Source organism: Equus quagga, chromosome 13 (assembly GCF_021613505.1).
Source record: "Equus quagga isolate Etosha38 chromosome 13, UCLA_HA_Equagga_1.0, whole genome shotgun sequence".
Lineage (NCBI taxonomy): Eukaryota > Metazoa > Chordata > Mammalia > Perissodactyla > Equidae > Equus > Equus quagga.
The window spans coordinates 104073075-104361432 of NC_060279.1; the positions used below are offsets into that span (position 1 = coordinate 104073075).

The 288358-nt window shown below is 42.5% G+C and overlaps 3 protein-coding genes and 1 pseudogene across 15 annotated transcripts in view; all 4 read right to left on the minus strand.

Moving 5' to 3' along the window:
• PDCD5 (programmed cell death 5) overlaps window positions 1-4037 on the minus strand; it is a 5907-nt gene extending 1870 nt beyond the window's left edge. The window contains exons 1-3 of the mRNA XM_046680353.1: window positions 3895-4037; window positions 2985-3022; window positions 640-701 (exon numbers count right to left, since the gene is read on the minus strand). Coding sequence (XP_046536309.1) covers window positions 640-701; window positions 2985-3022; window positions 3895-3960 — 166 coding nt within the window. The 5' untranslated portion in view covers window positions 3961-4037. The remainder of the gene's footprint in view (window positions 1-639; window positions 702-2984; window positions 3023-3894) is intronic.
• Window positions 4038-13452: 9415 nt separating this feature from the next.
• On the minus strand, window positions 13453-14534 carry LOC124249595 (60S ribosomal protein L24-like; annotated as a pseudogene).
• A 75503-nt stretch (window positions 14535-90037) lies between these two features.
• DPY19L3 (dpy-19 like C-mannosyltransferase 3) lies at window positions 90038-166158 on the minus strand. Of its 5 annotated transcripts, none has more exons than XM_046680980.1 (19): window positions 165951-166157; window positions 164238-164379; window positions 161882-162015; window positions 142948-143038; window positions 138591-138712; window positions 137871-138016; window positions 136065-136188; window positions 135389-135523; window positions 121588-121719; window positions 119699-119800; window positions 118028-118101; window positions 117698-117856; window positions 114442-114564; window positions 113950-114061; window positions 113270-113326; window positions 109262-109344; window positions 97914-98046; window positions 95437-95650; window positions 90038-93761 (listed from the first exon to the last, which is right to left on the minus strand). In XM_046680980.1, exons 2-19 carry the CDS (start codon window positions 164338-164340, stop codon window positions 93736-93738), a joined length of 2070 nt encoding a protein of 689 aa, XP_046536936.1. In that variant the 5' UTR covers window positions 164341-164379; window positions 165951-166157; the 3' UTR covers window positions 90038-93735. The 5 variants fall into 5 exon arrangements, 4 of the variants coding, with proteins under 4 accessions (XP_046536936.1, XP_046536935.1, XP_046536937.1 ...); XM_046680979.1 differs by having other exon boundaries at window positions 95492-95650; window positions 165951-166154; XR_006891452.1 differs by lacking the exon at window positions 97914-98046 and having other exon boundaries at window positions 93623-93761; window positions 95492-95650; window positions 165951-166158.
• A 3281-nt stretch (window positions 166159-169439) lies between these two features.
• Window positions 169440-226595, minus strand: ZNF507 (zinc finger protein 507). 9 transcript variants are annotated; one of them, XR_006891622.1, is made up of 8 exons: window positions 226452-226595; window positions 217608-219742; window positions 216027-216144; window positions 212291-212405; window positions 180567-180701; window positions 177234-180452; window positions 172978-173107; window positions 169440-169847 (listed from the first exon to the last, which is right to left on the minus strand). XR_006891622.1 is itself a non-coding variant. In XM_046682999.1 (7 exons), exons 3-7 carry the CDS (start codon window positions 219738-219740, stop codon window positions 180086-180088), a joined length of 2868 nt encoding a protein of 955 aa, XP_046538955.1. In that variant the 5' UTR covers window positions 219741-219742; window positions 224926-225019; window positions 226452-226582; the 3' UTR covers window positions 176603-180085. The 9 variants fall into 9 exon arrangements, 2 of the variants coding, with proteins under 2 accessions (XP_046538955.1, XP_046538954.1); XR_006891624.1 differs by lacking the exons at window positions 169440-169847; window positions 172978-173107 and having other exon boundaries at window positions 176603-177368; window positions 177690-177775; window positions 178507-180452; XR_006891621.1 differs by lacking the exons at window positions 169440-169847; window positions 172978-173107 and adding an exon at window positions 175224-175631.
• Window positions 226596-288358: the final 61763 nt, after the last annotated feature.

The window sequence follows — 288358 nt, forward strand, 5'->3', positions numbered from 1 at the left end:
TGGCGGCATCAGTCAGTGCCACACACGAGTAGTCACAGAGCCAAGATTAAACTTGGGCCTTCAGATTCAAACCCCGTACTTTTTTTAAAAAAAATACATGATTGCCCTCTAGAAAGCAAATCTATCTATTACTACACAGATACATGGTGGTGATGTATCTAAGGCTGCCTCTTTAAGCTGGGCTTCAAGTTATAATACAGAAGATACTAGTTCATTCCAACTGGCTGATTTTCTTTCCTTTTCTACACAGTTTTCTTTCTACTTTTTATTATGAAAAATTATGAGCATACAATAAAACAGAGACTACAATAAACTGCCAAGCCCCCATCACCCACATCAACTACCAGCAACAGTTTGTGACTGACTCGATTTAAGAGTTGTTTCCTATAAATTTTACCCAATATGCACTGGGAGATCATCTCCTGGGTAAGACAGAACTGAGCCAGCACTTACAATAATGACTTCAGTGTGTTTCTTTAGGTTTATAAACTTCACACTTCTCACAAATAATCAGTATCTCAAGTGTTTTTAGGTTACACAAATATTTTATGTAGAGATAGCAATAATTTCATAAATATCTCCCTATTCAACTAACTCAAGCCAATTTTATGGAAATAAGAGGAAACTGAAGATGCTTACACCGTGCCCGGGCTGACTGATCCAGAACTTGGGCTAAGATACTGTTTCTCATTTCTGCTTCCCTACAATGAAAACAGGTCAAGCAAAATTAGAACAAAGCTGTCAGCATTCCTACTGAACACACAAAATGCAATCACTCCATACGTTTCTCAGGATGGACACCTGCTGTAGACAAGCCTGTGCTGTACTGGGTGCCGGGTGGATGGCAGCGGCTACAGCAAAGCGGAGAGTCCAGTCCTGTCCTCAAAGCCAGCTTTAGAATAAGTGGGTATAAACTTACCGGGCTGAAAGGTCAGACTTTACATTTTCATAATTCGGTTCAACCACCTGTACCAACATTTATTAAGTACCTAGGGTGTGAGAGATGCCAGAAATATGCAGTGAGATTTCAGGCAATGAGAAGGGCGAAGTGATCAATCCGTGTAATTTTCTCAGAGAAAAAGAAGCTGAGACCCAGGGAGGCCACGTTAAGGTGACACAGATAATCGTGGCCAAGCTAGAACCAGAGCCCATGTTTCAAGACTCTCAGTTCTATTTTTTGGGTGGGGAGGGGAAGTGAAATTACGATTCTGCAAGCATCCTTGCATTTTCCCAGCTATCCAAGTAGGAACCAGTTCACATAAGACCAGGGTTTCAAATTTTTTAAGCAGATAAATTTGTTTTTCAAATGAAGTCCTTCAAGGAACTTAATACGCAACACAGACAGAAGCAGAGATTCTCTGAATGAGAGGGGGAGCTGGGGCTGGCGGTGCCCATTAACCACCCATCTGAGGAGCCCTAGGGCTCATGGAACACAGCGTGAAGCCCACTTCCACAGGCCACTCCTTATTGCTCCTGAGTACTTCAACGCTGCCATGAACTACTGTTACTATATTTCACTGAGTCTAAGATGCCATCCAGTGTAAGATGCACCATAGTTTTATTTATCTCTAAGAACAAAAGAACACCCTAGATGAGGCATCTAATAGAGACCTCCACTCACAGCTGGGGCAGCAAGAGCAACATCCTCAGTACAAGGTAAGCAAGAAATAAACCCGCCATGCAGACAGGGACAGCAAGACAGCACACACACATCAACCGTGGCCCTGAGTGGGGGAAGAAAAAGGTTCCTGAGAATTTGAGTTTCACACTTTAGTTTTGCAGGTTTGCTGTCTGAATTCACACTACAGGGGTGGAGGGAGGGGGGAACCCCAAGCAGAGAATTTACTTTTAAGAGGTCTCAAGTTAGAAATGTACCCAAGTGATGGCAGAAGCAAAATTCATTCCTGTCTGGAAGAATCCAGGGCAAGAGTGATCAATGAGACATACCCAATCTGTGAAAAAATGTTCATCTCCGAGTCAATGAGATTTGTGTAGTAGTTTTTTCTTCTTCTTGGCACCATCCCAGTGCTTACTTTGTCTTCTCCCACTCACACAAGCCACATTCGGGCAGGAACCTTCTCTGCTTTGCCTCTTTCTGTAGACCCAGCAGTGCTCAGTGCCTGACCCAGAGCAAGGTGCTCAACAAATGCTTGCTGAACGAGTGAGTTAGAAGGTAGCATGGTTTGGGGCTGGCCCGATGGCCAAGTGGCTGAAGTTCTACGTGCTGCGAATCACAGCCCTGGGTTCACGGGTTGGGATCCCAGGTGTGGACCTACTCTACTCATCAGCCATGTTGTGGCAGTATCCCTCATACAAAGTAGAGGAAGACGGGCACAGACGTTAGCTCAGTGACAGTCTCCCTCAAGCAAAAAAAGGTGGCATGGTGGGAGAGGGGGAAATGGGGAGTTACTCAATAAGTATAGTGTTTCACTTTTGCAAGATGAAAAAGTTCTAGAGATCTGTCGCACAATAATCAGAATAGAGTCAACACGACTGAACAGTACTTAAAAATGGTTAAGACAGCAAATTTTATGTGTGTTTTAATCACAATTAGAAAAAAGATAGCACGATGGGGTAATCAGGTATTCATTCAATAATGCTGCCATTTGTGAGGTGCTCTCCCATGTGCTTGGCTAAAATAACAATAGTTAACAGTTAATATTTATCGAGCACTTATTAAACTGTTTCCGTGTAATCCTCAAAACATCCCTAGGAAATAGTCCTATTATGATGCTCACTCTAAGGTCATCACAGTTTAGCAGAGAAACAAACATCAACCAGTAATTGCACTACAAAGTAGTAAGTGCGGTGGGCTCCACACGGTTATTTAATTAACAAATTAATAACAAAGATACCCTGACGACTCATGGAAAAATCACGATGCTGGGAAAAACTTTAGGATCCACATATCTATTAAAATAACTAAAGTCAAAAACCCATTTGGTGAGAAAACCCCTCAGAAAGCTCAGAGCCCCAGCCCATACCTGTGCTTTGCTTCCTGTTGGGCCGCATCGCCAGGATCCTGAAAAAATAATTCCACCTTTTAGTCGAACCATTTCAGAGGAAAAAAACAGAGACTATTTTATTTTGTGTCCGATACCTAACAGGCTCCTGCAGGAGCAGACACCAAATTATTACCAGATAACTTAAAAAGCTGGGCCTCACAGAAGTCAACCGGGTGGCTCTCCACTTGCTACAAGGTTCTGACAGGCTCCCAAAGTCACAATCTAATAGAATGCTTCAGAATACAAACAGCCATGGGGGCGGGGGGGGCATCTGTACTAGGAAACCGTATTTTCCGTGGTGACAATACTTTCTGGAAAATGAAAGGTGCTTCGGGGTGGGGACGCTGACGATGCACAGGGCGCCTCCTTGGAGACCACCCCGCTCCATCCCTGACACGCTGCTGCCAGCTCCGCAGGGTACCGCGGAGTCAGGACTCGGGCGCTTCATCTCCGCGAGCAGCGTCCGGCTCCTCCCGGGACTGTCAACTCGTTACAGAGCGGGTGTCCCCCGCTGTCCCCTCAGCACCCGGCTCACAGCACAGCCCAGGAAACGCCGGCTGCCTGGGTCAGAACAACCGAATTCTAGACAGCAACTCGGTTGGAACCGTGGTGGAAGCGGTCTGGATCCGAAAGCTAAGGGTTCGGGAGCCCGAGGGGCTGGGCATTCCCCTTCGCACCCACGCCGGCCCGGGCGAGTCGCCCCCCGCCCGGGACAGACCCACGCCCGCCCCCCGCCCGTGGCGGCACGTGGTGGGCTGGCCGCCCGAGCCCCCGCGACGCGGAGCGGGCCGGGGCAGCGTGGGTCCTCGGGCCGCGGCGCCCGGGGCCGCGCCCTCCCCCTCGGGCGAGGGCGGCGCCGCGCAGGGCCGGGCCAGGCGGGCGCGCTCACGTGGTCCCGGGCCTGCAGCTCGGCCAGCCTCTGCTTCCGCAGAGCCTCCAGCTCGTCCTCCGCCATGGCGCGGCCGTCCGGCTCCAGCAGCGCGACCACGCTCCCCGGGATCTCGCAGCCCCTCGGCGCGCGGGGCCGTCCCACTGCGCAGGCGCCCGCAGCGCCCAGGCATCACCAATCCAGCCCGGAGCGGCGCCGCCCGCCGCAGCCAGGGCGCCGAGAGAGGCCCGATTCCGCGATCGCGGGCGGCGCGGCGGGGCGGGGCCGCGGGTGGGAGCGCGGCGCGGAGCGTTTGGGACCACCGGTAGCTCCGCGGCTCGTCGGCGGGCGGCGCACCGCCTGCGGCAGGGAGAGGATGGCAGTCTAGAAACAGGCCGTCACCAACTAGTGTAATAATAGGTAAAACGTTTTAGTGCGCTATTATGTGCTAGGCTCGCGTGCCGCCATTTACGGATGAGGCTCCAGGGCCTTAGAAAGGCCAAGGGGTGATGGAAATGTTCTAAAACCGGATTGTGGTGATGGTTGCACAACGCCTCAGTTTGCTCAAAAGCACTAAATTGTACCCATAAAATGAGTTAGGCTGCGGGGAAAGAAGAGACTCGCTGGTCACCGACCCTTAAGAAGCCAGGATAGAGCAAACTTGGGCTTGAGAGGGGCCTTTCCCGAGAGGCTGGAGCAGGGGCCGCGAGGTGTGGCGCGACCCCTTCCACCCCCACGGCCCCCTCCACCCCGCCACACGCGGGCGCCGGTCCTCGGAGGATGCCGGGCTGGGGGCGCCGGTGTGTGTCTGAGAGGATGCTCAGCTCCCGAACCATGTGACCTGCGCGTTATCTACGTGCTGTTCTTTAAGTTGTGGCAAAGTATAATATAAAATTTACTATTATAACCATTTTTAAGTGTGCAGTTTAGTAGTGTTAAAAACATTCGCCTTGTGCAACCAATCTCTAGAACTCTTTTCATCGTGTAAAACTGAAACTCTATACCCATTAAATAACTCCCAAATCTCTTCCTCCAGCCCTTGGGAGCCACCGTTCTACTTTCTGTGTGTATGAATTTGCCTGCTCTAGGCACCTCCTATAAGTGGAATCGTAGAATATTTATCCTTTTGTGACTGTGTTGTAGCATGCATCAGAATTCTCTTACTTTTTAAGATGAAATAATATTCCATTATGTGTATATCCCACATTCTGTTTATCTGTTCATCTATCAGTGAACACTTGGTTTCTTTCCACCTTTGGGCTATTGTGAATAATGCTGCTGATACGGTTTGGAAATATTTGTTCAGGTCCTGCTTCCACTTCTTTTGGGCATATAGGCAGATAAGGAATTGCTGGATTATATGGTAATTCTATGTGTAGGTTTTGAGGAATTGCCGTACAAGTTTCCACTTGGCTGTGCTATTTTACATTCCCACCAGCAATGCGCAAGGGTTCCAATTTCTCCCCATCCTTGTCAACACTTGTTATTTTCTGGTTTTGGATAATAGCCATCCCACTGGATGTGAAGTCGTATCTCATTGTGGTTTTGATATGCATTTAAATCACTGGTGTTGAACATCTTTTCATGTGCTTATTGGCCATTTGTATATCTTCTTTAGAAATGTTTATTCAAGTCCTTTACCCATGTTAAAAATTGGGTTCTTTCTTTTTTGTTGTTGAGTTGTAGGAGTTCTTTATATATTTATATTTAAATATAAGATTTGAAAATATTTTTCTCCTATTCTCTGGGTTACCCTTTCACTCTGTTGAGAGTGTTCTTTGATGCACCAAACGTTTTAATTTTAATGAAATCCAACTCATCTACTTTTTTTCTGTTGTTTGTGCTTTTCTTGTCATATCCTGGAAATCATTGCCAAATCCAATGTCATGAAACTTCCCCCCTATGTTTTCTTCTGGAAGTTATATAGTTTTAGCTCTTATGTTTACGTTTTTGATCTGTTTTGACTTAATTTTTGTATATGGTGTAAAGTAAGGGTCCAACTTCATTTTTTTCTATTTTTTTATTGAGGTTACATTGATTTATAACAATAAATTTCAGGTGTACATCATTATATTTTGACTTCTGTATAGCCTACATTCTGTTCACCACCAAAGTCTAGTTGCCATGCATCAGCATATAAATGTGTTCTTTTACTCCTTTTACCCTCCCCCATCCTCTCCTTACCCTCTGGTAACCACCAATCTATTGTCTGTATCTATGTGTTTGTTTGTTGTTGTTGTTTTTATCTTCCACATATGAATGAAATCATATGGTGTTTGACTTTCTCCCTCTGACTTATTTTGCTTAGTATAATACCCTCAAGGTCCATCTATGTTGTCACAAATGGCACAATTTGGTCTCTTTTTTTTTATGGCTCAGTGTTATTCTGTTGTATAGTGAACCACATGTTCTTCATCCATTCATCTGTTGATGGGCACTTAGGTTGTTTCCGAGTCTTGGCTGCTGTGACTAATGCTGCAATGAGCGTGGGGTGCAGATATCTTTTGTGTTCTTTGGATAAATACCCAGAAGTGGAATAGTTGGATCATATAGTAATTCTATGCTTGTTTTTTTGAGGAATCTCCAGACTGTTTTCCGTAGTGGCTGTACCATCTCACCTTCCCACCAGCAGTGTTTGGGGTTTCCTTTTTCTCCACATCCTCTGCAACATTTGTGATTTCTTGTCTTTTTAATAATGGCCATTCTGATGGGTGTGCAGTGATATCTCATTGTGGTTTTGATTTGCATTTCCCTAATAATTAGTGATGTTGAACATTTTTTCATATGCCTGTTGGCCATCTGCATGTCTTCTGTGAAATAATGTCTGTTCAGATCCTTTGCCCATTTTCTGATCAGGTTGTTTGTTTTTTTGTTGTTGAGTTGTGTGAGTTCTTTATATATTTTGGAGATTAACCCCTTGTTGGATATATGATTTGCTAATATTTTCTGTCAGTTGGTGGGTTGTTTTTTCATTTTGTTCCTGGTTTCCTTTGCCTTGCAGAAGCTCTTTAGTCTGATGAAGTCCCACTTGTTTATTTTTTCTTTTGTTTCCTTTGCCTGACTAGACATGGTATTCAAAAAGGTCCATCTAAGACCAATGTCAGAGAGTGTACTGCCTATATTTTCTTCTAGGAGTTTTATGGTTTCAGGTCTTACCTTCAAGTCTTTGATCCATTTTGAGTTAACTTTTGTGCATGGTGTAAGATAATGGTCTACTTGCATTCTTTTGCATGTGGCTGTCCTGTTTCCTCAACACCATGTATTGAAGAGACTTTCCTTTCTCCATTGTATGCTCTTAGCTCCTTTGTCAAATCCATTTACATTTAGAGTGATTATTGATATGTGAGAGCTTAATACTGCCATTTTATCACTTGTCTCCCGGTTCTTCTGCATGTCCCTTTTCTCGTTCTGTGATTTTGGGACTCCTGATTCAGTTTGGTAGTATGATGCTTTTCTCAGTTTCCTCTTTATTTATCATTTGTGTCTGTGTTCTGATTATTTGTTTAGTGGTTACTGTGAGGTTTGTTTAAAAGATCTTGTAGATGAGATAGTCCATTTTCTGATAGCCTCATTTCCTTAGTCTAAGCTGATTCCTTCCCTTTCCTCTTCCCCTTCTAAGTTGTTGTTGTCACAACTTATTCCAACCTGTGTTGTGAGTTTGTGGTTAAAATGACAAGATTATAGTTATTTTTGATGTTTTCCTCCCCGGGGGCCCAGCACCTCCACCTTCAGACGTGTGGCTGCGTGGGTCTCTTAAACGTCTGTTGTGTTGTGTGAATGCCCTCTGTTGGTTTATGAGTGTCCTTTCTGTGGTGTCTTAGTGGGGAGAGTCTAAGGGAAGAACTCATTCCACCATGGTGCTGACATCCCCTTTCTTGTTTTTGAAGGTATTTATAGCTATAAATTTCACCTTAGCACCACTTTTGTTGTATCCTATAAGTTTTGATATATGTGTTTTAATTTTTATTCTCTGAAGATATTTTCTAATTTCCTTTGTGATTTTTTCTTTGACCTGCTGGTTGTTTAAGAGTGTGTTGTTTAATTTCCACAAATTTGTGAACTTTCCAGTTTTCCTTCTGCTGTTGATTTCTAGTTTCATTCTTTTATGATTGGAAAAGATGTTTTGTATGATTTCAGCCTGTGCACTGGAGAAAAATGTGTGTTCTGCTGTCCTTGGGTAGAGTGGTCTGTATGTGTCTGCTGGGTCCACTTGGTCTATAGTGATGTTCAAGTCCTCTTTTTCCTTATTGATCTTCTGTCTCATTGTCCTTTCCATTCTTCTTCGTTTTTTTTTGGTGAGGAAGATTTGCACTGAGCTAACATCTATTGCCAGTCCTCCTCATTTTTTTTTTTTTTTTGGCTTGAGGAAGAGTAGCCCTGAGCTGACATCTGTGCCAGTCTTTCTCTATTTTGTATGTGGGATGCCTCCACAGCATGGCTGATGAGTGGAGTAGGTCTGTGCCCAGGATCTGAACCCGTCAGGCTGGGCTGCTGAAGCAGAGCACATGGAACTTTAACCACTCGGCCATGGGGCCGACCCCTGTTCTTTCCATTCTTGAAAGTGGGACATTGAGGTTTCCCACTGTTACTGTAGAGCTGTCTCTCTCCCTTCAATTTTGTCGATGTTTGCTTCAAGTATTTGGGAGCTCTGATGTTTGATGCATATATAATTATCATATCTTCTTGGTGAATTGACAGTCATTGCATTATGTCCTTTTTTGTCTCTTGTAACAGTTTTGACTTCAAGTCTGTTTTGTCTGATATTGGTATAGCCACTCGTCCTCTCTTTCAGTTGCTAGTTGCATGGAATGCACTTTTCCATCCTTTCAGTTTCAACCTATTTGTGTCCTTAGATCTAAAGTGAGTCTCTGGTAGACAGTATTTAGTTGAATCCTGCTTTTTATTTAGCACTTACTTGTGCTATTTTGTTATTTGTTTATGTATGCCTTATAATTTTTTGTTCCTAATTTCCTCCATTACTGACTTTCTTTATGTTTAGCTGATTTTGTTATAGTGACACATTTTGATTCCCTCGGTATGACTTTTAAATATTGTTCAACACAGTGCCAAGTAGTGTACTGTGCTATTTCTTTTCTTGTACAAAATTTTCCTTCTTTTTGAGTTTCTAATTGTGCCTATTTTTCTTTTCTTTTTTTTTTGTAGTTTTGCCTGTTATTTTTAAAAGTATTTTTCCGCAGCTTTATTGAAATGTAATTGACATATAACATTGTCTAAGTTTAAGGTGTACAACATGATGATCTGATACATGTATGTATTGTGAAATGATTACCACATTGAGGTTAGTTAACACATCCATTATCTCACACAGTTATTTTTTGTATGTGATAAGAAGATTTAAGATCTACTCTCTTAGCAACTTTCAAGTGTACAATACAGGATTATTATCTGTAGTCACCATGCTGTACATTTGATCCCTAGAACTCATTCATTTTATAACTGGAAGTTTGTACCCTTTGACCAACATCTCCCCATTTCCCCCACCCCCAGCCCCTGGCAACCACCACTCTATTCTCTGTTTCTGTGGGTTTGGTTTTTTTAGATTTCACATATAAGTGAGATCATACAGTATTTGTCTTTCTCTGTCTAACTTATTTCACTTCACATAATGCCCTCAAGGTTCATTTACGTTGTTGCAAATGGCAGAATTGCCTTCTCTTTTATGGCTGAATAATATTCCATTGTGTATATATGCCACATTTTCACTTGAGTTTGTTTCCATTTCTTGGCTAATGTGAACAATGAACCTGGGGGTGACCTTTGTTTTTACTTATCAAAGATTATTATACATTTCTTTTCTGAACTCTCCGTCATATCACACATGCTGACAGGCTCCACTTTTATTATTAGAGAGCTCTCTTATAAAGGCCTTCCTCCTCCCTCCTTGGTCTGGACAGGTTTCTCTCTAGGCCTGTTGCATACCTGTCATTCCGGATCTCCCTTTGTTACTATCTTGGATTGTGTCCTTTGTTTCTTAGATTCCCTGTTTTCTTTGCTGGTTCAACCCCTCGTTGTGTTGAAGCACATCCTCAAGTAGTTTTCTAAGAAAAAGAGTGTGGTAGGTAAATTTTCTGTGTTCCTGTGTATCTGAATATTTAATCAACTTTTACACTTGGCTAATTGTTTGGCTGGTTATAGACTTCTAGATAAAACAATGTTCCCTTCGAATTATTTTAAATTAAAAAAATAAATTATTTGATATTTTCCCCTCCAGCTTTGTTATGTATTGGTAGTATTTTTTAAGTTCCTTCTTTTTCATTTTGAAAAATATCAAATCTATAAAAAATGGAAGGAAGATGCAATGAACACCTATAGCCTTCACATATATTCACTAATCATTAAGGTTTTGCCACATTTGCTTTATCTCTTTCTTTCTACACACATGTGATCTGCGTGTGTGTGCGTGCACACGCGCACACACACACAGTTTTTCTGAACTAGTTGAAAGTAACTTGGAGATATCATGTCACTTCACTCCTAAGTATGTGTATCCTATGAACAAAGATGTCTCATACATAACTACAATCCAGTTGATGCACCCAATAAATTAATGTAGATAAAATGGTATCATCTGCTTGATGTACAACCCACCTTCATATCTCTCCAATTGTTCAAATAACCTTCACCCAAGTTTTCTGTCCATCCATGATTTGGTCGTGTTTGTAGGCATTCCCTTTGAGCTATGAAGGTATACTCATCTGTTCTAACATTTCATGTTAATAATGAAAAATCTGATATTTGTTCCTTCACAGTGGTATTTTTTTTCTTTCTGTGGCTTTTAGGATCTTTTCTTTCTTTCCAGTGTTGTAAAATTTTGCAAAGATGTAGGTCTTTTAAAAGTCCATGTGCTTTTTGCTTGGTAGGTCTTTTCCGTGTGAAAACTTGTATCTTTAACCTCTGGGAGATTTTCTTGTATTGTTCATGTGATAATTGTCTTCTCTTTGATTTCTGTCTTCACCTGGAATACTTGTAAAACTGGGCCTCCTCAATAGAGCTATGTTTCTTTTCTTTCATGTCTTGCACCTTTGGTCTTTTTGCTCTGCTTTCTGGAAGATTTCTTTTATTTTTATCTTCTGAGCCTTCTAGTCAGTTTATTCCAGCATCATATTTTTATTTTATACGAGGCCTTTCTTGTTCTCTGATTGTGCCATTTACATAGTATCTTGTTCTTGATTTTAAATGCAGTAACACTGAGTATACTTGTGATAATAGAGAAAATTTTTAATTCTCTTCTATTTCCTGAATTAGTTCTCTTTCCTTTGAGGTTGTTTTTTTTTTCTTTTTATGGCACATTTTTTATAGCAGCCCTTAGCAAACTAATACACTTGTCTGTCTCTCTTTCTGTCTTTTCCTTCCTTCCTTCTTCCTTCTTTCTCCTCCCCCTCCTTCCTTCTCTTCTCCTTCTTTTTTGAGTTATTAAATTTCTTCATGGAGGAACTCTCTGATGTTCCCTTTGTTGTTGATGATTCATGGCCCTGCATTCCGAGCAAGGGCGGCCGGGTGGGCATAAGGCCCAGACTGTTTAAGACAGAGTCTTTCAAGTAGCTCCAATTTCTTTGGCCCAGACTCACTTGCGTCCTCTGTCTTGTCCCTCTCTGGAATTCTGTAGGAAAGATCAGCAACCTCTTCTGTGATGTGTCATCTGTTATCCCTTCTCTATCAGCTTTACTTAGTCTCAGAATTTTTTTGAAAGCTCTCTTCCACTTATGGGCAACTTCCTGTTCCCTTTGTCATTATGAATTTGTTCCCATTTTGTCCTTTACTGTAATTTTTGTAGGATCTTAGGAGGGAGCAGAGAAAAACTGAGTGGTCGCTCCACCATTTTGAAAATAGCACTTATTTTCTAGTCTCCAACTTGCAGTTTTGATCTGCTTAGCTGAGAAGTTGTTTAAGAGTCCTGCATCAGTGCGGATGGGTTAGGCTGTGCTGTAGTGACAAAAAACTCAGAATCCTAGTGGCTTAAGACAACAAAGGTTTATTTATTGCTTCTTTTGCCTGTCCACTGAGGTGGGCTGGGAGCTCTGCTCCATGTCTCCTGACTCTGATACCCAGGCTACCAGAGCAGCTCCTTCTCAGTGTTACCAGTTGCCAAGGCAGAGATAATCTCAGGAATTGTGCACTGTTCCTTTAAGTTTCCACCCAGCAATGATACCCGTTGTTTCTCTTCGTATTTCATTGGCCAAAGCAAATCATTTTACTGCGGGGAACATCACGGGGGTGGAGAAGTCTCGTCTCCCCCTGTGCTTGGAAAATGGAGGGCTGACGTGTTCGTCAGACAGTACTCGGGACCACCAGAAGACTGCAAAATTCAAATGGTTGAGTTAGAAAAGCTTTTAAATCTTGGATTTTTAAAAATTGCATTGTGCTCCATGTGGGCTTGTAGAAAACCTGAGGTTTTTTTCATTGCATTTGTAATTAATTTTTATGAATGTTTTATGGGATTGGAAAAGAAGATGTATTATTTATTTGTTGTGGACAAGTTTGATGCATACACAAGAAGAAGCTGTTTATATCTTCTGTATACTTGTTAATTTTTCATCTACTAGGTCTTCAAAGACTAAAGAAGTATTTAAAGTTCTTACCTAGTATTGTGTTTCTCTACATTTCTCCTTGTTTTTATGACAGTTTTGCACTCGTGTTTATCTTGTAACAGTTCATAGTAGATGTGCATTTTCTATTTTGTTTAAATAACCTTCTTTGTCTCAGTTAATGGGGCTTTTAAATTCCTGTTCCATTGACCACATGTCTTCTATACTCTATTAGAATCTCAAACTGCTTCCTAATTTTTTTTCTGGATTCTGCAGGAGCTAATTTTCAGATCAGTGGTTGAACTGTTCCTGTTCCTACTAAGACCAACCTCCGTTTGAACATATTAAATAAAAAATTATTCTGACACAGTAAGGAGACTATTTAAGACCATTGCAAATTCAAGCTTGAGTACAAGAAGGACAGGTGGGGATTTACAGCCAAGGAACAGAGTGAGGGGGTCCATGGATGGAAAATTACTAAGAGGAGACATCAAGGGTAGGGAATTCTTGCGAAACTGGCCTCACAGGATTCTTGCTAAAGGCAGGTCAAGGGCTTAGACATCAAGGGTGGGGGATGCGGAACTTGACCAGATATTCAGGAGAGGGGGTTGACTTAGCAGAATTCTTTGCTAAGACTGGGCCAGGCAGGCCAAAGACAGGACAGGGCCCAAGGTCAAGACCTGGTCAAAAAGAGAGCTCAGAGGAGCCTGACTAAAGTGTAGCCAAGGAGAGAGTATTTGTCAAACACTGCGTCCCAGCCTCTCTCAGCTACTCCAGGACTGTGCTGCTACGGTTGGCCCCCTTTCTCCTGCGTATAGTTTTTCTCTCTGCTTGATCACTTCCATCAGCTGAGAGACATTTTGTAGTATCTCCTTCCTTTAAAAAAGAAAAGAAAACCTGTCCGTACCTTACACCAGATGCAAAAATTAACTCAAGATGGATCAAAGGCCCAAACATAAGAGCTAAAACTGTAGAACTTCTAGAAGAAAACATGGGAGAAAAGCTTCATGATGTTGGACTTCCTTTTTTTTTAGAGTTATAGTTAGATCTTTATTTAAACTCTGATCTGCCAACTTAGTGTTTCCTACCAACTCGGGGAGCAGAAACCTTCATGGGCTTCACAATCTTTTGTTTAATTGCTGCCTTTGTGGGAGCCTTAGCGGCATCTGTCGCTGTCTTTTTAGATGCTTACTTAGCCTTTTTTGCTTTCTCGGCAGCCCTGATAGCTTGTTCTTAGTGAGCCTCTCTAATTTCAGTTTTCTTTTCTTTTTTTAAAGATTTTATTTTTACTTTTTCTCCCCAAAGCCTCTCAGTACATAATTGTATATTTTTAGTTGTGGGTCCTTCTAGTTGCGGCATGTGGGACGCTGCCTCAGCGCGGCCTGATGAGTAGTGCCATGTCCGTGCCCAGGATCCAAACCAGTGAAACCCTGGGCCACCGAAGCAGAGCACGTGAACTTAACCACTCGGCCACGGGGCTGGCCCCCTAATTTCAGTTTTGTGATTCCGCTTGGCTGTTATATCAGCAAGAGATGCACCAGTGACAGCCTTCTGGAATTTGACTGCACTCAGGTTTTCTTTTAAATTTCTTCCGACCGTCCCTTTTTGTGCTTTCTTCTGTAGAGGATAGTGCAGTTTGTTTGCTGAGTATTCCTCTTGGAATTGAAGGCTGATTTGCATTTGGCATTAAAAAATTGGAAAACCTTCCCATTGGTCCTGGTGTGGCCCCTCCTCAGTTGGGGCAGAACTGCTACCTGCTGGAACTGCACAGCTCCACCTTCATGGCACAGCTGCTGAGGAAGAGGAAGGATGGCAAAGAGAAGCATGATGCTGGATTTGGCAGTGATGTCTTGGCTATGACACCAAAAGCACAGGCAACAAGAGTAAAAATAGATATGTTGGACTTCATCGAAGTTAAAAACTTCTATGTATCAAAGGACACAATAAACAGAATGAAAAGGCAATCTACAGAATAGAAGAAAATATTTGAAATCATATATCTGATAAGAGATTGATAGCTAGAATATATAAAGAACTGCCACAATTCAACAACAACAAAACAGCCCAATTCAAGAATGGGCAAAGTACTTGAATAGACATTTCTACAAAGAAGATATACAAGTGGCCAAGAAGAACATGAAAGGATGCTCAACATCACTAATCATTAGGGAAATGTAAATTAGGATGGGCCCTAATCCAATATGACTAGTGTCCTTATAGGAAAAAAAGAGACACCAGGGATGCACGCACACAGAGAAAAGGCCATGTCTGGATCCAGCAAGAGGACAGCCATCTGCAAGTCAAGGAGAGAGACCGCAGGAGAAACCAAACCTGCCCACACCTTGCGCCTGGACTAGTAGCCTTCAGAACCGTGAGAGAATACATTTCTGTTGTTTAAGCTGCCCAGCCTTGGCCGACTAAGACACTCGAGTAGTCAAATTCACAGAGACAGAAGGTGGAATGGTGGTTTCCGGGGCCGAGGAGGAGAAGGGCATGTGGAGCTAGTGGTTAATGGGCGTAGAGTTTCAGTTTTGCGAGATGAAAAGAGTTCTGGAGGTTGGTTGCACAACAATGCGAATGTACGTACCACTACAGAACTGTGCATATAAAAATGGCTATGATGGTAAATTTTATGTTATGTACGCTTTACCACAATTAAAAATAAACAAAACAAAAATGTCCCTTGATGCTACAAAGCCTTCCTACTATAGTGCTATTTTTCTGCTCTCCTTTTGGGTAAAACTCCTGAAAAGACTAGTTTCTGTTTGCTGTCTCTGCTTCTTCACGTCTCCTTTTCTCTCGAGCCATCCCAGTCAGGGTTTTCTGAAACTGCTGTGCTCAGGGTTGCTGCCATAAGTCTAGCTCATCAGCAGCATTTGTGATCGCCCGTTCCTCCTTGAACACTGGCCCCTCAGCTTTTGGTTTTCCTCTTGCTTCTCCTCTGCTGGGTCTGCTCGGCTCCTCCTCCCGACTCTGTCTGTGAGAGACCCAGGGCTCTGCCCCAGGCTTTCTACTCACCCCCTGGCCACCTCACCCAGTGCCAGCCATACGCTGGTGAATCTCAAGTCCTGCCTCCAGCCCACCCTCTCTGGAACTCAGTGCAGAACATCCGTCACTCAGCATCATCATGAGGATGTCCAGCAGGCATCCGAAATTCAACATGCCCGAAACAGACCCTTGACTTCTCCTTCAGAATCTACCCCCCTCTGTTGTTTGCAATCTCATTAAATGGCACCGCCTTGCAACCAGGTCCCGAGACAGGCACCCCCATAACTGCACACCAAAGACCTTGGAGTCGCCTTGACTCTTCTCTTTCTGTCTCACTCCTCATCCAACTCACCTGAATATCCTGTTGTCTCTCTCTTCAGAATCTCTCCCCACCTCCTCTACTACCTGCCTCGGCCAGACCACCTTCTTTTCTCATCTGATGACTGTGATGGCTTCTTAACTAAAGGAACAAGTGAATAAATGCTGTGGGTGTTGAAATTAATGATATGAAATATACCTGTGCATTCCTGAGGACACTGTCAGAAATGTAATTAGACATTTTTCTCTGCAGGCTGCAGGTGAGAAGAGATGATCATTTATTGAGATAAATAGCCCAGACAGCTGGCCAGTATCCCCACTCCCCTGTCACCCAGAATCTCATGTACACCCAGTAAGATAATGCCAGCCTCACCAGGAGGTCTGCAGACCCACACATGGCATGTCTATTAACTAACTGAAAGTAAATTCATGTGGCCATTAGAACTTTTTTTTTTTGAGGAAGATTGGCCTTGAGCCAATCCGTGCCCATCTTTCTCCACTTTTTTTATATGTGGGATGCCTACCACAGCATGGCTTGCCAAGTAGTGCCATGCCGGCACCCGGGATCCGAACCGGTGAACCCCAGGCCGCCGAAGCAGATGTGCACATTTAACCACTGCGCCACCGGGCCAGCCCCGCTATTAGAACTTTAAGAGAGAAATCAGAGAATCTGAGATACTGACAATGTAAATAACCAAATTATGAGAGAATGAGCTGTTTTCTTGGTTGATGGTTCTAAGAGGGGCAAGCATGGTCCTAGTTTCAAAGAGTGTGCTGTCTGACCCCTGCCCCTGAGCCTCATCCACTCCCCACGCCCCAGTCTGTCTCCAGGGCTTAGGGTTTATGATCTGTCACATCTATCTTGGTAATAGAAACAGCTTGGGTTAAGGCTTTATTTTTTGGTTTGGTCAAAACGGACACATCAAAGTTGTGGCATTAAAATGCTTCTGCTCTTGGCATGGCCGCTGCGTTAGAACGTCCTGTTGCTGAGAAGAAGAACCAGTGGTGGGGGCTGGGAGTGGGGTGCGGCAGGTCTACTGAGATGCTTTGCCTGCTGATGCAGGACGTGATAAGCCTGGGTGATGCATCTCCTTGACACCACACGAGTCAGCTGCTGGCCGTCCTTGGACAAGGCAGAACCCAGAGAACTAGCAAAACTGATGGCAGGGTCTGAAACAGAACCAGAGGAGCTTCTGCAGTGGCTGTGTGGAATAAAGAAGGAGAGAGAGAAATGAGTGTGTGTGTGTGTAAGAGAGAGAGGAGCCACTCTGGGCAGCTGCCTTTCAGCATCCCTTCTGTGACATATTTCAGAATGGACCCAGGGCGTGTGAACAGTACATCTTATGGTTTCTTGTTGTTTTTCCCTTCCCTCCATTTCTTTCTCCTTGGTGCGGCAGCACAGATAGTCCCGTATCCCACAGGGCCAGAGCCTGCAGAGCAAGTCTGTCCCTCTGCAATGTTCAGCCTCATCTTTCTCCTCCCAGGACAGGCCACCTGCTCTGCTCAGGTGCCCAAGGAGCCCCAAGTGCCTGGAGTCCAGGTGTCTCCTGCCAGCAGCAGAGGGAGCCCACACTCTACCAAAACAGATTTTGAGTGTCTCTTATAATACAAAGCAGAAAATACAATAATTGTTGTTTTTTGCCAGGCAGTATGTCCTTACAGATGAAGCTTTAATCTCCCTTGCACATCTCTGTTGCTGTAAATTCAAGCTCCATTATGGACCATATGCTCAGATTCGCTTGGAGAAACCACTGCGAGCTCGGCGGCTCGCTTGGGCGTCGGAGCTCTTTGTGCTGCGTGTTGAATTGCATGTTATCTCACACGCTTAAAGGTTATGTCTTCATAAGTTCTTTTGTATCAGTTTATTAGCCATGAGCCTGCAGTTGATCAGTTATGTTGTGGAAAGGTACCACTGAACTCACTGACAATTACGAGATGCAGGAGGCAGAAGGAAAGCTTGGCCCTTTTAAAAAAATCTAGAGGCACGAAACACAACGGAGTGAGGTTTTGTCTGATTGTCGAGCAGCTGCCAAGTCGCCCTCTCATCTGTTTCTAAGTAGTAGATATTGATGCTGCTTTGCTCAGAGCAGAGCTGTTTTCCACACAATTGCATACAGGACACAGGATGGCGTTGCTCCAGCACCCTTTCCGGCTGACCGTGAAAGCCAGGTGCAATGGCAGGTGTCAGCACGCAGGGTTACTCTTCGACTGAGCAAGGACCACAATTCTTCCACGGTGCTCTTCCTGGGAAAAAGAAAAATGTCTGCTTTTTTCTGAAACACTCCCACTTCATCATTTCCCTCCCAAAGCCACAGACCAAGTTCTGAAACCACTCTTAGGAGGAAAGACCTCAGCTTCTTTATCCTGACCCGTGGAGCAGTTGTCATCATGCCTGGGGGATGGGCCACAGGCAACAAGGACTCTCTCATCTAAAACCAGCGGTAGCATCTTTCACTTCCGAAGCAGCGCTGTTCTGGCTCCTGCGGCCCCTTGCTGGGGTGGCAGCTCCCTCAGGACCACCTCCATGCCAGGGGGCGAGGGCACGCGCTGTCACCCTCTCTAGGACTTCCTCCCCGAGCTGGAGAGCTAACAGGCACAGGGCCAGCCCAAGAGCCTCCGGGGCCCCCGGGGCTGTCACTTATGGAGCCCCCACTACATGAATGTCAAAATATAGAAATTCACCCCTTTCCCCTATAAGTCAACAACACATGGCAATCCCTGGCTTGGAAAGTCATTGACATTCTGTCCCATCAAGCGTCCTAATCCTGACCTGGCGCTTTGTTCTCTGTAGTTTGGCACAGAAATGCTTTTTCCTTCTGGGCTTGGCGCACTCCCTCGGGTCTTTGCAGAGCTCTGGGTTCTGGGCCCCACTTCTGGGGGACTTGATGCAGACAGTGGGTGCTGAGTGTTGGGGGCCAAGAGAAAGTTTGGTCCTAGCCCTCACCTGCCCGGTCCAGAGAGAACGAAACTTAAAGGAAACCTGTCCTTAGATAAACCGGAAAGACTGCCCTGTCTGTAGAATGAGCGCTGAGAGGGGGATTCTTCTCTTTCTAGCAACATGCTCATTCATTCATTCAAGAAACATTGTGTTGAAAGCCCACCAAGTGCCAGGCACAGTGCTGGGCATTCGGGAAACAGAGGCAGAGGAGCGACAGCGCCTGGCTCCTCCCTCCGTCGGGGCTGGCTGCTCTCGGCCGGCCTCCCAGGACCCCAGCCTTGCCTCCAGACCCTCCTCAGACGTTCCGGCTCCTCTGAGCTGAGCTATGTCCTCCAAAAGTCCATGTGTCGCAGTCCTAACCCAGCATCTCAGACCGTGGCTGCTCTCGGAGACGGGGCCTTCGAAGAGGCGGTTAAGGCTGAGTGAGGCCAGGGGTGGGCCCTCATCCGGCGTGAGCCTGTCCTTATGGAAGCGGATTAGGACACAGACACACGTGGAGGGAGGGCCGTGTGAAGACGCTCCGAGGAGACGGCATCTATAACCCGGGAGAGAGCCGTCTTGCCAACACCCTGAATTTGGACTTCCGGCCTGCAGAACGGTGAGAAAATACAGATCTGGTGTCTAACTCCCCAGCCTGTGGCACCCTGTTATGGTGGCCCCGCAAACTCAGACAGCGGCCCAGAAGGAGGCCTGGAAGTCTCCCTTGGATTTCTCCCAACAGAAGGAGACCCTCGGCCAAGCCCTCCCATCTGGTGGGAGCTTCTGCTGAAGGGCGACCCCACTGTGCGTTTACCCATGACCTCCTCAGCCTCACTTCTCCTCAAACCGCTTCCTCCGGGTGTAGACAGATCAGCGGGGTTTGGGGATTTAGTTGGGGGTGAAGAGGTAGGGTTAGGGGCACTGTTTCCTCAGCCACAGTGATTTTTCTCTCTCGAGCTTCCAGTCTGTTCTTTCCTGGGGGAGGACGATAGTGGGGGCTTCACTTCGTCTCGTCTGGCCAGGCTCCAGGGCACATTCTGTCCTCATCTTCCTGACCCCTGGGCAGTGCTCAGGTCCTGCAAAGCTCGCGGGCTGGCTCATGCCCTTTGCTGCTTCTGGGCATCTGTTCAGACCACCCACTCTTCTGCCGTTCACCAGCCCACCTGCTGCTCAACCTGCTCCAGTCCCACTGGGACTGAGGGAGGTGCCAACACCCAGCGGCGGGCTGGTGGACGTGTAACGGGCTCCTTAAACAAACAAAACAAAACAAATGTTTGTCATGTTTGCCACTTTCTGTGGTGTAAATGCTCCCATCATGGCCAATTTCAGGCTAATGGTGAGGACACTGAACATGGAGTTGAGCTGAGAAGAGACGTCCAGCAGGACACCACCATTCCTGACATCGAGAGCCAGCAGACGTAAACAACCTCAAGAACAAAGAGGGGAGTAAAACGTAAAATAGGTAGGAATGATGTTTTGGGTATTTACTGTCTTTGTATTTTAATGCAGTTTATTTACTTGTAAGCTCATATAATTTAATTTTTAATAGTGACTAAGTTTAACAACTAGCTTGCAGAATTTCCAAAAACTTCAAAATTGCCTCTTGTGAGGCAGTAGGAGCTGGTCCAGCCCACAGCGTGGGTATCAGTCCTCTGGGAAGAATAGCATGGTGTGTGGATACAGCAAAAGGGGCAGGCGTGGTGAGCGAATGAGCCCAGTCTTTGAGAGCGTGTGGGCGTGAACAAACGCACAGCCACCTGGAGGTCTCCAGCGGGAATGAGGGCCAGGGCTGTGAGACAGCTCCTTTTTCTTCCAAATTCCGTGGCCACAGCCTTATTCCTGGACAGCCTAAGCCCAGGCTCCATGCCCTGACTGTACACGTCCTGGTGGTTCTAGGTGGACACTCCAGGTGCACACCTCCATCCATTTGCCATGCCTGGACTCCAGGCTACAGCACCCTGACGTGCCCGGGCTTTCTCTGGGGCCTAAGTGACCTTCCTGGACCGGGGAGCACATGGGGCACTGTGACCAGGATTAGTTTTGAACAACAAAGAACAGCAAAACTCTGTGCCAGGGGGCCCACATCTCTCCTGTGTGACGCTACAGAGCAGGGTGACTTCTGGGCTGATTGTCCTCCCTGCAGGTCACCCACATCTGTTTTTTTGATTCATGAGAAATGTATCCCTTATTCCTTAAATAATAGTGCATTTGCTACAATCCACTACTGTTGGGAAATCACCAAAATTCACCATTAATATGATTTGCTACTTAAATTATTATTATTAATTAAAACTATATGGGGCCGGCTCTGTGGCCAAGTGGTTAAGCTCGCGCGCTCTGCTGCGGCGGCCCAGGGTTCGGATCCTGGGCGCGGACATGGCACTGCTCGTCAGGGCACGACGTTGAGGCGGCGTCCCACATCCCACAACTAGAAGGACCTGCAACTAAGATATACAACTATGTACGGGAGGGGAGTTTGGGAAATAAAGCAGGAAAAAAAAAAAAGATTGGCAACAGTTGTTAGCCCAAGTGCCAATCTTTAAAAAAAAAAAAAAATATATATATATATATATATATATATATAAAGATTCTTTTTGTGATAGGATCATTTCAGAATGAAAATCCAAAGATCAAAGGTGTAATTAAAATATATCAAACAAAATAGTCCTAGCCAGTATGTAGTAATAGCAATAAAGTGACAATTTCAAGGCACATTCTTCCTCTGCTGGATCTAGAAGAGGAGTATGATGGAAAGAGTGAGCTGGGATTACCCGGGTCAATTAAAGAAGCACGAGGCAATAAGTGCCCATCTTTCCAGGAAGGCGTCACAAACACGCAGGCACTGCTCTATAAATGCAGCTCATTGATTGACTGATATTAAATCTCAACACTCGACTTGGGCTGCTGAAGGCCTGACCGGCTATAGGATTTTAACTCACAACGATAACGGGCAAAACCAATTTGTCTTTTTTCACAACAGGCATTTATCTTGATATAAAAGCTTGCAGATATAATCTGTATCATATCTGTGTTTATGTGCATATGTATGTGACATATAGATCACATACATACGTACGTGTATGACAGAGGTTATGTGACTGAAATATCTGGACGACAAAACAAAAGCGTCAGTGGGCTGGCGGGCTGTTTGCAAACACCTTGTGAGCTTTGGGCTTCATGAAGATCCCTGACTTTTCCCTCACCTTAGTTACTTTAGCTTTTGGACTTGGCTTTCCCTTCCGAGCGGTGGCTGAGCCGAGCCTCCGTGTGAATGGGGTCGTTCCCTTCACCCCTGTACAGAGGGCTGGGGCTGAGGGGCGCTCTCTGGGGAGCTCATCAAAGACTTAGAGAAAAGAGGCTTTGAAAAGTGCAAAACGCACATTTCCTTCACTCCCAGCTGATGGTGACTGCAAAGGCTATTCATCTCAGACGTTCCTTTAACAGACGAGTGAGGCCGGGATGTTTTCAGGCAGAGACAAAGGTGTGCCGGCCCAGGACAGAGGACCCCGGTTCCAGCAATGTGCAGGCTCGGGAACTGGCTGGTGGTTAGAGGACAGTTTCAACTTCTGTGTTGTCTGGGCTTAAAGTTAAAAAAACCCAAACAAACTGTGCTGGGCCCCCCAAAATGTTTTTTCAAGGCCCAGCTGCTGTGGAATTCACTGAGGTCTTCCTTAGCTTATCAGTCAATTAGCTTCAATTTTATGTTGGTTTTTTTTTGCAGTGAGGAAGATTGTCCCTGAGCTAACTTCTATGCCAGTCTTCCTCCATTTTTTGTGTGTGGGATGCTGCCACAGCATGGCTTAGTGAGCAGTGCGTAGGTCTGTGCCCAGGATCCAAACCTGCAAACCCTGGGCCGCCGAAGCAGAGCACACGAACCTAACCACTATGCAACTGGGCCAGCCCCTATTTTTTTTTTTTTAAAATCAAATTTATTGAAGTATAATTCACATGCAATAAAATGCACACATTTTAAGTATACGGTTCGATGAGTTTTGACAACTGTTTACACCATGAAACCATCACATCAATCAGTATGTACTTCCATCACTCACAATATTCTCTTGTGCCCAGAAGTAAGCTGCTGGTAAGTATTTAACAGCAGGATCTCTGGGGAAAAATGTCATCTATTTAACATCTATTTATTTACCATGTTAGTAGTTTAATGTATTAAAAGTATTATAAATTTTACTGATATGAGGGATGTTTATTATGTACTTTATAAATAATAAAAAAGTATGATATTCTTTATTGTAAATTCCATATAGTCAACTGATTATCACCTAATGTTTTCACTGGTTTTTGCTGGAGTCTTGTATCTGTAGCCAACCAATGGTTGCAACTAACTAGTGTAATTCTGACGTAGCTGTTGCTTGTTTATTTTCGTTTACTTTAAGGAGTGAGACAAAAGCGAAACAAGATGTCTGTTGGAATGTCACTTGCTTGTCGGAGACATAGCAACTCCTTTGCTGAGTCAGATAATAGCTTTTGAATACTGGAAGAATATTTTCTTAATTTTTTGCGCTACTCACAATGTAACAGCTCTACATACCACTCACTTTTAAGTTTAATTGGCATTATTAACATTTTTTCAACACTTTCTTCAGTCTAGACAATTAAAAAAAATAAATCAAGGCCTGATTCGTCGTGTTTGCCAATTTCTAATACTCCCACTGTAGCTGATTTCAAGCTGCCAACGGGATGTGACTGAATGTGGAGTTGGGAAGAGAGGCACACCATTCTAGAACATTTCTATTATATACAGTAGCTATAAATAACTTCAAGAGCATAGAAAACAGCAAAATAGAGTAAAAAGATTGGGAAGAGAGAAGATTTGAGTATTAATTATCTTTGTTTTTAATATAACATTTAATTGTAAGTTTATCTAACTTAATTTTTAAACAATGGCTGTGTTTAACAACTGGCTCCCCACACTCCTGAGAATTTAACAGTTGGCCCTTGTGAGCCAGCAGGAGGCTTCTCCAGTTCTCCTTTCCCAACCATCCTCACTCCCACTCTCAGCTCTAGACAACCTTCCACCTGATTTCTATCTCTACAGATTAGTATTGTTAGTCCTTGAACTTCATCTAAATAGAATCATAGCACATGAACTCTTTTTTGCCTCAATTATTTTGCTTAACATAACATTTTCATAATGTTGTGTGATTGGGTAGTTTGTTCTCTTTTTTTGCTGAGTATTCCATTTTGTGAATATTCCAGTTTATTTATCCATTCATCTGTTGAGGGACATTTGGGTTGTTTCCAGTTTAGAGCTATTACAAGTAAAGGTGTGATGAACATTTGTGTACAATTCTTTGTGTGGACATGTTTTCATTTCTCTTAGCTAAATACGCAGGAATGGAATTGCTGGGTCATACTGTAAGTGTATCTTTAACTTTATAAAAACTGCTAAGTTGTCTTCCACAGTGGTCGCACTATTCTGCTTTCCCACAGGCAGGTTGAGAGCTCGTTCCATTTGGTCAGTATTCTCAGTAACACTTGGAATTGCCAATCTTTTAAAATTTTAACCATTTGAGTAGGTGTGTAGAGGTATCGCATTGTGATGATAATTTTAATGTTTCCAGTGACTAATGATGCTGAGCACCTTCTCTTGTGCTTATGGACCATTTGTATATTTTCCTCAGTGAAGTGTCTGTTCAAGTCTCTTGCACATTTTTTTAAAAAAGTGAGTTGTGGGGGCTGGCCCCGTGGCTGAGTGGTTAAGTTCGCGCGCTCCGCTGCAGGCGGCCCAGTAGGTTTCGTTGGTTCGAATCCTGGGCGCGGACATGGCACTGCTCATCAGACCACGCTGAGGCAGCGTCCCACATGCCACAACTAGAAGGACCCACAACGAAGAATATACAACTATGTACGGGGGGCTTTGGGGAGAAAAAGGAAAAAATAAAATCTTTAAAAAAAAAAAAAAAGTGAGTTGTGGAGACAACCCAAATGTTCATCACCTGATAAATGGATAAATACAATGTGATAGATGCAATCTGATCCATACAATGGAATATTATGTGGTAATAAAAAGGAACACAGTATTAATATATGCTGCAGCATGGATGAAGCTCGAAAACGTGCTAAGTGAAAGAAGCCAGACACAAAAGGTCACGTAGTGTATGATGCTATTTACATGAAATGTGCAGAATGTACAAAACTATGGAGATTGTAAATAGATTAGTGGTTGCCTGGCCTGGGGGGTGGGTAGGTTAGAGAGGGACAGGTAAAATGAGCAAGGTTTCCTTTTGAAGTGATAAAAATGCTCTAAAATTGTGGGGATGGATGCACAGCTCTGAAAATATACTAAAAGCCATTGAATTGTACATTTTAAATGAGTGAATTGTATGGCATGTGAATTATATCTCAATAAAACTGTTAAGCATGAGTTATTAGCTTTTTATTAGTGATTTGTAGAAGTTCTTTGTGTATTCTGGATACAAGAAATTTGTCGGTGTCTTTTGGAGAGCAGAAGCTTTTAATTTTGATGAAGTCTAACTTATCAATTTTTTCTTTTATATTTAGTGCTTTTAGTTTTGTGTCTAAGAAATCTTTGCCTACTCCAGGTCATAAATATTCTTCCTATGTTTTCTTCTAGGAATTTTATAGTTTCATGTCTTACATTTAGGTCTCTTACGCATTTCAAGTTAATTTCTACGTACAGTGTGAGGTAGGGATTGGGGTTCATTTTTCTGCATACAGATATCCAGTTTTACCAACATCATTTGTTGAAAAGACTCTTCTTTCCTCCTTTGAATTATCATGGTGCCTTTGTAAAAAATCAATCAACCATATGTGTGTGGGTGTATTTCTGGATCCCTATTATGTTCCATGTATCTACACATCTATCTTCATGCCAATACTGTAGCTTATAGTAAGTCTTAAAATCAGGATCATATGTCCTCCAAATGTGTTCTTTTTCAAAATTATTTTGGCTATTCTAAATGCTTTGAATTTCTACATGAAGTTTAGAATCAGCTTGTAAATTTCTACATAGAAGCCTGCTGGGATTTCGACTTGGACTGCATCCACTCTATGCATCCATTTGGGCAGGATGGACATCTTAACGAACGTTGAGTCTTCTAATTCATTAACATTTCTCCATTTATTTAGATCTTCTTAAATTTCTCTCAGCAACATTTTGTAGTTTTCAGTATAGAAGTCTGGCACAAATTTACTTAAACATATTCCCAAGTATTTCATGTTTTTTTTATCTGATTTCTATCACTATAGATTATCTTTGATGCTACTTAAAATGGTATTTAAAATTTTTGTTTTCCAACTACTTGTTGCTAGGTTCTAGAATAAGACTTTGGTGACAGTAAGAAAACTGAGAGTCAGATTCACCTTTGTGTGTTTTCATTAAGCACAGCATCTTTGTTTATGGCAATAATGTTTGTAAAGCATCGTGTTAAATTCTGTTTATGTGTGTGAGACCAGTTCCCTGATTTCAAGAATTTTGCTTGATAAGACTGATTATAAAGAGCTGACTTTACAGCAAAGTGGAGCCTCTCTCTTTTCATCCGCCACTTTCCTGAAGGCAGGAGTTTCTTGGATGGAATCCAATTCTTTTGTTCCTTTATCTGTTTCTGAGCAAGATGAATGTAAGTGGACTATCACAAAGAAGAACCAGAATATTCTCAGATGAACCAGGGCACTGGGACTACGCCCAGCCTTGTCTTCCTTTGTCCTATATTTTTCTGATAGGCTCAGAGTCTTATTCCAGAAACTCAGCCTAGCAGGAGAGCCAGCTCTCAGATGGCCTGAGGTCATTGGATGTCCAACCATTTGAACATGTTAACTGATAAAATCTTCCAGGAGAGACACTTCACGTGTATCACCTGGAGCCCTTCCTGTCTGCCACAGTAGAAGCTCCAGAACGTGCTTACCCTTTGTTATAGTTCCCAAGCTCATGAAGTCAGTGCCCAGTGTGCCCAGGATGCTGGGCTGATGTTCTCAGAAAGCCCATGTGGAAGATGCTGGAGAGAGGCATCCCAGGAGAAGAACTAGATGAAGGGATGGGACAGCCAGGCAGCTTCCCTGGGCACCAGTCTGAGGGGGATGCTGCAATGTCACTGAAACACACCAGAAATGTGATGCCAGTCAGCTCAGGTTTCTACACTCAACTCTGCATGGTGGGAATTTACCTGATGCAATGGTAGCTCCCCTTACACTACCAGCCAGGCTACCCCGGAAGTGACTGAACCGAAAGGCTCACAGGCCAAATTCAGATGCTTGTTATGTCCATTTTATTGAATCAATTTAAAACATGCAGCAAGAAATAAGACAGAACAGAGAAGGGGCCCAATAGATGGAAGGTGCCTGGGGTCAACACACACCTGTCCTCTTGGAAGAAGGGAGGGGCATGGCCATAGCTCTTGCTCACAGGTGATCTGCTGCACCCATGACTTTTGCCTGCATGTCGCAGGCAGGGGACTCATGGGGCCAGAGTGGGTGTCACCAGTGGGGGCTGATGCAGAGTTGACAGAGCTCAATAAGGAGCTGACATGATCTGTGCCTCATGGATAAGTGAGGTTCGCTGGGCCCTTCATCCCTTTCTCTGTAAAGGTAGGACTGGTTGGTTCCATCCTCTCCTTCCAAGCTCTCGGCACAGATGCTCTGTTCTTCCTCTCCTGTATCTCACAGATTACTAATTTACCAACACTAGGAGTTTTCTCTCTACTCGTTTGTTTCTCTTGTTCTATACAGCAGAACTGAGTATTCTCAATAATGCAGCAACACCCTTACGATCCGCTCCTAGGTATTCAATTCTCTCATTTGAATGCATCTCCTAGTTAAGTTGAAGACTATAAATCCTGAAAATTACAGCCCACTGCGGGAATATGACATCTTTAGACAATCCACCCACAACACACAGGTCCATTCAGTTGTAGGGTAAGACTTGTGTCCAGAAGATGTGGTTACAGGCATTGTGTTTCTTTTCCATGGACTCGAATTGTCTTTTCAAGGCCAAAGTCCCTCTTTGGTGTCAGCCAACACGTGTTCAGTTATCTCCTGTGCTTTGTGTTGGAAGCATTGACCTTCTTCATTGGTGACATTGATTCTGGCACAGTGCACCCCCTGCCTGAGATATGCAGATAAAAGCCACGGCTGCTCAGCGAGTTGTTGGCCAGCTCAGTCTAGGCCGCGCATCCTCCCCTGTAGCTCCCTCAAGGGCAAGTGTGCGTGGGCCCCAGGCACCTGCTGCCTGCCCCCCTGCTCACCCTCACGCCTGGTCCCCGTCAGCGGGGAAGGCCGATGCCGCTGAGAATGAGCTGGGGTTCAGGCAGCTGGTCCTTCCACCCACTTCCGTGCCCTGTTGTATGTGTGCTGACCTGCCCCATCTCTCCCCCTTTGCTTCCGGCTCTCCTTTCTGTTATTCCCACCAACGGTATGAATCAAGCATCTTAATTCGGTCTGTGAGCCTTTCCGCTGTCACCTCTGGGACGGGCTGCCTAGAAGTGCCCTGTGAGGCTGCCGTTGTACCAGGGCCAGTTCCCACCCAGCAGTCCCGCTCCTGCACAGGTGGACGGAAGCTGGGAGTAGCCGTGGAAGGCCCTTTTCTCGCTCACAGGTCCAAGGGGTGTCTCTGACATTCAGGACAAGCAGCAGAGCTACAGGTGCACAGCCCATGGAGGCCGGCTGACACCTGCGCTCAGCCTGGATCCTGCTGGACTGGGCCTGCTTCACTGGAAACAAATGAGTTAATAATCTACATTTTAATTAGTATAATAAGCCTCCAAACGTTCCAAAAGTTTGGAAATAGACATGAACTTATTTCTATATTTTTATATATTTTATATGTTTTTTGAAAGTCAAAGAATATCGGTTTGGAAGGACACCTACTCATCCACATGCCCCCGTGCTCCAGAACCTGGTCTGAGCTTGCAGTGCTGACCTCTGGTGTGGCTCTCCTGCCTGCCCCTCTCTCCAGGGCCTCCAGGGGGAGCAGGTGGCCTACACAGCCCAAGGCTTGGGCCGGACTGCCGTGGGAGGGGTCCCCCCAGTCCTTCTCACTGCCTGCCTCTGCCTGGCGACCCCACACCTGTCTTCCCTTCACCTCCCAGCCCCTTAGGGCAGAGAAGCCAGCGCAGGATGAGGGACGAGAATTCTTAGATCCTTGGCTCTCCTGCGTTCCAGGCACCGGACAGAAGAGCCCAGAGTGGGCCAGGCTAGAGACCCCGCTGCAGGGTTCAGGCTTTCCCTTTGCAGCAAGGACCCCTGCCCCCAGCGGCGACATGTCACCTGCGCCAGTCAGGCAGGGGCAGCGCCTGGCCTTGCCCTGGACTCTGCCCACCGCATTTGGGTAGCCTCCTCGCCACAGTCTAGGCCCTGACAAGGCCTGGAAGAAGCAGGGGCTGGGGCCTCCAGCCCTGTGTCGGAGGCTGTCGGGATGCGGCGGGGACGCCGGGACTGGGGCGGCAGCGGGCCCCCCGGGTCGTGCGGGGACTGCAAGCACCGGCGCCACCTCCCAGGAACCGCGCCCAGCACTTCCCTTTTCCAACCACTTATGAGATCAATTTGCAGCAGAGGCATGGGCACAGCAGAAACCACATCGGGTTCCCGCAGCACTTCCCCTCCCCGCGGTCGTCGGCTCGGAAGGGCTGGGCGGCTGCCGGAGGCCACAGAAAGGAGCCCTGGCAGACGCGCGCTCCGAGCTCGGATCTCGGGACCGCCGGCGACGCGCCCCTCTCCCGCCGCGTGCAGGGTCAGGGGCTCGGCCAGGGCCCGCTCCCCTCAGCAGGGGCCCCAGTTCACCAAGCCGGGGGAATGAGGGCGCCACCGCGACTGCGTCCTGGGCGCAGCAGCCGCGGTTCTCCCCGGTGATGGGGAGGAGAGGCTGGGGCCCCACAGAAACGTCGAGGGCTCTCTGTAACAGCGGGGTAGCCTTCCTCTGGCCAAGCCCTTGTTTCCGGGTTGCCCTCGCAGGCATGACTTCTTCTCCTCCGGGCGGCTCCTGCGGTCGGGCAGGTAGGGAGAGTCAGAGCTGAGAGGACGCCGCGGCCCCTGTCGATCTGGCATCTGCCCGCTCTATTCGCTGCAGAACTCCGCAGGGGCCCCGCCGTCTGGGGCGCAGGGTTGTCTGTAAGGAGCCCCCCGCAGAGAGGAAGCCTTTGGCTGCTTGATAGCTACATAAACATACTTTTCAAAAGGAAAAAGAAAAGTATTTCCCCCAGTAAATCTGCATTTTAGAGCTAGCAGATATTTGGCCTGAAATCATTATTTTAGCAGAAATGGAGCGATGCCCCTCACCTCTTGGGACATCAAGTAAGTCCTGCGTCCCGGCCCCCAGAGGGGAAAGTCAGGGACAGTTGAAGAGTGCCTCTTTGTTTCCTGGGAAACCAGCAAAGTGTTCCCGGGTAACAGGAATAATATAGACAATAATACTTGATGCGGACTGTGCACGTTTCACGTGCTGAGAGCCCCGCTCCCAACTCCAGCGGCGCCCGGGGCCCGGGCGGAGGAGTCAGCGGGTCTTCATCTCCCGGGACCCACCTGGAGCCACGGAGGGACGTGAGGTTGTCCTCTGCCTGAACTTGGGCGGGCTGGGCGTGCCGCAGCCTTCCCGCCGCCAGGTGGAGCCAGCGCCGGAGAGTCCAGAAAACTGCCGGGATTCACTGACTGGACCAACTTGGGTTACTGGCCAAAACAGCGAATGTCCACAACAATAGCTTCATTTATTTATGATTAGTTCCAAATTCCATGATTTATCATAAAACAGAGTTATCATTTCATAACCATTGCTGCATAACAAATCATCCTAAAACTTACAGCTGGAAACGTCGACGGTTTATCGTGCCCCACAAGTTGTTAGGTTGGCTGGGTGGTTCCTCTGATGATTTCACTTGGATCCTTTACGGAGCTGTATTCAGCTGGTGGGTCCGCTGGGCGGGGAGGTCCAAGATGGCTTCACTCAGGTGTCAGGCGCTTCTGCGGGCCCCTGCGTTCTCCTCCACATGGCCTCTCACGTGGGTCGGCTAGACTTTTCCTTAAGTGGCAGTGTTGAGGGAACATTGCAAGAGAGCAAAAATGGAAACTGCTGTGCTCAGGAATTCACACAACGTCCCTTCCACGCATTCTATCATCTGAAGTAAATGGAGGATAGTCCAGGCTCAAGGGCTGAGAAAGCAAACTCTGCCTCTTAATAGGAGGACGTATACAATATCATGGCTCTGTTCTTCAGTCTAGGCAGCTATTTTTCTGAGTATAGCTGTTACTGGCTCTTATTTAATGTCAGCCCTGACATTGGTTCCCCTACCGTCAACCCAGCATATATGGGTCAAAACTAAAAACACACGTTCCCAGGTCCCTGGGTCTCTGGTTACACTCACATGTAAATGTTTGTTTCTTTAACCTCTGACTCCATGAGCTTCACAAACAAATAGAAGTTACAAATTGTTAAAGTCCAGATGGCCTCCCGCTGGGCTCCCACTAAAGTTGTAGCTAATCCCAGGACCTTGAAGTTCTTTCACAGAGAAACTAACGTCCACAGACCATCAAGAAACCGAACCTTCCCAAGCTCAGCTCCTCAGCTTCCTGATGTGAGAGTCTACCTTCCACCATGGAGATAAAATAGCGAAGGGCACACATCTGAGAAATCCTTTGTTTCCTCTGCTGGAAGCAGCCCCAGATGCAGGCTGATGGGAAAATGCTAACCAAGAAGACCACGGCCCCCTCCGTTACCTAAAATCCCAAATAAAATCCCCTGCCCACTTCTCCACGGGGAGCGAGCAATTCTTGGGGCACTAGCCCTTGCTTTGCTCCCTCTGCCTGGCAAAGTAAAAGCCTTTCCTTTTTCACTCAAGACTGCTCTCGTTATTTGGATTGGCATCAGGATCAGGGAGCAGACTTTTGCTAACATAGCTATGTCCTATCTGATAAATTTTGACATGTGTTGCTCTTACTGTCATTTATTTATAGATGGCGACTTCTGTTGATTTTCAGTTTGACCAGGAGAGTGACTTTCAGTTTACAAGTTATTAGATTCGTTGTCATTGTTGTTTAACCAATCATTTCACTATTATTATTATTTTTTCATGGTGGTAAGAGTATGTGCCCTCTTATTTTGTGAATTAATTTAGGTTTTATTTGTAGCAAGGTTTGTGATTATTGTTTGCATATGCACCATGAACATTTGAAAAGATTGTATTTTTTCTGTTTAAAAAATGCAGAAATTGATAGATTTATAGGTTTACATTTTTCAAACGTCCTATGTCCACTCTATTGTTTTCTCTACTTGTCTAGTGTATCCTGGCACTTTCCTACAGGATTCTCATGGCAGGCAGAGTTGGGGGGCGTTATGTCGAGTGAGGAGGAGTTGAAATGGATCAATAAATCATGATTTTCATTGTAATCATACTTAAACTTGGGAGGGGAAAAACAACTCTGGAGTAGAGAGGAGACACATGAAAAACTCAAACACAAGCTATCTGTGTTTCATATCCTTACCAATGCCCACAGCCACAGAAACAAGAGTGCTGTTTTCAAAGAATGTCAGAAATACTGAGGACAATATGATGCACATCTTTGTTGGTGATGGACCTACATGATTGACTTGGGGAGACAAAAGTAGCATAGCAAAGATAGAAGGGAAAATAGGGGAAGCAGCAAAAAGTTGTGAACCAGAGAGTGATGGAGATGAGGACAGCTGTGGGAGGGGGGTCGGGAGGGGGAGCCTCTGGGCTAGGGTGGGCTCTGGGCCTGCAGAACTGGCTTAAAGCCTGGGCAGGCTTGCCTCTGGCCAGAGGGGAAAGGTTGCTGCTTGAGCCCTTACACCACAAAAGCCGTTTAAATCTGAGTCACCACTAGGCTTCCCAGTGAACTTGAAGGTTCCCATTTGTGGCTGAGCCATTTTGCTTTGAGTTCCTGGTGTCAGTTGATACACCTTATGAACTTCGACATACAGCACAGCAAAGGCTGATCTTGAACAAAGGTGTGGGGGTGGCCAGAGTTTAGTTTCCGTGACAGGGACCTCATGGGTTGTCCTTGGGCTCATGGAATCACATGGTGATTGCTGTGGTGTCCTCAGAGAACTCACATCCATCATGAGTGAAGCACTTTTTATTAAAACCTTGGGGCACAGCTCCAGTTGTTGCAAACTATAATTTATTGTTTTGTCTTCTGAAAATGTTTGCTAGTTCATGGTTAAATCGGACACTTTTACCTGCTAGGGTGATGCAAATCTTAGGCTACTTAAGAATTCAAGACCTGACTCCCTGTAGGATGTCTTTCTATGGTCAAGGTAATGGCCAGTTCAATAAAGGGCCAAGCATAATCATGATGTGGAATAAAATGCATTATGCAGGGTGGTCTAAACCTGAGAAGATCTTGAACTACTATGCATATCTTGATTGCTAATTAGAAAAAGGTGCTTCCGCCTAGAAACCACTGAAATATGCGAACTGAGAGGCATTGGTTATGGAAATTAAAATCAAAGGCATCAAGCTTTGCATTTCTGATTACATATTCAAATCATACAATTACAGTGTATAAAATCAATTTTTACTATAGTCATAAGTAGTAATTAGACACAGACTTTTAAAATTCAAATCATATTTGTATTAGATGAAATTCCTCCCCTTCTTTATCCCCAAGCAGAAAAAGATCTGAATGGGAAACTGCTGCTGGGGGCTCCTTTCTTTATACATAGTCCTTAAAATAGCTCAGTCATAACCCATCTCAGCTTGAGGGGATATACTGGGAAAGAAGTGAAGAAGTTGTCTCCCTTCAAATGTTGTACCATTTAGGTCCACAGTTTCTAGTCTTCAGAGCCCCCAACATTTTGTCAAGGATTTGATGCCAAAGAAAATGAGAGTGGGGTAGACAAATGGTTGAGAGGTGATTAAACAGCAAAGACTAGTTCTTCAGCAGAGTGAGTAAGAAGGGCCTGGGAGCAATGAAAACCCCTAGCACCCAGATTGTGGTCTCTAAATACCATCCCCCACTGAAAGTAAACCAGGCTTCGTGGAAAATAGTGGATTCCAGGTCTGGAGCAGAAGATGTGCAAACTGAGGCTGAAACATCTTATTCCCAAATGCAAGGACATGTTCCAAGATTGATGGGAACATGGCAAAAGGACATAGGGGCTAGCCCAGAGGCAACCCCACTGGGAAAATCTGGGACAATTTGAGCATAAAGAATGATGACAGTAATGGATTGTAACACACTGAATAAAAAATAGTTTGAGTCATGATAATACTGCCCCTTATACCCTCCCCCATAAAAAAGAAGGGCAGTTAATAAAGGTAGAAAAAATGGTAAAACTAGAAAAGCACTTTTTGCAACAAATTTTCTTGTAATTGATTCAGATAAAACTTATCAGTGGATGCTAAACCATTGAGTAATATGTTGTCGGAATAGGATAGTCACACAGTCTCAAAGTATTACACCACAAGACTTATTAGTTACAGAGTGGAAGGAGAGTCATTACAATGGAGAAATCTGGTGGATGCCACTTCAACCAAGTGATCCAACTTCATCACCAGTAACGGGACCAGCTGACACCATGGGTCTTCTGATGACGGGCACAGCATCGCCTGCAGTGTCCTTGCCAGTAATGTTTAACCTGAGTCTGGTCATGAGGAATCAACTGGAAAATCCAAATTTAGAGACTTTCTGCAAAACAACAGGCCAGGATTCTTCAAAGATGTCAGTGTCAAGAAAGACCAGGAGAGACTTGAGGAACCATTCTGGATTAAAACAGAGTAAAGAGACGTAACAACTAAATGCAACGTGTGATCATTGGCTGGATCTTGGATAAAAAAAGTCAAGTATAAAGGGCACAACTGGAACAATCTGGGAAATTTAAACACAGGCTGTTGAATAGCTCAGAGTAAAGTTAAATTTCTTTTTTTTTTTTATTGAGTTCATAATAGTTTACATCAATGTGAGATTTCAGTTGTACATCATTTCTTGACTGTCACCACATAAGTGCTCCCCTTCACCCCCTGTGCCCACCCCCCACCCCCTTCCCCTGGGAACCACTTAACTGTTTCCTTTGTCCAAGTACTTGTTTATATTCCACATATGAGTGAAATCATCTGGTGTTTGTCTTTTTCAGACTGGCTTATTTCGCTTAGCGTAATTCCCTCCAGGTCCTTCCATGTTATTGCAAATGGGACAATTTTGTCTTTTTTTCTGGCTGAGTAGTATTCCATTGTATATCTATATATACCACATCTTCTTTATCCAATCATTGATCAATGGGCATTTCGATTGCTTCCATGTCTTGGCTGTTGTGAATAGTGCTGCAAGGAACATAGGGGTGCATATGTTACTTTGGATTGTTGATTTCAAATTGTTTGAGTAGATACCTAGTAGTGGGATGGCTGGGTCATATGGTAGTTCTATTTTTAGATTTTTGAGGAATTTCCATACTGTTTTCCATGGTGGTTACACCAGTTTGTATTCCCACCAGCAGTGGATGAGGGTTCCCTTTGCTTTACACCCTCTCCAACATTTGCTGTTTTCAGTCTTGGTGATTATAGCCATTTTAACAGGCGTAAAGTGGTATCTTAGTGTAGTTTTGATTTGCATTTCCCTGATGATTAGTGATGTTGAGCATCTTTTCATGTATTTATTGGCCATCTGTATATCTTCTTTGGCAAAATGTCTGTTTATCTCCTCTGCCCACTTTTTGATCGGGTTGTTTGCTTTCTTATTATTCAGCTGTGTGAGTTCCTTATATATTATGGAGATTAACCCCTTGTCAGATATATGATTTGCAAATGTTTTCTCCAAGTTGGTGGGTTGTCTCTTTGTTTTGATCCTAGTTTCTTTTGCGTTGCAGAAGCTCCTTAATCTGATGAATTCCCACTTATTTTTTCTTTTGTTTCCCTTGTCTGAGAGGACATGGTATTTGAAAAGATGCTTTTCAGTTCGATGTCAAAGAGTGTACTACCAATATTATCTTGCAGGAGTTTTGTAGTTTCACGCTGTGTCTTCAAGTCTTTGATCCATTTTGAGCTTATTTTTGTGTATAGTGTGAGATAGTGGTCTACCTTCATTCTTTTGCATGTAACTGTCCAGTTTTCCCAACACCATTTATTGAAGAGACTATCTTTTCTCCATTGTATGTTCTTGGCACCTTTGTCGAAGATTAGCTGTCCATAGATGTGTGGTTTTATTTCTGGGCTTTCAGTTCTGTTCCATTGATCTGTGTGTCTGTTTTTCTACCAGTACCATGCCGTTTTGGTCACTATGGCTTTGTAGTACATTTTGAAGTCAGGGATTGTGATGCCTCCAGCTTTGTTCTTTTTTCTCAGGATTGCCTTAGCAATTCGGGGTCTTTGGTTGCCCCACATGAATTTTATTATTCTTTCCTCTATTTCCCTGAAGAATGTCTTTGGGATTCTGATAGGGATTGCACTGAATCTGTAGATTGCTTTGGGTAGTATGGACATTTTAACTATGTTTATTCTTCCAATCCATGAGCAAGGAATCTCTTTCCATCTCTTTAAATCATTATCAATTTCTCTCAGTAATGTCTTATACAATAAAAACTATAAGTCCTTCACCTCCTTGGTTAAATTTATTCCTAGGTACTTATTCTTTTAGTTGCGATTGCAAATAGAATTATATTCTTGAGTTCTCTTTCTGTAAGTTCGTTACTGGAGTACAGAAAAGCAACTGATTTTTGTAAGTTGATTCTGTACCCTGCAACTTTATTATAGTTTTAAATTATTTCTATTAGTTTTCCGATGGATTTTTGGGGGTTTTCTACATATAAGATCATGTCGTCTGCAAACAGAGAGAGTTTCACTTCTTCCCTCCCTATTTGGATTCCTTTTATTCCTTTGCTTGCCTAATTGCTGTGGCCAAAACCGCCAGCACTATGTTGAATAAGAGTGCTGATAGTGGGCATCCTTGTCTCGTTCCTGTTTTCAGGTGGGTGGCACTCGTTTTTTGCCCATTGAGTATGATGTTGGATGTGGGTTTGTCATATATGGCCTTTATTATGTTGAGGTAATTTCCTTCTATCCCCATTTTGTTAAGAGTTTTTATCATAAATGGCTGTTGGATCTTGTCAAATGCTTTCTCTGCATCTATTGAGATGATCATGTGGTTTTTATTCCTCAGTTTGTTGATGTGGTGTATCACGTTGATTGATTCGCGGATGTTGAACCATCCCTGTGTCCCTGGTATGAATCCCACTTGATCATGATGTATGATCCTTTTGCTGAATTCGGGTTGCCAACATTTTGTTGAGGATTTTTGCATCTATGTTCATCAGCAATACTGGCCTGTAGTTCTCCTTTTTTGTGCTGTCCTTGCCAGGCTTTGGTATCAGCGTGACGTTGGCCTCATAGAATGTGTTAGGAAGTGTTCCATCCTCCCTAATTTTTTTTGGATAGATTGAAAAGGATGGATATTAAATCCTCTCTGAAAGTTTGGTAGAATTCCCCAGGAAAGCCATCTGGTCCTGGGGTTTTATTCTTTGGGATGTTTTTGATGCCTATTTCAATCTCTTTCCTTGTGATTGGTCTCCTCAGATTGTCTGTTTCTTCTTGACTCAGCTTTGGGAGGTTGTAAGAGTCTAAGAATTTATCCATTTCCTCTAGGTTGTCCATTTTGTTGGCATATAGTTTTTCATAGTATTCTCTTATAATCTGTTGTATTTCTGTGGAGTCTGTTGTTATTTCTCCTCTTTCATTTCTGATTTTGTTTATTTGAGCTTTCTCTCTTTTTTTCTTTGTAAGTCTGGCTAGGGGTTTGTCAATTTTATTTATCTTCTCAAAGAACCAGATCTTTGTTTCATTAATCCTTTCTACTGCCTTTTTTGTTTCAATAGCATTTATTTCTGCTCTGATTTTTATTATTTAGCTCCTTCTGCTGACTTTGGGCTTTGTTCTTCTTTTTCTAATTCAGTTAGGTGTAATTTGAGATTGCTTATTTGGGATTTTTCTTGTTTGTTAAGGTGTGCCTGTATTGCAATAAATTTCTCTCTTAATATGGCTTTTGCTGCAACCCATATGAGTTGGTATGGTGTGTTACATTTTCATTTGTCTCCAGATATTTTTTTTATTTCTCTGTTAATTTCTTCAATGATCCATTGCTTGTTCAATAGCATATTGTTTAGTCTCCACATCTTTGTCCCTTTCTCAGTTTTTTTCTTGTAATTAATTTCTAGCTTTATAGCACTATGATTGGAGAAGATACTTGTTATTATTTCAATTTTTCAAAATTTATAGAGGCTTGCCTTGTTCTCCAATATATTGTCTATCCTTGAGAATGTTCCATGTGCATTTGAGAAGAATGTGTATTCTGCTGTTTTTGGATGGAGTGTTCTATATATGTCTATTAAGTCCAACTGTTTTAGCTTTTCATTTAATTCTACTCTTTCCTTGTTGATTTTCTGTCTGGATGATCTGTCCATTGATGTGAGTGGGGTGTTGAAGTCTCCTACTATTATTGTGTTATTTTTAATATCTTCTTTTAGATTTGTTAATAGCTGTTTTATGAACTTTGGTGCTCCTGTGTTGGGTGCATAGATATTTATAAGTGTTATTTCTTCTTGATAAAGTGTCCCATTGATCATTATATATTGGCCCTCTATGTCTCTCTTTACCTGCCTTATCTTGAAATCTACTTTGTCTGATAGAAGTATTGTGACACCTGCTTTCTTTTGTTTGCCATTAGCTTGGAGTATCATCTTTCACCCCTTCACTCTGAGCCTGTGTTTGTCATTGGAGCTGAGATGTGTTTCCTGGAGGCAGCAAATTGTTGCATCTTGTTGTATAATCCATCTTGCCACTCTGTGTCTTTTTATTGGAGAGTTCAATCCGTTTACATTGAGGGTGATATTGATGCATGAGGGCTTAATGCTGTCGTTCTGTCACTCGTTTTTTGGTTGTCCTGCATTTCCTTTGTTTCTCATCCTGTGTGTTTTGGTCTACTCATTGAATTATGTAGTTTTTTATGATGTGTTTCTTTGTTTTTTCCTTATTTATTTTCTGTGTCTCTGTTCTGCTTTTTAGTTTAGTGGCTACGCTGAAGTTTGTATTCCGAATCTCGTGTATAACATAGTCCATTTTCTGATGGTCTCTTATTTCCTCAGTCTAAACTGATTCAGTCTCTTTCCTCCTCCCCTTCTAAGTTATTTTTCTCATATCTTATTCCAACTTGTGTTGTGAGTTTGTGGTTAAAGTGACAAGATTGTCTTTGTTTTTGGTGATTTCCTTCCCTTTAGCCTAATGCTATAGTTGAATATTTGCTATCCTATTCTGATTCGCCTTACTCTGTGTTTTGTGGCCCTTTCTCCCTTTTTTTCTTTTTTCAGGTATGACGGCCTTCTTGAGGATTTCTTGTGTGTGGGGGGGGGTCTCATGGCTATGATGTCCCTTAGCTTTTGTTTGTCTGGGAAAGATTTAATTTCTCCCTCATATCTGAAGGATAATTTTGCTGGATAGAGTATTCTTGGCTGAAGATTTTTATCTTTTAAAGTTTTGAATATGTTGTTCCATTCTCTCCTAGCTTGCAAGGTTTCTGCAGAGAAATCTGCTGAAAGCCTGATAGGGGTTCCTTTGTAGGTTATTTTATTCTGCCTTGCTGCCCTGAGTATTCTTTCTTTGTCATTCATTTTTGCCAGTTTTACTACTATATGCCTTGCAGTAGGTCTTTTTACATTGACAAATCTAGGAGATCTGGAAGCTTCCTCCACACATATTTCCCTCTCATTCCCTAGATTTGGGAAGTTCTCTGCTATCGTTTCTTTAAAAACACTTTCTGCTCCATTCTCCTTGTCTTCATCTTCTTGAATACCTATAATTCTTATGTTGCATTTCCTCATTGAGTTGGATATTTCTCGGAGACCTTCTTCATTTCTTTTGTCTCAGTTCTCTCTCCTCCTCTGTCTGGAGCCATTGCACATGTCTATCTTTGATTACACTGATTCACTCCTCTATGGTGTCCACTCAAGCATTCAGGGAATCCATAATTTGTTTTATCTCTTCCATTGTGTCTTTCATCTCTAACATTTCTATTGATTCTTCTTTATAGTTTCAATCTCTTTTGTGAAGTAGCTCCTGAACTCATGAACTGTTTCTCTATATTCTCTTTTACCTCATTGAGTTTTTTGATGATAGCTATTTTGAATTCATTGTTGTTTAGCTTACATATTTCTATGTCCTCAGGACTGAGTTCTGGGTGCCTGTCGTTTTCTCTGTCGTCTGGAGATTTGATGTAGTGTCTGATGTTGGAAGGACGGGACGTTCCCATTGTGATATTATCAGTTGCAGTTACAGCCTATCGCCACTGGATGGGGGTCTAGAGCTGCATGTTCTGAGCCCTCCGCCTTCAGCTGAGATGGCTTGGCCTGGGTCAGGGGAGGGGCGCTTTCTCCTGCATGCAGTCCCGGGTTTGCTGAGCCGCTCTCACTATCTGGCCTCCTGGGGCCTTGGCCTGATGAGGTCATCTGGGTGAAAGCTTTTGCCCTGTTAGAGAGCTTCCCTCTAGGCTGCAAGGGCCCTAGCTAATCCTGGGTGATCCTGCGGACATGCGACCCCTCCCTGATTCCTTCCCTCACGGATCCTCCCCGGCAGCACCCGCAGTCTTCAGGGGAGGGAGCGAAGTTCTCTCTTACCCTGTTCCAGCTCCTCCGGGGGAGGCTTCAGCCTCTCCACCCTCCATCTTGTGGCTGCATGTCTCTCTGAGGTTTTTGTGCTGTTAGGGTATTTTCTGTTGGAGTCTGGTTACTCCTTTTTGTTGTATGTTGGAGGCGAGAGAGTCCTGCACAAGTTCACTCTGCCATGATGCTGACGTCACTCCTAAAGTTAAATTTCTTGATCGTGATAACTTGTGTGTTTGTAGGGAATGTCTTTGTTCTTAGGAGCTACATGCTGAAGTACTTAGGGGTAAAGTGTTGTGATGTCTATGACTAACTCTCAGATAATGTAGCTAAAAAAAAAAACCTGTGTGGATGCTTGTGTGCATGTGTGTATAAATATGGAGAGAGTGATAAGCAAATGTGGCAAAATGCTAACAAATTATTTATGCATACATATAAAAATAAAAATGTACTTTGTTTTTCTTCCTTTGTCACACAAGATAGCATGTTCTATGTATGGTTCTGCATCTTGCCCTTTTCATCTAAAAATATCTTTGATATCTTTCCATGTAAATACGTAAAGAGCTTTGCCATTTTCTTTTTTTACTGAGTGTAATTGACATGTAACATTATGTTAGTTTCAGGTGTACAACATAATGGTTCAATATTTATATATAACGCAAAATGATGACCATGATAAGTCTAGTTAAATCCACTACCACACAGTTATAAAAATTTTTTTCTTGTGATGAGAACTTTAAAAAAAATTTCATCATTTTTTTATTTTATCTTTTTTTTTTTAGCAAGACTAACCTTGAGCTAACATCTGCTGCCAATCCTTCTCTTTTTGCTGAGGAAGACTGGCCCTCAGCTAATATCCGTGCTCATCTTCTCTATATGTGGGACGCCTGCCACAAGATGGCTTGATAATTGGTGCTAGGTCTGTTCCTGGGTCCGGGTGGGGGAATGTGTGAACTCAACCGCTGCAGGCTGGCCCTGTGATGAGAACTTTTAAGATCTACTCTCTTGGCAACTTTCAAATGTACAATACAGTATTAATAATTATAATCACCATGCTGTACATTACATCACCAGAACTTATTTATTTTATAACCAGAAGGTTGTACCTTTTGACTCCCTTCACCCATTTCGCCCACTCTCCATCCCCCACCTCCAGCAATCACCATCTGTTCTCTGTATCTATGAGTTGTGTTTCTTTTTGGATTTCATATGATATTGGTCTTTCTTTGTCTGACTTATTTCACTTAGCATAATGCCCTCAAGGTCCATCCATGTTGTTGCAAATGCCAAGATTTATGGCTGAATAATATTCCATTGTGTGTGTGTGTGTGTGTGTCCCATTTTCTTTATCCATTCATCCATTGATGGACACTTAGGTTGCTTCCATATCTAGGCTATTGTGAATAATGCTGCAGTGAACATGGGGGTACATATGTCTTTTCAAGTTAGCGTTTTTGTTTTCTTTGGATAAATACCCAGAAGTGGGATTGCTGGATCCTATGGTAGTTCTATTTTTAAGTTTTTGAGGAAACTTCATGCTGTTTTTTATAGAGGCTGCACCAATTTACATTTCCACCAAACATGCACAAGGGTTCCTTTTTTCCACACCTTCTGACACTTGTTCTCTCTTGTCTTTTTGATGATACCTCTTCTAACAGATGTAGGTGATAGCTCATTGTGGTTTTGAATTGCATTTCCCTGACGATTACTGATGTTGAGCACCTTTTCATGTACCTGTTGGCCTATGTCTTCTTTGGAAAAATGTCTATTCAGATTCTCTGCCCAGTTTTTAATTGGATTGTTTGTTTTTTTGCCATTGAGTTGTATGAGTTCTTTATATATTTTAGATATTAATTCCTTTTTCAGATATATGATTTGCAAATATTTTCTCCCATTTGTTAGGCTATCTTTTCATTTTGTTGACGTTTTCCTTTGCTGTGGCCATTTTCATTCTTTATTACAGCTGCGTAGTATTTTACTGTACAGTAAAATGGTATAGTATGAACATACCATAATTTATTTCTTTTGACAGACTTTAGATTGTTTCATGTCTCTTGCTATTGCAAACAGTACTACAGTGAACACCTTTCACACACGTGTGCTGATGTGAACATCTGTAGAACAAAACGCCAGAGTGGGATTGCCGAATCATAAGGGATATGCTTTGTGGTGTTGATGGCTGTTGCTGATGGGGACATCGAGTGCCTTCACGTACATTCCACCCCCGTGCAGGAAAGTTCGTTCCCCAGAGCCTCGCCAACAGAACGTGCTAGGAAATCTACGGGTTTTTGCCAGTTCGACAGATGAAAAATGTTTCTTGGGGAAATGTTTATTTGCCTTGCTGTAATAAATGAGATTGAGCATCTTTTCCTATGTTTAAGAACGATTTGCAGGTCTTTTCCTGTGAACTGTTCATATCTTTTTTCCCTTTATTATTTGGTTATATTGTATGGGAACAGGGCTTCACTAGAGGAATTAAGAGCTTACACAAATGTGGGAAATTAAAGGTTTGGAATAGGAATGTCAAAAATCTGTCCAATCACGACAGCCAGAAACACTGGTGCAGGTGGGCAGATCAGAGCCTGTGGGAAGATCCCTGAAGCTGGGTGTGTGAAAGGGGAGGTCTGTGTAAGCCGTGCTGCGCAGGAGCAGCAGTCCAGCACCCTGCAGTGTGCCCCCCGCTGCTGGTAATGGCGCCGGAAGTCAGGAGGTGTCTCACAAGACCTGCCAGGAATAAGGCTTCTGCTTCACTTCTATCCTTTTGCGTGTCACATGTGTGCCTTTCTTGGCCAGCTCTACCCCAAGACCATGCAGAAAACTGGTTTCCCAGCCTTAGACTGGAGTGGTGGTGCCAAGTGGAAAAAATCTAGTATACTCCACCCCTTTGTCATCCATACTCACATCCTTTACCCACACTGTACTGAAGTTTCAAATAAAGACGGTAAGAGAATCACCTTTCACCAAGCAGGATGCAGCTACCCCTCACAGAACCAAAGCGTGCACTCTCTTTTCCTCAAAAGAGGGCACACAATCCTGCTTGTCGCTTTACTCATCTTTCGGTGATGTTTATCCCTCTCCTACCCAAGTCACAATCCCCCTTTGTTGGATACCCCGTAACCTACATACTGAGATGTTTTAGGCGTTTTAAGCGGCCATAACGGAACACCCGAGACTGGGCGGCTTAAAAACCAGACATTTATTTCTCGTAATAATGGAGGCTGGGAGTCCAAGACCAAAGCACTGGCAGATCTGTTTCCTGGTGAGAACCTTCTTCCTGGTTTGCCGCGGACACCTTCTTGCTGTATCTGGAGAGTGTGTAGAGAGACAGACAGAGCAAGACAGAGAGAGCTCTCTTCTGTCTCTTCTTATAATCCTATTCATGAGGGCTCCACCCTCAGGACCTAATTCTTCCCAAGCCCCCGCCTCCAAATACTGTCACCTTAGAGATTAGGCTTCAACACATCAATTTCAGTGGGACACAAGCATTTTATGTCAGATAGTGGGGGAATGGGATAAGGGAAATTTATGTACATGAATACAAATATATTCATACCTAAGGGTTATATCTTGCAAGGAAAACATACCAACTCTGGGCCTTTTTTTTTTTCTTTTTCCAAACCACTGGTCATGTGGATGTAGGTGGCACTGACATAACTTCTGCTGCTGCCCTTTCCACTCCCCTTGCCCTCAGCAAGGACCTCAGCTGGTTGCGACTTCCAGTCTTGTGGCTGACCCAAACCTTCATTCCTGAAGGGTCTGGACCATTCACAGTCATGCCAGAACTGGGTTGTGGTAGTTTTCACACATTTTTACTGCAGAACGAGGGCACGCTAAGAGGTGCTATGGAGACTCTCCTGGGTGCCAGATGTCCTCCCCCCGCCCCTGCTGTGCACAGCGCCCACTTCCCCGTGAGGGTCGGGACCAATCCCCGCACCAGCACAGTAACCTTCCTCATTGCCTGTTGGCTCAGCAATATGAGGGTTGGCAGCGTCCTGTCTCCAGGGGGAGGGAACCATTGTGGGTGCCCTGGTGGAAGCATTCCTCCCTTGGGCCTGAGACCTCCAAACCAGCAGAGGCAAAGTCGCGGGAACGGGAGGCAAACATTTTGCTGGCGGGTCACTAGCAGTGTGGTGAGTGGAGCCCTTGATTCCTGAACCCGTGACTCCTGGCTGGGGGAGAAACACATTTATGTTGGGTTCCCTAGAAGCAGAGCCTGTGCTGGGGATTATCGTGGAAGTGCTGAGTTGAGGGACGACTCTCGGGAGGAGGGGGCTGAGGGACAGGGCAGCAGTGGAAAGCCAAGCAAGGGTGGGGTCTTGGAGGGACTCTGGCCTAGCCCGGTTGCTCAGGAGACTCTGGAGCTCAAATAGCAGAGCAGGATTGGACCTACTTAGACGTGACAGGCTGGCCTCGTGTGCCCCATGTCACTCAGTCCTGCCATTGGCAGTCTCAAGGGCAGGAGTGAGGGAGCAAGATACAACCCTTCAGGCAAGGCAGCTTCTGTTTGGTTGAGGTCATTCTTCGGAGAAAAGTGAGTGACCAGTGGTTAGCGGCCAGCATTCACAGGAATTCCACTCAAGGAATGGAATCTGGATGGGGCACAAAGAGCATCTCTATGTGACAGTCATTGGTTCAGAGCAGGCAGCCTATCCCAGGGGAGTGAAACGCCCACCGGGGGTCTTCTTGGATCTAACTAAACAGTTGGACTCAGAAGATGACCACGCGGCATTAGGCTACTCAGAAGGACACAGGACAGAGACAGGGCAGCATCCGGTGCTCCTCTTCGGTGGGAGTCGTCATAGCAGTTCAGGCGAGACTCCATCTGACACGCGAGGACTCTTCTTTGGTCCCTCAGGTGACAGTTCAGGTACAATGAAATAAATACGTTTTCATCAGTCATCTACCCTGGCTCAGAAGCCTCACGCCTCGTAAGGCTCAAAATCTTTTGTAACAGCTCCATGGGCATACGTCAGGGTTCTTGCGAGGGATAGACCAAAAGCAAGAGTCGGTACGCTGGGAGTCCGAAGGTCTAGCTTCCTATCAGGAGACTAGCGAGCACTGCTAGTTCTTCCCAGTTCAGACGCAATTTAGCCACCAGGGGTCACTCTTATCATAAGCAATTTTGCTTAGTGGCGCAGTTAACATAACATCTTATCATATTTCCTTGGTGAATCTCTTGTCTGTTGCTCCATAACCAACCACCCTAACACAGTGGCTCAGAACACCAAGCCTTTCATTTGTTCGTGATGCTGTGGATCAGGCATTCAGGCTGGCCTCAGCTGGGTGGTTCTTCTGCTGGTCTCACCTGGGGTCACTCAAGTGGCTGTAGTTATCTGGTGGTTCACCTGGGGCTGGATGGTCTAAGATGACCTCACTCACATATCTGGTAAGTACTTGTTGAATTCTTATTGGATTTTTATAGTTTTTAGTTTATTCTCTTGAATTTTCTAACACATCACCTACCGATAATGATGGTATACTTCTTCTTTTACTATTTTTATACTTCTAATTTCTTTCTATCTACTAATTGTATTGGCTAGCACAACCAAGACAATACTATGTAACAGGAGTGACGGGACTTCCTTGTTTTCTTTATGACTGGGGTGGGAATGTCCCGAGTGAATCCCCACTGTGTTGATGCTGGCTTTGGGGTTGAGGGTTTTTTTTAATCTTATTGTAAATAGATAGATATTTCCTTATTTTAATGTTTATTAAGAATGGTATTGAATATTTCTTTTTAGCCTTTATGGAAATGATTATAATTTTCTCCTTAGGTTCACTGATATGAAAACAAATCACATGGTTGGAAATCTAGTCAGAGAATTCAAACTGATTTCCCATTAGATGCTGGTTGTAGAGTTTCTTCTAGAGGGCTAAGTTGAGGCTGGAGATGACGGCGGTTTAGGAGCCGGGCGGCAGTGGTGGTAATGGGAGAAGTCGGTGAATTACATTTTGAAAGTAAAACCACTGATGGGTTCATTGTGGAGCGTGAAGGATGAGGAGAAATTAAGGATGCTTTCCGGGCTTGAGCTAACAAATGGCTCAGGCTGAGGTCACCAATGACTCTTGGTTGCCAAACGCAGTGGGGTCTGTCTCACCTTACTGAAGAGGTGAGATCTGAGGCCCCGCCGACCGCTCTCTCCACTCTCCATTCTGCAGCACTGGGGCCTCCTTCCCTTTCTTCTTGGCTTCTTCTTGGCTTCTTCTCAGTCTCTTGGTGGGCTTTTCTCCACCGCTTTCCCATAACCAGTATACCCAGGCTCAGACCCTGCCTCCCATCTCTGTTCTTAGCCACCTTCTTCTGTTCCTGACCTCCTTGGACAATTTCATTTCTTCCCAGGGTTTTGTGTATCACCTGTGATGCTGATGGCTCCCAAACCTGTGTCTCTAGCCCCGTGTTGCTCCTGAGCTCCCCGCTGGAGATCCAGTTGTCTATAGGATTTCTCTCCACCTGGGCCTTGTGCAGGTGTCTCAAATCCTTCAAGTCTAAAACCAAACTCCTTGTCTACTGCAATTCTGACACCAATTCCAATGTGTTTTTTTCCACCACCAAGCAATTCTGTGACACCAGCTGGGTGTCCTAAAATTCAACTCAATTCTGACACCAGCTACGTGGAGATGGCATCAGATCCGACAGGTTAGGGGCTCAGTCCTACAAGACTGCCCCCCCCACTTGCCCCTTTCAGGGGGAAATCGAAATCCCGGGTTGCCACTTGTGCTTCTGTCCAGTGGGCTATAGGGTGGATGTTCGAATGGGCCCCTCCTTGGGTTTGAATTTGCTAGAGCAGCTCACAGAATGCAGGGAAACATTTGACTTACTAGATTACTGGCTTATTATAAAGGGATATAACTCAGGAACAGCAAGATGGACGAGATGTGTTGGGCGAGGTATGGGGAAAGGGGCTCAGACAGTCTGTGCTTTCTGAGCATGCTGTTCGGGCTCTGATCCCGATGTCAATCCAAATAACGAGAGCAGTGTTGAGTGAAAAAGGCAAGGCTTTACTTTGCCCGACAGAGGGAGCAAAGCAAGGGCTAGTGCCCCAAGAATTGCTAGCTCCCCGTGAAGAAATGGGTAGGGTTTTTCTTTGGGGTTTTAGGTAGGGGAGGGGGGCTGTGGTCCTCTTGGTCAGCATTTTCCCATCAGCCTGTGTCTGGGGCTGCTTCCAGCAGAGGAAACAAAGGATTTCTCAGATGTGTGTCCTCGGCTGTTTATCTCCATGGTGGAAGGTGGACTCTGATGTCAGGAAGCTGAGGAGCTGAGCCTGGGAAGGTTCGGTTTCTTGATGGTCTGTGGACGTTAGTTTCTCTGTGAAAGAACTTCAAGGTCCTGGGATTAGCTACAACTTTAGTGGGAGCCCAGCGGGAGGCCATCTGGACTTTAACAATTTGTAACTTCTATTTGTTTGTCAAGCTCAGGGAGTCAGAGGTTAAAGAAACAAACATTTACATGTGAGTGTAACCAGAGACCCAGGGACCTGGGAACGTGTGCTTTTAGTTTTGACCCATATATGCTGGGTTGACGGTAGGGGAACCAATGTCAGGGCTGATAGTAACTAGGACCCGATAACATCTCCACGTGTTTACCGACGTGGAAGCTCTCCAAACCCTGTCCTTTTAGGTTTTTTTATGGGGCGTCATTACAGAGGCATGATTGATTCACTCACCGGCCATTGGCAATTGCTTCAACCTCCAGCCCCGCTCCCCTTCCTGAGGTCAGGGGGTGGGACTGAAAGTTCTAACCCTCTAATCTCCAGGTTGGTTCTCTTGACAACCAGCTCCCATCCTTAGGTTACCAGGAGCTTCGCAAAAGCCACCTCATTAACATAACAAAAGACACCTTTATTGCTCTCATTGCTGAGGCAATTCCCAGGGTTTTAGGAACTCTGTGACAGAATACATTATTTCTTATAAATCACAATATCACATCTACTTTCCCTCAAGTGTGATGGGGGGCATATTGTAACCAAGGGCCCACTAGGACCAGTTCAAATTGACCCCGTCTTATCAACAGAGTAATTAAGAGTTGTTTTTCAGGAACTGAGAGTTGACTCCTTGTCCAGTTCAGGCTAGTTGAGAACACCAACCCATCAACTGGGCCTGCTTGAATGCCTGATAGGTGACCCTTTCACCTCAGGGGGCTGAAAACTCCACCCTCAGATCATGCTGACACCCCAATGTTGTGACCATGCGTCCTGTGAAGAGCCATGAAGCGGGACCACACTTGCACAGAGCATCCATTAACTCACTTCTGCTTACCTCCAATCATCGTGTCCACACTTCAGACTGTCCTGCCCTTCATCCCATATATTTTGTCCCAAGCCCTGGATCAAGGAGACAGATTTGCGAGCTGTGCCTCCTGTCCCCTTGCTGGTTGACCTCAAAATAAAGCCATTTCTTTTCGCAAAAGCCAGTGGCATAATTTTCTTTTTTTATGTGCATTGGGCAGACAACCCCCTTTTTGTGGGGTAACAGTTTCTTAAGTTCCATTTTCTTCTTTACCCTTTTTCCTGATAGATCAGTCACCAAGGCCTGAAGATTCTACCATGTCAAACCAGTGCCTTCCAGCCTCTGTCTCAGTGCCAGTTGTCTCTATGAGGCCTCACAAGACAGCCTCAAAATTCGCTCCACCCTTTTCCTGCACTGCCCCCCCGCATCCTCCATTTCTGAACTTCTTTGTTTTCTGGAGTATTTTTAAAGAGTCTGTTGAGAAAATGTTTGTTAAAAGAGACTCTTCTCTAAGAGCGAATTTTTGCGGGAAGGACAACGAGCCCAAGAACAGAATGCCCTGTCCTTCATAGCTCTTTGTTCTGACCACAGACAATTGGGTACCAAGATTCCTTAGGCTTGTGACTGGTACTTTGTGGAACTTCACGTAGTTTAAAGACAATTGAGTCGACCATTTTCATCACAAACCACGTGCGGAATTCCAGCTTGAAAGGGAGGGGGCTCTGGACCTATCTGGTTGTCCGGAGTCTGCTCGCTAACTGAGGGCACTGCGATGCTTGCAGTTCTGTGAACTGCTGTCCTACCACCATCACTTGACTTTCAGGGTTAACATTTAGACATTTTTTGTGAGAAAATTTTATCCTGAAACAGTTTTGACTAACCACAGATACCAAGACCCACAGTCTGCCGCCACTGGCATCATGAATGACAGAGGAAGAACTGTGTGTCCTGAAGCCCACCTGGGGCGGAGGCCCTGGGCTTCTAGCGCCGGCCAGCCTGTGGGGTGTGTGGCTCGCAGGGCAGGACTGGGCAGCGTGGCAGGCGTAGGACTGGGGCAGGTGGGCTGTGAGACTGATGCAGGGCCCTGGGGATGCCAGAGGGGGCGCCACTGAGGGGAAACCTGGGGCTTCACTGTGGGATCTGCACAGAGAAGGGACCCAGGCCAGGAAGTTTGGGAAGGCCTGGGAAAGAGCAGGGGAAGTGGAGGTGCGATGAGCTGGTGTCCTCAGGGAATAACCTCAGCTTATGGGAGTTCCCGGAGGGAAAGGCTGAGGGACAGAGACAGAGAGACAGACAGCGACACAGACATCGAGAGACTCCATCAAGCGAGGGAAAGGCAAGAGTTGACAAGAATGCCTACAAGGCAGAGAATTTAATGGAAGTGTCGCTATCTGTTGAACCATTCTAAAGTGGTGAAAGAAAAAAGAAAAAGAAAGAAATACTATATATTATATTATATATTATTATATAATATATATTTGTATATTACCATATTTTTTTATATATATATATGCTATTATTATATAATATACATTTTACTGCTTTAGAATGATTCAATCTATGTACTTTCTCCTTTCCTTTTTCTGTCTTCATTGACAATAACTAGCGTTGCTGGAAGGCTCTGGGGCAGGCGCGGTGCTGTGTGCCTCGGGCACTTTCCTTTCAGTCCCATGCAGCCCCATCTTCCACATGAGGAAGTGGAGTCCACAGAGGTTGAGCGCCTCCTGATGGAGATCGCGCTGCAGCCCCGGAGCCTGAGCTGTTAACAGGCTCTGGACAAAGAGAGATGCCTGATGTGTCACAACGCCTGTGAGTTATTCAAGACTCCTTTGGACAGTTCTCTTATGTTTCTGATGGTGGCGAGGATGAAAGAATAAATGATTGACCCAGGTAGACTGATCGATCTCCGGTTCTTGTTGTCGCCAGGGTCGCGAGTGTTTGGGGCTGTGAAGGTGAAGACTGTTGAGCTGGTGGTAAGAAGGTCAGTAATTAGGTTACGGACATTTTAAAATAAGGTGCTGAATCTGGTGTGAGATGCGACATCCCGCCCCTGAGGAGCTTCTGATGAAAGTCATTTGAGGAATCGCCTCTTTGTAGGAAGCCGAGAGCCACATCTTTTCCTCTCCATTAGGGCACCCAAATTAAGAAATTGGACTGAAAATCACTAGAGAACTTTATAAGATTTTAATGTCTAAGAATCCACATTAGCATGTCTCTGTCCAGAGGGTGTGAGAAACTAATCTGAGCGTAATTATCCTGTAATGTGACACGGGGGCAGGGACCTGGAGCCGGCTGCCCGCGGACCAGGTCTTAATGAGGCGGGGCGTGGACACTGCCAACTCCATCAGTCAGAGTTCCACTTGGAGCAGCTGATGAGGGCAGCTGGGATGGTGGCCCCTTGGAGGTCTGAGAGGGGTCAGCTGTCGCTGAAGGTTGACATCCTTACAGTGGGGCCGTGCAGAGTGATTGCTTGGAGTCCTAGAAGAAAACCACATTTCAAATCCAGATTTGAGAGGGGAAAATGTTTGTGCAATAAGAGGTGGGGCTAGGACCGCAGGAGGGGGCCCTGAACTGCTGACTGAATGCGACCTGCCTTTCGCATCAGCTCTGCCTCCCGGCTCCTCCCGGGAGCTGACCGTATCTTCCATTTGATTCTAAGGGATGGGGCCGCTTCCAATATCACATCAATGAAGCTTCAGGATAAAAGTGCCTAACTGAGTGTCTAAATTCAGCCGAAGCGGTTTCTACGGAATCTTGCCGTGTCTGTGACGCCTTTTTTCCCTTGTGTCTAAGAAGTCACATTTTTGACATTTTATTTTGTTTCTTAAATTCTTTTGATATGATTGTGGCTGCCTTTTGGACATTTATGACATTGGGTAGGTTGCTGTGGCCACACTATGTGAATCTACAAATAAATGCAGTAGGAAAATAATATGGAAATCCAAAAAGTTAAACAACTGGGGTTAGGGAAATGAATTTAGACAAGAACCGCAGAAGCTCCTTTATGGGGAATGACCCTCAGAGGAACAGCGGAATCTTTGGAATATTAGCCCTTGTTCCTGCCCGGGAACTCTTGGCATTTTGTTAGAAATCATGTAGGTTTTTATTATGTCTTTATCGATAGACCTCTTCTCTCGCATCCGGGAAAAAGTTACTGCCTTTCTTCAGTATCTGTGCTTTGGTTCTCATTCATCCAGTCAAACATTTATTAAGTGCCTACTGTATGCTCTGTTCCAGCTGACAGTCTGGTTCTCGCTCCCAAATCTTGCCCCACACCCTGTCCTTCTTCATTCTTCTCCCCCCACCGAGGGAACGGGGCATCCTGGCCTGGCCCAGCAAACCAGCCAGACAAGTGAATCATGGGCTGGACCTAGGGGGAGGGGCGAGACTCAGGCCTGTGCCAGGGAGGGTCCCTGGAGTTCTGGGGAGCACAAGGAACGGTTCCTTTTTACTCACTGGTCTCTCTGTTCCACGTCACCCAAGAGCCAGAGTATTGCCAGCAGAACCCCCACTTGAACGCTTCAGTTCAGAAATTTATGTTCAAATCCCTTAAAAGGGGAAAGTCTTCCCCAATTAAGGCTTTATCTTAAAACAGAGCATTAGGGGCCGGCCCCGTGGCCGAGTGGTTAACTTCTCACGCTCGGCATCGGCAGCCCGGGGTTTCGCCAGTTCGGATCCTGGCGCAGACCGAGCACCGCTCGGCAGGCCGCGCTGAGGCGGCGTCCCACACGCCACAACTAGAAGGACCCACAACTAGAATATACAACTATGTGCTGGGGGCTTTGGGGAGAAGAAGGAAAAAAAAGATTGGCAACAGATGTTAGCTCAGATGCCAATCTTTAGGGAAAAAACAGAAAAAACTGAGCATTATATTTCTAATAAAAAATATAAGATGTCAAAATGTGTGCTGTTGCCACTTGTGTATACATCCCTACTCTGTGCCTGTCTTTAATATGGGAAATTTCACACACACACACATAAGTTGAGAAAATAGTATGATCCCCACATTTCAATAATTATCAATTTATAGTCAGTTTGGTTTCATCCACACCCTCTTCATAATTTCATCTGTAAATTTCAATGTGTATTTCTAAACAGGAAGGACTTGTAGAAAAATCCCCAGCCCCACGACCCCATGCAGCCCCTTCTCCTGCGTCTCCTTGCTATCAAATGTCTAACAGCAAATGCTCAAATGAGTCAAGTGCTGTTTGAGTGTGTCCGTCACAATCGGCGTCCAGGTAAGGGCCGCACCTTGCAATTGGTTGAGATGCCTAAGTATCTATATGTCACCATTTTCCTTGTGTTGATCAAGTCCTGTTTAAAATGGTAAAACCATCTGGTGAGTATTATTTAAGATATATTTAGATGTCATGAAATGATCTTTAGAGAAAAATTAAAATTGTTTTATCAAGTTCTGCACATGGTTGAAAACTTAAATCATAGAGAATCGCTTACAATGGAAACAGTCCCCTGCCTCATCGACTTCCCCTCTCAGTCACTCTACGCCCTTTTCTATGTATTTAGTTTTTCTAGTGTTCACATCTGCAAATGTAATTAACATACATGGGTTGCTGATCCATGGACATGACGGACGGACTCCCCATGGTGACAGATGCGGATGAGGATGTCGTGTTCTTACCCTTCCCCCCACCTCCCTCCTCCTGTTTACGTTCTGTTGTTGCTATGGGAGGTGGTGGTGGTTCCCTTTGTCACATTAAATAACTCAAACTTCTGTGTCTTGTGCCACCAATGTTCAGGAGGATCTCCAAGCTTGTCACCATGGAGAGAGAAAGATTGGTCCCCTCTAATTAGCCTCCTTTCTCCTTCTTCTTACATTTCCCAACTTCTGTTAGATGTACCTTTCACTCTTTCTTATGTTCAGGGTAAAAACATTGAGGTTTTTTCCCTATAGCGGTTTCTTCTCCCTGATCTGTCTAGAGGCTAACTCGGAAAGTAGAATCCAATACAGCGTTTCTATTATCTGCAGAAAAAGCTGACCTAGATCCGTGAACACCGTTCGTGGGCACCCCTCGCTCGTGGTTGAGTGCATCCACTTGACATCCTCGGAATGAGCGCTGGGCAGGCCAGTTTTCTAAATCTTTTCATGTTTGAAAACACTTGATTGACAGTTGGCCTGGGGTAGAAATTCGAGGTCAAAACTATTTTCCCTAAGAACTTTGAAGGCATTTTTCCATTGAAAAAGTAATTTGCAGGGTTAATTTCCTTAGCGATGGTTACTATGGTGCTCACATTTGAGGACCCACCCTTTGAACAGCGCTGCGCGCAGTTCCCAGTGTTTTAATGAGATTTAATCCTCAGCTCCATGAGTCTGCAGCGTTATTATCCACGCTGTACAGACAAGGAAACAAGTTATGAGGCCTGTAGCTTGTCCAGACAGGATTTAACTCCCAGAACCTGGCAACCTTCTTCTACCTAAGGCCACGGCTCCTGTCGAGGACCCCTCTCCACAGCCCTGGCCCTCACAGAATTCCAGAAAGACCACTCACTCCCCTGACCCCTCAGGTGCAGGAGTAAGAGCTTCCCAGTGTGGCTGGTCCCCGATGCTTCCCCAGCCCCTGTCGGTTCCCTGTGACCTCTGTGAAGAGGCTGTTGATTAAGCCCTTTCTTAAATCTTCTGAGCACCCAGCAGGGACCATGACCAATGCAGCCAACGGATGGGAAGCACCAGGGTCGGGGTCGGCCTGATTCTCTCAGGCTCCAGTACCTGGTATCCAGGAATGGATTTAAGATGTAAGAAGACAATAGTTTAGAAGCTGTAGGAGATGAGGATGGAGAAAATTTAGGTTGGTTATTTTAGTTTAATATTGAGCATCCCCATTTAAAAAAAAGCAAACTTGTTCTAATATTATTATAATTGTCACACTACTCATTTTGTGACTTTTGTCGATTACTACTTCATATCTGTGCAGTAAAACAGTTGATCTAAGCAATGTATCTTCTCACGAAGGTGTCATATCACTTTAAGTTCTTCTTTTACCATTTCTGAAGTGTTTTGAAAACCAGTGAGGGTCTCCCTGTGGCGCCCTGGGGCGGCCCGTTTCAGCCTCCCCATTGGGTTTTAATTGTCATCGCAGAGGAGATGGTTGTTCTCCAGAGTTTAGACAACTGGTCCATGGTGAAAACATTGTCTCTGAAAGAGTCACCATGACAACCTGCCTCTTCAGGGTAAGCGTTTGAATTTTATCAAAACAAAGGATTTGGCTTTGTATTAAGCCGGTCCCCACAGCAGTGTTCATCACAGCGCGCGTGCTCTTATTAGCCACCTTTGCTCCTGTGTACTTGTTTCCTGAGATTCGGGGGCTCAGCTCATGAATGGGCGGCCCCCTCCTTGCATCTTGGACTCAGACCAGAAGCTTGATCCCTTCAATGAGACAAGCTCCACCTTCCCCAAATAAAGCAAGCTCTCTGTGGGCTGGACACGGCTCCTCATCACGTAGTTCTTATTTCCTCTTGAAGATAGGCTCTTAGGTTTGGAAAGAAAATTTTGTGCACTGGAACAGCTGCTTGTTCTTTTCTGTCTGGCATCCCTCTCCTCTCTTCCTTCCTCTGGTGACGGTATTTCACTCCTCTCGGTGGACTGGCCCACCGATTAGTCAGTGAATGTCGCCAAGACAACTGGCTTCTCTGCTTTCATGTTATTCACAAAAGTCTGGATGGTTAAAAAGCCTAAAAGTAAAAGAACTATTAAAGTAGCAGAAGAAACATAGAGGCATGGTTGGATAATCAGAGAGAGAGAAAGAAAATAGATCTAGAAGCAAGAGAAGAAAAAAGACAGGACCTAAAAATTTACAGCTTATACACACAGCCCCATCATAAGTAAAATGAAACAATAAATAACAAAATTGAAAATGTATTAGTGACATATGGCAAAATGTTAATGTCCATAATGTGTAAAGGACTTCTAAAAATAGAAAAATATATGGTGAGGGGTACTCAAGTTTGTGAATCAAAGAAACATAAATAAAGTAGCACAAATCTCACCGTCACCTATTGCACCAGCTTAAATGCAAAAATCTAGAAAAAAATTCAGAGTTTGTGAGGGTGGGGAGAGCATTTCTGCTCTGCTGATGGGAGTGTAAAGTTGTACCGTCTGTGGCGAGGGCAAAGGTGGCAGTTTTTGTCCATTTAAAGTGCCCATGACTTTCAACCTCCGAATTCCCTTCCTGATAATCCGTCCTCCAGAGCACTCTGACAGATTAGAGCTGAGCGTGTGCAAGAAGGTGTGGGAGTGTGTGCATGAGAGAACAAGGCTGACATCATTGCTAAGTGGGCTCAGTCTCTCCTCTGCTAGAAGCTCCGTGAGGGCAGGGACCTTGTTTCCGTTCCCTCCCTTGTCCCCGGCACCGGGGATAGTGCCTGGCACATGGCAGATGCTCAAAGATTTGAATGAGTGAATGTCAGGCAGATGCAATAAGAAAACAAACTGGTGTTATGATGTTAATGCGTGATGCAGACTTGGGCCAATGGACTAATGATACAGAGGGTACGATTCACGACGAAGATGTTCGTATCACCCACACAGACATAGTAAATTACCGAAGTTGAAACACGTAAAATAAAACTAGAGGAAATTAAAGAATAAACTGTTATAAGGAAATCAGAGTGAGACACCAGAACACACCGCTCTCAACCTTTGACAGGTCAAATGGGAAAAACCAAAGAGTTAGAGGCCTTGTGATAAGGCTGCCTTACAGATCGTGGGACTTTGTGTCCTGTGTGTAATCACCTTCTTGTCTCAGAACCTAGGAAACTCTCCAGTTCCACATGGCAGGAGCCGTACAGCACACACTTTCTGACAAAACGTAAAAGAACTAGCAATCAATTACAAAAAGCTTATTTTAAAAATTCAAGGCCTGGAAGATAAACAAATAAGCCTTTTCAGTAACCCTTCTGTTAAGGATTATCTTCCACCACACAGCAATCACGGGTCCCTTCGAAGTTAGGACCCTGGAAAGCATGGAGTGGCACAGCTCCCGAGAGGGCCAGAGCAGGAGAGCGGAGCACTTTCACCATCAGGCAAGAGAGGATGCAAATAAGCAAGCTAACTGTTCAGTACAAAGCTAGGAAGCCAAGAAACTGAAGCCAAGAAAAGTAAAAATGGAACCACTGGAAACAAAATTAGAGAAGAACAAATTAGAGAAAAGAACTAGAGTTGAATTTTGGGGGTTTTGTTTTGTGAGGAAGACTAGCCCTGAGCTAACATCCGTGGCCATCTTCCTCTACTTTATACGTGGGACGCCTGCCACAGCATGGCTTGATAAGCGGTGCCATGTCCGTACCCGGGATCTGAACCGGCGAACCCCAGGCCGCCAAAGCAGAACGTGCAAACTTAACCACTGCGCCACTGGCCGGCCCCTAGAATTGAATTTTTAATACAAGGAATGGTTCTCTGGAAAAAGTCAAAAAGGACAAGTTTCGACAATGCTATTCAAGAAAAAGAAAGAGAAAGCATTGGTAAATGGTAAAGTGCCTGTAGCCATGGAGATGAGGGCAGTTGCAACACGAGCTTCCTTGCGGTCCCCCATTCTCTGCACAGGGCCCGCTCTCCTGGGCATCAGGACACAGTGAGAGCTCTTGAGGCGGCCACCGCTGCTCCCTGGGGAGCGCCACTGATGGATTTGGTAAGGCAAATGCGGAAACTTCGCAGCCTTGTCCTTCTCTCCAGTGGCCGAGGAGCAGATGCTGGCACCAAACTGGTGTGGGTGCAGTCTTTCTCCTGGAAATACATTTAAGACTCCGCGACTCTGGTCAGACTGGACCGTTCCTCTAACTCGAGAGTATGCAAACTTGAGAGCTGTGGGATGGCCATTTTTCCCCAAGGCCCAGGAAAGAAAGTCATCTTGGCAAGAAGAGAATGCAGGCGTGGGGACCAAGGGGTGCGGGGAGAGAGAGAGAGAAGGAGAGAGAAGGGGGGAGGGAGAGAGAGAGAGAGAGATAGGGGAGAGAGAGAGACAGAGAGAGAGAGAGAAAGGGAGAGAGAGAGGGGAAGGTCATGTGGCCCAGAGGGACCCCAAGGTGCGGCTTCCTGGGGAGGCTGAGCAATTCCTCTAGTCCTTGGGTTCTCTGAGACCCTTCCCCCATGCCCCCTTATGTAATGGCATAATTTACAAAAGGTTAAATAATGTATCTCAACAAGAAAAAGAAGAGTGTCAAAGATTTCCTTTAACTCGTTAATTAATGAGATGACCATGAAGATGTTGAAACTGGTCCAAAGCGCATTTGAGGAGCTGGCTGTTTCGAGTAATTTAAAGGAACATTAGGGTGGGATGGCTAGTCTAGGTAAAAAACTGCTTAATCGCCTACAAGGCTGTCACTACGACATCTGGGATTATCTCCAGTGGTCAGAGGTCATCTGCAGGTCTAACGGAAAAAAGTCTCTCAGTTCACCTCTGCCCATACAGAGCTGTCGTTAGAGGGTAGTCGCGGGGCAAGGCCAGCATGGCCCAGACAATCTCATCGATCCGTCTGCAAGGTTTGGAGAGCTTTTAGGGTACTTAAAAATGGATCCCCCCTTTAACCTGATCTGAGAGGAGTTTTGGTGCCCAGAGCCTAGAGGTCTGGCGGGAAGGAAGGGGAAGGAGCAGTCGGGAGCCGAGGCCCGGAGGACTTCACGGAGGGGGAGGGGCCCAGCCCCGGAGTGCAGGGCTCCTCTTCAAGCCACCGCTCTAGACCAAGCTCTGCAAGAGGACAGCACTGGGACAAGTATCAGTGGGTTTAGCTCATTGTAAGTTAACCAATCAAACCATCGATCCGCTTGTGTAGTTGTAGTTGAGAGTCGGCTAGAGGATTACAACCAGGTTGGAAATGCACACACACGCACACACACACACGCCCAAGTCCTCGGGGAGCACCCTGCAAGACTTCATCCATGCGAACGAACACACTGAAAGTTTCGTTCCACAGGTGTCACATACATGTTATTTTTTCCTAGAAATCTTTATAATCATAGATGTTATCGTAACTTACGGAGAAAAAAGGAATAGTGTATTTGAACTAGCAGCAATAATTACCAGTAAAAACAAAAATGAGAAAAAGGCACGTTTGTGTCTGGAGGGGTTATTCTTTTTTTTTTTTTTAATCCAAAAAATATTTATTATATATCTACTACGTGTGAGATAATGGTCTAGAGCAGGGATGGGCAAACTTTGGCCCACAGGTTTTTTTTGTTTTTTTTTTTTTATTAATGTTATGATAGATTACAACCTTGTGAGATTTCAGTTGTACGTTTTTGTTAGTCATGTTGTGGGTACACCACTTCCCCCTCTGTGCCCTCCCCCCACCCCCCTGGAGGGGTTATTCTTGCTAGTCGCACCCGCTGTCGTGGTTTCTAGCACCGTAGAGACTCCCTCCTGGGAACTGGGGGTTTGGAGGCGGGTCAGTTATCAAGCCACCCCTGAACCTAATGCTTGAAAACAGCACTGGCTCATCCTCACAGTGCCGCGGGTGGCTGGGCTCGGCTGGGGGATTTCTCACATGACCAGTTATCCAGCAGCTCGAGGGTCCGGTGGCCTCCTTACGCGTCTGGGGCCTGGTGCTGGCTGTCAGCCGGCTGTCTCGCTCTGCTTGGTCCCCATCATTCGACAGTCTGGTGCTGGCTTGCTCACATGGCAGCAGCAACAGTCCAAGAACTGGAAGAGGAAGCTGCGCGGCTCCTTCCCGCCTGACCTCACGGTTGCTGATTCTCAGGCAGCCTAGACCCACGTGGTGAGGAAATAGACCCCGTCACCTGATAGGAGGAGCCACCAAGTCACTTGAAAGGGGGCATGGCCCCGGGGAGGTGTAATTCGCTGGGGGCCTCACTTGTCTCCGCGAAACCATAAGGCGGTTGCTATTTACAAGGTTCAGCGTGAAGCGCATTTGGCACTTATGCTACCTGCTTAATTCAGACAGGGCCACACACAGGGGAGGATTTTAATAAACATCTACCGTGTTGAACGGGACTGAATGAATATAGACCCAAAGGGAGTGTTTGCCCTCCTTGCTTTGTAACCTTCACAACCTTACCTTGCAGACTCAATGGACCAAAAGCCCTGGGAATGGTACTTAAAGGATTGAGGAAAAGCCTCTTCAGACTTTTTCCTTCTACTTAATTTTAACAAATAGTATATATATCAGCTAATGAATATTTCAGTCTTTCACGTATGAGCCAAAAATGTAATTATGGATTTGATTTTGCCAACGTGTGCTGCCTGCAGTAGTCAGTGATCACAGATCGCATTAAATGAAAGGTGAACCCATTACACTATCTGGAAAATGGAGCTTAATAAGTTTTGTAATTATGGGGCAAATCTATGCAAATTGCAATTTTTATTAGGCAATTTTCCGTCTTCATCTAGGCTCTAATAGTCTATTAGACTTTGTGGCAGTTCAGTGCTTTTATTAAGGAACTTCTTTTCTGTTTGGTTCCTATAATGAAGAAATTGTATTTGGGGGTAAAATGGTCACAGGCCTGACTTGCTTATCTTTTTCAATCTTGTTACATATAAGAAACGGAATTCTATGTTAGTTATTCAGCTAAAACTCTATAGAGCCAATTTGTGTCCGTCTTATATAAAGACTGAGAACTTCAGTGAATTCTACTCCTCGCTCCCCCCAAAACTGCACAATTGATATCTTTTCCATTTCCTGTACCATGTTGGAATGTTGACCAAAAGAAAAGGGCTTAATTTTCAAATCCTATCAGGTCAGTTTTTCATCCTAAGAGTGTTGTTTCACCTATCTGGTGATTATAAAGCTATAAATCATTTTATAAACTTGGAATTCAAAGTTGACACATAAAATTAACCATCACACTACCTTTTCCTGTGCTACTCTTATGGTTGTGGTAAGGTTTTATGGTACATCAGGCCCAGGAATTCTATGTGCAGCAAATTATCAGGTTTTATTGCCAAATGTTTTTTAAAAAAATTTATAATATTTTTTTCTTTTTAAAGATTGGCACCTGGGCTAACAACTGTTGCCAATTGTTTTTTTTTTTTCTGCTTTATCTTCCCAAACCCCCCCGCCCCCCCCCGCCTCGTACACAGTTATATATCTTAGTTGCCTGTCCTTCTAGTTGTAGGATGTGGGATGCCGCCTCAACGTGGCCTGATGAGTGGTGCCATGTCCGTGCCCAGGATCTGAACCCTGGGCCGCCGCAGCGGAGCATGTGAACTTAACCACTCGGCCACGGAGCCTGCCCCAATATGTTTTTCAACCATGATTTGGTAAGAAGAAAACAGCCCTGTGTCACTATGTATTAAGAGAAAGACTTGTAACAGGCTTTCCGCGGTCACCTGGGTGTTTCTGTACGCCGTATTGGAGGTGGTCGAGGTGGGACAGGCTGGGTTTTGCTCCATGCTCAGTTTGAGATTTATAGCATGAACGTGCCTGGAAACAGAAGGCATGACAGATAATGCTGTGAGTAAATCCCAATGCAACAGAACTCGCCTGACTCGGCATGGGAACATGCATATTTTTGGTTTAATTTTAAGAAGGTTTTGCGCCAGGTGCTGAACTCTGTAACATTTCAGGTTTTCAGTGGTGTGACCGTCTCTTTCAACAGACTGCTTCACGTCTTCTCCACGTTGCCCTCCAGACTGAGGAAGCAACCGCCCACCTGTGGGGTGGGGCTTCCCACATAAGTGATGATCCGGGTTTCCTTGGGATCAATGATCTAGTAGAATGACTAAATTCGACGAAGATTTAGAGTTCACCAGTATCCATGTTGTCCCCTCCCACAAGGCAAGACCCCTGGCATCTTTTACTTCCTCATTCCTCTCCTGTTAAGGTCACAGGGAACGTTAGTCTGTTAATTGAGACTTGACTATACATGCATTTGTATCTTTCTTCACTAATGTGATACCTTTCTCGACTCCTCAAAGTCTGTGTTTGTCACCTGGCCCTTAATTTTGAAAGATAATGAGGCTGGGAATGGTATTCTAGGTGCAGAATAATTGCCCCTCCAGACCTTGAAGAAGTTGCCCTGCTGTGTTTGGGGTTGTCATTGAGAAGCTTACTGATTCTCGCTCCTCGCAGGAAATATTTCTTTGGAAGCTTCTAAGAGTTCTTTCTCTCTCTCTCTCTCTGGCGTCCTGAGTTTCACATGTTGTGCTCAGTAGGTCTCCTGTGAAAAGGATGATGCTCTGAGGGTACTCGACCTGGGGATTCAGGTCTCTTGAGCTATGGTTACTCTTCCTTCATTTTTTCTTCTTTCCTCCCTTTTCTTCCCGGGTCTTCAGCTGAATTGCTGTCGGAACTCCTGGATCTCTCTCAGGCTCTCTGCCTTCAGGGTTTCTAACCCCAGTCTCTGCGTGCGTCCAGATCCACACGGGGCTCGCTCAGTGGCTCCTCGGCGCTGTCCATCCTGTTACTTTTCCTAGCCCTTCATTTCCGACATTTTTACATGTTCTTTTTCATACAGCCCATTCTTGCTCTGTGCATTCCCAGGAACTCATGCTCCTTGCTCCTGCCCACTGCTTGCCGTGGCCTGGGGAGCAGACTGGGTGGACCTGCTTGGGGTCACTATTTCAGTGTCGACCTGGGTGGACACCTCCTGGAGCATGGAGCCCCTCCTGTCCCAGCATCCCAGTGCTCCCACTTTCCAGAGAAGTCCACTCCTGTGCATGTTTTGGGTTGGTGAGTTCTCCTCCAATTCGGGCGCATCTGTCTTCTGAATTTCAAGGATTCCTCAGAATTACTGGTTCATTGACGACACCTCTTCTTTTTTTCAGCACTGTTGATAGATTAAAAACACACCCTCACGTATATGTGTGAGTATGCGTGCATGCCATACTCAGGCACTTGCAGTTAGGGGGGGCTGGACGCACTATCTCGATCTAGTCTCTTTGCGTTGTTCTGAAATTTTTTTCCAATTAAATGATATATTTGTCAAGATCCTAAAGTAGTCTTTGAGAACAAGATTCTTAATGGTTGCATGACATTTTGTTGCATGTATGTAACATTGCTTATTTAACTAATCTCTTATTATTAGAAGATAATTTTTGCTACCATATGCATAATAATCATCGTATACATAATAACTGAGAACTTCTCTCCGGGTGTTACCTCTTCATTTGCAAATTGTGTGTTGTTACCGTATATCCCATCTCCTGTCTTTTGGGTTACCACCTTTTTTTCCCTTTTGGCATTATAAATCACTTTTTCTAGGAATAATCTTCCATGTGTCTCTTGGGGCATATATGCAAGGTTTCCTATAGATGCATAAGAGTGGGGAATTGCTGGGTCACAGAATATGCGTGTGCTCAATTGTACAAAATTGCTTCATTCTTTTCCAGAGTCGTTTTGGCAGCTCGTACTCTGATCAGCGGTGAGGCAAATTCCTGCTGGTCCACGTGCTCATCTGTTTGTGTGAGGCATCTTAATTTTGGCCAATCAATTGGGTGGAAAATTGTACCTGTCATGGACTGAATTGCCTTCCCCCCAGGTTCATATGTTGGAATCCCAAGCCCCAGAACTTCAGAATGTGACTGTATTGGAGATAAGGTCTTTAAAGAGGTAATTACATTAAAATGAGGTAGGTAGCGTGGACTCTATTCCAATACGACTGGTGTGCTTATTGAAGAGGAAATTAGGACGCAGTCACGAGTAGCAAAAAGACGATCTGAAGACGAAGGAAGAAGATGGCCATCTGCACGCCAAGGAGGGAAGCGTCAGGAGAAACCAACCCTGCTGACACCTTGACTTTGGACTTCTAGCCTCCAACTGTGAGGAAATGAATGTCGTGTAAGCGCCCCAGCCTGTGGGTCCTTTGTTATGGCGGCCCCGAGCAAGCTAATACAGTACCTCACTGTGGGGTCTTCTAAAACTCTCTGTTATGGATATTTTCAGGTGTATAAGTAGAGAACAGTATAACTGGTCCCATTTCCCCATCCCTCAGCTGAGTATATTTGTGGAAGTATTTTAAGGCAGATCACATACAACACATTCTCTGGGGTCTCCAGTTGCATTTCCCTGATGTCTAAAGAGGTTGAGCAGGATTTTTATGATTATGGGCCATTTTTGTGTGAAAAGACAATTCATGTGCTTTTTTATTTTAGTATTTTGTGTATGTACTTTTCTTCCATTGGGTTATTGGTGTTTTTTTCTTACTGACTTGTAGCAGTTCTTTAATCTTTGGTTGGTTACGTGTGTTACAAATACTGTCTCCGATGTTTGTGGCTTATCTCTTCGTTTTCTCTATAGTTTGTTTTAAACTTTTTATTCTGAGATAATTTGAGACTTGTGGAAGAGTTTCAGCACGGTACAGCAAGGTCCTGTGTGCCCTTCCCCGGCTTCCCGGCTGTTAACATCTCACATAACCTGCATGATGGCTTTGGATGAACAGAAGTGTAAATTCTAGTGTACGCATTTGTCAGTATTTTCTTTTACAGTTGGTGCTTTCTGTATCTTGTTAAAGAATTTCTTGTCTACTCAGGGTCATATGTTATGTTGTCTTCTAGGCATTTTTAAGGTTTTTCCTTTAAGATTGAAACCTTTGTAACTCGTGAGGAATTTTATCCATTGCCCAATTTTATCTTTTTCTATACAGACTGTCCCAATACTATTATTGAATATTCCATCCCATAAAGCCATCTCTGTCACATAGGGTTTACATATTTGCTAATGTGGGAGGTGAGAAGGCATACCTCAGTGTAGGTTTAATGTACATTTCTCTTATGCATTTGGGGCTATCTATTAAATAATATTTTCAAGAGATGAGTTGAGAAGTGGTGGGTGGGAGAGGGAATTAACAATTGCTGAAAACCTGTGATGTGTTGGCACTTCGTGAAGCGCAGATGCTTCGCTTCATTTAATTCTCATGACGGCCTCCTGAGAATAGGGGTCCTTGGCTTCCCCGTTCACGGTGAGGACACTGGGCTCATGGAGCAAGCAAATGGCTGAGCAATGGCTCTGGCTGAGTCTGTGTGGCGCCACAGCTCCGTCCCTGGCAACACTTCAAAATAACCCGTGGGTTAAAGAAGAAGTCTCAAGAGAAATTTAAAGATATTGTCAAATAAATGAAAATGAAAATAAACATCAAAATTTGTGGGATGCAGTGAAAGTACTGCTTAGAGGAAAATTTATACCAGTAAATGCATATATTGGAAATTTGTCTAAAATTGTCTAAAACCTAAGCTTCCAAGAAAACTAGAGACAGAAGAGTAATTTAGGCCTAAAGCAATAAGAAGAAAAGAAAGAGTAAAAGTTAGAGCAGAAATCAATGAAAGTGAAAACAAGAAAGTAATGGAGAATAGCACTGAAATCCAATGCTGATTCTTTGAAAAGATCAATAAAACTGATTCATCTCTAGCCAGGCTAACCTAGGAAAAAAGGTGAGAAGACATGAATTATCAATATAAAAAATGAAAGAAGGAGTCATCATTACTGATCTCATAGAAAATAAAAGGATAGCGAGGGAATATTATGAACAACTCTATGCCCACAAATCTGATAACATAGATGAAATGGACCAATTCCTTGAAAGATACAAACTACCAAAACTTACATAAGGAGAAATAGGAAACCTGAACATCCCTATATTTATTAAAGAAATTAAATCAATAATTAATAACCTTCCAAAAACAGAAAGCACCAAGCCCAGATGGTCAAAAATTTCACTGGTGAATTCTACCAAATGTTTAAGAAGAAATAATACCAACTTTCAACAATCTTTTCCAGAATATAGAAGCAGAGGAAACACTTCATAATTCATTCTATGAGGCCGACATTAACTTAATAGCAAAACCAGATGAGACATCACAAAACAGGAAAACTACAGGTCAACATCTCTCACGCTCATAGATGCAAAAATCCTCACCACAATATCAGCAAATCAAGGGGCTGGCCTGGCAGTGTCGTGGTTAAGCTTGTGTGCTCTGCTTCGGTGGCCCGGAGTTCACAGGTTTGGATCCTGGGCACGAACCTAGCACTGCTCATCAAGCAATGCTGTTGTGGCATCCCACATAAAATAGAGGAGGATTGGCACAGATGTTAGCTCAGCAGCAATCTTCCTCAAGCAAAAAGGGAAAGGTTGGCAACAGATGTTTGCTCAGGGCCAGTCTTCCTCAGACACACATGCACACACATAAATTAGCAAATCAAATCCAATAGTAAATAAAAAGAATTGTACACCACAACCAAGTGGGATTTATTCAGGTATACAAGACTAGTTCAACATTTGAAAGTAACTCAGTCATCTACAATATCAATAGTCTAAGAAAAAAAAAAAACATATCATCATATCAATTGAGGGAGAAAAATCATTTGACAAACTGTAACACCCGTTCATGATAAAAATTCTCAGCAAACTAGGAATAGAGGGAAACTTCCTCAACTTGATGAAACACGTCTACACAAAACCTATAGATAATATGATATTTATGATACTGGAGAGAATGGACACTTTCCCCTAAAACTGGGAAAAAGGCAAGGATGTCCTCTTTCACCACTCCTATTCAACATCATATTGGAAGTCCTAGCTGGTGCAATCAGACCAAAAAAAAAAAAAGAAAAAGAAAAAGAGAGAAAGTATAGAGATTGGAAAGGAAGATATAAGATTACATTTATTCACAGATGATATGATTGTCTATGTAGAAAATCCCACAGAATTTACAAAAAACAATGCAAAACCAAACTTCCTGGAACTAATAAGTGAATATTGCAAAATTGCAAGATACAAGGTTAAGATAAAAAATGCAGTTGCTTTCCTACATACCATTAATGAACAGATTACATTTGAAATAAAAAATACCATTTATAATAGCACCAAGAATAAGAAAGAAATACTTAGATAATATATACAGGATAACACTTGGAAAACTACAAAACACTGATGAAAGACATCAAAGAAGATGTAAATAAATGGAGAGATAGTCTATGTTCATGGATCAGAAGATTCAATATTATCAAGATCTCATTTTTTTCCTAACTTGATCTATAGATTCAATGCAATCCCAATCAAAATCTCAGTAAGCTATTTGTAGATGTCTTAGTCATCTTGGGCTGGTATAACAAAATACCATAAACTGAATGGCTTAAACAGCAGGCTTTTATCTCTCACAGTTCTGAAGGCTGGGAGGTCCAAGACCAAGGAGCTGGCTGACTTAGTTCTTGATGAGCGCTTTTTTCCTGGTTTGCAGATGGCTGCCTTCTTGCTGTGTCCTCATATGGTGGAGAGAAAGATCATCTCTCTTATGTATCTTCTTATAAGGGCACTACTCCCATTCATGAGGACTCTTATTTTCATGATCTAATTACCTCCCAAAGGCCCAGCTCCCAAATATCATCACAGTCATGAAGGCTTCAATATATGAACTTTGAGGGGACACAAACATTAAGTCCATAGCAGTAGATATGAACAAACTGATTCTCAAGATTATTTGGAAAGGCAAAAGACTTATAGCCAACACAATACTGAAGAGGGAAAAAGTGGGATGACTCACACCACCCAATTCCAAGACTTTCTATAGTGCCACAGTAATCAAGACAGTGTAGTACTGGCAAAAGAATACACACATGGATCAATCTAAAGAAAGCCTGGAAATGGACTCACAAATTTAGTCAACTAATTTTTGACAAAGACACAAAGGCAACTCAACGGAGAAAGGATAATCTTTTCAACAAACATTGCTGGAATATTTGGACATCCATATGCACAACAATGAACCTAGATATAGACCTTATACCTTTCACACATATTAACTCAAATGGCTCAGAGACCTGAATGTAAAACACAAAGTTACAGAATGTCCAGAAGAAAACATAGAGGAAAATCCTCTTGGCCTAGAGTTTGATGATAAGTTTTTAGGAACAACCCTAAAGGCACAATCTATGAATGAAAAAAATTGATAAGCTGGAATTTACTAAAATTAAAAACTTCTTCTCTCTGTAAGACTCTGTTAAGAAAATGAACAGGCAAGCCACAGTGTGGGAGAAAATATTATTAACACATATCTGATAAAGGACTCGCATCCAAAATATACAAAGAATTTTTAAAATTCAATGATAAGAAAACAAACAACCAAATTAAAAAATGGACAAAAGATCTGAGCAAAAACTTCATCCAACAAGATTTAGAGATGCAAATAAACATAAGAAAAGATACTCAACATCATTTGTCATTAGGGAAATGGAAGTTAAAACAACAATAAAATACCACTATACACTTATTAGAATGGCTGAAATGCAAAAAATTGATAATGCCAATTGTTGGCAAGGATGCAGAGCAAGAGGAACTCTTATTCATTGCTGGTGGGAATGCAAAATGGTTCAACCATTTTGGAAGACTGCTTGATGGTTTCTTATGAAGATAAACAGTCTTACCACATGACCCAGCAATCATGCTCCTAGGTATTCACCCAACTGATTTGAAAACTTATGTCCACACAAAACTTGCATACTAATATTTATAGCAGTTGTAATCACAATCTCCCAAAACTGGAAGCAACCCAAATGGAATACTTTCTATTCATCAATAAAAAGGAATGTAATATAAAGCCACACAAAGATATGGATGAATCTTAAATGCACATTGCTAAATGAAAGAAGATAGTCTGAGAAGGCTGTGTACTGTATGATCCCAGTTATATAACTTCTGAAAAAGGTAAAACTATAAAAATGGTAAGCAGATCAGTGATTTCCAGGGGTTTGAGTAGCGGTTTGAGCAGGTGAAGCACAAGGGATTTTCTAGGACAGTGAACTCTTCCGTATGACACTGTAATGGTAGCGGTGGATACAGGCCACTATGCATTTATCAAAACCCACTGGCTGGTTTCCGTGCACTTCAAAGTTTGAGAAGCACAGGCTTACCTTGACCCACGTGCTCAGAGCACCCCACTCCTTTTTTGCAACCCTAAGACAGAGCGAGAGTGGTTCTGTCCCCGTAGTCAGCTGTCTATTCCTCCAATCTCTGCCACCCCGATTTGGGTCACAGGCATGCTAAGGACAGGAGCTCTCTGGTTGCTCTGTCTAAAGGCCAACTTGTGCTTTTTAGAACTCTTGCATAGGGGTAGCTTGTTGCCGTGTAAGAAGTCCAGCTACACTCAGCCCACCACACTGTGAGAAAGCCCAAGTTAGCCATTTGGAGAGGCCACATGGAGAGACAGATGTCCCACTGGCTCCAGCCATTCTAGCTAGTCTGGCCCAGGTGCCAGACGTGTGAATGAAGAAGCCCTCAGATGATTCTAGCACTACGTGCCATCGGCATGCAACAGCATGAGCCTTGAGAACAGCAGAGCCCGGTCAACCCACAGCACTGTAGGATAGAATAATAAATTGCTGCTTTCTGTTGTTAGGTATTGGGGTGGTTTGTAAGGTCACAACAGACAAGCAGTCCAGAGCTGTAGGTCTTTACCTTGATCTGGGGTCTGCTGCCATGTCGCTTTGCTTCCCTAAAGAGAGAAGTGCCTGAAATAGCAGAAGAGAACCGTGCAAAAACTTTGCAGGCAACATCCCCAAGTCAAGGCAGACTTACTCCAGCTCACTTCTCGCTCCTCTCACCCATTCTCCAGCAGCTGAAGGAGTGAGCAGATATTTCATTATAAACAGTCAATAACTGGTTCTTCACCTCTCTTTCTAAAGGAAGAATTCAAACAATGCCCAGATTATCAGGAAAGAAGGGTGATGGCATCAGGCAAGTCTCAGGCAGGCTGAGATAGAGCCACTCCCATGAAATGATGCCCAGAAAAGAAGCAACGTGGGACTTAGGCCTAGATATTACAAAAATGGGGGCAGGCAGAGCCGATTAAAAATACATTCTTGAACAAGAATTAGATCACGCAATTGAGAAACATTTAGAGAAAACTTCTCCAAACCATCAAAGAAATTAAAGCAAGCCAATGAGGCAAGAGTTCAAACAGGAGGGGCAAGAGGTCAAAGACAAGAGCACTAAACAACAGAAGGAGGGGGAAAGTGCCTCCTGGAGAATGAGTTGAGGGGAAAAGCTTTATAAAATGAAAACCACCTCAGAAGTACCTTGGAATCAATTCTGTACAGTTGCCATGGAGATGAGGTCTGAGGGGAGAACCCATCAAGTGCAAGAGGCAAAGGTGGAGGAGAAATGTGATTGGATGATGGATATGGAAGCCGACAGTAAAGATGCAACACACAGTGGATTTTCCTGAAAAGAACAGAACACATGAAACAAAATCAAATTTCCAGATAAAATAGAAGGGTGCCTGTAATTTGTATACTAAAAGGATTCTCTTACTGTAACAAGACAAATTGGTACAAAGCCATCAGGATGCATGCAAATTCTACAAGCATCAGGGCAGGATAAGGTCTGCTTATCATGGGAAATTTCACGTTGGCTTCAGACTTTCCTCCAAAACTCAAGATGCCAAAAGACAATGGAACAATTATTTGCAGAGTATGGTGGAAGAAAGCCTTTGAGCTAGGAACTCACAAATGCTTCTTAAATGATATGCATTAGTTGATGGAACACACATTAAAAGAAGAATCAAAATAAAGAACTTATGAATATGAAGAATAAAGTTTGTGGTGAGCCTTGAATCTAAGTAAACAAAATTATTAGGTTAAAATGACCAGCAATTGTGGCCATAAATCAGCATTTACTTATTAAGATGTTATTATTTTTACATTAGGCAGCTTATGCAAGAAATGTAAGGGGTCACAAAAATCACGCCAGTGGCAGCAGGAGTGATGGAAGAGGAGAGGATGGAAAGAATCTTGGCTCTTCATTCTTTCTATGAGAGGAATGTCTTAATCTGTTTGGGCTGCTATAACAGAATACCACAAACTGGGTGGCTTATAAACAATAGACATTTATTGCTCACAGTTCTGGAGGCTGGAAGTCTGAGATGAGGGTGCCAGCGTGGTTGGGTGAAGGTCTCTTCCGAGTCGCAGACTTCTTGCTGTGTACTCACATGGGGGAAGAGGCTAGGAAGCTCTGAGGGATCTCCTTCTAGGAATCCTGAGGGCTCCGCCTTCATGACCTGATCACCTCCCAAACGTCTCATCTACTAACATTGTCACCTTTGGGGCTTAGGATTACAACATATGAATTTTGGGGGGCACAAACATTCGTACCATAGCAGGGAACCAAGAGATAATATTTTAATTTTAAAGCTAATAAATATATTTTGACCTTTTCAGACCAACCTCTAATTTTAGATAATCACAAACTTAAAAAATTCATTCTATGTATGTATAAATATTATAACTAAATCACTTCTCTATCTTCATAGATATATGTAGTTGACCTGACAGGTTTTTGTTTTTGTTTTGTTTTTTTTTTTTGGTGAGGAAGATTGGCCCTGAGCTAACATCTGTTACCAATCTTCCTCTTTTTGCTTGAGGAAGATTGTCCCTGAGCTAACATCTGTGCCCATCTTCCTCTATTTTGTAAGTGGGACACCACCACAGCATGGCTTCATGAGTGGTGCATAGGTCCATGCCCAGGATCTTTAACCTGAGAAACCTGGGCCACTGAAGTGGAGTGCACGAACTTAACCACTCCACTACTGGGCCAGCCCCAGCCTGACAGGTTTTGAGAGTGGTATGTCTCACTCTACTTCTGTGCTCGTCTCTCTCTCCGTGTATTCCCTATAGTTTTTTTTTCATACATTCCCAATGCTGTGTTATTTGGTGCATAAAAGTACATAATGTTTATCTTCACTGAGGACTGTAACCTTTATTATTATAAAATGATCCTCTGACTCATTTAATGCTTTTTGCCCATGATTTCTATATTTGATGATAATATTGCTACCCATGCTTTCTTTGGTTTGCATCTGCTTTGTACAGTATATTTTTGTGTGTCCTTTAATTTTGAAATCTGTGGTGTTCTTTTGCTTCAGGTATGTCTCGTGTAAACAGCATAGAGCCGGATTTCATTTTTGCACCCATTTTAGAATCTGTTTCACATGACAGATTATTTTATTCCATTTTCATTTATCATAAGAATCAGTAAGACCAGAGGGACAAATTAATAGTATAGAAAGGAAAGTTCATAAGTGGACCCCAGTATATAAGGAAATTAATTTTGTGATAAAGGTAGATTTTCAGAGCAGTGTAGTGTCAAAAAGCCACTATGTGTTTAGAAAAATAAGCTGGACCCTCACCTTATTCCTTACATCTAAATAAATCTCAGATAGATAAAAAAAATTGAATGTAAAAAGCAGTAACAAATGATCAATAAATATGAAAGGATGTTTAATTGTACAAGTTAGAGAAATTCAAATTAAAGCAAAGAGATTACTTATTTGCAACCAATTGTCAAGAAATAAAAAGACTGATTATAGCAAGTGCTGGTGAGGACATGAGGAATTGGGCTCCTCGTTTACTACTGAAGAGTTTGCGCATTGGCACTCTGCATTAGGGTTAACAATATCTGTACATTTTTAAAAGTATTGATGCAGGAGGCCGGCCCAGTGGCGCAGCGCTGAAGTTCACACGTTCCGCTTTGGCAGGCTGGGGTTTGCCAGTTCGGATCCCAGGTGCGGACATGGCACCACTTGGCATGCCATGCTGTGGTAGGTGCCCCATATATAAAGTAGAGGAAGATGGGCACGGATGTTAGCTCAGGGCCAGTCTTCCTCAGCGAACAGAGGAGGATTAGCAGCAGTTAGCTCAGGGCTAATCTTCCTAAAAAAAATTAATAAATAAAGTATTGATACATTTTAACAGCATCAATAACTTTTCAAAAGTAGAGAGCAATTCTACTTTTAGGATCATCCTCTTGACATACTCAATCAGGCTCAAAGAACAAGAAGGTTTTTCAAGCATTATTTGCATTAACAAAAGCATTAGAAAAGTTCAAAGGCATCAGTAGGAGATTGGTTAAATAAATTATGGTAAATCTACCATTTTGATTGCAAGGGACAAAATTCCAGTTTGAACAAACTGTTCAAGAGAAGAAGGAAAGGGCCTACCACCCTGCAAGGATCCCCAGGAAGGACTGGAACCTGGGATGCGAATCCTGCTAAGGTTCTCTCACGCACCTCTGCCTCTGCACGCTGGCTCCATCTTCTCCTGGGCTTCCTTCCCTTGGAGGAGAACATGGTCTCAGGTGGCACTGGGTTCACGCATCCACAGCCAGCAATCAAGGCAGTCTTAAAAAATACCTCCTGCTTTGGATCCAGAAGCTCCACCAACAGAGCAGGGAGAGCTCCATGTGCGCTCCATCTCACAGTGAGACCCACCTATGAGAGGTGCGAACGTCCGGCCAGCTCGTCCTGGGTGAAAACAGCAGCATGAAGGAGCAGCAGGCACGGGCAATTCCAATACCAAATCTGTTCCCTCCAAGACTAAAACGTACGACTCATAATAAGCATTACCCCACGTTTAGGTTGCAAGTTTAACTGAGAATTTTACCTGTAAATGAATCTCTAAAGATGAAGATATTCTGCAAAGGCAGCATAGCCTAATGGTTAGGAGCAGACTCTGGAGCCAGGTGTTTGAGTTAGAACCCCAGCTCCAGCGTGTACTAGTTGGGTGACCTTGAACAAATGAATTGCTTGAATTTTCTCACCTGAAAATGGGGTTATAATCATACTTTCTCATAGGCTTTTAGTGAGCAGTAACTCAATTGATACAGCACTTACATGGATTCCTGGCAGAGAAATGACGCTATGTAAACACTAAGTGCAACAAATACACCAGAGAAGGGGAAGTGGTTGAGTGTCTGGGAGCTTTCCCTTCTTCCCCTCGCTGAAGGCTTTGTTGGCTGTGGTTAGCCTATTGTAACTGAGAGTTCAGTCTCTAATCCCAGTGCCAATCCAAATAATGAGACCAGAGTCTTGGGTGAAGAGAAAAAACAACTTTACTGTCTTTGCCAGGCAGAGGGAGCAAAGCAATGGCTAGCGCCTTAAGAAGTGCTAGCTCTCTCTCAAGCAAGGGGTGAAGGGTTCTAAAGGTTTGCAAGGGATGTGGGGAGGGGGAAGCCTGTAACCTCGCTGGTTTCCCATCAGCCTTTGGCTGCCTGCAGCCCGCAGGGAGATAAGGGATTCCGCAGGCCGTGTCCTTGGCTGTCTGTCTCCGTGGTGGACTCTGGCGCCAGGAAGCCGAGGATTTGGGCCTGTGAAGCTTGGGTTTCTTCATGTTCTCTGGACACGTTTGCCTGTAATAAACTTTAAGGACCTGCGATGAGCCATAGTTTTCGTGTGAGTGTGAGGCCACCTGGCCTTGAACAACTTGTAACTTCCGTTTGGTTGTAAAGCTCAGGGATCAAAGGTTAAAGAGACAGATATTTACACACGATTGTAACTGAAGGAGCAGGGAACGGGGGTGAGTGCTTTTGGTTTTCACCCCATATCTGCTGGGTTCAATGTAGGGGAACCAATATCAGGGCCTGTAACCAACTGAGAGGCTGTAACACTATGACTACTCCGTTTTTGTACATTGGGAGGGGGGCAATAACTTTGGAAGTGGGTAGGTAAGCTGGCGTTTAGTTCTTAACTCTCTGGATGGAGACAGTGCCTCCTTTGACCCGATTTAGAGATTCCTGTGCATCACTCATAGGTCCTTTAAGCCAGATGCCACGATTGGATGGAACTTTGGGGTTATTTCCCCTGGGGGGAGGTGTGTAAGTATATATTGCTTGTTGAGAAGAAGGGTGAGCTAAATATTTAGCGATAAGAAAGAGAGACTGTGATAATCTTTTGTGTGGTTTGCCAGGATTTCCACTTCTCTCCCTTTCCAGGCACACCATAGGGGGCACTGTGAAGCCCCTGGTGGTTGAGTGGGGCCATAATACTATTCTGGCCAGTGAGTATTGAGCAGAAGAGACCTGTATCACTTCCAGGTCAGGGCATTTAATTACCCATGCAAGACCCCCAAAAGCCATCTCTCCCTCTGCCATAGCGACCAGAAACACCACGGACAGGCTGCTCCATCAACTGGTCTAGGAAGGGGGACAGCCTGACGTAAAGCCCCAGTCAACCTGCTGGGTATGAAGCAAGAGTGGGAAACAAGCCTTCATCGCTTTAAGCCACTGAGATTTTAGGGCTGTTTGTTTCTGCAGCACAGTCAAGCCTATCCTGAAGACACAGAAATTGTAAAGGAAATATTTCAATTGTGTAAAATCACCTTGCTCTCCATCTCCCTGTTTTGGGGCCAAAACCCTTGCCAGAGTGGAATGAGCACAGTACCGACTGTATCGTGGATACCCAGCAGGTGGTTCATGATTGATTGGTGAACGTCATATTTTTTACGCTAGAGATTGGCGTCTTTTGGGCCTATAAGGTCTCCATTAAGCTACCATCAGAACACAAATTGGAGTAGACTGCTTTGTAGTGACAAGAATATAAAAGCTGGTAACCTAGAGGCACTTCATTGTGAAACCATTTGGACAGCTCACATTCGGGTGTTACGGCAGAGGAATGATAAGGAAAGAGGAGCTTGGAGAAAGCAGACACGGTGAGTGTAAATGCTGCTCAGGAACACTCGGAGGGACCCAGCCGTCTCAGGGTTTACTCCACGATGCGTGCTGAAGCGGGGCAGACGCTTTTTAGCACACCGGTGTCTATCGACTTTGTTTTCTTACAGACTAAGGAAGGGGCCCAGTAAGGTCACAGTGTAATAAATCGTTGGGTGTAGAACAGGACAAGTTCAAAGCCATCCATGTCTGGAGTGACTCCTCTTCATTGTTTTACAAAATGTTTCTTTGCGTGTGCTGTACCATCTTCTTAAAGGCTTCACAGTTTAAAGTTTGTCCTCATCTGTCATGTTGACTTTTAACATAGACTGTGCCATTGTTATTGGTCCATTGCCCAGGAGCAGTGGAGAGGTGGGCGATGAGGAGGCGGGGCAGCACGATCAGGTTTGCATTTTGGAACAGGTCCACGGTGTGGAGAACGGATGGTAGGGCACAGGTGCCAACAGGCAGAAGGCCGCTATGGGACTCCAGGTGAGAGGTGATGACCACTTAGATTAGGTTGTGGTAAAGAGGGAGAAGTGGACAGATACTAGAGATGCAGAGGAAGTAAAGTGGCTTATGGATGTGTCGGGCACTGGGAACAAGCGAAAAGATGGCACAGGGTAGTCATGAGGCTTCCGGCTTGAACAACAGGCTGGATGAAGGTGCCATGCACTGAGCTAGATGTGGTGGGCTGAGTTACGGTCTCCTCAGATGGCCATGTCTCAGAACCTCAGAACCTGTAAATGTGACTTTATTTGGATACAAATTTCTTTGCAGATGTAACTAAGTTAGGATTTCATGAGATCGTCTGGATTTTTCCAGGTCCTTCTAAGATAAAGGCAGACGGAGATCTGAGGCACATAAGGAGAAGAGGAGAAGACCGTGCGGAGACAAAGGCAGAGACTGAAGTTACGCCGTCACAAGCCAAGAACACCTGGAGCCACCAGAAGCCAGGAGAGGCAAGGAGGGACTCTCCCCGGGACCGACCTTCCGAGGGAGGCGTGATGTCAGAGTCGCGTCTCCAGAACTGTGAGAGAACACATTTCTGTAGTTTTAAGCCACTGAGTTTGTGGGAACTTGTTACAACAGCCATGGGAAACTGACACACCAGAGAACACTGAGAAAGGAACAGGTTTGGTGGAAGACAAAACTGAGTTTGCTTTTGGACATCTTGAGCTTGAACTGCCTTTGAGACATCAAGGAAGACGTGTCAAATGGGCCAGCACGTCCACAAGTCTGCACTGGAGCCATCAGTTTATGGGTCATTGGTATCAGGTGGCCCCGGAAGCCAGGACATGGAAAGATCATCAAGAGGAGAAAAATGCAGGGTGAGAGGGAAGTCCCAGGCCTGAGCCCCGAGGAGCGCCCACATCAGAAGGGTGAGGAGTAGGGCATGTTCCTGTGCAAGAGCTGGAGAAGCGGAGGCCAGGGAAGCAAGAACTGAACCAGGAGAGCATTGTCTTAAAGGGCACGGGGAGAGCGTGCTGCAGGAAGGATGCCGTGGTCACCAATGCTTCAAAGGAAGAGAGCACAGGACTAAAACGTGCACCAGAACTCATGAAGTCATTGGTGATACCGGCGAGAACTCCGCTCGTCAAGTAAGCCTGCCAAAAGCTACCTTGGAGTGGATTGAAAAGTGACGACATGCAGCTTTTTGGGGGAGGGGGAGGGCATTTGGACTATTAAATAAAGGAGAGACAGGGCCGGCCCCATGGCCGAGTGGTTAAGTTCACGTGCTCTGCTTAGGTGGCCCAGGGTTTTGCTGGTTTGGATCCTGAGCGTGGACATGGCACTGCTCATCAAGCTATGCTGAGGCGGCGTCCCCCACACGGCACAGCCAGAAGGACCTACAGCTAAAATATACGACTGCGCACTGGGGGGCTGTGGGGGAGGAGGAGGAGGAGGAGGGCGTGAGGGGGAGGAGGAGAGGGAGGAGGAGGAGAAGAAAGATTGGCAACAGATGTTAGCTTAGGTGCCAATCTTTAAGAAAAAAAAAATAATGGCGAGAAATAGAGAGATACGTGTTGGAAGGAGAGGATGAATGAGGTTTCAGATTGGTTCGGTTTGTGGTTTTGTTGGTTTGTTTCTGTGAGAAGAGTCATGAGTTCACTGGGAAGCTGATGGGAAAGATCCAGTTGAATCGAGAGACTGACTGTAATGAGGGAGGGATAGTCAATGATGGAAGCATCCTGAGAAGAGGGATCCAAATGGGAACCAAACCACAGGCGGGAGGGCCGCTCCTCTATGGCTCCAGGAGGAAAGGATAAGAGGACAGGGCAGAGCAAGGAGCAGAAGATGAGAAAATCCTCGTGCCACGGCTTCTATTTTCTCTGTCAGAGTGGAAGTGGGGTGTGGCAGGCAGCCTCTAAGACGGCCCCTGGCGATGTCTCCTGATGCTCGTGCCCTTGTGTCATCCCTCGAGTGTGGGCTGGGGCTAGTGACTTGCTCCCACCAAATACAACATGGCAGAGAAATGGATGTGATTTCAGATATGAGATAACCTGAAAGGCAGTGGCCCCTGTCTTGGCCCCTCTCTCATGCATGGGCACTTGAGGAAAGCCAGCTGCCATGTTGTGAGCCACACTATGGAAAGGCTCACAGGTGAGGAACTGAGGGAGGCCTCTAGCCAACAGCCTGCAAGGAACAAAATACTGCCAACAACCGTGGAGCGAGTTTGGAAGAGGGTCCTGCCCCAGCTGAGCCTTCCAAGGACACCACAGACCCCACTGACAGTGTGGCCGGAACCTAGTGAGAGACCTTGAGCCAGAGGCAGCCAGCTAATCCACACTGGGGTTCCTGAGCCACAGAAGCTATGAGATAATCAATGCTTCTCATGTTTTAAGCCATTAAGTTCTGGGGAAATTTGTTACACAGTAATAGATAACTAATACATGGTTTTATCTACTGAGAGTAGGATGGGGAGGGTGCCAGAGGTTTCAAGACAGGAGAAGATTTGGAATAGTTGTGGAAAGCGAGAAGGAGGGTAAGTCCACCAGCAACACAGTGGGGTTTCTGGGCTGTGTTGAGGGGCCCTGAGCTTAGCACTCTTGACTTAATAGTGGAACCAGCGTGCTTACGTCAGATATAATGGGGCTATCATTGAGTCTCTTCTAATGGAAATTTCTACTATGTTTTGATGGACCATGGGAAATCTAGCCCTCCTTTAGTCTTTCCATGACATCTTCAGGGACATTTATTCCTCCAGCACATTTGCTGAAGGCCTGTTATATGCCAGACACTCTTTGTTCATTAACAGTTATTTATTATCTAATGGGTGACAGGTGTTCCACTGTTCTAGTGGGGGACATGAAAAATAAATAAGGAACAAGATGGCAACGCAGACTATAAAGAACAGGAAAGCAGAATAAGAGAGAGAGTGCAGGCTGCTTTTTACAGAGGGAGCCCAGGGCGACCCAATTACAGTGGGACCTGGAAGCAGAAGATAGAGCAGTGGACAAGACAAGGTCCTGGCCTTCCTGAAACGTACATTCTAGCGGAGGAGACAGAAAGTCGAACTAGCAGAAATATAATTGTGGGTGCCAACGGAGGATGGTAGGAAGCAGGGTTAGAGTGAGTGGGGCAGGGCCTCTCTTAGAAGGTACGATTGGAACAGAGCCGAATGGAGAGAGGCCTGTGGAACTGAGAAGGAAGAGAAGCACAGGCTGAGAGGTGGCCCCTGGAAACGCCCGGGGATGGGACCATGCCTGGAATGTTCAAGTAGGGGCCAGTGCTCTCTACTGGGAAGTCAGACTGGCTTTCTGCTGATGGCACAAAGTGTTTCAAAAGGTCATGGAGTAGAAAAAGGGGGCAAGTGTCTATTAATAGAAGGTCTAGTCGCATCGGGGGGTAAACATTTTATACCATAGGGTAAAAGGAATAATCACGCAAGCCAAACTCCCTTTTAAGAAGTGTCAAAATTATGTTAACAGCAATAAATATTTATTTGGTGCTTACTTCATGCCTAGTTCTAAGAGCTTTAAATTATTAACTAATTTAATCCTTTCAAAAACCTTATGGGCTGAGACTATCAATTTAATCTATTTACAGTTCAGGAAACTGAGACGGTTTCCTGAGTCCGTGTGTTTCGTGTCTAAGGTCACAGTGCTGGCAAGGGACGATGCTGGGGCAGAACCCAGCCACTGTGCTGCCTTCCTCCAAGCCTCTGGGAAGGACATTAGAAAATGTTAGTAAACAGTTCGCATTACAACCTAAGTTGGATGAAGTGGATCATATACGTGAAGGGAAAATTAATTTTAAGTATCTTAATGTAACAAGTACCGTTAGGTTTTGGTAGTCAGAAAGAAAGCTGCTTAGATTTGACAGAGGACTCACTGTTTCGTGTCAGAATGCTTAAAGTATCACTTATGGAGTTTGTACCTTAACCTAAAGCATCACGGAAATATTAATAGGCTAATGATTTACGTTGAAATCTCAGCTGCTAATAAGCTGAATCCTTCAAAATATCGTCAGCCTGGAAAAACTCCACCTGACCATGGAGTAGTTCTTTATGTTTTATAACGTGGCTGTTACACAGCAGGCTCAAATGCTCTGCATTTTATTTTCTTTGTTAGTTTGGAGCAAAGTCCGATTTTCATTTCATCAATTTTAAAAAATTAAACTTTATTTTTTAGAGCAGTTTTAGGTTCACAGCAATATTGAGCAGAACGTACAGAGATTTCCCATATACCTCCTACCCTACCCCATACAGCTTCCCCCACTATCAACATCTCCCACCAGAGTGGTACATTTGTTACAATCGATGAAACCTATGCTGACACATCATTATCACCCGAAATCTATAGTTCACATTAGGGCTCATCCTTGGTGTTGTACGTTCTGTGGGTTTTGACAAATGTATAACAACATATATCCACCATTATGGTATCATACAGAGCACTTCCCCCAAAATCCTGTCTTCCTCTTCCTCCTTTTTTCCCCACCGGCTTCTGGCAACCACTGATCTTACTATCTCCATAGTTTTGCTTTTTCCCAGAATATAATATAGTTGGAATCATACAGTATGTAGCCTTTTCAGACTGGCTTCTTCCACTTAATAATATGCATTTAAGGTTCCTCCACGTCTTCTCACGGTTTGATAGCTCATTTCACTTTAGCAGTGAGTAACATTCCATTGTCTGGATGTCCCATAGTTTATCCATTCACCTCCTGAAGGGCATCTTGGTTGCTTCCAGGTTTTGGCAATTATGAATAAAGCTGTTATAAACATGCGTGTGCAGGTTTTTGTGTGGACATAAGTTTTCAATACATTTGGGTAAATACCAAGGAGCATGACAGCTAGGTCGTAGGAGTTGGAGGCAAAGAGAGGAAGGCACTTCTGGGCGACAGTCCTGCTTTAGGAGCAGAACCCCGGGGGAGGGCGGGTGGCATCAAACCTCTGCCCTTCGTGTTTTCAGTGTTCCATCCCTGAGGTGGAGCCTTGCCAACCTTAAAAATAAAACAGCCAGTTATTTTACCAGCAAAACCAGTTGATTTAGGAATAGCCAAAGAATTGCGATTCGGGGTGTGCATGCTATGGCAGGCCACAGGCAAATACAACCAAACAGGGAGAGGAAGCTTATTTTGTAGAGGAAAAACGAGGACCTTGGGAGGGGTTGTTTTGAGCAAAAAGTCTGTTGTAGAAAAGCAAGAGTTCAGGGTGGTGATGTTTTCTCATTAGCTGAGTTGCTGGGGTAGTGATTTCTGTTTGGGATGCAATGTACATTTCTTCCTTTAGTTAATGACTCTTTCCTGTTGAGGACTTCTTTCTGTTGAAGTCTGTAATTGACTATTTTCCTGTTAAGGCTTTTTTTCTCTTGGGGTCTGTAAGTGACGGTGTTTCCTGTAATTGACCTCTGAGTGGTACTGTGTGGGAGCTCTCCCCTCTGACCTTCTGACATCATTTTAAATGAGCTTTCCCCTTAATTTTCACAGCCTCCACCCGCTGTAGGTCCTGGGTGGAACACGGCAGCCCCAAACCTCTTGGCCACACTTGCCTGGAATTCAGTCTCTGTAACATATCGCTGGGGTTGGGAGGTGAGAGATGCTGGTGACCTGCCCCTCCTGGAAAGATACCATAGTCATCAGCTGGGAGCTGGCGGAGAGGGAGCCCTCGCTCTCGCTCTCGCTCTCAGCCACACCTGCCTGGAGTGGAGTTTCTGTCATGCTGAACTGGGAGGGGGGAGAGAGGGTGGGAACAGGTTGTGGTTCAAATGCTGCAGACTCTTACTGTTTTTACCAAGTTTTAATAGATTTCCTTGAATAGATGTTTCTTTGTTTTCTGTATGACCTTAAAATAATCTCCAGAGACTTTAAATGGCTGGCTTTTAAAAATAGTTTTCCCACTTCTGCTTGTTTCACCGGGAAGCAGGTCTACAGAATTCCTCATGCTGCATTATGGACGGAAGTGGGCGCTCTGGAAAGGTTTTGGATAACAAATTCAATTTTATTAGATAATTTTATATAGCTATTTACCACACTTTGAGAATATATACAGATATAGATCTCTATCTTATATATATTACACATAATTATATATAGAGAGAGAGAGAGAGGGAGAGAGAGAATACATATATATATATATGGAGAGAGGGAGAGGGCGCGATTGCTTTAGGGTTTACAGTATGCATCTTTATTACAGGATACTGTCAAATAATACTGTATCACTTCAGCTAAAATATAAGAACCTGACAATAGGCAGAGATATGGGTGAAGAAATAAAAGTAAACAGAATGTGTTCTGACAAAGTAGGAAAAATACAACAAAAGTTACAACTGAAAGGAAGAGGAGGGAGGGAGGGAAAAGTGGAGCGTGGTCATTGATTGCTGAATAGGTAACAGGTGAGAATCAGCAGATGCCTTTAAAACTGAACACTAGATAGGAAAAGTTCAATGAGTTTTTCTCATTTATGCCCAATAGAGAGCATAAAAGGTACAAATTCAAAGGTAACCAGTGAAACAAAATATAAGCTTTCCTAAACACAAAAAATAATTTTAGAAAGAGAGAAGTCAACACGTTACATGAAGAAACACAGTTAATATAATACACACAGTAATTATAACAAAATAATATGAGAGCATTAAGACCAAATATATCAATCAGGAAATGTTAGTGGTCTTAACTTGACTAAACAGCTGTTAAAAAGAGTGAGTAAAATCTTTATGAAAAGATATGGAACAATTTCTAGGATATATTGTTAAGTAAAAAGAGCAAAGTGCAAGAGAATATATATTCATTTTGTGTAAGGAAAAATGGAAAATAAGAAAACATACACACATCTGCTTATTTTTGTGAAAAGAAACAAAGAAAGGATAAATCAGAAACGAATAGAATGGATTATGTCCGGGGGGCAGACTCGGGCAGTGGGACAGGAGAGAGAATGCAGGGGCTGACGCCTCCCTGAGAATGTCTTTTTGATTGTTTTGACTTTTGGAATCATGTTAATGTTCTAAATATTAAAAAAGTTAGATCAGCATGGATGGGAGGAACCCTAAAACTAAATGCAAACATAAACCAGTGGTCCCAACTGTATTTCAACAGAGTAATAACCAGAATGAAGAGCAGTGCAGAATTAATTCATGACGTCTGAACACAGTACTTTGTATTCTCTCAGTTGAAGAAAAAGAAAGAACTGCAAACAAATGTTGAATTCTTCTGAGTAGGTTTGATTTTCACACACATTTATAGGGAGAGCAATTCTGAAACTAGTGTGTGATTTGGGGTTAATAATATTGGGAGCCAGCATTCTCAATGTGGAAGTAGGGAAATATAAATTATGGATTTTTTCTTTATTTAGGGAAGGCAAGGAAGAACCCTGTGGAATTGGATTGGCATTGGCTGTATCCGCACAGATTCATGTGCATGTGTATTTATATGTGTACATGTACGTATATATTTGTGTCTACACACATAGATGTATGTAAATTTTCTCATGCTTGCCTATCTGTGTTTGTGCGTGTGTAGGGGTGTGTGTGTGTAGTTCTTCATATAGTCCACCGAAAAAGCCTAGAAGCCACAATAGTCAATAGCAATGAGCACACCTAGCATCCAGATTTTGGTTTCTAAATACCACTTCCCATTAAAATGACCAGGGCTCCTCGGAGAAACGGTTGATTACAGGGCTGGGGAAGGGACCATACAAAGTAAGCATGGAATGTCTTGTACCAGGAAGAGAGGAAAGGCTAGGATAAATGATGGTGCATGTAAAAAAACAAAACAAAACAACAACACACAAGAGCCAGCTTGAAGGACTTTCACTGCCCACATCTGAAAGAATGGGAATCATTGAAATAATAATGTCAGGGATGGGTGGTAAATCTAAGGGGAGGAACGAGGATTGATGAACAGGGTTTTTGGTTTCAAAATATCTCCCCACACCACTTACTATTTATCCTTTCATAATTAATAATTATACAGAGGGTAATTGGACACCTTAACTAAGTGATCAAAATTAATATCATTGAAAAGGGATATCATGTGCCTCTAGGTGTGATACCTTGAGAAGGACACAACATCATTTGTGTAGTATCAGTGTAGCTACACAATGTGTCTATCCCAGTGTATCTATCAGTGATTTCATTAACATCCAGAGAGACCAAATACTCCTACTAAAAGGAAAAAATTGTCAGATGGAGAAGAAAAAAACCCTAGGATGTCTCTCCCTGCCTCGCTGAGGGGCCACATGGCTTCTTTTTGCTCATTGTTTGTGTCTGCTTCACTCTTTCTGCAGGCTGGCTTTGTCATGCACACAGCTGCTCCAGCCCCATGACTTCACAATTCACATTGCCCCAGACTGATCAGAGTCCCTAAGTCATTTTCCAAATACACAGAGAAGAATCTGATAGCCCACCTTGGGTAAGACAGCTGTGGGCAGGGATCATGAACGTGGTCTCCTGCCTGTGAAGCCGAGGCTCAGGGGACAAACTCTGAGAAGAAAATGTGGGCAATGCAGGTAACACCCATTCCACAAGTGGGCAGACTATGGGTTTTTCAGACATCTCTCTACATGGCTAATTATTGTAGTCGCAGCAATGGAAAAAATGTTACTTATTGTTTTCATAACTTCTATGGGAAAAATGTTTGTCAAAATAAATCTGTGCATGGATGAAGGTTACATACATGACATCTCTGTCCATTTTAGCTGAGATTTTCAGTGCTCACAATGGCTTCCATGAACAATGGGATTGCCACTATGATGGTGTATGCAAAGTACCAAGGACCATGCCAGACCTACAACAGGAACTTGAAAATGCTTTTTTCTCTTGTAGTGGACATGCATTCCCAGCGTCTATTCCCATCTTCTCCCTTCCCAATAATATTTTGGTTTTCCTAGCCATATGATTTACATGGCTTGGTCTCACATTCAGTTCCAGAGGGAGAAACTGACTGGCCTAAGTTGTCAACATAAGCCATCACCACAGTCTCAGTGACCAGCTCTAAGATGGACACACGAACCATGTCAGGTCAGAATGTCTCCATTCTTGGACCTTTGAGCTATCTGGGAAGTATACTCTCTTCCTTCTGGACCTGGACCATGGGCATATAGACCTTGAGAGCACTGGCAGCTGTTCTAGAAACAGGAACAGAAATATGAGAATGGAGGCAATATGTTAATATGAATCGAAGTAGAGCAGTAAAGTGGGCACAGAGGCAACTTCCTGGACGCGCCATTGATTAAGCCTCTTGAACTTAACGTGGCCAAGTCATAACTCTTTATTCCTGCTTCTGCAAAAGGCCTACTTCTTCCTAGTATGTCAGGTCAGGATAGGCAAGACAGTGGTGCAATAACAAACAGCCCTGAATCTCAGCGACTTAATCACAACAAAAGTTTACATCTTAAACTACACATTGAACACAAGTTGGCAGGCAGCTCTGTGCCACACCACACTTATTCCAGGATCCAGGCTGATGGAGCAGCAGCCACCATTGGGGAGAGAGAGTTCTTAAGGATTTTGCACTCAAAGTTAAATGTTCTGACCCAGAATTGATACATCCCATTGGCTAGAACTGGTTGCAAGGCCACACCCAACCAAAAGGGGGACAGGAAAAGGGGAGAACCAGAAATATTTGTTGAACACCAATAATGACTATCCTACCAATCTTCTCCACCTCAAGAAAAGGCACTACCATCATAGACTGAGTCAAAAAAAAATCTAGGCATTACCCTTGATCTCTCTTTCCCTTATTCTGGATGCACAATCCACCAGCAAGTCCTATCAACCCTACTTCTCTTCCTTCTCCACCACCACCATTCTGTTCCCCAAACCAGCACCTTTTACTTGACTTCTGAAATATCCTTAATACTGGTCTCCTGCTTCAGTCTCACCCTCTGTGCACTCAAGTCTAATTTCCACACAGCATCTGTGGTACGCTAATGCGCCCCCTCCATCTTTACTTCCTCATTTCCAGAGCCTGTGAATATGTCCTGTCACTTGGCAGAAGGGCCTCAGCAGATGTGATTACCAACCTCAAGATGGGGAGATTAGCCTATATTTTCTGGTGGGTCCGATCTAATGCCACGAGCCCTTAAAAGTGGAGAACATTTCCCACCTGAAGTCATAAGGTCGCAGCAGAGGAGGTAGAAGAGATGCAGCAGGGTGAGGATCCGACGCCCTGTCGCCTGGTCCTGAGATGTAGGGGGCTATGAGCAAGGACCACAGAGAGGCCTCTAGGACCTAAGGGTGGTCCTCAGCTAAGAGCCAGCCAAGAAATGAGAACTTCAGTTCTGCAAACACATGGCGCTGAATTCTGCCATCAACCTGAGTCAGGCTGGAAATGGACTCATCCCAAGAGCCCTCAGAAAGGAGCCTAGATTCATCCGCATGAGACGCTGAGCAGAGGAAGCAGCTGAGCCATGCTGACTTCCGACCACAAAACTGAGAAACAATATATCTGTAATGTTTTCAGCAAAGAAGTTTTGGTAATTATTGAATTACCAAACGGCTGCAATAGAAAACTAATAGAGCATCCATAAACACCTGTGTTTGAAATACAAATTAGATAATGTCACTCCCCTGCTCGAAATCCTCCAGTGTTTTCCATCACACACAGAGTGAAACTCAAGCTCTTTACTGTGGCGAGTGGTCTGCCTTCTGCAGGCTTCCACTACTCTCTCCCTTCCCTGTGTTCTTCTTTCTGAGCCTCAGTTGCACCAAGCTCCTCCCACCTACTGCAACCCTTCTTGCCTCCAGTCTTAGCCTGATGGCTTCCTTCTTGTCAAACTGTAGCCTAAATGTCATCTCCTTGGAGAACCTGAGCACTTAAAACCAAGCAGCCACTCAATTACACTCTATCACAGCACCTTGTTTTAATTCTCTTCAAACATTTGGCGTTTTCTTATATTTTCTTATCTGCTCTCTGTATCATCCACTAAAATGTAAGTTCAACGGGACTATCAACCTTGTCTGTCTTGTACACTAATGTGTACAGGTCCCAATACATATCAACTGAATGGATTTAATCACTAAGACATTAGATTAAGCCTTTCCTAAAGGCCTAAGAAATAGTTAAATGTGCTAAAAAATTTATTTTATGGTTTAAAGCAATTTGTGTTAGGTCTTCTGTAACTCCCAGGACGAAATTTCCTCACTGGCACGCCCTTTGTTTGCCCTTAGAGTTTTTACAGCTGTGTCTATAGCACCTCATCACAACCATTTTTATTCAGTACACGAACAGGGTCTTTTTTATTCGTGTTTCTATCATAGGCCCTTCCCTATCCTCAGGTCTCACCTGTCACAGAGCAGGCGTTCAGTAAGTTCTCAGGGAAAGAATCCTTGAGCTGAATGATGGCAAAGGGAAGGCTGTGTTCATGTTGTTCATAACCCACCAGGCTCTTAGAGATACTCAAATCCTGAAACATCTTCTATTAAACAAACAAAAATGCCCACAAAGAGCAAAATAACTGTCCAGTAGGTCCCCAACAACGGTCTTGTCTATTTGTACTACACCATTAATTATCAATAATCCCAAAGTACTTTCCTCACCAGAGAATCTAGTATGAGATCAGGTGTTGTAAAAGCCTCATTAACTGCAGTGCACGCTAAATGAGCACACTTATGTAAATAATCTTAATAGCAACGATAAGAGAGATAATTGTTCACAGGTGTCATTTCCTGAGGAAAAAAAATCTACCTTTTCTTGTAAGAGAAAATGCTAATAGTTTCATTAAATTTATGAACCTTAATTAGCACACTGCTGTTCTAATTACTGTTCAAGTCCTGAAATCATTTCCTTCACTCCTTTCCCTCTCTTAAGCGGATTCATACGCAAGCAGACACTTGGACCTGCTGTAGGAATTCGAGCATCTTGGCAGGGCTTTGACATGAACCTTCAACAATGAGGATGCCTCTTCCAAAAACAAGCAATCAGCCAGCCTCTCTGTCTTTGTCTACAGCTGTTTCTATCTCCCATACACACACACACACACACGCACACACACACACAACACACACACACGCACACACCACACCCCCCTCCTTGTGATGCAAATACATACCTCAGAGATTACCAAGAAGTTGGTTTTCTTACAAACTGCTCTTGTTAATCTCCTAAATCCCGAGAGTTTTTTTTTTTGCAAGATGTTTCCTACAGCAAAAATAGGTCACACAAAATCTCTAAGGGCTCTTTAGTATCTGTCTGACTCACATAACTTTGTTCTTCATGCTTTTCTCCTTGACATTCTAATGCTGCTGCTGATGAAGATAACACGCTGTAGTTCCCACCTATTGTCCTTACCATGTGCAAAGTATTGGGCCGAGTGCTTTAAATGTCACCTCATTTAATCCACACAATGACCCTATAGGTAGATTATTATTACACCTCCATTTATGAAAAAACACACTGAAGCTGAGAGTATAAATAGCTCGCTCAAAGTCATATAGGCCTAATCTGCTTCCTCTCCTTGTGGGACTTCAGTTCCACTTACAGGATAAAGTGGAATGTTCTAATATGCATCTCATGCTCTTTCCTTTTTCATCTCCCTCCTCCCATGTTTTAGTCTGGATATTTTCTTCTAGGCTATCATCTAGTTGATCAATTCTCTCTTCAGCTGTGTCTAACTCGCTATTTAATCCATCATCGAATACTTATTACATTTTTCAGTTCTAGTCTATTTTGTCCTTTTTTATAGTTTTCAGTTCACCTAAATTCTCCATCTTCTTAAGTATAATATGCAGAGTTATTTTAAAGTCTATGTTTTAAACTCCATTATCTGGTTGGACTGTAGCTCTGTTTCTATTTCAATTCTGTTTAAGTCTTGCTTTTTATTATTCCTAGTTATTTTTGATTGAGCGCTAGATATTGTGTATAAAAAATATAGGTAATTTGAGGCCATGGATAAGGTTATCATCCTTCACAGTGGATTCACATTTGCTTTTGACAGGCAGTTAGGATAAGAGCCTTTACTCCTAGGATAGGGTATTGCTCTTCTGGGGTCTTAACTGAATGGCTGGAGAGGGGATTCACCATGGTCACTCATACTAGCTGGACCCCAATTCTAGTGTCTCCTCAGCACTGTGTAATCTCTGAGATCTCTGTTCAGTTCTCTGCCACTTATCAGATGTTCTCTGCTAAGCCGCCCATGTGCAGGTTAGGAATTGACCAAGGACTCAAATGGAACTTTGCAGGTTTTCTTTTCTGCAGCTCTCTCCTCTCCTGTGCTGTGCCCCTGCAACTCCTACCAAATCCCAGACACCTTAGCAGCCATGAACTCCAATCCATGTCCTCAGTAAGAGCCATTCTCTGCTTGAGCTCCATTTCCCTGTGCCATGGTTTGGAAAAGACCCTAAGGGAGAAAGCCAGAGTGAGATTGGGACTCAACTTCTGTGCTTCCCTTCTCTCAAAGTTTATAGCCCTGTGTTAGTTGCTGCCAAATACTCTGTTTTGGCCAGACCCTAATTTTCTTTTTAACCTATCTGTGGTAAACAGAATTCTAAGATGGTCCCCCAGATTCCTGACCCTGGTGAACACATCCTCTCCTTGAATGTGGGCAGGTCCTGGGAATATGATGAGTGTCACTCCCATGAGTATGTTATGCTACATGGCAAAGGTGAAGGGATTTTGTTGAAATAATTCGGGTCCCAAGTCAGTTGCTTTTTGGAGCTAATGGCCTCAGTCCTGCAACCACAACTAACTGAATTCTGCCACCATTCTTGTATGAGCTTGGAAGAGGACTCCAACTCCAGAGGAGCCAGCAGCCTGGCTGACACCTTGATTGAAGCTTTGTGAGACCCAGCTAAGCTGTGCTCAGACTCCTGACCCATGGAAACTTCGAGATAAGAAATGTATGTTGTTTTAAGCTTTAGTTTGTGGCAATTTGTTATGTAGCATTAGAAAACTAATACACTATCTGTGTTGAGTTCTGGTATAAAAGTGGACTATTTTCCTAAAAGAAATTTGGACACTTTCCTTATTTTTCTATGGCTCAGATTAAATAAACTTGGAGTCATCCTTTCTCTAAAAGTTAGAAAGAATTTGGATGTGTGCCTTTGTTGTTCAAGTGTCCTTTGCAACCTCTGAATCTCTTTCCAGATCTTGTATGGTTCTTTTCAAGTTTTCATCTTTTTGTTTTGTTTTTTGTTTTTTTTTTTGGAGGAAGACTAGCCCTGAGCTAACATCTGCTGCCAATCCTCCTCTTTTTGCTGAGGAAGACTAGCCCTGAGCTAACATCCGTGCCCATCTTCCTCTACTTTATATGTGGGACGCCTGCCACAGCATGGCTTGCCAAGTGGTGCCATGTCCGCACCCAGGATCCGAACCAGTGAACCCCGGGCTGCCGAATCGGAATGTACACACTTAATTGCTGTGCCACCGGGCCGGCCCCTTGGGTCATTTTGAACAATGTTAACACTGAAGCACACCTGTTATCTAGATGCTATTATCAAAAATGTGGACTATGAGCCATCTCCCTGAATTACTAAAGATTGAGAATTTAATCAAGAGGTAAAAACAATTCCAAAGGTCAAAGCAAACAGCATCTATGTCTTCGAGGATAAATTCTGCTGATAGCAGCCTTCTCTTTAGAAATCTAAACTACAACCTTGAATTCAGGTGAGGCAGATAAGCAGCTATCAAACCAAATCCTGGGAACAGACGAACCCCTCCGTCATTAGCAAGCACAACTAAGACCCTGCCGCGCCCATCCTCAGACACTACACTCTATTTGGCACATACTTCATACACTTCAATACGCTGCTTCCTTGGATTTCTGACCGTCAAAGAAATGAAAGACACTCAACTTGTGTAACTTAAGAGAGCTTTATTTAGTAGGTAATCTCCACACAATTCAGGACAACAGATTATAAAAGCTCTTTGTAAGATTTTAGTCCAGAGGATGTTAAATACAGAAAATCAATGCCACAAGAAAGTGAGCCACTCTTTCGCCTTAAGTCTTCTTTCCCATGAACAAACAAGCACTTTCTTCTAGGCCAAAAGTTTGTAATATGTAAAGCATTTGGGAGCATATTAACCAAGATACATGATCTGAAAACATTGCAGTGTCTTCCTATTAATTCTCAGGTTTCAATGAAATTTTAAAAATGGAACATTTCTATGTTAATTCAGGTAGGTTTTGGCCAAAGATGAACTAAAATTAGACAAAGTTTATGTGGAATCAGAATAAACCGTTTTTTAGTTAATTGTGAAGTAAAAATGCAGACCAGATCTCTACATATGTCCTTGCCACCTGGGGGCACCCACCCACACAACACACGTTTATCTAGGTGATCTCACAGAGGTCAGGAAAATCATCTTCGAGGGGATAACAAACCCCTAGATAACAACTACGCTTCTGGCTAGCACAGCTGAAAGGAGGCCCTATTTTTTAAGTCTGTAATAAAAGAGACTGGAGCCTTTCAACTGCAGTAGAATCTCTCTTAGCCACTGTGATCAGTATCAGCAGTTGGTCATTTAATGGAGTAGGCAGGTTACAGTAGGGAACCTTACCTTTAAATGCGTAATGTACATTCGTTGGCTCATCTTTTGATGTAAAGCCAAGGCCTTTCCTTTGCACAAGGGTCCAATGACTGTAGTTCTGTTCTTGAATAAATCATACCAATAATATGATTTGGGTACATTTTAAGACCTTCTGATCAGTCTAGATTTTTTAAAGGTGGAATGAATACTTAAATAAATCTATGAAGCAATATAAGCTCAGAAATTTTCCTGAATTTTATGTTTTCCTAGTATTTTATAATTTCCCCAACACCACCTAATTAAAAGCAATTTTTATTAGCAACTCGATCTTTATCAAATCTTACCAAAACATTCAAGTTAATCTTGGCAGAAATAACCCTTTCTTTTTACAGCCACATTTCCTAGGTGTGTGTTGAATTGTGTACTTACAGTCAGAAGTGGAACTGGCACAGAGAAATCTGGTAGGGGCACAGCACTCACGAGAGGGGGCAGAAGCTTGTGAGAACAGCAGGGAGCAGCCCCAGCGTGCTAGGCAGACAGTCAGCTTACAAGAGGGATGGAGACCGCCAAGGGCTCTGAGGAGTCACGGAAGCAGAGGGTAATTAAGAGCACTTATTGTACTTCGAGGTTCTTCTGAATGCCAGCTCGGAAGCAAAATCAAGTGGTTATTCTATCCATCAACAACAGCCACAATTTGAGGCTATCACCGAATCAACACAGCCCCCAAGAGCTGTGATCTGTGTGGCGGGAGCCGAGGCCGCAGTCCCTTGCTTTGGCTTGGTAGAGAGCCAGGAGTCAGTCGCTTTCCCTCCTTCCTTCCGTGTACTCCAATGAGAAGGTCATAAGAGAGAATATTGACGAGTAATAAAAATATTTAACATGACTCATTGAGAGATTTGGTCATTAGGAAATAAAAATGCCTACTATACATGGTCACAGTGTCTTGGAAAGTATGCATGGATTCTGTCTTGCAAGATTTTTTTGGCACTTTATATTTTTCACTAAAGACTGAACACTCAGTGTTTTGGCAACAATGGCACCTAAACATGAAAAACGGTTACTGGATCCCATCAATGCGGTCAGGAAAAGAATCAAAATTTAACTACATCTTCCCTGTATATTGAGACTCCAAATACCCAAATGCTTAGATTAGTGCATATAGGAACATTTCAAATAAACTGAAGTATATCTGAGAAAGTAACAGGGCATTTTAAAAATGAAACAACACAGTCTAACAGGTTGTACCTTACATGTGCTTGCTTTCCTTTGGAGTAAGGCACTGGCTGAGGACGTACTGACCCATGCTGTCAGCAACAACAGGCATGCATCGTCGGACTGGCTTCATTACAGTTCTAGTGCTGATTAAAATGTCTGATTATTATACGATCCTAAACTGCAGTGGTCTCCAACCTTATTAAGGGATGCAGGAAAGATATAATTCAGGAGTTTCAGTTGTATAATTTAATAACCCAGCTACCGTCAATTTTTTCATTCAAATAAGTTTTGATAAAAGCCAACTATCCTTGAGTCCAACATGACACGACAATGTAAAATTTCTTTTTGAATACTGCTTACTAAGTAGTAACTGGATATAAAGTCATTTGAACATGTGATATATCCATCTTGATGCCTATGGTAATTTACTTCAATACAACTTCAAGGAGAAACATTTAAATCATTTCCAACTGGCAAGAAGAGGGGAGGAAGTCAATTTCATTAGCCATCTTGATTTAATTAAATGCACAATATGCTCTTATCAGCAACTTTTACATGTTCCCATCATTAGAAATTAATTATAAAAGCAATTATCAAAAATTTTTGAGGAGGTACACACAACCTTCTTTGTTGTTTACACATCAGCATGACCCAGAGGCACTTGGTTACTGTTTAGTAAGGAAAAGAATGACGCCACCAGGGCCCTCACAGGAAGACTGGAGACCACAAATCAAACTTGGTATGAAAATGCTCTCTGCCAAAAATAGTGTATTAGTGAATTAGTTAAGATACAACATTTAAAAAATATTCAGACTTTACAAGGTTCTAGGCTGTAAAAAATACAAAGGCTAAAAACAAAAAGTTTACAAAATTCTGCAAACCCAGTAAATTTAAATGAGTTAAGAAATAAAGGAAAATTTTCTTACTTGCAGGATAGGTTAAATAGTATCAATAGGTTTTAAAATAATACTAAACAGTAACAAATTCTACTTGGCTGCATAACATTTCTGTTCCTTTAAGGACTCACAGTATGGAACATGCCCGCACACGCACATGCACACACACAATACATGGCACATACTACATGTTACAGTTCAGACAGAGCACAACAAAAAGTTTTAGATACATACAAAGACCTGACATGATTTTCTGAAATATTAAAAGAGTGACACTTGGAAAATATTATAAAATTTTTAGGTGAAACAGGACAATACAAAGCTTTTTTTAAAAAAGCCAGCACATGGTCTTCATTAGTGAAATAATATTAAATAATTTAATTATGCATCCCCTCAAGAAGATTCAACCATAGCTGTCTTAAGTCAACTGAAAATTAAAAGTATTTCAAGTCCTGAACAGGCTCTGGATTTTCAACATGATACGTGGCTGTTCAGACTACCCACGAACACTTACTGTTCCCCCCAACACAAAATCACAGATCACTCTTAGAAAGCTGAGAACATTCAGGCTAAAGAACATTCATGAGACAAGACGAGAAAGACTTAGCTTGTATAAGCTGCTTCCAAGGGTAGTAACACTGGGGTAAACCTCTGTAGAACTCACTGCGTCACAGCGTTAAGGTACAGCCACCTAACCACGGCTAAAATGTCACCTACTGAGTTCCATTACGATGGAGTTTCAGGTATCAGAATGGAGACTGCACAGAAAGCTCTGTCACTTGCTTCTGGACAGCCTGTAAACGTGGAACGTTTTGTTCTGAAACACTCTCGTGAAGTATGCTGTGTAGGGAGGCAGGTTTCTTTTTATCTCTTCACAGAAGCGAGGGTGGCCGGCAAGTTTCAAATCAGGATCATTCTCTCCTGGGCCATCCATCATCTAAAGACAAAAAAGAACCGAATACCATTTGGGGGCAAAAAAATCAAATATAAGAGACAATGGAAGTAGGAAAAGGGATAGGGCTTTTTAAGAACGATGCGTTAGTGAACCTAAATTCTAGCATTTCAGTGTCGATGGCTACCTGCAGATGGGGAGTCTATCCTTCCCCCGAGAAGTGTAACCCAGGCTGAGGGGGAGTTCATGCCACACAGTGATGGCCTTATTGGCAAAGCTGCAACTAGAACGCAGATCTCCTGGGGTTTAGAAACGCACTACACTTCTCTCAGAGAAATCAAACACAGAGAAGGATTATGACGACCAGAGAAGACTCGCCAACTCATCAGATGGCCTCGTCCGAAACACTCACATGTGGAGCAGACTGTAAATGCATGCTGCCTTTGGCTCGCGTCTCCTCAGAATTCGAGCCAGTTATTAACGGTAGTCACCACGTTGTACATACGTCCCCAGAACTAATTCCCCTGTAACTGCAGTGTTGTCCCTTTGGCCACACAGATGTTAGTTAGCTTGGTGGTGGTACTCATTTCAGCATGTATGTATACATGAAACCGTCGGTGGTACACCTGAAATGTATACGATTTTATTTGCCAGTTATGCCTCAATAAAGCTGCAGGAAAAAAAGATATGAGATCCAGATTTTTGTCCACGGCAAATAAGTGTCATAACACATATAGCATATACTTGAAATTTGCTAAGAGAGGACATCGTAAGTGTTCTGAATCTCAAATTCTGTATAGTCAAGTGTTTTCACATTTAGGCTGGGTTTACCCTTTTTTCCAACTCATTTATAACTCTCTGTCGTCTTGTATGCCAACAAGAGCAGCACACACCATCTCTGCAGGGTGAGCACCACCTGTCTGCTCTATCTGAGCACCTGTTACGTCTCCAAGAGCATCTTCCTCGGAAGGGAGAAAGGAGAAAGAGCGCTGGAGAGCATACTTGGTCACAGAAAGCCATCTCTGGAAGTGTGCCAGGGGACAAAGGGGCCACCCACCAAGAGGGAATGGCAGAGCAGCAGGAGCCCACCACCATGGCCGGGAGGGGACCGGCACTGCCAGCACAGCAGTCCACGCTGAGCCCAAATGGTGCTTTGGAGCAGTGGTCTTAAAGGTTGAGGTTTGGAGCCAGCCCTGACGGCCTAGTCGTTAAAGTTCTGTGCGCTCCACCTCAGTGGCCCAGGTTCGTTTCCTTGGTCATGGAACCACACCACCTGTGTGTCAGTCGCCACGCTGCAGCCATGGCCCACATAGAAGAACTAGAAGGACTCACAACTAGGATAAACAACCATGCACTGGGGCTTTGGGGAGAAAAAACCCAGGATGATTGGCAACAGATGTTAGCTTAGGGCGAATCTTTCCCTGCAAAAAAAGAAAAAAAAAAAAGGAAATTGTAATTTAAAAAAGGTTGAGGCTTTGCTTTTGATTTTAGCAGCGAAATCCTTAAAAAATAAATTTTATGTGGAGCCTCGTGATTCAAACCAGCTAAAGCCAGAGCTGCTGTTTGACAGGGAGTGGGAGACCTAGAGCTCCCGTCGACCTTCCTTCGCCTGGCCCGTGGCAGTCACTAACGTGCTGGGGAGGGAGTTCTGCAGAACGCAAGAGAAAAATGAATCCTTGATTTGTAACATAACTCTATAATAAAGTATACAAATATTTACATCGCTTAGGATTCCAAGTGGAATCTCCCCGCACGCGGCGAGATGGCGTGCTTACGTGTCCATTGGCAACGTCCAGCAGGTCCCGCAGACGGCAGCCCCGGCGGTGCCTTCGCTCGTAGCAGATGCTGTCTTCCAGGATTACGTAGTCGGTGCCAAAGGACCTCAGGAGGGCGTGCACTTCCTCTGCAGACCTCTTCGCGTATATCTGATAAACCTGCAAAATAAGACAAAAACGGAATGCGGCAAAACACTAGTCAACTGCCAGGAAGTGAGCCGAGGAAGAGCTAAGGATGTAACCTCCCACAGGGGTTGAACCTGAGACCTCGACACCAGCTCCCCTCGCTCTTCCACGCAGGCCCCTGCTGCAGGCACCCCCCCTGCAGCTGTGGAGTGCGGGGGACATTTCCAAAAGAACAGTGTATCCCTCAGCCTTGGGAAGAGGGGGAGGGAGTCCTGCTGATGCACTTGGACTCAGACGCCAAAGAGAGGTGGATTTAGAATGTCTTACTTCAAGTTACGAGTATATTCCTCAGCAGAGGCCAATTCTACGACCGCTTCCCCAAGGTAAACCACACAGCTGAGTAAGTAAGACACAGTCTCCACCTTTAGGCTAAAAGGGTCCACTGGGGTGATGGTTGTTTGGGGGCACACATACTTGTCAGGAGACCCAGCTTCTGATGACAGCAGTCAGGGAAAAGGACCCCCACAGGGTCCCTGGTCCCAGGCTGGGCAGCACTCATTGCTTTACCGCTGCTATGCTGCACCTGCTTGACCAGAAGGAGACCCTACACTTGTTGCTCTCTCATCCCTCCCGGAGGAAGAGCAACTTGAAGCCCCCAGCGGCAGTTCAACAGGAGGCACTGCCTTCCCATTTGTCAGCAGCGTCACACACACGAAGTGAAGACACAGACGGGAAGCGGCCTCTCTTCTGGGACTTGGCACTGGGAGAAGGATGTGCGTTGCGTGTGTGCGTGCAGGGGCGGTAATGAAGAGAGCTGCGGCTTCCTTTGCTGCCCACCGACTTCTAATGATACGTTTCTGACTAAGAGACTGGGTTCCGAGAGCCTAAGTCAGTGCGTCGCACAAATGGGTCAAGTGCCAGGGAGGCTAGCTGCTTCCACTGCTAAAACTGCGAGGTCATCCCACCTGCAGTCTAGCACCAGGCCCTTCAGATGTCAGCTTTCAGGGCATAAAACTCAGTACCTAGACAGCGACAGGATCTTGGAGACGGTGGAGCACTGAGGGCTCCCCATGCGCCTGACACGTCTTTTCTGCGTCTCTTGTGTCTAAGCAGTATAGCCCACTCTGGGCTGAACTCGGGGCTATCTGGAACACTTGGGCCAAACGAAAAATTCCCCTTTTAGCAGGATTCTAAGTTCAGACAATTCTCATAAAAATAGGGGATTTAGTAAAAATCATTTGCTTTTAAGCTAGTTAAAAATCTCACCCCCAAACAAGACTTTTCAACAAGTTTTCCAGCTACCAGGATTAAGAAAGGACTGATAGAAAACATTAAAAAGTTTGAAACTACTGCTGGTGAGGACTAAGGGAAACAGGCACTCTTGCGCAGTGTTGGCTAGAATGTAAACTGCCATAATCAGCAGGGAGGGTGACTCGGTAATACAGTATCTATCCATCTCAGTCACAAACGCCCACACCTCCTGGCCCAGCAACTCCACCTGTGAGAATCGGATGCACATACACACACCTGTGTCTGCGCGAGTGATGCATATAAAAGTTCATTATTTGGAGCATTGTTTACATATTTGCAAAAGACAGGGAAACAACCTAAATAACTATTGAACCAAATAAAATATGCTATATCCACATAACAAAATATCATGCAGCTTTTAAAATAACAAGGAAGCAATTAATATACTGATAGGGAATGATCTCTGAAATATATTAAGAGCCCAAAAAAGGGGCAAGATGTAGTATGTTACTTCTTTTGTAAAAAAGAGGGAAAATGATAGGAATATGTGTGTATATAGACAGTTGTATATGCACAGACTACCCATGGAAGCACACACCAGAAACTGGTAACATTTGTCTCCTGGGAGGGTCACCAGCAGCTGGAGACAGGGCTGGGATGTTCCCTTTCGTACGTTCTGAACTTTGAACTACCTGGCTGTATTACCTACACACACACACACACACACAAATGTGGCCACTATGCCTCTACTCCTTTTCCTTCTCTCTCCGGTTCAAAAGCTCTGAGGGCTTTGTTCTCAAATGCCCTTTTCTGCACGTCTCAAGGTGTTTTTTCCTCAGTAATTCTTTTGACCGAGAGGAACGTACGGCCTGAACAGCATACCTTTAACGGATGTGGGGCAGGCCAAAGTCTAGACTCAGGAGAGGCAGTGCCTCAAAGTTCTGCCATCCCTCATCGGCTACAAGCAGCACAAGCCCCACTTTACCAAACAAGGGAAGCGCACTGCTGGGGCACAAGAGGGAGGAAAGGCACAGGCGGGCCTCACCGCTCTGGTCCGCTCTCTCAGGCTGTTGTCTTCGTAGTGCGGGTGGTTGGTTAAGGTCCTTCCCGTGCACAGCTTCACTCCGGCCAGCAACTGCATGCTTCCAGCAAACACAGCCTTTCTTGGAGTGTTAGAGCTAAAAGATTTTTGAGTCTGAATTAACCCCACTGCTAAGACTTCCTCACAGACAACAATGAAGACAATATCACACTCTCAGCCCCACCCGGCTTCGTGAGGGAGGGCTCAGAGTGGGGAAAAGCACAGGAGGCTGCCTGAGATTCTTTTTTTTTTTGAGGAAGATTAGCCCTGAGCTAACTACTGCCAATCCTCCTCTTTTTGCTGAGGAAGACTGGCCCTGATCCATGCCCATCTTCCTCTACTTTATATGTGGGATGCCTACCACAGCACGGCTTGCCAAGCGGTGCCATGTCCACACCCGGGATACGAGCCGGCGAACCCTGGGCCACTGAACAGCAGAATGTGTGCACTTAACCGCTGTGCCACTGGGCCGGCCCCGCTGCCTGAGATTCTGATCTGCGCTCAAACAATTTTATGAAACTTCTGTATCTGTTTTTGGCAATGGTTGGGAAGCTTCTAATTTCCTGTTTTGATGGGTTTCCTCTTACATCGGCTTGTCTCAGGATGTGGACATCTCCTGAATCTGAGTCTTCTGGGCTAGAGGCCACACTCCTTCCTCGCGCGCCCCACAGGGGCGGATTCTACCAGAGAGCCCAGGAGACTGCCACGGCTCCTGTATTACCACGGACTAAAGGGCCGCCTGGAGGAGAAGCACAGATTATACAGCCAGGAGCTATGGCTGATGGTGAGTCAATTCTAAGCGTGGTTGTTTCAAACAAGAAAAAAGATCAAAGATATCATTATAAACTACTTTTCAGAAAAAAAAAAAAAGGAATTAGTAAAAAACAAAAGAACATGAAAAGAAGACTCTGAAATAGCAAATATCTCATTACTCAATAATACAATACGTTCCCTTCTGTTAGTCCTGACTATGAAAGGTGACCTCACGGAACACAGGGCACTCTAAGAGTAAACTACGATTTCACTTTCCCGCCACCACCAAGCTGCAGCTCTCCACCTCCCCATGGTGTGTTGGGGACGACAACGAAAGACCAAGGAAAGACTCCCTGATTATATGAAAGCACTTTTCCTTTTCCTCTTCCATTCTTTGGAAACCTGGGAGTCACCTGCAGATCGATGAGGTGTCATTTTATTGTGCAGAACGTAACAGGACTACGGGTTCTCCTCAATGCAGAATCTCAGAGAGGCCCACTGGGAATACTACAAGATACATTTCTCCTTCTTGTGTTAAGAAAGAGGAGTCTATGCTTGCTGCACTGAGTTAAAATGATGGAGACAGTTTTGAGAAGTCTAACTGAAATCATTAGACTCAGCTCCTGGAGGACTGCTTGGAAGACGGCGGTGTAGGCGGACTGTGAACTCACCTCCTGCCACGGACACAACAAGTTTATAACTACTCTGGGAACAACTACCCCTGAGAGGGAACTGGAAACTGGATAAAAAGAAGCCCCACAATAAGGGACAGTGTTGACTGAAGTGGAAGACGCATAAATTCCTTTCTAGAGAGAAAAAAGCCACACTCTAGCCACAGTGCTTCATGGTCAGGAGAAATCTTAAGGCACGAAGCCTTCCCTGGAGTAGCAGGGGATCTGAGTGGGAGAGCTTCGCCACAATAAGCAGCTTTGAACTCAGTACATCTGACATGTCTGTCATAATATCTGGCTTTGTTGACTATCAACAATGGGGAAACCCCCCAGAAAAGCTATGTGACATAAGGGAAAAAAAAGCCTGCTCTTCAAGGGCCCACACACAAATTTACCCATTTCAGAAAGCAACCTAAAATCACCACAAAGGTGCACAGTCCTTTGGTGAAAGAGACTCACTGGGTGGGCTCTGGGTGCATCTCAGCAAGGCAGGAGGTGGCTGGGACCACCTCCTCAGGGACTGAGACATGGCAGCAACCATTATTGTGACCTAGTACAGGGTGCTGACACAGACGCTGGCAGATGCCACTGGATTTCTTCCCCTGGCCTGTTAGCGCAGGGGTCTGCCCCACCCACTAGAGCACTGATTTAATCTAGCCAGGGCAGGCAGCCTGCCCCAGGGACAGGCCCCACCCAACAGCAAGCCCTCAGGCATAGCTGGGGTGTGCAGGGCCTCTGCAGTGGAGTGAGTGGGTCCACTTCAGTGGGCTGAGGGGTGCACATGGGGCAGGACTGCACTGATAGGGTGTGTGGGCCTGCGGGCAGTGGGGCTTGTCAGCTGCAGCAGACTTGTGCTTCTGAAACAGCCATATAGGGAAAGCCCCACCTCCCAATGCCTAAAACAATTGTATGCGGCCATGCCTGGGGCTGGCCCCACCCAGCTGCACTACTGAGAGAGCCCAACAACAGCCTTGCAGGCCAGAGGCCTACACCAATTGTAAGCCCTGAGCCTAGCAACCAGTCACACTGAGGCCCTACTCACTTAACAGAAAAACTGCAATATGAATGTACTATTAGACCTTGCAGCCAACTGTGCTGGGACTCCCCATGCCTGATAAAGTGACTGAAGGGACTGTGGCAGTTGACCATTACAACCAGCTGGCCAAGGGGACAGCCTAGCTTCCTCATGCACCCACAGCAAGAGCAACCCTACCACAAGAGAAGGACACACAGAGCCCACATAGGGGACACTACTGGAACATCTGGAACTGGTGACAAGAGGTAAGCACACTGTTGGGCCTCATAAGGCATCTCCTACATAAGGCCATTTCTCCAAATTCAGGAGACATAGTTGATTTACCAAATACATACACATAAGCACAGAAAAAGAGGCAAAATGAGGAGACGAATATGTTTCAAATAAGGCAACAGGACAAATCCTCACAAGAAGAACTAAATGAAACAGAGATAAACAATCTACCTGATAAAGAGGACAAACTAATAGTCATACAGATGCTCATGGATCTTGGGAGAAGAATGGATGAACTCAGTGAGGATTTCAATGAAGAATTGGAAAATATAAAAAAGAACCAATCAGAACTGAAGAATACAGTAATGGAAATGAAAAATTCAATAGAAGGAATCAACAGAGTAGATGACACAGAAGAAGGGATCAGCGAGCTGGATGAAAGACTAGAGGAAATCACACAAGCTGAACAGAAAAAAGAATTAAAAAGAACAACGACAGTCTAAGGGACCTCTGAGATAACATCAAGCTCACTAACATCCATAGTATAGGTGACCCTGAAGGAGAAGAGAGGGACAAAGGGGCGGGAAACCTCTTAGAAGAAATAATAGCTGAAAACTTGCCTAACCTAAGGAAGGAAACAGGCATCCACGTACAAGAAGCACACAGAGCACCAAACAAGATGAACCCAAAGAAGCCCACACCAAGACACATTATGTTTAAAATGTCAACAATTAAAAATAAAGAGAGAATCCTAAAAGCCACAAGAGAAAGGCAACAAATTACATAAAAGGATATGCCATAAAGCTATCAGCTGGCTTCTCAGTAGAAACCTTACAGGCTAGAAGGGATTGGCACGATATATTTAAAGTGCTGAAAGGAAAAAACCTACAGCCAAGAATACTCTACCCAGCAAGGTTATCATTCAGAATGGAAGGAGAGAGAAAGAATTTCCCAGACAAGCAAAAATGAAAGGAGTTTATCACCAATAAACTAGCCTTACAAGAAATGCTAAAGGGACTTATTTAAGTGGAAAAGACAAGACCACAAATAGGAATAAGAAAATTATCACAAAAAAACCCCATAACAAAACAATAAAATCACTGGTAAAGGCAAATATACAGTAAAGGTAGCAGATCAATGACCTATGAAACCAACATGAAGGTCAAAAGACAGTATTACTAAGATTATCTATTTCCATGATAAGAGAGTAACAAATACACATGCACAAAAAACAGATTAAGTATATCAAAACATAAAATATGGGAGGAAGGGAGTAAAAGAGTAGAGGTCAAACTTCAGAGACCATCAACTTAATATAGATTGCTATATATAAAAGTTATTATATATGAACCTCATGGTAATCACAAACCAGAAACCTATAATAAATACACAAAAAATTAAGAGAAAGGAACACAAACATACTACTAAAGAAAGCCATCAAACCACAGGGGAAGAGAACAAGAGAAGAAAGAAAAAGAGAAGAACTACTAAAACACCCAGAAAAAAGGTAACAAAATGGCAGTAAGCACATTCTTACCAATAGCTACTTTAAATGTCAATGGACTATATGTCAATCAAAAGACACAGGGTGGCTGACTGGATTAAAAAAACAACACTCATATATATGCTGCATACAAGAGACACTCTTCAGACCTAAAGACACACACAAACTGGAATTAAAGGGATGGAAAAAGATACTCCATGCAAATGGCCAAGGTGAGGTAGCAATGACTATATCAGACAAGAAAGACTTTAAAACAAAAATTGTAACAAGAGACAAAGAAAAACACCACACAATGATAAAGGGAACAACCCAACAAGAGGATATAACACTTGTAAATATCTATGCATCCAACATAGGAGCACCTAAATATGTAAAGCAATTATTAACAGACATAAAAGGAGAAATAGATAGCAACACAATAATAGTATGAGGCTTTACCACTCCACTTACACCAATGGATAGATAATCCACACAGAAGATCAATAAGGAAGCATTGGCCTTAAATGACACATTAGACCAGATGGACTTGGTAGATATATACAGAACATTCCATCCAAAATCCACAAAATACACATTCTTCTCCAATGCACACAGAACATTCTCCAGGGCAGATTACATATTAGGCCACAAAATGACTGAAATGATTAAAATGCAAAATACTCTGCAGAGAAAGCTAGAGCAGACATTCTCCTCAATGTTTTTGGAGATCACGGCATGAAATTTGCTCTGGTGCTAAAGTTTCTAAGAGAAGCCCCATCATATTCACATAGCCCCCCTGAGGGTGTTCTATTTATTCCTATTTAACGCTAAGACTACAGTATGAATGCCATCCAACAAAGGCCGTGGGATGTCTATGAGCAAGACATTCTACAGTTCAAGTTGTAACATTTAAGAATAATTTACTTTTGAAACATTCAAGATTTTCTGACAAGGACACTCTCATTCCCCTGAATTCCAATGAGCTTTCTTAAGTGATGAAAACAAGTGGATGGAATCACAGCGAGTACAGAGGGAATGAGACATCATCCACATCCTGCCTTACTCAGGTCAGAGCCCAGACAGGGATGACAACAGGGAAAAGTTTACGTGAGTTCGGCTGTGCTTGTCAGGTTGTCACCATTCTGACAACCAGATCCAGGAACACAAGAACAAATCGATGTTTGCTCTTTCCCCCCGAACCAGCAATTTACAAGGAATTCTTGACATTTGTCCTACGTGGCTGGGGAAGAGGAGGATTAAATGGAGACTGTGAAGGTGCAGTGTTCCTTAGTGAAAAGTTTTCAAAAATCCAGTTTAACTCAATCAATACTTACTAAACACTTAGTCTGTGCCATATATATGTATGCTATGCTGCCCTCACTTACAAGTGCACCGTAATTGCTAAAGAGAATAAATAGGGACGAACATTAATTAAAGAAAATGCCATCATTTTTCCAAGCCAGTCTTCCTTTTGTATACTCTTAACTGGCATAAACCACTCCACTCCAATAAATGATATAGTAACATCACATATTAATGCCAAAAAGTGGCTGTCTGTGTATCCTACGAAGTGAACAGACTTGGAATACAGGAAGAAAACGAGTCTGGTCTCCATGTCTGGCAGTGCATGAGGTGGAGGCGAGTGCTAAGGGGGATGAAGTATCCTGGTCTGTGCAGTCCTACTGCCTAAAGAGTGCCAAACTTTCTACTCTGAAGACAAACCCAGCAGCTGAGCAGGTAAGATCCCCTCAAATCGTAAGGCTGTCGTAGCCTCACCATTTTGAACATGTAACAGGATCAGTATCAGGGCAATACACAGCTGTTTGCAGCGCATATGTGATAAGTGGGCAGAGATGGATGACTGGCTCATTATCTATTCATGGGTAACAACCACAGTTTCCTCCTCCTTGCTGGACTATGATCACAGTACTCTGAAGAACTACATAGTTCACAAAGGCTTAAAAATGTCAGAAGTCCCAAACGGCTCGATGGGGAGTGATAAAGTTATTCTCTGTTTGGTCAAAAAAATATTACTGAGGGGTTACTACGTGCTAGGCTGGCAAACCTGGTAGGCTAAGCCATCTTAAAGAAGCTTACTAGCTAACAGAGCCAGGCTCAGCTCCTGTTACAGGTGGACGCTTCAGAATAAACCAGTAAGTCATCCTTCACATCTTCACTACCGCGTCCTGTGGGCCTTCAGCAGTGCTGGAGACGAAACACATCAGACAAGGTAGGACACGGCAAACACGGCCTCTCTCCTCGGCATGCTAGGAGAGCACATGAGTGCCCCCTGCCCCCAGCGAGTGAGTCCCCAGGGCGGCTGCCGCCATCACCAGGCAGAGCACGGCGACCTGTCAAATGACTGCTTAGAGGAGTTGACAAAAACATGGAAGAAAGCTCATTTATTTGTGACATGTTTTAATGTTTGGCCTCATTAGTAAAGAGTCAGAAAGTGTCAAAGAAATGTAATCTGTTTCAACTGCTGCTGCAACAATCCTCTGAATTGTTCACAGTCTTCCATTAAGGTCGCTGGTTTTATATTAAAGTAGCAAAATACAAGCACTTAACGCCTATGAAACGAACTAGCAATAATACATCTCTGAAAACTACTGACTTCGGAGCACAGCAGAGACCACGTTCGCTCACTTCACTCTCCTTGACTTGGCCTTCTATGCTAGCCCCATGGTAAACCTGGGACATTTCACTGCTACTTTACATATGTAAGCTTACCCGTAAAGCACGTGCAGAAGTAAAACAAACAAGCAAAGTGGAACAAAAGGAAACATAAGCACACGTTTTTGAGGCTTCAGACACCTGGTTCCCTGTATCCTATGTTTTCTGTGGTAAACTGAGGAGGCAGCGGAAGCAGGGCCTCTGTCCTCAGCGCACACTGTGCACCGTGACACGCCATGCTGGGCACCCCTCCCGTATGGACACTGTGCCGACAGTCTGCGGTCTGTGGCCAAGATGGCTAAGGCACTTTTCACCACTGAGTGACACTTCTCTATTACAGAGAAACAAAGCAGTTTTTACCAATGTTTGAACAAATGATGTATAAAATGAAAGGATAATTTGTTTTTATAGCTCTCTGTCAAGTTCCATAGCAGGCTGCCCAACCTGCAAACAATTTATTCTGTAAGAAACATCACTAAATAATGACAAGGACTCACAGGTCAAACGGATTTACATTATATAATTTAAATGTCATTCTGGGAAGACCTGATGGCATTTTGAACAAATAATCTCATTTATTTTTGAAGCTCTAAACTTCAACAAGTTAATTACTGTTGAACTAATGGGTAAACTGAGCATTATAATGAGTGAACCTGTCGTTTATCTACTTTAAAAATTTATAGAATTATGCAAGTACTACAAAATCATTCCTTAGATATAAAAGAGGCTTATAGGCATTTAAGGTCTGAACTTAACCTACATCATATTTAAAATACACAGTAACTCTTTCTGCTTTGATTAAATGTGTAGGAGGTTTGATCCATTTTCTTAGTCCCATTGAGAAAATACTGTACATGCAGGCTTCATCACGGGAAAGAAATTATTTCTAGTGAAAATCTCCTAAAGCCAAGTAGTTAAAATGTCACACCTCAAAATATTCACATCTACAGGTCTATCTTGTTTGCACAATGTCAAAGGAAAACTTTCAGGAACCAAAAGCGAAACACTCTAAGGACACAAAGAAATGAGGCACAAACCACCAACTGCTGTGACATTTGGCCTTGCTGAAGTAAATGTGCTTTCTAACCATACATAATAAAAGTACCACCTGGGTTTTGCTGAAAGAGTACCAGAAGAACAAACAAACGACTGGCTTTTAACCTTTGTAAGCAGGAAACATTATCAGCAAGAAGGGCTAAATATAAACACAGGCAGTGAAATCTGCGGGAAACGGGGTGCGGCCCTCAGTGTGACCAGAGCGCAGGCAGCAGGGGAGCACACAGGCTGGGCCGTGAGGGCGCGGGACAGCCGACCTCTAGTCCTCACAGGGTCACTCTGGGGCTTGATTTCGACAAAATGACCGTGCAGGTTACTAAGAAACCTAATCCTGAAGCAGTCTTGGTTTTATACTGAAATTTAAATCTCTAAGGAACTAAAGATAGGAAAGCATTAAACATCATTTTCTCTTACTAAAAATTAGAACTCAAAAAATTTCCACAAACAGCTGTTAAGTCTCTAAAAGTCTTCAAGTGGAATCAACAATAAGAATGTGGAAGAAAAGAATGAAGACAACTGTGCTGAGAGGAGGTTCGATGTTTACTCCAGTGAAGCAGTGAAAATCAACTGTCACCCCATGTGTACACATGTAATGCAGTGTCCTGTATGTACGCAGTTGGTGCTCAATAAATACCTGTTAAATTATATTAACGAGTATACCTCAGACATGAAATAACTCTCTATATTAAGGCTTTCAATGCCTTCACAGAAACCTAATCCCTTTGGCATGACCCCTCTCATATGGATAAGTGTTACCCTAAAGGAATGTGCTTTATGTTCCCTCGAGGCTGTCTGCTTAGCCTATCAAAGGTCATAACTGAGCCCCTCAAAAAGAAAAGAAAATAACTCAGTCCTGCTGAGCTGAGGGAGTCTTTCAACGCACCCTCCATGTGGAGAAGCCCTCAGTGACTACTTGGAAAGAGCGAATCTCCACGTGAAGCTCAGGGGCCTCAGAGCACAAGAGCGATGCTGAGGCAGTGTGTGGTTTGTCCCAGCTTCGAGTCCGTGAAGCAGAGACCAGGAGATGGCAGGTACGCTTCTTCTCAACGCTTCCCCTAAGAGCTGCCCTGTGCCACAACGGAGGGTCACTTCAGGGGGCCCCTACGGTTTCTGCAGGTCATCGTTTCTCATCCTGACTTATCCCGAGGGCAGCCACCCTGTAATGGAAGCCGTGTCCCCATGCTAAAAGATGCTGTCATGACTGCCTTGACAAAGGACAGACATGAGTGTTTCCACTCTGGCCATTTGAGAATAGAAGCAGATGGGATGGAGGGAAGGAGGTGTCCCTCAGAGAGGGCTGGGTCCCCACCAGAGGTCTGGCACCTGCCTTCAGACAGTGTCCAACAGACTGTCAGATATGCTCCACGTATCCTTAGGCCACAGCCTTCTCCAGCACAGCTCAGACCTACTAATATCACGAACGCTGCGTGACTAATGAAAGCAGTGAGGTGAAAGTTGAAGGTCCTACTCTCTGTTTCAGAAACAGAAGTGAGGGCAGGTTAGAAGAACACTGAGTACATTCACTTGTGTTTGCAATGAAGCCTACGGACCAGAGCGGATTTAAATATTGATTTAAACAAATACATTTTGTGTCTAAATAGACTCTATTTTGGCATACATTCATCATCACTTAAGCTTATTTCGCAACATGCCTAGCAGCTATTTTTGCAAAAACAATAATTTAGATGTGAAGAATTTTAAGGGAAAACAGGAAAGATTAGATCACAATGGAACCAATTTTTTTGGAACAATATAAATCCGTCAGCTGCTGAGAACTTAAAAAAAAAGTAAAAAGAGTGTGTCTACACACAGGCAGAGGAACTGTCAGTAAAAGGAGGAAGTGAGGAACAAAGACACATCCCCAAACGCAAGCAATAAGAGACTGACTGCCTCCCTCACACAGGGAAGGATCTCTCATCCACAGTTTCTCGAACCAGAAAGTTAAACAACTTCTCAGGAAAGCATGAAAGGCACGACAGTGAGTACATCCAGGCTAACACAGCCAAAGGCTACTTGGGGCTCCGCTGGAATAAGTCTTTAATCATGCTATAATTAATTCCTAAAAGACTGGGGAGTGGAGCTGGGATGTTTACAATGCTGATCCAGGTAGATGCGGAAGATCTCAGGATTCCACCAGAGAGCGAGTGCCCTGCACCATGCACATCCACGGCGTCACTGTGAAAGAGATCTCAGGCTCCCCTTCAGCTGCACATGCCACTAATTTCCAGGTGACTATAGTTAATGCAAAGTAATTAGCTTTTCTTTATATAAATAACCCTCTTTTCCCATACACAATAAACACTGAAGTAGTTATTTACTCTGCAATTGTCTGCCATGATTTAAAGTTAAATAAACAAACAAAGACAGAGCACTGCCTAGTATGCTCAGCACTGAAAATACATGAAAAATTCTACTTGCTGCATCTACTCAAACCCAGGGCGACACTGGGACCAAAGCCACACACATATTTTAAACATAAATCTCTATAAAATCCATGTATCGCACTCAAGAGACCTAAGCTATCAAACATTTACCATCTCTTAACACGCGTGGTGCTAACCTGTACTGGTTGGTAAGCATCAGTCATGAGCAAGTGCCAATAAGGCTACTACAATTCTAAGTGATGGAGATAATACAGTCGAGGCTTTCAGAACATGTCACACAAGATTTGCAACACCTATTTACGTGTGAATAATTACACCGCAGCTTTTTGGTCGTAAAGTAAGGAAACACAGCATTATGGGGCACAGGAATGCTGCTCTGGGTAGAAAAGTTGATTTCTGCTGGTGGGAGGCAGGTTCATTACCAAAGCTTTGAAACATATGAAGTTCATTCTGATGCTGAATGCTGACACAAAGCAACAAAGTGCAGGCAAAAGTAAGAACCAATATAATGCTCAGGCATCACGATGTTTGTAGGAGGAAAACTTCTATTTTTGTATTTTAAATTTTCTCTAGGCCTAGGCGTGGGCAATGTGATTAGTTAAAAAGAAACCTGCACTGAGCTACTATGACTCTAATTAACCACAGTTTACCGTATAATTTTTAAATGATTAACAAGGAAAGAATACTTGTATGTGTCAGTATTAATAGAAAATTTGATGAAAGAAATCATAAAGATCAAATTGGAAGAGAGCGTAAAGCTTTATTCCCACTGCCGTCACTGGTTAGAAACGTGCCCTCCGAGGCTGCATCCCTCTCCGTGTGGCTATTTCCCTTCTTCATGGGATTATGGTTGGAGACAGTGTTTTTTGAATGGAAAGAAATTATTTCCAATATAGCATTTTAAAGAAAAACTTGAGACTGAACGTATCTTTACAATTAATTCAGAAAAAACAAAAAAAAACCCAAAACCAAAAACCAAATGAGGTCTACAGTGACTCTTAAAAGGCACTTTAAATTTCAAAGGTTAAAAAAAATCCTCTTACTTAATCCAGTTCATCAGCTCCACTGTATCTGGATCATAGAATTCTCTCAACTCGGAGAGTTCATCCATCATTCCTGGCCAGAACTGAAATTAAAAACAAAACAAAACAAAAACAAAATCCACCCCACACCCACGACTAGCACTAAGATTAGAGCCAAGAAGGAGAAACTGCACATAACTCGAGAACTAACAAACACGGTGACTGAAGACAGGACCTCCTAGCCTCTGCAGTCGACCCTCCCGGCAGAAGTGATCTGAACTCAGAAGTTTCCAAAACTACTTTGATCCGAAGCTAATCAGGACTACAGGTGTCGTCAACTTTTAAGATGAGCTTTTATTTTACTCTAATAACAATCTATTGTATGTGGTGTCAATACCTAGTAAACCATTAATTTGGATATGACAGGAATAGCAACCAGGAGAAAGTTCACAGCATATGAGAAAACTGTAACTAACACCATGCAACACCCCTTTAAATGCACAGTGTACTTGTGGACGACAGCAGCCCTTTAGAGCTGCCAAAATGCTCTGGAATAGAGAAATCTCACTCCATCCTCACAAGGACCAGAGAAAGATGATGCAGAAGGCATCATCACTATCGTATTTATTTTCCACTTTACCAGTACGGAGACTTTGGCTCAGAGACGGAACCTGATGTGAGCAGGTCACAAAGCGGCAAAGCCACGACCTGCAACCTGGCTCTAGATTCAGCCCCGCTTTCATTGCACAATATGGTGATTATATTTTTTGTACTAAAAGTCTGGACACATCGTTTGATATACACTAATATAAGTACAGGTACAATGGAATAAAAGAATATTTGAAAGTAGGACTCTCCAGGAAAATGTGGTACATTTAAATACTCTATTTATGCCACTGGTGCTTCTTACTCAACTTGAGTAACTTAAGGATATGCAGATATAATGTAAAAATGACACTCCGAGTCTACTGCTTTCCTAATATAATTTGTTTAATTTAACAACTAATTAAATGTTAACTGTTTTATCAAATGACAATTGGCTGAACACACTTGATCATCTACATCTTAACGTGCACTGCAGAATTCATCTCAATACTGGAACGGAAGGCCAATGACAATGTATCTATGCTTCACTGATGTTGAAAATATAATAATTTTATTTAAGAACCACTACTGGAACCAAAATGGCCCCTGGCCGGTCTACAGCTGCGCTTCAGCCTTGTCGCTGTCCTATCTCGCCATCTTGTCTTTGCTGCTCTTTTACATCTTGTCTCCCAGGTGGTGAACGAGGAAAACTGCTTGTGATGGAAAATCAGGTGTCAGTGCTACTGGTTCTGGGTTTTAGAAGAGATGTAATAAAAGCAAGCAATTAAATGATACCTTTGTAATATTTCAATTATCCATTATCTCTACTAATTTTGGTAATCACTAAACTACCAACTTTTTAATGATATGTTCTAAGTCGTTTGGTATAAAACATATTTTGAAAGCTGTGAATTCAATCAATATTAGATATTTTTCCAGTTTGAAAGTTGCTGTTAATTCTGAAAATGTTAAAATCTAGTCTAGTGGTGAACTCCTTAAATAATGTGAAAATAAGTGCTGAATTAACTAAATGTTGCTTCTAAATGACCAGCAGTCGTTTATGAGATTTCAGCAACCCAAGTTAGTTAATCAACACGAGGGTAATAATTTTACTAAACTCTTGATTTTAGACTGGAGACTAGTATAAGCTTTTCACTTTTAAACAGGATTATCCTAAAAAGACACAAAGCAAAACTGGTACTATGAACAGGAAATTCTGAAATCCTCATTACAATCACTGAGTAAAATTCAAATCAGGCTTTTTTTTTTTTTGAAACATAGGAGTTCGTATTACTTACAGATAAATCTGTTCAATAGTTGGAAAACAGATTTAGGGTAACTCCTAATATACATAATACCTTTATTTTCTTTGTGATTTTATATTTCACAAGTTTGAGAAGCTGAAATATATAAACTATTTTATACAGTGAAAGCTGGATGCAGTAGGATTTCTCCTAAAGTCCAGGACTTTAGGAGAGGCTAGGTCAATGGTCTTTGGAAGCATTCTTTAGAATTACTCACTCACTCAGGGACTATCTCCAAAGATTTCCTGGAAATGATGGCTTTTTCACTGGTTCTTCTATAGCAGTGGTTCTCGAGGGGCAGGGGAAAGAGATTTTGTCTTACCCCAAGGGGGATGTTTTTGAAGGTCACAACGGGAGAGAGGTGCTATTGGCATCTAGTGGGTAGAAAGCAGAGATGCTGCTCAACATCCCACAATGCACAGGACAGCCCTGTATGACAGAGAATTATCTGGTCACAGCGTCAATAGTGCCGGGAATAATGCTGAGAAACCCTGTTTGACGCAGGGGTTTCTTAAACTTGATGGTGCACTGGCACCACCTGGAGGGCTGGTTAAATCTCTGGACTCCACTCCCAGAGTCTCTGACTCAGTAGGTCTGGAGTGGGACCCAAACATCTGTATTTCTAACAAGTTCCCAGGCGATGCTGATGTTGCTTGACTGGGGACCACACTTTGAGAGTCAATGTTCTACAGCCTAATTTATTTCTTCTATGAGGTCTTTCCTCAATTTTATCAAGAGTAAGTGACTTGAGTCCTCAAATGGCTTAAAAAAATCAATAAAATTTCAAATAAATAGCTGAGACATACTTCTACATACACAGAGACAGTGGGAAAGACTGCTGTAGTGTGTGTACATCTTTGGTGAGACAAGAATGATGCCTCTCTTCTGTGAAGAGGACGTTCATCCCTTAGAATCAATGTGGAAAGGTAAAGTTACCTCATTCATTATTAAACGTGCACTCTCTTTTATCCTTAGTTGTTGGCTTTCCAGGTATTTTTAAGAAGTGTCATTTATTTACATTAGAGCAATGAGATTCCCACAGGCAGGGTGGCAGAAAAAATCTATTTCTGTTTCCCACTGTCTAGGAGATAGCACGGTGCTCTGCCCACAACAGTAAATGTTTTGATAGGTAGGGACATGATTGAATAGACTTTTTGAAGTATTTACAATAGAATCATCCAACATAATGATTATCAAACTTTTTTTCAGTCTAAAGCTTTTGCTTCAAATAAAATCTTACATGAAAATATAAGCAAACAAAACCAAAAGCTGAGCTGCTATAGCCGGTCCTCTCTGGGGGTGAGCCCCCTCCCCGCATTTAGCCACTCCCCTCAATCAGGGGCTATACACAGGAGAGTTTGAAATCTGTTGTCCTAACTTAAAACATTTGAAGGAAAAAAATTTAAACTTAAAAAATATGTAAGATTTTTTTAAAAAGAGAAGGTGAGAGCTCAGCTGGATAGAAAAATCTGGGCCACTTGCCTGGGTGACAGTTCAAGCCTCTAAGTCTCAAAGATGTGCCAAAGAGTCACAAAGGAGTCAACCTGACCAACGACTCACTGACTCTTGTGGAGGATTCTCAGAACTTGAGCACAGCTAACACTGCTGCAGAAATTAGTCATCGACTGAGAATATGCAGAATGTCATTACTTCCTACGGAAACTGAAGGGCAGATAACAAGACTAATTTTAGATTATTTATTTATAGGTGCTCAGCCTTCTTACAAAGGTGATCTTAAGTATCTAATAAAATACGTAAGTTAAAGCATGATGCATTTTAAGATTTCTTACTCTATATAAAGCAGGTAACAGGGGAAAAAAATTTTTCTACTTTGTTCACCTCGAAATAGGTCTAAAAACATCTTTATTTTCAGAATTTGCGTCAGCTGAATAGTAGGTCAAAACTATAATTAGTTACAATGGTTAAATTGTAGTAGTTTTTGCCATAATGTTTTTACTTGTTAAATACTATTTGGGAAACAGATCAGTTTTCCTATCAATGCCAATTGCCATAAGAAGCTAAAGAGATATTTATAATCTCTGCAAAGCACTCTATCTGCCAATAACACACAAAGTACACTGAGTCAAAGCAATTATTCTGCTAAATGATTAATGACAAGAACGAGGAAAATCAATCTTACCTTATAGCACAGATACAGGAGTATTAATATCGGTACCGAATATCGCATTATACAGATCTATGTAAGAAAGACATTGTTTAGATTAAAAGCATTTTGACCTTTTCTGTCTTACAGTTTTGTTTTGTAAACATGACTTTGTTTTTTAAACAACAGAAATATAATTTAATAGAGCATGAGTCTCCAATATGTAAACCAACTGAGTCGATGCAAGGGTCCCAATCATTTGTAAGATTCCTATAGCATCTACCATATTGCCACCTAGTGAATTTATGGGGCAAAACAACTCAAAACTGCATTTATAGGCTATTAATCATTACCATACACTTATTAATAATTGTTTTTAAGAGAATACATTATGATAATAATAGTGATAACTCTGGGTAATGGGATTATTAGCGATTTTTCTTTTTTGTGCTTTTCAGTATTTCCAAATTCTGTATAATGAACACTTCTAACCTATGGTCTGGGAACAAATTATTTAAAAAGATAAAATTAAAACTAAAAATAAAATTATTAAAAAAAACTCCTTATAAAATAATAATTTATCAATTATCTAGTTTTAGCTTCAAGTTTTAGTATCTATTTTATTATACTGATGTATGGGAAACTACTGAAAAAAGACCTGGTATGAGAGGAATACTCAGTCATAAAAAAGAAATGGAAAAGGGGACAACACTGACCCTCTTTGGGTTATAAAGATGGATCAACTTCAGAAGTAACTCCCATATTTCAGGGCTGCATAAGCCAAATGACGCAAACACACACATGTGTGACGTCCAGAGGTATTTCATTCTGTAAGAACAGAAACAGGCAAAGGTCAACAAGTGCTGGCTGCGTAGAGACCTGGAGTCTGAGGCAGCTGGAAAGGCAGGTGAATTGTCTGTGACAGTAAAGTCTTACTAAAATGACGCAGAACCATGGGTTAGTCACTAAGTCCAGCACCTTTTGACAACTATCATATAAGTAAAAATAGAGGAATGCTGGTAATTAGGAAAAAACCGGTTATAAATAATATTTCATACTGGGAGAAGACAGTAAACAAGGACTTTTTTTGGGAACCATAGTTATTAATGAAGATGATTGTCAGTTTCCAAATTATATTGCTAAATTATATCAGGTAAAGAGTGGTCGGATAAAAAAAGAAATCAAACAAACAGATACGACAAAAGTACCTCATTGTACTCAAGGCCAAGAATCCGAACAGAATGGTATGTATTAAGTTGTAGGCAGCTTCTGGTCTCAGGCCGATTGTGCACGTTCCCATTTTGCTCATGGATTGCTGATTTGTAGAATCACTGAATAAAATAGCAAACACACAAAATTAAGGCTGGGCACATAATGTTAATTTAGTCAAGTCTTTTTTAAAGAAGATACAAGAAACTTATGCCTTCATATGTTTCGAAATGTATTATTTTTCTAAGATAAAATGAATCAGCATGGATCAATTCTGAATTTGTTTATGAGGCCGAAAGTGTCAGAATATAAATACATTAATAGGGGCCAGCCCCGTGGTGCAGTGGTTAAGTGCGCGTCTTCCTCTTCGGGGGCCCGGGGTTCGCCGGTTCGGATCCCGGGTGTGGACGTGGCACTGCTTGGCACGCCATGCTGTGGTAGGCGTCCCATATGTAAAGTAGAGGAAGATGGGCACGGACGTTAGCTCAGGGCCAGTCTTCCTCAGCAAAAAGAGGAGGATTGGCAGATGTTAGCTCAGGGCTAATCCCTCAAAAAAAATACCAGTAATAATAAGAATAAAATGGTAAAAATGTAAAGTGTTTCAATCTTTTAAATTACAAGAGAACAGCAAAAAAGAATCCTTTTGGAATCACTGAAACTGCAAGAGATCTTTAAAAATGTATTATCAGTATTTTTCAAACAAATAAGAAAAAGTAAAAATGTATCCATAACCTTGGAACTCAGTGCCTTTATGAACCAATGATCACATTTTTAACCTACCAATATCTCATTATGTACATCTAACAGACAATTTTTATCAAATATGGCCACATTAAAATGACTACACCCATAACATTAACAATAATTCCTTAATATCATCTAATACACCCAGTTCATGCTCTATTTTCCCTGTTTATTGCAATTGCTTTTTTCATGTAGTTATTAAGACCCAAAGCTTGCACACTGCATTTCATCAATGTCTCTTTAAATTATCTTTCAATTAATAAAAGTATTCCCCCCACCTTTTTAAGGTTTATTGGCTGAAGAAAATGTACCATCAGTCCTATAACTATTCCCGCCTTCTGGGTTTGGCTGATTGTCTCCTAGTGGTGGTGTTTAATATGTTTCTCCATTCCCATGTTTCTTATAAACTTGTCATTAGATCTAGAGGTTAATTATTAGAGTCATGTTCATTTATTTTGGCAAGAGCACTTCATGGGGCTGTGATGTTCTCTATACTGCATCACACCGGGGAGCGCAGAGTGTCTGCCGTCTCTGCATTAGCGATGTGGAGACGGATGAGCGGGCTCGGATGTTGCACAATTTGTCATCAAGGGGAAAAGGAAACAACAGTAAGAGCTGCCAGTTTAAGAGAAAAATAATACTTTTATAAAGGCCCCACTTATCCTTCACACAAATTCAATAAACTTAGATATGTATGATGCTTCTCTGTAACTAGAGAACTCTTATTTCCTAGAAATCCTCTTTTCACCACCCTAGATTCATAAGAAAATTAAAATGATACTCTGAGGTAATTTTCACCACTGGTAGTAATCTTTATTTAAATATCATATATTACAACCCAAACTCTGGCTTTTGTATTTATACTAAAAGACTATTCCAGACAAGGAGAACATATGCCCTCATCTTCCCTTGATACCTGGGAGGATTCTGCAACACTTCCACTGTCCTCCCAGCCAAGCTAGAAAACTCTCACTAATCCCACGAATCCAGAAGAGAGTGCCCCTTCCAGCTGTACCCTTCACACTACGCCAGGCGTGTCGGATACACAAATAGCATCATCCTTCCTAGTACTAAAGAGGCAGAAGTACTTTAAATACTTGGCGCTGATAAAATATCCTTCAAATTACTTAAAAGTTAATCATATTAAGACACTATAATTTTTAAATTACTCTCATTAATGTAGTGCTTTTCCTCTAATAAAGTCCTAATGTCCCTACCTGGTGGACGAGGATGCTCTAAAATCTTTATCTATAATCATATACCCAATCAGCTTCCAGAGATGGCTCACAGGTCACAGTGAGCACGGCAGACATTCTCACAAACTGCAGGCCACCCGCACTTCCCACTTTGCATGCAGTCTAGAGTCCTGTCGACACCTGGTGTGTCTGGAATAATATTAAATTATGCTGTCTAGAATAATTTCCATCTATTTTCACAGGGCTAAATTTTATCTTGAGCTAGGTATAAAAAAGAACACTTCTGAAAGATACTAAAATAGTTTATAGTCAATGAAATATTTTCATGGTTCAATGTTGCTTCATTCTTAATAATCATAAAACACCTCAAGTGATCCAGGCTCATTTTAACGACTTTTTCCCAGGACAGCTCTCTGGGGGCTGTGAATCACAGTTCACCAGCACCTTAACTGGCAAGGTAACTACACAGAAAATGGGCTTCCTTCTGAGCTTCATTAAGTTTTCACAAATGACAGTAGCTTCAACTTCTTACACTTAATTTTCTTTCAATTTAATAAGGAGAGTAAATGCAAAAAACTTCCAGCAGCTTGACAGGCAAGTATGCTACAAGTTTTTAAAAAATCTTTATTCTCCTTCACTTTTTCTTTTAGTAGATTAGTAGACATGCTAAGTTTTAAAAACATCATTATGTAAGACTTTTAGTAGATACTAATAATTATGGTCCACTACAACTTTATAAGCCCTTCAACAAGATGCAACAAAATAAATAAATAGTAAACTCTTGATGTTTCACCAGAAATAAAAAAGGTAGCAAGAGGAAGACAGGTAGAAAAACACAGGAAACTAATAATGGGGAAAAAATAGAGATTATGAGTCAATAATAATACTAATGATAGCTAAAATCTACAAAATATTCTAGGCATAAGGCACTATTTTAAGTACTTTATGTTGTTTTAAGTTACTTCACAAAAAAACCTTCAGAGTAAGTACTCTCATTATTCCTTTTCTACAGATAGGGAAGTGGAAAGACCGAGAGGTTATAAAACAGGCTCAAGGATCACACTGTTCCCAAGTGTGCAAGCCAGGACTTCAACCCAGCCCAGTGTGCATGGCAGCCACTAGTTTTTGCTGTCTCTTAACTACACCTGTAACTACTCACAGTGGAGTCCACTCAAGATCGGCTATGTTCTCCCTTTAAGCTGAACAATACTACTCTGTTCTGTGTCTGATATTTTGATTTTCAACTTAGCAATTTTTCTGCAACGCAGAACAAGTTCATTAAAGCACAACATTCGGTTTCTGAAATACGCCGTACCTGAGATTATGGAAGGCTACAGCTAACGCTGCAATCACTGTGATGCACAGAACAAATATGTAAGCATAAAAGAGCAGAGTATCTGAAAGCCTTTCAAATGTATTAAAAGGCAGGAGGCCAAAAGCTTCTTCACACAGATACAGATTTGCATCAAAATCTCTAGGGAACAAACGGAAAGCAAAGCATTAAATTCAATACAAGACAAATTACAATTCTTTTCCTCGAAATGAGCCTGCAATTAATAGTTGAAGGTACAATGATAATTTAAGTTCTAAAGTCCCTGATGATTTAATATAAAAAAGCAAACATACACTTTAAATTCAGTCATACCTTGTTGCTCCAAACCCAAATTTTGCCTTCAGAAATTTAAATATGTGTTCGTCTGACTTCAGGTTAAGAATTTTCTATCGGGGAGGGAGAAAATGAAAACTGCTGTTAGTGCGTTAGGCACGCTTTCCTGCCAACATCCCACTGAACACACACACGCAGTATCCAGTTTCACAGGACTCTGCGTGTGCGTGTGTAAAATGAGTAAATGTTCACAACAGTTCTTAGAACTGAGGAAATCTAAAGGAAGGACTTGCAAGCTCCCTCCTTTTTTTTTTTTTAGCAGAATCATTTTTTTCAAACAAAATCTTATGCGTAAGTTCAATACGTAAAGTAGATAAAAGCTGAGCTTCTTTGGTCAGTGAGAGAGAGACAGCTCAAGCCCAGGGAAGACGATTATTCAGATCAGAAAACCAACGATACAATGATCTGAAACCTCATATAGGCCTACAGCCCGTAATGCCTGTTTGGCTTTGGGGTTTCTGTCCGGAGGTACAGCGGCTGTAAGACTCACTCACACAGAGACAGACAGCTCAGGACACAGCAGAAACCCTCAAGGGGTGAACAAAGGCCAGTAGTCATCATTACTGATTATCATTTTAATTCATATACTGTTATTTTTAACTTATGGCTTACAAAAATCCATATAACATAAATAGGTGAAGAAACCGCTATCAGAAGAAAAATGAAGATAGAAAATAAGACGAATCCAGAACTGAGGTTAGTATACACAAAATATAGTCACTAGAGAGGAGCCACTAATCTGGGCTTATGCATGCTAGTAACAAATGCAGAGAGGAAGACAAAAGCATTTATGTTACTCACGGGGTCCTATGATTAAAAGAAACTAGCTGCTCAGAAGAGACCCTAACAGTCCTAGAACCGAGACTCAAGAGAAGTTTTGCCCATGGGTACAGCAAAAACAGGAGTCTCACAGACTGCGTTTCCAATTCCTCTCGTTGTAGAGCGCTGGAGAAACATCAAGCGCAACTCAACAGACGTTATTCTTTGGGGGTCCAGGCAGGCAGCTCTCTACTGGCGTAAGCCAGGCCCAGATCAGCGCCCGTCTGCAGCGGGCAAATGGATAAACTGCACATCTTTCAGCCAGTCTCCCAGAAACGCTGATTGTTCTGCTCAGACGAGCTTTTGAAAAGTATGAACTATACAGAGTTTCCGAACACAGTGACAAGGATTGGGAGCGGAGGTGTGTAACGTGGCTGGCTGAGGGAAGAGGCTGTTCTCCTCTGACAGTCAACAGACAGGAAGAGGGCCTGCCGTTCTCTGTGGAGGGGAAGGAGCACGTCCTGCACAGGCAGAGGTCTCCTGTCCTGAGATCAGCCGTCCAGGAGGGGTGAAACCATCTCCACGAATCTGTCTGTCTCAGAGTAAAGCCAGCTTATTTATTAACTTAACCCAACAAAAATCACGTCACCTTTCTTTCCACAGTGCAGAAAACTAACTCTAAAAAGTAGAATTTTTTAAATTTAGAGAAATATGTACTTAATGCTTTTAAAAAAGTTTAATAACTCAAAAGACGAGTTCAAGGAGTGAAATCAGTTTTTAGAATCAAGAAAATAATCCTGTTACTGAGACAAAGCTAAAACCGAGCCTGTTTAAAGTAAAACTGGTAACCTTCACTAAAGCTAAATTAAATACGTCATTTTATTAACCTACCTTAACAATGTTGTTGAGAAAAAGCGTCAAACATAAAACCACAAATAAATGTAACAAAAGTTTCCCAAGTCTATTAAGGAAGCTTCCAGTTTTCAGATTTTTCTAGAAATTAAGAGAGTTAAGTTTTAATTCTTAAACTTTAATATAACTTCATAAATATTTAAGATGAGATTACTTAAGGATTTAAAACATTGGATCATACAGAGAACATTGCAACATACAGGGAAAATATGTGGAAAATATTACCTACTGATTTTCATGAGGTTACACCATTTACAAAAGGTCTTAACATTTGTAACTTTCTAATAGTACATGAATTCCCTAATAATAAGCTCCAAGATGAGGAAATGTGCTAGTTTGTTTTTTTTTTAAGACCTTTGCAATTAGGGTATGGGGTCTGCCACTTAGAAGGTACTCAGGATATAGTGACTGAATAAATTTTTTTTTTTTTTTTTTTAAAGATTTTATTTTTTCCTTTTTCTCCCCAAAGCCCCCCGGTACATAGTTGTGTATTCTTCGTTGTGGGTTCTTCTAGTTGTGGCATGTGGGATGCTGCCTCAGCATGGTCTGATGAGCAGTGCCATGTCCGCGCCCAGGATTCGAACTAACGAAACACTGGGCCGCCTGCTGCGGAGTGCGCGAACTTAACCACTCGGCCACGGGGCCAGCCCCGACTGAATAAATTTTTTGATCATTTACCCATTAGTTCATATATCACAGACAGAACTATAGCCCAATTAAATAAAATATCGAATGGTGTAAAAAAAGTAAATTGTGCTCTTTGATATATGAGTTTTCTTATAACCCTCAGATAACTTTACAGATTATCAAATACAATAATGTCTAAAGAGTTCAAATATGAGTGACATTTATTTATAATTAAGGTTGAAATGATGAATGAAAACTAGCGTTTTTGACAGTCAACTAAAAAGCCTGCTTTTTGTTTTTTTTGGTGAGGAAGATTGGCCCTGAGCTAATGTCTGTGCCAGTATTCCTCTATTTTCTACGTGGGATGCCACCACAGCATGGCTTGAGGAGCAGTGTGCAGGCCCTTGCCCAGGACAGGAGCCCATGACCAGGGCCTCTGAAGTGGAGCACGTGAACTGAACTAGTATGCCACCAGGCTGGTCTCTAAAAGCTTGTTCTTTAAAATCTTTGTGACAGTTTGTCCATAGCAGCTGTCACTCAAAGAGTAATAAGAAAAAGGAGTTACTACTCTCTAAGTGGAAAGAAAATGGCTTCTTGATATAGTATGAGAAAGAAAACAGACTTTGTGACATTATTAAGGAAAGAAACTGACCCTCAAATCTGATGTAAATTTCAGAAACTTTAATTATATAATAAAGCAAAAGAGGAGGTCAATATTTTCAAATATGATACCCTATTTATTTGGATTCTCAGAATTCTCAAAACAGAGTTAATTTTATTTCACTTAAAAATCAATATGATATGGAAGGATAGGAGAAAGAGTAGTGTTACTACATCAAACAATAACAAGGTGTCCACCAACTTGAAAGACTGTGACGAACACATTCCCACAAGCAAGAAGTTCTTACTCTTGAGTTCACACATGAAAAAAAATAAATTTTTTTGTCTTTTATATCAACTTTAAATCAATGGCATTCAAATAAGCATCTTTGGCTAATCCCTGAATTATGATTCCAATTCTCTAAGAAATAATAAATGTCAAAACAAAGAGATGGCACATCAGAAAGCTCAAAAACAGAAATATACCATGCACTTCAAAAAAAGGGCAAATAATGCCACTAGTGCTTTTTACTGGGACTTTGGTCTTAAATTTTCCTTTGTATGCCATATGAAAATAAGGTCCAATCAATCACAAAATTAAGAAAAAAGTTTACTGTGATTAAGGACAAACAAAGTCCTACCTGAAGTTTTCTTGCAATTAATACTGAAAGGTTAAAACTGATAAGCAATGATCCAAGAATCATGGAATTAAGAAACTGAAGAACGCAGACCAGGAGCAAACCTGTTATCTGTATACCATACAGCCATGTCACCTGCAACAAGCAAAGATTACATGGTTACACAGATTTATCGAGAGACTACCACATACTGACGTGTCGGTCACTAGGCTGGATACCTCTCAAGTTACAAATAACGCAGAAAACACATCTAACTTCAAGTAATACAATTTGAAAAAGGAAACTAACTCGCATACATACCAGCTGTTTATTTACTTTTTTTTTTTTTTAAAGATTTTATTTTTTCCTTTTTCTCCCCAAAGCCCCCCAGTACATAGTTGTATATTCTTCGTTGTGGGTCCTTCTAGTTGTGGCATGTGGGACGCTGCCTCAGCGTGGTCTGATGAGCAGTGCCATGTCCGCGCCCAGGATTCGAACCAACGAAACACTGGGCCGCCTGCAGCAGAGCGCGTGAACTTAACCACTCGGCCACGGGGCCAGCCCCCTGTTTATTTACTTTTTAATTAAGAACACTTTAAATTTTATAACGTTAATTAAAGAGGAAAGAGAATATGAAGTAGCAGAAGCAAGCAAAAAATATTCTGGAAATAGGCAAATGCAGTTTGCATCTTCAATTTTCTTCTAAAATCTTTTACAGTTATTGTCTGCAGACAACAATCAGCATTTTCTCGTGTCCCACTATTCCCTAACTTCCCCGACTGTACCCTTTAGGACTGTGTCCTGCATGGCTTCATCTTATCTGTCTGCGTTGCGCCTAACTCCCCCACTAGACGGAACTCCCCCTGGAGCACGGCCTCAGGCCCTTTGACCTCACAGGTCCCGAGCAGGCAGCGCAGTGCAGCGGTCAAGACCATGGTGCTGATGGTGTAAACCAGCTGTGGGACCTTAATGTGCTGGAATTGGCTCATCTGTAAAAGAGGGACGATGACACCTTCCTCAAGGTGCTGCAAGGACCTGGCATGGGGGCCGGCTATGCTAACGTCTTACAATGCCTAACAGGCACTCACCAGCAACAGCTCTTGATGTAATAAAAATTGCTGACAGGTTGACACTGAAAGAAGCAAAACTCAACCAACCCGAACACGAAAAACATCTCAAAGAAAAAGAAGACAGCCTCTAAGAACGAGTTGATACCTTTTTTCGTCTTTCGAATTAGATAATTTCACATTCATAATGGCATATGAAAAATTCTACTTTTATCAGCATTGTAGGGTCTCACACACTCATCAATAAACTTTGAGCCCTTTAAGAGCCATGTGTCCTCTGGCCCCCTGCTGGGCAGGACGCCAAACACCTGGGATTTGTCACAATCAGGGGCCCTGGCCAACCTGGATCTTCTCTCATTCAAAGAATGTCACATCTTGAAGGCACACAGAGCCCTTCCATGTGAGCTGCTGTTCCTGGAAACGCTGGTCCTAACAAGGACAGTCCCTCTTGGCAAGCACGCAGCCTCTGTCCTCTGCCTATATAATCAACCCCCTCTCTGCCCACAGTAGCAGGTGCATAACTCGTCCAGCCAGCCGCTGCTAGACACGCCCTATGCCTAAGTCCTATAAACCTCTATGTCTCATACGCCGTCTCCAGGTCTTTTCTTCCGTCTCTCCACACCATATCCGCCACTCTTGCTCAACTGGGCATCCGGCCAGACAAGTGGCAAATCAGATTTTCCCCACAGTTTGGTTTTCTTAACCTCAAAGGAAGCGAACCCACATTAAGCATTTAAAAGCACGGCCGGTAACAGTTCAGTGCTTCTGCTGGGTGATAAGGAAACTCGGGGAAATTGGTGCTGATAGTTCTTAGGACTAAAACTGTAGGAGATTTAGAAAATTCAGAAAAACATAAAAAAGCAATGGTAATGGACAGAAAAGTGGGCTCTAGAGTCAAAATATAACATTATTACCTACAGAAATTATATTGATTTCATAGTGGTGTATATTTCATGTAGCATTTATTTCACATAATTTCTCATATCAATGACTATCCTGTGAAAATTTAATTTTAAATGGCTACATAACATTCCACCATATGCCATAATTTGTCTGCCACTGGATCATTTAAGTGTTTCTAGCTTTTTATTATTATTGAAATGAGTGTTATTACGAACCTCCTTCTAAAAAATCCCTCAGGTCATTATATCTGATTAGTTCCTTATTTTGTTTACTGCTGTGTCCCTAGCACCTAAAACAATGCCCACTAGAGCAGTGTCGCTCAATAAATACTGGAGGAATGAATGAACGAAAGCACTTCCTTAGAACAGATTCCTAAAAGCAGAACTACTGGGTAGAGAAGAAATAGTTTTTCCTTTTTAACAGCTTTACTGAGATATAATTCATACATCATAAAATTCACCCATTTAAAGCATACAATTCATGACTTTTAGTTTATTAACAGAGTCGTGCAAATATCACTACAATCTAATTTTAAGATATTCTCATCACTCCAACAGAAACCCCATATCCATTAGCCCTCACTCCTCATTTCCTTCCCCTGGTCCCTGTCAAACACTAATCTACTTTCTGCCTCTATAGATTTGCATATTCTAGACATTTCATACAAACAGAACCACACAATATGTGTTTTTGGTGTCTGGCTTCTTTTAATTAGCACAATGTTTTCAAGGTTCATCCATGCTGTAGTGTGTATCAGTATTTCACTCTTTTTATTGAACAATATTTCATTGTATGGATATACCACACTTTGTTTACCCATTCATCAGTTGATGGGCATTTGGGTAGTTTCCACTTTGAGGCTATTATCAATCATGCTGCCATGAACATTCATGTACAAATTTTTATGTGGATATGTTTTCATTTCTCTTGGGTATCTACCTAGCAGTGGAATTGCTGGGTGACACAATAACTCTATGTTTAACATCTGAGGAAATGCTAAACTGTTTTCCAAAGTGGCTGCTCCACTTTACAATCCCACCAGTAACATGAGAGTTCCAATTTGTTCATATCCTTGCCAACATATGATATTATTTTTTTAAAAAAATTTTTAGCCATCCAAGTAGGTGTAAAGTGGTATGTCATTGTGGTTTTGATTTGCATTTCCCTAATGACTAGTGATGTTGAGCATCTAGTCATGTACTTAGTAGACATTTATATATCTTCTTTGGAGAAATGTCTAAATCCAATCCTTTGCTCAAATTTTATTATTGAAAGAGTTGTCAGAGTTCTTTATATATATTCTGGAAGTCTCTTATCAGATAAATGATTTGCAAATATTCTCTCCCATTTTGTTGAGTTGTCTTTCACTTTCTTGATTGTATCTCTGAAGTACAAAATTTTTTATTTTGATGAAATCTGATTCATTTATTTTTAGTCACTTGTGCTTTTGGTGTTATATCTAAGAAAGCCTGGCCTACTCCAAGGTCATGAAGAATTATTCCTATCTTCTAAATGTTGTATGGTTTTAGCTCTTACAATTAGGTCTATGACACATTTTGAGTTAATTATTGTGTATGGTGAGAGGAGGGGGTCAACTTTATTCTTTTACATGCAGATATCCAGTTATCCCAGCATCATTTGTTGAAAAGATTACTCTTTTTCCATAATTATCTTGGCACCTTGTTGGAACTCTATTGACTTTATTTGTGGTGAGGGTTTATTCCTGGTCTCAGTTCTATTCCATCAATTTATGTCTGTCCTTCTGCTAGTATCGCACCATCTAGATTACTACAGCTTGGAACTAAGTTTTGCAATCTGAGCGTGTGAACTTTGAAGGAGACTTTATTCTTTTTCATGGTGTTTTAGCTATTCTGGGTCCCTTAAGTTTCCATATGAATTTTAGGATCAGTTTGTCCGTTTCTGCCAAAAATATACCTGGGATTCTGAGAGAAATCATGCTGAATCTCTAGATCAATTTGGGGAGTACTGCCATCTTAACAATACTAAGTCTTCCAATCCATGAAGATGGGTATCTTTTCCAGTTTATGTGGGTGTTTAAAACTTTCAACAATGTTTTGTACTTTTCAGAGTTAAGTGTGTACTTCTTTTGTTCAACTTATCCCTAAGTCTTTTATTCTTTGTGATGCTTTCCCTTCTAGGAAGTATTTCTACCTTTCTCTCTTTTCTACTGAAGTATAAATGTTTTCCTCATTGATTTGTAGGAACTCTTAAATATAACAACTCATTCACAAATATACATTTTTTAAATAAAACATTTTTTTGTTTGCCTTTATTTGGGTTATAGTGTTTTTTGTAGCTGGCAGTTCTTTTTATATGAAGTAGGCACACTTCTAGGAAAAAACAATAGCTTGGGTTATAACAAGATTGTATAGTTTATAAATGTAATGATATTCTAGGTTCAAAAGAAACATTACTGGTGAGCAACCAGAAATGTAAAATTGAGCAGTAATGTACAATAGAAAGTCCTGGATTATTGGTGGTACATCTGATATTCTTTCTCAGGTGCTATTAGTCCAGTACAGTTTAAAAACAAGGCAGCAATATGTTCTTTTTCCGTGGAATAATTAGAGTTTTCTTCAGTGGATCATGCCCATGCTGTTCATCATCATTCATAATTAACCGTGGTTAACACTTGTTTAACACTCATAAAACACCAGGTGGTGTTCTAAATGACTCAGATATGTTAACTCACCCAAATCTAGGCATTTTGGCTCTAGAGCCTGTGTTCTTATCCACTATGCTCTGCTGGCTAGAACATTAGTGCCATAGAGACTCAGAACTTCGGTATCAAAGTCTGTTGAGTTTTTAATGCTCCAAGGCAATTATGGAGTCTTCCCAGAGGTTATAATTTTACTGATCTCTGAAAGAACTAGCTTTTTACCTCACTGATCTCCTCTATTTCTTTTGTTTTCAATTTCATTGATTTTTGCTCTTTATTATTTTCTTCCTTCTGCTTGAGCTGGGTTTATTTTGCTCTTCTTTTTCTAGATTCTTAAGATGGGAACTTAGATTACTGATTTCAGATTTGTCTTCTTTTCTAACGTAAGGTTTGACATGTTGCATTTTTGTTGTGTCTGAGTTCAATGGCCCCTCGAGGCTTCCTCTTTAACACGTTCTTTAGAAGTGTGCTGCTTAGTTTCCAAGTACTGGAAATTTTCTTATGTTTCTGTAGGATTTCTAGTTTGAATCCTTAATTCAATCCATTGTGTATTCTGTTGTTGCTGGGTGTTCTATAAATGTTGATTAGATCCTACTGGTCGCTGTTGTTGAATTCTACGTCCTTAATGATTTTCTGTCTGGTGTTTTATCAATCGTTGAGAGAGAGGTGTTGAAGTCCTCAGCTCTCTGTGTGGATGTGTCTGTTTCTCCTTTCAGTTTTGTCAGTTCATGCTTCACATATTTTACAGCTCTATTGTTTGGTGTATGCATATTTGGAGTGCTGTGACTTCTTGGTAGGTTAACCCTTTTATCACTATATAATGTCTCTTTCTGTCCTAGTAATTTTCTTTGCTGATGCCTCCTTTATCTAATATTAATATAGCCATCTTACTTTATTCTGATTAATGTTTGCATGGTATATCTTTTACCAGCCTTTTACTTTCAATCTACCTATACTGTTTGAAGTGAGTTTCTCGTAGACAACAGTTGGGTTGTGCTTTTTAAATCCTCTTTACTCATCTCTTTCTTTGAATTGTTGTATTTAGATCATTTACCTTTAACGTCATTATTGGTATGTTAGGTCTTAAATACACCATTTTATTGTTTCCTGTTTGTTCACTCTGTTTTTCATTTATGCTTTCTTTTTCCTGCCTTCCTGTGGGTTACCTGAACATTCTTAGAATTCCATCTTATTTATTTACAGTATTTTAGAATGTACCTCTTTGCATAGATTTTTTTAGTGGTTATTCTGGGTTATCACATTATATGTTTATAACTTATTACAATCTACTGGTGTGGATGTAGCAGTTTGAGCCAAGTGTAGAAAATTCACCTCCCAGTCCCTTTACTCTTCTCATTTACAATTTAACTGTCTTAAATATTTCTTCTGTGTACATTAAAAACCGCATATTATAATTTTTGATTTAGCCATCAAACATAATTTACAAAACTCAAGAGGAGAAGTCTATTATATTTATTCATATTTTTACTCTTTTCATTGCCTTTTCTTTCTTCCTGATGTTCCCAGATTTCTTCTATCATTTCCTTTCTTTTTCAAGAACTTCCTTTAGCCATTTTTTAAGGGTAGGTCTGTTTGGAACAAATTCTATTAGTTTTCCTTGATCCAAGAATGTTTTGATTTTACCTTCTTTCCTGAAGGATATTTTTGCTGAGTATATGACTCTAGGTTTACCATTCTGTACTTTCAGGACTATGGTTTCTGATGAGAAACCCACTGCCATTCCAAGTGATTCTCCCCTATAGGTTAAATATCATTTTTCTCTGACTGCTTTCAAGATTTTTTTCATTATCTTTAGAAGTGTGATTATGATGTATCGTGGCATGGATTTATTTGGGTTTATCCTATTTGACATCAGCTTAGCTTCTTGATACTGTAGGTTTCCATCTTTTGCCAACTGGGAAATTTTCAACTATTCCTTCAAAACATTTTTTTGAATACTTTTTTTCAGCCTCACACTCTTCCTCTCATTTTGGGATTCTGATTACATGAAGGTTAGATCTTTCATTATAGTCCCACAGGTCCCTAGGCTCTGCTCATGTTTTTCCAGTCTATTTTCTCTTGTTCAAATTAGGTAATTTCTAAATTGTTCTATTTTCAAGTTCACCGATTCTTCCTTCTGCTTCACTCCATTCTGCTGTTGAGCCCATCTATCGAGTTTTAAAATTGTCATTATTGGAATTTCTCAGTTCTAAAATTTCCATTTGCTGCTTCTTTTTATCTTCTATATCTTTCTTAGAAGTTTCTATTTTTCTTTTACTTCCTTTTTTATTGAAGTATAGTTGACATGTAATATTGTTAGTTTCAGGTGTACACCATAGTGATTCGACATTCCTACACATCGCAAAATAATCACCATGATCTAGTAACCATCTGTGACCATACAAAGCTATTACAATATTATTGACTATATTCCCCATGCTGTATATTACACCCCCGTGAACTATTTATTTTACAACTGGAAGTTTGTACCTCTTAATCCCCTTCACCTATTTTACAAGAACCCTCTATTCCTGCCCCCTGTGGCAACCACAAGTTTGTTCTCTGTATCTATCAGTCTGTTTCTCTTTTGTTTGTTCACATATAAGTGAAATCATATGGTATTTGTTTTCTCTGTCTGACTTATTTCACTTAGCATAAAACCCTCTAGGTCCATCCATGTTGTCACAAACGGCAAGATTTCATTCTTTTTTATGGCTGAGTAATAGTCCATTGTGTGCGTGCATGTGTGTGTGTGTATACACAACAGCTTCAGCATATATATGGGTCTTATTTTTTAATCTATTTAGTCACCCTATGTCTTTTGATGGAGCATTTAGTGCATTTACATTTAAAGTAATTATTGATGGATATGTACTGACTGCCATTTTGTTAATTGTTTTCTGGTTGTTTTTGCAGTTCTTCTCTGTTTCTTTCTCCTGCTCTTACCTTCTTCTCATTGTGATTTGATTACTTCCTTCAGTGTTAGTTTGTATTTCTTTCTCTATTTTTTGTGTATCTATTATTGGTGTTTGGTTTGTGGTTACCATGAGGTTCTTATATAAAAACCTATGTACACAGAAATCTATTTTAAGTTGATGGTTGCTTAAATTTGGGTGCATTCTAAAAGCATTACATTTTACTCCCCTCCCCCCATTTTGTTCTTGATGTCACATTTCACATCTTTTTATTGTGTGTATCCCTTAACTACTTGTAGATATAGATGACTTTTACTACTTTTGTCCTCTAACCTTTGTTCTAGCTATCTAGGTGGCTGATCCACTACCTTTACATATGTTGGCCTTTACCAATGAGATTGTTTTCTTTCTTAATTTCTGTATTTCTACCTATGGCCTTTTCTGTTTCAGTTAGAGAAGTCCCTTTAACATTTCTCGTAAGGATGGTTTAGTGGTGATGAACTCCTTTAGCTTTTGCTTATCTGGGAAACTCTTTAATTCTAAGTGATAACTTTGCTAGATAGAGTATTACTGGTTGTAGGTTTTCTCCTTTCACCACTTTGAATATGCTGTGGCACTCCCTTCTGGCCTGTAAAAATTCTGCTGAAAAGTCTTTTGCGGGCTCCGTTGTATGTAACTAGTTTTTCTCTATTTAACTTTTGATATTTTAATCATAATGTGTCTTGATGTGGGTTTCTTTGGGTTCATCTTATTTGGAAGTCTCTGTGCTTCCTGAAATTGGATGTCTGTTTCCTTCACCAGGTTAGAGAAGTTTTCAGCCATTATTTCTTCAAATAGGTTTTCTGTCCCTTTCTCTCTTTTTCGTTCTGAGACCCCTATAATGTGAATGTTAGTATGCCTGATCCTGTCCCAGAGGTCCCTTAAACTATCCTCATTTTCTAAAATTCTTTTTTCTTTCTGCTGTTCCTATTGGGTGATTTCCACTACCCTGACTTCCAGATCACTCATCTGTTCTTCTACATCATCTAATCTGCTGTTGATTCTCTCTAGTGTATTTTTCATTTCAGTTATTGTATTCTTCAGCTTTGATTGGTTCTTTTTTATATTTTGTATCCTTTTTTTGAAATTGTCACTGTTTTCATCCATTCTTCTCCCAAGTTCAGTGACTATCTTTATGACCATTACTTATCTAGCAGATTGCTTATCTCCGTTTTGTTTAGTTCTTTTCCTGAGATTTTGCCTTATTGTTTCATCTGGAACATACTCCTTTGTCTTCTCCTTTTGCCCAACTCTCTGTGTTTGTTTCTATGTATTAGGTAGTGCAGCTACATGTCCTGGTCTTGAAAGAGTGGCCTTATGTCTTGTGGGACCCAGCAGCATGGTCCCCCTGGTCATCAGGGCCAGGTGCTCCAGGAGTGTCCCCTGTGTGGGTGGCATGTGCCCTCCTGTTGTGGTTGGACTGCAATTGCTGTGGCACACTGGTGGGTAGGGCAGGCCTCCAGTGTAGCTGGCCGCAACTGTTGTGAGCACTCTGATGTGCTGGGCTGGCCCTCTGGGGTGGAGCCGCTCTGGAGGAGCACCAGCTAGGGGGTCAGCAGGACAATGCTGGGCTGGGGTGAGTGGTGCCAGTAAGGCAGATGAGGAGAGTCAGAAATGCTGCATGCCAGTGCCGGGCCAACTAAGTAGAAGGTGAGCAAAAAACCAAAATGGTGCCCACCAGTGCCTCTATCTGTGGAGAAAGTTCCAGCAGATCCCTACCCCTCTGGCACATGCCCCAAACCTGGTCAGTGAATCTCATTCACATATGACCCAGGTGCTTTTCAAACTGCTACCTCTGTGCCAGGACTCACAGTGAGCAAATTTTTGTGTGCGCCCTTTAATAGTGGAGTCTTGGTTTCCTACAGCCCTCCAGCTCTCCAGGTGTCAGCTTCACTGGTTTTCAAAGGCAGACGTTATGGTGGTTCATCTTCCTGGTGCAGATCTCCATGGTTGGGGAGCCTGATTTAGGGTTTGGACCCCTTGCTCCTCAGAAAGGACCTCTGTGGCTGTGATATTCCTCCCACCTGTGAGTTGCCACACTGGGGGTGTGGGTCCCTACCAGACCACATCTCCACCCCTCCTACCCATCTTGATGTAGCTTTTTCTTTACATCCTTAGTTGTGGAAAATCTTTTCGGCTTGTCTTTAGTTGCTCTCAGAGATAGCTGCTCCCTATGTAGTTGTACTTTTGGTGTGTCCATAAGAGAGGGCAAGCCCAGGATCTTCCTAACTCGCCATCTTGATCCCAAGTCAGAGAGTTTCTATTTTTCATTTGTTTCAAGTGTGTCTGTAATTGCTCAATAAAAATTTTTTATGATGGCTGCTTTAAATTCCTTGTCAGAAATTCAACTTGTGTCTTCATGTTGGCACCTGTTCATTGTCTCTTTTCACGTGAGAGATTTTCCTGGTTCTTAGTATAATAACTAACCTTCGATTGTGCTGTATTATGCTATGGGACCCTGGATGTTACTGAAGTCTCCCAGGGCAGCAGGCCTCCCCTGACACCATGCCATGCCATGTCGGTAGGGGAAGGATGCTGCCTCACTAGTTCCAGATGGGGATGGATGTCCAGGGTGCTCCCCTGACCACCAATGACTTTTGTGGGGCAGGGGAAGGAGGTGTCTCATTCCTGCTGGGTGAAGGTGAAAGTTTAGGCTCCTTACGAGGTTTCTGCTGACACTATCTTCACTGGGAGGGGAAGGGGATACCTCATTACTGCTCCTCACGTGGCCTTCACTGATGCCTGTGGGAGATGGTGAAAGCTTGGGCCCCCACTAGACTTCTTCTGACAGCCCTGGCAGGAAGTGGAGAACACCTCGTTACAGCTGGCTGATGGCGGATCGAGACTACTCAATGAACTTTTATTGTGGAGATGGGAGTGGGGCTGCAGTTTTTTTCTGTGGTGTTTGGCTGAAACAGGGTAGTTAACGTCCAAAAGTTTTCTATCTTGCTAAGCTTCCCCTTTTCTGATCCTTTTGGCTTTTTCTGAGTCCACTGGTATTTCCTGGTTGCTGACTTTTCCAGCAACAAGTCTGAGACATATGAGGCAGAAAGAAAACCCAAGGAACTCACTGCCATGTTCTTCCTCTGGTCTCTAGGTCTCTAGGCAGTCTGCTTTCTCTCCACCTCTCAAAATCTTTTTATATTTGATTTATATACATTGTCCAGTGCTTTCAGTGGTACTTACTGGAAGGAACAGGGCAAAGTGCACTTACTCCATCTTGTCTGGACCATATGGAGTACTTTAAAATTACCTCTTAGGCATGGATCATTAATGTGTCTTGTTGTTTTCACATTGGGCTAATAAAAGTTTATTAACCTCCATATTCTTAGTCTTATTGGTGCAAAAGTATATGCTTAATAATACCATTTACTGTTCTGCTTTATATGTAAGAACCTGCACACATTTCTGCCTGAAAACTTGAGCTTTTGATGGTCAGATTTTCCATCACACATGGCAAGATGACACCAACTGAAGAAGATAGTGCTTCTTGTCATGCTATCAGCTCTGAATTTCTATTACCTTTTTCTGTATCGATGATTCTGATGTTTTCCCACTTGACATGATTAGAGATCAGTGATTCCAATTTGTGAAGAAATTAAGGCTTCAAGAAGTTAAATTGCTTGCCAAAGTTTAAAGAGCCAGTTATTGTCAGAGCTGATAGTAGCAACTTGATTTTACAACTCAGGCTCCTTTCATTATAATACCACTCCCTCTTAAACTCTGATGTTTATAACTTCTTCTAACAACAACCTAGTTTCAAATATAAAAATTCAACGAAGTTTAGAAGTGAATATGAAATAAACTAACTATATTATTCTTTAGTTTTGTGTGTGTGCCAAAACAGTACCTTTCATTCTGTTTCCTAATTTAAAAGAAAAAAAAGAAATGCACGTCCATTATAGAAAAATTCAAAAGATCTATAACAAAAAGAATATAAGAACATCAATCACATACCTGACTGCTAATACTTTAACATCTATCTCTCCAGAACCTAAGTCTCATTCTCTCTCTCTGTTTTATTTTTTCAAAAGGGAGAGGGGAAACTAAAGGTTATATACTACTCTATAATATAGATATGCCACATTTATCTAACAATATCCTATTGCTATTGTTTTCAGTTTATTATTACAGCATTACAGTACTGCGAAAATGAACATATTTGATTATTTCCTTAGGATAAATTTCTAGAGGTGGAAGGGTTGGTGAAAGGGCAAACACTTTTGTTTTTTGGTGAGGAAGATTTGCCCTGAGCTAACATCTGTTGCCAATCCTTCTCTTTTTTCACTTGAGGAAGATCAGCCCTGAGCTAACATCTGTGCCAATCTTCCTCTATTTTTTGCACATGGGATGCCTCTACAGCATGGCTGATGAGTGGAGGAGGTCTGCACCTGGGATCTAAACCCATGAACCCAGGCTACCAAGGCGGGGTGTGCAGAACTTTAACCACTCAGCCACAGGGCTGGCTCCTTGGGCAAACACATTTTTAGGCTTTTGACACATACTGTGAAATTACACTTTAGAAAAATTATACACTACAGAAAAATTTTATATATTTTTTCAAAATGGCTCAATATAACATTTTTTATCTTAAAATGTACAGAGTTCGGGGCTGGCTCAGTGACACAGCGGTTAAGTGTGCACGTTCTGCTTTGGCAGCCCAGGGTTTGCTGGTTCGGATCCCAGGTGCGGACCTGGCACCTCTTGGCATGCCATGCTGTGGCAGGCATCCCACATATAAAGTAGAGGAAGATGGGCATGGATGTTAGCTCAGGGCCAGCCTTCCTCAGCAAAAAGAAGAGGATTGGCAGCAGTTAGCTCAGGGCTAATCTTCCTCCAAAAAAAAAAAAAAAATGTACAGAGTTCTTTTCAAAGTACTTGACAGAAAGGTAGAAAAAAGTGATATTACGTACAAAGAGAGGAAGGGGAACAAGCTGGCCTGGGAGCACATGACATGGAGAAATACAAAGGCAACCAGGCACTCCTTCCCTTCAGCTTACAAGTCACCATGGACAGGAAAAGCAAATATGAACAGACAGGAATAGACTCAGCTTCATTTGTACATATGGCTTTTAGAGGCATCTGGAGCTCTATTATCATCATCTGCTATCATTCATACATATATATAAACACACACACACATATTTTAACTTTGCCTTATCTACTTGCTTTCTTTACTGTATTTTACCTTCACATCCTGCCCCCAACACTCTATCCGAACTCTAGTCTCCTCACTTGTGGCCCTGCTCTAGCCTCCCACTTCTTTGAGACCTTTCCAGCCTAAAAAGAACTTTCTTCTAGACTTCTAGCACTTATCCTTACTGAAAATTGACATCTATAGAAATACAGACACCTCTCTAATTGTTCTAGTTGTCCATATCTTTATTCCCAAGCTAGACGGCAAACTCCCTATGGACAGGACAGGGTCTTACGCAGGCTGGGCTTTTCAGTAGTGCCTATTACAGTAACTCAGTAGACAGATGGTGTACACGTGTTGGTCGACTTTAACGTTTCCTAATTCAGATTCAGTCAGTTTCCAAAGATTGTTGCATCTCTTTTGACATGGAATAAACAAGTGCAACTCTTCTGTATTAGACTATATTGCTGCCTTAGATCTAGAGATAATATTTTAATATATCTGGAAAATACTTAAGTTACTGCTACTTTAGTAACTATGAATAGTAACGATACGTTAAAACATATTTCTGCACATGAAAAAAACCATGCAATTAAGTGACAGTAGTACACACTGGGAAACAAACAAGGGTTTCCTTATAATTGCCATACTTCATATGTGACCTCTGGTCAGTCAATAGGGATTTACGTCTTATACTGGTTAAATGCCACTATGAAAATTTTATAAACTATCACAGAAAATGTGTTATATACCCATTGATTTCCTTGAAAAGGAAAAGGTAATACACAGTAACACATTTTAAAAGAGCTATCTTATATTTTAAAATTTAAGTCATCTCTATAAAAGGCAATTGATCTAGACATTTGTGCTCCAAATCTATCTTTTAATGTAAAGTAAACAGAATAAAAGTTACGATGGGCAAACGAGGCTGCATGAATTATTCACCTTCAATTGACCACAGCATATTTCTATTACAGCTTAGAAGCAGCTTCAACTTATAAGCGTGTGCTTATTTTGAGCTCATTCTATGATATAAAACACTAAACAACGACCATCTCCAGTGAGCAGAGAAAGCCAAGCTCACCTTCACCGCTGGCAGCATGTCCAAGGAGTCCAGGATGAACAGCACTAACGCTTGCATCAGCATCATGAACTGATTAAATTGCCATGTCAGACTAAAGAGAAAAGTTGATATGAAAATGGCAAGAAGTGTCAGCCTCTGTGAAAAGAAAACCTTTGTATAATTTACATGTCTCTAGCAAGAAAAAGCCTTGCAGACAAGTTTTCTCAAGAGCAGCCAATATCTCTATAAACCAAACAGAAAAACCATAAACCGTTGCTCTGAAAACCCTTGCATTTTTTATTTAAGCTCTAAATATCCTAAAGTGACACTCTGCATGTAAATATTCACATACGGTATGTGTACTCCACGCTATTATGGAGGCGATAATGCACCAAATCACATCTCAAGAGCAATGGCTGAAAAATTCTGACAGCTTTGCAGAAATTGTGTGTGGGTTTGCTGCAACTATTTAAGGGCAGATTATGTAGAGCACATTTTTAACATCAAAAATGAAAACATTTTCTTTGCAAAGTAGGAAAAGGCTCAGAAAAAGAAAACAATTTAACTCAAGTAAAAAAGTTGGTCACAGAATAACAACTATTCACATGCATTGGGACACTATGCACATCAAATTTTCTTAAGCTTCTTAGATAAAATAGGGGAATTAAAAAACATACAAAGCAGTATAAAAACTTACTTCAGAAAGAGGCTGCAAGTTTGGCCTCAGGAAATACGTAATTGCTGCTATCTGAATCGCAAAGAACGGCAGCGCCCAGTTCTCCCTCAACGGGATGGTGAACTCAACCCTCGTAGTGTCTATTCTGCACAAAGAAAACACAAATGGCCAAAGTGGTGATTTTACTATAATTACCTCAAAGATTCCCAAAGTGAAAGATCTATCACATTAAGTATACTTAGATCCTGGTTACTGGTTCTCAATAATAATAATTTGTCCTTGTCATCATCCCTGTAACATAAAATCGGCACTGAGAAACTTTAAGTGCCTGTCCACAGGGACGCAGTTAGTTAAGTGGTAGAACTGGGGTTCAAACCCATGCTGGAGTGACTCCTAAGCCCACGAACGTTCATGCCAAACTGCCTGGTACTTCTATTTCTATAACTTCATCAGTGTCCACCAGCAATGTTTTCCATTTTCCCACTCCGTCTTTTTTTTTTGTGATGAAGATTGTTGCTCAGCTAACACCTGTGCCAATCTTCCTCTATTTTATGTGGGATGGCTCCACAGCATGGCTTGAGGAGCAGTGCTACATCCTCGCCCAGGATCTGAACCTACGAATGCTGGGCCGCCAAAGCGGAGTGTGTGAACTCAACAGCTATGCCACTGGGCTGGCCCCTCCCTATTCCTTTAGTGATTTACACTTGGGTCTTAAATTTGTCTTCGGTAATAATTTTAAAAAGCTTCTTGCTCACCTAGAAATGTGAACCTCCAGAGGGCAAGTCTTGTTAAGTTTTCATCTTTGTACACCCAGTACCAAGAACCATCCCTACACATACGAGGCATTTCATAAATGTCTTTTATTTACTCTATTATTAATAGAGACAATAAATTTGACTTTCACTTACTCTTAGCAGGAATAATATGTTATATTAAAAAGTTAAAGAGGCAGCATAATATAGTGGTCTTATACCCTTCATTTAAATTCTCACCAAGACTTAGCTCTGTGTGTGCGTGCACGTGCATATATCTTTAAATACACATATATATGCCTGTATATATATATATATTCTCATACACACACACATATATATAACTTAAGCTTCAATTTCCTCATCCCTAGAATGATGATAATAATAGTCCTTACAATACAGGGCTGTTAAAAGAATACACAGAAAGCATTTTGTAAAGTGCTTGGCATATAGTAAGCACTTGATAAGGTTAAAATAAAAAAGGAATTTGCTTAAGGTTTCAAAATAAAATCAAAATAAAACTCATTTTCAAGTTTTAAGACTCCTACTGAATATTGGTGTTGCTACTGTAGATCAAGGCAATAATTCAATATACCTTCAATACATTTAAAAAATGCTATTTCATAATGCTCCAGTATGTAGAAATTACTAATAGATATTAATTAAATAACATAAGAACTTCCTTGTATTTATACAGTGCTTTACACTTGGCTAATTATGCGCCACACACAACCTTTTTAAGGTTGACAGTAAAAATATTATTAAACCTCTTTAAGAGATGAGATTTGTGGCTGGAGAAATATTGATCACACAGCAAACTGGTAAAAGAATAAGGATCATTAGGGATGATTTTCTTGACTTGCAATTCAACGCTCTGTTCCTCAGTTGGAAATATAGGTAACTAGGAATTTGTACCTAACTAAATAAGACAAATAAATACCACTACGTAAACCAAAGAGAAAATACTCCCAGACAAACAAATGGGGCAGAACAACTTTTTTTGAACTGGAAATGAAGTAACTTCACTTTAACTTACATTTTAGAAAGGGAGAAAGGGATACTGACTCCGACTCACCTATTGGTGACATACCAGAAAGCTGCCAATAGTCCTGACAGCCATGTACCACTAAGGAGCCAGCTGGTTATGTAAAGCGCTGTGACATAGATTGCTTGGAGTCCAAATAAAGTGTAAATATAAAAATAAACTGGCTCTAAATATTTCTGTAAAAGGGAACAATAAAAAACGTTTGTTAGGGAAGCCCTAATCCTTCTCATTGCCATTTAAAAAATATGAGTGGAAATTTAATATTCAGAAGCTTAGTACTAATTCTAGGCAAAAAGCCCACACCAGCCCTTTCCAAGTAAAAGTGTGCAGCAGCCTTTCTTCTCACCACCAAGAGCAGAAGAGGGAGGGAGTCCTGGAGGACTCTGGCTGCATTCTTCAGAAAAGTTTCACACCTAACTGCATCCACTTTATCATATGCACAAGGGAAGTAGTCACTGCGATTTGCAAATTTTCCAATTCTTTTTTACTTCGAAGATAAATGAGGAAAGATTACATATTTCCAAATAAAAATATTTATTAGCTTCCCTGTCCAGGAAGCATCTCTATGTAGAAAATCTTATAAAATATAAATAAAAAGGTCACAATTATGTATGGAGAAAATTAGGATACTGTTATTTTTATACCAGGCCAGTTGAAAATCAGAATAACAGGTGAAACTTTCAATTTAGGAATGGCAGATTTTGACTTTCCTCTGATATTAACTATTAAGTGTCATGGAACACGACATACCTGTATGGGTAGAGCTCTATATAAAATACTGAGAAAGACCTCTTGGTAAATATTCATTCGTTGAAGGAGGTTAATTGTCCTCATAGATTCGGTTTTGTTATCATACATTAAGCCATGAAAACCTAAGGTTGATATTTGAAAAAATCAGGAAAAAATAATTACAATTATTCATTCATTCAAAACTACTCATAGATTCTTTAGTATGTGCCAGAGGATGTGCTAGGGATTGGAGTTATAACAGCAAGCAAAAAACACAGTCCTACTCTCAAAGAGCTTACCATATATTAGAGGGACATTACTTAAATGTTTACACAAACATAGGTAAATTATAACTTTTGTGAGTACAATGAAAAGAAAACCATGTGGCTCTTCTACAGAAACAGAAACAGAGAGGATCTGACACGCCCCCGCACTGCCCTGCTGTCATGAGACCTGCAGCACCTCTTTGGAAGAGTAAACGCAGCCTCCCTGACTCCCCCAGGATGGGTTTGGCCAGTTACTTGCTCTGACCAATGGCATGTGAGTGGATGTAACACATGTCATGTCTGAGCAGAATCCTTAAGAGACAATGCAATCTTGCTCTTTCCCTCTGCCATGGTGACAGCATGTTCTAAATAGGGGCTGCATAAATGAGTGAGAAACAAGCCTGTTGTTACAGAATTAATTCCATTGCTATATTGAGGTCATTTGCTACTGTAACCAAGCTGACTAATTAATAGAAGGTATGAAGAAAACATGCACACAGTCCTTACACATATGAAAAAATGCTCAACCTTACTCCTACTAGAAGCGCAAATTAAAACTACACTGAGAGATCATTTCTCACTTGCCCCCTTGGAAGAAATCAAGAAGTCTGACAATATGCTCTGCTGGCGAGGATGTAAGGAGGTAGGCTCTCTCACACACCGCATTTGGGAACTGTGCAACTTTCGCAGTTGGGAAAAAAGTTGGGACATAAGGCCTATGGGGGAGAGTTTGGCAACACCCAGCAAAAGTACATGTGCATTTTCCCTTTGATCTGGGAAGCCCATGTCTAGAATTGATTCCACAGACAGACTGGCAAAAAGACAAAATGACACAAAATGACAAACTAGGCATGAGGTCATTCATGCAGTGCCATTTGCGAAAGCAAAAGATCAGAAACAACCCACATGTCCGTCAGCAGGAGTGTTTTGGACTGAATTCTGTCCCCCCAAATTCCTACGCTGAAGCCGTAACCCAAGGCGCTGTATTTGGATAGGCTCTATAAGGAGGCACTAAAGGTTAAGTGAGGTCAGAAGGGTGGGGCCTTAATCTCCTAGGACTAGTGTCCTCACAAGAAGTGGAACAGACACGAGAGCTCTCCCACTCTCTCTGCACACACACAAGAGAGGCCTAGTGCGAACACAGCAAGAAGCTGGCCACCTACAGGCCAGGAAGGGAGGCTTCACCAGAAACCAATCCTGAAGGAACCTTGATCGTGGACTTCTGGCCTCCAGAACTGAGAGAAAATAAATTTGCGTTGTTTAAGTCACCCAGTCCGTGGTATCTGAGGCTGTGGCAGTCTCACCAGGCTAACACAGGAGTGTTATGGACTGACCGTGTCGCCCAAAGTCCTGTGTTGAAGCCCTAACCCCCACGTGAGGGTATTTGGAGATGAGGTCTGTGGGAAGTAATCAGGGTGAGACAAGGTCACAGGTGGGGCCCTCATGATGGGTTATCAGAAGAGACACCACAGAGCCTGCTCTGTCTCTGTCTCCACATGAGGATGCAAAGAGAGGGGCCATCTGCACGCCAAGCAGAGTACTCACCAGAACTCGACCATGCCGGTACTCTGATCTCAGCCGGCCAGCCTCCAGACTGTGAGAAAACTAACTTCTCTTGGTTAAGCCATCCAATCTACGGCATTTTGCTATGGCAGCCCGAACAGAAGTCAAGAAGGCTACTTGAATAAACTATGGTTATCCATACAAAGGAGTACTATGCAAATGCAGAAAGGAATAAGGAATATCTTTATATTCTACTATAGAGTGGTCAAGATTTTTGTTAAGTGAAAAAAAGCAAAATACAGAACAGTGTATGAAGCAGGTTTTTTGGGAAATAAAAGGGGAAATATGAATACATAAACTATTTGCTCATATTAAAAATATTAAAAGAATAAACTAAAAATGAATAAAAATGGTTACATAAAGGGTGAGGAAGGAAAGAGGGTGGAGGGGACAGGGATGGAAGCAGACTTCCCCAAATGCTCCCTGTTTTATAGTTTGACTTTGGAACCATGTAACTTTTTTTATAAGTAGAAAATAATTAAATAAAATTTTGTACACAGCAATCCCTGAAAACCAAAAGCAAGACAAAGAAAAATAAACCTATTAAGTTGGTGGCTTGGTCAGACAGAGAGAACCCTTTCCACTGACTTGCGAACAAAGGAACGTGACTGTGAATCCCACTGAGTAGGCAGTGATACTTAAAAAGGAAATGCTCACTAACCACCTTTAAGGCAGTTTCTCACCTTCAACACTTCTGGTATTTTGTCATTTGGGGTAAACCATTCTTTGCTGTGGGGACTGTTCTGTGCACTGCAGGATACTTAGCAGCATCTCTGTCCTCTACTCACTAAATCCTCGTAGCACACTTTCCCCACCCCCAGTTGTGACAATCAAAAATGTCTCCGGACATTCCAGATCTCTCCCAGGGACACAAATGCCCCTCAGTGAGAACCACTGCTTTAGAGGATGCTAGAGAAGTAGCTCAGTTTTGGGAAGCGGAGTACAGCTGATTCTCATTATTCATAGTGGTTATAGTCTACCAAGTTGCAATGAAGACCGAAGCTGCAAACCTGAAGTAGTGGGAAATACAGGGTCAGGTTCCTACGAGCCTCTGGTCAGGCATTTTCATCAACTGATCAACACACGACCTTGATTTATGCGTGTTTCTGTCTAAAGACACCTTCTGTAGTACATATTGTTGACTCATCAACATTTACCTCATGGCCAACAGCAGTCTGACCCAGGCCTAAACAAGGCTTATCTAGCGCATGTACCGTCTCTGCATGCCTTCATCACTGCCTTCAGAGACAACAGGAACACCAGACAGCACATTAGCACTATGCTCGGGGACCATTTTAAACTGAAAAATCCCAACAAAAAGAACACAAATGCAAAAAACACAGCACTCAATGGACTGTGAGGACCCTGCAGTGTGCGAGCTGAAACAAGAAGGCAGCGCTCTGCCCCGCCTGACCCCAGCTGGGAACATGCATGTCGGGTGACCAGAACCTTTCACTGCCCTGCACAAGCCCAGGAACGACTGCAAAAGTGCCACCAATATTGACTCTGGGGTTACAAATAGGTTCTAGTGAGTAGGAGAATTTGCAAATACGGAATCCAAGAATAATGATTATTGGCTGAATAGGGAAAAAACACAACACTTATTCTGCCTTTCTTATATAAACTGTACCTGAGGGTAATCAAATAATTGACGATAAAAAGGTTTTCTATATAACAGAGTCCCAGCTAATAAACACAGGAGGAATGATAGAATTAGAAGGTCACTTTTGTAACTCCACTGAACTAATGGATGTAGGCAATTATCACCAATGGCTGCTAAAACCATCAAGTGAAAGGCTGATGGGTAATTAACCGTATTATGGGTGAATCTGGCTACCTACATAGGAACCAACAGACTCATTTTTATGGCACAAAAAGAAAGATAACTAAAATTTCACGTCTCCTATTGTGATAAAATTAGAAGTACAAAACATCACCACGAAGAATTCTTGCCAAAGATATATCTGAATCCAAGCAAAGCTTAGAAAAGGGCAATTTTCTGTCACGTGTACCCATGTTAAGCATGTCAAGCATACACTGAGCACGACAGATCCTTTTTGGGGCTTCCATTACAAATAAAGAGTATGGGCTCTAAAGCACTTAGAAACAAGGAAAATGGGGAAAATGGCAATTGCAAAATAAAGGAATGAATAGGGGCATTAGGGACAAGAGGGACAACTGTCATTTTTATTTGTATTACTAAAATGCCTCCTGTTTTTAGAAAATATGCTTTTCACCTGCAAAGACCTTTTCCAAAATGATCACAAGGAAAATCAGCAGCAAAACCACGAAATCACAAACATTAATTTTGGGATGGAGGAGAGGTGAGAAGCAAGGAGAGGAGAGTTACATAAAGTATTATTTAACTTCTTGCAGAGCAAAACATTTTCACGGATTGATTACGTTAACAAAGAAAAACTACACAAGTTCAAAGAAAAACAATACAAGTTCTATAAAGCATTTAAAATGCTTTAGTGCAACAGTATGTTTTGGCTGAAATTTTGAGACGAGTGCAGTAGACCCCAAATAAAACTATTAGTTGTAATTACCTTGCATGAGGGTTGGAGCCTGCAGCATTTGCTTGTAGTAGGAGTAATACAGTCCGCATTCTGTTCTGAAGGAGATTTCTCGCTCCACTTCCTGAAATGAAGTTAGGTCTACTGTGTTTACATGACCTAGTTTTATTTAAATATCTATTGTCACTGTAGAAACAGGATACAGAACTACAACTTAAAAGGAAAAAAAAAACCTTTGAAAATACTGTCTTAAGAAATCTTGGCAAACAAAAACAACAGAAGACTGATAATTGTTGAAGCTGGGTGTATGTTATAGGGGTTTATTATACTATTCTCCTTACTTTTGCGGATGTTTAACATTTTCCATAACAAGCAATTTTAAAAAATGGAGACAACTAGTTTCACTTAAGTTGACGTTTCAGAGTTAATGTTTTTCTTTTATTTCACACAAATTAAAACTTTTAAAAAAAACCCACCATTCTTATGCAATTAGAAAAAAAAAGACAGTATAAAATATCTCCCAAATGAAAAGAGATATAATTGCATTAGACACCTGCCTAAAAGCTAACAACATTATATAAGACTAGTAACCTTCCTTTAATTCTAAGACTATAAGGCATTCTTAGTGAAATGGGGCATAACTTTTCCACGTGAATTTCACTTTGTCACGTGTAATCTTGGTGGAAAGATGTTCATGTAGGAAAATGGATACAAGAAACATTAAATTGCTTTCACCTAAGTATTAAATTTTAGAAGAACCAGAAATTTAAATTAATAGCTATTAGTCAATTTGGTTATAAGATGCTTTCATGAAATTTAAAATTTAAATCATTAACATAAAATATGGAGGCAACTAGTAAGGAGGATGGGGAAGACTTTCTGGAACAATACTCTTAAATTCTGTATTTCACACATATATAAAACAGTATAAATGAACAAAAAATTATAATCTATGTCATTATAGATTCTTTTACACCAGTGTTCAAAAAAACAGGTTCTAGAATCTGCGATATGTTGTCTAAAATGTATTTGCGCCTATTCCAGCAGATTCATATTCCACAAATGCAGCTTTCCAGGGGGAAGATAGCGACTGCTAAGCTTTCCGGCCAATAAGCTTCTTTTAGCACATCTTTGTTTCCCCCTGGCTCCAGCTATTTTTCAAATACTAATAAACATTTCATTAAACCAACCACTCATGCCATTTATCTTCAGACCTGTAAATTATTTAATGTATTTCTACGCCCGCTAAATTTTTCTTTAAATATTTCCCCTATCCTTTAAAAAAATATATGATGAATCAATTCATGAACAAAGCATTGAAGAAATACTCAATTATCTAAGAGCATAAAGATCCAATTATTGACCTTGAAACACAAACTATTATGTTTTATTATTGTTAGTTCTTTTTTTTTAAAAAAAGGGAAGTGGGATAAGGTAGCAAACCTTCTTAAAAATGAGCTTCCTTTCATAGAAAACAAATTTATTCTGAGGAAATCAAACAGGAAAAGAAGGCTCCATTCTGGAATTTCACTTCATCAGCACACCTGCCTTATATAAAAAGGACCATAGAAAATGATGTAGCTCTTTCAGTTTTTCCATTTGCTACTGATTTGTGTTGTATCTTTCACAGCAGTAAAGGCAACTCTTCCTAGCAGTCACGTTAATCTATTCATCTTTAATCTTTCAGAAAAACTGCTGTATTGCTTTTGATAAGGAAACTAAACTGGTATCACTCATTTCTAGAATGTTCAAGCTCCTCCTTGGTCAAGTAACCATGGAGGCTATAAATTGATGTTAACTGAGCAAATACTAGCTTTTGTCCACACAAATAAGAAAAAAAAAACCCATTAAGTTTAATTACATTCCTTTTCTTCTCTCCAGCTGCCTTAAAGTGTTCAAAGTACGTCTGCCTTCAATGGAAAATTCTAACGTCAAGCCTGCATCCCCACATCAAACTGGAGAGGCAAATCAGTCATGCGCATGTGGGCCTTCGTAACAGACACAGTTCTAAGAATAAAAGAAGATTGATTTCATAAAGATGGGGAAAAAGAAAAAAAAGCACTACTCAAAGTACTAAAAGTAGAAAGCTTTTGTGCCTCATCCTTCTCTTTAATATACTCAGAATGTGTAAAGAACAGAGGGGGACCTAATTAGTAAAAATGCATTCAAACATGATTAATTGGTAATCTCAGCACCAGCTGTAGAGAACCAAATGCTATACTTTATTAGACAGACACTTGCAAGTTTTACATCTGCTTCATGTGAAGAGAACATCTGCTTTACTCATTCAAACACTTTTCCAGTTTTACAGCAACTTACACTTTGTCTGGTGGATTGTGCCAATGAAAATGTACACCAGTAGAAGTTACCCTCCGAAGAATGCAAAACGAACAAATACTTCATATTTTAATTTGCAGAGGTTCCACAGGGAAAGCAATGCTGAGAGAATGAAAACATCTCTGAAGATAAGGACAGAAAGAAGTGGAAGGACAAAAGAATTGTATTTTTTAAAGAAAGGTACAGCTGAAAGCATTTAAGTAGTAGTTTATATAGTAATTTAACAGAAGAACTAAAAGGAAAAAGCATCAAGAAAAAACCAATGACTGCTCAGAGTTAATGTTTGTGCCCCCTGGCAAAACGCAAAAGATAACAAGCCCTTTTAGACAAATGACATCATCTCTGCAGAGGAAACATGTCATTAGTCTTTAAAAATCTCATGTAAAGATTGCCCCCAAAATAACAAGGCTGCTGGTAGTGGGGAAGCTATTGAAAGATTAACTTTATAAATGTAATCTGTTTCAGAATTAGGTTAACAAATTATCTCACCAAGAAATAGTAGCTCAGGATGAGACAGCTGTTCTTAAAGTTCTGTGCTGGGAATCATGCCCTTGGCAAGCATATTTATGGCACATACATGGTTTACTGTCTGGTTAAATTCATGTCCATCTGTCAGAGTGGAATGATTCTTACGATTCTTGCCCTGGAGTTGATTAAAGTTGTGACATTGATAGCTGCCAAGCAGTGTTTGTGAGGAGGTCAGGCCACAGCTGGCGTGACAGTACTTCCACTGGGCTCACTCTGAAGCAATCATTAATCTTGGTACTACAGAAGTCACCACTTTGCAGATTAACTCTATTTATTCTAAAGACTAGCTGCTTTGCAAGAGTACTCAATGGGAAGATATGCAAACTATGTAAAAACAAATAAGAGAGTAATAGTGCAAATTGTTAGTACAAGGAAAAAAGACTAAAAAATAAACTGAGTGACTTGAGAGCTTTTGGCCAAATGAGAAATACCTTTCCTATTCCTTATTTGCTGGGGAAACAAAAAAGTATAAGAATTTATTTGTTGATCCCAAGGGGTTTACGTGTCAATGAGAAAGAATAATGCATTTTAAAAAAGGAAAATGACTGTTCAAAGAAAGACTGGTATAAATTACAAGGAATGAATGAGTCTTTTGCTCCAACTATTAAACTTGTCCCTCCACGTGGATTCTGTGCTTCTACTTGGTCTCTTCTTCCTCCAGTCTATCTTCCTCATTCATTCATTCATTCAACAAATACCCGCTGAATAAAAAGTGAGAAGCATTCTTCCACTGGGAGATTCAGTGGAAAACAAGAGACACAAATCTCTGCCATCATGGAATTTATCATCTGGAGTAGAGGGAGAAGAGCACAAATGAGCCAGTTAAAATATAAAAAGTAAAGCAGAGAAGGTGATGGGGGGGGAAGGGGGCGGTGCTGTGATCCTGAAGGTGGGCAGGGAAGGCCTCAGGATGAAGTAACAACTGAACGAGACCTGAAGAGGTGAGGCAGTGAGCCATGTGGAAAAGAGCTGCTGGTCAGACAGGACAGGCCACACACACTCTGAAGCAGAGTGAGGAAGGCAGCGCGGCTGAGTGGAGGGGACACGGAAGGGTCAGCTAATAAGGTCAGGGAGGCGGCAGGGGCAGAAGTAGAGCCTGAGGTAGTGTGGTGGGACCACCTGGTCCTGGTGAGGACAAGGACTCTGGGCTCGTGCTGTGAGCCGGGTGTGTGTGCAGGGAGGTGGGGAGGTGAGGAGCTTGGTTTCAGGCATGCCGAGTTTGAATGCGAAGGGTTTGGAGCAGACACACAGCTGCTTTACATTTAAAAGCCTCACCCAGCTGCCGTGTTGAGCCTAGACTAGAGGGGCTAGGGCAGAGCAGGGACCTCTGTGCGGGCTGCTGTGAGAATGCAGGAGGAGAGAAGGGCGGAGGGCGTGAGCTGGAGCAGAGTCCAGACACTGTCAAAGTACAACTGACAGGGCTTCCTGAGGGATTCAATATGGGTTTGAGAGAACCAAGACTCTTCAAGGACGGAGCCACTGAAGGATGAAGGTGCATGTACACTGATGGAGGTTTAAGGAGAAACACCTGAGGCCAGGGAGGCTCAGGTGTTAGATTTTGGCCCTGTGAACTCTGAACTACCCATTGCACATCTGAATGCAGGTGGTCGAGAAGACAGGCAGGCAGCTGGACATGCAAGTCTGGAGTGCAGGGGAGAGGTCTGAGCAAGGGAAAGGCATCTGGGGGCCATCAGCATATAGACGGAATTTAAAGCTATAGACACGACTGTTCTCAGAAATGAGGGTGGACAGCAAAAAGCAGGAGCTGAGTCCTGGGGTTCTCTGCCAGTAAGAAGCCAGGAGGCCGAGGAGGAGCCGGTGGAGGAGCCACAGGCTCAGCCAGAGAGGGAGGAGTCAATCCAGGAGAATGTGTGTCCAGGAGCCAAGAAAAAATGCTGACAGGTCAAGTAAAATAGGGACGGAGAAATGACCACGAAATTCAGCAACTTGGAGGTCATCAGTGAGTCTAACCAGACCTTTTTAAGAGCAGGGCCATGACTGAAGCCTGACTGGAGCAGGCGCGCAAGAGAGCGCGAGAGAGCATAGGGAGAGAGGAACAGAGACTACAGGTTGACAAACTTTGGAAGGAGTTTTGGTGCTAAGGTGAGCAGAAAAATGGGACACTGGCTGGAAGAGAAAGTGGGAATCGAAGAGACCTCCCCCCAGAAGGGAGAAAGAGCAAAAGGGAATCAACTACTAGAGTGATGAGATTCAGGAGAAGAGGCGATAGGACCTCGCACAGGTGACAAGAAGGAAAGTCAGCGTCTGTGGGCGCAGGTCCAGGCAGGTATGGTGTGGAGGCATCTGGAAGGTCTCTCCAGTTTGCTTCTACTTTCTCAGGTGACAGAGTTCAGAATACACCACCCCAAAATACGGCACCTTGGCATCCTGAGTATTTTAAGCTGAAGGAAGCTGAGAAATGGCAGGTGCAGGGCGGACTCTGACCTCTCCCTCTGCCCTGAGGCAGGTCCTAAGACTCTGGGGAGAGGGCCTTCCCCACACCTGGAGGAAAAGGCCATCGCTATCTCGAAGATGCAGGGAGGCTGAGAGGAGTCCGCACAGACAGGCCTTGCCGAGGGCCCCAGCTCACACCCTTTGTCTTACTGTTTTCCATGACTTTCCACTCTTGATCCACTCTAGTATCAAATCGCTCAGCTTTAACCATTTCTTCAGGTCTTCATTTCCTTATGAAGGTTCTTGTGTCATGTAAAACTTATATTAATTAAATTTGTATGCTTTTCTCTTGTTAATCTGTCTTTTGTAAGTTCAATTTACAGGATTCCAGCCAGAGAACTTAGGAAGGTACCAGGAAAAAAGAATTTTTTCCTCCCCAACGAGGTGAACAGGAAGCAAGGCCATTAGCTGACAGTGAAGACTGGGGGATGGTCTGGGGAATAAAAGGTTAAGAGTCACGCAGGGGAGCTGGGGACACAAGGAAGGATAATAGCACTGCCAGGCAGTGCTTTTTAAAAGGGCACATTTGGGTCTTCCTTCCCTATCAATTTAAATTTGACAAACTTTAAAATAAAATACTTTGGTTTCTGTATATTTAATTTCGTCTTTAATCTCTGCAACTTTCTGAATTTTCTTATTGCTTGTAATGTTTCAGATTATTCTCTTGGGGTTTCCAGGTATAGAATCACATCATCTGCAAAAAATTTTACCTCCTCCTTCCCAATTTTTATACTTTTTACTTCTTTACATGTTTATGTTGATGGTACCTCCAAAGCACTGTTAAGTAATAGTAGTGGTAACGGATAGCTTTGGCTTAAGATGTGCTTCTGAGCACATTTGGCTAATGGGAAGAGTGTGTGTACCACACGAAGAACTTCGCATCATCACAGAAAGTTCCACCGGACAGCACTCTCCTAGTCTCCCTAATGGGGAAGGTCTTACCGTTTGGTCTGAGATGTATGCAGGCTATATTTTTTTTAAAAAGTATGTATCTATTCTTTTAAGTTTTACTGAGACAGAATTCACATACCATACAATTCACTCATTTGAGTGTACAATTCAACGGCTTTTACTATAGTCACAGTTACGCATGCATTACTACAATCAATTTTAGAACATTTTCATTATCCCTTCCAAAAAACACAGCACCCCTGAGCTGTCACCCTGAAAATCCCTCATGCCCTCCACCCCAAGGCAATTATTAATCTACTTTCTGTCTCTTTAGATTGGTCTATCCTGGACATTTCACGTAAATGCAATACAATACCCGGTCCTTTGTGCCAGGTTTCTTTCATTTAGCATGTTTTCAAGGTTCATCCACGTTGCAGCATGTTATCATTAATTTATTTCAAAATTGCCAAAATATTCCATTGTATGGATATATCACATTTTATTTATCTATTTATCCATGATAGACATTTGGGTTGTTTCTCTTTTTTGGCTATTATGAAAAATGCTGCTATGAACATTTGTGTACAAGTTTTTGTATGGATATCCTTTCGTTTTTCTTGGGCATATACTTAGAACTGCTAAGATCATAGGATAACTCCATGTTTGACTGTTTGAGAACCTGCTGGATTGTTTTCAAAGCAGTCACATCATTTTACATTCCTACCAGTGGTGTAGAAGGGTTCCAATTTCTCTACATCCTTGTTGACACTTGTTATTATCTGTTTTTTTAATCATGGCTCTGCTAGTGGGTGTGAAGTGTTATCTCACTGTGCCTTTGATTTGAACTTCTGTTATAACTACTGATGTTGAGCTCCTTTTCATGTGCTTCTTGGCCATCTGTACATTATCTTTGGAGAAATGCCTTTCAAGTCTTTTGCTCATTTTTAAAATTGGCTTGTCCTTATATAAGTAACAGTTATTTATATATTCCAGATACAAGTCTCTTATCAGACAGAAGATTTATAAATATTTTCTCCCATTCTAAGTGTCATCTTTTCATTTTCTTGATGGTGTACTTTGGAGCACAAAAATTTCTAATTTTGACGAAGTCCAATTTAACTATTTTCCCTTTAGTCACTCACACTTTTGGCATTCTATCTAAGAAGGCTTGGCCTAACTCAAGGCCATGAAGATTTATTCATATGTTTTCTTCTAAAACTTTCCTAGTTTTAGCTAATCTCACACTTAGGCCTATGATCCATTTTGAGTTAATTTTTGCATATGGTATGAGAAAGGGGTCCATATTCATTCTTCTGCATATGAATATCCAGTTGTCCCCAAATCATTTGTTGAAAAGATTATTCTTTCTCCATTTAATTGTCTTGGTACCTTTGTTGAAAATCAACTGACCATAAATCTAAGGGTTTATTTCTGGACTCTCAAATCCATCCCATTGCCAGTACCACACTGTCCTGATTATTATATCCTTAGAGTAAGTTTTGAAATCAGGGAGTATGAGTCTTCCAACTTTGTTCTTCTTTTTCAAAATCATTTTGGCTGAGTCTCTTGAGTTTCCATATAAATTTTAGGGTCATCCAATCAATTTCTGCCAAAAAAACCCACTTGGGTTTCTGAAAGGCATCATGCTGAACCTGTAGATCAACTTGGAAAGTACTGCCATCTTAATATATTGTCTTTAAATCATGAACATGGTTTAAGTTTTATACTTTTTTTTGTTAAATTTATTACTATTTTATTCTTTCTTGCTATTGTAAATGGAGTTATTTCATTTCATTTTTGGTTTGCTCACTGCTACTGTATTAAAATACAATTAGTTCTTGTATTCTGATCTTGTATCCTGCAACCCTGATACACTCATTTATTAGTCCTAATAGTTTTCTTTAAATGGATTCTATATAAAATCACACTGTCTACAAATAGAGTTTTACTTCTTCCCTTTCAATCTGGATGCCTTTCATTTCATTTTCTTGCCTAATTACCCTGATTAGAACCTCCAGTACAATGTTGAATACAAGTGGCTGGAACAGACGTCCGTGTGTTCCTGCTCTTGGGGGAAAGCTTTCAGTCTAGCTAGGGGTTTTTGGCAGGTGCCCTTTATGAAGCTAAAGTTCTCTTCTATTCCTAGTTTGTTGAGTGTTTTTATCACGGATGGTTGTTGAACTTTGTTATACGCTTTCTCTGTCTTTTGAGATAATCACCTGATTTGTACCTTTTATTCGATTGATGTGGTGGGCTCATCTGGTCTATTTTTATTTTGAGTTACATATGTTAGAAGGAAATGCTGAATTTTTCCAAATGCTTTCCATCTTTTGAAGTACTAATGTAGTGAACCAGTATATTAATAGATTTTCCAACAATTTCCTTTGTGTTCCCGACATAAAATTGACTCTTTCATGGTGTGTCATGTTTTTAATGTGATACTAGATTCTCTTTGCTAGTATTAATTAGGATTTTTGGTTCAATATGCTTAAGTGGGATTAGTGTGAGTTTTGTTTTTTGTATTATCTAGATTATATAGTCGATTCTCATTATTTATGGATTTACAAATTTGCTTACTAGCTAAAATTTACTTGTAACGACAGTACTGACAAAATCAATACTTGCTGCACTTTTGCAGTCATGTGCAGAACAGTGAAAAATTTGAGTCGCCTAATGCGCACGGTTCCCAGCTGGGGCTGCCACCTGTTTGTCCCAGAGGATGAGGACACTAAGGCGAGTGCAGCACAGTGAAAGAAGCCCAGCTGGGGGCCAGGTGTGCGAATCCCAACTCTGGCACCTGTTAGTGGGGTGGCCTCAGGCCAGTCACTTTATACCTCTGAACCTCATTTATAAAATAGAATTCACCAGGAGGAGTTTTTAGGATTTAAGATTATAACCTATGTGTGACATGTGTGTCTGTATACATGTAGGTATTTCCGCAGGAGAAATGGTTCAGTATTCTGTCCTTCAGTGTTCTTAGGGACTTCATAGAACATCACTGCTGGGAATAAGGAAAACTGACTATACTTGTATTCTGATCCTTGGGTTTGGTGTCTTATGCCTGATCTATAAAAATAATTTGGAAGTTTTCTCCCTCTTCGGTGTTCTGGAATGGCTCAAATAGTATTGGAATATTTTGGTTCCTTGAGGGTTTGATAAAGTTCCTCCATAAAATCAATGGGGTCTGGTATTTTTGGGGGCATGTGATGGGTAGAAAGAAAACTTTTATCAAGTTTTCCCTATCACATCTGAAGAGATAACTGTTTTCTGGGGCCATTTTTGGTTAATTTGTATTCTTCTAAAATATCATCCATTCATCTAATTTGCATAGAGTCAAATGAAAGAGTCCTGTGTGGCTCTTTCTTATTTCATGGTCTCTATAGTTATTTCTCTGTTACTGTATTTCATAATGTCTGTAATTATTTGTTATTTCTTATTTTGGATATTTGTACTTCCTACCCCATCTTTATCTTTCTTTAGTTTCACCTCCAACTCACCATTCATTTATGAATTGTTTTCCTACTTTCTAGTTGATCACTTTCTCCTTTTATCGTTATTGCTCTGTCACTAAATTTTTATTTACTTTCTGACTTCGTAAGTGGAATAATGAATTCATTTATGTTTATTCATTGTTCTTTCATAATACAGTATTTAAAGCTACAAGTTTTCTTCTGAGTACTTCTTTAGGGATTATTCCATAATCCTGAAACGTGGTTTTCATCATTTTCTAGATTTCATTTATATTATATAAATTCAGTTTTAATTTCCTGTGACCCAAAAGTTATCTAAAAAGTATTTTTAAATTTCCAGGAAGTGATTTTTCTTTTTAACTAGTTATCTCCAATTTTTATTTAAATTATCGAGTAAATTAACCAAAGAGGATACTCTGAGTCTATGACCATTATCCCCAAAGTTAAGAACAAACCAAGACAAAGCACTATCACATTCTGATTAGAGTATGGTCCGTATAATTCCTATATTTCTGGATCTGAGATTTTCTTTATGGCTTAACAATGTTTTAGTGAATGTTCTATGGATTTTTGAGAACATATATTCTGTCTTTAGATATTTACAGATCTATCATATTCATTATTTTCCCCAGGTCTTCTATATTCTTACTTATTTTTGCCCACCTGCTTTTTTTATGAACTGAGAAGGAATTAGAACTCAATACAAACGTATTCCTGAATTTATTCTGTATTTCCTGTGGTTTTTGCTCTATGAATATTAATGCTAAGTTATTTGACGCATGGATAGTCATATCTGTGGTCTGCACCTTTATCACTGAAAACCTGCCCTCTTTGCCTCATTTAACATTTTCTGTCTGAGACTTTCTTTTTCCTTTATGCATTTATTCAGTAAGTCCTTATCCACACCTTTGGTCTCATCCTTCTAAGGAACTTTGTTCTAGGAGGATATCATGCATATAGCATGTGATCTGGATTTTGCTTTGTGATCCAGAGTTTTGATTACATGAGTAAAGTCCATTTATTTATACAAAAATATTTGGACATATCTGTGTTTGTTAATATGTTTTGTGTCGTGCTTTTTACTGCTCTTTAGAACAAATCCTTTACTATAGGATCTGTCTCTGCTTGTTTCTGTGTATGCGTGTCTTCTAATTTGGGAGGTTTATGTTTTTGTTCAAGGGATTACCTTTATATCTTTAACTTCAAAATTCTTATTTCTTGGGATAGTTTCTACTGACTTCCCATAACGAGTAATGACAATCTTAAGAAATTCATACTTTTCCCCTGCCCAATTTTACTTGATATTATTTTTCTTGGAATTCTTTTATATATTATATATATTATATTTTATTTATATTATATATATATTTTATGCTCATTTCTTGACATATCATTTTTAAATGAAACCTTTTGACTTCTAGCTATAAAAGATACAGAAATCAGGAGCCCTCCATGTTTTACCTTCTCTTTCTCTTCCTCTTCTAACCTGTGTTATTATATTGTTACATTGTTATTATGCTATTACATAATAATTATAACATTATTACATTGTTTATATCATATATATTTTGTTCTGTAACTATTTAGTCTTAGTCCTACAGTTCTATAAATTTGAACGTCACTGACGTTTTTCTGTCATTGTTTTGCCTTTTATCTCTTGGCTGGATAAAGTTTTTCCTCTACCAATTTCTTCAGGTGTTCTTAAAAATATATATTTCTCAGAATCCAAAAAGTTTGTATGGTGCTTTATACAAGATAGAATGACTGCACTAAAATATGTAAATTACATTCTCTTATGTGAGTTCTTTGTAGGCCTCATTCAAGGTCTTTGAGTGTTAAATGTTACTCTGGAAAAGCTGGAAGCCAGATTAACCTTCATCTCCCCTCATATAGGCACCTTGATCTCTCTGTCTCCATGTCAAACGGTTTCCTACTATTTAAGTCCAGCAATTTTGTAGAACTATATCCTGTTCATGATTTTTCTATGTCAAATTTCCTGGGACCCATTGTGCCCTCTCAACTTGTAAATTCAAGTCTTCTCTTATTTTTGCAAAGTTTTCTTGAACTGTATCTTTAAACATTTTTTCCTATTTCATTGTTTTGGTTCTCTTCTTTTGGGACAAAAATGATGCATGTTTGCTGTTGTCTTCCTCAGCTGTCACTTTCTAATACTCTACTAATTTCATTTCATTTTGTTTACTTTCACCACCCCTGTCCAACATTTTTCTTTCTGTGCTTTCTGCAGATTCTGGTCTCCTGTGAGTTGATTCCAACGTGGTTATGATTTCTATTATGGTCATATTTTTTAATTCTATTTCTTGCCTAAGTTCTGCCAGCTCACGTTTCACTTCCCTTTGTCATCTTCCTATATCTCCCTGAAGACGGTATGCACCTTCTTACACCCCTGCGCTGAATTCATCTGCTACAATGGCAACTGCTCTATTATGTTGGTTTGTTTTTTAATGTGGTTTGTTCAGTCACAATCTTTGTGCCTCTGCTGTAAAATTTTTCTGGTGACTGTTCTTCATCTGTCATCTGTGCTTGTTTTTCTCTTCCCTTTTTTCTTGCACTATCATTGCACAGATCTCGTGCTAGTTCCTTTCTGGCTATTAGTCATTTGTGAATATGGGAGGTTGTTAGCAAACCAGCTCCTCACAGGGAGTTCACGTGGGGGAGAGGCCAGGGCTGTAACTCAGGCCAGCAGGAATCTTCCTTGTGACATGGGGTGGTTTACGTGACTGAGCTCCTTAGTTGTTTCCTCATTTTAGTCAATAGAGACTGGCAGCCTCTCAGGGCTATTCAAATGCAAGTTTTCACTCTTCATCCTGGTCACCTTAAATTCTACTTTTACAAAAATGGCTTGTCTCTGTGATTACCCCTTTCAGTCTGCCTAGCTTGCTTCTCTTTCACACCAAAGTGTCTCCAGGAATGCTTCTGTCATTACTCCTCCCATCTAGTCCATGGTCCTATGTAGGGGACTGTCAGTTTTATTCCTTAGGATATGCCCATGACTTTGGAGAACTGAGCTTTGGCAGCTCCATCGGAAGTGTGCAGCCGTGAGAGTCCTTGCTCAGCAGCTCTCTGCACTCCTCTGAGTTGTGCTGGATCTGGCAGCCCTTCCTCGTACACTGAGGTTCCAGATTACAGACCTCTCTTAGTTTCATCCAAGGTGGAATTTGACTGTTTTTCATTTTCCTTAAGGGTCTGAGGTAATTCTAAAAAAAGAAGGAACTGACATCTTTACCCTGACACTTCAAAACAAGAAGTTAAAGCAAGCAATTTTAGGGGTCTTACTCAAAATTGGAAAGTATGGAAACAGTGAAATAACTAAGAGCATAAAAATTTTTAAAATATAAATTATATAACCATAATTATTTACATAATAGCTGTGAAAGCTTGTGAAAATACTTAACTATATATGAAAAAAGCATATGATATAACATCAGATATAGCTATCTGATTATTAAAAAATTGAAGTCATAAATAGATAAAATATATACACATACAGGATGAAGAATGGAAGGGAAAAATTAAAACGTCTTTGTTAAGGGTAATGAATACTGAATAATGTTTTTCATTTAAAAATGTTTGTTGTTGCCACAGTATAGTCTGTACAATAAAAACACAATACACGTTGAAAAACATAAAAAGAATCAAGACCATGCAGATTTTTCCCCTAGCATCTACTAAGCACAAATCATTAAAGCGGCACTGACTGGCTGCCCCCTCGCCTGACGATGTCCTGTGCCGGGAAGCGAGCTCTGAAGCTGCGTCCTTCTGCTCCGGTTCCAGCGCGGATCTTTTATAGCAGCCAGTCGCCTCCCTGTCTCCCAGTCTCCCTGCCTACACCAGTTCCCTCAGCCCCAGAGCTTACCTCCGCACCAAACAGACCACTATTTACTCAGCGCTGCTGAGGGGCCAGGCAGCGGTAGGGGGGCACAGCAGGGAAGAGCATTTAGTTTATCATAAAGGGCAGCAAAAGAGCAGGCTGCATTTAAAGGACAAGTTAGAGTTAAAATGTTTGGGCTTTGAAGACAGAATAAATACAACAGGTGTAAAAAGCATCTAGAACACTGCCAAGCACACAGCAGACATTCAATAAAGGATATTAAAAAAAAACCTCTTATACTTTCAATTTACCAGCAAGGGAAATACAACGGCTAAGACAGTAAGAGAAGAGTTTTTTAATTTAAGAGAAAGGCTCCTACATACACATTTTCTATGACCAGTTAACAGCAACATCTCCTCCAACTTTCAAGTTGCTCTGTTGGAGGGTTTCCACATTTCAAATACTAACACTGCTATGAACATTTAAAAAATCATTCTGAATGCATAAACTCAATGTATCATTTGTCTATTTTATAAGCAATATTTTTACTCTCTGGATAATTATAACTAATTCAAAGTATTTTCATAAAAAACTAGCCTAAACTAGGGGTTTAAGTTATAACCAACAAATACAGAAGGAAAACAGATTTACATTTCTCAAATACTCCCATAGCCCCCAATAGGAAAACGGTATAAATGACAAGAGTAAATTTATGAAGGCATGTAAACTCTGAAAATGAACTTTTTCTTCGGCTAAGTAATGTCTTTGATCAATAATGGCTATAATTTTCTTTCACATATTCACAGAAAATGTATATACGTCTTAAAATTTTAAAAAATTTAAAATTTAGTTGCTCAGTTGCACTGGCCACGTTTCAGGCGTTTAATCGTGAGACTAGGCTGGTGGCTACCAGATTGCACAGCGCCCACGTCAGTGCAGAGAGTTCCGCTGCAGAGCACTGGGTCTACATAACCTAAGATGAAAAATAAACCAAATGCTTATGCAGGGCTATCATCAGGTTTGAGAAATAGCTACAACATCCGAGCAGTCCTCTTGCGACACAAAAGGAAAACGGAAAAGTCGGTGCTGTAAGCTGCTGCTTGAATAGAGAGAAACTGCAGTGAGACTGAGCTCAATGTAAGCTCAGGGGATGGGGGTGGTGGTGGGAGAAACCTGCTGGAGGACGTGCCTGTTCTATAGCTTCTCCCAGATGGTATCTGAGGCACAGACAGAATCTAGCCTAGGGTCTCCTCCCCACTCTACACATGCCTCAAACACTCCTGCCCACACATCTGCAAGCTGGTGATATGAAAATGTCCATTTCCAACACAGATGGAAGCCCTGCCTTCAGATGCATAAATCTAGCTTCCTTTACTCCATATCTCTACTTGGACTGTTTTGAAAGTGACTCACAATGTATCCAAACCTGAACAGATCATTTCCTGCCTTGCTGCCCCCAGTGAAATAAACCATTTAGCGGCCTTCACCCCAGTTCCTGGGAGGTAGACAATAAAATCCTCGAATTTCCCGAGTGGTAAGTGTCTCTGTTACTCATGGTGGGTTCCTCAGGACCACATCTGATAGTCTGTGCTAAGGGGATGACTCAGGACATGGGCTGGCCCAGCCAGAAAGACCAACATGTGATGAGAGGGTTGGGGCTCTGAGCCAGCTGATATCAGTGCTACCTCTGGGCACCGGCAGGCGACTGGAGACTGAGTTCAATCTTGTGGCCAACAACTCAATCAATCGTGCCTACATAATGAAACCCCCGGAACAACTCTGGACACCAGAGCTCAGGTGAGCTTCCCTGGTTGGCAATACTCTACACATTGTAGCACATCAACGAGCCAGGACAGTAAGGAGTCCTGAGGCCACAGGGAAAGGACAATGGGACCCTCCCCAGGACTTGGCCTGATGCATCTCTGCCTTTGGCTGGTTCTTTTGCCATTAAGAAAACTGGAATCATAAGTACAACGCTTTGCTGAGTTCTGTGATGTGTTCTAGTTGATTACTGAACATGAGGAGATAGTGGATACCCCCAAATTTGTAGCCAGTTGGTCAGAAGTGAGGTAGCTTGGGGAACCCCAAACTTGCAACTGGTGTCTGAAGTAGGGGCTATTTTGTGGAGGTCTGTGCCCTTAACCTGTGAAGTGGGCTCACCTCTGGGTGGTTGGTGTCAGAAGTCACTGTACTCTCCAGAAATGCTCCCTCCCACGGGGTTCACTATCACCACGAATGGCCTATCCCCCCATTTACCTGCTAATGGGAGAAAGCAGGTCATCACTGATGAATCTTCCCTCTCAACCGCCCTCCACACACACAGTGAATCAATATGTCCCTCACAGTCTGCCTCCTGGAAAGCTCCACTCGGTCCGCTTCTGACTCCCGTCCAGCCTGCAAAGCCCTACATGGTCTGGCTTTTTCCTCTCTTGTACCATTCTCCTCAGTGCTCATAAAATTCCGGACACGTGTGTTTTCTCTCTGATCCTCAACTCGACAAGGATTTTTCCTTTATTCCTTCCTAGGAGCCTTTTCACCTGTTCTCTCTGCTTACAATGCTCTCACAGACCTCAGCTTGGCTGCCCCGTCTCATCATTTAAGTCTTGGTAGATGCCTTGTCCTCAAACGGTCTGCTTTATCTCCCAGTCTCAAGTAGCCTCCCAATAACTGTCTCATCACGCTGTTTGATTCTCACTAGAGTACTTATTCCTTGTTAGCGCCTAGTTCTTCTCACTAGAATTTGGTTCCATGTCATATTCAAATGTATTCTCAGGGCTAGACCAGTGTCTCACACACAGAAGATATTCATTTACTCGAGGTCTCAACTGGATATTCAGCTATTACTGAACCCACCGAATTGAGTGATCTCAGTGGTTTCCCCTCACTTCAGCCTTCCTCAAATTCTCCACACTGTAGCCCAAACCACCTTTCTAAAACACCAGTATGACCACATCACTGCCTCATCAAAAACAGGGCTCACTCCTACGTTCAGAGAAAGCTCTGCCACGTCTCACAGGTCGCTGCGTGATCTGGCCTCTGTTTACCATTCCCAGTATATCCCCTCTCCCCCCTCTATCCCCAGCCAGGCTGAATGGCTGCCGACACCTGGAACACTCTGGACTCTCGCCTCTCGAATTTCCTGTATGTGGCCGTTCCCTACGACACTCACCTTTCCTCCCCAGTTTGCATGGTTAACCCTTCTCATCCTTCAGGTCTCCTTAACCATCACTTCCTCTAGAAAGCCTTCTCTGATCTTCCAAAACTGGGTTAGGCTCCCTCTATGTGCTCCCACAATACTCCGTCTGTCCTCATCAAAGTGCTGAGTTTGGACGCGCTGTAACTGTCTGCCTTCTTGTAGGCAGGAGCCTCGTCTTATTGGTGGCACTGCACAGTGCCTGCTGGGATACTGTAGAAGTATGTTCTATATTTACTGCATTGACTTATTATACTGGAAAATCTGCTGGCAAATTCAGAAGTCTCTGTCATTCCTTACATGTTCCCCACAGTGTTTAAATCAATGCTACTCACAGAACAGGTGCTCAGTAAATACTAGGTAAAAGTATAACAACTCACTTAACCTGGTGAGAGTAGAGAGAAAAATGAAGGACGCTCAGGTTTCTTGATGATGGCGTGTATTTAAGGATACTAGCAAGGCCGCTTGAAATTAAAGAACTATACTTATAGCTTAAAATGAAGTTATGCGACCTTTGTCATCACATCTCCTGTACAGGTACCAGCATTTAACGTTGGCTGTCTGCCCACACAGGGATATTTCAGCCTTTATTCAAGATACTTCTGTTAATCAACAAGCATTAAATTGCCTAATTCTAGAGAATCTGTTTATAAGCACTCCATTTTAAAGAGATACAGGTGAGTAAAATTTTTCTTGACTGGAAAAACTACAACTGTCACTGAAGGATCAGAATTATTATTTGGTGCCATGATAGTTTCTGTAACATATATATAGAGAGAGAGAGAGAGAGACAGAGAGACAGAGAGAGAGAGAGACAGAGAGACAGAGAGACAGAGAGAGACAGAGAGAGAGAGAGAGAGAGAGAGACACAGAGAGAGAGAGAGAGAGATACATGCTGTACCTATAAAGCAATATGACAGGTTTTTAAAATAAACATACTAGAACTTATTCATATAAATTAATCTTGTCATTCAAAGTAGTCTCCTTTAGAGATGCATTCCAATAACGGAACCAAAGCTCAAAATATTTTGGAAGGCTCTCTCTCTGGAAACTGTCTCTAGATTCTGCATTGATTCTTTCGAATATTCTCATAGATAAATCTTTGACCTTACAAGGTAAATTTTACCTTTGTAAGCAACTAGTCATTAGAAGCCACAGTAGTAAATAAGGTCAGAGATCATAACATTTTGGAACCAAACCAAAGGATATTTGGATGAAAAACACTTGCAACCTACAGCATTTTGGATGAAAAACACTCGCAACGTCTAAGTTTCCTTGTGTGATATACTTGTTCTGAAAAGAATGCCTAATTAAAAGACAACTAAAAATGTTTAAAAAGAGAGCGAGAGAAAAAGAGAGACAGAAAAAACACAACAAGGAAACTGGTATTTAAAAAGTCACAGACCCTCTTGAGAATGTGATAAAACTTATGGCTCCTTTCCCCAGAAAAATTCTGGCTGCCCCCAACCATCTGCATATACTGTTAGAAAGGGATGAACACATTGAGGTCCTCTATGGAGCCAGATTAAGACTCCAGGATTTAGAGCAGCGGCTTTCTATTTTCCTTCTTTTTTTTTTTAAACTGTACCCAACAGAAAAAGAAATGTATATTGTGACCCAGTTTGAATATACCACACACATAATTAAAGTTTCACAAATCATTCTCAACCCTAGTATATGGGACAGTATTCTCTTGTATCTGATTTCACAAAGAAAAATGTTACTCATGACCTACTGCACCAATTTCACAATCCACAGTTCGAAAAATACTGGTTTAGAGTAACTGCTACATAATTGAAATTAATGAAAATGGGGGAACTCACTTTATTATAAAAATTCTGATGTTAGTTTTAACTAACAAACCCAAAGTCCATTTACTCTCTCTCTCTCTCTTTTGGTGAGGAAGATTGGCCCTGAACTAACATCTGTTGCCAGTCTTCTTCTTTTTGCTCGAAGAAGATTGTTCCTGAACTAACATCTGTGCCAATCTTCCTCTATTTTGTATGTGGGATGCCACCACAGCATGGCTTGATGAGTGGTGTGTAGGGTCGCACCCAGGATCTGAACCTGCAAACCCCAGGCCACCAAAGCAAACTTAACCACTACACAACCAGGCCAGCCCCAAAGTCCCTTTACTCCATAGCCAAACCTTTTAAGAGACTGGATTCTTTATGGCAAAACTGTGTTGTCTTGGTCATTCATCTATATGGCTAACTACTAGAGGCACAATGAGCACATCATACAATGGCGATAGAAACCCCATACCTTAATATTAGAAAACCATAAATCATTTTCATGTAAAGTGGCCAGGTAGACAGACGTAAGAAGTCCAATGCACAGGGCAACTGTTCCACCAATTGTAAATGACAGAATCTTCCATAATCTTCCACTGGTACAACCTTTAGAAAAATGAAACACACAAATAACTAAGTCAGAAAAGAATTTAGAATTCAATAGTTCTACTGCAGACTATCACGTATGCTAAGCTCCAGCTGCCGTCACTGGTGAAGTGTTCCCCGTCCCAGCAGACAGTGAGGGCTCATTTCTGTGATGCCACAGATCCGTTTTCGTACTTTCATTGCAGTTTTCACCCCACTCTAACTGTTCACTTGTCTGTTTTGCCAACTAGAATGCGAGCTTCCTGAGGACAAGCACATTGCCTCGTTCATCTTAGTATCTAGGGCTGTGTTTGGCAGTTTAATAACTACAGTTTAACCATGAGGTTTGTTAAGTGGAGGAATAAATGGGTTACCTGTCTAGAATATAAACAGTCTTTCAGATGATCTACTTTCAATGTGTGATCTACTTATAACTTTATTCACTAATAGCTACCAAAAACTTGATAACTTAACATTTAAAAATCCACAGGAAAAAAATCCATCATAACTCAAGCTAAAGGTCATATAAATTAGGAAAAATATAGCACAAATAAAAAAGCTTAAATATTCTTCATATAGGATAAATACTTTCAGGATAACAAAAAAACGATGACTATTCCAGCAGGGACTAAGGAAATGATTGGCAATGCACAGAAGAAAAAAAGGTCAATAAACTAAATAGACAGAAAAAATGTTCAAATTCATTAGGATTAAAGAAATGCAAATCAAAACAATGAGCTATAACTTTTTAAATGTTGGCCAATTTGATAGCTTAAAAATGGTAATACTGTTTTGGTAAAGGTACAAAAAACAGACATTTTCCAAACATTGCCGGCAGAAGAAGAACCTGGTACCTCCACGGAACACAACACGGCAACAGGTAGAAAAAGACACTAAAATGAGCATACCATCTGACTAGCAATTCTAACTCTAGGCACATACTCCAAGGAAATAATTAACGTTTTAAATAAATATTTGACCACAAGGATATTTAGCACAGTTCTCTCTATATAGATAAAAGGTTAAAAACTACCTAAACATTCAATAAGGAATTAAATAAATTATGCTATAGCCACACAATGACTATACACTGACAATATTTTTAAAATATATTGACTGACTTATGATATGGTCATAACAAAATAAGAGAAATATAGTTAGCTACAAAAGGGCACGTAGGATTCCACTTTCGTAAAACCACGTATGAATGCCTGTAGGTAAACACATGCAGAGCACACCACTCAGACAGCAAGATGAAGTGCCAGGGTATTGCCTCAGAATGGGTGGCTATGTAGGAATATCTTTTCCTTCTTTTTTGCTTTTCTCTAGTTTTCAAGTTTTTTTCTGACACAAATAAATACTGAACAGTATTTTGGTAAAATGAATAATCCTCAAAGTTGTCTTAATTTAAAAAAACAAACTTGAATTTGCACAGTATAAGGTTTTCAGAAAGTACTGTCTCGTCCAAAATTGCTAATACGTAGATGAGCTGGATGGCATGACTTCCCAATATGGATTACTTTTATTTTATAGAACTGTTTCCCAAAATTCCTTTACTAGCTCTGGCTGATAAGAATTAACATGGCTTCAATCCACATAAATTCTGTCAGATATCCCAAATGGCTGCTGAACATGGAATTTTTCACGCTTACTTTTAAAAATCTTGACCAAGCCAGGTTAAGAAGGCACTCTGCAGGCAAGAAGCTGGTAATTAATGCCATTTGTCGTAAGGCTTAGCAAGAGTCTTCAGCATTAAATAAACAACTTACCAAATGGGATCACTTTTCCCACCAAAAAAACACAAAGGAGAAAATTTCAGGAATTTGACTGAAAATAAAGAACTAAAAAAAGTTTGATTCATCTTTCAGTACTTTAATGAAATGGGACACTCACCCAAGGTAAAGCTGTCTAGTGTGAACAGCATACGCAAACCAGAAAAATTAGAAACAGACTGAAATCTGAATGGTGGGGGAAGCATTACTCTAGAAAGTCAAAGGACCAGCCGGGCATAACCGTAAGCTACTGTACACGCAGCTGAGAAGCAAGGGTTCTAATCAGAGCTCTCGCACCTTCTACATGATCATGACTGCAAAACCAGTGCAATCAAGTCACGCACAACTAAAACATGAGGCTATCAGAACAAATTTCCGCAAGTGCTAGGTCTCATGGAATTTTTATCCTATTAGACAATGACACATAAATACAAAGCAACCCAAAACGCTGCTTAAATTTAAAGCACCTACCAGATGGCAATTTATTTTCCAATTTCACATTTTCCTCTTGTGCTGCATAATCCTCAGAAACTTCTGTGGTTTTTATTCCTTTTCTTTGTCTGATGGATATCATGGTGTCAAAGACTTACACGCATTGTCCTTCCAACCACTCCTACAAACAACACAGAAGTAAAGTGCCCATCCACGTGCCAGGACCCTGTCCCCAACACACCCCGTGCTCATCTGCGTTAGGTGACTTGACTTGAGCCTTCCTCCGTTGCAGAGCATGCCCTCCCATTTCCCCATCAACTCTAAACCAGCCTTCAAAGCTACTCTCAAGACACAGCACAAACACTTACGTAACACAATCACGTCTGTGAAGTGCCTGCTCTATGGCCAGCACTGCCAGGAGTCAGGGATACAGGTGAGCATCCCAGACAAGCCCCTGCCCTTCTCCCAGGCCTTCTTTCCGTGACGCACCAGCCCCTGCTGTTCCTTCCCCTTCCTGACCCATAGCAGGTGCCATGCAACCTGTCACACGATTACACAGCTTTCTATTATTTTCCTACCATGTGAGAGGTATTCAGTAATAAATCTGTTGATAGCCTGATTTTGAAAAACTGAAATACCGTTTTGGCTCAGGCATCTGAATTTTAATACCTGTGCTCTTTTAAAACAGTTCACACTGGCAGCTCCGGGCCCATGCCTCGGTGGCGAGGGTGGCAGCTGCTCTCCGGGAGCAGCAGTGGGAGGAGCGGCGGGGAGCGGGAGCCGGGTTTGGAAGCAGCAAGTGGGAGGCGGGGGAGCGGCGGCGCTGAGCAAGCTGGCTCCGGTCCCCCGGAACACCTTGCTTCGCTCCTCTGAACAACGAACAGGTCTTACTAACTCTTTCTTAAATATGACCAGTTGCAGGGCACCTGTTTGGGCAGTTTATTAATTCCTAAAGGTAAACAACTTGCTCTATAGAAAAGAACCAACCCACCGACCGACCAACATTATACAATCCATTCATTCATTCATTCATTCCAAAAAACGTGAAAAGCACAACAGACAAGCACCAGCACCGAAAATGCAGAATGTGGAGCAGCGAGAGAGAGGAGAGTCGGCGAAGCCGTACCGCCAGAGACGGTTTATCCCCAGATTACCTCATCCTCGAGGCAAGCTCTCTAAGGGCTCGGAGAGGAGCTGTAAAAAGCCCGCCACGGGAAACGCGAACGCGGCAAGACACAGGGCAGCAAATTTAAGCGCCAACTACGCGTCAGGCACTGTGATCACCGCACAAACCACGAAACAAAGTTTCCCCACACATTAAAAGGAAGGCCGCCTTAAACGTTTGTCGAGGACGACGAACGCGACACTTTCTTCTCCATGACTGGGGGCCGGCACGTCCCCGCACCCCGCGCCCCCGCCGCTGGCCCCGCAGACGCCGACGGCCCGGGAAGTTCGGAGCCGGCGCCGCCTGCACAGCGGGCCGCGCGGCCGCGGAGGCCGAGAGCAGCCAGGCCCTGCCCGCGCGCCCGCCGCAAGCTGGCTCGCTCCCGCCTCGCCGCCCCGGACGCCGCATTTCGGGCCGACGGGCGTGCGCCCCGTCCCACCCCGGGCCCCCGAGGCGCCGCAGGAGCAGCGCCCCCGCCGCGGGCTTTCAGGGGTCGCGGCGGACTCCGCGGCAGGCGCCCACTCGGAGGCCGCCGCCGAAGCCCGGCGCCCGCGCCGCCCGCCGGGGCCCGACACGCAGCCACAGACCTGCGGCCTCAGCCGTCCTCGAGCGCGGTTCCGGGCGCGGACGGAGGCCGGCCGCGCAGGGTCGCCGAGGGCCGCGGGGGCGGGCCCGCGCTCCCGCCCGCAACCAGCCGCTGAGACAGCCAGGCCCCACCGCGCAGGGCTGCGGGCGACACCCTGGAAATGGGGGGCTGGGGGCGTCAGCGGCCCCCGGGAAGGGGCGCGCCGGGGAGGCCGGGCCGCGGCGGCCGCGCCCATAGGTCCCGAGAGCCGTCCGTCAGCGCTAGCCCCGCCCCCTCCCGGGGCGCCCCGCCCCGTCTCGTGCGGCGCCGGCCGGAAGGAAGCGGCGCACTTCCGCTCGTCGGGCCGGCCCCGGCCCCGCCCCCGCGCCCTGCCGCTCAGTGCCCGAGAGTGGAGCTCCTGGGCGCTGACACCGGCTTCGGCCCGGCCAGAGCGAGAGGTGCGGCCCCGGGGCGGGGGCCCAGCCCGGAGAGGGGCGGCGGGAGCAGCAGCCCCCAGGGCTGGTGGGTGCGGGGGCCCTAAGGGCAAGACGGACGGAAGCGGTCCGGCCGCTGGACGTCTCCCAGCCTCCCGCGTGGCCAGGCCTGGCGCGCCCCGCTCGGTCTGGGCATGCGTGGGCTCCAGTTCCGCTTGTCTGCGCTCGGACTCTTCCTCATGCCCGGGGAGTACCCACGAGGTACTTCGGCATCTGCAGACCCCTCTAGCGTTGGCCTGGGGGGCGCTGTTTTCTTCCCAGTTTTGTCTTAAAGAATATGCTCCTGTTTCGTCTTAGTCTCCTCCCAACTAGGGCGAGGCCTTTTTTGAGGGCAGGTATACCTGGATATAAAGCACACTGCCAAGAGCAGTAGATAAAGCCTTTTGTCAGCAGATACACAAACCACGTGTGAACTGATTTCTCTTCAGGAAGGGTCTTCTGGGCCCTGCACCTGTGGAAAGACTGCCCCTCCGTCTAATTCCAGGAAGCCTTTCCTAGTCGCTCCTGTTGGATATATTTCTTCTCCTCTGGGTGTCTGTTGCTATTAGGAACAAGCACATATTTTGTGCCAATGGATTGAGGTATCTGCTGGGTGACTTTAATAAAAATAAATGTTAGCTGCTTTTTCAGATAGCATTTGTCGTGTTTCGACATGACTGTTGGTGTCTTCTTTCTATGTTACAGACCTGAGAGCAGAGACTGTATATAATCTCTCTTTCATGTGAAGATGCCTTACATAAAATACATCTGTGTGCTTAGTGAATACATATGTGAATTTATTCTTCCTGAAATAGAACTTCTCCCCTTTTATTGTATAGGGTTTTTTTCTTAAATTGTCTCACTCTGGGGGAAAATGTGTCGGTTGTGAGACGTGCATCCCTTGAGTAAAGGAAATGGTACTCATTAGCAGCTGCTTGTTTGTTTTATCATAAAGTGGCTTTACTAGGCAAGATAGAACTTTAATGCAGATGTCCAGGTTATCTGTGTGCACATCGCACTTTGAGAAGCACTACACAGAAGTCATTAACGCTGTTTGCATCCTTCCCATGAAAGTATCTTGCCTTGGGACCAAGGGAGGAGAGGGCTTTCCTATTCTGTTGGCTTTTGCCTATCTGATGTACAATGTTTGTTCAGTTTTAAATTGCTGGGCTTAGTGGTATGAACACTCTTACAACCAGCACTACCTTGCCAGCCATGTGGGTGAGCCACTTCGGAGGAAGATCTGCCAACTCTAAGTCTGCCTTCAGATGACTGCAACCTCAGGAGAGATCCTGAGTCAGAACTGCCCATCTGCACTCCCGACTGTGTGACACACAGAAAGAATAAGGATAATAAATGTTTATGGTTGTTTTAAGCCACTCAGTTTTGGGGTAATTTTGTTATACAATGATAGGTAATCAATACAGTAATAACCCTCTGTATGCATGTATCATAATTTATTTAACTATTCCCCTCTAATTGGACATTTAGGTTGTTTCTAGTTTTATCCTATTGAAAGCAATGCTGTAGAGAATATCCTTATATTCATGCAATTCTTTAGGATATATTTCTAGAAATAGAATTGCTAGAACTCATATTTTATGATAAACAATGGCAAACTCCATTCCAAAAAGGTTAAAAATCTATTACTTTACACTTCCACCAACATGTATCATGGTGCTTATATCTGCATGTCCTTGCCAACAATGGATATTTTTAATCTTGGCCAGTCAGGTGACAAGTGACAGATTATTTTAAACATATTAGTGAGGTGGAGGCAGTTATATCAGGGGTTATTGGCTGTTCGTATTTCTTTTTCTATGGTTTATTTTTGTGTTCTTTGGCCAGTCATTGATTTAATCTTGATGTGAAGAGATTATTTATAGATTACGGATTTAACTTTTTGTCATATACCTTGCAGATATTTTCTCATTATTGTGTACCTCATATGGTGGCTTTCGCTATGCAGCGATTTTCCATTCTTACATTATCATTCCTTTGTAGCTTCTGGGTTTTTCTATCACTTAGGAAAACTTTTCCCATGCCAAGATTGTAAAAATTTTAAAATACTTTCCTCCAGTTTTTAAAAATATTGCATCTTTTTAATATGGGATGAGATAGAGTTCTGACATAATTAATTTTTTTCTATTGGACAGTTTTTTCACGATCATTCTTACCCTACTGATTTGAATTACCTGTATCACATACTAATTCCTGTATGTATATGGCCTATTTGTAAACTCACTATTATGTTTAAATGATTTTAAAAAAGAATAGTATGCAACACTTTGACATATTTTTAATTAATGTTTCTTTCTAGAATGCTTTGATATTTGGGAGAGCAATTGCCCCTTCATTATACTACTTTTAAACACGTCTTGGCAGGTTTCTCATCTTTATTTGCTCAGATAAACTTTATAATCATTTGCCAGTTTCCAAAAAAGAATCCATGGAGACTTTTTTACTACAATTGTATAAAGTGTATAGAAATCTTTGGGGGAAATGAGATCTTTACAATGCTGAGGATTCTCTTACAGGAACATATATTCAGTTGAAGACAGTTTGGCCCACTATGTATATTTTTCCAACAGTACTTGCCACCTTGTCCACAAGGGTTGTCTTTTCAAATGTCTTGATGAAAGTCAGAGCAGTGGTCTCCAAACTTTTTGACCATACACATACATATATTTAGGTAAAGTAAATACAAATGGAAATCCTAATATGTTCTGCCTGCATCCCACTGGCTTGTTTTATGCACTCCCGTGTATGACCCATGTCAGAGACCACAGACATAGGGTGTGTATATGGCCTTCTTCCAAACCTGGGTTGGCATGGTTGGTCTCAAGGAACCCATGTCGAGTCCTAGGGATCAGCTTCCTCAGTGCTCACAGGTCACTCCAGAGTTGCACAGGGACTGACATTACACTGGGGTCCTCTTTCCCTCTTTAAAAATATTTGTCAACATATGGCTCCTTCCCGGTGAGATTCTTAACAAAAGGCATTATGAAATACTGTATTTTTTCTCTTCCTTTGATCAACTTTTTATTAACTAGATTTGTAGTGTTTTAGAATAGTGAAATTTACAGGCATATTAGCGTTGGCACACAATTAGTCAAGGACTGTATTAAATAAAGTTAAAGTATTTAAACATTATCAACTTTGTTTCATTTTCCTCCTTAACACCTGCTAGTCTTCTTGCCTCTACTTGGCTGCTCACCCCACCTACACCTTGCTTTTTCATTTCCATGGTTAGAACAACTGTTGTATATTTTTGAATGACGACATGGAAGAGTCAGGTTATTCAATTAAATCAGATGATGATCCTTTATCACATAAGCTCTTTGCCGAATGTGATGATTCCTAGATGTTGGTTGTTCTAGTCCATGATCCAGTGGCCTTGGCTGGTCTTTCCAGTTTGTTCCTTTGGACTGCTGTGATGTCATTCTCTGCAAAACAGGCATTTACACAACAGGTGTCTAAAAATCCTAGAAGTAGCCTTTTCCTATCAACAGATGCCAAAGCATATTGTCTGGCTTGGGATTTTTTTTTTTTTTTTTTTTCTGTAGGAAGAAGTAGGCCTTTCAGCCAGAAATGTATGTGTTTCTAACACTCTCAAATCCAGATATTTTATCATGCCTCAAATTATGGGTAATCTAGCACTGGGCTGCATTTTCACGAACACTTGTGAAGTGCTCCCCCCCCCCCCCAAAGCTTCCTGAGTCCACCCTGAATATTGATAAGCTAGCCTGAGGGCCTCCTTATGCATAAGAATTCAGGGGTTTGATCGCAACTCTCCAGGCCTGAAAGCTGCTAGGACTCAAAAGACCCCACCAAGTCTGTGTAGACTGTACTGGGTGGATTCCATAGTTTAGTGATCCCCACATGACAGAGGAACAAATGCAGCCACCTCTGAGAAGTTTGTAATCACAATCTCTTGATGACCCTTTGAATTTTCAGTTAAGATACCAGGAAATGAAGTTCAGAGTATCTCTCTCTCCCCACAACTATCATTAATCAGTTCATCTATATAAGAGCATGCATTCTCCATGGTGATATCCCCAAGAGGGAGAAAATTGGGGATTGAAGAAAAAATCTTACTCTTTTTATGTATGTAAAGCACAGATATACAGTATATCTAAGGTATGCAAATTTCATGGGGAGGGGCTGATTAGGGGAAAAAAGGTCTAAAAAATGCTCCTTAGGTGGGTGATAATGAAAAAAGAGTTGAAACACTGATTAGATTAAAGTTTTGGTGGTTGGAGCCCTGCCCAAATCCTGGAGATATACTTTTCCTTTTAATGGATTTTCACTATCTAAAGATGGAGGAGGGGAGAGGCAGACTAGAAATAATGGCTGAGGATTCTGTATTAATTAAGATACAGGTTGGGCTGCTGAAACAATACCTCACCAAACTGGTTTAAACCAGACATTTCTTTCTCCCATGTGAGCAGTCCAGTTCCAGTGTCAGGGACCCCAGAGTCTTTCTGTCTCATTGCTCTGCTGTCATCAGGGTGTCACACTGGCTCTTGTACTGATGGCTCATCACCACATTCATGTAACAGCAGAAAAGAGAACGAAGGGAAGGGGATGGAAGCCCTCTTAATTTTAAGGGCACAACCTAGAAGTTTCATATGTCACTTCTACTCCTATGCCGTGAGCCGTAATTTGGTCACATGGCCTTGCCCAGCTCTAAGGGACACTGGGAAATAGCCTGGCTTTTAGGTGCCCAGCTAAAAATTCTACCACCACAGAAGAGAAGACTAGATGTTGGGGGACAACTAGCAGTGTCTGTTGCAACTCATGGGAAAAGTGCTTTCTTTTCAGGGTTAAGGTTGAATGTGTATTTCATGCACACCATTAGTCTTGTTTCTTTGATGATCACAAACTCTGTAAGCACAAGCAATGTTAAGAATTCTTATATAAAGCTAGTGTGTGGGAATGCCTTATGACTGAGAAGCAGAACTGGAGTAATTTAGTTATTAGTAAAGGGTCCAAAATCAATCTAAAAGGTAGCTGATTGGCTACTAAATGCAGATTTTCTAGTTTTAAGGACCACTGCCACCTTTATGGCAAAATATAGATTTTTTTTTAAAGATTTTATTTTTTTCCTTTTTCTCCCCAAAGCCCCCCAGTACATAGTTGTATATTCTTTGTTGTGGGTCCTTCTAGTTGTGGCATGTGGGATGCTGCCTCAGCGTGGTTCGATGAGCAGTGCCATGTCTGCGCCCAGGATTCAAACCAACGAAACACTGGGCCGCCTGCAGCGGAGCGCGCGAACTTAACCACTCAGCCACAGGGCCAGCCCCAAAAACATAGATTTTTTTAAAACTGGAAATTTAATTTTACTGGATAGGTTTTACCAGAAGAGCTTGGTTGGGGGCATTTAGAAACTCGATTAGTAAATGTTTGCTAAATGTTTGAGTAAATTGTCTGAAAGGTGCTATATAAATGGAAATTATTATGCAGGTAAGATGTAGTGTTTTCTGGAATTCAAAAACAAACCCATAGGCTATCTAATACAAGGTATTACAAGGTGCAGCTATTTACACAAAAGGAGCCTTACTGTGGGAAGGTTTTGTTTTCCATCTCACTTCTGTGCATATCCATTTTTGTTTTGTAAGGTATAACTTATAGCTGGAAATATGGCTACTAAGCTCTCTTGCTCCATTTCACCTTTTAGGAGTAAGTGACATCAGTGGATACGGTTAAACACAAATGCTGATATGGTTTTATCCAATGCCACTTCTGCCGTTTTCCTACCTGATCACAAGTCCACGTGGAGGAACTAGGAAAGCTACATCCCAGGCCCATAGGAGAGCACCCCACCTGGGGAGGCGAGCATCGTGACTGGCCTGCAGGTACATTTCAGAATTAGGACTGCTCTGCACCAGAGTCCTGCAGATCAAACTGTCCTTGTGTGATGGTTAAAAGCCTGCCTTAACAAGTGCGAGCCTTGCAGTCTGAGACAGGCCATTTCTCAGTGTCTCTGAGAACTTCCACCTTTCCCAAATAGTCCAGTGCATTGCACTCACTCCCACATAGTTAGCGGCTGATTACAGAGTACATGCAATCCTAAGTACGATTCTCTCTTTGGGCCTAAGTTTTGCCAATGCAGCCAGCTCATCAGCTTATTTAGGGAAAGGGCCATTCTCAAATAGTCCTTAACGGTAGTTTATAGGTGTAAGAGAATGATTCTATGAACTTAACATGATGGTAACAGGGTAATGTTCTAACACTTTCTCCTGGACTCTTACCTTTTTAGGTGTGACATGGATTATATACTATAGTGTAGGTACTGATAAACCAGGTTTGTCTTTTTTTGTTTTTTTAAGGGATAGGATATTTTGTTTTGAGTATCCTTCCTCAAAATACACATCAGCTTGGTTTTTAGGTTCCTTTCCAAGGTGGTAACAAGAAGTGCTGATATCATTATTTATAAAGGCAGCTTCATTCTACCCCCCTCACAGTTAATGCTCAAACTGTAACAGCAACCAGTGTCTGAGCTCCTGGATGGCCAGGCCCCTCGTAGACGTGGTTGCTAGTCTTCATAGCAGTCCTGTAAAGTTTAGGTCTTACCATCTGTCTTGCTGATGAAGAAACTGAGGCTCAAAACAGACCGAATGCCTTACTCCAAGTTACAGGGCTTGGAACCAGGTACCCTCCAGAACCGTGTCAGAACTCGACGAGGCATTTAATCCACGTAACCCTATGAGGTAGGTGTTATACTGTCAATTTTGCATTTAAGAAAATAGAAGAAATAACTGAACTTATTAAGAAGTTAAAAAACTTAAGCCAAACCATCCAAACCAGCTGAGGAGGCAATACCCACTCCGTGGGTGGCGGGCTGTGCACCAGACTCATCCTCCCTCCTTCGGATGGGACTGTGACTGCTCTCCATTAGGAAAAGTCATGCATTTTTTCCCCTGCTATTACAAAGTCAGTTGTAAACACTGTCCCACGATACACTGGAGCCTCTTTTCCAGCACGTGCACAGAGAGCACAGGGTTGCTCCAGCTGGGCAGATTGTGAAGAGCCTTATTGGAGAGTTTTAACCTATATGGTGATACTTTGCACGAACTCCAGTAGCATCGCCACAGACAGGCATGACCTCACCAACTGTGTTCAGGCTCCATATGGAGAAGGGCTTAGAAAGTGAAGACAACCTTGAAACCACCGGTTCCCTACGGTTATTTAACTGTTTCAGCCTAACACTCTTGTAGAATGTTAGCTGTACAGGATCAGAAATAAATACAGCTTAAGATTTGAACCACATCCTGCTGTACTTTTTCTCATAAGCCTGAAATAGAATTTTCTAACACCTTTTGTGGTTGGAAATACTGAATTTAAATAGGACTGCAGATATAAACAAAAAGAGCAAAATGTGGATTGACGTGCCTATTTCAGTAAAATGCAGCTATGTTATTTCTGAAATATGGAGACTAAAATTAATAAAATGACAAGTAGAAAAAACAAAAATCTGGAGATGTGCACTGTAATGACAATTAGCCTTTAAATACCGCTGTTAGGTACTAATAAAAACCTGAAAAACGAATCACTCGTTTTATTCTGTCAAGGGTCTCTTCAGGTCACAATTTCCCATTGTGTACACATTCAAGATGACATGCTTTATTAATAATTAAAAAAACTTTTTTATTACTGATATCAGTGGCAATGACATGGATAATTATAAGTATTCTTTTTAACAAAGGTTAAAGCTGAGAAATCAGAAAGATGAAATAGTTGGGTCTGAGCTCATGGTTAAGGGTTCATTATTTTCTGACTTGTGTAGATAAAACTCCATCTACCTACCATGTAATGTCCTTTTCAAACAAAGGCCCCTTGTGCCTCAGGACTACCATGGAGTACAAATCACATTGTTACTGAATGGTGCCCTCCCCATCCGGAAAAACGACACAACTGGTGTAAATGTGGTTGAGTAAGGAGACAAAAGGACACCAACATTTGATGATTTTGTAATATAATGGTAAGAATTTATCTAATGATGCCTAAAATTAAACTTTTCTATTCAAAGGAAGATTGAATTTAAACAGTGATTACCCATTATTAAAAGTCAGTACATAAAAAACCCAAATATGTTATAATCTTACATTTTGTGGTTAACTAAATACAGTATATTTATTAATGTACCACCAGAATAACGAGGTCTGCAGCCCCCCTCACAGTATACAAACTGGACTGTGCTGCACGGGTAGGACTCTGGAAATGGGTCAAGCATCTTCCAGTCATTTGGATTCTGCCATATAAACCAAAACTGAGATATAAAGGTCATTTGGATTCTGAGATAGATATACTTACCTAAGTAAGCCTATCCTATGGCAACAATTAAAAACAGAAAACTTCTCTAAGAATTTGTAGGGTCAAAAATGTTCATTTTACATCGTTGCTGATTGATTTGGAAGAAATCTGTGACTTTTTCTTAGCTCAGGTCTACACCAAAGCCAACCACAACCTCCACCCAACCCATGAATTTGGCTTTAGACTCAGACAAGCTATTCATTCATGATAACAAGGTGCATCTAAGACTTTCTTCTTTATATCCTAGACTATTCCAGTCAGTTGTCACCCCAGTTGAGTGGATTAGTACCACAGTTACCTTGCACCACAGTTAGAGATGCAGGGGATGTGGCCACATCATCAGTTTTAATGCCCACAGCACTGAAGGGATAAAGCAGGGAGGGGACCAGCAACGCTCTTAGGTTGTCAACAGAAGGAAGAGAATACTTTTTATAGAAGCATTATTTATTATTTAATTGTGCGTCGTTATTTTAAACAAATTGTGCCTGGCTTTAAAATAGCAGAGATGGTGAAATGGTGAGGTAGGTTAAAATCATAAATTATGGATAAGGGCTGCAGAACAGGAAGACTATAAAAATCGCAGAGGGATAAATAATATAATTTAATTATAAAACAGTGCTATAAAAAAGCTTTCTTTAAGAAAAGGTTTTTTTTTTTTTTTTCCTTTCCAGTAGCTTTAAAGCACAGATCATACCATTATTCTAGTTCAGAGGTCAGCAAACAGATTTGGGCTCTGTGGGCCAGACGGTCCCTGTCACAACTACTCAGTGCCGCTGTTGTGACTTGAAAATACCCACACACAGTATGTAAACAAATGGGCGTGCCTGTGTTCCAACTGCAACTTTACAAAGACGAGTGGCAGGCGAGATGTGAAGCAAGAGCGGCAGTTTACTGATCCCTCTTCTCTCCCAGCACTGTCCAACAGAAACAAAATGTGAGCCACGAGGCAGTTTAAAATTTTCTAGTAGCTAACATTAAAAAAATAAAAACAAGTGAAATTAATTTTAATATATTTTATTTAACCCAAAATATCCAAAATATTTCACATGTAATCAATATAAAAAACTATTATGAGCTAATTTACATTTGTTTTTGTATTAAGTCTTCGAAACTGTTGTGTATTGGACATTGACTGGATACTAGTCACACTTCAAGTGCTCAGTAGCCACAGGCAGCTCGTGGCTACCGAACGGCACCATATGTTCTGGATCTTCCATGCTGGGATTTCTACAACCAACCTGGACTTCAGTGACACACTGTTGGGATTTGGTTCTTGAAATGGGGATATAATTATGTTGCCCCTGGGGAGTTAGGACAAGGAATTACAGCTATTAGGAAGAAATATCTGGCCTCACTTTAAGCTGAGGTGGCCCAGGATTCTAGGGCATAAATGGATAACCAGAGCAATGATACAGTCAGATGACGTTAGCTTTACTTGCCAATGCGACAACCTAGTGTGAAAAATATTTGATATAGACCCCAAAATGATCAAGGTGTGAACACATTATTGTAATCTTTGGTCTTCAATAAAGACTGCTAATGGTCATTAACAGAGCTAGTTTTTAGCACTTTGACTATATCAGAATTTAAAGCACATAAAGATGTGATTCAGAAGATAAAATGAACTGTATAGCAAGGAAAGAAGCTTTAAAATTAGACTGAATTTTTAAAACCATGGAAACAATGTAAATGCCTTTTCATCTTTGTGTAACACAGTTTAATGCTCGTCAGCAATAGTTTAAAACACGCTACCAAAGGGTAATGATAAGCCTTAGTTTAACCTTTGGGAAGTTCTTCATTATTTAAACCCAACTTTCTAAGCGATCAAATCAACATTTCCAAGATAAGAATGGATTTAACCTTGTTAATAAAACTTAGAGGCAAGTGTTTTTAACAAAAAATTTATTACCAAAATACAATATTAAAGTCAATGCATGACAAACTCCTGTAAAGCAAAATAAATTATTCTAACATTGTATAGTCCTTCCAAAGGTAGTCAGAGAAGCGCTGTGGACCCCGCTTCCTGCGTGGGGAACAGAGACTGTCCACTGCGAGCACGGCCCAGGTTTCAGGCTTAAGGCATGCAGCTCCAGGTGCAGGGTAATTTTACAAAATGCAAACCATCCTAGTTCCATAAGATACAGTGTCAGAATTAACTGTAGTCTTTACATGTCAGTATTCCAGAAGTTTTTAGACTTTGGCTATAGAAGCAATGTCATAGTGTTACACAATACTTATTTCTTAAAAAAATACATGTATTCATGTCCATGAATATCAAACTCAAATTTCTATTAAATATATTTTATAGAATATTACTTAGAGCACCTTGCTGTACAATAAAAAAAGATTAAATAAGTGTCTATGAAAACTAAAAATATACTAAGTCTCAATAGAGAAGCCTGCTTGTCTTTGTCAAGCCAAGTACATTGCGGGAAGATACAATGTAAACATAGGCGCCCACCATTTGCTTTGTGAGAAAAGACACAGAAAATAATAACAAAGCCACTGAAAGCTACCTTGAATAGGATGACAGATCTAGAACAAAGGCTTCAGTCAGTGTCACTACACTGCGCTGGCTGGACACAGAAATCGAAGTCTACAGATCAGTACAGGCATGGTACTGCTAGGACTTTGGGGACACCAAGCATATTCTGGATTATTAGAGAAAGAGAGAAAATGTTAGAGCCTGAAAAGTATTATTTATAATCATCAGAACGCATCATCTTCCCGCTCCCCACCTTTGCCTTATCCAGTAAGTTTCTTTTAAAAACTGCTTTTACTATCAAATCTTAGAATTTTAGGTGTTCAGAGTGGAAAACAAATACTATGAGCTTTGTATGGCCAAAGATGTAGTAGCAATAAATAAAATGTTATTCCTGTAAAGGCAATTCCTGCTGATTTATTTAATACCTGTCTCTCTAGAACTAAAATTGCATATTTAATCTTCATTATTACTTTTAGAAATACTCAACTGCTCTTGGTAGAGGTACCGTTAACTCAAGGCTTGCCACAAAACGACAATGGGAAGGAACAGAACATCCTTGGTATGTGGCTCCTCCTATAGGCCAAGAGAAAGCTTGTGAGGATATTGTAGGCCAAAACCAGATGAATGTTTGAAGGCTTTGAATTTCTGGGTTAATTTTTTCCCATGAACTACAGAAATTTTAAATCCATGATTCCAAATGGAAAATTTAAGTAACAATCAATGCTTAAGTTTAAGGAAATGAAAAAAGATAATTTAAAAATTCACTGTGGAAAATTTTGGGATTTTTTCAGTTATTTGTATTTTCCAAATGATTACATAAAATTAAAGCCAAGGTAAATTTATAAAACAAAATTCTTCTAAGATTGTTAGTTTTCAGAATAATAGATTTTTATAAAGAAACATTGAGTTGTAGCTACCAGCAATGAAAGAATTGAATGAGTGGCAACAATATGATAATAATGGAACCATTTAAAATATTTTATTTGAATTTGAAATGAAATATAATTGTATTTTAATCCTGAAAATGAAAGGAAAAAATGAATATAAATGCATACGCAGTGGATTTGGGGAATATAATTTAGTATATAAAAATTCATTTTATCTTTTTAAAAACTACATATCAGAAATGGATTAACTTTCATAAATAAATTAAAGCTACCTAAATTAAAGAGCTACAAAGTTATAATCGTTTGTTTAAATATCATCATCAAAACGAGATTAAAAAAACAAATCAGACAATGCTTTAAGATGCCTGGCCCCGCTTAAACAGTTCCCAATGCTATCTTAAAAATGTTAATTCATACCTGGACTTCGGGAAGAGAACTCTTTCCTAAAACGTGTCTACAGAAACAAATTCTGTTTTTGATGTTTTCTAAGTTCACCAGTCACAGCCTCAGCTCTGGAAGATGTCAGAAATCAAGTTCAGAAAGAGCACCGTGAAGATGGTGCACTGCATGGAGCACCGGCCTTGTGACTTGTAGCAGAATTCACTTAAAACAATGCACAAATAAATGATCAGAACTACAAAAGCATAAACGAAAAAACCCTGTTATCTTCATTCTTTGAAATACATTATGATACAAAATGTGTAATTAATGAGAAGATTACATCTATTTGATGGCAAGTTTCAATGCAAAAGCACTTTTAGATGGTTTTCCATATGTCCTATTGCACACTAATAAAATGAAATTTCCTAGATAGGAGGAACTCTGTAGACTTGCCAAATGTTTGTTGTTAAAAGTTTTATAAACAACCTGAACTCTTCCTCTATTTTAGCCACATTTGGTTATACCTCTTATGCTAAGTACAAATAAATTAAACTCCAGGAAGTGAAATCTCAATAGCGTACTCGTTTTAAGGGGTTCTGAATTTCACCGCTCTTTCCTCAAATGATTTTTATTTAAGAGTTCCAACTACTTCCCAGGTCTGATGATCAAATGCAAATTTCTACACTTTGTTGCTTTAATAGACTCTTTCAGATAACAAGCCTGGTCTAGTTTAGAAGAAAGGATTAGAAGGCCTATGCAACTAGCAAGGAAACAGCAGTGTTCTGTCAGACACCCTGAAAAGAACCTCTGCGAAGGGCACTGCGCTCAGCGAGGTACCAGCTGCACGAAACTTTGGACTTGGGTTGAGTCTGGTGGCAGTTCGCCTATTTCTGCCTTTGCCCACAAGAAATTCACTGCAAATTTAAGACCGTTAATTGACTTCTTAATGCCTATTTACAATCTAGATTTGGATTTAGAGGTCTCTTTTCTTCTTCTCTTCTTTCAGGAGTACAGTAATATATCTGAGATTAACTATATGACTATTTCCTATCAATTTGGGAACGATTAGGTAGGTCATTTCAAAGCCCTCCAGTCACCTTTTCCTTGTTGACTCTGTTGGTAACACTGAAAAGCCCTCAGGGAGCCGCCTCCCGCTTCTCACAAGAGGCCTGTCATTCCAGAGCCGGCAGGTCAAAACTGAGAACGAAGAAAACTAAGCTCTGCTTAAGACCGTGACACTTTTAAAACAAATTTTAGAACAGTTCCTGAACAACCCTTTCTTCACTCTTCTGCTTGCATTTCTACACTATGATAAGCTTTTAATAATAAATACACTCAACACTAAGAAGAGGTAACAGAGGGTTAATACAGAATTACATCTTTGCTTCCTCCTCAACTCATTTCCCCTCACTCAAAATATTTAAACATCATTACCGCTTATCCATTTGGAATTCCTCTTATTACATTACAAATTTGGTTCCAAGTCACATCTGTCATTGCCTCAAAAATCACACCATTTCCTCCGTGTCTAGTGAGCCATTTGACAGCACAAAGGTGAAGCTGTGGTTTAAGGGATCCCTCTTCCACCGCTGTCCTCTTCAAGTAATGATTCCATCTAATTTGTGTTTAGAGTTGTGTTGTGGTCCTTATTTAGGATGATGTTTACGATTTCACCCTCATGCTCTTTCATATGATCCAAGAGATTTTCTTTGCTGGTAGATTCAAAACCACAAATACAACAACAGAAGAGTAAAACACAATACTCCATACCAGGAGGGGCTGGACTGGAGTTTTTTTCTAGACTATATGAGGTATTACTTGCAGGGCTCAGTTTGTCATTCTCGTTGGGACCTACGACTTCAGTGGGCGCTTGGGCAATCAGCTCTGAGGGCGACATCAAGTTCTCTGAACTGCCAGTGAGAGGATCGGCTCTCTCTTCACTGTTGTTCACCACAGCCTTTCCAGGGGATTTCCCCAGAACTCTTGAAAACAAAACACAGTACACCAGACCTTGAGTTGGTTATAACATAGGACTGATAGATTTAAGCCTAACTTTAATTCATATATAACAATAAGGGAAGGGTAGGATCAAATACCTGCCACTTTGTGAAATTGCATCATTAATAGCCTTGTTTACTTGTTCGTAGTTATAATTTTGGTCACTGGCATGCTTCCACATATGAGACTTCAAAGACGGAGGATGGCTGCAGACATACCCACACAAGGAGCATCTGAAAGACAGGCAGCAGGGAGATCAGAGCCACCCCATGAGATCATTTCTAGTAATTATAATAATTCTGTAGCAATTATTAAATTCCTCCTTCTGAAGCCCTATTAGACACTGTATCTCACTGAATCTAAGATGTCACTGATTCTAACACACATATTGATTTCAAGGCTAAAATGTCCTAGAATGGATATCCTAGAATCAACGAAATAAAGTACTTTACATTATCAAGAATTTGTAAGAATCAAGACAAACATCCCAGATTACTGTAGCTATTACAATATTTGGAAATATTTCTAATATAGTATTATATAAAATCTTTGCTCCAAATTATTTAGATAATAATCTTAAAGTTTCTATTCAAAATACCAATTGTTTCACATAATTGGGTGCCCTTGATAAAATCTGAACTGAATGAAGTACTTTCAAAAAGAATTACGACTAGTTTTTAGAGCACCTTTAGGTTTCTCCTTTCTCTTCCCTGCATCTAGCTCCCCCTATTACTAACACCTTGCCTCAGTGTGGAATGTTTGTTATACCTGATGAACCAATATCGATACACCACTACCAACTAGAGCCCACAGTTTACATACATTAGGGGTCACTGTTTGTGTTGCACAGTTCTATGTGTTTTAACAAATGCATAATGTCATGTACCCACCATTACAATATCCTGCTGAATAATTTCCCCGCCCTAAAAATCCTCTGTGCTCACCTATTCGCCCCTCCCACCCCCTGAATCCCTGGCAGCCACTGATTCTTTTGCTGTCTCCATAGTTTTGTCTTTTCCAGAATGTCATACAGCTGGAATCACATAGTGTGTAGCCTTTTCAGACTGGTTTCTTTCACCTAGCAATAAGCGTTTAAGGTTCCTGCATGTCTTCTCATGCCTTGATGGCTCTTTCTTATCCCTGAATAATATTCCATTGTAGGGATGTACCACAGTTTATCCATTTACCGACTGAACGACATCTGGTTGCTTCCAAGTTTTGGCAATTATGAATAAAGCTGTTATAAACATTCATGGCAGGTTTTTGTGTGGATATAAGTTTTCATCACCTGAGTAAATACCTAGGAGCACATCTAGTAAATATCTAGAACTGCTGGGCTCCAGGGTAAAATTGTGTTTACCTTCTTGGGAACTGCTAATGTACTTTCATAAAAAAATGTTTAAACTTTTTATAATTAAAAAAAATTTTTTTTGAGGAAGATTAGTCCTGAGCTAACATCTGCTGTCAATCCTCCTCTTTTTGCTGAGGAAGACTGGCCCTGAGCTAACATCTGTGTCCATCTTCCTCTACTTTATATGTGGGATGCCTACCACAGCACGGCTTGCCAAGCTGTGCCATGTCTGCACCCAGGATCTGAACCAGTGAACCCCGGGCTGCCAAAGCGGAACATGTGAACTTAGCCACTGCGCCACCAGGCAGGCCCCCAAATGTACTTTTTAAAAGACATTTTTGTTAAACAGTTAATTACAAACCTAACAAATCAGGTAACTTATCTGAATTCATTCCAACAAGAGATATGGTCACCAATGATGAAACACAAAGACAATCAGAAGGCAGAAGAGTAAATAAGACAAATACGGCAAGGACTAAAGACTGCCTCACCTCCAATTTAACTTTATGATGGCATGCAGCAATATTATCTTTTATTACATGTCCTGAGGCATAAGGTCCAAGGCCAAGGAAGGGCCTTTGACCTCAAGAACTATGAGGCCACTTAAAGGCAATGAATACGCAATTCTTGGAAGAACTTCCCAGAAACCCAAACATATAACAAGATGTACAATTCTAATTAATAATCAGAGAAATGCATCACACGCATAAGACTGATAAAGATGAGTAAGTCCATATCTATGATTGTACTTGTTATGCTGTGGGGTGAGTGTAGTGTGGTTATAGCCCCTGATCAAGTGTTTCTGGATTGGTCCCTTGGAAGGAGCAGCTGCCCTGCACCACTGTCGCCTGGCACCAAGGTCGACACTGAGCAAGCGGCAGTGAAACAGCCAAGGCCAAGAGATGCCCACTGATTTCCTCCCAGTACTACCAACCAGTACAAGCCTTTGCGCATGCCAAACCCTGACATGGTATTTGTAATATAAATACCTTTGTATTACATTATGGAAAGGGGAAACATACATGTAATCTTAGCTCTTCAGATTACTTGTCTCCTCACATACAATCAGACTGTTGCCCTGAAGCCTCATCAGAAAATTCTGTATCCAGAATGAGTCATAGGCTGCCACAAGGAAAGGGGCCCCTGAGTGAAGGTCAAATCTATGCAATGGGAATTTCATACTCTGAGAAAACGGGTCAGAAGACAAATTCCGGAAATTGCACTTTTATCCTACACAACAGCTTTGACCTTACTCAAATCTTCTAAAAATAAATGTGGTGAATTATTAAATAACATTCTTCTTTTTTTTAAAAAAAACTTTCAGGTTTAGAGATTTACAGAAAAGCTAAGTTTTGCCTTTTGTTAACATCTTCTATTACTATGAGGTACATGTGTCATAAAGGAGGAGCCCGTGCTGACACATTATTACTAACTACAGTCCACGCTTTATTGAGATGTCCTTGGTCTTTACCTAATGTCCTTTTACTGTCCCAGGATCCCATCTAAGACACCACATTATGTCGAGTCATCATGCATCCTTAGGATTTTCCAGACTCTAACACTTTCCCTGACCTTCCTTGTTTTTAAGGACCTTGACAGACGTGAGGACTCCTGGTCAGGCATTCTGTAGAACGTCCCTCATTGAGGGTTTGTCTGATGTTTTCTCCTGGTTAGACTGAGGGAAGGGTTTCCTGGGAGGAAGACCGCAGAGGTGAAGCGCCATTCTTATCACACGACACTGTCGACGCGACTCCTTACCGCTGATGCTGCCCCCGGAGCACCCGGCTGAGGTCAGGCTTCCACAGTGAAGCTGCTCTTTCTCATCCCCCGTCTCCACAGGGTGCACGTGGGGCGGAAGGTGCTCTGTGCAGCCCACACCTAAGGAGTGGGAACTAGAACCCCCCTCCTTGGCTATCTGTGTATCTCTGTAGGGCATCTCCATCAATCATGGGGAATTCTGCACAGGAGCTTTCTCTATTCTCATCCATTTATTTATTTATTTGACAATCATTTATTTATATCAGTATGGACTCATGGGTATTTATTTTATAGTTTGGGACATAATTCAATACTACATTATTTATTTTGTTGGTCAAATCACTGGGGGTTCTTTTAGTTGGCCCCTATGTCCTGGTCACATACTCCCATTACCACACTCCCATTGTTTTGCTTGTTGAGCACTTCCTTACTTTCCGGTACTACAAGATGTTCCTAGCTTACCTCACATAGTCCCTGCCCCAGTGCTACATTAGATCAAGTCATTTCTCTGGTTCCCTTTATTGGAGAACAGAATTAGAAACCAAGATTTGGGTGCCAGGTGAATTGCTTTACTTTTATAAATAACCTATTTTCCTGATTTCAAAAATTCACTGTAGAAAATTAGAAATATACAGGAAAAAACAAAGAAAACAAAAATCACTTATAACTTTACCACTATATGTAACCAATGATTATAATTTTGATATATATTTCCCAGTCTTTTAATATACAATTATTTATAATATTGGGATCATGCAAGTCTACTGTTTTGTTGGTATTCCTCAATATAACTTAAATTTTCTACAACAAAATATTTTGTGGCTGCTCAGAATTCCATCACTAGATGGAATCGGCAGTTTTCCATCCACAATTCCTTATCATTTCATGCAAAAAATATAATTCTAAAAATTGACAATCAAGAACTTCTTGTTTCTGATCCATAATGTAGAAGCTTGGAAACTGCCACTCCATCCATCCTTACAGCAAGTCAAAAGCTGAACAAACTGTAAAATCAACAATTGTTCTTAGATCTGTAAGAGAAGTGAGGTCACAGGGCAAACTGCTGCCCTCAAAACTGGAGAGACGGACTGGCAGATACAGAGACTCCCAACTTACTGGAAACGCATGAGCTAAAACCCCCAAAGGAACCAGCGTTGGAACAGGACAAGATGAACTGCTGGGGACTCACTGTAGACAAGTGTGAGAGCTGACAACCTGAGGGGGATGCAGTCATGGGGGGGCTCCCACACTTTCTGAGTTTCCCTCCTAGAATTCTACCATATTCTTAGTGAACACTGGAGAAAAAACCTCTTGTGCTCCTGGCAGGTGGAGGGGAAAGAATCATTGAAATACACCAAAGTGCTGTTTTTAACAAGGTCTGCCCACAGGAGAAACTATTTAACTAGAGCCTAACCTGCTAGAGTTTTATCAGAGTCTAACTGAGCTGAGGGAAGAGAGATACCCAACTCCAGCCCATTCTAGCTATACTGTCCACCAAGGAGGGTGGGGTGGGAGACTGAGAAGCATGTGTCAAGTTCAGTCTAGAGGCTCAGGCTCACTAAGAAACTGAGACCTAATCAGAGGAGTATAGAATGACACCCTCCCTGCTGCTCCCATTACCACCACATTACTAAAGGCCTATTTACTGCAGTGCCTTTTACCCAGTACAACATGCCTGGCTGTCAAGAAAAAATTACAAGACATACTAAAAGGCAAAAACAAATGTTTGAAGAGACAGAACAAGTATCAGAACATGGCAGAAGGCTGGAATTATCAGACTGGTGATTTAAAACAACTATGACTAATATGCTAAGAGCTCTAATGAATAACATATACAGAATGCAAGAACAGTTGGGCAATGAAAGCAGAGAGATGGAAATTCTAAGAACCAAAAAGAAATGCTAGAGATCAAAAAACACGTAACAGAAGTGAAGAGCGCCTTTGATGGGCTTATTAGCAGACTGCACACAGCTGACTAAAGAATCTCTCAGCTAGAGGCTAAGTCAATAGAAACCACCAAAAAAGGAATGCAAACAGAAAAAAGATGGAAAAAAAACCCAGAACAGAACGTACAACTACAAAAGGTGTAACATATGCTTAATGGGAATACCAGAAGAAGAGTGAGAGAGAGGAAGAGAATATCTGAAACAATCATAACTCAGAATTTCCCCAAATTAGTATCAGACACCAAAACACAGATCCAGGAAGCTCAGAGAACACCAAGCAGGATAAATGGCAGAAAAACTACACCTATCTATATCGTTTTGAACCACAGAAAATAAAACGAAAAAAATCCTGAAAGGAGCCAGAGGAAAAAAATATTTTACTTATAAAAGAGTGAAGATAAGAATTACACCCAGTTTCTTCTCAGAAAACATGCAAGCAAGAAGAGAGTGGAGAGAAAAAAACAACTAACCTAGAATTCTGTACGCAGTGAAATTATTCTTCAAAAGTGAAGTTGAAATAAACACTTTTTCAGATCAACAAAAGTCAAAGGAATTCGTTGCCAGTAGACCTGTCTTGCCAAAAATGTTAAAAGAACTTAAGAAGGAAAATGATACAGGCAGAAACCTGGATCTATGTAAAGAAAGGAAGGTGATCAGAGAAGGCATAAGAGAAGGTGAAATAAAAACTTTTATTTTTCTTATTCTTATTTGAACTAAGAGAGAACAATTTGTTCAAAATTATGATGGCCACAATGTATTGAATTATGTATGCTTATGTATGTGTGTGCGCACACACACACACGCTTATGTATAAATGAAATAAATGACAGAAGTGATACAAAGGATGGGAAGAAGAATTAGAATTATTTTAATACAAGGTACTGGTACTACCCATGAAGCTGGTATAGTATTACTTGGATTGGTTGCAAATGTATATTGCAAACTCTAGAGAAACTGCTAAAAAAAGTAAAAAAAAAGTGTAACTGATACAGTAAGAAAGGAGAGAAAATGGAATCATATAAGATGCTCAATTAAAACCACAAAAAGGCAGGAAAAGAGTAAAAGAAAATAATAGGAACAAAGAACACGGGCAACAAATAGAAAACAGTAACAAATATAATAGATATAAATCCAACTATATCAATAATCGTTTTGAACATCAATGGTCTAAATGCACAAATTAAAAGACAGAGATTGTCAGAACGGATCAAAAAGCAAGAACCAACTATATGTTGTCTTCAAGAAACCCACTTTAAATATAAAAACACATATAGATGAAAGTAAATTGCTGGAGACAGATATCCCACAGTAAGACTAATCAAAAGCAAGAAGGCATAGCTATATTAATTTCAGACAGAGTAGACTTCAGAGTGAGGAAAGTTATCAGGGAAAAAAACGGGTATTACATAATGACAAAGGGGTCAATTCTCCAAGAAGACATAATGATCTTTTAAATAGATGTGCCTAAGAACAGAACATAAAAATATGTAAGGCAAAAACTGACAGAACTGGAAGGAGAAACAGATGAATCCACTATTGCAGTTGGAGACTTAAACAGCCCTCTACCAAATGGACACATACAGCAGGCAGAAAATCAGTAAGGACACAGCTGAATTCAACACCACCATCAATCAACTGGATATAATGGACATCTACAGAATACTTCATCCAATGACAGCAGAGTACACATTCTTCTCAAACTCATATGGAGTATTCACCAAGACAGACCACATTCTACCTTAACAAATTTGAAAGAATAGAAATCATGCAATGCCTGCTTTCAGACCACGATGGAACAAAACTAAAAATCTGTAACAGAAAGACAACTGGAAAATACCAAAATACTTGGAGATTAAACAAGACACTAATAAATAACACATGGGTCAAAGAAGAAATAACAAGAAAAATTTTGAAATATTCTGAACTAATGAAAATACAGATTTTCAAAATGCATGGGAAGCAGCAAAAGCAGTGCTTTGAGGGAAATTTATAGTATTGAATGCATATATTAGAAAAGAAGAAAGATTTGACAATTATCTAAACTTCCATCTTGGGAAACTAGAAAAAGAAGAGCAAATAAAATCCAAAATAAGTAGAAAAAAAGAAATAACAAAAATTAGAGCAGAAATCAATGAAACTGAAATCAGGAAATAGAGAATATCAACAAAACCAAAAGCTAGTTCTTTGTTAATAAAATCAATATGCCAGTAAGTAGCCAGGTTACTTAAGGAAAAAAGAGAGGAGACAAATTACTACCATCAGAAATGAAAGAGGGGACATCACTATAGATCCTACAGACATTAAAAGGATAGTCAAGGAATACTATGAACAACTCTATGCCCACAAATTTGATAATCTAGATGAAATAGACCAATTCCTTGAAAGACAAAATCTGCTAAAAGTCATACAAGAATAATTAGATAATCTGAAGAGGTCTGTATCTATTAAAGAAATTGAATCAATAACTAATAACCTTCCAAAATAGAAAGCACGTGGTCCTGAGGGGTTCACTGGTAAATTCTACCAAACATTTAGGAAGAAATTATACCAATTCTCTACAATTTCTTTGAGAAGACAGAAGCAGAGGGAATATTTCATAACTCATTCTATGAGGCCAGCATTACTCTAACACCAAAATCAGACAAGATATTACAAGGAAAGAAAACTATAGCCCAATATCTCCCATGAACACAGATGCAAAAATCCTCAACAAAATATTAAAAAATCAAACCCATCAACGTGTAAAAAAAAATTATACACCACAACCAAGTGGGATTCATCCCAAGTACGCAAGGCTGGCTCAACATTTAAAAATTAATCAATGTAATCTATCACATTAACAGGTAAAGAAAAGTTATGTGATCATATCAATAGATGCAAAAAAAGCATCTGACAAAATCCAACCCTCATTCATTATAAAACTCTCAGCAACCTAGGAATATAAGGGAACTTTATCAAACGGATAAAGAATATCTACAATAAACCTACACCTAACATCATACTTGATGAGAAACTAGAAACTTTGCTGCTAAATTTAGGAACAAAGCATGTGTCCCTTCTCACCACTCCTTTTCAACATTGTACTGGAAGTCCTAGCTAATTCAATAAGACAAGAAAAGGAAATAAAAGATATACTGATTGGGAAGGAAGAAACAAAACTGTCTTTGTCTGCAGATGACATGATGATCTACGTAGAAAATCTGAAAGAACTGACCAAAAAACTCCTGGAACAAATAAGCCATTATAGCAAGGTTATATAGCAAAACACAAGGTTAATATACAAAAATCAATCGCTTCCCTATATTTCAGCAATGAACAAGTGGTATTTGAAATTAAAAACACAATACCGTTTACACTAGCACTCCTCAAAATGAAATACTTAGGTATTAATCTAACAAAATATGTACTAGATTTACATGAGGAAAACTGAAAAACTCTGATAAAAGACATCAAAAAAGAATTGAGTAAATGGATAGATATTCTATACTCTTGGATAGGAAGGCTCAATACCACCAAGATGTCAGTTCTTCCCAACTTGATCTATAGAATCAATGTGATCCCAATCAAAATCATTTTGTGGGTACTGACAAACTGATTCTAAAGTTTAAACGGATAGACAAAAGATCCAAAATAGCCAATACAACATTGAAAGAGAAGAACAAAGTAGAAGGAGTGACACTACACAACTACAGAATCAGTAAAAAGATCAGAGGTCACCAGAGGTTTGGAGTTGGGGGAAGGAGGAAGGAATAGGTGGGACTCAGGGGATTTTTAGGGCAGTGAAACTACTCTGTATGATACTATAATACTATTATGGTGGCTACATGTTATTATAAATTTGTCTAAACCCACAGAATGTACACCACCAAGAATGAAACCTAGTGTAAACTATGGACTTTGGATGATAGTATGTCAACGTAGGCTCAGCAATTTTAAAAAATGTTACCACTCTAGTGGGGAATGTTGATAATGGGGGAGGCAATGAATGTGTGGGGCAGGAAATATATGGGAAATTTTTATACTTCTGCTCAATATTGCAGTGAAACTAAAATGTTTTAAAAATTAATGCTTATTAAAAAAAGTTGACGGTCATCTTTGTATATGAATTTTAGGCACTTAGGCTTTTGATAAAGTCATTGAGATCACAGCCCATTAGTTCTAATATTTGCACCAGTACATGTTCATTCTTTTGGAAAATACTAAGAGTAGAATATTTGCACCAGTACATGTTCATTCTTTTGGAAAATACTAAGAGTAGAAAGTAGAAAAAGAAATGTGACACAAATTCTTTTTCTAAACACCTACCATTCCAATGTCTAAAGTCAATAGAGAATAGCTAGAATCTCTGTATTTAAATTAGCAGTATCTTCAAAAGTTCCAGAGTTTAAAAAGGCTTTCAAAGTACTTTTAGGAAGCTAGAATAACAGTGATACTGAAATTTGGCAAGGGCAGCAGAAAAAAGAAAACTACAGACCAATCTCACTTTGACTATCAATGCAGATATCCTGGATAAAATGCTGGCAGACAGAATCCCACAGTATATTAAAAGAATAATATTCCATGACAATGGGAGGCTTATTCCAGGAATATCAAGAGTTCAATATTAGGAAATATTATTGTTATGATTCAGAAGAGAAAAGATCCTATTTTCATTGTTGTTGCTGAAACAATCTAAAAAATTCAATGTCCATTTTAACAAAACTTTTTATTATGGAAATCTTTAAACAAAGACAAAAAGTAGGAAAGTACAACGAATCTCCATAACCCAGCTTCAATAATTACTGATATTTTGCCAGTCTTGCTTCATGTATCAGCCAACTTAAATTTCCCTGATTTTTGCAGAAATGTCTTATTCCAATTAGGATCCAAACAAGATCTATATATTATTTCGCTTGGTTGGTATATATCTTAAGTCTCTTAATCTATAACAGTTCTTATTCTTTCCCTTACCCACCTCATGCCATTTACATGTTGAAGAAACCAAGTCATCTGCCTTATAGAAGTTCTCATATTATGGACGGCACTGACGACTTTCTGATGTGAAAGTGAGATCTAGAAAAGGGCTTTTCAACCTCAGCCCTCTTAACATTTTGGGTTAGATAATTCTTTATTGTGGGGGCTGTTCTAGTCACTGCAGGATGCTTAGTAGCATCATTGGCCTCTACCCACTAGGTGCTAGTACACCCTCTTTCCCCATTGGGACAACCAACAATTTCTCCAGAAACTGCCAAACGTCCTTTGGGGAGCAAAACTCCCCTTGGGTGACAACTACTAATGTAGTGGTTTCATTAGATTTGAGGTCAATTTTTTTCCATTTTTATTTTTTTTTGCAAATATAATTCATGGGTAGAGATGTGTATTTCCCACCACCACATTTTAGGAGGTACTTAGATCAGGCTGACAACACTTAACCCAATAGACATTCTTAATAAAATTTCTCAACAAACTAGGGTAGGTGGATAATTCTTCAACATGATGAAAGACATCTACTCAACCCCAAAACTAGTATAAAGCTTAATGAGGAAACCAGAAGCATTTCCATTAAGCCCAAGAACAAAATAAGGATGTTCACCATCCCCACTATTACTCAGTATTGTGGAGGTGCTAGCCAGTACAATTAGATAAGAGAAAGAAATAAGAGGTGTAAATCTCACAAAGAGATGGCTGAGAAAATTATTTGCAGATCATACAATTATATACCTGGACAATCCAACAAGAATTAAAAATTGTTACAAGTAATAAGATAATTCAGTAAGGGCATAAAACTAACATTCTGTATAGATGTATAGCTTTCCTACGTAAAAACAACACTACTGAAAGCTGAGAGAGGAAAGAAAAGACCCAATTTATAAAAGCAAACAAAAAAATAAGTTACATGTGAATAAGCTTAACAAGTGCACACACACATGCACGTGTGTATGTGTTTGTATAAGCAGTCCTTGCTTTGCACGGTTCTGATATGCATGGATTTTGGTTACTATGTCTTAGTTAAATGTCACCAGTTCCCCAACAGCCTTGTTCGAATTTCAGTTACCAAGGAATGTTAACTGTAAGTAACTGTAGAGTATAAATTTCACTGGTAGTTCTTCAGGTCACTATGTTAACACAGGTGCTTCACGATCAGCAACGAATCACGTCACTTCTTTCAAAGTCTCTCAGTGATTGGTTCCCCAACTTCTATTCAGTTCACTCACAGATAGCAAAAGTATGCGATTATGTTGCCTCCTTCTCTCCCAGTGATAAACCTAAATGACATTTTACAAAAATGGTAATTCAAAAAAGGGAACTGGCCAACAAAATGGAAGTGCAGCCAAAAACCAAAAAGTAGTAATGATGAAAATGAAATTAGACTCATATGTAAAGGGAGTTATAGAACAAAGAGCTGACACAGGAATGCTGCCACTGCCGCCACTGAAGAAACTCTGTATATGCAGCCAGAGGATCTATACGAAGATGAACTTAATGACGTAAATGAGGAAAGAAGTTCCCAGAGGTAGTTATGCTAAGTTCCCAGAGGAAGTTATGCTGGTAAAAAATTTCACAGTACAGAAACCCTTGGAGGTATTTCATAATATTGAAGGAGCAAAGGATAAAATATTGAAACCTGATTCATACTCAGAGGGGTAGGACAATTGGCTGAGGCAAAGAAATGCTCACTCCATGCTGAAAGGTGTACAATGAGAAGCAAGCATTATGCAAACTACTCTTGATAAGTTTCTTACAAAGAAATAAAATATTTTAATTCTCAATGTTTCTAAACTTTAAATTATAGTGTATTAAATTAACACTACTTCATTTTTCATTTCTCTTTACATTTATAACTAATGGTAAGAGAGTTTTTAATATTTTAAGAAGAAAATTTAAGATCATCCAAACAGAAGATCAATAAGGAAACATTGGCCTTAAATGACACATCAGACCAGATGGACTTAACAGATATATACAGAACCTTCCGTCCAAAAAGTGCAGACTACACATTCTTTTCAAATGCACATAGAACATTCTCCAGGATAGATCACAGATCAGGCCCCAAAACAAGTCTCAATATATTTAAGAAGACTGAAATAGCATCAAGAATCTTCTCTGACCACAACGGTATTAGACAACAACACAAGAAGAAAACTGGAAAAGTCACAAATATGTGGAGATTAAACAAAATGCTACTGAACAACTATTGGGTCAATGAAGAAATCAAAGGAGAAATAAAAAAACACATAGAGATAAATGAAAATATGACATACCAAAAACTATGGGACACAGCAAATGTGGTACTAAAAGGGGAGTTCATAGCAATAGAGGCCTACCTCAAGAAACAAGAAAAATGTCAAATAATCTAATATTATACCTAAAGGAACTGGAAAAAGAATGATAAAGGAAGCCCTAAATCAGAAGAAAGGAAATAATAAAAATCAGAGCAGAAATAAATGAAATAGAGACTAAAGAGACAAAAGAAAAGATCAATGAAACTAAGGCTCATTCTTTGAAAAGACAAACAAAAGTGACAAACCTTTAGCTAGATTCACTAAGAAAAAAGACAGAAGGCTCAAATAAATAAAATCAGAAATGAAAGAGGAGAAATTAAAATGGATATCAAAGAAACACAAAGTATTATAAGAGAATACTTTGAAAAGCTATATGCCAATAAACTGGATAATCTAGAAAAAATGGATAAATTCTTAAAATTATACAACCTTCCAAAACTGGATCAAGAAGAAATAGATAATCTAAATCAATCAATCACTAGTAAGGAGATTGAAACATTAATCAAAAACCTCCCCCAAAACAAAAGTCCAGGACCAGATAGTTTCTCTGGTGAATTCTACCAAACATTCAAAGAAGATTTAATACCTATCCTTCTCAAATTCTTCCAAAAAACTGAAGAGGAGGGGATGCTTCTGAATTTATTCTACAAAGCCAACATTATCCTGATACCAAAACCAGACAAGGACAACACAAAAAAAGAAAATTACAGGCCAAAATCACTGATGAACATAGATGCAAAAATCCTCAGCAAAATATTAGTAAATCAAATGCAACACTACATTAAAAGGATCATATACCATGATCACGTGGGATTTATTCCAGGGATGCAGAGATGGTTCATCATCCACAAATCAACCAACCTGATACACCACATTAAAAAAATGAAGACTAAAAGTCACATGATCATCTCAATAGATGGAGAGCAAGCATTTGACAAGATACAATATCCATTTATGATAAAAACTCTGAATAAGATGGGTATAGAAGAAAAGTACCTCAACATAGTAAAGGCCATATATGACAAACCCACAGCTGATACTATTCTCAATGGAGAAAAACTGAAAAGCCATCCCTTCAAGAACAGGAACCAGATGTGGATGCCCACTTTTGCCACTCTTATTCAACATAAAATTGGAAGTCCCAGCCAGAGCAGTTAGGCAAGAAAAAGAAATAAAGGGGATCCAAATTGGAAAAGAAGTAAAACTGTCACCATTTGCAGATGACATGATTTTACATATAGAAAACCCTAAAGAATCCACCAAAAAACTATTAGAAATAATAAATGCTTACAGTAAAGTTGCAGGGTACAATATCAACACACAAAAATCAGTAGTGTTTGTATACACTAACAATGAAACAGCAGAAAGAAAAATCAAGAATACAATCCCATTTATAATTGCAACAAAAAGAATAAAATACCTAGGAAAAAATTTAACGAAGGAGGTGAAAGATCTGTACGCTGAAAACTATAAAACATTGTTGAAAGAAATTGAAGAAGTTCAAAGAAATTGCAAGATACTTCCTGCTCATGCACTGGAAGATTAACGTAGTTACAACGTCCATACTTCCTAAAGCAATCCACAGATTCAAGGCAATCCCTGTCCAAGTCCAAATGATGTTTTTCATGGAAAGAGAATAAAGAATCCTAAAATTGATAAGGAACAACAAAAGACCCCAAATAGCCAAAGGAATCCTGAGAAAAAAGAACAAAGCTGGAGGTATCACACTCCCTGGTTTCAAAATACACTACAAAGCTATAGTAATCAAAACAGCATGGTACCAGCACAAAAACAGACAGATCAATGGAACAGAACTGAGAGCCCAGAAATAACCCATATATTTGTGGACAGCTAATTTTTGACAGAGGAGCCAAGAAAATAAAACAGAGAAAGGAAAGTCTCTTCAATAAATGGTGTTGGGAAAACTGGACAGAGACGTGCAAAAGAATGAAAGTAGATCATTATCTTACACCATACACAGAAATCAACTTGAAATGGATTCAAGACCTAAGAAAGACCTGAAACCATAAAAGTCCTCAAAAAACATAGGCTCTTTGACATCGATCTTAGTAGTATCTTTTTGAATATCATGTCTCCTCAGGTAAGGGAAACAAAAGAAAAAATAAATAGACGGGACCACATCAAATTATAAAGCTTCTTGCACAGCAAAAGAGAGCATCAACAAAATGAAAAGGCAACCTACCAAGTGGGAGAAGATATTTGCAAATCAACTACTCGGTAAGAGGCTAATATCTAAAATATAAAAAGAACTCATACAACTCAACAACAAAAAAAACCCCAAAAACCTGATTAATAAATGGGGAGAGGATCTGAACAGAAAGTTTTCTAAGGAAGACATACAGATGGCCAACAGAGACATGAAAAGATACTCAATATCACTAATTATTAGGGAAATGCAAATCAAAACCACAATGAGATATCACCTCACACTCATCAGAATGGCTATTATTAAAAAGACAAGAAATAACAAGTGTTGGAGAGGATGTGGAGAAAACGGAACCCTCATGTACTGCTGGTGGGAATGGAAGCTGGTGCAGCCGCTATGGAAAACACTATGGCGATTCCTCAAAAAATTAAACATACAACTACCATATGATTCAGCTATTCCACTTCAGAGAATTTATCCAAAGAACAGGAAAACACTAACTCGAAAAGACATACACACCCCTATGTTCACTGCAGCATTATTCACAATAGCCAAGCCCTGGAAACAACCTAAGCCCACTGACGGATGAATGGATGAAGAAGACAGAGCACTACTCATAAAAACAGATGATATCTTGGGGCTAGCCTGGTGGCATAGTGGTTAAGTCCACGTGCTCTGCTTCGGTGGCCCAGGATTTGCAGGTTTAGATCCTGTGCGGACCTAGCACTGCTTGTTGAGCCACTCTGTGGCGCCATCCCACATAAAATAGAGGAAGATGGGCACAGATGTTAGCTCAGTGACAATCTTCCTCAAGCAAAAAGAGGAAGATTGGCAAGAGATGTTAATTCAGGGCCAATCTTCCTCACACACACACACACAAAAGATGAAATCTTGCCATTTTTGACAGCATGGATGGACCTTGAGGGTATTATGCTAAGTGAAATAAGTCAGATGGAGAGAGCCAAATACTCTGTGATTTCACTCATATGTGAAAGATAAAACAACAACAACAACCAAACACACAGACACAGAGAACAGATTGGTAGTTACCAGCGGTGAAGGAGGGGAGGGCAAAGTAAGTAAAAGGGCACATATGTATGGTGACCAATGGAACTAGAGTTTTGGTGGTGAACACAGTCTACACAGAAGTTGAAATATAAAGATGTACACCTGAAATTTACATAATGTTATAAACCAACGTTACTTCAATAAAAATTTAAAAGAAAAGAAAATGTAAAGGTCTTGGAGGAACTGTAATTTTCACCATTAATTATTAAGATTGCTTTGTATGGTTTTGGCTTGCATGGTCATATTTACAATCCCATGCTGTTGTACAAACCAAGGGCTACCTGATACATATACACATATGTATGTGTGTGTGGCTAGTCACACACATGAAACAAGAAATGTACACAATAATATACATGAAGAAAACTTTAAATAGTACTGAGGGACAGAACAGATGACTTGAACAAATGGAAAAGCTCACACATTGTTTGTATAAAATTGTCAATTCTTTCTAAATTAATCTAGAAGCTGAAGATGATTCCAATACAAATAACAGTATTTTGGGGCCAGCTCCGTGGCTGAGTGGTTAAGTTCACGCACTCCGCTGCAGCGGCCCAGGGTTCGGATCCTGGGCACGGACATGGCACCGCTCGTCAGGCCACGTTGAGGCGGTGTCCCACATCCCACAACTAGAAGGACGTGCAACTAAGATATACAACTGTGTACAGGGGGGATTTGGGGAGATAAAGCAGAGAAAAAAAAAAAGATTGGCAACAGTTGTTAGCCCAGGTGCCAATCTTAAAAAAAAAAAAATTATATTAAAAAAACCCCAGTATTTTAAGAGGAAACTAGAGAAGTTGATTCTAAAGTTCATATGTGCATGTATGTATTACCCATTCTAAATGAGTAAGAAACTGAACTACCTACAAAATCCACATACTTAATTTCATTCCTTACCACTACTTCTCCCATAGAATTTGGTTTAATCTGCATATACAATTGAAAAAATGTTTTTTTGTGTGAAATTAACTATATAAAAGAGTGGTATAAGGTGTATATGCAATTAAAAAAAGTAATAAACACAGTGTACACAATACCTGCTTAAGGAGAACACTGCCTTTACCTTAAGAGCTCTCTTCACCTTAAGAGCTCCTCCAAGATCTCACTTCTCTTCCTCCTCAAAAGAGGCACCACTTTCCTGAATTTTTATATTGTATGATTTGCTTACTTTTTCTTAGTTTTACCTATATGTATCCCTAAACAACCGTTCTTTTGCATGTTTTTGAGCATGTAAACAGAAGCATCCTTCACGTTTTCTTGTGTGACGTGCTTCTTTATCTTAGCTCAATGTTGCTGAGATTTATCCATGGCGATAGGTATAGCTCATTCACTCACAGGGTACCCTGCTTTACTCTGATTTTTACCTCTGCAGTTTCTTAAATTCCCTGACAGATTGCTATACATTTAAATGTTGTTTTTCATATTTATCCAGCATTTTAGTTATCTTTATTGAGAGAGCTGTGCAAGTTACCTAGTTTGCTCTGTTGTCTGAAATGCGACCCTCCTCCTTTAGTTTAAATTGCTAAGCCAATTTCTGTCCTGCTCAACTGGTCAGCAAATGCTGTCTTTATTAAAAAATTTTTCTGATTATATAATCTATATTCCTTATACAAAAATGGAATATACAGGCAAGTAAAAATCCAAAATTTAAAAACTTTCTTGTATAACTTCCCACCAGTCTTTTCAAATGTACGTATGTAGATCTGAAGCAAAAGTGGAATGATACTATAGATTTTTAATCCCATTTTTGACAATGTTTCATGAGTATTTTCTCAAGTGAAAAGTTACACATTTTCAAGAAGGGTATAATGTTCCATCCTAATATAATACAATATCATAATTTAACCATTCTAATATTTCTAGAGTTAGAATGTTTTCAATCTTTTTAACATTGTAAACAATCTTGTAACAAATATCTCCTACATCTAAATGCATCATTGATTATTTTATACGATAAAGTCCATCCCCCTCACCCCGAGAATCTTTAATAATAATAAAGGAGAAGTAAACACTCATAATGAAGACAGAAGTTAAGACAACATTCCTTTGAAACACCCTATGTGCCCACTTTGGTTGCCTCCTCTTCCTGTCCCTGAGGTAAGAACATTCCTGAACTGTAGGACAAGGCCATTTTTAAGACTTTTGATAGGTCAGTATTTATTACCACAGGCAAAAACCAGGTATAATGAAACAGTACATTTAAATTAATAACGGAGGGGCTGGCCCCATGTCTGAGTGTTTAAGTTCACGTGCTCCACTTCGGCGGCCCAGGGTTTTGCTGGTTTGGATCCTGGGCACGGGCACGGCACTGCTTGTCAGGCCACGCTGAGGCAGTGTCCCACATGCCAAAACTAGTAGGACCCACAACTAAAATATACAACTATGTACTGGGGGGATTTTGGGAGAAAAAGCAGGAAAAGAAAAGAGTGGCAACAGTTATTAGCTCAGGTGCCAATCTTTAAAGAAAAAAAAATTAATAATGGATATCTATGTAAGTTGTGAATCACATATTCCAGAAGTAAATGCTCCAATTATTTTTAGAATAGTTTGTGGAGGACAAGTATACCTTAAGGTATAAGAGTTTGAGACTAGCTAAAATTTACAGTGAAATATTACTGTTTGAAATGCTCTTTGCTAATAATTCAGACTTTCATTAGCTTTCCTATGTAAACAATGCATATAGATCAAGCCTTTTACTTTCTTGCACTAGTCTTTCCAAATTTTTCTCTCCCACCCTACTGGACAAAGACTTATTTCTATAAAGTTTGCTGACTTGGTTAATCGATATCCTTTAATATGAAGAAATCCTTAAAATCTTTTTTAAAGAGAGGACGGGAGAGAGAAAGCAAAAGCAGTGAGCTGAACAACTCAGCCCTAATGCTATGAGCACCTTCCTCAGGCTGCTACAAATGCTATTCTGAAGGGAGCTTAAAATGGTGAATATTCATTATAAGATCTAAGCATGAAAAAAACATGGGAATGACTTGAGAAGGTGACATACTTACCAAAATGATTAGAGGAGAAGGGACACTACAGAAAAGCCTCAACTTCAAAGTTATCTAACAGTGGCTTAAACCTATTTTCACTCCCTTTCTTAGAATATATTTCTTTTAGCTAAAGTATTATTTTCTCATTTTCCATTCCCTCGTCACCTTTCCTTATACAATTATATGGAGCAAACAAAATTCTCTTAGTCAAAAAAGTTAGAGGCAACCATTATTATACCATCATCCTGTTTTATTCACTTCCCTGCATTTATTTTCTGAAATTATCGTTTACTTATTTACTGCCTATCTTCTTTCCTGAAGATGTAAATTACGTGACCATATGTTTTGCTGAGTCAGAAAATGAATAGCTGACTCTATATCAACCTGTACTACACATGTAGCACCTAGAGAAAGCACAGAACATATGTTTGGAAACAGGGTTTCTACCATGTCAACAATAGACCAGCAACATTCCTATTTCCAGTTACCCCATACACTGGGCAAAAAATCAAACCAAAGCAAAGCAAAAGCAAAGCAAAACAAAACTGTATTGACACTAGAGTGATACTGGCTCAGCACAAGGTTGACGTAAGAGAAGCCATATTGTAGAAAAGAGACCATACTGTAACTTTGAATGACCTCTGCCTCACTAACCCAGCTGGATAAGCACCCTCCAGGAGATCCACCTGCTCTGTAGATTTTATGAGCCCAGTTGCGCATGTACCTCCCAGGTCCGATAAGATGATAACTTCGTTCTTTTGAGTTCCTTAGGAATGCGATGACCCCTGAACAGAGTCTATGCCGACAGCCATCATCAATGAAAACTGAAAGATGTGGTGTGGCGACTCCCAGGTCAACATTTCTAACCTCCTCCCCTATAACCCATTGGCCTATATAACTGGTTCAAGATTCTGTGCCCCCCTTAAGATGGTTCTTTTGGACACTATTTGGCCATCTTCCCTTTTGCTAGCAAGCTGTAATAAAATGCCCTTTCTCTGCCACCATCTTGCCTCTCGATGACTGGCTTTTGTCTCACAACAAGCAAACTGTGCCCTTTGTGCGGTAACAGAAATCTGGCAACAACGAAGGGACGATAAATCCTACTCATGGCCAGTCGACCTTGGACGGGTGACCTGTTGGGTAAGTCTCTCTCGGCTGCTGAGGCTGTTTCTCTCGGGGATCTGCCCTTCCTGCTCTCCAATGCCAACGCTGGCTGCCTCCTAATGCTCCCTATGGTGGAAAGAGAAACGGCTACTTGGGGTGCGCTGACAGGCTCACATCTGTCGTAGGGTAAGTTGCCTCGGGGGTGCACCACTAAGAACTTTCCCTCCCCCCTATCTGGGATCCCCTCTTTGAGGCGCGGGACCATCTGGTTAATAGGGTGCCCTACCAGAGTGGGAAAAGGTATAGGACCTCACCTGAAATCTAGGAACAGGTTCACTGGTATCTGGTTTTTGTGTGTCTGTGAAGAGCTCCAGGATCAAACGACTTTTGGGTAAGTGACCTCGTTAAAATGTGCCTGTGCCTAAAACTGTCTAATATCTCATCAGGATAGTGGGTTAGGGGTCGTACTGGTGAGATCTGGTTGCTGGGTTAAAGTCCCAAGGCTGGGATTGTAGGAGACAATGAAAAGGGGTGACAGCCACTGGGGCACTCAAAAGGATTGGGTTAGAGTCATGAGCTCTGGATTAGAGTCCCAGGAGGATAGGATTTTCGTATCTGTTCATGTTTGTCTATATCTGACTGTTCTATTTGTTAAAATTGGCTGTTTGGGGACTGAGTTTCTTGGTGATTGTAACAAATTCTCTTTAGAAATTGCCTTGTTTGTTGCAGCCAACTTGGGAAAAGCCCCCTAAAATGGGGATAACTGTAAACAGCTGGCATGATAACCAGAGATGATTTAAAATTGCAGTTGCCATTTTGGACTCTTTTTGACCCTCCAAACCAAGGAACAAGGAAAAATCTTTAATCTTTAAAGAGTCAAGGGCTCCACCCTTCCACCAAAGGTTTCAAGGAGCTGTAAAGGTTTACAGAGAACAGCAGAATCTTAACCAAGCTTGTTTGTGTCCTGAGGGCTTGGCTTGACAACAGTCAGGTTGGGGTTGGACCAATACGATTGGACAAAAATACGGCTGCACTCCATTTTGCAGTAAGAGATAGTTGGACAGAAATGCAGGTTGCACTCCTGTATGTGGCTAAGAGTCCTACCAAACTGCCGTCAGCCTCAGGGGAACTACCTTGGCCGTTAGAAGAAAGCCTGGGCTGGGCCTTCATCATAAAGGTCTTGATTTCAGGGATGAGTGAAATTTTTGTGATCTGATTCTAGCTGCAGCGTAAATATATTTTTGACCAGCAATGTCTAAATTCTGAAACAATGGGAAACGCTAATTTGATCCCCACCTGTAGCCCCTTAGGCTGCATTCCCCTGAATTGGGCGACTTTTAGCTATAGGGAGTCCGAGCTACTGAGTACTAATTGTATTGATCCTTTCCTCCCAGAGAGAGCCACTATTTTTCCTTGTCTCTGTTTTTTTGTGTGTGTGTCATTTGTCATAAAAGGGAAAAACCATAGAGCAAGATGTAGGCACTCCATCAGCCTGTCGTCTGGGGGGCTCCAGTAGGCTCTGCCATAGGGCCTGCCTATGGAGTGTGCACATAAGGTGGAAGCTGTTGCTAAGGGCATCCTGGAAGCCAAAAGGGTTGCGATATTGGTGGGCATGGGTTGAGCAGTTAAGAGCCACTTGGGCGCTCACCACCTCAAAGTCTCCTGTGAAAGGATGAGTTGGTCACGGAACGGGGTAGATGACACAGGTCCCCCTTTCAACTTCAAGAAAATGTCTGTGCAATGACAAGCCACTCTGTAAAGCATACACAATGCCCAACCTGGAGGCACCTCCCCCCAGGTATTAGTCTGGCTCTGAGACCCAAAGCATAGCTAAAACTGTTAATGTGCATATAAGATGAGATTTTCCTTTTCCTTTTTCTCTAGTGCTATATCTTGAGAACTTGGCTTTATGACCTCTCTGGTCAGGAGGGGTCCCAATCCATCGGGAGCCTTTGTTGTCTGAGACTTTGTTGCTTGTTACTGCACTACTGCCTGTGCAGTGGAAGCCTTTGCTTTCTTGGACTGTTTTTGGGAGTGAACTTTCTGGATCTTGTGGGGGCTGCTCCTTTTACACTCTCTTTTGCGGATGCCTCCTGTATCCACAGTTAAGCCATAAATGCTTGTAGGTACTGGAACACTAAAAACTGACAAGGAAAATATGACCCAGAAACTCCATCTTGGAGAAAACTTGAGTGGTTTCTCTGTTCCTTTGTGATATAATTGGACAGGAAGATCAACCTATAATGTCATTTAAGTTACAACCCAATTGCTCAGAAATTAAGAGCAATTATCATTAAAAAAAATCTTTGCAAGACTGGAAATGCAGCTCTAGAGGCAGTTTAGGTCCCACCTATTTCCCTTCTCTCAAAGAGCTTGAAAATCCTCTGGGGAATATCTAGTCCATCACTAATTCCTAGGACTTAAGGAAGAAAAAAAGGAAAAAGCAAGAAAAATGGCCAGAAAAGCACCCTCATCAAAAGTCTAGCATCTTGAGTGTCTTCTCCACAAATGTTAGTGAAAAAGACTTAAAACAAAATTTGGATTAATAATTAGGGAGCCTTATACCTGACTCACGGCAGTAATTTTAAAACAACAGCTGTGCAGTCTCTCTGTGTGTCTATATGTATGTTATGTGTGTGATATTTTTACCACTGGAGAGTGTGACCAAAAATTAAGAGCTCTGTTTAATTGGTTTAAAATAAGTGCTTACGTAAATTATTTCTAAACAGAAAAGAAATTAACCCAAATGTCTTTTAAGTTAACATGATATAAATTAATCTTTGGTAACTGAAAACTGATTTAAGTTTGTTGGTTTGATTAAAATGGACATGTTTTCAGAGTTATCAGCATTGGATGTGATGCAGACATGCAACCTTTATTCAACATTTATTGGTCAAAGAAGCTGATGTTACCTTTACCACAAACCTGGTTACCGGGCTGGCCCATGGCCAAGGAGTTAAGCTTGCGTGCTCTGCTTCAGCGGCCCAGGGTTTCACTGGTTTGGATCCTGGCCACAGACACGGCACTGCTTGTCAGGACCCACAACTAGTAGGACCCACAACTAAAATATACAACTATGTACTGGGAGGATTTGGGGAGAAACAGCAGGAAAAAAAAAAAGAAGACTGGCAGCAGTTGTTAGCTCAGGTGCCAATTTCTACAAAAAACAACTGGTCAGCAAAACAATAACTTAAAATGATGGCTAATTTTGTCTAATGTCTCATGAAATTTTGTAGGCAATCTAAGTAACTATCAGAAATAGGTAAACTGAATAAATGTAAAAAGGGTAAAATTTTGGGGGAAACTTTTTAATAATGATTACGTTATGATATACGTACTTAAAACAATTTAAGATGATGGCTGCTTTAGTGTCACATGAAGTTCTTGTGAGTAATCTGATTGTTATAAACAAATGGTCGAGATGTAAGTAAGATAAGAGTTTACAAACTTTTAGCAATAATTACAGTTTATGACATGAGTACTTAAAATAGTTCCAAAATTTCTTTGGTAACTTGAAAAAGTGAAATTTTGTTAGGTTAAAGTCAATGATGGAAACTCCTTGAGTGTCTAGATCATTTCCAAACAAGTTAGAATATTAGACGTTAATTATTAAATCTGGTTTATCTACTTTTGGCTTCTTATTACAGAGAAACTAAAATATATTTGGGTCTATTAGTAAACATGTCTTGTATTTTATTAAAGATTATTCTATGTCTCTAGGAATTATTACAAAGTGTTTATGAATCTGCCAAGCCATAGAATGTTAATACAAAAGACAGTTTATATTTGACTTTTTAGTTTTTTTAAGGTCTGTAAGGGTTAAAAATTCTAATTAATATGAGTAATTAAAGCTACCAAAGGGGCCAGTCCCATGGCTGAGTGCTTAAGTTCGTGTACTCCACTTCGGCAGCCCAGGATTTCACCGGTTCAGATCCTAGGTGCAGGCATGGCACTGTTCCTCAGGCCATGCTGAGGTGGCATCCCACATAGCACCACCAGAGGTGGTCACAACTAGAATATACGACTACGTACTGGGGGGCTTCAAGGAGAAGAAGGAAAAAAAAAAAACAAGACTGGCAACAATTATTAGCTCAGGTGCCAATCTTTAAAAAAAAAAAAGCTACTAAAAATTAATGAGGAAAACATCTTTGTGTTAAAGGAAAGTAAGATATATTTTCAGTAGAGAAGGAATAAAGAATGGAGATTTTGTTTTTGTTTTCTTAAAAAAATATATACATGTACATTCAAATCCTGAATGAAGTCTTTCTTTTGACCTGGGAGAAGGAAAAAATTTTTTTCTTTGAGAATTTTCAGAAGGCCCCTGGGACTTCTCAAAGAAATTCTCTCTCTCTTCCTATAAGGAGGAAGATATTAAACTTATTAGACTTACTTGGTATGTTAAATTATATGGGAAGCATTGTCAAATAAGTGATGATAAATCTTCTTAAATGGTATTAAAGGGTAAGTCTTATTAATATAAATGTTTTAAAAATTATGTAACATTCCTAAAATTCTGATCTGTCCTGGTTATCAGCCGTAATTCTAGTTGTTATCTTGAAGCATTGTATGTCACAGATATAGGCAAGTTTCTTTGTCAATTGCCATTTTGGGGTTTGGTTGTTTACAGATAGTTATCGTTTTACTCTAATGGTTTTGCAAAATATGTTTTGTCTTCAGAGAAATTCATGGAAAGGACTCTGACACTCCAGAATACAGGCTTCTGATAAACTTTCCAACTATAAAACTGGGCTGGTTAAGAAATTTCAGAACTCTAACAGCGAAACTGATGACCTGATGAAACTACTAACAGAAGATTAGGATCAAGAATTGATTACATAGGACTGAATGAACTGATGAGGATGATTGTAATTTACAGGACTTTTTGTTTGAAACATTGATTTCTTTGATGTTTTGTTTTTTCAGATTTAAGGAGGTCTTTTTCTCTTTTCCTTAAGCTAACTATGACCTATAGCAATTTGGTAAGATCACACCTTTGTAAGCAGAATTGAAACATTTATTTTTTTCTCCCTACCTGATCCCTCCAGAATTTGGAACCTCTTAGTGAGTATTGTTCTCATGGCAATATAGTTATTTGCATAAGTTCAATAAGAATCTGTTCTCTTTATAACAGGACATAATTGAAAACATTGGTTACATTACCAAAGCTTTGACTGGAATGTCATATTTGAGAGAAACATACAGACTCAGATATGACCAGGCAGCTTTTGAGGAATAAAGGTTCACTTTCTGGAATAAAGCCACTTGGAAATATTGGCCTGGTACCTTGTTTCCTAGCAACCTTACCAGGTAAGTAAGGAAGGTCACTTATCTGACAGGTGCCTAGAATCTCAAAATATTTTGGGGAACAACAAGAGAAGAGAGGAATTCATCCAAATCTAAGGTATTGCAGGTGAAGCCTGATAACAAATACTCGGCTTGGCTTTTCTGGCCTCAAGAGGCCTTTAAAGTTCAATCTGAGATTCCTTATAAAAAGTTTCAGCAAAGCATATTTAAAAGAGCCTATGTGATTAATGACTGTTCTTGCTGTACTTATGTAAATGAATGAAAGAAGTTTGATTGAAGCTATACTTATTTTGCAAACCAAAGAGTCTTAATTGGCTATCTTTGGTAAAAATGAGGGTGGTTTTAGAGAGAAAAATTATTTCAGTAAAAACTATAGTACACATTCATGGATATTAGATTCTAGATCTGTTAACTGTCTTTGAGGTTTTTGTCTTATACCTGTTAACTGGACTGGATCCTGAATTATTCTAGTTTTTTGAAATATCTGGCTACAAATCTCCAAACTAACGTTTTCAATTTTTTCCCATCATTTTCACTTGGAATCACTGAGAACTGAACCTGCCCTTTTGCCTGAAGCCTTGCAAACTGAAGCTGGAGGATGTGATATAAACTTAAGAGAGATTCATGTCTGTTGCCTCACATCATGTCTGTTGACTGGCTGCCTCCTGGGCTCAGGAACTGGTTTATAATTTTCTCCCACCATTGACCTTGTTTTTCTTTTTGTCTCTCTAGAAATGCTTCTTATGAAATATCTGGTTACTTGTTTACACAACATGAGCCTAACTTTTGGAGCCCACTTCCATCACCATCTTACTAAGAGACTGGCTTAAAGAGGTGGAACAACGTATGCCCCTCATCAATAGGATGTCCCTCAAGATTGAGGAACAAAAAACAAAAGGGGGGGAACTGATACCAACTCAACACAAGGTTGATGTAAGGGAAGCCATATTGTAGAAAAGAGACCATATTGTAACTTTGAATGACCTCTGTCTAACTAGCCCAGCTGGATAAGCACCCTCCAGAAGATCTAACTGCTCCATAGATTTTATGACCTCTGCTTGTGTATGTACTTACCAATCACAATAAGACAATAACTTCATTCTTTTGAGTTCCTTAGGAATGTGATGACTCCCGAACAGGGTAGCCATCATCAACGAAAACTGAAAAATCTGGTGTGGCAACTCTCAGGTCAACATTCCTAATCCCCTCCCCTATAACCCACTGGCCTATATAACTGGTTCAAGATTCTGTGGCCCCCTTAAGATGGTTCTTTTGGACATTAGTCAGCCATCTTCCCCCTTGCTAGCAGGCTGTAATAAAATGTCCTTTCTTTGCCACCATCTTGCCTCTTGACGACTGGCTTCTGTCTTGTGGTGAGCAGATTGTGTCCTCTGCGTGGTAACAAGAATAGCAGCAGCAGATTTATATGACATCACCTATCACAAGTTTGTTTTGCGCCTTTAGTGGAACTGCCTGATGCTCCTGATGATAGAGCCATTTGGTACTTCAATTATTCAAGTCATCAAGTTATACATGTGATGTGAGGAAACAAGGGAACATCCTAACAGCAGGGGTGCTGGTCTCCTGGTGTAGCCTGTAAATAAGGCTGGACCAGAGCTTTGGAATGCCAGAATGAACACAATTTCTATGGCAAAGAATAAAATCCAACCCACATCTGTATGAAAAATGTTTTCTTCTTGATGCAAGAAAGCTATTTTTGGCAATCAAATGAAAGCCAATGTAGAAATCTGTGATATTGTGATTTAGAGTAAGAAATATATATTTGGTCTTTGTCCTAGTTTCTGGCACGGAGCTCCTAAAACCCTTGGAATTTCCTAAGTGATGACTGCATAAAGGTGTCTTTTGTTACATTAATGAGTGAGTTCAGGAAAGCACCTGAGGATGGGGGCTGGTCGCCAGAGGAACCAACCACGTGACTGAGGTTGGAACTTTCATCCCACCTCCCAGGGGAGGAGAGAGGGAATGGAGATTGAGTTCAGTCACCAATGGCCAATGATTTAATCAGTCATGCCTATGTAATGATGGTTACATAAAACCCAAAAGGACAGTTCAAAGAGCATCCAGGCTGGTGACCATGTGAAATGCTGGGAGAGTGGCAGGCCCAGAGAGGCCATGGGAGCCTTGCCGCTCCTGGGCCTTGCCCTGTGTATTTCTTCATGTGGTTTTCATCAGTATCCTTTTTAATAAATTGGTAACTGTAAGTAAACTAGTTTCCTGAGTTCTGTGAGCCACTCTAGAAAACTAATCAAACCTGAGGAGGGGGTCATGGGAACTTCCGATTTATAGCTGGTTGGTCAGAAGCACAGGTGACAACCTGGTGTCTGAAGTGGGGGGCAGTCTTGTGTGACTGAGCCCTTAACAGTGGGATCTGATGCTGTCTCCAGGTAGACAGTGCCAGAACTGAGTTAAATTTTTAGAACATCTGGTCAGTGTCCGCTGAAAACTGAGTTAATTGCTTGGTGCTGTAGAAAACATTTTACATTGGAAAACCGAAAGCTTCTCAGTATCTGGCTAAAAATCTTGGACTGAATTTTTCTACAGGCTTTCTCCCAATTCCAATGGGTTAGCTACTTTAGTCCTAGAACACCAGGGAGATAAGGACGTGGTTAAAACACCTTATTTCTCTGAGCTAGGACCTTACTTGGAGCCTACCTTATTCCAGGTCTGATTCAATTAGGAGCAAGTGCCTTGAGGGTTAGGCGAAGAAAGCAGAAACTGGACGTCCTGTAAGATTTGAGGTGAGCTGAGTATAATTTGTTGGGACCAAGAGCAGGCTGACTTTAAATATCCCACAATGGCATATCGACTATTTTGAATTAAAGTTACTTGAGAAGCAAAAAGGGCATGCTGACCCTCCTGTTTCTGGTCCCCTGAAAGCAGGAAATAAATCTCCCATGTGAAAGGTGCTCTCCCAGCATCCTTATCACCAGAGCTAGGGAATTCTGGGCTGAGAGGCAGACATAAACAAACCTTGTTAATTTAATACAAACCTAAACTCTGCTTAAATTTCTCTCTTATTACACACCCTAAAACTAAGTTTCTTTGCCCTGTCATTGCTCACAAATTTATTGTTTCTTTGTATAAAAGATATACATATATTGCCTGCTTTGTTCACTCTCCAAGCACCATTTTCATGATCCTCCTGTGCACAACTAATTAAATTGGGTTTTTCTCCTGTTAATCTGGTCTTTGGTCAATTTTAGTATTATTCCAGGCATATGAACACAAGAAGGGTAGAAAGGGGATTCCCCCCGCCCCCCGACAACACATAAAAGATTTCAATAGAAATTCTGCAGTGGGGTTTCTCCTAGCACATTCACTTCGCTTCCTATGCTTTCAAAGGAATAAGTAACTAAGGCCCAGAGAAGTGGCCACTTCAAATTTTGTCATGAACCCAAGAAGTCTTCATGCTACTGTGAAAACCAAACTCCTTCAGTTCATCCCTTCAAAACAAAACATATCTTTTCCCTCCAAATTATGCCATCCGCTAAACTGTTTTCATTAAGACAAATTCAAGTTTTTCAAAGACTTGAAGAATTTTTCCCCAAGCCGACACAATTTACTAAAGATTCAACACGCCTCAGGTTACAAGAGACTTAAGAAGCCTGCAACCATGGTGGAAGGCTGGCCACAGAAGGTAAGACGGCCTGGGTCTGCTTCTTATCTCATCATTCACTTTCGCAACGGGCACGCTTGACAAGTCCACGCGGAGACATGCACTACGTGTTCCAGCTGAGGGCCCAGGCACGGCCAGCACCAACCCCCAGCCTGGGGAGGGAGCCTTCAGATGACTGCAGCCCCCAGCTGCCTGAGTGACCTCCAGCCTTTCACTGAGACCCCAGAGCTTGTGTGACAAGCCATCCTGACAGTGCCCTTTATGAATTCCTGACCCACAGAATCCCTGAGCACGATAAAGCAGCTGCTGCCCTACACCACTAAGTTGCGGGGTGGGGGGGGGGGGGGGGGGGGGGGGGGGGGGGGGGGGGCGATGAGCGGCAGTCGGCCTCATCAGCCGTTCTCTCTGGCACAGCAGAGACAGACAATGTGCACAGCTGACAGGAGCAAGGGTTCAAGCCCAGCTCTGCCACTTGTGAGACCTGGAGAAAGTTTTTATCTATTCTGTCTCTGTTTCCATATCTATGAAAATGGGATAGTAATATTCCTAAATACTAGGCTGTTGTCCAGATTAAGCGAGCTGACACAAACTGAGGGCTTAGTGCATTGCCTGGGCCACGAAAAATGTTCTAAAAAATGTTAACTATGATTATCATTTCTAATATATTTATATTTATGTAAAGACCAGACTTTATACAATGACTGACCACACTGAGGCAACGGTGTCATTCCAAAATGTCATTCCCATTGCTTAAAAACTTGCTGGTTTTTTTCCCCCAGTTTTGGTGCCACATTAGAAAATCAGTCTCATTAATACATAAGCACTCAGTATTTTTGGCCCAGCTGATGTGCATCCCTGAAAATCAGTCTCACTATTTTCTAAGCACACATTTTACCTCATCATCTTCCTTACTCACCAGGCTATTTCAAAAAATCAACTTCAGTTTCAGAGCATAAAGACACAGAAACCCTAACCACAAAGAAAAAAGATTAATAAATCTGACATTAAAACTAGAAATTTCTGTTCATCAAAAAAACCTCACTGAGAAGAGAAAGGCAACCCACAGCTTAGAGAAGATATGTGCAATATATGCAACAGACAGAGGCCTCGTGTTCAGAATACATAAAGAGCTGCTGCAAATGAGTACGCAGAAGGCAGATGACCCCATAAAGAATGGGCAGTAGCCTATGAACAAATGAAAAGATGCCCAACTTCATGAATTATCAGGGAAAACGCAAATCAGAACCACAACAACACACCACTACACACCTAGCAGAACGGTCAAAATTAAAGACCGACAACACGAAGAGCTAGTAAGGAACGGGGACGTGTCCCAAAAGTATTTAAAGAAGGTTAAAGGAAGAGTCACAGATTTCAAAGTTGGAAAATAAGAGTTATGAGAAAAAGTTGGTAATAATCACATGAGGGAGTAGTATGACAACAGTTTCTTTCTGTGTAGTGTGAATAAATTTGGAAAATGATATACTGAGTCTTCTCTTCTGTAACAGGAGGAGGATTCTCACAGGATGTTGTCCACTGCTAGGAAGACCCTAAGACAACTGCAACCAATCCTATGAGTCTGTGAATATTTTAAGAACATAAGAAAACGTAATCCCTAAGACACAGAAAGCTATCAAAATGAGACTTTAAGCTGTAAGTCTATTCAGGTAGATGTAACTCTCCTCCACAGGAGCAGAATCAATCGTTAAGCTCTTTCACAAATTTATCGTAACTGTATATTTGAGAGTTTCCTTGTTTGCTGTTTGTCGATAAGCTTCATGATGGCACTGATGATGCCTTTTTAATCAGGACTATAGTCTAAGAGTCTAGCACAGCTCCTGGAACATAATATTTGCTCAATAAATATTTCTCAGTGAATTTGAATGAACAGTCTAATTCTAGATCCAGAGGAATGTTATTTTATTATTGCTCAGATCGTAAGAATTTGGCACAGTATGTCATTAAATTTAAGAATAAAGACATCCCAAACATAAAGGCAAAGCTTTCTCCTCACACCAGATGAACCAGTGTCTCTGGTTTCCATCATGTTCTCCCATATAGTTCCTAGTGTAAATAATAAATGATACATGTTAAATACCACCTATCACTCCTCATCTACAATTTATCTCACTGAGTTATTTTTAATAATGGTTAATAGCCTTCGTTATACTTGGGGGAAAAATCTCTCTAAGGGATCCTAGTTTTAAAAACATTTGAAATAATAGAGACACTGTAGCAAGGTCAAAGACATTGCACAGAGCTACAAGACTCTGCAAACAGATAGTGTATGAAGAGTGATTATAAATAAGTCTGCTAGTTAGCAAATTAAGCAAATATTAAATATTTAAAACCATATATAGAGAGAGAATGCCACATTATGGGATGAAATAAAGGCATTTTAAGGCATAGTCTGTCAGGTTTTCATTAAATATTAACATAGTAACTTCCCTACATTCACCTGTGTCATACCTATAAACCCTGGGGAGAGAGTTAAAACATGAAACAAGTTCTGACAAGGGGTTAATGAGTTCATGCCGACAGCCCAGCACTATGGGTCATGGTGACTCGCTCAGCTTTGAGTGGGAATGTGATGTTCCATCATGTCTGCTAGTAGAACAAGCTGTCTAGCTCCGTGACAGCTAGACAAACTTTGCAACAATGTACCTTAACTATACATAAATAAGTAGTTTATTCTCAAGAGGCAAAGTTTAAGAAATAATGATTTCTATTTATCAACCTATCTTGACCAACTAAGAATGCCCACATTTTTTGACAATACCTATTAGAATTGCCTGTTGTAAAAAATCAACAAAATTAAATTAAATGACCTTATTCTACACATATGAGATCAATTTTCAAAAACAGAATCTTTCATAGGGAATTTTATTGCTTTTAAGTTTCAAGGATCTTTTGATGGAATATTGAGTATTTAACTGCCAAATCACTGAAATGTAGTCTAAGCAGTGAAAATTGCTAATAATTTATACCCAAATAAAACTGGAAACATAAAAATGATATAGACATCTTCCTGTATTTCAACTAGACAAGATGCCTATTGTCGAAACACTCAGGCTTAACGTTCATATTCTTTAATAAACACTCATGAAACCAGTAAGGGAAAGTTCTTAGTGCTTAACCTGTGTTTAAACTAGTGTTATGAATTAATTACTTCTACTTTTTTTTTTTACTATAACATATTTTAATACAAGCATTACAACTCTAAGATCATCACACTTACCTGTACGGCTTATCAGAGTTATGGATTCGTCTGTGGTTTCTGACACCCACGTATGTTGTACTTGTATAATCACACACATCACATCTATACTGTTTCTGGACTGAAGACTTATTCCCTAGACAAGGTATTTCAGAGTTTTAGCAATATGCTTTGATTACATTCAAATGACAGCATTTACATTCCACTGTAAGTGAATACTTATACCACACAGTATAACATTTCAATCAGGGCTTTCTCACTATTTAATAAAGTTAGTAAGTTGAAGTTTTAAAGTGGCTTCACAGGTTCTCCTCCATCTGGACTGTCAGCAGATATAAACTGAGTATCATCTGACTTGTAAACATAGATACATAGGCTTGGTTTCTACAAAACCTTGTACAAAATTCTGAAATACAATGAACTTGATGCCAGCAGCCCTGCTGACTGCGCAGCACCTGACTTAAGCAGATACACTGTTCATTTGAAAGGTGTTAGTCTAATCAATATTGGACATGTTGTCTTAAGGAAACACAGATTTGCCAACAAGTTATAATTGAATACTATAATCCAATATTATAAAGTATGGCTACAAAGCACAAATAACAAACTCAATACAAAAAGCCTAAAGCTTTTTCACTCTGTAGGCTTCCTTTGTTTGTAACTGTCAGCTATCAATGCAACAATGGAAGGAAAAGAAACTGCAAATTATTAAGTGCTACATAATATAATTCTATCTAGTAAAGTGACAGGTCACAAGCACAAAGGTTATGACTAACATGAACACGTGGCTCTCTGAAATCCAGGAAACACAGATCCAGTGGAAATAGGCCACGTTCCTAAACTCACTCTGCAAGAACAGAGCTGGCTAATTCAAATCAGAGTAAACCTGAGACAAAACAAGCCGAATAGCTTGATCATATGAACCTGCTCCTGGAGGTGTTTGACGCTTTCTTTACTCTGCTGCCGGCACACAGTCCACAGGCCACTCACAGCCCCACTGCTTTACACACAGAAACAAAGCAAGCGTGGAAGCTGAAGAAGGCTGAGCAGGAAGCTGGCTTAGGTAGAACACCAGGGCACAGAGAGCTAAGTAAAATGGGTGGCACAAAAGAAAACCCACACTGACATTTGAACAAAACAAAGGAAATCCTTAAGTTAAATTTAAGCTTTCTAAAACTGAAATTTTCTTTTGCTAATAACTACTTTTGCCAAGTAGAACAAAACGTCCTAATTTCCTGGAATAAATCTGTTACATTAATATACATACTAATCATAATTATAATGTGAGTATTGCTCTTAATTGGTAGGTTAAAAACTTGGACTTGATTATAAGTGGCACTGTTCCAAATACAGTTTTAAAAAAAACTCTGAAAAAATGAAGTGTGAAATATTGGATAATGGTTTGGTGTGAGAAATATTACAGATCAATGACAACTAATAAAAATGACAGATGGAAAAACTTAATATAGCACAGAATGAGAGCCTGTGCTACTTCAAGCAACTGTCTCCAATGGAAAGAAAATTGGATTTAAAGTTCAAAAACTTGGGTTGAGTCCTCGCTCTGCCACTTAGTACCCGTGTGATCACAGGCAAATTATTTTACCTCTTGAGGACTCAGTTTTCTCATCTACAAAATGGAAACACTAGGCCCTCCCAGCGTGGGTGAGCCCAGCAGCACTCTGTGGTTTCCTTCACCAGCGTCCACATGTCCTGCGTGCCGGCCTCGAGTCTGACTGCTCCCTGCAGGCAGGGATGCACCTGTTTTGTTTACACGGGATTCCAGGGCTTGGTGAATTGCAGGTTTACACTACAGAAGAATAAATTTCCTGAAGAAACACAAAATGAAGGTGCTCTGCCCGAGGCTCTATGAGAGCAGCCGTGAGCTTGCTCACATACCTGTCGGCACAGTGCTGTCTTCCTCACTGGGCTGGGGTCCTCAAAGACAGCGAGGCCTTCGCCATACTCCCAGCACCTAGCACAGTGTCCCGCTCAGCATGGGCACTCCATGCCTCTCAGCAGAACGAGTGTCTGAGGTGCCACTACACTGGACCTCTGAGTGGAAACCACGCCTTAAGTTCTCTGTGCTATCAAAGTGGGGAGACAGTGGGGACCACAGAAACACACATCCTCATTTGCTTAATAAGTTCACTAAATAGCTAAAGAAGTTTTAATGGGACATAAATTATTTTTACCTTCCTTGTGACCTAAAAACTTGTTCTTTGGCCTAACAACCAGGTTACTTTCTAAAGTTCTACTACTGAATTCATGAAGTCTCAGTATAGCTGTCCGTGTGCAGGAGGTTAGCAGTCATTAAACTGTTACACTACTGTGACAGAGAAAAGCAAATGGAGCCAAGCGGAAGGAAAAAAGGCAGGGCAAGCAATTTAAAACCCACACATCTAACCCTAAGAAACAGTCTGACTCAAAGAAAAGATGCTGCAAAATGGAATATGCTGGACAGATGCTAACGTAAAGCTCGAGCTGGTTATTTTATTCTGGAGCTGACATTTTAATCTTTTCTACTAAAATTGTGAGTTTTAATTGGTTAATCCATTTGCACAGCTTTAAATTATCGCTTTTGAAGATGGTGCTAGAAAAGACATATTCCACCACTAGTATTGACCGCAGGTGGTGCCACTGAGTCGTAGTTACTTTATTCCTTCATTAGGGATTTATGATCCAATGCTATCCAATGTTTTAATGTCTCCTTTAAAGGGGATATGGAAACATAATGAATTAAAATAAAAGGAGGCATTTAGGGCTATTTTGTAAAAAGGAAACAAAACTGTTTTAGCTCAGCCATCTACTGCAGAAACAGATGCTATGTCATAAACTCCTTTTGTTTTGGATAGTTTTACAGGGGTGACATCTGTTTGACAAGAGAATCTTGGTGCTACAGTGGTGTCAAATCAGTTCTTTCAGAAACATTCTAGAATCAGTTATGCTTTCTGGGGTATAATTTAATGAAGCATTATGGTAAAACATTTTACTCTGCAGTTGTTTCTAACTTTAATTCTTAGGAAATCTAAAAAGGAAAGTCACCCCAATATGTTTTATTTCCCATAAACACTATGTACCACACTTGAGACATTTAAAGTATATCAATTGAAGTGAGCTGATGCAAGAAAGCACAGCTTATTACACTTTATCCCTAATTCTCCGGATGTGGCATCCGCCTTTTCGTGGAACTCTAATTAAATCTTTTGATTCTAATATTCCTATTAGTAGAAACTTGGCCGACTGGTACCTAACTAGTACATAAAAAGATCTTGGTTTTTTTCTTTGTTTTAAAACAATGCAGATGAAATCTGGCAGTCATACTTGGATAGGAATAAGATCACGGCAGGAAGCCTCAGTTAAGGTTTGAGGTGGGGGCCTACCATCTGCAAAGGCTATGTTCTCACTGGGTCAACTGGTGCTGAATGAGGGAGGGGAGGCGTGCTTTCTACGCTGCAGCTTTCCCGGCTTGCTGGTATGTCACCTCAGGGTTTATGCTATACTTGGCTCTTGCAGGACAGCACAAATTTCAGTGTAACATCTACCTACACAGTTGAAGCTGAGTACTTACTAATATAGTATTTCATTTAGAATTCGGAATTTCCTTAGGAACAGACATAAGATTCACTCACATCCATAGTATAAAAATAGAAAAAAAATATGCAGCATTAGTACTGAAAATAACCCATATGACAACTAAGGGTATTTTTTTAACTTCATACGCTAGACAGTGAAGCCTATATAAAAAATGCACAGATACCTTCTGGAACACATCTTCCATCAGCTGTATCACTGGAAATTCTTGACTCACTAGAAGTGGCTATTGACAAGGGATCTGGAAGACTGTGTTGCTCTCTCTCATGGGTCCTCAGTTGACTCTAAAACATTGAGAGAAATTAATACATAATTTTCAATAAATATATTTGCACAGTGACTAGAAGGCTGTAGGAGGAATTAATTATTTTCATGGCCTAGTACCTAGAACACATTACCAAGATTTTAAAATCAAATGTGCTGGATGATAATTTGATATATTTGACAGTTTATGGAAAGAAATACACTAGGGAAATCACAACCTCATCAAAAAGACAGTTCCCCTTTTCGTATTCTCCTAAAGGAAGCCACCGCTATCTTAGGAGGTGTTGATACGTGGCACGTGCATGCTTACTGAACCACAAGAAGGCCCAGAGGATGAAAGAGCAGAGTGTTCAGAACAACTCAATACTTTCGGAAAAATAAATCCAATCACAGTTAACTGCTGGACTCCTATTAATTTCTGCTTGTGGATATCAACTAAAGGTGTCAGAGAGACCTAATCGGAACTGCTCCTCCAAGGATGTCTTCTTCCTCCACCTCACCCCCATGAGTCAAGAGTGCAACAGCAAAAGAAACTCCTGGAAACTTCTGGAACTTGCTTCTGCAGCCCATTTGGATGCACTATTTGTTTAGTGGCCTGAGGCCATTTCAGAATTTCATGAGGGCAATCCAAGTAGGTGGTGAATCTCAGACTCAAAGGCTTTTCTATTTCTGATTAGCTTTTTACCACCAGCTAGACCCCAACTCTGAGTAATTTGAGAGGGAAAGTCTACATCTCAGACCTATAGGATACATTTTTGACTTTTCAAACAGTTAACTGGCACCCTGAAGAAGAAAATTCTAAATCAACGATTCAATGAATGTGAGTTTCTTTCACAAAAACAGTATTTCATGCTGGTTGTTGCTTTTAAGGTAGCACGTAAGATGAAAATCACATCATTAAAGGAATCCTTGAAAGTCCCTTAAACTGCCCATGAAACAGAAGCTACGTGGTTCTACTTCCACTGTATTGTCTTTCACTAAGTCCAATACGGCCCATTTTTCTTTTTGCAATGATACAAATCACTGTTGGTTGTTTGTGCAGCAGTTGAAGTGAATGACTTGCATGGGGGGGGCCATGTAAGTTGAAAAATAGATATTTTTATGTTGATAATGCAGCATTAAATTTGTGTAAGTCAAATGTTTATGATGTCCCTCCACTATACATTCTCTTGTAATTCCCTTGTTATTAAAAATCAATACTTTTTAAAAAAGACAGACACACTAAAATACTAAGCGATAAACACAGAGGCTGTTAAGGCGGCAGGAAGTAGGGAAAAGAATCCTACACCAGAAATTCTGATGACCTAGATTTCCGTCCCAACCTTCATACTAATTAGTTGGGATCCCCTGGGCAAATTACCGTACTTTTCTGGGCCTCAGTTTCCTTATCTATAAAATGAGGTGGTTGGACTATGTCTACAAAGTTCCCTCCTTGCTCTCAAATCCTAAGGTTCTCTGATTGATTTCATGCCCCAGGGCTCACCTTATAATGAAAAGATTCTTCGCACTGCTTGCACTGGTATATTCTTGTTTTACAGTGGTTGATCATGTGGGTCTCCAAGTCTTTGCTGTTGTCAGCTATGTGCTCACAGATAGGACACTGATACGGCTGCCTCTGTCGATGGACTCGCAAGTGCTGTTTGATGTAGCCCTTGTTCCCACTTGCATAGTGACACAAGCGGCAGCGGTAGGGCCGATCAGCATGAGGGATGTACTCCACTACACTGCTTCCTGACAAACCTGGATCGCTGATGGGTTGGCATTGGGCATTATCCTGTAACTCTTTCAAAATGTCATCATCTGAAGCATTTTGGTCTGTCCTTTCCCTCAACTTTTCAATTACAGTGAGTAAGGACATGCTGATGCCTGTCTTTACTTGCCCATCTGACAATTCCTGCCTGCCTTCTGGGAGCGCAACCAAGGTAGAGCTGCTTTGGTTAAAACTAGTCAAGCCATCTGAAGAGTTTTTAAGTGGTGACATAATTTTAGAATATGCTGCCAATGTACTATCTACTTGCCTTTGTCCAGTATTTGGATCTAAAAGGTTTATATTCCCATAGTGCCCAAGGTTGGCTCTTGTTAGTTCTGCAGCCCTTATAGGCATCGTAACCAGGGCTTCTGCAGCTAATGAGTGCAGTCTAAGAGACTCAGAATTTGTCCTTCTTCGGCCTGGTGGGGCATTCTCGTCAGGAGCCAGTCCTTTACTTATTAACTCACTGTCTTTCTTCTCTGGATTGCTCCAGCCTATGATCAGCCCCCCAATATCAACAGTACATTTATCAGCACGATAAACTTCATCTCTTCCTTCACACCCAAGCTGGGCTTCTGTGGGGCTCAGGTTCTTCCCTTCTTCAATTTCAGCATTCATGAGGAAATGCTTCTGTGAAAGAGTTTCTTCAGCATTTGGCAAACGCTCCACTATCACGTTGACATGACCTTTTTTATTTGGGCTGCTGCTGATGATTTTCTGTGCTGATGAAAGTAGGCTATCAGCAATCAGATTCTCCTCCACATCAGAAATCACCTCCAGCATTTCTTCCTCATTAGTGTCAAGGGTAACTGACTGACTTAGATGAACTCCCCCTTCTGCACTCTGTTCTAAAGGAGACGAGGATGATAACGGTTCTGAGCTGCAAATCTGCACTTGCACTGATGGCCCGTTGTGGATACTCAGTTCATTGTCTCCAATAGCAATGACTACTGCATCAACCCCTCCAGGTGCGGCAGCCACTGAAGAATCCAGCAAGCCCAGGGGCTCATTTTCATTTTCAAAAATTGGATAGGAGCAGTCAACCTCCCCAGCATGTTTCCAAGCATGTGTTTTCAACATTCTCTGCTGGCCACAAGTATAACTACAAAACAAGCATCGATACATGCCATACTGTTCATATGCATACCATTTCCTCCTACCCACTTCTGTCATGGACACAGTTTGGGCATTATGAGCTTGTGGCTTGTCCAGACTTACTGGGACGTCAGGAGTGCTGTCATTATTTCTCTCCGTGGTTCTCTGACACAAGGAGTTGGCGGGGCTTACGCACTGTTGGGCTTTGGGTTGAGTGTGACTGCTGGCATTGTTTTCATGGTCATTTACCACGTGAGCTTCAAGTTCCTCTTGGCTTTTAGATGTAATATGGCACTCTGAGCACATTAATATCACTTCATTCTGCTGACCATGCTGCTTGATATGATCTTTTAACACAGAAAAAGATGATGACAGAAACTTACAAAGGCTACACTGGTAAGACATAGCCTTCCCATCATTCTGGGCAAGAGAGTCAGGGGTAAAATGTATTTGCGACATCTCAGCCCTTCTAATATCAGCAGCAGACGACCGGGTTACTTTAGCTGGAATCTCACAAAGTTCTTGGTTTTCAAGAGAGTGCATTGCAGCACTTGAACGTGAGCGTTTTTTCCCAATTAAAAGACATTTTTGTGACTTTTCATGCTCCACTATCTTGCTTAACTTCTGGATAACATGGATTAATGGATCTGTTTTAGCTTTTCTTTGTTCATCAATTTCCAGTGATGAACTGATGACAGTTTCAGCAGTCAGTATAGCCTCCTGTTCTCCAATATCTGGCACCAACATGGCAACAGTGCTGCTTTCTTCCATATCTAAAAAGGATAATATACAACAGAAAGAAATACCAGGTTACACGGTAATTACAGGTATATAATTCAGGAAATATAAACCAATCTTAGTATTTTCTAACCTGGGAACTCCATATCAATATATCTTGCTTCTCCCATAGAGACCTAAATTGTTCAGAATTTCTCTTGGGAATGGTATCTCCTATCAAGACTGATGATACAGATCTTTCTATCCTTCATCTCTTTCTTTGGAAACGACTTTAACAACCTGCATCTCCTTCTTCCTTCACTTTCTTTGCCCTAGACATCTAGCTAGACCCAATCAATACTCCCCTTTTTTTGCACAATGCCAAAACAAATGACTCTTGTTCCTTGACTGAAGGAAGATGGCCATTCCCAGGGCATGTGAAACCACCTCAAGTTACTATGAAATACCATCTGTAAAGCCAATGCATGACTCACACAATTCTTGAGAGGCAATTTCTTACACCAAATGTAATTGTAGTTTTATTATTAAAATCATAAATTTCAGGGTTCTTTCTCCCCAGATCTTTGGACCTGTGAAAATACAGTCACGTAACCTATTGTAAGGGCACAGTGAACTCTGAGTAGTGCTATGCAAACGAAACTACATAACAGCAACGATCCAGTTCCTTCTCGTACTTCCTTTATCTTCCTGAAGTTAAACCACAAACTATGCTGTGGTTTTTTCCAGAGGTCATATTAGTGGTCAATTATTACTCACACACACATACATATTTTTTTTTCTGAAAGGGAAAGGGGTATCAGAAAAGGAAAAAATTGATATCCTAGTTGTGTTTCCAGTCTCAATATGGACAGAGTCCTGAGAAGGGTTATCTGCAGGTGCCGGCAATGTGTTATGGCCAAGGAAGTCACTAAACATAAAGGACTCCCAATATCTTTCAGTCTCAAACTTGATTACTCTATCTCCTGGCAGTACTTTCATTTCAAACATTTCCTTTGGCTTAAAGTGAGATTAATTTGTTGACTTGGATCAGATTTTTAAGTGTAGGCTTTTTTCCAGCAACAAGTTTTGTTTTTCCACATTTTAGGTGCATTCTGGGATCTTACTCACAACATTCAATAAATGCCAGCAAATTTTTCGTGGCACTAGCTACAGACCATAGCCCATACTATTCTTAAATCTCAGTCAGAGGCTCTGAATTCTTATTTCAGGAGGTGAATCACGGCTCCTCTTCCCCCAGGGGACTGAATCGACATATCGGGGCCCTGGAGCCCCTGCCAAGATCACACCTCCTCCCAGACCCCCCAGTGCTCTGACCTGCCTCAGCGCCAGTTCTCCCAGGTCAACTCTCGGCAGCAGTTATAGCTTTTCCTCTCTTACTTCTACTCTTCCTGGCACACTACCTTTCTAGATCCAGGTCCACATCAGGCAAAAAGGCCAACAGTTTACTCTCGGCTTCCTTAGGACCACTTCTTCCCTCCTTCCTAACACCGTGCCCTACGTGATCAGCTTTTTTCTCTTTTCCACTTCTGACCACACTCATGGCAGGGCACGCCTTCCACAGTCATTACAACACATGACAGCTATCCCAGCTCCCAAAGCCCAGTGGTCCTTTAGCCACTCTCTCCCCTTAACAATCTAAGGGCATTACCGCTCAAAAGACTAGTTCCTTCAATCTTTCTCAAGTAGGATGAACAAAAGTGTTTTTAAATTTCTACATTCAACCTTAAGTCACTAAAAGAGGGGACCAGTGGGGGAACAATTTGTTTCCTTAGAAAAATCCTTTGTGACTTCCTAAGTCACCTTATTGCCTGAGAATTCCACATCTTTAGGCCAAGGGGAGCTGTGGCTCTTCCTGTGACTACTGATTTCCTTTTAGGGTCATTCACTTAAGGCTTTCTTTCAGTTCAATTGTTAAACGCAAATTAGTTAAGTAATAGTTAATGATAGGAGTCCCTGCACATTCAGTTTCTTGCACAAGATTTGGTGCTCTCCTACAGATCTATGGCCTCCTTCCCCAGGAAACAGGACATCCATGTAGGCTGATTGATAATCTGGAGGTTAACAAGTGAATATTTGCTCAGCAGACTCTGCATACCCACAGGGTTACAAAGGTGACTCAGATTATCCTTTTTCTACTTAATGATACAATAGGAGGGAGACAGAGCAGTGCAAATTGCTCCCTGTGGATATTTCACTGTGTACCTTAAAAAGAAAGTGGAAGGAAGAAGGGGAGGAGTTCATTTTATCTCAAGCAAAAGACTAATACAAAAGACTCTGACAAAACATTCAGATTTTTAAAGCTGTGCCTGCTCAGGCATTAAGAGCTAATGGAAATTTGCAGCAGATGCTCCAATTTTCCCTGAACATTTATGTAAGTATCTCATTTTAGAGGCTGCAGACATTTGGGGATAAGTACAGAAATGGAAGCCATAAAACAGATATGACAACATAAAATACATCAAGAAACACCTGAAAAACCAGTTTGAGTCCATGTGGCAAATCAATGTACAAGTTAAGTCTCACTAAAACAAAGTCTCTTAAAAATGTTAGATAAACAGTTCATAGTAAAGTATACACAGGAAGTAAAGTTGACCTCGTGGCCAACTCTTCAAATTTTCACAAAACTTTCACTTTGGCCACTGAGGTACATATATATGGGATTGCATGTCGAGTGAAGGAAAATTTATTTGAATAAAAGGGACAAAAATAAGGAGTACAAATACAATCCCAGTGGCTCAATAATGATGACAACATGGATTACAATAATCTGCATGCTATCCATGGCCTCCAAGAGTTCAATGGAAATGCAACTTTACATTGGGTGGGTGGAGAGGGTAGGGATAAAGTAAGAATGGCAAATTTTGTAGCTGAAGTTGAGTGATGAGTACCTAGGAGTTCATGATACTATTATTTCTACTTGTGTAAATGTTTAAAATTTTTCTTAACAAAAAGTTACAGAAAAAATTCTGTGCAGGGTACCAAGCAAAGTACCAGGAAGAATCGAAAAAATTTTAAATTCACAGTACTCATGGTTTAAAACTGAGCTGAGTGGATAAGATAAATATATTTGGAAGTTAAAAAGAATTAACAGCTTTTAAACAATGCAATAGTACATAAGGTAAAACAGTCAGAAGGCAGCAGTCAGTGACAAAATCCTAACAAAGACTAAGAGCTCTTTTTGGTCTAGGAAGGTAAGCAAAGGCTTCTGGAAGAAGTAAGATGTACACTGTATTCCAAAAGATGAGCACACCAGATGTCAGCCATTTCTCCCTCTAGAGTCACTGTCTCCTCTTCTGCACTCTACTCTCTGTCCCAGGAGGGAGTATAGCATCAGGCTCCCAAACCCTGTGGTTTCTGGTTGAGTTGCGCCAATGGGAAGCCATGACAGGAGACCAGAGGGAGGCAGGAGAGTGAGATCAGGAGATTCATTTCCCCAGTTTCATCCCTCCAGGTCACCTCAAATTGGCCACGTTCCCCAGTAGAAAGCCATTCTCTCCAGGCAGGCTGCTCTACCAGACTCTCGTGGTTCTGGGACCTCTCCCTTCTCCCGATCCTGCTAGCTCCAGATATACAAGGCCTACACCTTTATTAGGAGTATCTCTGTAAATACATCCTCCTTGAATTATCCTAATTAGGGTGTGCTATTGGCTTTCTTGGAATTCTGTTGACACAATGGTAAGACTAACAAGGAAAGTAGCCATAACTATTATACTTTCAGAAGCAAGAATAGGCATGCTATCCAAGGGTTAGTGAAAAGATCAATACGGCTCAATAGTAAGGTTTACAAGGAAGAGGAAAGACAAGAGGCATCACAAAACAGGGTTTCTTGTTTGGAATCTTTAGACATAACAACATTAGACCAAATATATTGAATTGTTACAAATAAATAAATAAAAGTTGTATCCCAAACCAGAAAAGTTTTACAGCCTTTTCCAGTGCATCTCAAATTTTTCCAAGACAACAGCATTCCACAGACAAAAGCTTACAATTAATGTCTTTCCCAAGAAAAGAGTCAAATTATTTCAGTTGTCTTTAGTTTCCTATAATTTGCTATTTGGTTTATTTGTATATCTAGTTAGTTTCTTCCAGTTATAGCAGTATGATTATCCTAAGTAAAATCAACTTGAACAATTCGTGTGGGCCTGGAGAAAGGCTGTAATTTTCTGTGTATATACAAAGACAGTTCAATATGGTATAAAGAACCTTTTCTTTCAGACTAAGGATTTGTTCTTTCCAAACTAGAAAAAAATTGTGCTATAGAAGTAATGGCCAATTCCCCATTCTTCTAAATTATCGTAATTCTAAAATATAAACCTTTATTTTACTCCAGCCAAAAGACGACATGGGACATAAGCTCATGGGTCCCTCTCCTAGAATGCCCTCAGTTAGCTGTGTGACCTTAGGCAAGTCACCGTTTCTGTGGCTTTTAGATTCCTCAGATGTAAAATAAGAGTGTGGTGCTGGACGAACTTTCATGTTCCTGAATTATAAACCGTATATAAAAAATCACCTGGCAACTGCTTACATATTATTTATAGATTTATCTTACTAATATCAGCCATAATTTATTTGAATTAAAATCTCCTTAGCTTAATGTAATTCTTAATTACCACTAAGAAAAATAACTGAGTATAAATATCACAAGTATATGAATTTCATAGTCTAAAATTTCTTAGCTGGCATCTAGCCTGAGAGAATATTCTAATTTGGCAGCTGCAGTTAAGACATAAGATCTAACTAATGTTAACCAATATTCAGATTTAACATTTATTGAGCACCGACAATGTGCTGGACACACTGTGTGCCCAAACAGTGCTGGAGACTATGAAAATGAGTGAGAGGAAATCCTTGCCCCTGAGGTCTCATAGTCCAGGGAGCAGTGTGAAGATTTAGTGTATTACTCACATAATTCCTGGTGATATTAACCTCTTTTTTTGCACATGAGGAATCTGAGGCTCACTGATATAAAGTAATAACTGGCTGAAGCATTGGAATCTAGGCATGATTCTAAATCCATCCTTCCTCTTATTTTCTTCTTATTTCTCAGTGAGAACAAAAATGTATAAAGTAACAACACCGAAAAGAATAACAGCCCCCTACAGTCAGGCTGTATCAAACACGTTAGTGTGTTGATCCTCATAACTTTTTGGGACAGGCTAGGTGGGTGTTACACAATTCTACAAATAAGGAAACACTCAGTGCAATTTAAGTGACTTACCCAAGGTTACATGGCTGTTAAGTGGCAGAGCCAGTGTCTTTCAAATCAATTCCTGAAATTAATACAGTCCCTTGGATCAATCTTCAAAATCCAGCTGTGGCCAAGAATGAAAGTATACAGTATCAAACATTTCTCTTTTTGGTTAAACAAAGTAATGATTTTTTTTTTTGGCAGTGAAAAATTTCCTGATAATCTATGTGAAAAAGAAATTCAGAGGAATGTTCATGTAACCCACTTACGTGAGGCAAATTTATATAACTTATCTAACAAGTAGACTTCAGGATTTTGTGCAAGTCAGAAAGTACAGCTCTGGAAACTTCTCCCAATAATGGTGTACTTTGTTTTAGCTCAGACTTTATCGAAAGGACTAAAAATACTACTGGTTTTATTGATACCACTTTCTAACGAATAAGGAACAATAAATAGTATATTGTTATCTTAATCTTAACCAAAAATACAATCTAAGGGATGATTTTGCAAACTTCAAACAGTTCTACAAGCACAGGAGGCTGAATGGCAGCATGAAAAGATAGGACACAGCAGACTGACCTATACATCTTTTAATGCAGTTTCCCGCCCTGGTGCCACATTTCTTTGCTACTGTTTCTTTCACTAGCCAGAATGAATCTTTTAGATCAAAGACCGCTTATTCATTTCACCTAGAATGCAACTATCTTATCGATTACGGTTAAGTAAATAGTCCACTGCCAGGGTGGAGAGCATGTCTTTGGTCCTCCGAAGTTAATTTTAAACGAGTTAGTGAGGTAAAGGAATGAAGGGCCAAGCTTTCTCTTGTAATCAATAACGCAACCCATACACTGGGTCAGAGCGGAGGACCGGAGAAAGCACAAACTCAAGGTGATAAATCCAGTAATTGCCTGGTAAGAGAGATGCACACTGATAGCAAATTACACCCCACAGCACTAACGAAAAAGATCGCCTCCAGGCTGGATGGTGGCCTCGGCCGAATTAATCATCCAGGCCTTCCACACAAACCATTCACTCCCATGCCCCCAGGTCTTAAGAAGTAGGAGCTTTTCCCAGTGAGCTCGGGGATCTCGGGGGAGCTCATTTCATCTCAGGGGTTCGCAATAGGTGCAGGGGGCTGGGGCTGCTTTTCTGTACTCGCTTTTTCTACACGAAGCAATGTGGCTCGAGGACGGGGACGGTGGGGGTCGAGAAAAAGTAATCGAGAGAGGCGGTGAGGACGCCGTTCTCGGCTCCATCCCGACGGGCCCGGGCGGCTTCCCCTCTGCAGAGGGCAAGGGGGCAACGCCTCGGCGGGCCTGCCCGCGGACCGCGCTGGTGACAGGACGCGCGGCGCGGGGCTTCCCCCTCCCCGGGCGGCGGGCAAGCCCGGGGGCTCCGCGAGCCTTGCCATGGGCGGCAGCGAGGACCGAAGCGGGACACGGAACTTGCGGCGTGTGGCGAGCTCCGGGCGGGCGCCGGCAGAGGCCCGAGGGAGGGCGCACATGGCCGGCGGCGGCGCTGCGGGCGGGCGGAGGGGCGGCCCCGGGGCGCGGTACCTGCGGTCGGGCGGCGGCTGCTGCGTCCGCGAGCCTCCGTGGGCCGGCCGGGCGCCTGGCCGTGCCCTCGCCCTCGTCCTAGCCCACCTCTCTCCCGGCTCTTTTCCCTCTTTTCCCCCGCTTTTCCCCTCCTCATCCGGAGCTCCAAAATGGCGGCGCCGGGCACGGATCACGTGAGCCACGGGCAGGTCAGGTGACCCGAGTGGCGGGCGGCGGGGGCGGGGCGAGGCTCAGGCCCCGCCCACGGGCATCCCGGGGCTCCGGGGCGAGGCTGGCCCGGACGAGGTAGCCTCCCGGCTGACGGCAGTGGCCCGTCCTGGGCGGGGTTCGGGCGTGGCTGGCGGGCTCTCAAGGCCTGCGCGGTGGCCTCTCGGTGGTCGTCTGGGGTCGAAGTCAGAGTATGATCACTTGCAGTCTCCCCACGTCGCCCAAATCTGCTTCATCACTCCGTCCCCTCCCGAATTGGCTTTCAACAATGGCCACTGGCCTTCTTTTCAGCCCTGTGCTTCCGAATTTGTTACTGCTTTGGTTGGGCTACCCTTTTTGCGTTGTTCTTGGCTAAAATTTAGAAGTCCTTGCTGGATTCATGGCTGGACTTCAGATGTGTCTGGCGAGGGGCAGAGCTGGCCCTGGGAAATCTATTTGTTTGGGAGACTGAGAGTTTTCAGGGAAAGAACTCCTCCTAGGGATGGTGGGGCCTGACTTGGCAGCTTGTAACTACCTCTGTGGGTAACACAACCTCAGTCTTCTGAGGGCACCATAGTGTTTGTCATTTGGATCTGTTTCATGACATACACATTATAAGCAGCCTGTTTTGGTTCCCCTGCTAACAGAATAAAATCCAAAGGGAGTGAAGCATTTCACCTAACTTGACCAAGAGTGCTGGACAGTTTTAGTGTATTAGGAACTACACAGCAGGGCGCTGGGGTCTAGACCCAGTAGATAGGCCACCAACAGTAGGAAAGGAGTAAAACTGAAGATTCTGGTCACAGTAAGGACTGGACCTGTTCATTGAGATACCTCTCAGCAATTCCGGCTATATTTAGAGGCCTTTGTAGCAGGCTGGGCTCTCAATTATTAAGTGGGGGAAAGTTGCAGGAAAAACTTGAAGTTGCTGTTCAGCCAGGTCAGTCATTCCCCTTACTGTATCTCAAGATACAAATTCACCTGAATTTGGGGGTTGGGAAACCAGTAAAGTTAGAATTCTGCCATTCCACAGAATCCTTTGCCAATTGGACCAAATAGCTAAGGAGAAGGAAAAATAAAGGGTTGAGTAATTTTGTTCAATAAAAGAAGTTGAACAGGAGACTAGGATGGAAGGGTGGAAGGAAAAAAATCAAGGCAAACCAGAAATACATGACAGGGAGAAAGAACAAACAATTAATGTGCAAATTTCTTTCCTTTCCTTGAGCTGCCGACACAAGCAATCCTCGTTTGGATCTGAAGAGAGGCTTTTCTTTAGAAATGTCTTACCTGTAATGTCCATGAATCTGAAAGTGGAGAAGCTATAATCTAGGGAAAATAAGGGAGTTCTAAAACCAGTGAAAGAAGGTCAGTGTATCTTTGTCTGAAGTTCCTGTGGTCGTCTTTTCTGGTATTCACCAGCTACTTCTAGCACAAGGTTAGATGGAACTTCGGCCCTCTGCCTGGCTTGGAGGTGTGGCTTGTGACTGGTGTTGGCTAGTGAATTGTGTATGGGTGTGAGGGCTGCCCCTCCAGCCTGGCGCATTTAGTTCTCAGTGTAGTTCTCACCAGAGCCCTCTTTCCTCGCTGGCTTGATGACTGGCAATGTTTGAAATGGTGGCCACCCTGTCAGCCTACATTTTAGAGTGACAATGAGGAGCTGAGCCCCCAGCTGACTCATGATGGATATGTAGGGTGAGGAAGTCACACAGGTTTTGGAGCTGTTTGTTACTGCAGCGTGCGTGACATAGCCACTGCTGACTGACTGACTGATACTCCCTCTCTGTACACCAAAGTTACTGAAAGAGGCAGAACCAATAGAAAGAAACCATTACGGGCAGATAGGAATGTTAATGAAAGAATTAGGACCTTCGTTCCTGAAGACAGAGAATGTATAAGATACAAAATACAATAGAAAAACCAAGGCAATGTCAAAAAGCTAGGGGAGCAAAACCTCAGTATTTCTCTTTCATACACAAGAGCTCTCCAGAAAATTACAGTGAACATTTTTAAGTCAGAGGAAGGCAAAGACATCCAGATGTAGTTCCATTGAACTTGTGGATATCTCAGTGAAACTCTTCTAAGCACCTTCCACTTGCCATGGAATGTTATTCACTACGATTTAATTAACCAATCATAGTAAGATTTAGTGTTATAGATAGAAAACTTGCTTACTCGGTTATCTAGCGCCTACCTGATGGAACCTGACTGTCTCCAGATGAGAGATGACCCAGATAACTGCATCCCTATCTCCATGCATCTCATTATTCCACTTTGGGATCATTCATTAGTTGATGAGGTGAAAGGTCTTGCTTCTCCTACAAGTATCAGGATCTGTATCTTCTAAAGTATCTCCTAAAGTAACCAGGGACTCTGATAATACAAGGTGCGTGCTTGACAGTTTAAACCAGAGCACTGTTTAAATTTCGGAAACTCTCAGGGAGGAAGACAGCACAGTGAGGAAGTTGCCAAGGTGATGGCTGGTTGTAAACTGAGTGAAACACTGAGCTAGGTGAAACTCGAGAAGACCAGCTTGTTCCCAGCCATGATACTTATGAAGGACACTTTGTCTTTTGTGCAATAAGATTAGTTTCGATTTCTTTCAAAGGGATTAATCACATACGTCTTTGGCACAGCATAGAAAATCAGAGGAGACATGTTAACCTGTATTTCTTTTAGTTGTAATTTTAATCATGACCTTTAAAAAATATGCTTTGGATATACTGCCTCCAAAAAGGAAAGAATGTGGAAGAGCGAGAGGAGGCGGGGGGCTCAAAGAGGGAAAAAAAAGGATGTGGTAGTGTAAGCTGAGAAGGTAAACACAAACATTTTCCCTGACCTTCTCTTTAGCTCCAGTGGGACTGCAAGCAGGTGGGCTCCATCCTTCTGACGTTTTCATCCTGCCTGTAAAACCAGCAGTTCAATTTATCCTTTTATTTTGAGCTTCAGATGTCTGGTATATGGAAGTATGGAGTTTAATTATAGGAGTCCTCTGGGTTCAAAATGGGACTTCATCATTAAGAATAATGGCAAGGCTTGATTTTATTAATGAATGAAAAGATTGCTTGATGTAAGTCAGAAGGAATGTAAGATTAAAGGACATGATATATTATTATATATACAGCTGTCAGTAATAAATTAACATTAGCTCTGGGTTCCTTACACTTTGCATCCTGAATATACACCTAGAAATACTTCATAATTATAGTTCAGGTCTCAAGAATCATCATAAATTATCCATCTGTCAGTCATTCTCTGCTAAAAGCCACAGACCTACATTATTTCAGCAGCACATCGACATCTACAATCTCTGGTGCTACGAGGCACACATATTAATTTACTTCTCATCGAGGACCTGGATGAACCAGAAGGATACACGACAACCGATGATGTCTAGGAGGAACTGGAGAAAGAGCAGGGACACTATTGCGAGAGTTGGGGTTTGCTGAAGTGAAGTCTTGCTTCACTTTCAGCTCAGCTGTTTTGGGTCTGAGCCCATACTGGCTGAGAAGAGGCCCACGGAGGATCTCAGACTGTCGTAGCATCTAAAGCAGCCGCGGAGTTCAGGCTGTGATGGAATTCTGTATAGAATTCTCTTAGCTCCTAGGACTGTCTTGTCCCCAGGACCTGGGAGTGAGGACACAAATCAATAGTGGTGACATCTAGTGGCTTACCTGGAATGTGCAGTCAAGCCAAAGAGCCCTCCAGTGGACAGCAGGGCATTCGCCTTGTCCAGCTAACTCGGGCCTGACCCCGGGCCCTGGTATCAGTCTAAGAGTTTGATTGCTGGCAGAGATTGCCTGACTTCCTGTTGGTTTATGGGTGGGGTCCAGGAAAGGCAGCAGCAGGCTGGGAGTGAGGCGGAGAGCGGCTGCTTGTGAGGCCGGCGGGAGGCCCCTCGCAGTCTGCTCTGCACCTGCCCCAGACTCATGCTGCGGCGAAGCAGGGCTCGTGGAGCAGGAGCTCCCTCCGCCAGGCTGTCTCTCGGCTTCAGCGCAGACTGGTGATCGGAACGCTCAAGCCATTTTCAGTCGTCTTTGTCAATAAAGTCAGTCTCTTCTCCACAAAGGGAATGAAAATGAGATTTCGAGGCCTCCAGAGGGCTGTCTCCTTTGGCCACTTTATCTGCCCAGGAGCCTCAGCTGAGTTGGGTGGCCGCTATTTGCTATGTGCAAACCCGGTTGACAGGTAATACCACCTGCTTCTGAATAAGACGGTGTGATTATAATAGGGTACTGTTAAATTCTTCTCCAAGAAGCAGTTTCCTTAACGCAGTGACCTTTGTTGATGAGAGGGGCAGAGGAGGAAAATGAAAAGAAGAAAGGGAAGAAGATGAAGGAAGACACTAAGGAAAAGGAACTGCTAATCAAACCAAGAGGACCCGGCTAAGGGGTAATCCTGTGACCTAAAAATGCGTCATTTGTTACTTTGACAGCTCCTCTTGCGGTGAGAGACTAGAAGCCCCTAGCATCATCACCAGCTGGCTGGGAGTTCTGCGTCTTGCTTCTTTAAGACATCAGTGACTGGATAACCATAGACAGCAAGTAGTCTACCCTCTGGGGGCCTCCAGCTCTGAGCTCCTCACGTACTGTGGACGACCAAGCACGGGAACAGTGTTGCATCTTTGATCTGGTGGGCTGTTTCTTTCACTGAGAAAGAGACATGAGTGAAAGGGGAAGAAGAATTGCATGTGGCACCCGGAGATAGTCTACACTGCAATTTTCATGCCCTTTCTGACCACGAAGCCAGAACTGCTCAGCAGAAGCTCCAGCAAGCCATAAGGCTGGGAGGGCCCAGCAGAAAGCTATTGTGAGGCAGAAGCGGCACATCCCGAATCAGGCCTAAGCAGGCTGCAGGGCACACATGAGGTTCAGGAGCAGGGGGCCAGGCTCCCACGTCATCCACCCCTCTTGCACGAGCATCTCTCTCACCTCATGCTTCTCTGACTAGCTGATGGGAGGGGGAAAGCTTGAGCTAAGTTAACGGGTGGATAAGCTTGGTGTGTGTAAGAAAATGGACCGACATGAATGAAGGTGTGAGGTGAGACTAGACACAGGGCATCTGTCTGGCCAAAGGGCTTGAGAGGGGAGCAGGGAGAGCTTCGGCCAGAATGGTGAGCTGGGGCTGGCCCAGGCAGCCACAGGCAGCAAGCATCTGCTGAGAGCCTTCCCATCAGGGCCCTGCGCAGGGCCTCTGCTCGTCTTATTCACGCGTCTTTGTGGACTTAGCTCTGTGGTCATTGACTGCGTATGTAATCCCTGCCGCAGCATCTGTCTACCCTGGTGGGGAGCAAACTCCAAGAGCCAAGGGAGCTTGTCAGTCTTGTTCATCCAACAAGAATAGGGCCTCGAATAGGGCCCAGAGTGTAGCTACACTGTGTAAACGCTCATTGATTGAATGAAAAAGCAGTTTTGTTCAGCAGACACACTCGTTGGCATGGGCTTTATTTGAGGAGCTGCTTGAAGGCAGTCTTTTGGGAAGATCAGGCTTCAGATTGAGAGCTGGGGCCTTGGGAGAGATGAAGATGGTGTCCAGTTAGGGACCTGGACTGGGTTTCACCCTGAGCTTCAAAACCTGTTAGCACTCACTACCTGTGTGATCTAAGGCAAGTTACCTAACCTCTCTGCCTGTGTTACTTCATCTGTAAAATGGGGATAGTGAAACCTATCTTATAGGGCTGTTGGAAAGTTTAAAGGATGTAATATGTATGAAGCACCGATGTGCCTAACTCATAGTAAATGATCAATAAACCCTAAGTATCATTGTTGCAAAGGTTCAGACTGGAATGATACGAGATGGAAAGAAGAGATGGAGATGGCAGACACTGTGAACAAAGAACACGTAGCGTTAGAGGCAAATTGGAACTAAGGTGTGAAGTGGAGGGCCAGCGAGCCCCTCTGTCCTTTTAGTGTGCCCTTGGTGGGAGGCACAGACAGCTCTGGGCTGCAGTGCCAGTGACAGAGGCAAGCACAGAAGTCAGAGGACACATGGAGAAGAAGAGGCCAGAACCATCCAGCTACTCTGAAATCAGCTCCTCTGTCGTGGAATTTGATGTGAGCAGATGACTACGTGGGTTTTCAGCCTATTTTTCCTAAATGCGGATTTTGTTGGCAGCTGAATGCGCGCTAACACCCTGAGATTTCGTTGCATTTGGTTAAGTCCAGAAGACTGTGGACTTGGCTTTGAAAAATTGAAAGTGAATTGAATTTGCATTATTTAAGTGGCTTATTCAGATTAACACTGCTATCTCTTCAGATTTAAAATTTCAAAGACTCAAGATTTGATATTTCAGCAGCAACAATGACATCTAGGGGTTGGTTTTTACAGGTTTAATCTTAGATATATATCCTCTACATTTTGAGAAACAGGGATGCTAACACATTGATTCAATCCAAAATGTCTGGACCGTGTGAACTTGGTTGGTGGCCAGGGCAATGCTGATGGATCAAAGAAAGGAAAAAGCTGGAAGTGGCTTCTGCTGTCAGCTAAGAAAGCTACTTTCCTTCTAAAATTGCAACACCTCTCAGTTTGCTGAAAATATACCTTTTCCCCTTGACCTTTTAACCAGAGATGTGCCATCCGTCTCGGCTCTCCTGCTTGATCCTCTACCACTCTGCCTGTGGATGACAGAGCTGCCTTCCCTGTGTGGACAGGGGCTGGGACTACAGGTTCTAGCTCCTTCCAGTTTTTTCCACTCTTTGATGATCCAGTGGAAGGAGTCTTTGACAGTTCACCTCATCTCTACCATATATTTTTACCAGATTCTCTTAAATGGATCATTCTCTTGACTTTACGGCCTTGACTGTCAAACTCAGAGGCAGACTTTGGTGTGTCGTCAGTCATTCAGTCAGTCAACTAAAAGTGTTGATTGAGCACCTTCTGGGAACAGTCTTTTTTGTTGTTGTTGAGGAAGATTGGCCCTTAGCTAACATCTGTTGCCAGTGTTCCTCTTTTTTCTGCCTGAGGAAGGTGGTCCCTGAGCTAACATCTGTGCCAGTCTTCCTCTGTTTTGTATGCAGGATGCCCCCACAGCATGGCTTGATGAGCGGTGGTGGTATGTAAGTCTACACCTGGGATCCGAACCCACAAAGCCTGGGCTGCTGAAGCGGAGTGTGCAAACTTAACCACTATGCCACTGGGTCAGCCCCTGGGAACAGTCTTTGTGTATGTGTGTGTGTGTGTATATGTCCCACAAGGATCAAGTGGGAATGAGAGGGAACAGGAAGGCAATAGACATGGGTTAAGCCTGGGAAAAACATCGTTTATTTAGAGAACACCAAGCATACATGTCAATAGGAAATAAATTATACATGAAAACATCTATGAACATACTGGAAAAATTCACAAATATTCAGATGATGCTTAAGGTTCCTCTCAGCATGAATATTCTGTGATTTTTGTGCAGATTAAAATTAGTACCCTGTTATACTGATGCATAATAATGTTGGTGTCAGCACAAGAATTATAGATTTTTTAATATTCTGGTGAGAGCCACGCAAACCTGTGTCCGTGGGTGGGTGTGAATTGACCCTCGGTGATTTCAGGCTATGAGGGGTTTTCCGGTCTGCAGAACCGTACAGAGTGAGCTGAGGCTGTTGAGACAGGGCCCATCAGCGGCACTGTGGTGCATGCCCTGATATGTAGCTTTCTGATTAAGATCGACCAGGAAATCCTCTTTGTTCCACCCTCGCTGTTGACCTTTCCTTTTCTCTCTTCAGTGTGTTTCCTGCTTTAGCCGGTAGAGTGTACAGAACTATTGCATCACCAGGCTGTCAGTTTCACCTTCTGAATAGTCCTTGAATTTTTCCCTTTCTGATGGTGACTAAAAGTCTCCCGTGGCTTCTACTGAAGATCCAGACCTTTATCCAGCCTTTGAGGTCCAGCCTGATGTCCCTGGCTGCTGCCCCTGCCTCAGCCCCATTATACCTGCCCGTCCTCAGATGTGCTTTTCGGTTTCCCAGATGCAGCAGGCCTGGTGTCCTCTCCTCCTCTCCCCGCTTCCCTTCACATGCTTCTCTCTTACTCTTCCCCAGGGCTCAGCAAAGAGCCATTTTGTCAGGGAAGCCTTCCCTGACCTCTGTGATCAGCTCAAATCCTTTGCCTTTTGATCACAAGACACCTTTGGTCACAGGCCTTGCCATAGCTATGGTTTATCTATGCAGTTATTGCATCAGTGTCAACCCCCGTCCATAAATGGCAGAGTCCGTGAGGTCAGGCACCATGTCATGTCGGCATAGGGCCTGGCAGTAGTAGAAGCTAATGAAGAAACCAACAATGAGTGAATGAATGAATGAATGAATGAATGAATGGTGAATATAGTGGAATTTGTCTTAGGTGACTAAGATTCTTACAGTGCTTCAGGTTCACCAACCCAATGTCTAACCACTCTGTGTCTTAGTCTGTTCAGGCTGCTATAACATAAAACCATAGACTGGGCAGCTTATAAACAGAAATTTCTCTCTCATGGTTCTGGAGTCTGGGAGATCCAAGATCAAGGCTCTGGCAGATATGATGTCTGGTAGGGGCCTGCTTCCTGGTTCATACATGGCCGTCTTCTTGCTGTGTCCTCACATGGCAGAAGGGGCGAGAGAGCTCTCCGGGGTCGCTTTTGTAAGGTCACCAAAGCCATTCATGACAGTTCCACCTTCATACCCTAGGCACCTCCCACCTCCAAATCCCTCATAAGGGGGATAGGTGTCAACCTATGAATTCTGGGGAGACACAACATTGTCTGTAGCACTCCATTTGATTTTGTAAAATAGAGAAGTAGGTCATAGACAGTATGCATTAAATTTATGTGGGTTCTAGGACCCACTCAGGAAATTTTGATTTAAATTTCTACTTAACATTACTGGGTCTCAATGTTGAGTGTAGGAAATTTCAGTTACTTGAGTAGTCCCATTAGTCAGCGGCCTTCCTGCATCTTGACTCTGAAGTGATGCAGACTAAGGGGCACCCGCTGTGGCCACTTCTGCTGCAGTGGAGAAGTCCATCTATGTTAGTTGGAGGTCCTTGTCATCAAACCCAGGCGGAGTCTAAGAATCAGGATCGCATTCTCGCAGCTCTGGGGAGGAATGGCATTCCACTTTCTCATGGAAAGAGTCTTCTACAAATCATTTGCCTCACCATCTTCAGGTTAATTTCTTGATGTTTTATCAATAGGGGAGAGATTATCAAGTGACATCTCAATTTGGAGCAAAGATTTGTAATTTGAAATCTACTTTGAAAGAAAAAATAGGAGTAAACTCAAGGGGATATAGTGTTAGTGCCCAAAGATCACTCTGAAGGTATTTTTCGAGTCGTTTGATATTTATCCTGGATTTCAAACTCAAGAGAAATAGCATAGCATAGAGATTGAGAGCACAGGTGCAGGCCGGACTGCCTGGCTCTATTTCCTGGGTCCGGCACTTACCATCTGTGCAATTTTGGGCACGTGACTTTACCTCTCTGTGTCACAATTCCTCACCTTTAACATGCAGAGAATAACATTCCAGGCCTCATGGTCCTATCATGTGGGTTTTATAAATGAATACCCTGGAGAGTGCTTCAAACAGTGCCCCCATAGGAAACACTATTTCAGTGTTAGCTATTACAGTCACGTGCCACATAATGACGTTTGGTCAACAATGGACCACATATACAATGGTGGTTCCATCAGATTAGTACCGTACAGCCTAGATGTGTAGTAGGCTATACCAACTAGGCTTGTGTAAGTACACTGTATGATGTTCACACAACGACGAAATCACCTAACAACGCATTTCTCAGAATGTGTCCCTGTCGTTAAGCAATGCATGGCTGTGTTGTCCCTTGAAGAGTGGTGGGAGATGCCTATCCCGATGCATGGATAGGATTTGCGGTTCGCAGCCTCTCTCGTGCACTTGTTTATGTTTTAGAGCACCTAAGCTGTGCATGGTGCTGCATAGGTGCCTTGGGGAGCATCCCTGCCTTCGGGGAGGTATGATCTAGTTGGAGAGAGAAGGACCCTCTAAGCACAGTGCAGAATGTACTGAATCATTCATTCAGTCAACAGAGATTTCCTGAGGATCTACTGTGTACCAGGGGCTGTGCTAGACACTAGGAATACGATGGTGGAAAGGGCGGACCAAATCTTTACCCTCGCGGGCTTTAGAATCTAGTGAAGGAGATAGAAATGAACAGGTAAACAGGCAGACCAATGAATCACATGCTCGCAGTGCTGGGAAGAAACAGGAGCACAGCGAGAGGGCAGAAGGTATGGGGGAGGTGAGGGTCAGTCACTGTGTTAGAGAAATGCGGTGATCAGGGAAGCCTCCCTGAAGAAGACCGGAAGAAGTAGATCTTTTCAGGCTTGTGGACCACAAGGTGAACAGCCTGGGCTGAACTACACCAAGCATGGGAAGGCCTCGAAGTGACCCTGAGAATCCTGAAGAAAATGACCCGGACGACTGGCAGAGCGAAGGAGGGAATGTCCCACCACTCTGTTGGTGGGACCCAGAGAAGGGTCTGCTCGTTCTTCCCTCGCTTTTGTGCAGGGCATTGTGGGCGCTGCGTGAGGTTCCTGCAGCTCGTCCCCAGCACCCAGCACTGGCCATTGTCTGCAGCTGGTGCCACATCAAGCTCAACCCCTCTCCTCTCCCTCTCAGTATTGGGAAACTGAAGCAGGTGCAGTGACGCCAGCCGAGAGCCCCAGAGCAAATGGGATTTTAAAGTTGTTAGGGCATTTTGGCATCCAGTTCCCCGAGATGAACAAAGTGTCTTGTCTGGTAATTGCAATTAATGGCTCTGCTATTCAAGCATATCCGTCAATAAATCTCCTCTAATAACCGATTGGGCACAGTCGTTGCCATAGTTATGTCTCTAAATTGAGCCCAGGGTACTTGGCCATGACACTGACCTTACTGGGGTCAGGCCTGCTTCCTGACTCTATGACTCCATATCCCAGGAATTAAAGTTACCCTCCCTATGACTGGCTTTGAGCCAGCTCAAAGACAAGCTCAGCCCCTTGCCTTAACTGCCTGGAGATTTCCTGTAAATCTCTTAAATGCTGAAGAAAAATCTTCGAAACCTCGTAACGTCAACAGTTGTAGTAATGAATCCTGTCCCATCTACTTTTGTGAAATGCTGGGGTGTAGTCAGCAGGGAGACCCCACATCAGACTGGCAGTCCCCAGTGTCGTGCACAGCAGGCCTCCCCTCAGAGTCCCTGACTGATGAGGTCAGTGCCTCACCATGGAGTCATTGTCTTCAGATCCTCCTTTCTAGAGAATTCCTTCCTCTAATGCCGAGCTCTGTCTTTGGGAGCCTTCTGCCTCTCCAGTGGGCCATTATTCTGTGTCCACTATGCTGGCTTGTTCCGTTAAGGGTTCAGATTCCCGAGGTTCCAGCCGTTGCTTCAGAGACCAGATTCGCCCCTTTTCCGCCTCAACTCATGACACACCTGTGTCCTCAGGAGATCTTGGATTTCTAGAATGCCACCTCAAAACCGAGTTTGGAACACGTAATGTGGTGGGGGTATTTTTAAATGTGTCTACTTATATGTTTGAGATGATTGCAGGTAATGACACAGAAGGTGGAAGAAGGGATCTGGAGGCAAAAAATACTCAGGAAAATGGTCTCTCTTAATTCATATCTGTGTAAAACCTCTAAACCGCCCCCCCTCCCAAAACAGGACAATGGAAGCGTATTTCCTGGCTCTGGTGGGGCCCAAGACTTGATTTCAGCTTTCCAAACTCTTTTCATTTTTCTCCATTTTTGCTTTCCTTCTCTTCTTTCACTGTTTATCTTAGAATGAATGTTACAGAATTTTAGAGCTGAAAGGACCTCAGGGATGGGAAGAGTGGAGGTAGTGGGACTGTGGGGCCCCAGAGAAGAGGCCAGCACCCAGCAGTTCTGCCATGGGCGCAGTTTCTGTACCACCTTCCTTTCTGGGCATCCCTGTCACTTGATGTGGCAGAGCTTACCAGGTTTACTTTCCTCCAGCATGTGTCTAAGAGAAAAAAGGAGAAGAATTTCCATACGCCAGAAATCCTCAAAGGCATCCTTTTACGATGAAATAACCTCCATTTATTGTTTTGCTTCTAACTTTTCAATGACCTCCAAATATAATAAGAATGATGGTGTCTTCAAAATGGGTGAAGTTTGTAAAACTTGCTGGGTCAGTGCAGGAATACTCCTAATCTTCTGAACTGTAACATTTCAAATTGATAACAAAAGAAAACCAGCTCGTCCACGTGTGAGTTCGGTTGGGAAATTCACATGCTTTTAAAATGCTGTCCATCAGTGGCTTATAAAAGTATTTGATGGATGTTTGATGGAATTTGAATTATTAAGCAATGTCAAATAGAATTTTGGCTTCACTGTTAATGATGTGTCATTGAAAAGAGTTGTAAAAATAGCAAGAGATTTGTTTTAATAAAAGAGGAAGAAGGGAAAGGCAAATTAAATCCAATAAATGCATGAAGCTGAACAGCTGGAGGCACCCACTCCCTTTCCTCACCTCTCTTTTCTCTCTATGCTGGGTGCTTCTCACCACCTCTATGGAGGTATTTGACGCAGACAGCCAATTAGTACTGGGTGACCCTGGTCCATATCTGAGAGATGGTGAGTGGACTCCCCACCCCAGTGCCTTCTCTGTATCTGAGATTGTCTCCAGGTTTCTAGACTCCGTCCCAAATGTGTTTCTTCTGCGTCTTGGCCAGTGCTGTTCAACGGGCAGATACAGTGTTCATCGTTGCGGTACCTGGGTTTAGAGACGAGGTTGAATGCACACAACTCTGTGCTGTGTACTTTGAGTTCCAGTAGAGGATAGATGGCCTATGGGGATGTTAAGCGCAGTGCCGCTTCTTCAAGCTGTGTGCGTCCAGAGTGCACACAACATCTACCTGATGAGCCCGGGGCCACACACTGGCAGCAGGAAAAGGCTGGCTGGCTCTTGTCCTCCTCAGGGAGGGAACTATCGGGAGAGAGGATTCCTAGAAAGAGAAAGAAGACAAGGAATTGCAGAGATGTTGAAATGAGAATTGTTGGCTAGACTAGAAGAAGTCAGAGGAGAATGAATGGAATGAGGAGACCAGGGAAGAAATGAAGGTTTGGCTGCTCAGAGCAGAGCACCCGTCAAGGGGCAGGCAGTGCTTCCAGCAAGACCCTGGCCCCCAATGCAGCTTCCCCTTGACCACCTGGCTCTCCTCCCTACCTGCCTGTCTCCTCCCCTTGGGACCTCCTTTGTCCTCTCTTCGTAATTTTGACTTCCCTTTGAATTACAATCTAAAGCAATTTAAAAAATATTTTATTTTTATTTCCGTATTTCAAGTAGTTAATACATATATACAATAGAAAATTCAAGACAAAAATGGGTGTACAGTGAAAATTGTCTCCCCCGCCCTGTTCTCGGTCCTCCAATTCTTCGACAAAAGAACCATTGTTAATGGTTTATTGTATTTTTTATAAAGAGATTCTATGCAAATACATACACACAAAGCATGCTATACACAGTGTTTTGCACATTGCTTTTTTTCCCACTTAACCATATGATCTTGGAAATGCTGCCATATTGGTATGTATAGAGCTGCCTTGTTGATTTCAAAGGCTGCACAGCATTCCACTTTAGGGATTTACTATCATTTACTTCCCAAGTCTTCTGTTGATGGACATTTAGTTTGTTTCCAATCTTTTGCTGTAATAAATTTCCTTATACGGGCATCTTTGTGTACATGTGTGTATATATCTGAAAAATAAATTTTTAGAAATGGGATTGCTGGTCAGAGGTTATATGCATTTTAAAATTTGAAAAATCTCACCACATTTTCCTCTTTTCTAATTTACAGTACCACTTTGCCAAACCAGTGTGATCAAAAGTTGATCTTTGACAAGCTGTTAGGCAAAACATGTATCTCTCTGCGTGAGTCGGCGCATTGGCATTTCCTTTTCTGTAAACTGTTTCTTCGTGTTAAGGGTAGTTTTGATAAATCCATTTGGAAGAGAGTCGGGTTCACAGAGGTCACCAACTGGGAAACATTTTAAGAAGGAGAGGAAAAGAGCCAAGTGAGCTTTATGAAAGAAAAATAAACTCAAGAACGATTTCTTTTTCTAAAGAAACCACTGTATCTGGATTATGCCCTGTCAATATGCCAGGTATGCACAGATGGTTCTTCAGTCTGATGGATTGACATTTCTTCCCCTGGATTGTGATAGAAAAACCTTTCCTCTCGCAGACCTGGAACTCACAATGACATTCTAGCATTACTAGAGTATGTTTTCATTGCAAATTGCATGTAAAACCCATTGTTTCATTGCAAATAAAAGTTTAGATTTACTGTGATGTGACCACAATGTGATATTTTCATCCATAAAGCCCTCGGTTACTTCCTTGCTTTAGTGCACCAGGCTGAAGGGAGCCATCTCATTTTCAGTGAGTGACCTTGAGGTGGCAGCAACATTACATTCAATTCTGTGATGCACCAAGTCCATTACAAAGTGAAAGTAAAAATCGCAATAAATCAGAATAATACTGATTGTTATAATTTTATTATCAGAGCATTAAGTCAATAAAACTTATCTGAAATGTCATTTGCATGGTATACAATTTTTACTAGTTATCCAGTATGTCTTAAAAGCATGTTTAAAACAACAAAATGAAGAAATCGGTGATAAATTGCGCAAAAGCTGGGGTATGTCTCACGCTGTAGTAAAACTAAATTCTCCTTTGATTCTTTGCATTGTAAAATATTCTTCTTGCAGACTTTTAACTGTAACATAATGCCTTATGTCTGCCTGACTGTATTTAGTGCCCTATTGTCTGATTACTTATTTTCCTGCAGGTTGTCTGGCTCTTTTTCATTTATGATGTTATATAGGAAGGTCATCTAATATATGGTATCCTTTCAGGAAAGGAGAATGTGGTTGTTTTTTTTAATAATGAGGAATAATGAAATTTATTTATGAAGGAAGTCAGAAAAATTTATTGAAGAATCACTGTAAGAGAAACATGCAAATTAAAAAAACCTGCTTAATAGCATGTTCATTACCAGGGAGCTTCCAAGGAATGAAGTAGTTGTGTAAAAGGCAAGATATTAGGTGATATAATATTGCTTGTATCAGGTACAATACATGACTACTGTGCATTTTTGTCTTGTCAATTGCTATTAGATTATCATAGTATTGCCTTGTAATTACTTAAGATGCAAGACACTAAAAATGTTTAGGCCTATATTTTTGCAACTTTTTTTTTCCACTTTGTGTGATGGATTGCAGACACATAAGTTATAGGAAGTTGGAAAAACAGATGCTGAATGTGTCCCTAGTTTGATCCTATTCATGACGTTCTGGTTATCACTTTGGTCTTGGCTTTTGAACAAGCTTTTTAAGAAAATGCAAAGCTGAGGCATTTGCTCACCACATCTCCTGCGGTATGCACACTTGGGCTGGAAGTCCAGAGGCATGGGCCCCTTCCAGCTCTGCCACCATCCAGTTCTGTGGCCTTAGTTAGTGGCTTGGCCTCTGAGCTTCAGTTACTTCGTCTGTACAGGGAGCTGGCGTTGGAGTAAGTGCATATATGCAGTCGTTCACTCACTCAGCAGACATTCCTGAGTGCCAGCCACTGGTTGGGAACTCGCTTGGGGGCTGGGGATCCTGAGATGAATGCGACAGGTCCATGAGTGTGTCACAGTGCAGTGGAGAAGGAAGGTGTACAGATGAAGCCTCGCAGCAGGTATCATGCAGGCTGTGGTGGGGAGGGTCCCAGCGGGTGATTTTGGCTCATGTGACAGAACGGAGCACTTACTCCGTACCTGGCACTTGGCGGGTGCTTTACATGTGTGTTTCTTATAACCCTGTCCCTAACTCCACATTGCGGAGGAATTACGACTATCCCTATATTACAGGTGAAAAAACTGAGGGACAGAGAATTGACTCTCATCAGAACATCTAGCTAATAGATAATGGGCTGGGAGTTTTACACAGGCAGTCTTCGTCCACCTGCCCCACCACAAGCACTGGTTCCTTTCCTTCCGTCTATTCTCGCTCAGAGAATACCCTTTGTCTGAAGAGTGTAGCGGACTGCTGCTCTATCTCTTGTACAACACTCCTAGAGAAGGGGCAGACCTCTTAGACAGAAAAAGCCAAAGCACAGAGAACAGTGAACTGAAGTGACTTTGACCTTATTCAGGGACTGGGTCATCTCTTAAGTCTATTCTAGCATGGCTCTCATTATTTGCTGACTCAGAATAGAGAGTCTTATAGACAGCTCCCCTTGGAATTACTCCTGCCACTAAGAAGTGGAGCCTTGTAGTGGTCAGGAGCAGACTCTTGAGTCAGAATGCCTGGGTCAAATCCTGGATGTAGAACCCTTAATGTCTTGGCTCCAGTCTATTATCCCCAAAATGGGTATACCAGTCATGGCTTCCTTGTAGACCCGTCTGAGGATTAAAGTAGACAGTCCTGGTGATGGCTCAAGCCCAGAATCTGGCACGTTATAAGTGCTCAATAAGTGTTTTCCATAACTATTATTATTACTGATGGTCTTTTCCTCCTGGGAAATTGGCTTGAATAGATGTGTCATAGGAATTCTAAAACAAAATTAAATTAGAAGCCCACATTTTATCCGAATGCAACTGATACAAAGATCAAAGTAATGTATAGTTAAATGTAAATAGTTGAGAAATGCCTTTTGGTAATAGCAACCAGCTTTATGAATCTCAAATAAGTTGATTATTAGACACGATACTTATTCCTCTCTCACAAGAATTATTGATTTAATTTTGGTGACAGTGTCAATTTGAAGAGGCTGATTGAATATATTGGGAAGTATTTGCTTAAAATGGTTTAACAAGACAAGATCTTTGAATTGCACTAACGACTGCATGTGTTTATGTATTTCGGAATCGACCTGCCTTTGGGCTGCTCCTTCATGCACTGCTATGTGTCACCCTCCTGGAGCTGGGAGTCCAGCCATACCCCAGTCCTCTGTCTGTATTGGGCTCTACAGTACTCTTGTCTGTCAATTTTCACAAAGCCGCATATTGCCTCGATGAAGCTTATTTTATAAGTTATGGAATCATCTCGCAAACACACCACCAAACAAAAGATAAGTCCCAAATGTCTTGCTAACACTGGGTTCTTTGAGAGAGGCATAGGGGAAATATCTTCTTTTGGAAAGTGACTATATTTGCATGAAATTTTAGATCACAACTATTGGCTAAAACAACATGTAAAAACAATTCATGGCCCTCCAGGGCAGAACTTCTTAGTGTGCATATGTTGGTGTGAAACCAACGAGTTCTGCAACTCCTGGGCTTGGCCTGTGGGGCCACAGTGCTGAGAGGATTGCTTTGCTGTGCGGGGAGCAGAAATTCCGCTGTGACCAATTGCCAATGTGAGTTGAATCAGGCGCTCGGGGCTGCCTGCGTGTACTTCCTGAGCTTCCTGACAGCATTTGTCTTTTCACAGTCATCTTTCTGGTTTTGGTAGTTGAAAGGAACCATGCAGCTTGTCAGAAAATCAATGGACAGTTTGGCTCTGGTACTTTGAAAGTATCACACACACACTTATGTACACTCATGCTCGTAACACTCACAAACATGTGTGCATATCCGTGAGCACGCATTCTTTCCTGACTTCTTCTCTAAGCTAAGAAGGCCTTTCATTTTCCTCATAAGTGAAAAACATTTGTTATTATTGTCACCCAAACCTTTTATTCTTGTCACTTGAGTATCACACATTGGTGGAGAGTAGCTTCCATCATCTCCTTTCAGCAGCCCCATGGTTTTATTAGCTCTGGGCAGTTCTCATTGAGGTCGAAGTTGCAGCTTAAACTCAGAAAACCAAGGTTCACTGGCCACAGATGTGATCACCAGAGTTGTCTTGCCCTGATTTTGTGAGATGGAGGTTTGGAAGTGGCTATTTCACCCATCGAGTGTTCCGTTGTAAGAGGAGCAGTGACGTGCCTTACTGAACCCTTCCTAGTATCAGTGCTAATGTACCCTTTTCCCTTCTATTCTGGAAAGAGGAGAAATGTGGGGAGGGTAACCACAGACTTCTCAAGGTAAACAGCAGACTCTAATGGAGCTCCAGTGAGCATGCTCAGGGAGCAGACTCTTGGCTCAACCCAAGGTTTTAAGTTCATTTGGACCAACCAGAAAGTCCATGGACAGGCTGCTTCTGCTGGGGATGGCTCTTTTTATGTTCGCTATGGAAGAAAATTCCTACTTTCCTGGTGGCTTCACATCAGGAGGACTTTTACATTTGCAATGAGAGTAATGAAGTCTGATGCGTTTGTTCTTAAATTCTTACTTCCTCCCCACCTCCTCAGGCTAGTCTGCCCCAGGCCAAACTCCCAAGTGTCCTTCTCACTCCAAGGCTCTAGATTATCCTGAGCCTAAAAGGAAAGAAATGGAGGCACCTAGTTCTCCCAAGAAGAGCAGAGGGCAGAGAAAGGTTGAAAAATGGATTGAGCTCTTTCCTGGAATGATCCAGAAAAGACTGAAAAGACACCCATTATCTGGGTCATTTTAGCTCCATGAGTTCAAGATTTCAAGATGGTAGCCTGATTAAATTCATTTTCTTTGTCATCATCATCGTCATTGCCATCTTCTTTTTATGTTAAGAAAAAAGTGTTTGAAGCGCCGTGAGGGATTCTGGCTGCCCACCCAGAACTCTAACTCACCAGGTTAACAGGCTGTAATATTTGATGCAAAACAAATCTCTGAACTGGCACTGAGCAATGTGAAATCCAACTGGCTAGAAACTGTCTCATTAGAGGCCATCCGCATTGCAAGTGAATGCACTTGGAAATAGTCACGTCATTCCTTCACAGGAATCATAGAAGTGATATTTACTGCTGGGCAGCCAATTGATTCCCATAAATCTGTTTGCAGTTTCTCTTCTTCGATATTCTGCTTCTTCTAACATCTCATCTCTCCCCTGCACCCTCAGTTTGCATTTGCCCACTCGCCTCCACACACTAGAATCCTCAGCAAAGACATTCCGTTAAGTTGTCTTCAAGACCCACTGGGATAAGTGTAAAATCTGGATCCTCCACCAAAGAGTTAACGCTTCTGCTGCCCTTTGCAGATTAGAAACAAACACATTTTTGCCAGAGAAAGGACCTACCTTTGCAGAGTGGATGTTTACATTTATGCCAAGATTTGTTCCTAACCTCTGCTTAGCATTTGTTTTTCTGAAGAAGTAGGGGAAAAAATCATCATATGCAAACAAAAGCTGAAACATTTCTCGTCTTGTGGAATTGAGTCTTACCAGCACTTGTATTTCTTATGAGTTGGTTCCTAAACTCCTGAAAAAACAAAAAACCAAAAAACCTGCCTTGTCTCCCTCCCAAGAATGATGGGGAAAGGTTTATCATTAATCCTGACACACTGACAACTCATTTCCGTCAAAGAGTTGTTCAAGCAAAAGACTCCAGAAGTCACCCTGAGTTTCTTTGTTTCTTTATACCCCACTTAACCCATTGGCAGGACTTGTTTGTTCCATCTCAAAAAAAAAAAAAAAGCCCAAAAACCAAAACCTCCAAGTCCACCTACGTCTTTCCACCTCCACTGCCATCATCCCTGGCCACCATCATTGCTTACCTGGCCCTCGTGAGGACCTCCTCCCTGGTCTCTCTGCTGCCACACTTGCCCCTACAATCCGCTCTCCAGACAGTGGCCAGAGTCATCTTTAAAAAGCATAAGTCAGGTCATGTCACCGCTCTGCTTGGAAACCCTAAGGGTTTCCAGATGCCCTTAGAATAAAGTCCAAACTTCTTGCCAAAGCTCCTGCTTCTCACTAGCCTCATCTGGTACCCCTCTCCCCCTGTTTGCATGGCCTGTTATGGATGCTCAGAATGATCTTTCCATGATATTTGCATGGCTGGCTTTATCTCAGCCTTCAGGTCTCTATTTAAATGTCACCTCCTCAGGGAAGTCTTCCCTGACCCGCCAGGCTATACTAGAGTCCTCTCTGACTCTGCTAATGTCTCTCAATCACTCCATCGTGTTTTGTCTTCCTCATAGCATTTACAATTTTCTGAGTTGTCTTGACTGTGATATATTTCTAGCTTAATTGTTGGTCTGCCCTTACTAAAATTTAAGTGCCAGAGGAGCAGGCACCCTGTTGGCTGTTCAGCACCAACAAGTGTGTGTGGGTTCAGCACCTAGGACAGCGCCGGGGCCTTCGTACAACCAATAAATGAATGGTTCATCCCAAGTTCCCAAGGCCAACACGTTAAGCCCTTGAGTCCTCTCTCTTTTGGTCTTTTTCTCTGCAATGGCCCCTTGACTTATTTCCTGCTCTTCTGAAGTTTTGTGGTTTTTTTTTTTTTTTTTGGGAAGATTAGCCCTGAGCTAACTGCTACCAATTCTCCTCTTTTTGCTGAGGGAGACTGGCCCAGAGCTATCATCCATGCCCATCTTCCTCTACTTTATATGTGTGACACCTACCACAGCAAGACTTGCCAAGCGGTGCCATGTCTGCACCTGAGATCCGAACCGACGAACCCTGGGCTGCCGAAGCAGAATGTGCGCACTTTACCACTGCGCCACTGGGCTGGCCCTCTTCTGAAATTTTTAGGTGAGCCAGTCCTTTCAGTTTTACTTTTTATTCTTTGTAAAAAGCAGCCTTGGAGTTGTATATCTTGTTGCTTTGTCAAAAGTCATTCTATGCAAAGCCATCTGTAACTGTTCCCCAATATCAGAGGCAGAGCAGTGTCCAATGTTAATATCCCAGTGTTTGTATGCAGTCTGTCCTAGGATGACAATGAATCAGAGGGGAAATGCCAAAAAGGATGCTCAAGGGATCTCAGCCTCCTGGACGGCTCTTACAAAGTTAGGAGAGGCCTCTTTTGCTGGAAAATCAGCTTGCTTGCCCTTCTGGGGAACTGGTGCTTCCTAAAAGCTGCATGGCCCAGTCACTGCAAGAAGACACAGTGAAAAGGGCAAAATGGATGGGAAAGTGGGCACTGGAAGAGCTTCCGTGGAGAAGGGCTGCTCAGTATTCCCCAGCCAAGTTAGGAGTAAAAAGCATTTGTGCTTTAGCAGGATAATTTCTCACTAAAGAAGTCACTTGCTTAATTATATAAGAAGACTGGGTATACATACATGAGTAGTCCTACACATTGCCATTAAAGGACACCTACTGGTCTAGCCAGAGAAATTCCTACTGGCTCTAGGAGGTCAGAAACCATCATCCCTCTGGAAGGGTAAAAATTCTATTCGAACCAGCCTGCTTCCTCAGACTCCCAAGTTCGGAGATCTTATGAACTGATTACTAGAAAGAGGAGGCAGAGACTGTTCTGCTGGGTAAAATCAAATTGGGGGATGGTTGCAGGGAACTTGGGGATGGAGAAAACTAAAATAATGAAAATCAATAGTGCATCTGAAGTGATCTTACAGTGCAATCTGAGCAGTTCTTTGCACATGTAATTTGTGAGAAAATTCATTACGTTGTGGTGGCAGCAAACACATTCCACATAAATGCGAAAATGCTCTGCTAATAACCACCATCAACCCACGTTGTGTTGTGGAGAGTGCTGAAATAAAATCAGAGTCATCGAATGTTAGGGTTGGAAGGCCATGAGCCCATTTTAGGGTTGAGTAAAAAAAGCCCAGAGGGGGAAGGAGCTTTTCAGGGTCTCAAAAATCATTAGCTGCTGAGTGTGGCCCTCACCCAAGCCTCTGTCTCTGACTCTGTGTTCTTTCTCCAGCCCACATGCCAGCTCTGCCTTCACCCTCTGGCTCCTGTGTCTAGGCATGCTGTATGTGTTTTGCTCAAATGCCCACTTAGACATTGGCCTTACACTCCAAAGTCCTTGCCCACAAAGGTGCTCATGAGCACTGGGATGGCAGAGAGGGTCATAGCGCAAAGACCCCATAGCACCCTCAATAGAAATTTCTGGTTACCAATGACCACTGTCTGTCATTCCCACCGTCCTCTATGCAGTTCCCAGCCACCTGGCTCTTCATCATGTCAGGATTCAACATTTCTCTCCTCTCTGTGCCAAACTGCTCAGCTCTTTCCTCAGTCCTACCCTCAAGCTCACAAACGCACATCCAATGAAATGAAGCATCCTCCAGCTAACAGGATACTCTTTAGAAGGCAGTTCACGTGCCATCTTTATTACTTGAGCACGCTCCTGGAGTTTCACCCCCACACCACGAGCAGCTTATCAAAGTATTTCCTCTAAACAGATATGGTTTTTCTCCAGGAGGAAGACTGAAATGAAAAATTTCCCTCTTGTCCTATATTCCCATCACATCATGTAGATTCCTAAATCGACTTTCTGGGGCCTCTTTCAGTCTCTCTTTTCTGCTCTGGCAACCTTACTGGCACCTTGCCTATTTTGTGTTCATATCCAACTTCCTGGACCAGAACAATGATAGTGATAGGCCACTTTCTCAACTGCCCATGTGAATGCCCCACGTTGGGATGGCAAAATCCTCTCAGTTCATCCCCCTGCAGGGGCGGGGCTCCTCCCCATGACCCTACTGGCTGTCTAGGGGTCTTTTGGTTTTACAGTAGTCTTACAAGATGCTGCAGCGAGTTGTTCCTTAGGGAGAGCTGGCTGGTGACTTGCGTGGGGCTGGCCCCACCCTCTTGGTGGCTGGGTGTGTGTGTGAGGTCTGCTGCTGCAGGCCCACCATGTGGGCGTGAAGATGAGGAGGGTGGAGACCTGCTGGTGAGGAGTCTGTCCAGTGAGGCTTCTAGGCTCCTCAGTAGTGTCCCTTGGGAGGCCACTCCTCAATTCCTCTCTCTGCTAGCTGGGGTTGTGTGGGGGGCATGCTTTGCACAGGATTTCCCTCCCTTCCCCCTTAACCCAGACTTCTGCTTCCTGCCCACATGCCACTTTATCACCTGTTTCCATACCAAATGTCCTTGACTATTCTTTTCCATGGTCCATCCCAAAGCTATGATCCTTCATAGAAGCATGCTGTTCTGATCTCTGCTTCCTGGGGGGTCCTGGGGAATGTTACCCTGTAGCAGAGGAAAGACCACAAGGAGAGTGAGTTTTCCTACTCAGTGGTTGACCACAGGCTCCCTCCTCCCCTCCGTGTGCCACACTCCTGTTGGGTACTAAGTGTTTTATATACATTATCTTTAATCCTCACAATAAACTTGAGGGAGTGAATGCTATCATTCCCATTTTAAAGATTCAGAAATCAAAGGTCTGAGAAGTTCTGAGACCTGCTTGAGGTCACCCAGCCATGGATGGCAGACCCAGAGGTTGAGCCCGATCCTGCCTGCTGCTGAAGTTGCATTCTCTCTGCAGCACCTTGCACGGCTCTTGGTGAGAGTTTCCAGGAAAGACAGCTCTTCCTCTTCTTTTTAAGAGACAGACACAGACAATTTGGAGCCAAGTTGTTCCAAAGCTGCCATCTGTTAAGAGGTCGTACCATGGCACTTGATGGAAGATGAGTCGTGAGTGAAAATGTGGTTCCCCCAGGAGGAGCAGTGCCTGCGTTGGGTCCGTGCCTCAAGGTGCTGCCCCTCTGGACACCATTTCTGTGCTTCCTGATAGGTGAGCCATTGTTTAGACCCCGAATGCATGTCCCCTCACAGGCAACCCAGGCTTGAGGAAGGCACAGGTGTCCCTGCTTGGTTGCCTGGTCCCCAGACCGTAGTCTCCAAAGCCTGGGTGGACCTTGATTAGACCTTGGACCCCTTGAGAGTCAGTGGGCAGCATTCTTCAGCCAGAACCTGAGTTTGCTACTCCTGTGGTGTGTGTTGCACCATTTAAAGGTGTTGAGTTGACGGTGAAGATCAACATGTGACAAATGTGTGTGTTGGCGTGTGTATTTATGGACTTAACATATATGCAATGTGTGGCTGAACACGTGTTGACAATGTTAAAAAGAGAGAAATTCCAAAGCAACAGCTATCGATCTTCCCGAGTGTTTGCATCGCTGTGGGTAGAGGAGGAAGTGGCTACTGTGGGGCTGCCAGCCAGCTCTGCTGTCCCAGGTTCACACTCCCCGACAGCCTGTGAAGGCAGCGCTTATGGTCGGGATCACGCGTCTCTGCGCTCGGGCTCAGACTGCGAGGAATCGGAGGCCTCGACGAGCCACCGGAGTCCTCCTGGCAGCCTCTGAGGCATGGGCTGCTGCCAGATCACTGCTCCCAGATGAATGTGTGAGTGAGTGCTCTAACTCAACCCAAAAGAGCTTTTCAAAAATCAAAGGCAAATCTTTAGAAAGTAAGGGAAAGCTTCTTTTGTGAATTATTTTTTTCAGCTCCTGGAAGTTACCCCAAATTTCCAGTTGTATTGAAACTGCTAAGATTTCCTGCTCTGGGTCCTGACCCTTCCTGAGGTCTGGCCTGGTGGGGCTAAGCTGCTGCCAGTGACAGAGAAGTGGCAGGTTCTGGATGTGTCTGATCTGGGTGTCTGATTGTGGAATGTGCAGAGAAGGCCCCTGGGACGCCATCACTTTATTCTGCCCCAAGTACACCAAGAGCATAATTCCACCCAGATTAATATCCAGAAAGGCCTAGTCTCATACTTATAGCTAAAAATAAACAGCAGGAAAATCTCAGCATCTTGTGATCTGTGAGTGAAACTAAGCTAGATAGTTTATGATTCCTAAGTGAATATAGAGGAAGACACTCATGGAACCCAACATGGGGCTCCATGAGGCTGTTGGATGGGGTTTCCTAGAAATCTCTGCTATCCGTGGGAAGTTTATTAAACACAGAAACTACATAGCATTTCTTCTCACTGTGGTTATTTGATTACAGGTTTTCACTTTCCTACATTTTACCCAACATAATATGTTCTTACTGAGCTATGGCATGCCGAGATTCCGATGGAATCCCACAGGGAGAGGCACAATTAAGAATCTCATGCAATAACACGTTCCTTTGTCCTTGTGATCAGCATATGTATGGACATCCACAGTGGGCAAAATAGTGCTGATATAGGTTTTCTGAGTTGGCTTTTTCTTTTTGCAGCACTATATTTGGGAGTTTTAGTTATCCTATCATAAGCCAGGGTATTATACACCTCAGCATTATGGTGACGTTAGGGCATTGACTTCTAGCATAATGACTATTGCTTCTGCAGCAATCTGGTCTTAAGGACATCCTGGGAATATTTCAAACTTATCAGATTTTTGACCTCTGAGGTTTTATCTACATAATTCCAAAACATATTGTCATTTCAGTACAAAACTTAAAAAAAAAAAAGAGAAAAAAGCAATTAACCAGTTGCCTAGTATTGTATAGGTAAAAAGGTCTAGATAATCAACCTAATCTTTGATTTGGCTTGATTGATTAATTAATTAAACATTTATTGAGCCAGGCGTGTACCAGGTGCTGCCATGCTATGTCTGATAGTCAGGGGCCTGGAAGGTGATTTGCAAATGTTGATCCTGCCTGTGAGAGGTCCCAGGGAGAAGAGGGGCTGCAACAGACACCCTTGTTGGCCACTGAAGAGGGCCTCTTCCTTACCCATCCCTGCACCAAAACATGTGTCCTTGGGAAGTCGGAAGTTTCAGCGCTTGGTCGTGGCAGTGCTGTGGCAGGGGGTCTGTGTGTGGGTACATTGATTACAGACGTGTGTGTGCATGCGTAGTTGTGTATACATGCACATACAGATGAAGCCATGAGGATTAAGAAGGGGCAGAAGTTCCACTCTCATTGTTTGTGGGAGTTAATTAGTACACACTCCATGGGTCCTAATACAGTCGTATCTATCAAATTATAAGATACACACATCCTTTGATGCAGCCATTCAACTTCTAGGAATTTATACTGAAGATATATCCACACATGTGCCAATGATGAATCGTCAAAGATACTCATTATTCATTCATTATCCAATATTTAATGAGCTCCTGCTGCACCCCGGGCACTGGAGAAACAGCAGTGAAAAAAGCAGACTAGTTCTTACCAGGAGCCTATATTCTAGTGGGGGAGGTAGATAAACAAATACGCACAAGGAATACACACAGAGCAAGTCAGATAGGTGACCATGCACCTGGGTTGCCTGGGACAGTCACATTTATGTCCTAGTTATATCTGTTAACAGCGCCCTCTTCTGCTCTCAGAAGAGTCCCGATCTGCTTGATAAATTATATACATGGTCACCCTAATGTGGTGCTGGTAAGTGTTATGAAAACAATAATAAAGTAGGAAAAGAGGGCAAGAGAGATTAAAGTGGGTGCAGTTGTATGTACAGTATTATTCATTGCAGATAGTTTGTAGTAGCAAAAATTGGAAACAACCTGAATGTCCATCAATTGCAGACTGGTTAATATGTTACATTCATGCAATAGAATACTATGTAGCTGTCAAAAAGAGTGAGACAGAATTATGTTTACTGCTATGCAACAGTCTCTAAGATATACTGTTAAGTGAAAAGAGCAAGATGCAGAAGAGCGTGTGTAGTTTAATACCACTGCATCTATAAAGAGAAGGGTGTATGTACACGGATGTGTTTGGCTGTGCACAGAAAGGCTCCGGAAGGACAAAAAAACCTGGGAACAGTGGTTGCATTTGGAGAGGGAAATTGGGACACTGAAGGTTAGGAGTGGAGGGAGACTTGCTTTTCACAGTATACTGGTTTGTGTTCTTTGACTTTTAGAAAGCTATTAAAATATAATGCTAGGGAAGAGAAAGAAAGTATCTTAAATTCAGTTGAATATGACACGCAGAAATCTTCTAGGGCGGCGTTCCCACTCTTGCCACATTGGAATCCCTTGGAGAACTCTAAAAAATACTGGTGTCTGAGCCCCACCCCTGGAGATTCCCTTGCTTGTAGATGGGCCTGGGCATTGGTATTTACAAACTAAACTTGCCCAGGTGGTTCTAATAGGCAGCTGGGGCTGGGGACCAACATTTCTCAAACCTGAATGTGCACGTGACTCATCGAGGGTTCTTGACAAAACCCAGTGTCTGATTCAGTAGATCTGTGATGGGCATTTCTCATGAGGTTCTACATTTCTAACAGGTCCCAGGGGACGCTGATGCAGCTGGTCCAGGGACCATACTGGTAGGAGCACCAGGTGAGCATTTCTCTGGCTCAGAAGATAGTCCTTGCATCTCTGCTTACACTTCTTTGGAGAGGAGCTGCTCACTCTCTTTTGAATGTTACCATTTCATGCAAGAGTGGGTGCGGATAATTAGCTTTCCCAAGTTGGAAGATTTGAATGCTACTGAAATGGTACGGGATCCTGGGCTTAAATCTTGTATGTCTATGATTCTTCTAGGTCTCCTGTTCTGAGAGCACAGAGTGAGGTATAGTGTGGTGATTGATTCATTCACTCATCCATTCATTGGTGAGCTGAGTTCTAACACTATTCCATGGGAGATCTTGAGGAAACTCCTCCACTGTGGGCAGTTCACAGAAGGGCACCGATACCATGGCTGGTTGGCCTTGAGAGGCACCTTTGGAGGACATAGAGCCTTTAGCCGGGAAAGGAAGTGGCTAGGAGGTAGCAGGATTTCCATCTGTTGGCAGATGCGGGGTTCCGTGCCTGGCACAGGGCAGAGGCTTGGTGCTCCTGAAGATCCCTGACAGAGGGAGTCACCTCCCTGAAAGCACAGCTGGCCTTGGCTGGGCACCAACAAGCCTGTGGCTCCCCCTAGGCAGGTGAAATTTGCGGAAGTTTCCATTGGCAGGTGGTGGCATCTGTCTCTGGACAGCCTCAGTGTGAGTCTCTCATAGGCTCCGGCTGGTGTCGAGGGCCCCCTCCAGCCTGAGAATTCACTGGTATGGTTGAATGAAAACCTTAAGAAAATGAGGATTGGTACTTCCCTTTGTCAGTTTCACAGTCTTCAACCTGTAGCTGCTTGGAATGACTTTGCCCACTCATAAGACTTTCCCCTTTCTGCGTGGGCGGGGGAAGCATCTGTGTTTGGACCTTTTGGACTCTTCAGTGAGGAGCGGAAGCAAAATATCCGGGGGTGGTTTGCTGCTCCAAGGAAGCAAGGAGAAAAACTACCTCTTTCTATGCAGAGGGGCTGCCTTGGAAAAGAGGCATGGGGTTGCAGAAGCGGGTGGGAAGGCATGAGAGACACAAGGAGATCATTTCCCCACAGGCTGGCTCCGAGGGGAAACTGTCCCCACTTTCACTGCTGTCAGAAGAAACCTAACAGATGGGGAGTGAAGGACGGGGTCCCTGAAGGAGGAAAAGGAATCTACAAAGTGTGGAAGTCCGAGAGCGTTTTCAGGATGCGTGTTTACAGAGGGCCCCAGTCATCACTCCTCAGCATGCTCTGCCCATTCCTGTCCTTGCCCACAGCTTCCCTTGCCCTGTAATGCTTCTCTCCTTCCTCACTGCTTACTCCTCTGTGTTGGGAGGGGCCTTCTTCCAAAATGCCTCCTGGCCTCCTACTCATCTCCTCCACTCCCCATGTGATGCAGGCAGAGTCCATCTCTCTCACTTGGCACTTTCAGAGCTTCTTGCGAACCTGACACTGCTATTTACCCGCATGTCTGTCCAAGGCCGGAGCTCCCAGCCAGAGCCCCAGGAGGCCTGCTCCTTTGTCCAGGGCCGTGTCCAAGGCTTTGCATCCCAAGTGCCCACCCAGAGGCTGTGTGTAACAGCACTGCTGGATTTCACTGGCAAGGTAAGCAAAAGACAAAAACAAATTAGAGGAGACCAAAGTGATGCTTCCATTTGTAGATATAATATAAACACCAGTCTGCGGCTCCCGGCTCAGGGAAGGACCCTGGTGGGACGAGCTCTTTATCTTGCAATTAGCAAAAGAAAACCGAGCTGGAGAAATGATGTTCCTGGGTTGGCCATAGGGATTCAGTGTGCCTCGCTCACCCCACGTGGCCCCATTTGCCTGTGACCCAGATGGAGGCCAACCCATGGCAGAGGCCTGCAGGCCAGGGTGGGGCCGAGGCCCAGTGTGCAGGACTCACTGGGGCCAAACCCAGAATCAGAAGCAAATTTGGACCCAGAAACTCAGCAGTAAGGTCCAAACTAAGCAGAATTAGTTCCGGGTCAGCGGTAAGGACAGTTCTTGAGGCCTGTGGTTGAATCAATAGAACGTCCCTTCCTCAGCCTTCTTTCTGGATGCGCCAACGACCAGATGAATTGGGCGGTTTCGAATATCCTGTTGTACTTACCCGGCCCCACCCCCACCTTGGATTCTGGGCAGCATTGATTCCTGGGGATGGCTTTTGTGGTTTTCCTGTCTGTCTTCCTTGGTGGCTGTAAGCCCTTCAAGAGTGGAGACCCAGTCTCATTCCTAGTATCTCTGGCATGCAACACACAGTAGATGTTGAACAACTATTTTTTTGAATGACGCAGTGAATCTATAATATTTTACATCAACTCCAAGTTGCCTGTGACCCAGATGGAGGCCAACTGATTTCCCTTGCTGATCTTGGGGGTTAATGTTTCTGACCCTGGACTGTATCCTGGCTTTGCATAACCCCACCAAAACAATTTAGTAGGAAGGGCCTAAGTCCGTCTGTGCCCTGACACTTATCATATGGCCCAGTACGAGGCATGCATGCAGTAGGCCCTCAATAAATGCCAGGCTCAACCTGCAAGAAAACATCATCCATGCTTTCCTCGGAACAGGTCATCTCCCTCTACCCAGGGCTGCTGGCTTGCTGTTAAGGAAATTGCTTTTCCACGCAGTTGGAGCCTGAATCAACTACTTCCCACTGACCCTCCAGACAGAATCAACGAAGTTACCTTGGAAGGGCCCAACTTTGGAAAGATTCAATTTTCCTAATTTCCCTCCAGGTACTGAGCTGAGTCAGTGACCGATTAGTTCCAGAATAGTCATGTGCTGGTTGTATTTATAGCACTAATTAATTAATACAGGTGAAGATCGAGGAAGATAAAGTGCTGCCGGAGTGCAGCGTCTTAAAATGACTATTAGCGCCCGGGCTGGGGACCTTTGAGTGTGAACGGATGGGCAAAAAAGTGCCATCCCAGGTGGAGCCTTTTAAAAAGCATCCACTTGATTACGGAAGACATAAATTAGCCGGAGGAAGTAGCGCTGTCAGTGACAGACTGTCGTCAGAATCCTCTCCCGTTTGGTTTCCATTTAAATCGACACATATGGCGAGGGGTTGTTTGAGGGTTTCAAGCATGTACGTGCACCCTCCCGCAGGAATAGGATGCCTCGGTTTCAGTGAACTCGGTGGGTGGTGTGGTCTCCCAGCCCCCCCTGCTTCTCCTGAACAACAGGAAAAGAAATGTGGGCTCTGCGAGGACTGGGGAGTCCGGAGAGGGTGTCTGGCTTGATTTCACTGCACTCGCTGGAGTGCATGGAACCCTAAAACATGTAGGATTGGCACAGAGGCCCGGAAAGAATCGGCAGTGCAAGGCCTGGCCTGGGCAGCACGCGATTTGGGAAGGGCTCGGCGCGGCCTTCCGGGTTCCTCACGCAGTAAGAGGGAGATCGGTGGCTGTCGGGGCCCCAACGTCCCGGAGCTCGTGAGGGCAGGGCTGGGTCAGCTTCATGTTTTCTCTCTGCACCCAGCTCAGAGCCACACAAAATGAGATGGAGGCTGGGGATGTGTGGAACAACGTAAGGCCGGGACCGACGTGGCTCCAGAAGCTCTGCTGAGTCCTGGATCTGTTCTGTTCTGGCCCGGCCTCCACCTGAGCGGAAGTGCCCATCAATCCCGACCGAAATGTTCCTCCTCTAAAGCGCCTCAGTCAGCCTGGAAAACAGCCCTGGGCCTCCACGGAGGCTAGAGGCTTTGAGCTTTCTGGGCAACAGCTTGCCCCACCCAGGCTTGTACCTGGAAGCCCCTGAGCAGGATTATCACCAGCACACGTACAATTTAGAAAAAGGCCCCCTCCGGGTGAGTGTAGCTCTCTGGGCACAGGGCTTGGAGAGCAAATCTCTGCTGCACATGCGCCCTTAGCAGGGTACTTTTGTGCAGTCAACAACCAGCACAATTGTGCGAAGTGGCCTGTGTCTCAGGGGGGCTGGGAAGACCAAGGGCTTCTTCATAACAGTCCTTGCTGTGAAGAGAAGAAGAGGCAGGAGTATGGCCACCTTGAGCCCTCTAGACACTTGCTTCATGAGTAAGGTAACCGTGTTGGTTGGAGTCCAATCAGTAAAACCCTCCTGGGTTCAGTAGTCCCCTCTTAGACACAGTTTCGCTCTCTGTGGCTTCAGTTACCCACAGTCAACCGTGATCTGAGAATATTAAATGGAAAATTCCAGAAATAAACAATTCACGAGTTTTAAATAGCACACGGTTCTGAGGAGTGTGGTGAAATCTCGTGGCGTCCTGCTCCATCCCACCCGGGACATGACTCATCCCTCTGTCCGGCGGATCCACGCTGTATATGCTGCCTGCCCTTTGGTCACTTAGTAGTCGTCTGGCTTATCAGATCGACTGTCGTGGTATCCCAGTGCTTGTGTTCAAGCCGCCCTTACTTCACTTAATAACGGCCCCAAAACCCAAGAGCTGGAAGTTCAGATATTGCCAAAGAGAAGCTATGAAGTGCTTCTTTTAAGTGAGAAGGTGAAAGTTCTTGACTTAGTAAGGAAAGAAAAAAAAAACAACCCCATAAGCTGAGGTTGCTAAGATCTATGATAAGAACGAATCACCTATCTGTGAAATTGTCAAGAAAGAAAAGGAAATTCGTGTTAGTTTTGCAGTCGCACCTCAAATGCGTGTGCATAGGAAAACACTTCGTACACATAGAGTTTGGTGCTATCCGAGGTTTCAGGCATCCACTGGGGGTCTTGGAATGTACCCCTTGTGAATAATGGGGGACTAACTGTATTTCAAAACAGAATTTAGCACAGGGAATTGGTTACAAAGGTGTTGGAAGAGTGGAAGGAGAAGAAAGAGCGAGATAAAGTTGCCCCATGATTAATAACCACTGGAATCTGCCACCGCCCCCGTGGCTTGAGGAACAATAGGGACAATGGTGTTAGTCCCACCCATGGTTCAGTGCCACTGCGGCGTGGAAACAAGCGGCTGGAGCAGGACGCCAGGCCTGTGCTTTCTGGCCTGCTGCTGCCGCCACGGTTACCGCCTTGGCTGCTGTTCACTCTCCTGCTGGCCCTCCTCCACTGTCGCTGCTGCTTCTGCTGGAGGAGACTCAGAAGCTGAGAGGAATGGCTTCTCCCTTCCTCCTGTCTTCCCCTTTTCTTCCAGTGCTTTCTAATGGCGGAACCTAGCCCGAGTCTGCCAGCTCGCACAGGAGTGTGGAAATGGCAGTTTGCAGGCCCTCGGCCCCAGTGCGATGGAGGCATGCCAGAAGGGTGACTTTTGCTGAGAGACAGCACCCACTATGCTGCACAGTCACCTAGGCCTGGCTTAAGATGTGATTAGAAAGTTTACAAATATTTGCTCTCGTGTCAGGCGCTGCACTAGGCACCCCCCCCATAGGGAGGAGCAGTCAGTACTGCGAGTGCATTCCCGTGGCCAGTGGACGCATGATATTCACATGCGTGATCCCAGTGGGTTCTCACAACAGCCCTGGGAGTTTTCAAATGAGGCCGCAGAGGCTCAGCCTGAGACGGGTAACTCACCCAGGATCACAGACCCTGGGAGGCTCACTGCTGTCCTTTGAGAATTCATGCGAAGTCCTTGCCCACGTGAGTGTGGGGCGGGTCTCGTTTGCCATCCCAGGTGAGGAGCCTGTGAAAGGCCTGTCTGGGACCCTGTCTAATGGGGCACCACAGGCTCTTAGCACAAGATGGGTGGTCTCAGCAACGATGTCCCTGCTGCTCCATGTCCTGGCCCCCGTCACGGCCCAGACCCAGCGCCCCACCAGCCCACGCTGGCCCTTCCCTCCTCAGACCTCCGAGAGGAGTTGTTGGCACTCCTGTCCGGACCTCTTGGGAGTGACATAGCCATTATTTCTGACATTTCTGTACTGAAGCCTCTTTTCTTCCTGGTGGATGCTGGAGAAGGGCTTCTGCCTATCCATCTTTGTGTCCTTGAACCTGGCATAGCCTCCTGCACATAGAAAGTGCTCAGAAAGACATTATTCATGTAAATCACCTGTTTAAAAAGACAAGGCTGTGCAACCCAAATTTGGCAGTCTTCAAAGGTAAATTCAGCCAAAAGAACTGAAAACAGGGACTTGAACAGGTATTTGTACACCCGTGTTCATTGCAGCATCATTCATAACAGCCAAAAGATGGGAGCAACTCATGCATCCATCAGCGGATGAATGGATAGACAAAATGTGGCATGTGCAGGGGCCGGCCTAGTGGCGCAGTGGTTAAGTTCGCACATCCTGCTTCGGCAGCCTGGGGTTCACCAGTTTGGATCCCGGGCATGGACCTACGCACTGCTCATCAGGCCATGTTGTGGCAGGCGTCCCACATATAAAGTAGAGGAAGATGGGCATGGACCAGTCTTCCTCAGCAAAATGAGGAAGATTGGCAGCAGATGTTAGCTCAGGGCTAATCTTCCTAAAAAAATAGTGGCATGCGTGTACAATGGAATATTATTCAGCCTTAAGAAGGAAGGAGATTCAGACACATGCCACAACATGGATGAACCTGGAGGACGTTATGCTAAGTGAAATAAGCCAGTCACAAAAAGATAAGTGCTGTTTGATTCCACTTATGTGAGATACCTGCAATAGCCAAATTCATACAGACAAATGGAGAATGGTGGTTGCCAGGGGCTGGAGGAAAGGGGAATGCAGAGTTACTATTCAATGGGTACAGAGTTTCAGTTTGGGAAGATGAAAAAGTTCTGGAGACGGATGATGGTGATGGTTGCGCAGCACTGTGAATGTACTTAATGCCACTGAACTGAGCACTTAAAAATGGTTAAAATGGCACATTTTATGTTGAGTATATTTTGCCACAATGAAATAAAGGAAATGCTGGCTTCTTCAGTGTGGCTTCTTGGTTTGTGATGGTTCCTGGCTCTTCCAACCTGAGAATCCTTCTCAGGAAAGGGTTCTGGAGAGAGCGTCTAGTCTCTCTCTGTCTCCATGAAGACTATGAATTCCAAAGCTTAGTTCTGGTGGTTGAAATAATGAACTCATCACTACTTGGGCCTTTATTTGAACACACAGAGAGGCACACTGGTCCTGCTAAGGTAGGGTCTCTGGAGGCAAAGTGAGAGTTTGCCAAGAGACACAGGATGCGAGCATGTCTTACAATTGTCTTAGTAGCATGTCCTAGAAATATGGTCCCTCCGTACTCATCAGGATTCTTTGCTGACAGGTAACTGAAGCTAACTCCAGCAAATATCAGCACATTAGGAATTTACTGGAAGGCTCCCCAGACAGCTCCAGAGAGGATGGGAAGGCTGGAGAGTAAGGCTTGGGAAAAGGAGCAGAAGCAAGGTGGCCCAGGACATCTGGCTAGAGTGGTGGCTTCTGTAAGTCCTGGCACCAGGGCTGGAGTGGGCGCTCCCTTCCTGTGCCACTTCCCTCGAGACCCGGGGCCTGGGTGAAGTAGCCTGATTGGCCAAGTCTGGCTGCCTCTTGGCTGGGAGAAGCCAGAACACTTGAGGAGGAGAGAAGTCCCTTAAGAAAACTGGGGACCTGAGAAGAAGGGGCACTGGATGTTGAGCAGCCACAGTGGCAAACGTGCCCTTGAACAAGGGCCCCCTCCCTGCTGAGATCACATGGAAACACAGAGCCACCCTGGTACCCCATCCTGCTGCTGCTATGGGCTCCAGACAGGCCCAGGGAGCAGGAGCAGAAAGAAGGGCCTCTCTTCGTCCTCCGACTGGGCTGAGGTTGGGGGTGAAGGCCCAGGCCAGTCCTGGACACACCTGACCCAGTTCCTGGGTCCAGTCGTCAGGCTGTGGGAGGGCGTGGGTGGGCACTGTTGTCCTGGCTGGCGGAGCTGCGATGGCGTCTTCCAGCTGTTGCCTCCTGGTCTGTCCTGGGGAGAATGTTTACTAGTGCATTTAACTGAAACCCCATGCATCTCCAGGAGTAACAAAGCAGCCGTGTTTGGGGCCTTCATCAATCTTTACAGGACCCGGTGGAAGGGGAAACCGGCTGCAAGCCAGTGCACGACCTCATTTGCCCTAGAAAAATATGAATCTTGGCTAACTTTTCCCTTCTTCCCAAACATGCAGTAAAATGTTTACTTCCACCCAGACTTTTAAATGCACCACTGATGCGCTCACTCCCCAAGTATATCAGCAGATTTAAAAGGTTCATAAAAATTCCCTTCATATGGTAACAGTAAACTTTTGTGCAATTGTTCTTCTGTGAGATTAGCAGTTCACAGACCATCTTTTTCAGTTTGATCACTGATTTGTCTGAGAGCTAATTATCAGCAGACTGGGGAATGATGAAGTTTATTTATCGCCAAAGCTGGAGGATCAACAGAGCCCCTTAAGCCTCCAGGGCCTTGTGTCTCGAGGACCTTATTCCTTTGTGGAGCATGAAACGCCATTCTCTCTCCCTCTCCTCGGGTTCTCGTCTCCAGCACGTGGCTCGTAGGCAAGCAGCTGTGGATGCCTCAGTTGGGGGTCAGCATGACACTCCCGGGGCACCGCGCTGAGCTCGTGGTCTATGATGTCATCGGTAGACACATCGCTGCCCAGAAGAATGTGCTTTACCAGAAGCTTATCACCCAAATCTGACCAACGGGCGCAAACAAGCAGACAGTAAATTGCTGCCCGGGAGGAACTAATATCTAAGATGTCGTCAGCCACATGCAGTGTCACCTGTGGGCACGGGGTCTCGGAGGAGGCTGTGAGTCAACCACCCAAGCACACTCTCACTCCAGAACTTTCGCCTCTGCACTGCCCTCTGCCATGTCTGCCCTTCCACCAGGTGTCTACTTGGCTCAAACCTTACCTTCTGTTTTGTAATTATTATTTTTAATGGTGTTCAAATATACATAACATAAATTTTACCATCTTAACCAGTTTCAAGCATACATTCAGTGGCATTAACTACATTCGCTTGGTTGTGCAACCATCACCACCGTCATCTCCAGAATTCTTTCCGTCTTGCAAAACTGAAACACTGTTCCCATTAAACAGCATTTCCTCATTTCCCCTCTCTCCAGCCCTTGACAACCACCTTCTACTTTCTGTCTCTATGAATTCGACCACTCTAGCTACCTCATATAAGTGGAGTCATGCATGTGGAATTGTTGGATCATTGTTTTTAATTTTTTGAGGAAGCTCCATTCTATTTTCCATAGTGGCTGCAAGATTTTGCATTAGCACTGACAACATACAAGGGTTCCTTTCCTCCACATGCTCGCCAACACTTGTTATATTCTGTTTTCTTTTAATAGTAGACAAGCTAATAATTGTGAGGTGATATCTCACTATGTTTTTGATTTGTGCATCCCTAGGGATTAGTGATGTTGAGCATCTTTTAATGTGCTTATTGGCCATTTGTATATCTTCTTTGGAAAAATGTCTATTCAAGTCCTTTGCCCATTTTTAATTGGTTTGTTTGTTTCTTGTTGTTGAGTAGTAGGAGTTCTTTATTTATTCTAGATATTAACCTCTTATCAGATATATGATTTGCAAACATTTTCTGCCATTTCAAGAGTAGCCTTTTCATTCTGTTGACTGTGTTCTTTGATGAATCAAAATTTTAAATTCTGATGTGGTCCAATTTATCTATTTTTTCTTTTGTTGCCTGTGGTTTTGGTGTTATATCCAAGAAATCGTTGCCAAATCTAATGTCGTAAAACTTTTTCCGATGTTTTCTTCTAAGATTTTTATAGTTTTAGGTCTTATGTTTAGGTATTTGATGCATTTTGAGTTAATTTTTGTATATGGTATGTAGTAAGGGCCCAATTTCATTCTTTTGCATGCAGATATCCAGTGTCTCCAGCACCATTTGTTGAAAAGACTGTCCCACTCAGTCCCCTTGTTGAAAATCAATCGACTATCTATGTGGGTTCTCTATTCTAGTTCATTGGTCTGCATGTCCATTGGCCTATACGTCTGTCTCTATGCCAGCACCACACCCTTGATTAGTGTAGCTTTGTAGTAAGTTTTGAAATCAGGAAGTGTGAGACTTCCAACTTTGTTCTTCTTTTTTAATGTTGTTTGGGCTAAAACCTCATCTTCTCAGAGAGGCCTATACTCAGGGCCTGAGCTAGAGCGAGGTGGGTGAAGAGGTGCCCAGGGCACGAAGTGTAAGGAGCTGCTCGCTCTCAGGTGCTGATGCTGAACCTGAGGACCTGAGAGTGAGCACCTCCTTCCATGTTGCTCTCTGAGCATCTCACTTTCCTCACCCTGCTCCCTACCCTCCCCTGCTGTCACCCTTTTTCATTCTGCCGCCTACGCTCTCCCCACCCAACCATCCCACTCCCCTTCCTCTGCTCTATGTTTTCCGAGGCTCAGCACCTTTCAGCATACTTACTTAGTAGATTTATTGCTGTCGTCTGGCTCCCTTTCTTCGAAAGTCAGCGCCGTGGCAGGATTCTCTCTTCGTTTGGTTCTCTAAGGCCCGCAGTGTCTAAGGGGTGGCTCAGCACATGGCAGGTGCTCCATCAGGATCTGTTGAATGAATGAATGAAAGAATGAATGCTACTGCCTTGCCCTGGCCCTTGTCTCCTTGCCAGCGGGTAGGAGAGTCCAGCCTCAGGCGATTTCTCCTTCCAGTGACAGAGCTGAAGAGTGAAGAGTTGAAGACCACAGGGGCTCCCACCTGGGTCCTCAGGCTGCAGAGGGATTGGGGAAGTGGAGAGAGGGTGAGCGGGGCGGCAGCAGCAAGCTTTGTGGCTTCGTGTTGCTTGAGCATAGGCTTCTGTACTGGATAGTCTGGTCCCCTCCACCTCATGAGACAACGCTGAGGAAGGTCCCCACCCCATGCAGGCCGCAGAGCAGCTGCCTGCCAGCCAGCCTTGGCAGTGTCTTTGCTCCGACCATCGCGCAGCTCCTGGGCCCACGCTCTCTCATGTCTTCCTCCAACTATATTTCTTACAGTGCGGGCAGGTAGAGCCAAGATATTGCCCTCAATTTAAGACTACTTGACCCCAATTTTATCATTCACCTTTCTTTCAACGTTGTCTTTGATGTTATTTTATGTTGCCAAGATTCTGCTCATGTTAACTGAGATGAAAGCAACCTTTGTATATATGTATATAATTTCCCCCTGAGCTGAATTAAAAATATTCCCACAAGTAGTGTCTTTAAAGGAACGTGCATGAATTTTGACTTCTTCGACTAATTTCCTCCCCCTACAAGTGCACACGTGAGGCAAAGTGGACTGGAAATGAGGGGACACCAGCCCTCGCCTCATTTCCCAAAGCCGTACTATCCTGAACTTAACAATTTAACAAACTTCACTACAAGCTGGGGATAATAGGAGCGAATATAAGGTTTTCACAGGCAAGAAGAGAGAAGCTCGTGGCAGTGGTCGGTGAGAAGGGCAATAAGCACCGGATAAGAACACATCAGCTCTCCCTGGGCATCCACATCCAGCATGGGAGAAGGGGACCATGCAGGATTTCTCCTTCTCAGAATGAGGTGTGGGCCGGATATCACAGCGAAGGGAGATCTTGGAAGACTGAGAACAAGGTCACACAACTGTGAGGTCCCAGGCAGAGACGTGCTCCCAAGGACAGGAAGTTGTCTCCCTCACAGATCTGGTCCTGGTCCAGCTCCCACACATCCTAGGAAGGAAGGTGGAGCTAAGCAAAAACAGAAAGAACAGTTTTCCAGAAAAACAACGCTAACAACAACGAAACCAGTAAAGCAGCAAAAAATTGGGGCCCCAAACAAAGAAACCTCACAGCGGTACTGCTGGGGAGCCTTCTGCTGATGAGTTCCTGGGAAGGGGCGCATCGTCACAGACAGCCACGTCGCTTTCACAGCTCAAGGGGCCCGAAAAGGGCGGGAATCCAACCACCGCGGGAGGCTGCAGTGAGAGGAGGGAGAGAGGCGCCAGGAAAGGCAGGGAGGCCTGGGCAGGCTGCAGAAGCCACTACGACAGTCAGCAGGTGCCACAAGGAAGGCAAGCAGGCCCGTTGATGAGCACACACTGTATACTCTGTGGGAACTTCAGAAAACATTGGGGAGACCTAATAAGATTTTGGAGTCCTACCTTAGCAAGATTCAATGGAAATAGTACGTGTATTTACATTTTTAAAAAATTGAGGTAAGATTTGCATACAGTGAAATGCACGTTTTTTAAGTGTGCAATTCCACGAGTTTTGACGATAGTATACTCCTGGAACCAACACTACAATCAAGATACGGAACGTTTCCATCATCCGAGAAAGTTCCCTCGGGCCCCATTCCAGCGAATGCCCACTACCCATAGCCAACTACTGCTCTGATTTCTCTCACTATAGATTAGTTTGATATGTCTTAAACTGCAAATAAATGCAATCCTATCACATGTACTCTTTTGTGTCAGGCATCATTCATTCAACGTGTTTTTGAGATTCATCCATGTCATTGCATGTAACGGCTGAGTCGTATTCCATTGTATGAACATGTAACAGTTTGTGCGTCCATTCTTCTGTTGATGAACATTTGGGGTTGTACTTAGTTTTTGGCTATTATGAATAAAGCTGCTACGAATATTTGTAGACAAGTTTTGTGTGGACACACATTTTCATTTTTCTTGGGTAAACATCTAAAAGCGGAACTGCTGGGTCATGTAGTAAGTGTATAATGAACTCCCAAGAAACTGCTAGTTTTTAGAAGTGGTTGTACCTTTTTAAACCCCACTGGCAATGAGTGAGAGTTCCAGTTCTTTCACATCCTTGCCAACGTTTGGTGTAGTCCATCTTTTAAATTTTAGCCACTCTAGTGGTTTTGAAATGGTTTCATATTGTGATTTTAGTTTGTATTTCCTGGATGATTAATGATGTTGAGCACCTCTCACGTGCTTATTGGCCATTCATATATCTTTTGTGAAAAGTTTGTTCAAATCTCTTGTTCATTTAAAAAATTGAATTAATTTTTCATTATTGATTTATAGGAGTTTTTTATGTATTTTGAATACAAGTAGTTTGTCAGATATATGAATTGTGAATATTTTCTTCCTGTGTGGCCTATCTTTTCATTTTCTTGACAGTGACTTTTGATCAGTGGAAATTTTTAACTTTGACGAAGCCCAATGTATCAATCATTTTTCTCTGAAAGTGAGCGCTTTTTGTGTCTTCTCTAGGAGACTTGTACCTGCCAGCTCGTGAAGATATTCTCCTACGTTTTGTTCTAAAAGCGTTATAATGTTAGCCTTTATAGTTCGGTCTATGATGGATATCAAATTAATTTTTGGTGCATATTGCGATGTCGGAGTTGAGGTTCATTTTCCTCCATATTTAGTTCTTAAGCGCTGTTTGTTGAAAAGGCTTTTTATGTCCCTCGTTGAATTACCTTGGTGGCTGTGTTGACAATCAAGCTGTGTTGGCCTATTTCTGGGCTCTCTATTCTGTTTTGTTGATCTATTTGTCTTTTCTAATCCTACTGCCATAAAGTCTTGATTCCTCTAGCTCAGTAATTAACTAGGTGACATGAGTCTTCGAACATTGTTCTTCTTTTTCAATACTGTTTTGGCTTTTATAGCAGTTTTCATTCCCATAACAATTTTAGAATTTATTCATAAATTCTTACAAAAAGTTGTGGATTTTGACTGGGATTGCGTTGGATCTATAGATCATTATTTAGTCTTCAATAATGAGTCTTTCAGCCAATCAATATTGAGTCTTTCAATCCATAAACCTGGTTTACCTCTCTATTTACTTGGGTCTTGTTTAATTTCTCCTGTTCATGTGTTTACAGAAAAGATTTTTCATGTGTTTTGTTAGTATATTTCTAAGTATTTTATATTTCTGATGATATTGTGAATGGCATTATTTAAAATTTCATTTCAAATTTTTTTCTGCTGCCAGTATATAGAAATACTATTTATTTTTGTATGCTGACTTCTCTTGCAATCTTGCTAAATTTACTTATGTTCTAGCAATTTCTCTGTAGATTTGTTAGGGTTTTCTATAGAAACCAACAAGCTGTCTGTAGACGAATACAATTTTATTTTTTCTTTTTTGGTCTTTGTCTTTTTTTTTTTTAGTCTTATTGCACTGGCTAGGATTTCCAGGACGATGTTGAATAGATGTGGTGAGAGAGAACTTCCTTGCCTTGTTTCCATTCTTAGAGGAAATGCATTTAATGCTTTACCTGTAAGTATGATTTTAGGTGTAGATTTTTCGTAGAGGTCTTTCATCATATTGATGAAGTTCCCTTTTTTGCTTAGTTTGAGTTTTTTCTTTTATGAATGGATGTTGAATTTTGATAAATTTTTTTGGTATGCAGTCTGATGATCATATTATTCCCTTTTTCTGTTCATACATTGCATCACACTAGTTTATCTATGACTGTTGAATCAACCTGCATTCTGTGAAAAGCTCTACTGGTCATTGTGTATTATTCTTTTTATATATTACTGGATTTTATTTGCTAAAACTTTGTGAACAACTTTAGTGTCTGTGTTCAAGAAGGATATTAGTAGTTTTCTTTCTTTGTAATCTCTTTGTTCGCTTTGGAATCAGTGTTTTTCTGACTTGGTAAAACTAGTTGAGGAATATTCTCTCATCATCTATTTTCTGAGAGAGTTTAGATAAGGTTGGGATTTTCTTCTTTTTTTTTTTTTGAGGAAGATTAGCCCTGAGCTAACTGCTGCCAAACCTCCTCTTTTTGCTGAGGAAGACTGGCCCTGAGCTAACATCCATGCCCATCTTCCTCTACTTTATATGTGGGATGTCTGCCACAGCATGGCTTTTGCCAAGCAATGCCATGTCTGCACCTGGGATCCGAACTGGTGAACCCCAGGCTGCTGAGAAGCGGAATGTGCGAACTTAAGTGCTGCGCCACTGGGCCGGCCCCCCGGGATTACCCTTTTCTTAAATATTTTATAGAATTCACCAGCGAAACTATTTGGGCCTCAAGTTTGGTTTTGATTATGAATTCAACTTTTAATAGAATTAAGACTTTCCAGATTTTCTATTTCCACTAATATCAGTTTTGGTAAATTGAAATCTTCGAGGGATTTGTCCATTTCACGTAATTTGTTCATACTGTTGTTCATAATATTGCTTATTATCCTTCATGTCTGTAGAATCTGTAGTGATGCCCCTCTTTTCATTTCTGATATTGATAATTTTTCTTTAATCTTTTTTCTTTCTTAGTCTTTCTACATCAACATTGTTAATCTTTGTTAATTTTCTCAATTGTCTGTTTTTTATTTCATTGATTTCTCCTCTTATCTTTATTACTGCCTTACTTATGCTTATATTAGTTTAAGTTTGATTTAGTTTTTCTAGCTTCCTAAGATGGAAACTTTGAGTATTGATTTACAATTTTTGTTCTTTTCTAACATGTCCGTTAAAAGCTATAAATTCTCTCTAATACATGCCCCTGTCTCCATCCCACAAATTTTGATATGTTGTATTTTCATTATTGTTCAGTTTAAAATATTTTGCAATTTCCTTTGTAATTTCCTCTTTGACCCATGGGTTATTTAGACATGTGTTGTGAATTTCCGAATTACTTGTAGCTTTTCCATTGTGGCCAGAGAATATACTGCTTAAAATGCCAATATTTTGAAATTTATTGACACTTGAATTTGGCCCAATATGTGATTTGTCTTGGTGAACACTCCAGGTGCACTTGAAAACAGTGTGCATTCTATGGTTGTTGGGCACAGTGTCCTAAAAATGTCAATTAGGTTAAGTTCGTTGATAACGTTCCTCAAATAAATATATTTATTGATTTTCTTGTCTAGTTGTTTTATCAGTCACCAAGAGATGGATCTTAAAATCTCCAACAGTGATTGTGGATTTCTCTATTGTCCTTTTAGTTTAGTTATGTTTTGCTTCATGTATTTTGAAGCTCTGTTATTTACTGCACACGTATTTTGGATTGTTATATCTTCCTAATAAATAGTCTCTTTCTCACTATCAAATGTCCTTCTTTATCTGTGGTTATATTCTTTGTTTTGAAGTCCATTAGACTGATATTAACATAGTCAAACTAGCTTTCCTATTTACTTATTGTCTTTCTCCCCCATCCTTTTACATTTAACCTATCTCTTTTCACTTGAAATGTGTCTTGTAGATAGCATTTAGTTGGATATTGCTTTTTAGATCCCATCTGACTATCTATGTTTTTTTCTTGGAGAATTTAGTTCACTATAATTAATTCAATGATTGACAGTCTACGAGTCTACCATCTTGCAGTTTGTTTTCTAATTGTTCCATCTGATTTGTATTTATTTGTTCTTCCTTTCTGGAATACTTCTAATTATTGTACTATTTTTTAACATTCCACTTTAATTCTTCTTTTTATACATTTTAATACAAAGAATTTTACCTCTTTGTCTTTTTTTTTAGTTGATCACACTAGGGATTACAATGTGCATTCTTAACTCATCACATTCTATTTGATTTCGTATTGTGCCACTTCACATAAAGTATAAGACCTTTACAACAGTAAAATTCACTTACCCTAACATCTTTGTGCTATTGGTGTCAGATTTTTTGTAATATTTAATAAACTCCACAACACTGTTATTTTTTTGCTTAGATGGTCGTACAAAAAAATCAAGAAAGGAACAAAAAGTCTTTTACATTTACCCACATATCTACCATCCTGATGTGGTTCATTCCTTCTTGGAGATCTGAATTCTAATCTGATGAGAAGCTGGCAGTCATTCATATCCTTGCTTCTCTGTATGCTGTGAGCCTTTGTTAATTGGCTACTTTTAAGACTGTTTCTTCATCTTTAGTTTCCAGCAGTTTGACCTAGATGTGATCTAGGTGTTGTTATCTTTGTATTTATGCCATTTGGGATTCACTGAGCTTCTTGGCTCTATAAGCTCATGCTTTCCACAAAATTTGTGAAAAATTTTGTTGGTATTCCTTCACATAATTTTCTCTCTTTTCTCTTTCCTTTTCCTCTTGGATTCCAATCACATATATGTTAGACTGCTTGAAATTTTCCCCCACAAGTTTCTGAGGCTGTGTTCATTTTCCCCCCAATATTTTTCTTTCTGTTCTTCAGGTTGAATAATTTCTATCGCTCTGTCTTCAAGTTCATTAACTTTCATCCGCAGCCTGCAATTTCCTATTAAGCGATATATATAGAACTTTCATTTCAGGTTTTGTATTTTTCACTTCCAGAATTTCCATTTGGCTCTTTTTTTGTGTATATATATACATACACATATATGTATACATATAAAGTCTCTGCTATTCACTTGTTATGATTATCTTTTCTTTTAAGTTCTTGAGCGTGTATTTATATAGCTTCTTTAAAGAAGCTTTTGTGCTAATTTCAACATATAGGTCATTTGGGGTCAGATCCTATTGAATGATGATGATGATTATTTTTTTATTAAAGATCACATTTAGATGCTTTTTTCATGTCTAGTAATTTTTGAGTGGAGAGTGGACATTGTGATGATGCACTGTGGGGATTCCAGATTACGTCATCTTTTTAAAAAGAGTTTTAGCTTTTGTTCTGTCAGCCGGCAACATTACTAGTGGATCCTTTCTGTTCTATTAGAGTTGGTTTAATTTGTTGCTAGGATCCACTTTAACTTTGAGTTTGCCTTCACTTTGGACTGTGGTCCTTAATCCAAAGGCCTGGCCTTTCTGAGAGCTCAGCTGGGGGCTTGAGCATTCAGTCAAGTTTCTCTACTTTGGCTTGGCTGAAACTCTGAAGTCTTCCTGCAGTGCACAACCTCTGGTATCACCATATCACTCTCAGCTCCGTAGCAGGAGACATCTGCTAGGCTTCCTGGAATCTCACCCTGTGCATGTACATCCCAGCCCTCAGCCAAGGTCCCATAGTGAGCCTCCAACTAGATTTACCGGGTGTACAGCTCTTTGCAAAGCTCCCTCTTTCCTATTATTCGCTCCACAAAATTCTGCCACTTCAGCCTCAAGCTCTGACCTCTACCTCCTCAGCTTAATGCAACTACTGCTCCACTCGGACTCCTCATCCCTGGGCAGTGGTGGAAAGGTGCCCCCAGGCAGAAAGCCAGAGAAATAATGGGGTTCACCTCATGTCTATGCCTTCTCTCAAAATTACAGTCCTGCACTGTCTGTTGTTCAATGTCTGAAAACAGTTGCCTCATATATTTGTCTAGTTTTATAGTTGTTTTTGGCAGGAGGGCAAGTCTCATATCAGTTATTCTGTCATGGCTGGAAGCAGAAGTTCTCCAATTTTTTTTTTAAGAGAAGATGTTATTTAAAATATAAATGCTGCTGGTTTTTGTCTATGTCAGTGCTTTAAATTTTAGCAGAGCCTGTTTAATTTATGGATAGATTAGATGTGATTTAACTCTTTCTCTGATACTTGAAAGGTCTTTAATAAAGAACCAAGTCTTTTATTTACAATTGGAGATACAGATTAACATTTCTACTAGGCTACTAAAGAATGAGCCCTGGGCTGGTTGTCAGGAGAGCTGGGCCCTCGCCCTGGCTCTGCCACTAACCAGTGGTGTTACATTGGATTTCTGGCCTCAGCTTCACTATCTGTAAAATGAGTTCAATGAGTTGCATGCCCTCAGGCTCTTCTAACTTCGACATTCTGGGACTGTCATATCGAATTCTGACATTCTGCTCTTTCCTATACCAAGCTTTTCTCAGAGAAGTGGACGGCAGACATCCTGGGTAGGCTGAGCCCTGGAATGGTTGGAACAGGCAGAAAACAAAAAAGGAGGATCTTGGGGAGAAAAGCCAAGTTTTATCAGTTGGAAATTTTTCATAAACCAAACTTTATTATCAAAGATAAGGATCAATAAAAAGGATTCATGGAACCATCTTTCCAGAATGATGGTCATTATTTTTTGGAGCACCTTTTGTGTTCCAGGTACTGAAATCAACACTTAGATTCTCTCTGTCTTTCAGTCTTGCTCTCCTTTTCACCCTTTTTTGACGAATTATGTCCTTTTTTTCTCACAACATCTATCAGGGAAGTCTTAACATTCTCATTTCACAATGAAAAACTGAGGATCAGGGAGGCTGAGCGACTCCTTGCAGGTCACATACTCAGTGCTGTGGACAGGATTCAAGCCCAGGTTTTTCAGACTTGCTGTCCTCTGCACTCCTAATGTTACTGGGAGATTTCTATCTTAACGCCAGATGGCTGCAATATTGGCCAAAAGGACCCCTGGTTTCTTTCTAATCCCTAACATAGACATATAGTTTTGCAGTTTGCAAAGCACTTTTGTGTATAAAATCCTATTTGACTCTTACAAGAACATTATAATTATGATCCCGTCACAGATCAGGAATCTGTGGGTAAGTGAAATTCTCCAAAGAAACACTCACAGCTTAGTAAGTGGTGAAGCCAGCATTGAACCTGAGCTCTGGCTGCCTCCCAAGCTCTACATGTGGTCTCCTTTCGTTGGGTCACGGTTATGAACAGAGCTCAACCGCTCAAGGCAGTGAACAACTAGCGGTCGAAGGTTTCCAGGGAAGTATAACTGTTGCTGAGAGGGTGAGTTGGTCCATCCACTCTGGAAGACTTCGTGCCTTTATTCACTAAAGATGAACACGTGGCCCAATAGTTCCTCATCTAGATATAAACCCAATAGAAATGTTTGCATATGTATAAAAATGTTCAAAATGGTAACCAAAATGACCATCACCAATAGACCAGATACGCAGTGTCTTAGTCACTTTGGACTGCTATAATAAATGACCGTGGACTGTGGCTTAGAAACAACAGAAATTTATTTCTCACAGTTCTGGAGGCTGGAAGTCTGAGATCAGGGTGCCAGCAGGGTTGGGTTCCGGTGAGAGGCCTCTCCCGGGTTGCAGCCTGCAGACTTCTTGTGTCCTCATGTGGTGAGAGAGGGTGAGAGGGCTTTTGGAGTCCCTTCATAAGAGCAGTAATCCTATTCATGAGGCTCCACCCTCATCACCTGAGTACTCCCCTAAGGCCTCTCCTGCTAAGGCCATCACATTGGAGGGTAGGATTTCGTTGTATGAATTTTGGGGGGACAAAATCATTTAGTCCATTGCATATAGATGGTAGACTATTCACATAATGGGCTATTAAACAGCAAGGAAAATGAATTAACTAATATTACATGTAACAACTTGGGTGATTCTCCTTTGAAAGAAAGAATCTGGGCACAAAAGAGTACACACTGTAGGACTCCATTTATATAAAGTTAAAAAAACAGGCAAAATTCATCTGTGTTGTTAGAAGTCAGGATAGCAATTACCTTTGGGTGGAAGACTCTGAGGATACCTATTGGTAGGGGGCCCAAAAGGAGCTTCTGGGTTTTCTTGACCTCAGTAGTAGTTACTGGAACGTAAGTTTACTTTGGGATAATGCATTGAGGTATCTATTTATGACTTGTGTGTTTGTCAAATGTACGTTGTATTTCAACAAAGAAAGTTTAAGGAATGCAAAAAAAGAAGATATTGAAGTTGAAACTAAGTGGTTTCTTTAAAAAAATCTTGGTGTAGCTGTCTTTCTGGGTTTATCTATCTCACAGAAAGCAATTCTTAATCTGACTTGTAATCTTAATTAAGATTTTAGAAAGTATATAAAGCACCATGACTTGGTCCTTGGTGGTTCACCTCATTGCTCAGGTTCGTGACTAGTGAGTTTTTAATCATCTAGCCTAAGCTTTATAAGTAGAGAGTGGCAGCTATTAAAATTCTGGACACTAGTGGATGAAAACCTCACCTCTAGGAATCATTTTTGTGAAGGCATCAGATTCCAGAGATGCAGGGGCCATCCGCAGTCTGGATGCTGACAGGTACAGGGCCTTCAGCACAAGTAAGTCGCTATAGTCTCTACTCAAACTATGAGTGAGCTCTGGGCATGGCATCTTAGTCAGTGGAACTGGAGATTCTGAGTCTCCAGATGCTTTGAAGTGGGCATGTGTTGCATTTTGCCTCCCCAAATCCAGTTCTCATAGTTTTACCGGGTGAGGCTCAGATTCCACTTCTCTGAGCCCGCGTGTTTTGCTGGAGCTTTTGTCCAGGGAGGGGCATGTGACCCAGTCTAAGCCAATCAGTGCACCCATCCCTCTGGTTGCAATGATTGGTTCAGGCATGTGCACATGTCTGGGCCAGTCAGTTTCAGTTCTGAGCTTTGGTTTGGGCTTAGCTTCTATCGGCCTAGGGGTTATGTAGACATGAGCCTCTGGCTGCTAGAGTCCCAGGAGCTGGGGAAGAGGGCTACCCCAGGAAGCAGAGCAGGACAGGGCTATCCCGGGAATCAGAGGTGGGGGTTGGGAGTGATAGGTCTCTGATTCATTCCTGCCCAAAGCCAGCTCACCCTTTGGGCTTTTCGCTTCTGTGAGCCAATACATATTCTCTTCTGTCTCAAGCCTTCTTGGGTTGGATTATCTATCACTGAAGACCAAGAGTACCCTAATTGCCCTGCCCATCTATTCCCTGCCTCACCTGTATCTCTAGATCAATTCTGTCACAAGAACGGTGGAGGTAATTCTGATGCCCACCCTCTCATGGCTGTTGAGAAAAATCCTGAGCTCGAGTGCTTGGAAAACTTCTTTGGCCTGACGACAATGACGACGACGATGATAACAATACTGGCAAAACCCCAGGCTTTTCCAAACTTCTCAGCAGTCGCATGGCAAGTTCACACCATCTTCTGCTGGCAAGATGTGGCAAATGTTGCAGCTCAGCGGTGAGAGCGAGAAACCTGTGTCCCGAGCAGTTGGGTGGGTGGCTCTCCGTCTTAGCAGATTTAACTCTATTTAAACCTCCCAAACTTCGCTCTGTGTGTGCGTGTGTGTGTGTGTGTTTGTGTAGGAGGGTTTGGACTCTCTTTCTCTTTTGTTATGAGGGAGAACAGGGAGCAGATTGGAACAGGTTGTAACACTTCCGCACGCCCGTGTCCCGGTGCTTATTTCATAGTGCCGTCTGCCAATTGGCGTCTGGATCCCATGCCTCTTTGATTTATGTATTTATTGTAAAGCAGCCAAATTTCAGAGAAGAGGAGAGGATATTCTAATTTAATAGTAAGAGCAAGGTGTAATTTCTTATAAATGAAATGCACCCGCATTCTTATTTGATGTCAGAAAATAAGACTCTATTCGGGGCTCTTCCCATCCATTTAAAAATTAAGACTTAGGATGTCACTTTACCAAATGATTATCTCAGTGCCTTATAAGATACGATCATTTTATTTGTGCATGTGATTTTAAACTAGGTAGGTATCATGTTAGGAAATAAAGATAAGTGGAATGGAAAAAACCAACCCAACCTTTCAAACAAACAAATTTCCTAAATCTTATCACCGATTGCTGTTTTCCTTTCTAAACCGGTTAAAAACCTTACCTAAAGGCCAAGAGATTGCATTCTAGAGTTAGAGGCCTTGGCCAAATGTTCGGGCTGAGATGACCAGCACCTGTGTCGGAACCGCTGGGGGCCTGCGTGGGTCGGGGAAATAATTGGAAGGCGAGTAATGAGAATGTCTCCAGTGGTAAATGGCCCCCAGAATTCCCCTGGCACTGGCTGGGCGATCCTTGCTGGTCTGACTTGTGTCAAGAGCTCCTGGGGGATGCTGTCCCTGTTGCCTTTGTAGGAATGTTTTCCATCTTGGGTACCACCCTCCCTGGCTTCCCTCGACATTAAAATAAGTTTCTTCTATCAGGCTAAATGCTGCTGCTCAGGGAAATGTCAGTGTGTGGTGGGTATGTGTGCAGTGGGGAGAATAAGCAGCACCGGGTCAGCAGAGGCATTGTCCCCAGCTACCCCAGTGCCTGGCGCACAGTAGGGGCTCAGTCACTGGGTGCTGTAGCCCTGGAATTCCATCTGTCTTGTTTTGAAAGTTGAAATTCTGCTTGTCTCCACCCCGTCCCACCTTCACGACTCCTACTTCCACTGGCGCCTTCTCCCTTTGTGTACTGGAGTTCTTGAACCCTCCTGAGTGCTTCTGGGCGGGCTGGTCTTGCTCTGGGTGTGCTGTAACTTTGCAAGGGCTGGCTGGGAGTCTGGACCCCGGTTCTAGCCCTGACTGATCTGGAGGGTGTCTCAAACTCACACCATGCCTCAGTTTCCCCTTCTTTCAGAATGGGTATAATAATATTTATCTTTTTACCTCTTGCAGATATGGTGAAATTAAAAAGCAACGATAGATGTGAAAGTAATTAGGAAGACGCTCCATGCAAATCCATCACTGTGATTAGCATTATTGTTATTACTTTTATTAGGGCCCTAAATGATCACGCACTTCTGTTCAAGACGTGATCTGGGAACAGAAGAAGAAATAAAAGCTGCATCTACCTGCAACCTTGGGGTAGAAAAATCTCCTTATTCTGCTTCCTCTTTCAGAAGAGAACTTGATGCGATCGGGTCATTGCATGTAAAATGCCTTAAGAATGTGATCCGTACTTCATCATTTTAAAATTCAAACATTCCTGAGCCTTTTTTCCCCCTTGCCCGTTCATATTTATCTTCCTGGTCTTGCCTTCATTGGGCACCACATTTGTATTGATAAATTGTAGGGAGTAGGAGATGTATTGATGGCATGGAGACAGTTCAGAATGTAGAGTGCTGTGGCTTTGCATATCATTACACCTAGCTAGCTTTTTGCCTCCTGAAAGCTGTCGATTTGTGCATTATTGCTATTCAGGCTGATAAATGACAGTAATTGTTCTTAAGTTGAAGAGCTGGTTTAATATGCTGTCTGGCCTGGGAATTTCCTGAGCACCAGGGTTAAACGAGTGCTCCACTCGAGCTAGCAAAATGGCCCTTTCTTCATCTCAGACTAGAGAGTTAATTGAATTACTCGCTATTCATGCAGTTTGTAGCCTTGATTCTAAAGATACCACAGGCGGTGGCGGAGGGAGAGGCTTTCTGGGGGCCCGGGGTAAGCGGGGGCCCTGCTTCAAGGACATGATCTCCTTCCCCCGGTGGAGGGCAGATCACGTTCTGCAGCTTGGTTTACTTTCCCGTCGGTCTCCTTGCTCTTGGCCATTTTGGGGTAGTGTCTTCAAGTCTACTCAAGCCACCCAGTCCTGATGCTGCAAAATGATTTCTCTGAGGCTATTTTTGCATGTTTTCTAAAATTCGGAAATCAGCACACTTGGGTTGCTTGCATTTTGTTTCGTTTACTTTTTTAACTTTTGGGGTGGGAATTTGTGGGGTGACTTGGGTGAAGTCTAAAGTCGCCCCATCTGCGGGGCAGCCCCTGCCACAGCTCATTCTAGTCTCCTTCCAGTGGCCTGGCCTCTGATGCAAGCGTTCAATCCACAGGGCTCCCCCGAGCCCTCCGGAACCAGAGGACCCTTCCTTTGACCAAAGGTGGGGGAGAAATTAGCTGCAGGAAATAGGAGAAGAGAACCTGCCCCCAAAGGAATGTCTCATCTGAGCCTGGTGTGTGGGCAGAGGTTTCAGACAAATATCCTCGTAGCAGTTCATCCAGCAATCTCCAGGGTGTTTCTGGACTGGTTTCCGTGTGTCCCTTGGAAAGAATGAACCCAAAGGCAATGCAAAGCAAACAAGAGACCCAGCGTGCCTCATTGACCCCCTGGCCTTGAGATGACTCCTTAAAGCACCAGGGGGATTCAAAATTCCAGATTTCCTTCTGTGTGGGGCTCAGTGTCCACTTTCACTACACACACCCGTGTCCTGACAGGGTGAAACCAGGCCATTTCTCTTACACCTTTTCAAGCATTTGTAACAGTTTTTGGCATTATTAGTGTCCCTCTTTCTTTCTTTCCTTCTCTCTGGATCGAAGGGAATGTTTGGTGCCAAATGGTGTTGAGTGCCCTAACTGGAAACATTTACTCTGTTTAGATTCAACTTAAGAAAAGTTCGGAATGCTCTTTTCACGTGCCCTGTCTTTGGTCTCAGCTCTCAAATGTGCCCACTGAAGCAGGACTGAGGGATGGGACCCCACACCAGAACAGCTGGAGTAGGGAAAGACTCCCATATAGGACGTTAATCATTTCTCATCATAGAAGCCCATAAAAATCCATCTTTTGCTACCCGACAAGGTATGAGATAATGAAAGAAGATTGCTTAAAATGTAAATCATTTGGATCTGTTGGTAACACTGTTTAGAATTAAATTCATGTGTAATAGAACTTCCGATCAGAAATGAACAGTTTCCCAGACAAAGCCATCGTAAGTTCCATAATTTCATATGGATGCTTCCAATGCTAATGGAGCCGGTGCAGTTCACTTGATAATGCGCTAGGCAGAGAGGATCATTTTTCCTGGTTCTGTAACTAGCAAACATGACTGCAAATCATTCACTCCAGTTCCTCCTGTCCAGCATCCCAGAGGGGTACATCTCACACCTTTCCTGTACATCTCCCGCCTCCCCACCCCACAGCTCCTCCCTGGGCTGGGAGAAGACACTCCCTAAGGTCTAGGAGTGAACCCAGGGCCTGATGAAAGTCAGGGTCCCTCCTCAGTCTCTGGGCCTCCTGCCACCTTCCTCTGCGGTGCCACACACCTGGCGAGAGCTGGCTTGGAGCCCAAAGGGTAGCAGAGGTGGTCTACTCCAGGGCTTCCTTTGGGCTCACCCCTGAAGCCCAGTGAGCTCCGGAGCATGCAATGTGTACCGCTAATGGCACGTGCTACAGAACATGGCAATAAATGACGTTGAATCAAATGCCATTCCTCTTTCAATCCACTTTTAAGCCTTCTGATATGTCAAAGAAAAACACTTATTTGGTGCAAATCTATCTTTAATACTGGCCTCTCTTGCATTCGCTAGCTTCTCTTTATTAAAAAAAGGGAGAATAGGCCTCAGACCCAGAACCTTCTTCAGGCGAGAGTATCCAGCTAGAGCTAAAAAACGCCACCTTTAAAAAATTGTATTTATTTTATAGTTACGTTTTATTTGTGACAAATGATACTGATTTCCCTTAATGGTAGTGATAAAGATTCCTTCCAAATAAATTTCTTTAAATAAAAAGAGTCAATCTAAGAAAAGTATTAAGTAAGTAAGAGTACAAGTAGTGCCGGTCTATGGCAAAGATCCTGAAGGTGCCGTGTGAATGGCTGTGGTTTGGGAAAGGTCCTGTTCTGTGAGGTGCTGGTGGCAGGAGGGGAGGGCACCCCCCCCCCCCCGGAGCTCTATCATTGTGCCAGGAATCACCGTAACTCAATATGGATTCCAAACGACTTTAAAAATACCACAGTCTTATTTTCTGTTTGAAAAAGGGATAAATGTTCTTTGTAGAAAATTTGGAATATATAGAATGCACACACAAATACAAAGGAAATGAAAGAAGGGAAAAGAAAGACAAGGAAAAACCCTCTAAGACCCCATTTGCCCGAGACAGCCATTGCTAGTGTCTTGGTTTATTTACCCTTAGTCTTTTAATAGGCAAACATGTGCACATTTTTTCTCCTTTAACTAAAACTGTTGTTACAATGCACAGAGGGTCTTGCTACCGGTTTGTCTTTTTTCGCTTACTGTATGGTGACCATTTTCCCGTGCAACAATTTTCTGTAGTGTTCAGTGTTTCATCCGAGTTCAGATCAATCTGACGCTATTTCCTGAAGCTCCTTCTAGGCACTGGGAGTACACTGGGGCCCGCACACAGACCTCGGCCCAGAGGTGTTTGCGTTCCAGGCACATCTGGATGGAACTCAGCCGCTGACCGATCCCTCATGGCTGGAACTTAGAGGGCTCCATTTTTCGGTTATTTTAAGTAAATAATGCTGCAATCAACATGCTGGATCCTGACATCTTTTTTTTGCAAGATGTCACATTTCTGTTTCCTTCAGAGAAAGCCCTAAAAGTGGAATCTCTGGACATGAAGAGATGGGCCTCTCTAGCCTGCTGCCACGTCCACTCTGCTTTCACGCAATTATGTGCCATCTGCATAGCCTTGTCAATGAAGTGTCTGTTAATGTCTTTTTTGCCCATTTTATAATTGGATTGTTTGGTGTTCTTTAACTGTTGAGTTTTGAGGGTCCTTTATATATTCTAGATTCTAGTCTCTTGTTGGATATGTGCTTTGAAACTCTTTCCTCCTAATGTGTAGCTTGTCTTTTTATCGTCTTCACAGGGCCTCTTACACAGCAAAAGTTTTGGATTTTGATCAAGTCCAATTGGTCAATTTCATGCACTAATGGTGCGCGTGACATATAATGAGGAGCAACGCTCCAGTAACAACGCATCTTTCCTGAGCACCTGCTGAGCCCCAAGCGCCTGTCCAGGGTGGGAGATACCACGGTGAGAAAAATGCACCGTTCTTTCCCATCTGGAGTTGTACAGACAGGAAAAATAGAATTTCACAGGTAATTGTATAATTCTACCGAGGAACAATGCTCTCGAGGAAAAGACGAGGGGTTCCGAAGGATGAAAGACTCTGAGAAGCCCTGCTTCCTTGGAGAAGCATCGTTTTTGTAGAATGAGAAGAAGGAGGAAGAGTTGGCGGAACAGAGAAAGAGGAGGGGGCGGGGGGCCCAGCTTCGCCGTGGGAGGAGCTGGGCGTGTGCGAGGCGTGGGCAGGCCGGAGGGGAGGTTGGCAGACGTGGTGGGCGGGAGACACCGACCAAGCGGGCACAGCCAAGGGCCTGGGTCTGGGCGGGACTTTATTGTGAGAGCGACGGGAGCCAGCGAGAGGTTCCACCTGGCGAGGGCCCTGCGAACAGTCTACTGAACTTTGCGAGCGACGATGTCATATTCTTTGTAATAGGGAAATGTCAACGGTGCACTGATGTCAAGAAGCAGCTAGATGTTTAGATTAGCTGTTGACTTGTTTACGGATCCTGAGGTCTAGAATACTCTGTCCTTAAAAATTTTTTTTCAAAACTTGCGCTTTATGTCTAGGATATGCAAAATATGCTTCCTTTCAAAAATGGTCAAAATTATGAGGGCGATACCAATGCCTAAAGGAAAGTAAGAAGTAGCTATGGCCTCTTGGCTACGTTAGAGGACATCGGGCATTGCAGAGGCCTGCTGTGTGGTGGGCACAGGACTCGGGGACTGGACCCCTTCTCATTGTTACTCTAAGGCTAGCAACTGCTGCGCACACAGGGGAGGAGGGGGCCAGCAGGGACATGGCGGAGGGGGACTGGCTGTGGCCGGCTGGCACAGACAAAGCTTGGAAGTGCACACGCTTACTGGGTCTTTGTGGGGTCGCATTCTTAAATTTGCTTCTGTGTTTAGGGACCATTTCTTTGTATGCTGGACTAAGCAAAATTATAGAAATGCCCACTCTCTGGGCAATTGTCACTCTCACCCATCTAGGGTTGCCAGGCTAAGAGCAGTCTTGGGGCTGTGTCGAGACAAAAGGAGAAGAATAAAGACTACAAAGGGCTCTGGAGACAGTCCATATACCCAGAATTCTCATTTGTGACGCCCATGGGACACCCACACCGTGTGCCTGCTCTTCAGTGGCACTGGCACTTAGTCCAGGCCTGTGGCCTGACCTGTGAGGTGCTGGAAGGCATCCCCATGGCATAGAGGGTGTTTTGGATCCTGGCAGTGTCCCCAAAGGTGTGTCAGAAAGTGGGGGACAATGTTCTAGGGGTGTTCCCTGCGCTGCCCCGGGGCTGTGCAGGGCCCTTCACTTCTTGGCTCCACAGACCCTCACTGGCTTCTGCAGCTCCGACCCCTCCCGAGGAGGAGACAGAGGCTGGAACGTGTGTGAGCTCCTCCGAGGCTGTCCACCCTCTGAGCTGGCTCTCTGTGGGGGCGGAAGGGACTAGGCCGGTTGTAACACCAGCTGTCAGCACACAAACTGCTTAAGTTCAAAATCATGCCACAGACAGAATTCAAAACACCACACTTGAGTTAAAGTGAGCTAAAGGAACAAAGAGGAGAATTTTCAACCCAGAGCAGAGTGACAATGTGTGGGACGCTCAATGTGAGGGACCCGGAGCCCCGGAAGAGGGTCTCTCTTGGTGATGCCCGGGAGGTCTGTGGGGCCTGTTAAACAAACAGATAACCCTTAACCGCTTAAAAGAACCTATATTGGTGTGTGAATTTGACATGTCTATTCCCTTGCTGATCTGTCACGTGAAGTTTGGCACATTGTTGACTCAAGGATGCTGCAGATCCACCTTTATTTTACTGTGTTGAACATCCGAGAGGGCGGGAGGGGAAGAACGTTGAGTCCTCCCTGCCTCCTTCCTGGAGCGGGGGATGCTTCTGTTTCCTCACGTCTGCGGGACTCAGACCCTCCCGCTGGTTAGGATGTTCAGCACGCAGCTCCAAGCGGAGTGGACTGGGAAGCATTTAGCTATTCCATTTTACTATCAATATATATATATATTTAAAGCAGACACAGCTTCAAATGAAATGCAAAACAGCAGCACTGGGTAGCAGCCGCCCCCTCGCCTGTCATAGTATTTGGAGCGTGTCTGAAATCCTTAACAGCGAGGGAGCCCTGGGTCCCCAGTGGACTTGCAGAGTTTCTTTCATCGGCTGGGTGGAGCCTGTGGGACGGTGTCTCCTTGTCTGGAATGAATTTCCCCGACCCTGTGCTCCTTTTGACACTTGACACTTCTCCTTGGGCAGGTCCCTCCCACTCCACCATCCTCTGGCATTTGTGGGGGTCGGTTCTGGACTTGCCTAGGCTTGGTTCCTGGGGAGATCAGAAGGAAGACACGGTCCTTGGTTATTTATTTCCATGCCTCTCCTTTGCCCTTCCCTAGGTGGGCTGTGAGCATCCTGAGGGCAGAAGTAATGTCTTCTTCATCTACGTAGCCCCTGGGCATAATATAGCGCCTGGTTCCAACTGAGTTGGAAAAGGTGTTAGGAACACTGACCTACGTTTTCTCTTTCCTTCTTTGCTTTGCTGCGATCTTGGACTCAACATCCCCTCCTTCGGCCAACCCCTTCTGAGCCATCTCTGTGTGCCCAGCACGTTGCCGAATGCAAAGGCTGGGTGATGCGGTCGACCTGGGTGTGTGTCTTGGTGTGTCCTGGGGTGCCTCGCCACGAGTGTCTGGCTGTTCTGTGCCGTCTCCGCGGCTGTGGCCTGCCAAGACCCCCAGATGTGGTGGGAAAGGGAGTGGGAAGGGAGATTTAGGACTCCAGTCTCTCCCCAAAGGAGATGCTGGCCTTATGCATTTCGGAGCACCTGGGGGATTCAGAGCACGTCCAGATTTGCTAGTCAGAAAACCTCTAATGGGTGAGCCAAAAATGCTGAGATTTTTAACAGATACTTTAGTTTCTGTCGCGGATTCACTGGTGGACATGCAGTCCCAATAAGAAAGCTGAGTTACGGTCCATGGCTGGAGCAGACTTCCAACACGTGTCCTGTTTTAGTCCCTCAGCTGGGGATGCGTCCACAGTATGTGTGTCCAGGGCCCAGTGCAGACCACCAAACTCACTCTTGATCGCTCCTTTTCCTTGACGTTACCCCTGGGAAGGAAGGAAGGCTGTAGGATTAAGGCACAGGGGAGTGGGGCCGTGGGAGGGGAGCACAGCATGTTCTAGAGTTTATGGGGCCTTCAACCTGTCCTCAGGGGAGATCCTGGAATCACCGCAGGGCGGTGCCCCAGCTTTGGCACCCAGAGCTCTGCTCCTGACCAGGACAGGGGCTTGCCCCCCGCGGGCTGTCTCTCCAGCCCCCTCAGCCACGTGGGCGCCGGGCTCAGGCTCCGAGCTTCCCTCTCTTCTCCCCAGTGAGCTGCTTCCAGGAATGCTCACCGTCCCCAAACCACTAGGGGAAGCCCCTCCTTCCTCATTTGACTCGATCACACTGCTTCTTCCTCTTTGAAACTCAAAACAGAGAAGTACACTGAGGAGGAAAACTTATTTTTTCTCTCTTCACTCTGGAAGCCAGCCTTGATCCGAATGTTCCTATAGCAACATTAATTCTCCCAAGTTGCACCTACTGTATAATAAGTTATATATATAGAAGACCTACTGGGATCCAAATACCCCATATGTGCAAGCGAATGAGTTAATGCTGCCGTGAGAATTAGCAATGTTCCCTTTCCTGATTTTCATGCTTTTAAAGCTACAACCTGTGTTTGCTGGGCGCACTGGATGTAGGGTTTGGGGAGCAGTGGAGGCAGTGCAGTCCTGGCAGGGACCTACCTGTCTTCACGGCAGAGCGAAGGGTGTCTGGAGAATGATTGAGTCTCGAGATGGAAATAGGCTTGTGGGTGCCAGGGTCCTTCCCAGCACTGCTGAACTACTCCTCAAGCTCAGCTTTGGCTGTCTTGGCCTCCACGGTTATCTGATGGAGAAGCTGGACAGCAGGGGCCTCAGAATGACAGAAAGAACCTGGTGACACTCACAGACAGAGGCCAGCCAGGGCTAGGGTCCGATGCTGCTTGAGTCCTGTGGGGATACGTAGGCAATCCTGGGCCATTGTTTTTACCCCTCTCCTGACAAGTTGGTGGAAAACATAGATCATTTGGCTCTGGAGAAGGTTTGGGCCCTTTGTGGGTCTCTGGGCTACTGTATAACGTTGGGTAGGATATGTACTGTTGGCAAGAAGGTAATGGCTGTGATGACAGAAAAGAGGACGATGGCTGACATTTAGAGCCGCGTCCTGGGTCAGGCGTGGTGCTCTGCACTTTCTGTGCAGGGCGTCGTCCACTCCCACGACAAGGTCTATGGTCCTGCCCATTGTACACGCTTAGGTCCAGTAAGCCAGCTACGCTGGGGCTGGAGCAAGACCTCTCAAGTCTATGGTACTGGTAAGTCGTACTGTACCCTACTTTAACAGGCAACAGTGGGCGGACCTGGTGAGCCTTGGCCCACCAGGCCTCTTTAAGCCTTGCCTCACTTCCCGCACCTGGGGCCTCGGAGCCCACGATTTGCCTTTAACGCACAGGCTGACCCCTAGTGGTGATTCCCGACGCAGGATGGGAGGTTCTGAGGCAGGTGGTGCAGCTGGCTGCCGGCTCTGCTCCGGAGCGCGGTGCACGTGGGGACCTGGGCATACCCCGTCTGGCAGGCCAGCTGTCCCTCATCGTCCCTGCTCCTCGTTGCCCTCAGGAGGCCTGCACACGGAGCTGGGCCTTGGCGGTGGTTGGGGGCTTCAGGCTGTGCCTGGACCGCAGGCTAGGACCCGGAACACCATCAACCGCCAGAGGGCGCCACCCTCCAGTCTGTTGGCTGCTGTCGGGTGGGAGCACGGGAGTGAACTCAAGGTTTTAAAACAGTTATGTTAAAATCTGAGGGCGAAGAGTCCGACTCATTTCTGCCTGTCTCTTCTTCCTGCATTCAATTAAGGTGTTTTCCTACCCTGCCCACAGCCGGCGGATACCCCGAAGGGGTGTAACACTCAATAGACACTCGCGGAGATAAAACCCCCATAAAAGTTCTCGGTTCTACAGCTTCTTTTATGGCCCCGTATGGGAGTGTTTCTGGAAGCCTCTTCTGGGAAGTGAAATGGTGCATTTGTTCCCTTGTAGAGCCGAGCTGAGCCCCGGGATCCCCCGCGGTCCTGCAAAGGGCCGGCACAGCAGTGGGGCAGCGGCAGGGGGCGGGTGCCTGTGAGATGGATGGGCAGCAATGAGGAGCACTCCAGGCTGTTCCAGGGGCTCCAGAGCCGGGGCTGGCCACTCAGCATGGACCCACACCCCCCGGGGCCAGCCCCCAGCATTGCTCTGTGCGCCCCCAGGAGGCACAACTGTAGTGTGCCAAGAAGTGTCCATCGTGGTGCAGACACGTGAGAGTTGCCCACCAGGCCCCTCCTGTGACACTGGTGCTGAGGGCCAGACCCAGGTGGACAAGACATGGCCTGATGAGTAGGCCCAACGGGTAAGACGGGGCTGGGATGTGGGCCTCTTCCTCACACCGACTGAGTGGGCTCAGCCTCGTGGAAGGGACGGCCCAGAGGACACAGGGAAATGCAAGGCATTTCTTAATTTTGGGGGTGCAAAGGTGTACTAGCTCACTCGGGCTGCCATAACAAATACCACAGATGGGGGCTTACCCAACAGAAATTCATTTCTTCAGGCTGGAAGTCCGGGCTCAAGGTGTCAGCAAGGTTGGTTTCCCCGGAGGTCTCTCTCCTGGCCTTGTGGGTGACCGCCCTCTCCCTGTGTCTTCATATCATCTTCTGTCTGTTGTGTCTGCGTCCTAATCGCTTCTTACGAGGACGCCCGTCATCCTGGAGTAGGGCCCACCTTAAGGAGCTCATTGTAACTTAATTACCTCTTTGAAGGCCCTTTCTCCAAACGCAGTCACGTTCCGAGGTTAGAGCTTCACCATATGAATTTTAGGAGGATACAGTTTAGCCCAGTATTCCTCAAACTTGATTAATATAGCTTATTAAGAAAAAAAAAGTTGCAGACTCTCAATAACTTGAATTATTTTTGCTGTAATATTATTATTATAAAATAGCAAGATTTAACAACACTTCCCGAGCTCTCTCCATGCCAGGCGCTGTGCTAAGCCCTTTCTCTGTGCGAGCTCGTTTAATCTCCGCAACCGCTCGATGAGAAAGAGGGTAACGTTCTTGACTACAGGTCCTACAGAAGTAGAGGTAAGCTCCCTATGCTCACAGCTTTTAGACAACTATAAAGCCGGGCCTCATCTACAGATTAAACACAAATAAAATTATAAAGCCAATACAATTTAAAACAGCAATGTTCATTTAACAGAAAGGAGGATGTTGTTCTTCTGAAACTAAATCACGACTTACAACCTAAATCTGGAACTGGCCAATATGACCTGGGTTCTCTCCAGCTTGTTAAGATTACATATTCTAGGGGTGGGGTGGGCTAGGAGCAGTGTTGACTCAGTTTTTCCACCACTTTTGTTCTATTTGAACCATCACTGGTGACACAACAGGGATTTCTTCTGTCCTTGCCAATTTCTTTTTTTTTTTTTTTTTGAGGAAGACTAGACCTGAGCTAACATCTGCTGCCAATCCTCCTCTTTTTGCTGAGGAAGACTGGCCCTGAGCTAACATCCGTGCCCATCTTCCTCTACTTTATATGTAGGACGCCTACTACAGCATGGCTTGACAAACGGTGCCATGTCTGCACCTGGGATCCCAACTGGCGAACCCAGGGCTGCAGAAGCAAATGTGTGAACTTAACCACTGCTCCACGGGGCAGGCTCCGCCAATTTCTTTCTTCACCTCTCTCATTCGTTGCTGAAGAACCGATAAAAAGAAGATAGTTTATTGGTATAGCAACAAATGAAAGTTGCTCTAAGAGCTGTCAAGATTAGCAAGAAAAGGTCATTGATATAGTCTGAGAATCTGAGGTATCTAAAATCTCAAAGGAGTACAGGATCTCAAAGGTCTGACCCTGTGCCTCCAGCGTGGGACACGGATCCAGAGGGAAGGCTAGGCATGGAAAAGGACCAAGAGAGCTGTAGGAGAGAAGAGAGAAGACTAGAGAGTGAAGATCTCAGTGGCCACCCGGATGGACTCCATATGGACGAGAGGGGACTCAGTGGAGAAAAGATGGATGTGTTCTGTGCTAGCCTCTCCTGGGTCCATCTTCAGGGTATGTGCTCCCCTCTCCCCACTCTCAGGTTGGAGTAACTCAGGGCTTATACTTCCATGAACAGAATTCTATAACTCTATGTGGCCGTCCCTCAGCCCAGTGCACATTCACTCTGCACCAGCCCCCACCTTTAGTCTTTGATGATTAAAAGAGTGTGCTTCGCTACTCCCATGATGGAAAACACAGGGTTGGCATGGAATTCACATGGAGATCGGTCACCCAGTGATCCAGAATGTGTTTATGTTCATTGTATCTTTTAGATGGATTTTCACTGATATGAAAATAGAAAAAAAAATTAAAAATTGCCAAAAGGAGTTGTGGACCCCTGAGAATATATCCATAGGCCTCAGTTTGAAAGTCTCAGAATCTTCCCAAAGAAGGGGCATTACCATGAGGGAGTGCTGGCCCCAAAGGCAGAGGGGTTGGATTTTAATTCTGGCGTGCCATTCACTAGCTGAGTGACTTTAGGTCAGAGATTTCATTCCTCTGGACTTAGTTTTCCAAAAAATGCTGGTATTCACA

Bases quoted from the DNA above. Each gene is read 5' to 3' on its own strand.
- DPY19L3 (XM_046680979.1), bottom strand. From the start codon at position 164,340: ATGATATCCATCAGACAAAGAAAAGGAATAAAAACCACAGAAGTTTCT. The intron at 162,016-164,237 runs GTAGGTGCTTTA...ATTTTTCTAAAG, and splicing joins GGAAAATAAATTGCCATCTG to GTTGTACCAGTGGAAGATTA. The intron at 119,801-121,587 runs GTAGGACTTTGT...CTTAATTTCTAG, and splicing joins TAATTGCAAGAAAACTTCAG to AAAAATCTGAAAACTGGAAG.
- ZNF507 (XM_046682998.1), bottom strand. From the start codon at position 226,587: ATGAGGAGGGGAAAAGCGGGGGAAAAGAGGGAAAAGAGCCGGGAGAGA. The intron at 212,406-216,026 runs GTATCTGTGCAT...TACCTTGTCTAG, and splicing joins TGGAAGATGTGTTCCAGAAG to GGAATAAGTCTTCAGTCCAG. The intron at 180,453-180,566 runs GTATTTGATCCT...TTTGTTTTCAAG, and splicing joins GCAATTTCACAAAGTGGCAG to AGTTCTGGGGAAATCCCCTG.